General features: G+C 46.2%; 1 protein-coding gene across 2 annotated transcripts; it reads left to right on the forward strand.

Annotated features, from left to right (window-relative positions):
• The first annotated feature begins 3,032 nt into the window (after window positions 1-3,032).
• Window positions 3,033-206,429, forward strand: LOC135050072 (4-hydroxyphenylpyruvate dioxygenase). Of its 2 annotated transcripts, XM_063956196.1 has the most exons (15): window positions 6,978-7,065; window positions 10,366-10,461; window positions 14,533-14,559; window positions 21,569-21,631; window positions 36,046-36,150; window positions 65,382-65,424; window positions 117,257-117,339; window positions 178,532-178,621; window positions 178,937-179,043; window positions 181,237-181,314; window positions 190,633-190,795; window positions 194,569-194,640; window positions 198,099-198,221; window positions 198,318-198,434; window positions 205,815-206,429. In XM_063956196.1, the coding sequence occupies exons 5-15, from the start codon at window positions 36,070-36,072 to the stop codon at window positions 205,926-205,928; spliced, it is 1,071 nt and encodes a 356-aa protein (XP_063812266.1). In that variant the 5' UTR covers window positions 6,978-7,065; window positions 10,366-10,461; window positions 14,533-14,559; window positions 21,569-21,631; window positions 36,046-36,069; the 3' UTR covers window positions 205,929-206,429. The 2 variants fall into 2 exon arrangements, with proteins under 2 accessions (XP_063812265.1, XP_063812266.1); XM_063956195.1 differs by lacking the exons at window positions 6,978-7,065; window positions 10,366-10,461 and adding an exon at window positions 3,033-3,112.
• Window positions 206,430-230,733: the final 24,304 nt, after the last annotated feature.

Genomic DNA, 230,733 nt, shown 5'->3' on the forward strand with positions numbered 1-230,733 from the left:
AACGGCCTTCTACAAGCGGTACATCTTCTTCAAGACCATCCTGTGCAGATCCAGGCAGAAATGTAACAGCAGTCGCATACATAAACAGGCAGGGCGGAACGAAAAGCAGAGCGGCAATGGCAGAGGCGACAAAAATTCTCCGCTGGGCAGAAAAACATCTACAAGCTCTGTCGGCAATATTCATTCCGGGAGTAGACAACTGGGAAGCAGACTTCCTCAGCAGACACTATCTCCATCCAGGAGAGTGGGGCCTCCACCAAGAAGTCTTCGACAGAGGTGACAAGTCTTTGGGGAGTTCCTCAAATAGACATGATGGCATCTCGTCTCAACAAGAAGCTTCAGAGATACTGTTCTAAGTCGAGAGACCCTCAAGCAGTAGCAGTGGATGCACTGGTGACCCAGTGAGTGTTTCCGTCAGTGTATGTGATCCCTCCACTTCCGCTGATCCCAAAAGTACTCAGTATCATAAGAAAGACAAGGGTTCGAGCAATCTTCATTGCCCCAGACTGGCCAAGAAGGGCTTGGTACCCAGATCTTCAGCAGTTACTCATAGGAGATCCTCAGCCTCTTCCTCCTCAGGAGGACCTGCTGCAGCAGGGGACATGTGTGTACCAAGACTTACCGCGGCTACGTTTGACGGCATGGCTGTTGAGTGCCGTATCCTAGCCAGGAAGGGTATTCCTAAGGAGGTCATCCCCACCCTTATTCAGGCCAGAGAGGGAGTAACTTCAATACATTACCACCATATTTGGAGAAAATATGTGTCTTGGTGTGAATCCAAGAAAGCTCCTACGGAAGTTTCACTAAGGACGTTTTCTCCATGTTTTGCAGGATGGTGTGGAGACGGGCCTACGATTGGGTTCAATCAAGGTCCAGATTTCGGCCTTGTCAGTGTTCTTCCAAAAACAATTGGCCTCTCTTCCAGAGGTTCAGACCTTCGTGAAAGGGGTTCTGCACATCCAGCCTCCATTCGTGCCTCCAGTGGCACCATGGGACCTTAATGTGGTATTGCAGTTCCTTCAATCAGATTGGTTTGAGCCTCTACAAAAGATAGAGTTGAAGTTTCTCACTTGGAAAATGGTGATGCTTTTGGCATTGGCATCCGCAAGGCGGGTGTCGGAATTGGGGGCCTTGTCTCACAAGAGCCCTTACCTGATTTTCCATGAAGATAGGGCAGAGTTGCGAACTCGCCAACATTTTCTTCCAAAGATGGTTTCTGCTTTTCACATAAACCAACCTATTGTGGTGCCAGTAGTTACTGATTCAAAGTCTCTAGATGTGGTTAGAGCTTTGAAAATCTATGTTGCTAGAACAGCTCGTATACGGAAAACAGAGGCTGTTTGTCCTGTATGATCACAACAAGATTGGCTGTCCTGCTTCCAAGAAGACTATTGCACTTTGGATTAGAAACACGATTCAGCAAGCTCATACTACGGCTGGATTGCCGTTACCAACGTCGGTAAAGGCCCACTCCACTAGGAAGTGGGCTCATCCTGGGCGGCTGCCCGGGGGGTCTCGGCATTACAACTTTGCCGAGCAGCTACTTGGTCAGGGTCAAACAGATTTGCTGAGTTCTACAAGTTTGACATCTTGGCCGATGAGGACCTTAAGTTTGGTCAATCGGTGCTGCAGGGTCATCCGCACTCTCCCGCCTGTACTGGAGCTTTGGTATAGACCCCATGGTCTTGATGTCGTCCCCAGCATCCTGTAGGACGTATGGGAAAATAGGATTTTGATAACCTACCGGTAAATCCTTTTCTCCTAGTCCGTAGAGGATGCTGGGCGCCCGTCCCAGTGCGTACCTGCAGTTTAGTTATTACAGTTACACAAGTTGTGTTATCTTGGTTTCAGCATGTTGCTGCAATTAGTTCATGCCTGTTGGCATGTGTTATGTTGAATGCCATGTGTGCGGCATGGTTGAGGGTGTGAGTTGATAGATTTCTCACCACTAGTTAAGTAATTCCTTTCTTCGAAATGTCAGTCTCCCTGGGCACAGTTCCTACAACTGAGGTCTGGAGGAGGGGCATAGAGGGAGGAGCCAGTTCACACCCAATGAAAAGTCTTTGGAGTGCCCATGTCTCCTGTGGATCCCGTCTATACCCCATGGTCTTGATGTCATCCCCAGCATCCTCTACGGACTAGGAGAAAGGGATTTACCGGTAGGTTATCAAAATCCTATTTTTTACGTCTATAGGCGGTGGCACATTTTTAATGTCTATGGGGGACAGCCGCATTTTTTGCTGTTCGCACTGGGAGCCAAATTGTCTAGAAACGGTCCTGATAGGACCTGACTTGGTAAAAAAGTTAGCAGGGTGCTAGGGTATTCTGACAGCTGTAGAATACAGAATGCCCACTGCCTGCAGCGTGATTTGCAGAAAATGGTTGTCAGGTGTGAGCCCTGAATCTCAATCCCGATGAGGTCTAGGGAGGAGCATCCATTACCCATTCATGCCTGTCCAAAGCTACAGGATGCTATAAGATGGCATCATAATAAACAATGCAGACAAACAATCTGTACAGCTATAATAAAATACTGAATTAAGTTGAACAACAAATGAAATTGAGAGAAAGTTGGAGTAAAAAAGACCCCACAAACACCTATAAGTTATAAGGTTATGAAGGCACGTAGTGGCAAACAAACGATACTTGTGTGTGAATCGGATCAATTACTATTTACAATTAGCAAAATAAAAATAAAAAAATGCTTCCAATTAACATATTCCTAATTAAACAATATTACGAGCTAATGGTTTACTTTAACAAAAATATTGTTAGCAGTTTAGTGCTTTGCTCCAGGTGTCACTAACCTTGCATTCGCAGGATTACCTGTTATTTTTCCTAAATTGCACCAGTGCAGGCATAGACTACGTATAATATGGTTAATTCCAGTTGCACTATATGTCCTACTAGGGAAAAGGTGAGGGACCTAGGACAGGTTGAAGTAACACACAAAAATGATTAATTTGGGAACATAGGGTGTGTCTGAACTGACCAATCACATTCATTCCCCCATAGTTTATACATAAAGTATCTCCATCAAAGTGTCCTGAGAGTTACATGTAAACTATCAGCCAGAGTAAACTTTGCAGGAGTCTAAACAGTCTACAAAATGGTATGTACGCACTTTTCAAATCCCTATATTTAGTACTCTTGCATTTACAATACATGGTTTTCATTATTAGTTGTGCCAGTATATAAATCTGACCGATTAAATTTACTATAAAAAGGTGGGATGATTAATTTAAAAAAATTATGAAAGTAGGAGAACAAGGGAGTAGTTATTGTAGAAAGGAATCATCTGTTCAAGAAGAGAAACAGTTACGGCAACAGTAAAGAAGGATAGTTAATTAACATATAAATCCCTTAAATTCTAATATGTGTGAAGCTGTGCATCTTGTAATCAGTCTTCACAGAAAACAATGACGTGATGGATATTCATTATATGACGATTAATATAAGTATGGGGCAAGAATATTTGCACAAAACGTGTAGCAATCATTATCAATTAACACACAAAACATCTTGGAAATGTTACGTTCTAGCTGTACACATTCATAACAATGTGACACTATTTTAATAATAAGATAAAATATTCTATTTCGCTAGCAAAATTTCACTTAAATCATGCGTTACTTAAGTATCCCAGCTGTGCAGGACAGGGTTAACGGAAAAGATAATGCAATTATCTACCGGTAATGCCCCACTCCTGCAACATCACACTGTACAGAGGAAGTACAGTATGTTGCTCTCTACATTGCTTAATATTTTCTGCTATTCAGGTAGCAGGGGAAAAACGTAAAGGCTTATATTATATAGCACCACCTGAGAATGGCATTAGATGAGGATGGAAACTGCAGGGACAGATAGATCTCGTCCAATAAGTCCCTGCAGGCAGCTGTAACTCCTCCCACTCTCCTCCCCTCATTCTGTAATTACACCGCCAGTGTTCCTGGCAGAGTAATCACACAGCTTTATAATAAATATATATATATATAAAACCAGAAAAGTACCGGCTCTCCCATCAGCTGTGCATCTGCGCCGGGTGCCCGCAATGTGGAGTTCAATAGATACACGTGGATGTGCGGCACTCCAGACGACTTGAAATAACGAGACTCAGGCAGTAAATGAAAGCAACGTTTCAATGCTTAACACATCGTCGTCTATATATATATATATAGACGACAGATGGGGGTCCGGCACGGCCACTTAAAATCAATGTAAGACTGGGTGCCCTCACAAGGGAATGTATACACAGAGGGTAGGTGCGGCACTCCAATAAACCAGTCGTAAAGCTCCGTAAGTCACAACGTTTCAATGCCGTTTATTAGTTAGGCATTTTATCCTGATGAAAATGCCTAACTAATAAACGGCATTGAAACGTTGTGACTTACGGAGCTTTACGACTGGTTTATTGGAGTGCCGCACCTACCCTCTGTGTATATATATATATATATATATATATATATAGCATATAGTATATATACAGTATTTATATGTAATATATATATATATATATATATATATATATATATATATATATACACAGTGGGGCAAATAAGTATTTGGACAGCCACCGATTGTGCAAGTTGACCCACTTAAAAAGATGAGAGAGTTCTGTAATTTCCATCATAGGTACACTTCAACTGTGAGAGACAGAATCTGAAAAAAAAACCTGGAAATCACATTGTATGATTTTTAAACAATTTACTTGTATATTCTTGTGGAAAATAAATATTTGGACACCTACCAAGCAGCAAGATTTCTGTCTCTCACAGACCTGTTAGCTCTTCTATCCTCCACTCATTACCTGTATTAATGGCACCTGTTTGAACTGGTTATGTTTTAAAGACACTTTTCCACACCCTCAAACAGTCAGGCTGCTACCTCTCCACCATGGCCACGACCAGAGAGCTGTCTAAGGACACCAGGGACAAAATTGTAGAGCTGCACAAGGCTGGGATGAGCTACTCGACAATAGGCAAGCAGTCTCCAGAAAGTCTCCAAAATGCTGACCGTATCTGCATTTAACAAGTTGCTTCCCTGAGTGTCGTCTATTGCTACTTGGATATACTATATATATATATATAGTGGTCAAATGCTTTGAATACATACTGTTCCCTCCCACATGCTCCTCCATGGAAACGCCACCTGGGTGATGGAGTAGCATGTGGGGGAGGTGTCAGTATGATCTCAAGGCTGACAAATGAGCTATATACACTTGCTGTTTTTTCTACATATAAGAGGATACTCTATAGGAAAATTGTCAACTGTGCCTGTATTTTGCCCTCACCAGCCTATGCTTTAACAATCTTTTTGTGTTAATTAAGTCTAAGGTGTAATATTTCCTTTCCTGTGATCCTGAACTTACCAAGGGATCCACTTGTTTGAATGTGTGTTAATTAGACACAAGCCTAAGGTGAAATATCTCCTATCCTGTGACCCTGAATTTCCCAAGGGATCCATTTGTCCAGATTTTGCTGATTCTCATTAATTTTAATATGCTAAATTCCAATAAAACATAATTTCTATATTAAGCAGCCTCCAAAGAATTACCCCTGAAGAAGTCTCTTAGAGACAAAACGCGTAGGGTTAGAATTTAAAGGACTCAGAGAACCTGGGTTAAGCTTTAAAGGACTCATTCAGAGAACCTATGATTGGAGAAAATGCTTCCCTTCGATGTTCATTGAAGTAATGTACTGTTTGACAAATTGCCCAAATGTGTCTATCTGATTCTTTGTAAGTCTTTCATTTTAATAAATTGTGATTGTTTTTTTTTTTAAGTATGTAAGGGTGTCAAACTGTTTTATTTTTAGGTTATATAAAGGTGTTCAACCAACTTTTTATACTATATGGGCATCGTTCATACTAGTGTGATAATAGCTAGAAAGACTGCTTAATAAGGCTAAATCAATTCATTTGAAGCGCCTCCTCTCAGACAACTATAAAGTATACTTTAACTGTAGTCCCACTGACAGAGGAAAGCAGCTTTTATATATATATATATATATATATACATACACATATACAGTATATATATATATACACATATACAGTATATATATATATATATATATATATATATATGTACATAACTGAAAGTGTTATCTGTTAGTGAAACATAAGTGCACAGAAATATGTTATATGACCTTGCTAGAGCTGGAAATAAACATGTTTAAAAGTTGCAAGCACAAGGAATTCCGCAGATTTTCTAAAGGTCAATGCATAATAACTTGTCTGCAGTAAATCTGTAACTGATAACTTTATCTCATTGGTCAATGGGTGCACTAGGTTGTTAAAGCTGTACAGTGCTGAAGAAAGTCATGAATGAATAATTTGGCAGGCTTTTACTGTATATGATAAATTATGTTAAGGTATTTTTTTCCCACAAACTCATACCGCATTGCACTGAGGGGCAGATGTATTAACCTGGAGAAGGCATAAGGAAGTGATAAACCAGTGATATGTGCAAGGTGATAAATGCACCAGCCAATCAGCTCCTAACTGTTACTTTACATATTGGAGCTGATTGGCTGGTTAGTTTATCACCTTTCACATATCACTGGTTTATCACTTCCTTATGCCTTCTCCAGGTTAATACATCTGCCCCTGAGAAACTAAACCCTAACACACATTTATCTTATGTAATAGCAGTGGCGGATCCAGGGGAGGGGCACACAGGCACGTGCCCCCCCTGTCATTTCTAGCACTTTTATATCTCCAAGCGTGAGCAGCAGCAGCACTCCGCTGCTGTCTCCGTCAGGAATATTAGAGCCGGCGGGCACTAGGACCCGCCGCGGCACTACACAGCAGAACGTCAGAGAGCTCTGATTAAGAGCTCTCTGTGCAGTGTAATAATGGAAGGTGACTGAGGGGGAGCTGTTGTGCACATCCTACTGCAGCAGCCAGCTCCTCTCTTGCTACTGTACTGCGGAGCGTCCTGTCTTCTCAGCCCCTACTTCTACCTGTACTGTAGTCTGTATGTACAGTACAGTGGTAGTCTGGAGGAGTCTCTCACTGCCACAGTCGGTGCTATGCCGAGCAGTGAGTCATCAGCTCTAATTGAAGGTCAGTCTAGTGAGAGAGTGAGTGTGAACCCTGTGGTTGTGCAGAAAGTGTGTGTCTGAGTGAATAATGTGACAGTCTGCAGTCATTGTGTGTCTGTGTGGGGGAAGTGACAGTCTGGAGTTATTGTGTGTCTGTGTGGGGGGGAAAGTGACAGTCTGGAGTTATTGTGTGTCTGTGTTATTGTGTGTCTGTGTGGGGGGGAAAGTGACAGTCTGGAGTTATTGTGTGTCTGTGTGGGGGAAGTGACATTCTGGAGTTATTGTGTGTCTGTGTTGGGGAAGTGACAGTCTGGAGTTAGTGTGTGTCTGAGTTGGGGAAGTGACAGTCTGGAGATAGTGTGTGTCTGAGTTATTGTGTGTCTGTGTGGGGGAAGTGACATTCTGGAGGTATTGTGTGTCTGTGTTGGGGAAGTGACAGTCTGGAGTTAGTGTGTGTCTGAGGTGGGGAAGTGACAGTCTGGAGTTAGTGTGTGTCTGAGGTGGGGAAGTGACAGTCTGGAGTTAGTGTGTGTCTGAGTTGGGGAAGTGACAGTCTGGAGTTAGTGTGTGTCTGAGTTGGGGAAGTGACAGTCTGGAGTTAGTGTGTGTCTAAGTGTGTGTGGAGGAAAGGGCAGTCCTACAGAGTGCATGGGAGGGGGTAGTTTGCAGTGTGTGTGTGTGTGTGTGTGTGTGTGTGTGTGTGTGTGTGTGTGTGTGTGTGTGTGTGTGTGTGTGTTTGGGTGTGGGGGGTTGCCATGTTGGGAATACACCTCTACTTATTCAACACATTGTAAAAATGTATACATGTGTAAGATGCATATGGGTGGTCTGCATATATATATCCCCCATCCAGGAATGGCACTTGGAGACAAATACTAGCCAACATGAAGTATATTTGACTAATACTTGTCTCCGAGCGTCGTTCTTGGATATACATGTTATATGTTCGAGCAGGGCCGTAACTACCTGTGTGCCTGTGGTGCATTGCCCACAGCACAACTGCACTGTGAGCGCACCATCTGGCAGCACCACCCGGCACCCGAACGGCCGCTCTCTCTCTAGCCACTCACGATCTGTCCCCGGAGACCGCCACTGCAGCGCTGCCCTGTATGTAGTGTGCGCTAAGCTCCTGCTGATTAGCGCACACACTATACATATACCGCAGCTAGGTCGCCGCTGCCAGCTTTATCTTCTCCCAGTCCCCGGATCAGATGCTCCGCCCCCTATGCAGCGACTCCAGGGACTCGGCCAGCCCCAGCTGACTCGCACAGCCCTCTCTCATGCTGGCAGCGGAGGAGCCTGAAGACGGAGTAGCGGACAGGAGGATTCGGTGGGCGGTGGCCAGGAGCGGGGACAGGTGAGGAGACCAGCGGGGATTGGGAGGACATGAGCGGAGGAGCAAAGACAGGAGCCGGCAAGTGAGGAGCAGGCTGTCTACATATGTGCATGCACGTAAACCCCCACTGCCGCCTGCTGGCACAGATGACAGTTTTTGGGGTTTTTTTTTACACGGAGGGGCTAGGCTGCTCTCCACTGACTGCACTGGGTTAGTGTCCCACATGCGGGGTGGGGGGGTGGGGTTTGCAGATCATGCAGAGTGCATATTTAATAATATGCTGGCAAGGTCACCACTCGCTGTTTTCCCCAGGGCCGTAACTAGGCTGCCTGGGGAAGACAGCGAGTGGTGACCTGGCCAGCATGTTATTAAATATGCACTCTGCATGATCTGCCAAACACCCCCCACCCCGCATGTGGGACACTAACCCAGTGCAGTCAGTGGAGAGCAGCCTAGCCCCTCTGTGTAAAGGACAACTGCAGCTGCTGCATTCCAGTCAGTGGGGTCACTGCATAAAAAAGGGTCTCTGCTGCCTAATGTGTAGAAAGGGGCACTCCTCTGCTGTAATGTGTAAAAAAGGGGGACTCTCCTGCTGTAATGTGTAAAAAAGGGGGACTCTCCTGCTGTAATGTGTAAAAAAGGGGGACTCTCCTACTGTAATGTGCAAAAAAGGGGGACTCTCCTGCTGCAATGTGTAAGAAAGGCGGACTGTGCCTGCCGTTATGTGTAAACAGGGGACTCTGCCTGCCATAATGTATAAAAAACGGGGACTCTCCTGCTGTAATGTGTAAAAAAAGCGGGACTCTCCTGTAATGTGTAAAAAAAGGGGGACTCTCCTGCTGTAATGTGTAAAAAAGGGGGACTTTCCTGCTGTCATGTGTAAAAAATGGGACTTTCCTGCTGTAATGTCTAAAAAAAGGGGGACTCTCCTGCTGTAATGTGTAAAAAGGGGACTGTGCGTGCCATAATGTGTAAAAAATGGGGACTCTCCAGCTGTAATGTGTAAAAAAGCGGGACTCTACTGCTTAATGTGTAAAAAAGGGGACTTGTCTGCTGTAATGTGTAAAAAACGGGGACTCTCCAGCTGTAATGTGTAAAAAAGCAGGACTCTCCTGCTTAATGTGTAAAAAAGGGGACTCTTCTGCTGTAATGTGTAAAAAAGGGGGACATTGCATGCCATAATGTGTGATAGGGACTCTACCTGCTGTACTGTGTAAAAGGGTCTCTACCTGGTGTAATGTGTGTAAGTGGTGCTACTGTGCGGCGTAATTTGAATAATGGAGACTTTTTTACAGCGTAATATGAATTGGTTTTATTTTGTGGCCATGCCCCTTCCCATGAAGTCATGCCCCTATATTTTTGGCGCACTGGCCCTGTTTTATATATGTAAGGGAAGTGGGGGGGGGGGGGGGGTGCCGATGCTGTGTCTTGCGCACAGCGCTAAAATGTCTAGTTATTACGACACTGTGTTCGAGTACCGAAGCAGATTGGATTATTGGAGAGTGCCAGCAGTTTTTGGATTGTTTTATACAGTAGAAATATATACCGTATTTGGAAAAGTCCTTTAATCTGGATAAGAACTATGTTATGAGAGTATGAGAGTCTGGTGAGTGATGTCCTTCCAGGTAATCTTGTTTGGAGTGTGTTCACTCAGGGAAGGCACCGCGGCAAGTATCTAAGTATACAAGTTAATTAAGTGTTGCTGAACCGCTCAAACTGTAATATATATATATAAAAAAAACTTAAAAAACCTGTGTTTGACCTTGGAAGGTGCCGCGGGTTGGGAGAGTGCTGTGCTGTGGAGTGGACACTGAAGGCGCCGTGGTTGGGGGTGTATTGTACTGAAGACATTGAAGGGGCCGTGAGAGTGCTGTGGTGTGGACATTGAAGGGACTGGTGGGGGGAGGGGGTGTTGTGGTTATTGAAGGGGGAGTGCTGTGAGCTGGACATCTCTGTTTTATTTGTACAACTGACTATAATGCACAGGCTGTGGAGAGGAGCCAGGCCGCCATCACTTGGAACAGTCATCCAGAAGGATCGGTCATCAACTAGGAGACAAAAGACCCACAGCATAGCAAACAGGTAAGTGGAATGGCCTTGTCTTTTGTGTGTACCTCCCAGTGTGACTATAATGAAGGGTGTAGTTTATGGGGATGGTATATCTTGTGAGGCCATGCCCCTTGTAGTGATACCACCCCCCTTTTCTGTGAGCATGCGCGCCGAAGGTGCGTGCAAATACAACTGGTACCACAGACATTCTCCCCTTCCCCTATCATGGTGCCCCCCCTGTCATTTTTTTCTGGATCCGCCCCTGTGTAATAGGATCCTGCCTTTTATGGCTAATGATTCCTAAATCTGTATTGCAAACAACTGCTGACTAAATATACATTAATGCTGTCAAAGAAAGCAATTTCTAGTGTTACTGTGCTGTTGGGCAGGTGAATATACATGTGTTGTTTTGCAGGACACTGTGCAAACAGAATGCTAAACCTAAACATAGAAACACAGAATTTGTCGGCAGATAAGAACCACTTGGACCATCTAGTCTGCCCATTTTTTTTATTTTTATTTTTACATATTTTTATCTCAAACCTTATTTGAACCTTATTTCTTTGTAAGGATATCCTTATGTCTATCCCATGCATGTTTAAATTGCTCTACTGTCTTAGCCTCTACCACCTCTGATGGGAGGCTATTCCACTTGTCCACTACCTTTTGTGTGAAGTAATTTTTCCTCAAATTTCGCATAAATCTCCCCCCCTCCAGTCTCAGTGCATGTCCTGGTGTTCTATTGCTTCTCTTAATTTAGAGGGGTATATTCAATTGCTTAAAAAGTCAGTTGGGTGTCTGTTTTTTCCTATCTAATAGACAGGGAAAAACAGACACCCAACTTACTTTTCAAACATTTGAATTCCCCCCAGAGAATGTTTCCCTCCTGGACTTTGTTAAAAACCTTTGATATATTTGAAAGTTTCTTTCATGTCCCCCCTTTCCCTTCTCTGCTCCAAACTATACATATTGAGATTTCTTTAGTCTTTCTGGGTATGTTTTGTGATGTTCATAACACAATTCTATGTCATTGTATGCTATGTTTTATTTAACGTATAAGGTATATAGGATAAGAACTAATACTCAGAATGACATTTCAGCAAGCGAAGGAGTACTCGGTAATTGGTCAATAAAACCAGTAATTTTATTACAGAGAGAAGTTTCTGTGAACAAATATTTGCCAGGAAATCCGGCCAATTGACAAATGTAAATCTCAGTTGATAACTAAATAAACAGAGGCCCTCTTTTGATGGTGACTGCAATAAACTGTATTTATTAACTATAATTTTACTATGAGTGTTGTATTTTGTATGCGTGATTAGGTGCTAGCTGGTCAAGAGGGAGGTAACTCATGAGAGAGTTCTATACATTGCACTTAGGAAGCTCGTGGAAAATAGACACAACCATTGCACCTACTGGTAGAAAGGGGAAGGGAGCTATTCAGCAACATGAATTGGCGTTATCGCATATGAAAAAGGGTTTGTGCGGCTAGTATTCGGGAGGGTGTGTATTGCATAACGTATGCGCAAATTTGGCAGTATGTGAGACAAAACAGCACATCCTCCAATAAATATGGCATTACGTTACCCTGTGGTGGTATATGTTCAGAATGTCAACAATGACAGAATTTTGACATGACATACAGTCAACATTGTGAATGTTGACAATAGAATGTCGAGAGACAATTTTTAAAAAAGATTTTAGGGTTAGGTTCTGGCTAGGGTTAGTGTTTAGTTTAGGATTAGGCTTTGGTTAGAGTTAGGGTTAAGTTCAGGAATAGGCTGTGGTTAGGGTTAAATTTAGGGTTAGGCTCTGTTTAGGCTTACGTTTAGGGTGAGGTTAGGGTTACGTTTAGGATGAGGATAGGGTTACGTTTAGGGTGAGGTTAGGGTTACGTTTAGGATGAGGTTAGGGTTACGTTTAGGGTGAGGTTAGAGTTACGTTTAGGCTGCGGTTCAGCTTTAGTTTAGGTTTAGGCTGCAGTTAGGGTTTCCTTAAGGTATACTTACCCCAGCAATGAAAATTAAGGTATACTTACCTCAGCAATGCCGTCATCGCGCACCGCACAGCACCGCACCGCACCACACAGCGCCGGGGGGGGGGGGCACCACCAGTAGTGGATCTTGCCACGGCGGCGGTACCCTCCGGACGGCAGTGGTGCCTTCCGGAAGGCGGCGCACCAGGCAAAAATCTGGCGTGCCCGTAGCAAGATCAGCTACTGAGTCTGTGTACAGATTAGTATGAAGATATGTGATTAATTAGCCAATTAAACTGGGTAGCTGGTAGAAAGAAATAATCTGTCAGGAAAGCTGTATGATTAACACAGCAAGCACTACTGTGCTATATCTTTACATTAAAATAACCATTAGACTACGGCACTGGTTACTCTCACTGTCTCACCCTTACCTAAAGGAAGAAATGAGAGGTGTTTCAAATTAAGCAGTGAACTGTCTAACAAGCTGTCAATAATGAAACGCTTTCTTCTTTTTTTTTTAAATGAACAAGATGTCAAAGACTGGGAACGCATTTGGCCGATGGCCGAACTATCATCCGGTTGAACGATTGTTAAGGTTTATTCACAAGCAATCTTGTACATACACACTTACCAATTCACCACCCAACATGCCTGGCCACAGGAACTCCTAGTGACGTCATTATCGGTGGTTCCTGTGGTTGGCATATGGGTTGCTCGTACATACAAGCAAATGTACCAATATACAAATATATCTGCAAGATATATTGGCAATGCCGTGCTGCACAACTGATGTTCTATGTTTGTGATTTATGTTTTTCAAAGGTATATCATCTGTAGATACAAGCCGATGGTACAGATGATATATCATTTATCGCCTGTACAAACTATACATCGGCAAGTGTGTACCCAGCGAAAGTTATTTAATGTCAAAAGGAATTATTGGTGACAGTGGCATAGGCATACTCACTGGAGTTAGGGTATAGTAATAGTAATGTACATCAGGTATATGGAATATGAATTCTTAAGTATATTTCTATAGTATATTCAATCTGTCCACTGTAAAACTGAACAATCAAAATACAGATACAATCACTGAAAACATAAAACTCTCTTTATAGTAACAAGCCAGATTCACATACACATACAGTATATATGTCATAAGTGGGGTGGAAGTAGGAATTACCATTTACATCTTGGCCACTGATGAGAGTGATAGTCTTCTAGTACATATCAATTGCTGGAAGAAGGGAATTTTAAAGGACAACAAAACCTAAAGTAAAAGTGTTGCTAGCAACTCCCAGAGATATAACTTTTCACAGATATCTCCCCACTAGATTGTTAGCTCTTCAGAGCAGGGCCCTCTTTCCTCTTGTTATCTAAGCCCTCGTCTCGACACATTTCACTCGCAGCTCTCCCCTACTCAATGACCATCTTTACCCTGCTAGTAAAGGCTCATCTCCATCTATGGCCACCAGCCTCTAGTAGTACGATGATCACTCCATCAATACTTACATCTTAGCTGTATTATGTCTTGAGAATGTGTGGTGCTCTGTTACCTGTACTCTATTTCTGTTATTTATTTACTGTAATGCTATATTTTGTCTCCCTGTACTGTCCTTTGTACGGCGCTGCAAAACACATGTGGCGCCTTATAAATAAAATGTAATAATAATAATAATATCTGAAATATGCGGGGATGTGGGGAAGTGATGTGCTTACTGTATGTGCAGAACGGACTCATGTGGTGTAGAACATGATAGCCTCCTGCGGTGTTTTATAGACAACTGCAAGATTCTAGGGTTTTACAGGAATATACAAAATACCCGTCATGATATGGACATTTTTAGATATTAATGTAGTTTCATATCATTTCTCTCTTTTGCTAAGAAGAACTCATCAGAACTAATTAGCATGTTAGACGTCTCAGAATAGAAATTGCTTTATATAATGTAATGGGATGAAAAATATTTTGTTCCAAATAAATACTATATTATTTCCTCAGTTTTCTTTCCTTTGATGTAAATATTCATATTATTATCCGTCACCTTTTAATTTACTGTCAGTAGTCACATAAATTAATCTTGTACTTTAAAAAAAAATAGTTAAGCCTTAATATGTTTGTTTTCCAGACTTCTTACACGGACAAGGGGGAGAAGGTAATAAAACAAAGCTCATTTTATAATGCAATCCTCTGTACTGTAATCCTTCTCAAATTCAATTTTTTTAGTATACTCTGTATTACTGCAAATGTGGTTCTGGAAAATATAAAAAATGTGTATTGCGCTTGATGTATAAATGTTTGTATTTAAGTTATCAAAAGTATATACATAGGTGTCTGCTTGTACCCAATTCAGCACACATGGAACTTGCTAATATTTTTATATAAAATAAATTTATTAACACATAGACATTAACTGCTAAAACCAATATATAAGCTCAGGCGGTATCCGTTCACATGGTCGACCATGTTATGGTCGACAGTCATTAGGTCGACCACTATTGGTCGACATTGACATGGTCGACATGGACACATGGTCGACACATGAAAATGGTCGACACGTGAAAGGTCGACACATGAAAAGGTCGACATGAGTTTTTTAACTTTTATTTCTTTTGGGGAACTTTTCCATACTTTACGATCCACATGGACTACGATTGGAACGGTAAAGTGTGCCGAGCGAAGCGGTAGCGGAGCGAAGGCACCATGCCCGAAGCATGGCGAGCGAAGCGAGCCATGCGAGGGGACGCGGTGCACTAATTGGGGTTCCCAGTCACTTTACGCAAAAAACGACACCAAAAAAAGTTTAAAAACTCATGTCGACCTTTTCATATGTTGACCTTTCATGTGTCGACCATTTTCATGTGTCGCCCATGTGTCCATGTCGACCATGTCAATGTCGACCAATAATGGTCTACCTAATGACTGTCGACCATAACATGGTCGACCATTCATACCGGAACCAGCTCAGGCACACTGGTAGAATGTTCAAAATTCATTGCAACTTTGTAGTTGAAATAGAGACAATGTAACTTGTGTAATACCACATAGACCGTCTGGTCTATTGAATAAATAAACAGATTGCAACAGTTGCTACAGCCTTTGATGAGAAATTGTTGTAACTCCAGTCCTCTATGCTACTGGCGTCCCAGTGCAGAGGAATGCTGCTGGTTATAATTACCCGACCTGCGGGAGTGTTCAGTCTTGCAGCACAAGAGTCACGGAGGTATCTTCACAGCGTTCGCCGCCGGCACTATCACGGTGCAGATGTCACTGTCCTGGCGGGCGGATACGGACGCTCCGGAGGTTTGCTAACCTGGCGTACCGGTGTAGGAGCTCCACAGGCTGGTCCAAAGTTAACCGCTAAGTGCGGATTCAACAGTCGGCAATCTGTCAGTGTGCAAAACTGAGCGAGGGGATGACGTCATCCCCTCTCTCAATTTTGCACACTGACAGATTGCCGACTGTTGAATCCGCACTTAGCGGTTAACTTTGGACCAGCCTGTGGAGCTCCTACACCGGTACGCCACTTTAGCAAACCTCCGGAGCGTCCGTATCCGCCCACCAGGACAGTGACATCTGCACTGTGATAGTGCCGGCGGCGGACGCTGTGAAGATACCTCCGTGACTCTTGTGCTGCAAGACTGAACACTCCCGCAGGTCGGGTAATTATAACCAGCAGCATTCCTCTGCACTGGGACGCCAGTAGCATAGAGGACTGGAGTTACAACAATTTCTCATCAAAGGCTGTAGCAACTGTTGCAATCTGTTTATTTATTCAATAGACCAGACGGGTCTATGTGGTATTACACAAGTTACATTGTCTCTATTTCAACTACAAAGTTGCAATGAATTTTGAACGTTCTATCAGTGTGCCTGAGCTTATATATTGGTTTTAGCAGTTAATGTCTATGTGTTAATAAATTTATTTTATATAAAAATATTAGCAAGTTCCATGTGTGCTGAATTGGGTACAAGCAGACACCTATGTATATACTTTTGATAACTTAAATACAAACATTTATACATCAAGCGCAATACACATTTTTTATATTTTCTTGTTTCTATTTTTTGGAGGGAATTTGCCATCCCTCAGTGTATGCAGCTGATATATAATTAATTTATTCACAATTATTTGCGCCAGGAGTTGGAGTGGTAAAACACTCTAAAACAAATAAATGTGGTTCTGGGCCTATAAGGCTCATAACCACTAAGGGCCGAATTCAGTTAGCTGCGAAAAATAATTTACCGTAAATCACAAAAAGCACCTATTCAATTGTCTGCGAAAAACAGATTTGCTGTAATTTTACTGCAAATTTAAATTCAGCACCTCCGAGCAGGTAATAAACTTGCGTTAAATTCCTTTTTTAAGTTAAAAATTTTGGAATTTGGCTCAGAAGCCCTGGGACACCCCCCCCCTCCCCACCTGAATGACTAATTAGGCACTTAGAAGTTTTTCATTATTTTTTATTGGCCAATAAGGACATGTCATCGTTGGGGTGAAAAAGTGTAAAATTCTGGAAATTGTGGTATAACGTATGGGACAGGTACAGTATATTGGGGTGCTTTGTGAGTGTGACAAGTGATTTTAGACTTGCAGGTGGGAGTAGTTGGTATGTTGCAACTGTTTTTTTAAATGTCCCTTAAAATGACCCAAATATATGCTTATAACCATTTTTATGTACCATGAATTTCATTTTAGCACTTATTTTGCTGAAAGAAAATAGCTTTCTATAATTTTGGACATTTAAAAAAAAAATGAATTTAACAGTCATTTGACACAATTTAAGTACCAGAAATACTTTTATTATGATTAAGAATAAAGTTTTATACTGTTAGTTTAGCTTTTTTTGGTGTACAGGCATATCTCCATTTTTGCCTACACTTTTCACCTATCACTGCATTCACCGTCTTTTTCAATTTTGCAATTGAATAGGCGAATCGTTGAGCGTGCATACCTGCAAAAATCTAATTTTCATGTCAAAAAAAGCAGTGAAAGCCTTGAAAATGGTAATCAGGATTTTGTCGCTAATTGAGTTGTGCCCTAAACTCTTAACCACTGACATTTATTACATGCTTTACTTATGTTTCTAATTTAGAAAAACACTGGTAAATGTCTTTTTTTTACTAGTTTTCTGTTTGCAAAGCATTTTGTTCTATTTTTTTTTCTCTTTTTGCATTACTACGAATGTTTTTAATCACTAAAAAAAAAAATCAAGCCCTTAATCCAGACCTTACTCTGTCCCATGTTTTTATTCTTCTCCCGCCTTCAATTTAAATGTGACATCTTAGGGCCTAATTCAGCATGGATCGCAAAAGCAAAATCATTCTCTAATGGGCAAAACCATGTTGCACTGCAGGTGGGGCAGATATAACATGTGCAGAGAGAGTTAGATTTGGGTGGGTTATTTTGTTTCTGTGCAGGGTAAATACTGGCTGCTTTATTTTCACACTGCAATTTAGATTTCAGTTTGAATACACCCCACCCGAATCTAACTCTCTCTGCACATGTTATATCTGCCCCCCCCCCTGCAGTGCACATGGTTTTGCCCATTAGAGAAAGATTTTACTGTTGTGAACCATGCTGAATTAGGCCCTTAATCTGCTCACAATGAGGGCTGTGTGGCAAACGTCTATTTGTGTGTTCTATTTTAGTGATTAAATAATAGTGAATATGAATTTATTCTGTTTAATATTGTACTTTGCAATGATACAAATATTTTTATTGATTGTGTAATGGAGGGAGAGGACATTTCACCTGCTGCGTCTGACAGTGACATGTCCCTGTTGCGTATGCTATGACCCAGCAGTTGGATCCTTTCTGCTGTGACTTGGGCCTGTCAGATCAGGAAATGGATAATTATCCAACTGTGTTTACAGAATCCCTGGGCATGCCCAACTGATTTCATCAGGATTAATATTACAGACAGGGTTGAAGTGGCCCACTGGGGCACAGGGCAAATCCCTGGTGGGCCCACCCCCTCATGTTCCAGACTCAAATTTTACATTGTTACTCTATTAGATGGGCGCTGTCGCTAAGGGTTGGGGGTTCTAATTACCTGGGCCCGATGGAGGAGCCCAGGTTCGATGCCGCCCGCCCCTCCAACTGTCAGCAGCAGCGTCAGCCAGCACATGCAGATGTGTGCCGGTTGAGCTGTGGTAGTGCAGGGAGGTTGCTGCCATTTAGCATCAGCAGTCTCTTCTGCCTGCACGAGGAGGAGGGTATGGGGGTTCATGATCACACTGATAGTGCCCCTCGCTGGATTTGCCCTTGGCTGAGGGGCACTTTCAAAATACTTTTTTTTTTTTACATTCTTTTGTATAAGGAATCAACACTTCCCACGATTAGGCCACACCTCCAAAAATGTACAGTACCTGGGCTTGCCACAGCTCTCTACAACTCTGTAGAGCGGCAGTTACCTAGTGAAGCAGGACCAGTGATAAACATGGGTTCTTAGTGGGTGAACACACCCCTAAAGCATGAGCACTTACCATTACCACTGGTGGGCCCTTCATGCCTCAGGCCAACACTGATTACAGATAACTATTACTTGTGGAACACTCCCCCTCTACCAATAGATCCTATGATATCCCATATTTCCTGTTTCTGACCAGAATTAATATACAGTTAACTATACACTCTCTATTTCCTTGTGTTTGTTACATTATACAAGATACAAAATACCCAATAAAGCAGCTCATAAATCATGGCATATACTGGTTTGTCTTATTCTTTGGTTCTACCATATGTTTTAAAAACATATGGTAGAAAACAAGGAAACTATCAAACAGAAATATACTGTAACTTGGCGGTTCTGCTCTACGTAGAGCAAATGTTAGGATGATTCTTCTTGATTCCTCCAGTGGTTGAGAATGCATTGAAAGACATGCAGTATTTGAGATAGCTCTGGACTGGTGTCCAGTGTCTCTTTTCTATATAAAGGGGGGTATTCAACTACCACGATCATTGATCGCGGATAATTGTGTCGCTGGGCAGGCAAAACCAAACCCAGAAAACAACCCTGTTTTCGTCTGAATACGGGACTGTTTCTAGCTAAAACACAAAGAAAATATCAGCGAAATATTGTGAAAAATCGCAAAAAAATTCTCTTTTTTCCTCCTGATGTTTCTTCGCACCTAATTGAATACCCCATAAAGTAGTAATGAGGTTACTGAGGAGATGTTGCTAAACTGTTGCCATCAAAGTTATATAGTAGCATATTCCTTTGTTTAATTTGATGAACACAATCAGATTCAAATTAAAATATAACGTCCTGTTTTAAGGGGAATACACACTAGACAATCTAAGGGGACGATATGCACGATGACAATAAAAATATTATTGTGCATATTGTCAAGTATGTATGCATGATAACGATGACGATGCGCGCTCCCGTGGGTCGCTATAATTTATCTTTATCAGCTGAACATGAAGTACAAGTTAGGCTATTGGGGGTATTCAATGCATGCCGGATCCTCTCCGACAGAGAGGATTCAACAGTGCAGTATTCAATTAAAGGGCAATTTTGACAGGTTTTGCCCGTTTCCGACAATGCTGATCCAAAAATCCACGTGTTTCCCGACAAGTCGGAAAAACGCCAGCTGCATTTAATAGGTGGAATCCTGATGCGACCACAAAAAGTCGCAAACTGCCGTCTTTCCGACTAGACGGCAGTTCCGACTTCAATTGAATAGACCCCTATATCTTTCATGACTGCATGTTCCGGGATAGGAGGGGTAACGTGCAAATGGGTCAGAACTGCGCATGTGCGTGGGCAGCAATGCGCAGGCGCGTCGCTGCCTGGTGACGTCCGTCGCCGGGCAGCGATGAGAATAACGAAGAAAGCGTTGGGAGCGGCGAACACAAGAAGATTGTTAGGAAGAGGGCGGCCGGGGGTGGCAACTGACCATTTTCTGGGAGTGCCGAACAAAATGCAGGCGTGTCCGGCCGAATGCAGGAAGGATCATCGCAGCCGGTGAGTAAGTCTTGAGCTGTGCAGAGACTGCACAAACTTTTTGCTTGTGAAGTCTCTGCACAGCGGATCGCAGCCCTGCACAGCTAATCCCCCCTTCCCTGTAGGCGGCGACTACCTGATCGCAGCAGTGCTAAAAGTAGCCTGCTAGCGATCAGGTCGGAATGACCCCCTTTGTCTTTCATTCTGCTGCTGGTATTTTGCAACAATCACAATTAAAATAACATACAGTATTTCTACATTTGAGTGAAATATGTATGCTCTAATTCTGCAATACAACCTGGAATATATTTGAATAAGTCGGTAACTAGAACACAGAATCAAATAAATTTGGTTAACCAATAGTAAATGGTGGCTAAGAGTGCGTGTGAACAGGAGAACCAATGAGAAGACACAATGGGCGGTATACAATTCTTTTCACCCCCTTCCACACCCATTCTGTTTCTGCTGACGGGTGTGGTATCATCATTTCAGCTCGCTACAGGCACCCTAACCCTTTATGCAGCTAAACCTGATTACTATGGGTGCGATATGTGCGATAATGGGGATCACTTTAAAAAGGAGATTGGGCATGATATATCATTTGAATACCACCCAATATCTTCATTGGAGCTTGTGATTGGTCCTCCCACTGATGCTGCTCCACTAAAAACAGTGGTATGGAGCGTACTTACCAACTTTTTGGCTGCTCTCTCCGGGAGAGAGCACCCAAGTCGGATCAGCAGGGGGCGGGGAAGGGTAGTGACAAGAAGAGGGGGCGGAGCAGAGGCGGAACGGGGCGGGGTGAGGGCATGGCTGATGTATTGCGTAATTTAAGCCACGCCTCCTACTGTATAATGCCGCTATTACCGGCATTATACAGCAGGGGGCGTGGCTATGATGGGCGGCCGGGCAGGGGAGCGCACAGAAATCGTGAGGCTTGCCTGCTTTTCCGGGGGGCTGGGAGGGTCACCCGATTTTCGGGAGCCTCCCGGTCATTCCGGGAGAGTAGGCAAGTATGGTATGGAGTAGCACCATGGAAAGGTAGGGGGGAGGGGTGAACCTTAGTAAACTATTTTTCTAGGTAATAGTGCAGCTTCAAACGAAATTGACTATTTGGTAAATTGAACAATATTTAAACTAAAATAAACAGCCCTATGTGTGCTTGCAAACTACAATATTATAACAAGTGTCTTCTTATATTTTATTTTTAAGCATGAAAGAGGACGCTTTCTAAACTTCCATCATCTCACCTTTTGGGTTGGAAATGCCAAACAGGTATGCTGAATCAAGTTCAAATGCAGCTCAAATAATACAGTTACAGGAAATATGTCATACCATGTGACGATATGTAAAGCTAATGATCAGATTTTTTTTCTGTTGTTTTCATTTCACAATGGAGAATAACTTTAATTTTGTTTATAGCTTGATAAATATACAAATGCAAAATATAATAATAATAATAATAATAGTAATAATAATAATAATAATAATAATAATGCTACAAATGATTCATTCAAATTAAACCCTCTATACTAGCTCCGCAGAGACTTCAAAGGGTCAGTGGTGCCAAAATAAAACAAACTTGAATTCATTAGACACCATAGTGGTTTCATAGCACTCAGTCTAAGGGTGTGTACACAGGGTGAGATCCTTGCTATGCCCGATTTTCACTTGCGATTTCCCTTGAACTCCCCGGAGCCCAGATAGCACAGATTTTGAGTAACTTTTCTTGAGATATGGACTATGGGGGTCATTCCGAGTTGTTCGCTCGGTAAATTTCTTCGCATCGCAGCGATTTTCCGCTTAATGCGCATGCGCAATGTTCGCACTGCGACTGCGCCAAGTAAATTTGCTATGCAGTTAGGAATATTACTCACGGTTTTTTCATCGTTCTGGTGATCGTAATGTGATTGACAGGAAGTGGGTGTTTCTGGGCGGAAACAGGCCGTTTTAGGGGCGTGTGGGAAAAAACGCTACCGTTTCTGGGAAAAACGCAGGAGTGGCTGGAGAAACGGAGGAGTGTCTGGGCGAACGCTGGGTGTGTTTGTGACGTCAAACCAGGAACGACAAGCACTGAACTGATCGCAGATGCCGAGTAAGTCTGGAGCTACTCAGAAACTGCTAAGAGAGGTCTAATCGCAATATTGCGAATACGTCGTTCGCAATTTTAAGATGCTAAGATTCACTCCCAGTAGGCGGCGGCTTAGCGTGTGCAATGCTGCTAAAAGCAGCTTGCGAGCGAACAACTCGGAATGAGGGCCCATGTGTGCTTACGATTTTGGCTTATGTTTGATTTTGGCTTATGTGAGATGTCATTGACATGTGAGATGAACTAGATAGTACACCGATCTAGCAAGGATTGACTTGCCTGCACAGTCTATCTTTTCTTGCGATGCCGACCTGGCGGGACCGCGCATCGGGATTGAATCGGGATCGCAAGGTGACTTTCACCTTCCGATCTGCACTAACTTTTCTTGCGATTTTGACTATATAGTCAAAATTGAAAGAAAATATCTCGCCGTGTGTACACACCCTTACACCCACATTTGCCCTAGGCACAGCTGTAGCTGAATCGCCCTCCAAGTTTGTTGTCTCAGGTCTAAACACCAAGTAAATCGCTTCCGTCACGTCACTAGGACCGTAAACATTGTTACACAAACGTACATGTTGGCACATACTATGCACTCTGGTCAGAGGCGTCACTCACGTAAAGGACACCAGGTGCAGCCACGGCCGCAAAAGGGGCGTGTCTTCATGGGGCAGGGCTTAGCGGGAGGGGAGTGGCTTATCATCTCGACCTCCTTTTCCCTCACTCCGGGTGTCCTGGAGATTCGGGCTTCCCCCGGAGACTTGTGTTCCTGCAGTGCTGGCTTCTATAGGGTGACAGGAGCCAGGTTGCTGCACATAATGTTACATTGCAGCACCCGGCTCCTGTCACTGAGCAGGAGCTGGCACTTTGGTGTCATCCCTCAGCGGATGACACCCGGGTGTGGTCCGCACCCCCCACACACCCCTTGTGAGGCCACTGACTCTGGTGTTAACACTTCACACGCTAGCAGTCAAGATCCTAAAATATTGCACCCTAGTATTCAAAGGGTTAACACAGTCAAGCAACACTCTGCTTCATAAAAGGCTTATGGTTTCATAAGGATAAACTTATTAAATGTTAAATATAATAACAGAAGTTATTTTTATTTTAAATCTAACAGAAATGACATATAGGCCTGGTTCTAAGTCGGATGCTGCAGCATTTGTGTGCGTCTATTGCCGGTATTGCTTCTGTTATTTTATGCAGATACTGGTACAAGTCCTTCCCGAGTGTACGTCATGCATCTGAATGTGCAAAGACTAACACGTCCACTCTGATCGTCTTCAGATGTTCAAGTACCACTTGGTGCATTGGTCGTACCATCGAAACTTGCACCCACTCTATGACAGGTCCGCTTAGCCATCTTAGCCCTATCAGAACACCGGAATGCCCAATACATTTTCAAAACATTTCTGAGACTGCACATCTCATGTGCACCTCAGTCACAACTCCGACTCTGGGGGTAATTCAGACCTGATCGCTAGGGTGCATTTTTTGCATCCCTGCGATCAGGTTTTTGCCGCCTACAGGGGGAGGGTATTAGCTGTGTGCAGGTGTGCGATTTTCTACTCAGCCCAGGACTTACTCACCCGCATAGGTGTGCGCAGGGGGGGTGCCTGGTGCGCACAGGCACCCCCTAATGTTTGGCACCCCGATCTCACATGCCTGATGCAGCGATTGCCGAGCAGGCTGATTACTGTCCCCTCTGCGCTGCACCCTGAAGGACTGCATTACTGACCGGACGCCTGGGTTAATCAAGGGTGCCACTGCCACCGGCTTTCAAATTCCCAGCTCCACCTCTATGTACAAAAACAGCGTGATGTGATGTGATTACGTCATGCTGCTCGCACGCCCATCCGTCACACGCCCACCTCTCTCCTTCTATGCTATGCCAACGCCAGCCACTGATGAGGAGCAGCATGCAGCCAGCGTTCCTCTTAGGAAGACAAATTCAATACTGGCAGACGGCCGGCAGCAGCATTGACACGTCACTCGTTTTTCCAGCAGCAGCAGTAACTAGTCTGTGACTGTCAGTGTCAGTGAGTGACTGACTTGTAAGTAAGCTGCTGCAGCTTGCAGGGGAAAGAGAGGGGGAGCCAGTCCAGGCTGAGGAGGAGCAGTGTAATTACATGAGTGCCATCAGGGGTGCTTGTTTGGTGCACACCACAACATCTGACAAAGTATCTGCTTTATTAGGATTGGTACAATGGTGGATATTTTATATGCGTTGACCATCAATAGATGGTGCTAGACACGCCCAAAAGGCGGTGCTAGACACACCCCTGCCACGGTGCACCCCCTAATAAAATGTGCTGCGCACGCCAGTGCTCACCCGCTGTGATGATCAGGGCCGGAGCTGACAACAGAATCCCTCCCTCCAAATGCCTGGTCTCTCCTGCATTTTCCTGGACACTCCTCTAAAAGGGTCAGTTGCCACCCACAAACCTCCTCTTCCTGTCAGTCACCTTGCGATCACTTTTTTCGCACCATTCCGTCGCTATGCACAGATGCCCGTTGCATTCATCCGACGCGCTGGCGCATTGCAGTGCGTACACATACACAGTACAGACCTGATTGCCCGCTGTGCGAAAACGTACAGCAGCGATCAGGTCTGAATTACCCCCTCTGTGCGTACAGTGTCTTGTAACATGTTCAGTGTGACAGACAAATGTGCAGAAGAAAACTGAACTCCTGAACTCCTTCCCTGCCCACTTCCTGAAGTTTCCCTTCCTAGCTCGGGCACCCGCACCATCACTATTCTCTCATCATCCCTGCCCTCAAAGTTAATCTCACCTCAACACTACAGCAACCCTAATAATCTCATTCACATCTCTCCCACAAACTCATACCCCTATCCTGTGCCCTCTGGAATGCCAGATCTGTTTGTAACAAACTGGTCCCCACTCATGACCTTTTCATCTCCAACTCCCTGCATCTACTAGTCATTACTGAAACCTGGTTTACTCCCTCTGACACTACTTCTCCTGCTGCTCTCTCTGCTGTGGGCCTCACATTCACACCGTCCCTTCCCCTGACCCCGGAGGTCACCATGGTGGTGGTGTTGGGGTCCTTTAACCCTCTAGTTACTCCTACCAACTCATACCCCCAGAACCGTCCATTCAATTCTCTACATTTGAGGTCCATGCTATACCCCTCTTCCAACCTGTCCATCTTAGGGTAGCTGTCATTTACCGGTTCCTGGCATTGCCTCCAAATTACTCAACAACTTTGATTCATGGCTCCCTCACATCCTCTCTTCTGACATTCCCTCCATTATCCTAAGCGATTTCAACATCCCTATCGATATCCCAACAAAATCCCCTGCCTCTAAACTCCTTAACCTCCCATCTTCACTTGGTCTATCCCAGTGGACCTCCTCACCCTCCCATGTGAATGGGAGCTCACTGAATCTGGTCTTCTCTCACTGTTGGAATATTTCTGATTTCTTCAACTCCCCATTTCCCCTCTCCGACCACCACCTGCCCTCCTTTAACTTATCTCTCTCTCACCATCTTTACCTCACTAAGCGTAACATTGAGGCTATTGACACCACATCCCTATCCTCCCTATTTGACTCACTTCTCTCTCCTATTGCCTCTCTCTCATGCCCTGAACAAGCCACTTCCCTACACAAAGCATCCCTTACTTCTGCCCATGACTCTGTTGCTCCACCAACCTCTTTTCACCCTCGCAAATTAACACCTCAACCCTGGCACACCAAATGCAACAGATATCTGCAAAAATGCTCACGAACTGCTGAGCGACACTGGAGGAAATCATCCTCTAAGACAGACTTCCTCCATTTCAAGCTTATGCTCTCATCCTTCAGTGCTGCCCTTTCACTCACTAAACAGTCATACTTTAAGAACCTCATCTCCTTCCAGTCTTCCAACCCCCGTCGCCTCTTTGCCACTCTCAACTCACTCCTCTGCCCACTTCCTCCTCGTCTCCCCTCCTCACTCTCTGCTCTTGACTCTACCACTTACTAAATAATCCAAAATTTAATCCATACGTCAAGACATCACATCAGACCAGACCATCAGCCACTAGACACCTCCTATCCCTTTCCACCCCTGCCCATCCCTCTCGCCAACTTTGACATCTTTCTCCCATGTATCTGGTGAGGAAGTCATGGCCCTCATCTGTCCCCCCCCCTCCACCACCTCCCCACTTGACCCTATCCCTTCCCACCTCCTCCACTACCTCTGTCCTTCTGCCTGTTCCCATCTTGCTCACCTTCTCAATCTGTGCCTCTCATCAGACACTGTCCCCTCTGCCTTCAAGCATGCACTCATCTCCTATTCTTTAAAAAACTACCCTTGATCCAAACACTCTCTCCAACTACCAACCCATCTCTCTCCTACCTTTTGCCTCCAAACTTTATGAGCATATTGTCTACAACTGCCTTACTTCCTTTCTTTCAACACACTCACTGCTTGACCCTTTCCAATCTGGCTTCTGTCCTCTCGACTCCACTGAAACTACCCTCACAAATGTCTGCAATGACCTCCATGCTGCCAAATCTAAGGGCCACTATTCTCTTCTTATTCTTCTTGACCTCTCTGCTGCTTTTGACACTGTGGACCACCCTCTCCTTCTGCAAATCCTTCACTCCATTGGTCTGCGTGATACTGCCCTCTCTTGGCTGTCTTCCTACCTCTCTGACTGTTCCTTCTCTGTCCCCTCCCATGACTCCGCCCCCCCCCATCCCCACACACACACACTCTTCCACTAACTGTAGGTGTCTCCCAAGGTTCTTTTCTTGGTCCTCTCCTTTTCTTCCTCTATACGTCCTCTTTAGGTGAACTCATTAGTTCTTTTGACTTTTAATATCATCTCTATGCTGCTGATACTCAAATCCACCTTTCCTCTCCGGACTTCTCACCCACTCTCCTCACTCGTATCTCCAACTGTCTCTCTGCTATCTCTTCTTGGATGTCCCAGCGCTTTCTTAAACTTAACATGTCTAAGACTGAGCTGATCATATTCGCCTCCTCTAGCACAACCTCACCTCCCACAATTTTATTATCTATTGATGGCACAACTGTCTCCTCTAGCCTCCAAGTGCGCTGTCTTGGAGTAATTCTTGACTCCCCCTCTCCTTCAAACCACACATTCAGCACCTCTCACAAACCTGCCGTTTTCATCTAAAAAATATTTCCAGGATCAGACCCTTTCTGGTCATCTCCAGACTAGACTACTGTAATCTCCTCCTGACTGGCATCTCTGACAAATGCCTCTTTCAACTCCAATCTATCCCAATGTTGCAGTCCAGCTCATCTACCTCACCAAATGCACTACGTCCACCTCCCCTTTTCTATAAGCCCTTCACTGGCTTCACTTCCCTTTTAGAAAACCAATTCAAGCTTCTAACACTCAAAGCTGTCACCCACTCCTCTCCCATATATATCTCTGACCTTATCTCCCTTTACACTCCCACCTGTCCTCTTTGCTCTGCTAATGCACGACGACTCTTCTGCCTACTGATTACTTCCTCCCACTCCTATCTCCAAGATTTCTCACATGCTGCTCCCCTTCTCTGGAATTCTCTATCTCTCCCCCTCACACTCTCCACCTCTCTACAAAACTGCAAACGGGCTCTCAAGACCCACTTCTTCACCAAACCCAGCCAAATTTCATCTTAACCCCTGTTCCACGCTCTCTGTCTACAGAACATAAAACATGAACTGTATAAGCTCTATTCAAAGGGCGTGGATGCAATGGATCATCTCTCAATTAGGCTGAGCTCCAAGAAGACTGACAGTTAAGAATAGTTGAAGTTGGATTTATTCTACCCTGTTTGAGCCCCCTTCTGTAGTATCATTAAGAAGGCTTTGGCTATGTTAACGAGGCTTGCCAAAACAATGCAGCTCAGGATTGCCTTCTTAATTGAAACCTTACTGATTGGCAGTAATCCCACCTCTAGGAATATAGACATTCTCCTGCCCTTATTTTATGGATTTCTAATTAGATGGGTAATTAATTGGTTTATATTAGATTTTAAAAAATCACATATTTGGTCTCTGACATGCATGTAATAAGCTAATTACCTGACAAGTGTGAAATACATAACTTCTCCCTGACATAAATATGATAAGAATGTAAGCTTTCACGAGTAGGGCTCTCTTCCCTCATGTGCTTATCCTTTCTTACTTTAATAATCCTCAACTGCCCAAATCCTACAGTTTTCAGCCACCTGATACTTATTCCAGTGTCATCTGCTGATGTAGCTATGTTTAGTTACCCTGTACTTGTCCTATGTTGTCTTCAACTGTAAGTCGCTGTTTTCCTATTTTGATTATTTGCTTATGTACTCTGTAATTGGGCGCAGCGGAACCCTTGTGGCGCCATATAAATAAAGGATAATAATAAATAATAATAATAATAATAATAATAATAATAAACTGTTTCCATAGACCAATTGTCCCTTTGGAATCTTATTACAAATGATCATGGGAAAACTCATTCATAATCATATCACTATCAAAAAAGGAAAGTAATATATAATAGTCCATATTTATAATTTTGAAATACAGAATAAAGGAGAGATATTTTGCCTGATTCAGAGTCATACGCAGACTCGTCTGTGTCTTATGCTAATGCTACAGCTGATTTTCTTAACCCTGAGATGCCCACTTGCAGCCGTGCATTTCCATCTTGGTGCATCTTTAGACCATCGGGTACGCCTGCGGCAGGTGCAGTGTCTCTGTCTGTGTATGGCTTCCTGTGTGAGCGCTTTTGGATGCAGCCACTTTATAGCAACATGCCTGCAACTTGCCTGTGTTTGCTTAACCGTCCCATTACCTCCCAGCAGGGCCAGAAATCTTGGGGCCCGGTTCAATGATATCTCTGTGGGCCCCCTCAACCCTCCACCCTTATATACAGTATATATATATATATATTTATTAGGAGGTGAGGACAATGTAGGGAGCACACAGCTGACCACCGCACCTCACAGTAACCAACAACTGACACCCCTCCTCACCCACTCAACACACAGGAGCCGAATCCTGGCACCCCCCTTTGCCCAATTAACACACAGCAGCCGGCAACCACCATCCCCCTCCACACATTACAGCCGGCATTCACCATCCCCCTCCACACACAGCAGTCGGCATCCATCATTTCCCTCCACACACAGAAGTCGGCATTCACCATCACCCTCCACACACAGCAGCCGGCATTCACCAATCCTATCCACAAACTGCCGCCAGCATCTACCTTCTCCCTCCACATACTGCAGCAGGGATCCGACACCCCCACTCCACACACACAGCAGTCACCCGTGATCCCCTCTCTACATCCCGCAGACGTATAGCAACGGCCGACAACTCCCCTCCCCTGCAGACATACAGCAGCCATACAGCTGCCCCGGAGCACACACACACACAGAGTAGACTCCGCTCCCCCCGCTCCCTCACCGCAGCACATACGCTGCACACTTCCACGCTACCTTCCAGAGAATACAGCGGCAGCTGTTTCCCCCTCTCATCCCGACAACACAGCAACAGCCATCACAATTAGGTGCTGTGGCCTCACTGAACCATGGGGCCCGGGAGGGGTGTACCCTTTGCACCCCCGCACCCCCCCCCCCCCCCCCCTTTCCCCTGCACCCCTGTCACCGGCCTGCTCGGGAGCACCCACTGAAATCCACAGACCCTGCATCCAGATCTATATTGTGTTTCCATGCGGTAGCAATCAGGATGCATGCACTTGTGCGACTCTGATGCATGCACAGAAGAATACACATTGCACGTTTGTGGGACTATCAGCATGAATTAGGCTCGTTATCTAGAGCTCTGGGCAAGCATAACTACAATTACTGTAGTGGCAAAATTATTTTCTCTGACTCTAACGTCCTAGTGGATGCTGGGGACTCCGTAAGGACCATGGGGAATAGACGGGCTCCGCAGGAGATAGGGCACTTTAAGAAAGCTTTGGATTCTGGGTGTGCACTGGCTCCTCCCTCTATGACCCTCCTCCAGAGCAGGATGGGTGCACTGCAGAGAGCTCTCCAGAGTTCTCTGCCTGAAAGCATTTTTGTTTGGATTTTTTTTTCTACCTTTTACTACTTTTTCACAGGGAGCACTGCTGGCAACAGGCTCCCTGCATCGAGGGACTGAGGAGAGAGGAGCAGACCTTCTTGTCAAAGATAGGCTCTGCTGCTTGGCTACTGGACACCATTAGCTCCAGAGGGGGTGAACGCAGGTTCTTACTGGGCGTCCACCCCCGGAGCCATGCCGCCGTTCTCCTCACAGAGCCAGAAGTACAGAAGTCAGAAGACGTCTCAGGCAGCAGAAGCCTTCAACTTCACTGAGGTAACGCACAGCACTGCAGCTGTGCGTCATTGCTCCCATACACCTCACACACTCCGGTCACTGTAAGGGTGCAGGGCGCAGGGGGGGGCGCCCTGGGCAGCAATATAAGCCTCTGCATGGTAAAAAGACTATATACATGTACAGGTGGGCTCTGTACATGTATATAAAAGAGCCCCCGCCATATTTTCCTAAGTTTGAGCGGGACAGAAGCCCGCCGCCGAGTGGGCGGGGCTTCTCCCTCAGCACTCACCAGCGCCATTTTCTCTCCACAGCACTGCTGAGAGGAAGCTCCCCGGACTCTCCCCTGCTTACACATGGTGAAAGGGTGCTTAAAAGAGAGGGGGGGGGCGCACATAATTGGCGGTTTACATATTACACAACGCTGCTGGGAAAAAACATTTTGTGTTGGTCTCCAGGGTTGATGCGCTGGGGTGTGTGCTAGCATACTCTCTCTCTGTCTCTCCAAAGGGCCTTGACAGGGATACTGTCTTCAGAAAAGGGGTTCCCTGTGTGTGTGAAGTGTGTCGGTACGCGTGTGTCGACATGTTTGACGAGGAAGGCTCGCTTACTGTGGAGGGGGAGTGTTTGAATGTCAGGTCGCCGTTGGCAACGCCGACACCGGAATGGGTGGATATGCTGAATGTCTTGAATGCAAATGTCAATCTATTGCATAAAAGGTTAGACAAGGCTGAAGCTAGGGATCAGTCAGGTAGCCAGTCCATGCCTGTCCCTGTGGCGCCAGGACCGTCGGGGTCTCAGAAGCGCACCATATCCCAGATCGATGACACAGATACCGACACAGATACTGACTCTAGTGTCGACTATGAAGATGCAAAATTACAGCCGAAGGTGGCAAAAGGTATTCGGTACATGATTATGGCCATTAAAGAGGTTTTGCATATTACTGAGGAACCCCCTGTCCCTGACACGAGGGTACACATGTATAAAGAGAAAAAGCCTGAAGTCACTTTTCCATCATCATTTGAGTTAAGTGAATTGTGCGAAAAGGCTTGGGACGCTCCAGATAGGAGACCACAAGTTCCCAAAAGGTTTCTTATGGTTTATCCTTTTCCACAAACTGATAGGATACGCTGGGAATCTTCACCAAAAGTGGACAAGGCGCTGACACGCTTGTCCAAAAAGGTGGCACTGCCTTCTCAGAATACGGCTTCCCTCAAGGAACCGGCCGATCGCAGACAGGAAATTACCTTGAAGCACATTTACACTCACTCCGGTACTATTGCTAGACCGGCTATGGCGTCGGCCTGGGTTTGTAGTGCAGTTGTGGCATGGGCAGATTCCTTATCTACGGAGATTGACACCTTAGATAGGGATGCCATTCAAACGACCATAGAGCATATCAGAGATGCTGCCTTGTATATGAGAGATGCTCAGAGAGACATTTGTTTATTAAGTTCCAGAATAAATGCTATGTCTATTTCTGCTAGGCGACTCCTGTGGACCCGGCAGTGGACGGGGGATGCCGATTCTAAGCGGCACATGGAGTCCTTGCCGTACAAGGGGGAGGAGTTGTTTGGAGACGGCCTCTCGGACCTTGTCTCTACGGCTACGACTGGTAAGTCGAATTTCTTACCTTATGTCCCCCCGCAGCATACTAAGAAGGCACCTCATTATCAAATGCAGTCCTTTCGTTCCAATAAAAACAAGAAGGTGTGGGGATCGTCCTTTGTTACCAGAGGAAAAGGCAGAGAAAAGAAGCTGCACACAGCTAGTTCCCAAGAGCAGAAGTCCTCCCCTGCGTCTGCAAAGTCCACCGCATGATGCTGGGGCTTCCCGGGGGGAGGCAGATCTGGTGGGCGCTCGTCTTCGGTTTTTCAGCCACGTCTGGGTTCAATCGCAGGTGGATCCCTGGGCAATAGAGATTGTTGCTCAGGGATACAGGCTAGAATTCGAAGACTTGCCTCCTCGACGGTTTTTAAAATCGGCTCTGCCGACTTCCCCGTCAGAGAGGGAGTCAGTGTTGACAGCAATCCAAAAATTGTATGTTCAACAGGCGATTGTCACAGTTCCTCATCTCCAGCAGGGAGAGGGATATTATTCAACCCTGTTTGTGGTCCCGAAACTGGACGGTTCGGTCAGGCACATTTTAAACCTGAAATCTCTGAACTTGTACTTGAAAAGGTTCAAGTTCAAAATGGAATCACTCCGGGCGGTCATCGCCAGCCTGGAGGGGGGGGATTGGATGGTGTCCCTGGACATAAAGGATGTATACCTTCATGTTCCAATATTCCCCCCTCATCAGGCATTCCTGAGATTTGCAGTGCAGGACTGTCACTACCAATTTCAGACGTTGCCGTTTGGGCTTTCCACGGCCCCGAGGATTTTCACCAAGGTAATGGCGGAAATGATGGTGCTCCTGTGCAGGCAGGGGGTCACAATTATCCCATACTTGGACGATCTCCTAATAAAGGCGAGATCTCGGGAGAAGTTGCTGGACAGCGTGTCTCTGTCCATGAAGACGTTGCAGCTACACGGCTGGATTCTCAATATACCGAAGTCCCAGCTAGTTCCTACAACACGTCTGACCTTTCTGGGCCTGATCCTAGACACAGACCAGAAAAAGGTTTTTCTTCCAATCGAAAAGGTTCAGGAACTCATGACCATGGTCAGGAACCTATTAAACCAAAGAAGGTTTCAGTGCATCAGTGCACGCGGGTCCTGGGGAAGATGGTGGCTTCATACCAGGCCATCCCTTTCGGCAGATTCCATGCGAGGACTTTTCAATGGGACCTCTTGGACAAGTGGTCCGGGTCCCATTTACAAATGCATCAAAAGATCACCCTGTCTCCCAGGACCAGGGTATCTCTCCTGTGGTGGCTGAACAGTGCTCACCTTCTAGAGGGTCGCAGGTTCGGCAATCAGGACTGGGTCCTGGTAACCACGGACGCAAGCCTCCGAGGCTGGGGAGCAGTGGCACTGGGAAGAAATTTCCAAGGTCTCTGGTCAAGCCTGGAGACTTGTCTCCACATCAACGTCCTGGAGTTGAGGGCCATATACAACGCCCTGCGTCAAGCGGTGGACTTACTTCGGAGAAGACCGGTTCTGATTCAGTCAGACAATGTCACGGCAGTGGCTCATATAAACCGCCAAGGCGGAACAAGGAGCAGAGTGGCCATGGCAGAAGCGACCAGGATTCTATGCTGGGCGGAAGGCCATGTAAGCGCGCTGTCAGCGGTGTTCATCCCGGGGGTCGACAACTGGGAGGCGGACTTCCTCAGCAGGCACGACCTGCATCCGGGGGAGTGGGGACTTCATCAAGAAGTCTTTGCACAGATCGCGGATCGGTGGGGCCTGCCTCAAATAGACATGATGGCTTCCCGTCTCAACAAAAAGCTAAAGCGGTATTGCGCCAGGTCAAGGGACCCTCAGGCGGTAGCGGTAGACGCTCGGGTGACACCTTGGGTGTTCAGATCGGTCTATGTGTTTCCTCCTCTTCCTCTCATACCCAAGGTGTTGAGAATTGTAAGAATAAGCAGGGTCAGAACAATCCTCATTGTTCCAGATTGGCCACAGAGGACTTGGTATCCGGAACTACAAGAGTTGCTCACAGAAGATCCGTGGCCTCTTCCTCTAAGGCAGGACCTGCTGCAGCAGGGGCCCTGTCTGTTCCAAGACTTACCGCGGCTGCGTTTGACGGCATGGCGGTTGAATGCCGGATCCTAGCGGAAAAAGGAATTCCGGAGGAAATAATTCCTACCCTGATCAAGGCTAGGAAAGACGTGACGTTGAAACATTATCACCGTATATGGCGGAAATATGTTTCTTGGTTTGAGGCCAGAGCTGCTCCTACGGAAGAGTTCCATTTGGGCCGTCTACTTCACTTCCTTCAAACAGGAGTGACCTTGGGCCTAAAATTAGGGTCCATAAAGGTCCAGATTTCGGCCTTATCCATTTTCTTTCAAAGAGAATTAGCCTCTCTTCCTGAGGTACAGACTTGTGTGAAGGGGGTGCTGCATATTCAGCCTCCCTTTGTGCCTCCGGTGGCGCCTTGGGATCTTAACGTGGTGTTACGTTTCCTCAAGTCACCTTGGTTTGAACCACTTAAACCGGTGGAGTTGAAATACCTCACGTGGAAAGTGGTCATGTTGTTGGCGTTCGCTTCGGCGAGACGTGTTTCAGAATTGGCGGCTTTATCGCATAAAAGCCCATACTTGGTTTTTCACGTGGATAGGGCAGAGTTGAGGACTCGTCCTCACTTTCTGCCAAAAGTGGTCTCATCTTTTCATGTGAACCAACCAATTGTCGTGCCTGTGGCTACAAGGGACTTGGAGGATTCTGAGTCCCTGGATGTAGTCAGGGCTTTGAAGATTTATGTGACCAGAACGGCTCGGATCAGGAAGACTGAAGCTTTGTTTGTTCTGTATGCAGCCAACAAGGTTGGCGCCGCTGCTTCAAAGCAGACTATTGCTCGCTGGATCTGTAACACGATTCAGCAGGCGCATTCTACGGCAGGATTGCCGTTACCGAAATCGGTTAAGGCCCACTCCACAAGGAAAGTGGGCTCTTCTTGGGCGGCTGCCCGAGGGGTCTCGGCATTACAGTTGTGCCGAGCAGCTACTTGGTCGGGGACAAACACCTTTGCAAAGTTCTATAAGTTTGATACCCTGGCTGAGGAGGACCTCCTGTTTGCTCAATCGGTGCTGCAGAGTCATCCGCACTCTCCCGCCCATTTGGGAGCTTTGTTATAATCCCCATGGTCCTTACGGAGTCCCCAGCATCCACTAGGACGTTAGAGAAAATAAGATTTTACTTACCGGTAAATCTATTTCTCGTAGTCCGTAGTGGATGCTGGGCGCCCGTCCCAAGTGCGGACTTCTTCTGCAATACTTGTATATAGTTATTGCTTACATAAGGGTTATGTTATAGTTTTCGGTGATACCGTGGCTATGTTGTTGTTCATACTGTTAACTGGGTAAGTTTATCACATGTTATACGGTGTGATTGGTGTGGCTGGTATGAATCTCGCCCTTAGATTTACAAAAATCCTTCCTCGTACTGTCCATCTCCTCTGGGCACAGTTTCCCTAACTGAGGTCTGGAGGAGGGTCATAGAGGGAGGAGCCAGTGCACACCCAGAATCCAAAGCTTTCTTAAAGTGCCCTATCTCCTGCGGAGCCCGTCTATTCCCCATGGTCCTTACGGAGTCCCCAGCATCCACTACGGACTACGAGAAATAGATTTACCGGTAAGTAAAATCTTATTATAAGCTATAATAGAAAAATAAATGAAGTTGTGCATATAACAAATGGGATTCCTCTACAGGCTGCGACATTCTACTGTGACAAGATGGGATTTGAACACTTCGCCTACAAAGGCCTTGAGACCGGCAGCCGAGATGTGGTAATGCATGTCATCAAGCAGGACAAGGTAAGCAAGACACAAAATGCACAATATAAATAAGGAATAAAGACAACCAATACAGTATTGTTCTTCATCACTGAAGAAATGCAGTGAAAGGGAAAATAATATAGTAGGATATAATATACAGCATAATATAGTATAATATAATATAGTTATTTTATTTCAAAATACATTCGCCTATTACTACACAAGGTTAAAACCTTTAAAACAGAGCATGTTCTTCTTAATATGTATTCAGGGGGTTATTCCGAGTTGATCGCTCGCTAGCAACTTTTAGCAGCCGTGCAAACGCATAGTCGCCGGCCACGGGGGAGAGTATTTTCGCTTTGCAAGTGTGCGAACGCCTGTGCAGCCGAGCGCAGCAAAAACATTTTGTGCAGTTTCTGAGTAGCCCTGGACTTACTCAGCCCTTGCGATCACCTCAGTCTTTTTGGTGGCAGAATTGATGTCAGACACCCGCCCTGCAAACGCCTGGACACGCCTACGTTTTCCCAAACACTCCCAGAAAACGGTCAGTTGACACCCATAAACACCATCTTCCTGTCAATCACCTTGCGTTCGGCTATGTGAATGGAATCTTCGCTAAATCCATCGCCCAGCACTGATCCTCTTTGTACCTGTACGACGCGCCTGCGCATTGCGGTGCATACGCATGCACAGTTTTTTCGTTTTTTTTACCTGACCGCTACGCTGCGAAAATCGGCAGCGAGCGATCAACTCGGAATGACCCCCTTAATTACTTCAATATAAGACCCACTGACGATCCATTAATCCCCACCTATCTTTCACATGGATTAAATAATTCTTTCCTGTGACAAATAAAACAAGACAAAAGTAATACACCTTACAGTTACTATTTTAAGTTATGAACATGAACCTTACTTAGGGCCTATTTCAAAGGTTGTGTCACACATCGGGGATCGCGACCACCGCGCTTACCCCTGCGTATTCGCTGGCTCTCCTGGTGGCTCCGACCTCCGGTGGGTCCCGGCGTCTGGCTGGCGCTGCTCCCGGCGGTCCTCCGGAGCGTGGGCGCCGCTATTGCGCCTGGCGTCCACATAGGTGTTGTGAGCGGGTGACGTCACTTGCTCCCCTCTCCGCCAATCAGGGTGAAGCGGGAAGTTCAAAAGCGGACGCCCGTCTGTGTCCGGCGCCTGAGTATCGTCTCTCTACAGTAACGAACGCCAGCGCTCCTGGTAACAGCGTGTCTTCCTGTGGCTATACTCCAGCACCTCCTGCATCCAAGGTGTCTGCCTGCAGGCATAGTTCCCAGTGTTCTCAGTAATCAGTGTGTCTTGTGGATTGAACAAACTTTAGTCTTTCAGTTTCAGCATCGCTCACAAGTTCTTCATTTCTTCTGTGTGCTTCAACATCGCTCCCAAATCATCTCACATCGATTTCTTCAGCATCGCTCACAAGTTCTTCATTTCTTCTGTGTGTTTCAACATCGCTCCCAAATCATCTCACATCGATTTCTTCAGCATCGCTCACAAGTTTTTCATTTCTTTTGTGTGCTCCAACATCGCTCCCAAATCATCTCACATCGATTTCTCCAGCATCGCTCACAAGTTCTTAATTTCTTCTGTGTGCTTCAACATCGCTCCCAAATCATCTCACATCGATTTCTTCAGCATCGCTCACAAGTTCTTCATTTCTTCTGTGTGCTTCAACATCGCTCCCAAATCTTCTCACATCGATTTCTTCAGCATCGCTCACAAGTTCTTCATTTCTTCTGTGTGCTTCAGCATCGCTCCCAAACCTTTGTCTCATCAAGTTCTTTAGCGTTATACACAAATTATAATCGCCAAGTAGTTCTGCATGAGGAAGACATATATCCGCCCGTCCCTACTCCGGCCCAGCTGCAGTTCCTCTTCCCGACCATCGGAAGAACCCCCGAGTTCTCAACTACTTCCAACCAGGTCAGTGACAGTATACTCAGGCCCAATGGACCCGGGGGATCGCGACGCAGAGTCAAGCACTTTTCAAAGTTTGGCCTCCCGAGTTCAGAGTCAGGAGGCGGCACAGGGTCAAGTGATGCAGTATCTTCAGGAATTATCTGGTCGTCTGGATCAAATTCAAGCTACTTTGGCTTCTGTAGTTCCGGCTCCTGCTCCGGTATCTGCTCCAGTAGTTGCTTCCAGTAATGTTCAACCCTCAGCTGTAATCAGGCCGCGACTTAAGCTTCCTACTCCATCCCGCTACAATGGGAATCCTAAAAATTGCCGCGGTTTTCTAAATCAGTGTGAGGTGCACTTTGAACTTCTCTCATATAAGTTTCCCACGGATCGGTCTAAGGTGGCCTATATCATTTCCTTGCTCGAAGGTGCAGCATTGGATTGCTTCGAGTTCGACAAGGCTCCCGCTCCGTGGGACAGTACGTTGTTCAATTTCAGACCATTGCCTCGAAATTACGCTGGAACAACGATGCTCTCCGGGCCGCCTTTTGGAACGGGCTCTCTGATCGCCTGAAGGATGAGCTGGTCACTAGGGATTTGCCGGATCCACTGGAAGAATTAATCTCGCTCTGTGTCAAGGTGGACCTTCGCATGCAGGAGCGTGGAGGAGAACGTAGTCGGTCGGATCGGTCAAGGTCTCTGCTTCCTCCTCCTAGGCCAGTGGCATTACCTGCTCCGGATGAACCTATGCAAATTAACCGGTTTCGACTGTCCCCGGAAGAATGACAACGCAGACGTGACAGTAAGCTCTGTCTTTATTGTGGAGCTGCAGATCATTTAATCAAATTGTGTAAATCTCGCCCGGGAAACGGGCAGGCCTAGCTTGTTCCGGAGGAGTCAAGTTGGGAGTCACGTCCAAATCTTCTCCAATTGTGGATTGTCTACTCTCTGTGTCCCTGTTCTCCGAGCTGACTTCCAAACCCTGGTATGCCCTGTTAGACTCTGGGGCTGCAGGAAACTTTATTTCTCGTTCTTGTGCTCTGAGTTTGGGTTTGAAATTGCAGCCTGTCAAACAACCAATTATGTTGACTGCCATCAACGGTACCAAAATATCTGGTGGTCTTATTACGAGTCACACGGAGCCAATCAAGTTGCAAGTCGGGGCCTTGCATCAAGAGTTTTTAGAATTTCTAGTGATTCCGGAGATGCCACATGACCTCGTCCTTGGCTTGCCTTGGCTCAAAACCCATAATCCCCAAATTGATTGGAAGTCGTCTCAAATATTACCTTGGAGTTCCTACTGTTATTCTAATTGTCTCACACCTGTTATTCCACTCCGTGCATCTTCCGGATCTGATGAGGATCTTATTCCAGAGGTCTATCGTGAGTTTACGGATGTATTTTCTGAGCAGGCAGCCGACCGGTTACCTCCTCATAGACCGTGGGATTGTCCCATTGAGCTTGTTCCGGGGAAGATGCCACCCCGAGGACGCACGTATCCCCTATCTTTACCCGAGACCCAGGCAATGTCAGATTATATTAAATCAAATCTTCTAAAAGGGTTCATTCGGCCTTCTATCTCTCTGGCTGGAGCAGGTTTCTTTTTCGTGAAAAAAAAAGATGGGGGTCTAAGACCATGCATAGATTACCGTGGATTGAACGATATCACTATCAAGAATAGATATCCCCTGCCGCTCATCACGGAGTTATTCGATAAAGTACGAGGAGCCCGCATCTTTACAAAGCTTGACTTGAGAGGAGCCTATAACCTTATTCGCATTCGACAGGGGGACGAATGGAAAACCGCCTTTAATACCAGGGACGGGTATTACGAATACCTGGTGATGCCGTTCGGGCTCAGTAATGCTCCTGCTGTGTTCCAAGGATTTGTAAATGAAATCTTTCGTGATCTGTTATACCAAAGTGTAGTAGTGTACCTGGATGACATTCTAATATTTTCCAAGAATCTTGTGGAGCACAGGATACAGGTTAAGGAGGTTCTACGCCGGCTACGTAGGAATCATCTCTATGGCAAGATTTCCAAATGTACCTTTGAGGTTCCTTCAATTCCATTTCTCGGTTACATCATCTTGGGCACAGAGCTCCGTATGGATCTGGAGAAACTCACAGCCATCCGGGACTGGACTCGGCCTCTCTCCTTGAAAGCAGTACAAAGGTTCTTGGGCTTTGCTAACTACTATAGGAAGTTTATTAAGGGATTTTCCACCATTGTTGCTCCCATTACTGCATTGACCAAAAAGGGTTCCAATCCAAGTCTTTGGTCCTCCGAAGCTATGGAAGCGTTTGCCCAGCTGAAATTAGCCTTCATGTCTGCCCCGGTACTACAACAGCCAAATTTCAAGGAACCGTTCTTCCTGGAAGTCGATGCCTCTTCGGTTGGAGTTGGGGCCGTCCTTTCTCAGTATTCTTCTGATGGGAAATTGCATCCATGTGGTTTCCACTGTCGAAAATTTTCTCCTGCGGAACGGAATTACACAATAGGAGATCAAGAGCTTTTGGCAATTAAATCTGCTTTGGAGGAATGGAGATACTTATTGGAAGGTGCTAAACATTTAATTACTATCTACACCGATCACAAGAATTTATTATACATAAAAACCGCCCAATGTCTGAATCCCCGTCAGGCCAGATGGGTGCTCTTCTTCACTCGGTTTTCATTTGTCATGAAGTACCGGGCTGGATCCCTTAATGCTAAAGCTGACGCTCTGTCTCGTTCTTTGTCTGCCTCGGATGAAGAGAATTCTTTAGAGAAAAGTTTAATTCTCAGTCCAGTCTCCATTTCCGCAGCTCCAACGTCCCTAGATCCTCCTTCTGGGAGAATGTCCGTGCCAGCTGAGTTCCGACCAAGATTGCTTCGATGGGCCAATGTTTCTAGTTCTCCGGTCACCCGGGCGCTCAAAAGATGTTTGAATTCCTACGAAGATCTTATTGGTGGGACACTATGAGAAGAGATATACAGGACTATGTTAATTCTTGTCCACAATGTACCCAACATAAAATTCCTTGTTTACCTCCAGTCGGGTTGCTTCGTCCTTTGTCCATTCCTGGTAAACCATGGGCCCATATTTCCATGGACTTCATCACCGACTTTCCCCTTTCCAAGGGTTGTAATACCATTTGGGTAATTGTGGATCGTTTTTCAAAGATGGCACATTTTGTTCCGTTGACAGGTCTTCCAACGGCTCCCAAGTTGGCTTTACTATTCATCCGAGAACACTTTCGTTTACATGGGTTACCACAGGAAATAGTCTCTGACCGGGGAGTACAGTTTACTACAAGATTCTGGAGGGCTCTTTGTTCTGCCTTACAAATAAAACTCAAGTTCTCATCAGCTTACCATCCACAGACCAATGGACAAACCGAACGAGTCAACCAGGATTTAGAGACTTTTCTCTGCATTTATCTTTCTCCCTCACAAGACAACTGGGTGGAACTTTTACCCTGGGCCGAGTTTGCCCATAATCATCTGTATCACTCTTCCTCTGGCGAGTATCCATTTTTCATCAACTATGGATTCCATCCACGAATTCCAGAGTTACCACTCCTTCCTTCAGAGGATGTTCCTGCAGTTGCTTCCACCTTACAACACTTCAGTCAAGTCTGGAGTAAGGTTCATGCTAACCTCAAGAGGATCTCTGCTCGATACAAATTCTTTGCGGATAAAAGACGACGGGCAGCTCCTCAATATAAAGTCGGCGACAGGGTATGGCTTTCCACCCGTAATCTCCATCTCAGGGTACCCACTATGAAATTTGCTCCGAGGTTCATCAGTCCCTATCCAGTCTTGCAAGTCCTAAATCCTGTAGTTTGCAAGTTGGGTTTGCCCTCACACCTTCGGATACCAAATTCCTTCCATGTTTCTCTTCTACGATCTCTCATCCTAAATCGTTTTCACTCAGAGTCCCCTAGTCCAGTCTCGGTAGAGACCGAGGTTGGAACAGAATTTGAGATCAAAACAATTCTTGACTCTCGTTACTATCACAAGAATCTTCAATATTTAGTAGAGTGGAAAGGCTACGGTCCTAAAGAGAGATGTTGGGTAAAAGCTTCTGAAGTCATTGCTCCTCGACTAGTTCGGATCTTCCACTCCAAGCATCCAACAAAGCCAGAAAAGTGTCCGGGGGCCACTCCTGAAGGAGGGGGTACTGTCACACATCGGGGATCGCGGACCTCCGGAGCGTGGGCGCTGCCATTTGCGCCTGGCGTACACATAGGTGTTGTGAGCGGGTGACGTCACTTGCTCCCCTCTCCGCCAATCAGGGTGAAGTGGGAAGTTCAAAAGCGGACGCCCGTCTGTGTCCGGTCCCTGAGTATCGTCTCTCTACAGTAACGAACGCCAGTGCTCCTGGTAACAGCGTGTCTTCCTGTGGCTATACTCCAGCACCTCCTGCATCTAAGGTGTCTGCCTGCAGGCATAGTTCCCAGTGTTCTCAGTAATCAGTGTGTCTTGTGGATTGAACAAACTTTAGTCTTTCAGTTTCAGCATCGCTCACAAGTTCTTAATTTCTTCTGTGTGCTTCAACATCGCTCCCAAATCATCTCACATCGATTTCTTCAGCATCGCTCACAAGTTCTTAATTTCTTCTGTGTGTTTCAACATCACTTCCAAATCATCTCACATCAATTTCTTAAGCATCGCTCACAAGTTCTTCATTTCTTTTGTGTGCTCCAACATCGCTCCCAAATCATCTCACATCGATTTCTCCAGCATCGTTCACAAATTCTTCATTTCTTCTGTGTGCTTCAACATCGCTCCCAAATCTTCTCACATCGATTTCTTCAGCATCGCTCACAAGTTCTTCATTCCTTCTGTGTGTTTCAACATCGCTCACAAGTTCTTCATTTCTTCTGTGTGCTTCAGCATCGCTCCCAAACCTATGTCTCATCAAGTTCTTTAGCGTTATACACAAATTATAATCGCCAAGTAGTTCTGCATGAGGAAGACCTATATCCGCCCGTCCCTACTCCGGCCCAGCTGCAGTTCCTCTTCCCGACCATCGGAAGAACCCCCGAGTTCTCAACTTCTTCCAAACATGTCAGTGACACGTTGATTGCAAAAGAACATTTTCCTCTAATGTGTAAAACCATGTGTACTGCAGGGGGGGGGGGGGGGGGGGGCAGATATAACATGTGCAGAGAGAATTAGATTTGGGTGGGTTATATTGTCTCTGCGCAGGGTAAATACTGGCTGCTTTATTTTTACACTGCAATTTAGATTTCAGTTTGAACACACCCCAGTGCACATGGGCCCTCATTCCGACTTGTTCGCTCGCTAGCCGCTTTTCGCAGCAGTACACACGCTAAGCTGCCGCCCTCTGGGAGTGTATCTTAGCTTAGCAGAATTGCGAACGAAGTATTCGCAATATTGCGAAAAGATTTTTCTGTGCAGTTTCTGAGTAGCTCGAGACTTACTCTTCCAGTGCGATCAGTTCAGTGCTTGTCGTTCCTGGTTTGACGTCACAAACACACCCAGCGTTCGCCCAGACACTCCCCCGTTTCTCCAGCCACTCCCGCGTTTTTCCCAGAAACGGCAGCGTTTTTTCACACACTCCCATAAAACGGCCTGTTTCCGCCCAGAAACACCCACTTCCTGTCAATCACACTCCGAACACCAGAACGAAGAAAAAACCTTGTAATGCCGTGAGTAAAATACCAAACTTCTTAGCAAATTTACTTGGCGCAGTTGCAGTGCGAACATTGCGCATGCGCAATTAGCGGAAAATCGCTGCAATGCGAAAAAAATTACAGAGCGAACAACTCGGAATGAGGGCCATGGTTTTGCCCATTAGAGGAATATGTTCTTTTGCAATCAACCTTGAATTTGGCCCTTAATCTACTAAACAGCGTCATTGTAGAGGATAATTTATAATTAACTGGTTATTATAACATTATTTTATAGAGGTGCATTTAACACAATACTCTTCCCCAACAGTTGATACGAACCTTACAACACATTAATATATTAAATAATATGTGTACATTAATATGATATATTAATATATCAATAGTAGGATTGCATGTAATAATTTTTTATCACTAAATTAGAATTTTGTTAATAGCCCTCTGTGCAGGCCCGGCGCTACTCGCTCAGCGAAGGGATGCAGTGCAGGGAGGCGCCAGGGTTGGAGAGGCGCTGTCCCTGCACTCAGGGCCGGTGCTAAGGTGTTCGGCGCCCTCCTGCAAACTCTAAATTTTGCGCCCTCCTACAAATACAGATGTGGCTCTCTGATTCTAGCCACGCGCAGTGGCATCACGCTTGCGACTAGCTGCGGAAATCTGGATCCGAGACGTGGTTTATCAGGGATTTTGTTTCACCTGCCTCAATCAGGAGAAACGAAATCCCAGGGAACAGTCCTGTAGCAAACACAGCGCATCAGCAAGGTATTATGTTACCCAGGGCAAATAAAAAAAAGCGCCCCTTAAATTGTAATTTCAAATTCTGGCTGAATTTTCATAGTCTATAAGTACTCAAATAAACATACATTGCAATACAGTGCCCTCTCCATGTTATCTCTTCATAGTTCCTCCCTAGTCTGTACTCTTGTCATACTGTAGTTCCCCCCCATAGTTGACCATAAGTCCTGGATATTCCTTCCCTGTGTGACTGCTCCCCAGCCTCGCAGGCTGGCATCCGTGGTTACCAGGACCCAGTCCTGAATGCCGAATCTGCAGCTCCTCAATATAAAGTCGGCGACAGGGTATGGCTTTCCACCCGTAATCTCCATCTCAGGGTACCCACTATGAAATTTGCTCCGAGGTTCATCAGTCCCTATCCAGTCTTGCAAGTCCTAAATCCTGTAGTTTGCAAGTTGGGTTTGCCCTCACACCTTCGGATACCAAATTCCTTCCATGTTTCTCTTCTACGATCTCTCATCCTAAATCGTTTTCACTCAGAGTCCCCTAGTCCAGTCTCGGTAGAGACCGAGGTTGGAATAGAATTTGAGATCAAAACAATTCTTGACTCTCGTTACTATCACAAGAATCTTCAATATTTAGTAGAGTGGAAAGGCTACGGTCCTAAAGAGAGATGTTGGGTAAAAGCTTCTGAAGTCATTGCTCCTCGACTAGTTCGGATCTTCCACTCCAAGCATCCAACAAAGCCAGAAAAGTGTCCGGGGGCCACTCCTGAAGGAGGGGGTACTGTCACACATCGGGGATCGCGGACCTCCGGAGCGTGGGCGCTGCCATTTGCGCCTGGCGTACACATAGGTGTTGTGAGCGGGTGACGTCACTTGCTCCCCTCTCCGCCAATCAGGGTGAAGCGGGAAGTTCAAAAGCGGACGCCCGTCTGTGTCCGGTCCCTGAGTATCGTCTCTCTACAGTAACGAACGCCAGTGCTCCTGGTAACAGCGTGTCTTCCTGTGGCTATACTCCAGCACCTCCTGCATCTAAGGTGTCTGCCTGCAGGCATAGTTCCCAGTGTTCTCAGTAATCAGTGTGTCTTGTGGATTGAACAAACTTTAGTCTTTCAGTTTCAGCATCGCTCACAAGTTCTTAATTTCTTCTGTGTGCTTCAACATCGCTCCCAAATCATCTCACATCGATTTCTTCAGCATCGCTCACAAGTTCTTCATTTCTTCTGTGTGTTTCAACATCACTTCCAAATCATCTCACATCAAACTCAAGGTCCTCCTCAGCCAGGGTATCAAACTTGTAGAACTTAGCAAATGTGTTTGAACCCGACCAAGTAGCAGCTCGGCAAAGCTGTAAAGCCGAGACCCCTCGGGCAGCCGCCCAAGAAGAGCCCACCTTCCTTGTGGAATGGGCTTTTACTGATTTTGGATGCGGCAATCCAGCCGCAGAGTGAGCCAGCTGAATCGTGCTACAGATCCAGCGAGCAATAGTCTGCTTCGAAGCAGGAGCGCCAACCTTGTTGGCTGCATACAGAATAAACAGCGAGTCAGACTTTCTGACTCCCGCCGTTCTGGAAACATAAATTTTCAAAGCACGGACTACGTCCAGCAACTTGGAATCCTCCAAGTCCCTAGTAGCCGCAGGCACTACAATAGGTTGGTTCAAATGAAACGATGATACCACCTTAGGGAGAAATTGGGGACGAGTCCTCAATTGTGCCCTGTCCATATGGAAGATCAGATAGGGGCTTTTACATGACAAAGCCGCCAATTCTGACACACGCCTAGCCGAAGCTAAGGCCAATAGCATGACCACTTTCCACGTGAGATATTTTAGCTCCACGGTCTTAAGTGGCTCAAACCAGTGGGATTTCAGGAAATGCAACACAACGTTAAGATCCCAAGGTGCCACTGGTGGCACAAAAGGAGGCTGAATATGCAGCACTCCCTTTACAAACGTCTGAACCTCAGGCAGTGAAACCAGTTCTTTTTGAAAGAAAATGGATAGGGCCGAGATCTGAACCTTTATGGACCCTAATTTGAGGCCCATAGTCACACCTGACTGTAGGAAATGCAGAAAACGACCCAACTGGAAGTCCTCTGTAGGGGCCTTCCTGGCCTCACACCAAGCAACATATTTCCGCCATATGCGGTGATAATGCTTTGCTGTCGCATCCTTCCTAGCTCTTATCAGCGTAGGAATTACTTCATCCGGTATACCCTTTTCCGCTAGGATCCGGCGTTCAACCGCCATGCCGTCAAACGCAGCTGCAGTAAGTCTTGGAACAGACAGGGCCCCTGCTGCAACAGGTCCTGTCTGAGAGGCAGAGGCCATGGGTCCTCTGTGACCATCTCTTGAAGTTCTGGGTACCAAGTCCTTCTTGGCCAATCCGGAACAATGAGTATTGTTCTCACTCCTCTTTTTCTTACTATTCTCGGTACCTTGGGTATGAGAGGAAGAGGAGGAAACACATATACCGACTGGAACACCCACGGAGTTACCAGTGCGTCCACAGCTATCGCCTGAGGGTCCCTTGACCTGGCGCAATATTTTTTTAGCTTTTTGTTTAGGCGGGACGCCATCATGTCCACCTGTGGCCGTTCCCACCGATTTGCAATCTGCTCGAAGACTTCTTGATGAAGTCCCCACTCTCCCGGGTGGAGGTCGTGCCTGCTGAGGAAGTCTGCTTCCCAGTTGTCCACTCCCGGAATGAATACTGCTGACAGTGCTTGTACGTGATTCTCCGCCCAACGAAGAATCCTTGTGGCTTCCGCCATCGCCACCCTGCTTCTTGTGCCGCCCTGTCGGTTTACATGGGCGACTGCAGTGATGTTGTTTGACTGAATCAGCACTGGTTGGTCTCGAAGCAGGGGCTCCGCTTGACTCAGGGCGTTGTATATGGCCCTTAATTCCAGTATGTTTATGTGCAGACGAGTCTCCTGACTTGACCACAGCCCCTGGAAGTTTCTTCCCTGAGTGACTGCCCCCCATCCGCGGAGGCTTGCATCCGTGGTCACCAGGACCCAGTCCTGTATGCCGAACCTGCGGCCCTCGAGAAGATGAGCACTCTGCAGCCACCACAGAAGAGACACCCTGTCCCTCGGGGACAGGGCGATCAGCCGATGCATCTGAAGATGCGATCCGGACCACTTGTCCAACAGATCCCACTGAAAGATCCTGGCATGGAACCTGCCGAAAGGAATGGCTTCGTATGACGCTACCATCTTTCCCAGGACTCGCGTGCAGTGATGCACCGACACCTGCTTTGGTTTCAGGAGATCCCTGACTATGGTCACTAACTCCTGAGCCTTCTCCTCCGGGAGAAATACCTTCTTCTGTTCTGTGTCCAGAATCATGCCCAGGAAGGGCAGACGCGTCGTAGGAATCAGCTGCGACTTTGGAATATTCAGAATCCAGCCGTGCCGTAGCAACACTTCCTGAGAGTGCGCTACGCTGACCAACAACTGCTCTCTGGACCTCGCCTTTATGAGGAGATCATCCAAGTACGGGATAACTGTAACTCCTTGCTTCCGGAGAAGTACCATCATCTCCGCCATTACCTTGGTAAAGACTCTCGGTGCCGTGGATAGACCAAACGGCAACGCCTGGAATTGGTAATGACAGTCCTGTACCACAAACCTGAGGTACTCCTGGTGAGGCGGATAAATTGGGACATGCAAGTACGCATCCTTGATGTCCAGGGATACCATAAAATCCCCCTCTTCCAGGCTGGCAATGACCGCTCTGAGCGATTCTATTTTGAACCTGAACTTTTTCATGTAAATGTTCAAGGATTTTAAATTTAGAATGGGTCTTACCGATCCGTCCGGTTTCGGTACCGCAAACAGTGTGGAATAGTAACCCCTTCCCTGCTGAAGGGGGGGTACCATTATTATCACTTGCTGGAGGTACAGCTTGTGAATAGCCGTCAGGACTATCTCCCTTCCCGTGGGAGAAGCTGGCAAGGCGGATTTTAGGTAACGGTGAGGGGGCGTCTCTTCGAATTCCAGCTTGTATCCCTGAGATACAATTTGTATAGCCCAAGGATCCACTTGTGAGTGAACCCACTGGTTGCAGAAATTTCGGAGACGCGCCCCCACCGCTCCTGGCTCCGCCTGTGGAGCCCCAGCGTCATGCGGTGGACTTAGTGGAAGCAGGGGAGGACTTTTGTTCCTGAGAACTGGCTGCATGGTGCAGCTTCTTTCCTCTACCCCTGCCTCTGGCAAGAAAGGATGCACCTCTGACTCTCTTGCTTTTTTGAGAACGAAAGGACTGCATTTGGTAATACAGTGCTTTCTTAGGCTGTGAGGAAACCTGTGGCAAGAAAGTCGACTTTCCAGCTGTCGCTGTGGATACGAGGTCCGAGAGACCGTCCCCAAACAGTTCCTCACCCTTATAAGGCAAAACCTCCATGTGTTTTTTAGAGTCGGCATCCCCTGTCCATTGCCGAGTCCATAAGACCCTCCTGGCAGAAATGGACATTGCATTTATTCGAGAGCCCAGCAGGCAAATGTCCCTCTGGGCATCCCGCATATATAAGACGACGTCTTTAATATGGCTAAGTGTTAGCAATACGGTATCCCTGTCCAGGGTATCCAACCCCTCTGACAGAGTATCTGTCCATGCTGCAACAGCACTGCACATCCAAGCTGAAGCAATAGCCGGTCTCAGTAGAGTACCAGAGTGTGTATACACAGACTTCAAGATACCTTCCTGCTTCCTATCCGCAGGTTCCTTTAGGGCGGCCATATCCTGAGACGGCAGGGCCACTCTTTTAGATAAGCGCGTCAGGGCCTTGTCAACCTTAGGGGAGGATTCCCAGCGTAACCTATCCGTTGGCGGGAAAGGGTACGCCATTAGTATTCTCTTGGGAATCACCACTTTCTTATCAGGGGAAGACCACGCTTCTTCACATAACTCATTTAATTCATGTGACGGGGGAAAAGTCACTGGCTGCTTTTTCTCCCCAAACATATTTACCCTCTTGTCAGGGACAGGGTCAGCCTCTGAAATGTGTAATACATTTTTCATTGCAATAATCATGTATCGGATGGCCTTAGTCATTTTGGGCTGTAATAGTGCCTCATCCTCGTCGACGCTGGAGTCGGACTCCGTGTCGACATCTGTGTCAACCAACTGAGATAGTGGGCGTTTTTGAGACGCTGACGGCCTCTGAGGCGCCTGGGCAGGCCCGGGTTGAGAGCCCGGCTGTCCCCCGGCAGCAACATAATCAAATCTCTTATGTAATGAGTTTACATTGTCATTTAAGACCTTCCACATATCCATCCAATCAGGTGTCGGCACCGACGGGGGCGACAGCACATTTTTCTGCACTTGCTCCGCCTCCACGTAACCCTCCTCATCAAACATGTCGACACAGCCGTACCGACACACAGCACACACACAGGGAATGCTCTGACTGAGGACAGGACCCCACAAGGTCTATGGGGAGACAGAGAAAGAGTATGCCAGCACACACCACACCGCTATATACACAGGGATACACACTACCAGAAGTGAATTTTTCCCAATAGCTGCTGTATCAATACACCTTTTGCCTAAATTTATGTGCCCCCCCTCTCTTTTTACCCTCTTAGTGCCAGGAGACTGCAGGGGAGAGCCTGGGGAGCGTCCTTCCAGCGGAGCTGTGCAGAGAAATGGCGCTGGTGTGCTGAGGAAGAAGGCCCCGCCCCCTCAGCGGCAGGCTTCTGTCCCGCTGTTTCTGACTAAAAAATGGCGGGGGTTTTACACATATACAGTCACAGACTGTATTATGTGTCTTTTTTATGCCAAAGGTATTCTTATTGCTGCCCAGGGCGCCCCCCCCAGCGCCCTGCACCCTACAGTGACCGGAGTGTGTGGTGTGCAGTGGGAGCAATGGCGCACAGCTGCGGTGCTGTGCGCTACCTTAATGAAGACAGGAGTCTTCAGCCGCCGATTTCATCACCAACTTCTGATCTTCTGGCTCTGCGAGGGGGACGGCGGCGCAGCTCCGGGAACGGACGACCGAGGACCTTTGCCTGTGTTCGAACCCTCTGGAGCTAATGGTGTCCAGTAGCCTAAGAAGCGCAACCTAGCTGTGAACAGGTAGGTTTGCTTCTCTCCCCTCGGTCCCACGTAGCAGTGAGTCTGTTGCCAGCAGATCTCACTGAAAATAAAAAACCTAACATTACTTTCTTTACTAGCAGGCTCAGGAGAGCCCACTAGGTGCATCCGGCTCTGGCCGGGCACAGATTCTAACTGAGTTCTGGAGGAGGGGCATAGAGGGAGGAGCCAGTGCACACCAGCTAGTACCTAATCTTTCTTTTAGAGTGCCCAGTCTCCTGCGGAGCCCGTCTATTCCCCATGGTCCTTACGGAGTCCCCAGCATCCACTAGGACGTCAGAGAAATATAGGGGCGTGGCTTCATGGGGAAGGGGTGTGGCCACAAAATAATTCCAATTCATATTACAGTGCACAGTAGTCTCCATTATTCAAATTACGCCGCACAGTAGCGCCACTACACCAGGTAGAGCCCCTTTTACACATTACGGCGGATAGATTCCCCTTTTTACACATTACTGCAGACAGTCCCCCTTTTTACACATTACGGCAGCCAGTCCCCCTTTTTACACATTACAGCAGACATAGGCCCTCATTCCGAGTTGTTCGCTCACTAGCTGCTTTTAGCAGCAGTGCACACGCTAGGCCGCCGCCCTCTGGGAGTGTATCGAAAGAGTAGCAGTTCTGCTATTAAATAATTTCCTGCAGTTTCTGAGTAGCTCCAGACCTACTCCTAGATTACGATCATCTCAGTCCGTTTAGTTCCTGGTTTGACGTCACAAACACGCCCTGCGTTCGGCCAGCCACTCCCCCGTTTCTCCAGCCACTCCTACGTTTTAGCCTGACACGCCTGTGTTTTTTAGCACACTCCCGGAAAACGCTCAGTTACCTCCCAGAAACATCCACTTCCTGTCAATCACTCACCGATCAGCAGAGCGACTGAAAAGCGTCGCTCGGACCTGTGTAAAATTGCATAGTTTTGTGTGAAGATACTTAGCGCGTGCGCCCTGCGGCCCATATGCATGCGCAGAATCGCCCATTTTTAGCCTGATCACTATTCTGCTAAAAACGGCAGCGAGCGAACAACTCGGAATGACCACCATAGTTCCCCTTTTTACACATTACAGCAGACAGAGTCCCCTTATTTACACATTACGGCAGACAGAGTCCCCTTATTTTACACATTACGGCAGACAGCGTCCCCATTTTACACATTACGGCAGTGTCCCCCTTTTTACACATTAAGGCAGACAGCGTCCCTTTTTTACACATTACGGCAGTGTCCCCCTTTTTACACATTAAGGCAGACAGCGTCCCCTTTTTACACATTAAGGCAGACAGCGTCCCCATTTTTACACATTACGGCAGACAGCGTCCCTATTTTTACACATTACGGCAGACAGCATCCCCCTTTTTACACATTACGGCAGACAGCGTCCCCTTTTTACACATTACGGCAGACAGCGTCCACTTTTTACACAGTACGGCAGACTGCGTCCCCTTTTTACACAGATCGGCAGACAGAACAGATAGATAGATAGATAGATAGATAGATAGATAGATAGATAGATAGACAGACAGACAGATAGATACTTACCATCTCTCCACTGGCTCAGGCAGTCAGGCTCCTCGGTGTTGGCAGCTCTGGAGGCAGGGGAGAAGGAGGAGGAAGGAGGGGGACACGGGAGCCGCAGCAAGGCAGTGTAATTGCTGCCGGTGCCGCATGCAGCTGTCCCTTTCCTTCCGCATTGGCTGACAACCGCCGCTGTGTATGCTGGGATGAGGAAAGCGCATCCCAGCATTCACAGCAGTGCCGACCAGTCAATGTGAAAGGAGAGGGACAGCTGCAGCGGCGCCGCTACCAATTACATAGCACTGCTGCGGCTCCGGAGTCCCCCTCACTCCTCCTCCTCCTCTGCCCCCGGAGATGTTCCTCTCCTCCTCCGGCGCACACAGCACAGGCGGCTTGTAATGAGTCAATTTGATTCATTACAAGCCGCTGATTTGGAATTCGGGCAGTTGCGCCCTCGGGGGCGACTGCGCTGTGTGCCAGGCACACCTGGCACACGTATTTACGGCTCTGCATTATATACACACTGACACTACACAGGGGTCCATTATATACACACTGACACTACACAGGGGTCCATTATATACACACTGACACCACACAGGGGTCCATTATATAAACACAGACACTTTATAACGTTCATGCACACTCACAAATTGATAGTATATATCCTTTATATGCTATCGCGGGTAGGGGGGAACATCTATTGTTATTAGGACTGGTGGGCTGGAGATAAATACTCTCTTACCGCCGGTCCTTCCGATCCTCTTCCACTCTGCCTCCATTGCTACGATCCCGGGCTGACAGGAATGCCCATTTCCGCCACAGGCACGCTGCTACCCAGATGTGTGTGTGGTTTATGGCTGTCATGGATGCAGGCGGGGGGGAAGGGGGGTGGGGGGGTGGAGAGGTTTGCGCAGTGATTGTGCACCGCACGCTTGTAAAAGTATGCAGGGTTGGGAACTGGGAGTGAGGCAGTGAGTGCTGACAGGGATGGTGTGGAGAAGGCGAGGAGCAGACGCAGACATATGGGGAGGGGATGATGGCTGCAGCCTCAGGGAGACTGGTTTTGAATGCTGGATGACACTCTACATGAGTCTGGTCCTGTGTAGCTCCGCCCCCCGAGGTCCTGTGTAGCTCCGCCCCTGAGGTCCCGTGTAGCTCCGCCCCCTGAAGTCCCGTGTAGCTCCGTCCCCATGAGGTCCCGTGTAGCCTCTAGAGATGAGCGCCTGAAATTTTTCGGGTTTTGTGTTTTGGTTTTGGGTTCGGTTCCGCGGCCGTGTTTTGGGTTCGACCGCGTTTTGGCAAAACCTCACCGAATTTTTTTTGTCGGATTCGGGTGTGTTTTGGATTCGGGTGTTTTTTTCAAAAAACCCTAAAAAACAGCTTAAATCATAGAATTTGGGGGTCATTTTGATCCCATATTATTATTAACCTCAAAAACCATAATTTCCACTCATTTTCAGTCTATTCTGAATACCTCACACCTCACAATATTATTTTTAGTCCTAAAATTTGCACCGAGGTCGCTGGATGACTAAGCTAAGCGACCCTAGTGGCCGACACAAACACCTGGCCCATCTAGGAGTGGCACTGCAGTGTCACGCAGGATGGCCCTTCCAAAAAACACTCCCCAAACAGCACATGACGCAAAGAAAAAAAGAGGTGCAATGAGGTAGCTGTGTGACTAAGCTCAGCGACCCAAGTGCCCGACACAAACACCTGGCCCATCTAGGAGTGGCACTGCAGTGTCACGCAGGATGTCCCTTCCAAAAAACCCTCCCCAAACAGCACATGACGCAAAGAAAAAAAGAGGCGCAATGAGGTAGCTGTGTGAGTAAGATTAGCGACCCTAGTGGCCGACACAAACACCGGGCCCATCTAGGAGTGGCACTGCAGTGTCACGCAGGATGTCCCTTCCAAAAAACCCTCCCCAAACAGCACATGACGCAAAGAAAAAGAAAAGAAAAAAGAGGTGCAAGATGGAATTGTCCTTGGGCCCTCCCACCCACCCTTATGTTGTATAAACAGGACATGCACACTTTAACCAACCCATCATTTCAGTGACAGGGTCTGCCACACGACTGTGACTGATATGACGGGTTGGTTTGGACCCCCACCAAAAAAGAAGCAATTAATCTCTCCTTGCACAAACTGGCTCTACAGAGGCAAGATGTCCACCTCATCATCATCCTCCGATATATCACCGTGTACATCCCCCTCCTCACAGATTATCAATTCGTCCCCACTGGAATCCACCATCTCAGCTCCCTGTGTACTTTGTGGAGGCAATTGCTGCTGGTCAATGTCTCCGCGGAGGAATTGATTATAATTCATTTTAATGAACATCATCTTCTCCACATTTTCTGGATGTAACCTCGTACGCCGATTGCTGACAAGGTGAGCGGCGGCACTAAACACTCTTTCGGAGTACACACTTGTGGGAGGGCAACTTAGGTAGAATAAAGCCAGTTTGTGCAAGGGCCTCCAAATTGCCTCTTTTTCCTGCCAGTATAAGTACGGACTGTCTGACGTGCCTACTTGGATGCGGTCACTCATATAATCCTCCACCATTCTTTCAATGTTGAGAGAATCATATGCAGTGACAGTAGACGACATGTCCGTAATCGTTGTCAGGTCCTTCAGTCCGGACCAGATGTCAGCATCAGCAGTCGCTCCAGACTGCCCTGCATCACCGCCAGCGGGTGGGCTCGGAATTCTGAGCCTTTTCCTCGCACCCCCAGTTGCGGGAGAATGTGAAGGAGGAGATGTTGACAGGTCGCGTTCCGCTTGACTTGACAATTTTGTCACCAGCAGGTCTTTGCACCCCAGCAGACTTGTGTCTGCCGGAAAGAGAGATCCAAGGTAGGTTTTAAATCTAGGATCGAGCACGGTGGCCAAAATGTAGTGCTCTGATTTCAACAGATTGACCACCCGTGAATCCTTGTTAAGCGAATTAAGGGCTGCATCCACAAGTCCCACATGCCTAGCGGAATCGCTCCCTTTTAGCTCCTTCTTCAATGCCTCCAGCTTCTTCTGCAAAAGCCTGATGAGGGGAATGACCTGACTCAGGCTGGCAGTGTCTGAACTGACTTCACGTGTGGCAAGTTCAAAGGGCATCAGAACCTTGCACAACGTTGAAATCATTCTCCACTGCACTTGAGACAGGTGCATTCCACCTCCTATATCGTGCTCAATTGTATAGGCTTGAATGGCCTTTTGCTGCTCCTCCAACCTCTGAAGCATATAGAGGGTTGAATTCCACCTCGTTACCACTTCTTGCTTCAGATGATGGCAGGGCAGGTTCAGTAGTTTTTGGTGGTGCTCCAGTCTTCTGTACGTGGTGCCTGTACGCCGAAAGTGTCCCGCAATTCTTCTGGCCACCGACAGCATCTCTTGCACGCCCCTGTCGTTTTTTAAAAAATTCTGCACCACCAAATTCAAGGTATGTGCAAAACATGGGACGTGCTGGAATTTGCCCATATTTAATGCACACACAATATTGCTGGCGTTGTCCGATGCCACAAATCCACAGGAGAGTCCAATTGGGGTAAGCCATTCTGCGATGATCTTCCTCAGTTGCCGTAAGAGGTTTTTAGCTGTGTGCGTATTCTGGAAAGCGGTGATACAAAGCGTAGCCTGCCTAGGAAAGAGTTGGCGTTTGCGAGATGCTGCTACTGGTGCCGCCGCTGCTGTTCTTGCGGCGGGAGTCCATACATCTACCCAGTGGGCTGTCACAGTCATATAGTCCTGACCCTGCCCTGCTCCACTTGTCCACATGTCCGTGGTTAAGTGGACATTGGGTACAACTGCATTTTTTAGGACACTGCTTAGTCTTTTTCTGACGTCCGTGTACATTCTCGGTATCGCCTGCCTACAGAAGTGGAACCTAGATGGTATTTGGTAACGGGGGCACACTGCCTCAATAAATTGTCTAGTTCCCTGTGAACTAACGGCGGATACCGGACGCACGTCTAACACCAACATAGTTGTCAAGGACTCAGTTATCCGCTTTGCAACAGGATGACTGCTGTGATATTTCATCTTCCTCGCAAAGGACTGTTGGACAGTCAATTGCTTACTGGAAGTAGTACAAGTGGGCTTACGACTTCCCCTCTGGGATGACCATCGACTCCCAGCAGCAACAACAGCAGCGCCAGCAGCAGTAGGCGTTACACGCAAGGATGCATCGGAGGAATCCCAGGCAGGAGAGGACTCGTCAGAATTGCCAGTGACATGGCCTGCAGGACTATTGGCATTCCTGGGGAAGGAGGAAATTGACACTGAGGGAGTTGGTGGGGTGGTTTGCGTGAGCTTGGTTACAAGAGGAAGGGATTTACTGGTCAGTGGACTGCTTCCGCTGTCGGCCCAAGTTTTTGAACTTGTCACTGACTTATTATGAATGCGCTGCAGGTGACGTATAAGGGAGGATGTTCCGAGGTGGTTAACGTCCTTACCCCTACTTATTACAGCTTGACAAAGGGAACACACGGCTTGACACCTGTTGTCCGCATTTCTGGTGAAATACTTCCACACCGAAGAGCTGATTTTTTTTGTATTTTCACCAGGCATGTCAACGGCCCTATTCCTCCCACGGACAACAGGTGTCTCCCCGGGTGCCTGACTTAAACAAACCACCTCACCATCAGAATCCTCCTGGTCAATTTCCTCCCCAGCGCCAGCAACACCCATATCCTCCTCATCCTGGTGTACTTCAACACTGACATCTTCAATCTGACTATCAGGAACTGGACTGCGGGTGCTCCTTCCAGCACTTGCAGGGGGCGTGCAAATGGTGGAAGGCGCATGCTCTTCACGTCCAGTGTTGGGAAGGTCAGGCATCGCAACCGACACAATTGGACTCTCCTTGTGGATTTGGGATTTCGAAGAACGCACAGTTCTTTGCGGTGCTACTGCTTTTGCCAGCTTGAGTCTTTTCATTTTTCTAGCGAGAGGCTGAGTGCCTCCATCCTCATGTGAAGCTGAACCACTAGCCATGAACATAGGGCAGGGCCTCAGCCGTTCCTTGCCACTCCGTGTGGTAAATGGCATATTGGCAAGTTTACGCTTCTCCTCCGACAATTTTATTTTAGGTTTTGGAGTCCTTTTTTTACTGATATTTGGTGTTTTGGATTTGACATGCTCTGTACTATGACATTGGGCATCGGCCTTGGCAGACGACGTTGCTGGCATTTCATCGTCTCGGCCATGACTAGTGGCAGCAGCTTCAGCACGAGGTGGAAGTGGATCTTGATCTTTCCCTAATTTTGGAACCTCAACATTTTTGTTCTCCATATTTTAATAGGCACAACTAAAAGGCACCTCAGGTAAACAATGGAGATGGATGGATACTAGTATACAATTATGGATGGACTGCCGAGTGCCGACACAGAGGTAGCTACAGCCGTGGACTACCGTACTGTACTGTGTCTGCTGCTAATATAGACTGGTTGATAAAGAGATGTAGTAGTATGTATGTATAAAGAAGAAAGAAAAAAAAACCACGGGTAGGTGGTATACAATTATGGACGGACTGCCGAGTGCCGACACAGAGGTAGCTACAGCCGTGGACTACCGTACTGTACTGTGTCTGCTGCTAATATAGACTGGTTGATAAAGAGATGTAGTAGTAGTATGTATGTATAAAGAAGAAAGAAAAAAAAACCACGGGTAGGTGGTATACAATTATGGACGGACTGCCCAGTGCCGACACAGAGGTAGCTACAGCTGTGGACTACCGTACTGTACTGTGTCTGCTGCTAATATAGACTGGTTGATAAAGAGATGTAGTAGTAGTATGTATGTATAAAGAAGAAAGAAAAAAAAACCACGGGTAGGTGGTATACAATTATGGACGGACTGCCGAGTGCCGACACAGAGGTAGCTACAGCCGTGGACTACCGTACTGTACTGTGTCTGCTGCTAATATAGACTGGTTGATAAAGAGATGTAGTAGTAGTATGTATGTATAAAGAAGAAAGAAAAAAAAACCACGGGTAGGTGGTATACAATTATGGACGGACTGCCCAGTGCCGACACAGAGGTAGCTACAGCCGTGGACTACCGTACTGTACTGTGTCTGCTGCTAATATAGACTGGTTGATAAAGAGATGTAGTAGTAGTATGTATGTATAAAGAAGAAAGAAAAAAAAACCACGGGTAGGTGGTATACAATTATGGACGGACTGCCCAGTGCCGACACAGAGGTAGCTACAGCCGTGGACTACCGTACTGTTCTGTGTCTGCTGCTAATATAGACTGGTTGATAAAGAGATGTAGTAGTAGTATGTATGTATAAAGAAGAAAGAAAAAAAACCACGGGTAGGTGGTATACAATTATGGACGGACTGCCCAGTGCCGACACAGAGGTAGCTACAGCCGTGGACTACCGTACTGTACTGTGTCTGCTGCTAATATAGACTGGTTGATAAAGAGATGTAGTAGTAGTATGTATGTATAAAGAAGAAAGAAAAAAAAAACACGGGTAGGTGGTATACAATTATGGACGGACTGCCCAGTGCCGACACAGAGGTAGCTACAGCCGTGGACTACCGTACTGTACTGTGTCTGCTGCTAATATAGACTGGTTGATAAAGAGATGTAGTAGTAGTAGTATGTATGTATAAAGAAGAAAGAAAAAAAAACACGGGTAGGTGGTATACAATTATGAACGGACTGCTCAGTGCCGACACAGAGGTAGCTACAGCCGTGGACTACCGTACTGTACTGTGTCTGCTGCTAATATAGACTGGTTGATAAAGAGATGTAGTAGTAGTATGTATGTATAAAGAAGAAAGAAAAAAAAACCACGGGTAGGTGGTATACAATTATGGACGGACTGCCCAGTGCCGACACAGAGGTAGCTACAGCCGTGGACTACCGTACTGTACTGTGTCTGCTGCTAATATAGACTGGTTGATAAAGAGATGTAGTAGTAGTAGTATGTATGTATAAAGAAGAAAGAAAAAAAAACCACGGGTAGGTGGTATACAATTATGGACGGACTGCCGAGTGCCGACACAGAGGTAGCTACAGCCATGGACTACCGTACTGTACTGTGTCTGCTGCTAATATAGACTGGTTGATAAAGAGATGTAGTAGTAGTATGTATGTATAAAGAAGAAAGAAAAAAAAACCACGGGTAGGTGGTATACAATTATGGACGGACTGCCGAGTGCCGACACAGAGGTAGCTACAGCCGTGAACTACCGTACTGTGTCTGCTGCGACTGGATGATAAATAATGATATAAAAAATATATATATATCACTACTGCAGCCGGACAGGTATATATTATATAATGACGGACCTGCTGGACACTGTCTGTCAGCAGAATGAGTTTTTTATAGAATAAAAAAAAAAACACCACACAAGTGAAGTCACACGACGAATGTTTAACTTTTTCAGGCAATCACAATATAGTATACTATACTACTAACTATACTGGTGGTCAGTGTGGTCAGGTCACTGGTCAGTCACACTGGCAGTGGCACTCCTGCAGCAAAAGTGTGCACTGTTTAATTTTAATAATAATATGTACTCCTGGCTCCTGCTATAACCTATAACTGGCACTGCAGTGCTCCCCAGTCTCCCCCACAATTATAAGATGTGTGAGCTGAGCACAGTCAGATACGAGTGTTTAACTTTTTCAGGCAATCACAATATAGTATACTATACTACTAACTATACTGGTGGTCAGTGTGGTCAGGTCACTGGTCAGTCACACTGGCAGTGGCACTCCTGCAGCAAAAGTGTGCACTGTTTAATTTTAATAATAATATGTACTCCTGGCTCCTGCTATAACCTATAACTGGCACTGCAGTGCTCCCCAGTCTCCCCCACAATTATAAGATGTGTGAGCTGAGCACAGTCAGATATATACATAGATGATGCAGCACACTGGGCTGAGCAGTGCACACAGATATGGTATGTGACTGAGTCACTGTGTATCGTTTTTTTCAGGCAGAGAACGGATATATTAAATAAAACTGCACTGTCTGGTGGTCACTGTGGTCAGTCACTAGTAAACTCTGCACTCTCTACAGTTCTACAGTACTCCTAAGCTCCAGTAAATCAGGTCAATCTCTCTCTCTCTCTCTTCTAATCTAAATGGAGAGGACGCCAGCCACGTCCTCTCCCTATCAATCTCAATGCACGTGTGAAAATGGCGGCGACGCGCGGCTCCTTATATAGAATCCGAGTCTCGCGAGAATCCGACAGCGTCATGATGACGTTCGGGCGCGCTCGGGTTAACCGAGCAAGGCGGGAAGATCCGAGTCGCTCGGACCCGTGAAAAAAAACATGAAGTTCGTGCGGGTTCGGATTCAGAGAAACCGAACCCGCTCATCTCTAGTAGCCTCCTCCCTTTTCGGCTGAACATTGACAGGAGGAGGCTACAACAAGCTGCTGGCGCCGCTGCCTGTCAGTGTGCAGCAGTGCAGCAGGGGAGACAGGCAGCGCAGCAGGGAAGGGATGCAGTGTAGGGCTGTAGGCAGGCCCGGCGCTACTCGCTCAGCGAAGGGATGCAGTGCAGGGAGGCGCCAGGGTTGGAGAGGCGCTGTCCCTGCACTGCATCCCTGCCATGCTGCGCTGCCTGTCTCCCCTGCTGCCGGCTGCTGCACTGCTGCACACTGACAGGCAGCGGCGCCGGCAGCTTGTTGTAGCCTCCTCCTCCCCCTCATCTGTGACAACGGCAGTGTCAATGTTCAGCCGAAAAGGGAAGGGGCTACACGGGACCTCATGGGTGCGGAGCTACATGGACCTCAGGGGGCGGAGCTACACGGGACCTCAGGGGGGCGGAGCTACACAGGACCAGACTCATGTCGAGTGTCATCCAGCATTCAAAACCAGTCTCCCTGAGGCTGCAGCCATCATCCCCTCCCCATATGTCTGCATCTGCTCCTCGCCTTCTCCACACCATCCCTGTCAGCACTCACTGCCTCACTCCCAGTTCCCAACCCTGCGCACTTTTACAAGCGCGCGGTGCACAATCACTGCACAAACCCTCTCCACCCCCCCCTTCCCCCCCGCCTGCATCCATGACAGCCATAAACCACACACACATCTGGGTAGCAGCGTGCCTGTGGCGGAAATGGGCATTCCTGTCAGCCCGGGATCGTAGCAATGGAGGCAGAGTGGAAGAGGATCGGAAGGACCGGCGGTAAGAGAGTATTTATCTCCAGCCCACCAGTCCTAATAACAATAGATGTTCCCCCCTACCCGCGATAGCATATAAAGGATATATACTATCAATTTGTGAGTGTGCATGAACGTTATAAAGTGTCTGTGTTTATATAATGGACCCCTGTGTGGTGTCAGTGTGTATATAATGGACCCCTGTGTAGTGTCAGTGTGTATATAATGGACCCCTGTGTAGTGTCAGTGTGTATATAATGCAGAGCCGTAAATACGTGTGCCAGGTGTGCCTGGCACACAGCGCAGTCGCCCTGAGGGCGCAACTGCCCGAATTCCAAATCAGCGGCTTGTAATGAATCAAATTGACTCATTACAAGCCGCCTGTGCTGTGTGCGCCGGAGGAGGAGAGGAACATCTCCGGGGGCAGAGGAGGAGGAGGAGTGAGGGGGACTCCGGAGCCGCAGCAGTGCTATGTAATTGGTAGCGGCGCCGCAGCAGCTGTCCCTCTCCTTCCACATTGACTGGTCGGCACTGCTGTGAATGCTGGGATGCGCTTTCCTCATCCCAGCATACACAGCGGCGGTTGTCAGCCAATGCGGAAGGAAAGGGACAGCTGCATGCGGCACCGGCAGCAATTACACTGCCTTGCTGCGGCTCCCGAGTCCCCCTCCTTCCTCCTCCTTCTCCCCTGCATCCAGAGCTGCCAACACAGAGGAGCCTGACTGCCTGAGCCAGTGGAGAGATGGTAAGTATCTATCTGTCTGTCTGTCTATCTATCTCTCTATCTATCTATCTATCTATCTATCTATCTATCTATCTATCTGTTCTGTCTGCCGATCTGTGTAAAAAGGGGACGCAGTCTGCCGTACTGTGTAAAAAGTGGACGCTGTCTGCCGTAATGTGTAAAAAGGGGACGCTGTCTGCCGTAATGTGTAAAAAGGGGGATGCTGTCTGCCGTAATGTGTAAAATAGGGACGCTGTCTGCCGTAATGTGTAAAAATAGGGACGCTGTCTGCTGTAATGTGTAAAAATGGGGACGCTGTCTGCCTTAATGTGCAAAAAGGGGACGCTGTCTGCCTTAATGTGTAAAAAGGGGGACACTGCCGTAATGTGTAAAAAAGGGACGCTGTCTGCCTTAATGTGTAAAAAGGGGACGCTGTCTGCCTTAATGTGTAAAAAGGGGATGCTGTCTGCCTTAATGTGTAAAAAGGGGGACACTGCCGTAATGTGTAAAAAGGGGGATGCTGTCTGCCGTAATGTGTAAAAATGGGGACGCTGTCTGCCTTAATGTGTAAAAAGGGGACGCTGTCTGCCTTAATGTGTAAAAAGGGGGACACTGCCGTAATGTGTAAAAAAGGGACGCTGTCTGCCTTAATGTGTAAAAAGGGGACGCTGTCTGCCTTAATGTGTAAAAAGGGGACGCTGTCTGCCTTAATGTGTAAAAAGGGGGACACTGCCGTAATGTGTAAAATGGGGACGCTGTCTGCCGTAATGTGTAAAAAAAGGGGACTCTGTCTGCCGTAATGTGTAAAATAAGGGGACTCTGTCTGCCGTAATCTGTAAATAAGGGTACTCTGTCTGCTGTAATGTGTAAAAAGGGGGACTATGGTGGTCATTCCGAGTTGTTCGCTCGCTGCCGTTTTTAGCAGAATAGTGATCAGGCTAAAAATGGGCGATTCTGCGCATGCATATGGGCCGCAGGGCGCACGCGCTAAGTATTTTCACACAAAACGATGCAATTTTACACAGGTCCGAGCGACGCTTTTCAGTCGCTCTGCTGATCGGTGAGTGATTGACAGGAAGTGGGTGTTTCTGGGAGGTAACTGAGCGTTTTCCGGGAGTGTGCTAAAAACGCAGGCGTGTCAGGCTAAAACGCAGGAGTGGCTGGAGAAACGGGGGAGTGTCTGGCCGAACGCAGGGCGTGTTTGTGACGTCAAACCAGGAACTAAACGGACTGAGATGATCGTAATCTAGGAGTAGGTCTGGAGCTACTCAGAAACTGCAGGAAATTATTTAATAGCAGAACTGCTACTCTTTCGATACACTCCCAGAGGGCGGCGGCCTAGCGTGTGCACTGCTGCTAAAAGCAGCTAGTGAGCGAACAACTCGGAATGAGGGCCTATGTCTGCTGTAATGTGTAAAAAGGGGGACTGGCTGCCGTAATGTGTAAAAAGGGGGACTGTCTGCAGTAATGTGTAAAAAGGGGAATCTATCCGCCGTAATGTGTAAAAGGGGCTCTACCTGGTGTAGTGGCGCTACTGTGCGGCGTAATTTGAATAATGGAGACTACTGTGCACTGTAATATGAATTGGAATTATTTTGTGGCCACACCCCTTCCCCACGCACTGCCCCTATTTTACATAAGGGGGGGCACCAATGCCGTTTCGTGCACACAGCGCTAAAATGTCTATTTACAGCACTGATATAATGGATCCCTGTGTAGTGTCATAATGAACCCCTGTATAGTGAGATGAGTACAGACAAGTGGGGACATTATGAGGAAAGTTCGGACAAGGGGGAACTACAGTATGACAAGAGTACAGACTAGGGAGGAACTATGAAGAGATAACAAGGAGAGGGCACTGTATTGCAATGTATGTTTATTTGAGTACTTATAGACTATGAAAATTCAGCCAGAATTTGAAATTACAATTTAAGGGGCGCTTTTTTTTATTTGCCCTGGGTAACATAATACTCTGCTGCTGTACCTTGCTGATGCGCTGTGTTTGCTACAGGACTGTTCCCTGGGATTTGGTTTCTCCTGACTGAGGCAGGTGAAACAAAATCCCTGATAAACCACGTCTCGGATCCAGATTTCCGCAGCTAGTCGCAAGCGTGATGCCACTGCGTGTGACTAGAATCAGAGAGCCACATCTGTATTTGTAGGAGGGCGCAAAATTTAGAGTTTGCAGGAAGGCGCCGAACACCTTAGCACTGGCCCTGCCTCTGTGTCTTATTCCCAGTAACCATTTCTTGCAATAATAAATTGTGGCAGGGTTTAACAGCAGACAACAGACACTAGCAGTTTTACACCCATATAGGCATAGGTTGGGACAGGCTTTAGGAAAAGGGAGATTTATTAAACGCATGAATTAGGAAAGCTGGATAAAAATTAGATGCAATAAAATGTAAATTAAAGGCAAAGTTAAGAATGGGCACTAGCACCGAGAGTGGGGAGGAGTGGGTACAAATTACCCGGGCTGCTGGAGAGGCCAGGAGGGGGACCGGGTCCTATACCCCCACCAGTATACATGTAGTATTGCCGGCGGCAGCACCATCTTCACAGTGATCTCTTCGGGAAGATGGCGCCACACACAGAAAGCAAAGACTCTGGTACCGTGCCAGAGTCTCTGCTCTCTAGTGATCATCTTCCCATATATTACTGGGAATATGACGCTGGCCGCAGAGGAGGGACCCGCTTCCTGATAATGTAAGGTAGGAAGCGGGTGACCACTTCAGCGCCTCCACCCCCCATGTTAAAATTGCACACACACACACACACACACACACACACACACGCCCCCCTCCCCCCTTGGAGCAAAGCAACCCCGCAATTATATTATGTTAATATTTTAATAGTAAAGGGCGTCATCACGCCCGTTTTTAAGCCCTGAGAATGGATACAAGTTCAGAGCTGTAAGAAAACAAAAAAGTCACTTTTTGGTACATTATCCCAGTCTCAGTTTTTTTATTTGTAAAGGTCAACTGACTATAAATGCACTAATCCAATAGTAAAAGGTTGGATACAGTAATGACAATACAGAATGAAAGTAACCAATAGCATAAATCTATAATTAGACAGCAAGAACACTAAGAGTAGAGACACAGCAAAAATGAGCACAAGAGCGGATATATAGATGGGTAAACATGCAGCTAGCTTAGGTATACACCATATGTAACAACGCACATCCTGTTTATGCAACAACGGGATGCACCAGGATAAACACGCCTGGGACAGTACTGGAGATTCCATGACAGCGAATTGTGTCTCCACAATCTCTCTTCCCTGTTTTTAAATGTTTGTGGTTTTAATTATGGTCTGATTATGCTACCTTAGTCATTAACTTCAACCAGCACTTCATGGTATAGTGACATTATTATTATTATTATTATTATTATTATTATTATTATATTTTTATTTTTATATACATTTTTTTAAGGTAGTTTGATATTTATTGTTTGGTTCGATATTTTATTTTTCAACTGTACTTTCTTTTTTAGATATTTTTTGTTTTTCAATCTCCACTGAATCCGGGAATTCAAGGTAAGCTTTTTAGCTCAGACATAATGATCTAACAACTGCTGGTCTTTTCTTTTAATTAACTATGAGCACATTAAGGATAGGATACATGTATTAAAATACATTTCAGCCCTACAGAACTATATCATTACCCAAAGTTGGTTTCAATTTATACACTAAATCTACTCCTTGACTCCCTGATCCAATTGGATAATTCACTCCATACATAAGCAGGAATCACCCTCTCTGCTTTTACACTGGACACTGAGATAAGACGCGTGAACATATCCTTGGGCCATTCACATTTCAGCTGCTCCAGACTATGCAATTCTCAGGGAAGTTAATCAATTGAATATCAGATTAATACTCTTATCTCGCAACAACAGTCACTTCCTACCTTGGAATCACCAATTTTACGAAACAGGGGTGCTCCCTCTCTCCACACTTTTTTTCTACATTTCTAGGCAAAAAAATACATTTCAATCAAGATACAGTAGGCAGTGTGGATGCTGATTATTTTACAGGACAGAAAGCTATACCTTAGTACACTTTAATTCGAGCCGCTGCGGCCGCTGTATGTAATCCTTACCCTACGTACTTTTCACACAGTTACCGTACAAAGGCCCGTACCCTGTACGCACTTTGCGTACTCACGCCGCGACGGACGTACAAAGTACACGCAGTGCATACACACACACAGAGACACGCTGAGAGCACAATGCAGCTACATGTGTGATAGAAATATACCTTAAACCTTAGCAGGAAATGGGACATGACACCAAATTGTATTTCAAAACCATGTTGGGGTCCAACCCACCAACGGTTATTTTACTAGCAGGGGGTTACAAGAATAATACAATACAATAAGAGAAAAAGGCTACAGTCAATGGTACATACATTTGTTCGCCTGCGCTTCCCGGTCCGGTCCTCAATCATCAAGGTAGATGATCTTCAGAGATTGTGTGTGACCAGGCCTGCAACTGGCTTTTTATACATTTGTCCAAAACCTAACACAATAGAAACTGTAATCTCTTTGTCTATTGGTCACTGGGATGGTCATTTACAGTACAGGAGAGGTCATAGGTCGGTTTGAATAGGTGGGCGATGTCTGGTCCAGATGCACTTGCAGATGTTCTCCACTGGGTTCCCGCCGAATATCAGGAGTACAGTAAATACAGTTGATATTAATATTCTGCTCCTGCGCATAACTATTTGCAGGAGCGTGCGATCTTCTGCAAACTAACACCGGAATATTGCTCTAAAAATACCCTACAGCTGGACACCAAACACCACCTCCTAACCTAATTCTGTCCCCTCCTATCCTGTAAAGGTGAATCCCTTTGTCATCATACCCTTTAAGCAAGTGTAACTCGCTGGTGTGATGCATGTAGACTATGTGTACATTGTGCACTATGTGGATTAAATATGTAATGTGTTTTTATGGCTTTTCCATGCGATCACAAATACTACCGTAATTACTCAAACCATGCGCTAATATGCAGGACCGCGGGAGCGATCATACGCAAATTGCGAATATGTGCACGCACGGCAGAACAAGTATGCGCACGGAGGCCATCTGTGTGTAGTTTGTACGTGATGTGTGTACTGAAATATTTTCGACTTCGACTGCAGCACAGATCATAAAATTGCTCTTGACATGGACAATCTTTTCTCCATATCATTTTTAAGTAACTGAACTATAAATCAATAATCTAATTACAGGACTAAAGGTGCATACACACGATTCTCACTATGCAACAGGGGCTAGGTCGGTATCGCAAGCATATAATGAGTGTGCTTGCGACACTGGCTTTGTCCGATTTTGGCTAAGTGTCACTTGCGATCTGCACTAACTTTCTTTGTGATTTTGACTATATAGTCTAAATCGCAAAGAAATATCTCACCGTGTGTACACACCATAATGAATGGCAATACCAGCACTGCTATGTAGCAACCAGTGGAGTATCTATAGTGGGTGCACATGGGTCCAGGGGGGCCCTCATCAAAGTTCTGCAATACTTACCTCATTAGAGTCCCATGGCAGCGCTACACAAACCATTGGCAAAATGGCGTGGTGTCCATTTTACAGGAGACCTGCGCTTGTTCAATAGACAGGTAGAGCACCAGAGTTTATTCAATTGCAGTGCCAGCTAAAGAGGAGGGGGACCGGACATAGACTGCACGCGGGCCCTCTCCTCTCTTACTACACCCCTGGTAACAACCAGAGGCAGAACTCTGGGAGGCAACAGAGTCATCTGCCGCCGGGCTCCTGCTCTGAAAGGGGGCTCTTCTCCCCCCATTCTGTGACACCATTGAAGTAAGTTGATTGATGGCTGCCGCTATCTTTTCACTATATGAAGTTACTTCTCTGACAATTACACATAACTTCATATAGTTACAATTCTCATGCTTCCTGTACTGGAGCAAATAGCTCAATCAGTAAAGTGTCTGCTGTCAGTGGGTTCTAATCCTGGGTATGACTGCTAAGAAATGTGTGATTTAAAATAAAAGACAGTGAAATGTATATATACAGTGTATAAAAAAAAATTCATAACACTCCACACACACACACACACACACACACACACACACACACACACACACACACACACACACACACACACACACACACACACACACACACACACTATTGATTTATGGAATCATATTTATGAATATTAATATTTAATATATCATATATGGTATTTAATATATGGATATATTTCAATTAATATGCATTATCATATATATCTGCAAATATATTATGTCAGGCTTACAAATTAATTGGCTGATAAATATATGCAGTCCTTATATATACATATGACATGAAATTATGAAGTTAAGATTCCTTAAAGAGAGTTCAAGCTTGAATATTACCGCTCTTTTTATATGATTCTTTATTTACAGGCAGATCAAATCGTACAGAATAAGATATACACAGTAGTGATATATATACTAATTATAATTATATTAAGCTATGCTATGTTTCCTTCGTTACATAACATAAAACAACATGACATAAGTTTCACAAACAGTTTCAATTATTATCATATTTATACTTGCAAGTTAAAGATTGCCATCCCAAGAATCATTCCTTCTGCATGTTCTCCATGACTTCTCCTCCTGACTGACTTCCTTCCTTCTCCTTCTTCTTCTCCCTCTCCCTCTTCCTTCTAACTCCTAACTACAAGTCTGGTCCTTTTATCTCATATTTTACCAATTCAAACTATCATATTCTCATAGTTTCCAATGGAATAGGTAATTATAGGTTTGTCAGATTCCAAGGTGTAATAAAACAAACATTGAACTGGGCTGTCGTGTCCTGTTCACGGAGGCATGGTGTCATAAAAGTGTGGTGTCCACACTGCCTTAAGCAAGTATAGTATTGTAAAATCTGGAATGTCTTTTCATCCAAAGTTCTGTTGTATTGACAAGTTTTCCTGGGGTCGGTTACACAATGTTTTATCAATGGATGTGATCTCTTTTCATAGTAGTTAATTTATACTCCCTAGCTTTTAACCTTCACTGGACAATAGACAAACCAGTAGATTCTGATCTACTGTAAGCACACCTGTGAATTCCAATGACCAACAGAGCTCTGTCACATACCTATTATCATTTATGGCCTAATACCTTTTCTCTACAATGACTCTTGATCTTACTGTAACCTCTCTGGCCTTATTTATGACTAGAGCAGAATAAACCTGTTCCCTACACTATTTTTTACCATCTTGCTGTAAAACACAAATATACAGTATATCTATATAAACACATACACAAACCTAATCTCTTAAATCAGCTAAACATTACCTCATACATTCAAACTTATTTCATATCTATTCCTTACTATATATATCCAGTATACTGTCCACTATGGTAACATCGCCTATTTATAATGAATTATATTTTGATTCAGACAATATCCATTGCCCTAATATTATACTAAGTGCAGACAATTACCTATAAGGCAACAGTCGCCCCCTTGTGGCCATGAGAAATTCTTTTGATTGGCCACACATTAAACTAGCGTAATTGCTTCCAAATACATTTCAAAATATTCCTTCAAACATAACTTTCGTTGTAACCATAATATATACCATAAGTGTAATAATAATAACCATTATGATTTTAAAAATCTCTAAAAATTCTTAGCTTACCTAACCTTATTCTACTTTTTAACTAAAGCAGACAAAACTGAGGTTTTTATTCAGTATTCATGAGGAAAACTAATTTCTACAGACATTTGGAATACCATAGCCCAATTGTAGACCTTTTTTCTGTATCTGGATCAGTACGTTTGGACATTTTTGCTGTTCTTGTATGTAGCAATTTACTGGGATAAGACTGTCATCTGCGTGGTTTGCTTGCAATTGGAGATGCCTTGCGTTTGCATTATGGCCTTGCGTTTGCAACATTTGCACCATTACTAGAAGTAGAATTCTTCGTAGCAGCTGCTCCTTTGCTTGCCATTTCGCTGTTTGAGGCAGAGGGCTGTGTACGTCGAGTGCTGTGTCTTGAACATTCAGTACTTGTGACGACCCTCAGTAATAGTAATAGTCTTTATACAGTCTTTAGCAGTTCTGTTTCCTTTGCGTTTATCCAATGCCGCAGTTGTGACCAGTGTGTCCATATTGCTTTTGCACAAACAGGTTGTGATTTTGAATAGAACAGGCATATATGAAACAGTCTTTTTTTTTTTTTTTTTTTTTCTTTCTTTCTTTCTTTCCTTGCTTGTTAATAGTAGGTCTTAATTGTCTTCGGGCAATAGTACCACAAATGGCTGTGAGTAGTACACCTACTCTGTTCTGTATTTCCTCACTGAATAAATTACCATGCAGTCTTAAATCTCCTTATTCTACCTTGTACCTATTTATACATCTCAATCTTACATAAACTTATACCAGTTTAACCCATATAAAGGCGTTTTCTATCCTACCTATATTTTGACTAATAATTATTTAAAATGCTTTTGATGTGTATATAGTAACATCCTATCAATACAATAAATGAATATAATTTTGCTTCAAACAGATATTAAATATCATTTAGGAATGGCTTTAAATATATCTAATTCCATCCAATATTATTTTATATGCAGCCATGTGCATATACAGTGACCCTGTTATGCTACAAATAATTATCTTAGACTTGTGACAGTCTTTATTAAGAGAATTATTCATCCCACTTAATAATCTCGGCCCAATTTGTTATAACGTGGTATACCATCCTGTATTAGATATTTAATTACTTTTGAAGCTTTTACGAAGGAAGCATAGGTAGTATCTATTGTGTAATATATAAAAAAAACATAAAATATTTACAAGGTATATATGCAATGATATAAAATATATCTCAGACAAATGTTTACATATATGTGATTAAGGTATATGAAGGGATGAGACAGTTCTGTATAATCACAGTGATGAGATGTGCTGTACACTGTTGTGGGAGTGTACATGTAGTTTGAAAGACAAGTAATGATTACTTGTGATGAAAGGGTTAATGAAAACCTTCCCCTTTCTTGTGAAACTGGAAAACTCCTTGAGGATTTGTCCATATATCAGTCTTTAGGGATGCTATGTAGATTTTGCTGGATAGCAGCGATGAAAGGGTTAATGAAGACCTTTTCCCTTGTAAATTGGAGTCTTTTTGGAGTCTTGCACCATTCTGTATACAGGTTGCCAGGATTACTATGAATCAAACAAAAATACATACAATGACTATCACAGATATTTATACAGTGATTTAACATAGCTTGCTATGCATTCTGTCCTATCTGCTGCATGTTATCAGGTACAGAATTTACAAATGTGTCTTTTAACGATTGAATAACAAACAAACAATTGTTTCTGGCCTGTGCCAATCTTTCCTGTCACATTGTGTGTCAATGACAGCACAATTGTCGCTGCAGATATGATGCAGGTTTAATTTGGAAACTGTGGCTGTTTGAACATCAAAGCAAACAATGGCTTCATTGGATCTAACAAGTAAAGGAATGATACTACCGTATTCACTTGTGACCATACTCCCTTGTGATGCAGCCTGGTCCCAGACTGTCTTTAACCATAGCGTTTGCTGCTTGGTGTGGCTCCTTAGTTTGGAAGAATCTTGGAGCTTCTGAAAAAACCTACTTTTGTGGGGAGAGAAACTTGTTAAACTTTGCCAAATATGTATTGCAGGTCCCAGGGCTTTCTGTCTTTCCACACCTGTAATAAAATGGTTATGGCACCAGGGCATAAAAACATTTTCATCCTGGTGATCCTTTTTGTCATTGTTAATTGGTGTGTGGTTTGCAGAATGACACTCTGCATGTGGTCTCTCTGAGAGCATGCAAACATTTGCACCATCACTAGAAGTCTCTGAGTGCTCTGTGGGGGTTACATAAGTTTGGGAACTTTGTTTGTAAACATGCATTCCTGAATTAATTTCATGGATTTTCCCTTTAAACATGTTTCCAGGTGAATACATTTCAAGGTTTGCAACTCTGGTTGCCATGGGAGTTTTCACCATGGGGAACTTCCCCACCCCTGTGTGCACTGTACTGCTGCTATCAGTGTTTAAATCTGCTGACAATTCACCTTTGCCTAAGGGCATAACAAATTCTTCATTTACATTGGGAACTCTGAGAGTGTATTCAGCAGAATACTCATAATCTGAGTTACAATGATCTTCCCCCTTACTAGACACAGTATAGGGGACATCTCCTATTGCTGCTACCTCCTTTACATTAATGTGCTGTCTGATGATAGACACATCCGGCACATTGCTACTTTCTTCCTTTACCACAGAGGCTGTTCTGCTGGTGGTCTGTGTGACCATAGCAGACTCCATGCGCTGCACATTGATGCAGTCCTGCAACATGTAACTTTCCTTAATTTTAGGATCTTGACTGATTAAGTCATTTCTGACTCCTGTAGACTCTGTGTACAGAGTTTCACATACCTCAACACTATTCCTGTTTGGTGTTTCTATCTCAGCTTGCTTGCTGGATGTTATCTCTTCATCAGAGATCTTGACAATTTGATTACAAACTGTCAGGCTTTTCGCTTCTGCCCCAAACTTTTTCTGTTTATTTTTCTGTTTAAGGGACTTAAATAACGAATGCATTTTTGCATTAATGGTCAGGCACGCCTTACGAAGACGTGAACCTGATTCTTCTTTACATTTCTGTTTGGCTTCTAGAGCCGCAGTTCTGCGCATTTTTCTAAATGCTACAGAAAACTTTTGCATTTTTAACATTTCAATGCTAAATTTATATATTCTTTGTTTTTAGTACTGAAGGTATCCTCTCCTTAAGATTGACCGGTGTCTTAAGGTTAAACTCTAATACCTGGTACATTTATACATTTATTTGGAAATACTCTTTTCCACTGTGCACATTTTCTATTCTAGGCCTTTAAATTCTTTATTCTCATTTGTAACCTATTCCACTGTGATCTTGTATTTTGCCAGCAGGCTTATAGCCTTTGGTGCTGCTTCCTAATAGATATTATGTTAGTTAAAATAACGTATATTGCACTAACACATTTATCCTAGGTTATACAGAATACAAAATTGACATTACACAATGGTAATAAATTTTCATAGATACATCCCCACCGTGATTCTGCAGATTTGGTAGCCAGCTTATAGCATTTGCTACTCCTCATAAATATTATAAATCAGATAATCAGATTCAGTAATAACAAGTCCAATTCGTGGTCGCCAATATTGATTTATGGAATCATATTTATGAATATTAATATTTAATATATCATATATGGTATTTAATATATGGATATATTTCAATTAATATGCATTATCATATATATCTGCAAATATATTATGTCAGGCTTACAAATTAATTGGCTGATAAATATATGCAGTCCTTATATATACATATGACATGAAATTATGAAGTTAAGATTCCTTAAAGAGAGTTCAAGCTTGAATATTACCGCTCTTTTTATATGATTCTTTATTTACAGGCAGATCAAATCGTACAGAATAAGATATACACAGTAGTGATATATATACTAATTATAATTATATTAAGCTATGCTATGTTTCCTTCGTTACATAACATAAAACAACATGACATAAGTTTCACAAACAGTTTCAATTATTATCATATTTATACTTGCAAGTTAAAGATTGCCATCCCAAGAATCATTCCTTCTGCATGTTCTCCATGACTTCTCCTCCTGACTGACTTCCTTCCTTCTCCTTCTTCTTCTCCCTCTCCCTCTTCCTTCTAACTCCTAACTACAAGTCTGGTCCTTTTATCTCATATTTTACCAATTCAAACTATCATATTCTCATAGTTTCCAATGGAATAGGTAATTATAGGTTTGTCAGATTCCAAGGTGTAATAAAACAAACATTGAACTGGGCTGTCGTGTCCTGTTCACGGAGGCATGGTGTCATAAAAGTGTGGTGTCCACACTGCCTTAAGCAAGTATAGTATTGTAAAATCTGGAATGTCTTTTCATCCAAAGTTCTGTTGTATTGACAAGTTTTCCTGGGGTCGGTTACACAATGTTTTATCAATGGATGTGATCTCTTTTCATAGTAGTTAATTTATACTCCCTAGCTTTTAACCTTCACTGGACAATAGACAAACCAGTAGATTCTGATCTACTGTAAGCACACCTGTGAATTCCAATGACCAACAGAGCTCTGTCACATACCTATTATCATTTATGGCCTAATACCTTTTCTCTACAATGACTCTTGATCTTACTGTAACCTCTCTGGCCTTATTTATGACTAGAGCAGAATAAACCTGTTCCCTACACTATTTTTTACCATCTTGCTGTAAAACACAAATATACAGTATATCTATATAAACACATACACAAACCTAATCTCTTAAATCAGCTAAACATTACCTCATACATTCAAACTTATTTCATATCTATTCCTTACTATATATATCCAGTATACTGTCCACTATGGTAACATCGCCTATTTATAATGAATTATATTTTGATTCAGACAATATCCATTGCCCTAATATTATACTAAGTGCAGACAATTACCTATAAGGCAACAACACACACACACACACACACACACACACACACACACACACACACACCATACATATATTTATCTAAATATAAGGGGGGGGGGGGGCAACTGGTATGAACTTGCCTCCGGGCAACTGTGACGAACTTACGCCACTGGTACCAACCACAACGTTTTACAGCTGTAACAGGCTTACAGAGGGCCAGGAACGAAGTAGCAGTTGTCCTCCACGCAATGAATAATAAAAATAGAATAGTGGGATAAGATACCCTTTAATAACCTCTGCAGAGCAAAGAAGCGCTGATTGTCATCAGCAGCAACCATTGTGTAAAGTAACTGTACACAATAACTTCTCTTAGAACAAGGAGCCAAGTAACTTGTGTGTGAACAGCTGTTGGGCAGTCAGTGTGGTAATTGGTCATGCACATATCTTACAATATCAACTTGTGTAGATACAAAGATGAAAAAGAGGGAAAACACCTCCTACTTTCTTTTAGGCCAGTGATAAATGGGGAGCTATGTGCGCTAGCACTTTTCTAGCTAGAAGTAGGACAGTTTTCATAGTGCTTAATTGTTCCTGTGCTGACACATTGGAGTGATGGAACACAGAAAACATGACAAGATTTGTGCAATGTTAGTAAAACAAGCTTGTCATATAGTAAGTGTCAGGTTCAAAAATCACCGCCAAGCATGCCAAAAAGAAAAAGTGCCACAACATAGAGGTAGCTGTGAAAAAAAAAATTGTTAAAGGACCCCCCAAGACAAGAGTATCCCCATCCCTTCTATAATAGCCCTGTGCTTTCAGCATTGTGTCCGGTTCTCTAAGGGGGTTGCAGAACATAACCAATCAGGACCTCTGGAGTTTCTGATTGGCTGAGTGTTATCTTGAAGACAAAGGGGTCTGTTTAATAAGCAGTGAAGAGAGATTATGGGGTCTATGGGGGTCATTCAGTCCCGACTGCACGCTGCATTTTTTCGCAGCGTGCAGTGAAAAAAATAGCATGTGTGCGACCAGGTCTGAATTAACCCCTATGTACCAAGCCTTGGAGAGAGATAAAGTGTAGAGGAATAAAGGGTCTATGTACTAAGCTTTGGAGATAGACAAAGTGGACAGAGATAAAGTACCAGCCAATCAGCCCCTAACTGCCATGTTGCAGGCTGGGTTTGAAAGAATGACACTTGGGAGCTGGTTTGTTGGTACTTTATCTCTCTTCACTTTATCAGTCTCCAAGGCTTAGTACATAGACCCGATGGACCCCAAAGTACCAGTCAATCAGCTTATGTCACGTTAAAGGCTGTGTTTGAAAAATGACAGAAGCTGATTGGTTGGTACTTTATCTCTCTCTCCACTTCATCTCTCTCCTAGGTTTAGTAAATAAATCCTATAGTCACTGACTTACTGCTTTGACATACACTAGTCACTAGGCAGTCTGATTTCAACTTATTGTACAGCAGGTGAACTACATATTAATAATTCTATTATAAGGGGTTGGGTACGGGAGACCGACAGGATGCCGGCAGTCAGAATACGGACCCCAGCATCCCGACTGGTCGGCATCCCAACAGGGGCACCACACTAAAGGAACCCTAATCCCGACACTCCACCTAACCAGTGGCGTCACAAGGGGGGTGCGGCCCGCAACCGGGTGTCACCCGCCGAGGGGTGACACCAAAATGCCTGCTCAGTGACAGGAGCAGAGTGCTGCACTGTTACATTATGTGCAGCACTCGGCTCCTGTCACTGAGCAGGAGCCGGCACTGCACATAAATCACTCCACGAGAGGCAGCACGCACCTCCCGAACCCCCCAAGTGACGAAAAACGGGGTCGGGAATTGAAGCCCCGCCCCTCTCGAAGCCCCGCCCCTCTTTGAAGCCCCGCCCCTTTTATGCCGTCGCCGCACCGGGTGTACAAGGTGTTGGTGACGCCTCTGCCCCTAACCTTTAATTCCCACAGTCTAACCCTGACCCTCCCTCCCAGCAGCCTAGCCCTAACCCGACCTCCCCGCAGCCTAACCCTAATCTTGTCGATGTCCCTTCCTGCATCGCCTTGGTAATGAGGCGAAGCAGGAAGAGTTATAGGGGTATATGCAATTGCGGGCGAATCGCGGCAAATTATCGCCGTTTTTTTAATTCGACACAATTCGACAGGTGAATTCCGGCAGGTGGCTGCCGGAATTCACCATATTCAATGAAAAACGGATTCGACATTCCCGCGGGCGAAAAACGGCCGATTTGCCGGATTTTGCCGCAAATAAAAAAAAACGGGAAAAACCCGGAAAAAAATGGCGTGGGGTCCCCCCTCCAAAGCATAACCAGCCTCCGGCTCTTCGAGCTGGTCCTGGTTCTAAAAATGCGGGGAAAAAATTGACAGGGGATCCCCCGTATTTTTAAAACCAGCACCGGGCTCTGCGCCTGGTGCTGGTGCAAAAAATACGGGGGACAAAAAGAGTAGGGGTCCCCTGTATTTTTTACACCAGCATCGGGCTCCACTAGCTGGACAGATAATGCCACAGCCGGGGGTCACTTTTATACAGTGCCCTGCGGCCGTGGCATTAAATATCCAACTAGTCACCCCTGGCCGGGGTACCCTGGGGGAGTGGGGACCCCTTCAATCAAGGGGTCCCCCCCCCAGCCACCCAAGGGCCAGGGGTGAAGCCCGAGGCTGTCCCCCCATCCAAGGGCTGCGGATGGGAGGCTGATAGCCTTGAGAAAAATGTCAGAATATTGTTTTTTAGAGTAATACTACAAGTCCCAGCAAGCCTCCCCCGCAAGCTGGTACTTGGAGAACCACAAGTACCAGCATGCGGGAGAAAAATGGCCCGCTGGTACCTGTAGTACTACTGGGGAAAAAATACCCAAATAAAAACAGGACACACACACCGTGACAAGTACAACTTTATTACATACTGCCGACACACACATACTTACCTATGTTGACACGCCGACTGCCACAGTCTCCGACGATCCGAGGGTACCTGTGAAAAAATTATACTCACCTTCCAGCGTCCAGAGATAAATCCACGTCCAGAGTATAATCCAGGTACTTGGCAAAATAAAAAAACGCAAAAACCCGTGCCAGCGGACTGAAAGGGGTCCCATATTGACACATGAGACCCCTTTTCCCGAATGTGCCGGGACCCCACGTGACTCCTGTCACTGAGGTCCCTTCAGCCAATCAGGAAGCGCTACTACGTGGCGCTCACTTGATTGGCTGTGCGCTGTCTGTGCTGTGACAGCGCATCGCACAGCTCTCTCCATTATATTCAATGGTGGGAACTTTGCCGTCAGCGGGGGGTTACCCGCGGTCAGCCGCTGACCGGCGGGTGACCCCACCACTAACCGCAAAGTTCCCACCATTGAATATAATGGAGAGGCTTTGCGATGCGCTGTCTGAGCTCAGACGCGCAGAGCCAATCAGCAGAGTGCAAGGACGTTGCACTCGCTGATTGGCTGAATAGACCTTTCAGTGACAGCTGTCACGGAGAGGTCTCTGCATTCGGGGAAAGGGGTCTCATGTGTCAATATGGGACCCCTTTCAGTCCGCTGGCACGGGTTTTTGCGTTTTTTTATTTTGCCAAGTACCTGGATTATACTCTGGACGTGGATTTATCTCTGGACGCTGGAAGGTGAGTATAATTTTTTCACAGGTACCCTCGGATCGTCGGAGACTGTGGCAGTCGGCGTGTCAACATGGGTAAGTATGTGTGTGTCGGCAGTATGTAATAAAGTTGTACAAAAACAGTATTGGCACTGCGCTAAAGAAAAAGAATAGGTTAAACTGTATAGTGCTGCTGCAAGGGGTGGAGCTACTACCTAGCTCCACTATGATATAGACCAAAGACACAGGATTTTTCCCCAGCGCACAGTACAGAATATACAATAAATACAATAAAAAAACTAAACTTTTTCAGTTCCTTAAATTTCTTTTTATTTAATAATTCCAGAAAAACGATCAATATTCAATTAAAAAGTATGCATACAGTGAAAAAAGAGGGAAGTGACTGCCTATTACCGGTAAACATACATTTAACAATCACAGACACATAAAAAACAAATAAAGGCAAAAAATTGAAGGGTAAAAAATTCACTATACCCCACAGTATTGTGGTAGTCTCCGATTAAAAAATGACCAGTTCTCATAGATTAAATGCGCTACTATGCGACTTACTCCTTCTATGCTATATATTGATAGCCACAAAAATCCTCTTAGGGCAAACACCTTTTTTAGGGGGGGGGGGGGGGGGGGAGACCAAAAAAAACCTTTAGTTGTATGCAGAGTTTGTAAAAGGGTTGGTCTTTTCCAATTGAATGTATTCACCCCTATCGATGTAGCTGAATAGCAATGGAAGTCTTGTTGTAATGTAGGGTTACCTTCTGAGAAGCACAATAGGGTTCCCTCCAGGAGGAATCTCTCTGACTGGTGGCTCCTTCGGGCTGATGTGCTGGGTCCGGAGTCCGCCGGCGGAAGTCCCGTGCACGCTGTGTGTAGCGCTACTCAGCGTTGCTCGGGATCGATGTTCTCCGTATCGACGCGTTTCGCCTGCAACAGGCTTCGTCAGGAATGCAGAGTAATCGCTCCATCTCCCGTCCTCAGCTATATAGGGCGTCCAGCCTGTAGTTCCTGTTTCCATGTGCGTTCCAAATGCGTTCCAGCCGAGTCTTCCTTTTCTTGTATGCATTCCAAATGCGTTCCACTATATTCCATACTTCCTGGTCCGCTCAGTTGTCTACCTCCCTATATTATATGAATGGTTTTGCAATTCCAGACAGACACCACATATACTAACATAAAACAGTGCCCCTAAAACCTATAATTTTATACATATAAAATTACACCACCAAATGGGTGCAGCAATGAAAATAAGAATAAAAAAAAAAAAATTACAGTATCTAAAGAGAAAATATACCTTATATTATAGGGTTACTAAAATCTTCATTCATGTATTTTTTCTTTTCTTTAAATAATATCTTTTTTTTAAAGAAAAGAATATATTGTCTCTAGAGACCAAGACAATCTAAGAGGGATAAAACGAAGGGCACATAGACACCCTATATGGGCGTACCAATAATTCTACAATAGCTGCTCATAGTGCATAAAAGGATAAATTCCCTACATACAGTCTGTATCGATTTCTTGTTCATAGGAACGGCATTAAATCAAAATCGATATTCAGTCCCCTTGGTGTAAGGGTACCTAATTGATATATCAATTTCGTTTCTTCTTTAATCAAAAATTCCTCCAAACGTCCCCCTCTCCATGGTACAAACACCTTTTTTAGAGCCATAAATTGTAGACCACATGGATTGCCCTGATGCTTTTCTAAAAAATGAGCGGACACGCTATGATCTTTCTTTTTATTCTTTATATTGCATAAGTGCTCCTGTACCCTTATATGCAACTTCCGTTTTGTCTGGCCTACATACTGTAGTCCACAGGGACAAGATAGCAAATAAATCACACCTGAGCTACTACAGTTCAAACGTTCTCTTATCTTAAATTCTACATCATTTGAGGATGATACAACCGTTTCCACAATCTTCACTGAATTCAATCTGGTTTTTTGACAGGCTGTACATACCCCACATCGCGAGAAACCCACTTTCCCCCCGTCCTTTAATCTATTTTTTGGTCTTGAATAACTTCTGACTAGAGTGGATTTGAGAGTAGGTGCTCTCCTATAGACAATATGTGGTTTCTCAGGGAGTAATCCTTTTAAAACCTCATCAGATAGTAAAATGTGCCAGTGTTTACGTACACTCTCTTCTATCTTACAATTTTGCGCTGAAAATGTAGTGATAAACAAAACACCCTCCCCCTGTTTCGAGCTCTTTTTTTGTTTGTATTCAAGGAGTTCCGACCGGTCTATATCCTTTACACGGTTCTTGACCTCTAATAGCTGGCCTTTATCAAAATCTTTTTCCTCAAAATTCTTTACAAGTTCTTCTACCTGTAACTCAAAATCCACGTTTTTAGAACAATTACGTTTTAAACGTTTCATTTGTCCCCCTGGAATATTTTGTATCCACCTTTTGTGGTGATTACTTTTTGCATTCAAATAACTATTAGTATCCGTTGGTTTTATGTATGTCTTAGTTTCTAGCTTATTGTTTTCCACATTGATCGTAAGGTCGAGGAAGTTTATAGCCTCTTCGCTTATCGTACTGGTGAACTCTAGGCTTACTTTATTGTTATTAATCTCTCGTATGAAGTTCTCAAGTTCCTTCCGTTCTCCTCGCCATATAATAATAATGTCATCGATATATCGACCCCAAAGATGAATCTTGTCTTTATATCTCTCGTTCTGCCATATATTAATTGATTCCCACTCCGCTAAAAACAAATTGGCATACGAGGGTGCAAATCTCGTACCCATAGCTGTACCTGTGCGTTGTGCATAAAAAGTATCTTTATAAAAAAAGAAATTATGATCCAGAATAAATTTAATAGAGGCCATAATAAATTCTATTTGTTCTTGCCTGAAGCAGCCCTCTTCCATAATTCTGTTTTTCACAAATTGGCAACCAATTTCATGATGAATACAGGTATAAAGTGCTTTTATATCGCAGGTTGCTAAAAGGAAGTTCTTTTCCCATTGTATTCCTTTCAGCATATTCAAAATCTGAGTGGTATCCTTTATATATCCCTTTTGTTTGATCACTATAGGTTGTAAGAATTTGTCAACATATCCCGATAAATTTGCCGTCAACGATCCTACTCCTGCCACAATCGGGCGGCCCGGGGGATCCTTGTTATCCTTATGGATCTTAGGGAGATGATAAAACACTGGAATATTAGGGTTCTTTATATTCAAGTATTCAAATTCTTGCTTATTAAGAATACCTGTATCTTTTCCCTTTTTCAGTAGAACTTCTAGATCTTCCAAATATTTGGCCGTAGGATCTTTTTTCAAAGGTAGATATGTTGAATCGTCCTTAAGTTGTCTCAGGGCTTCCTGATCATATTTTTCCCGGTCTTGTATGACGATTCCTCCCCCCTTGTCTGCCGGTTTTATTATAATTTCGTCCCTATTTTTTAGTGTTTGTAGGGCTAATCTCTCTTTTTTCGTAAAATTATTTCTCCTTCTTGGGATTTTTTCATCAACCTTTTCAATATCAGCCTCAACCAACTTTTGGAAAGTCTTAATCTGAGCACTTTTACAATATTGAGGGTAAAAAGATGATTTCTGTCGCAATGTTGTATGTACATATGGGTTTACTGGCTGTTCTCCTTTCTGTATCAGACCTTGATCCTTATTACTAAAAAATTTCTTTAGAGTCAATTTGCGTATAAATTTATGCAAATCGATAAAGGTATCAAATCTGTCTAATCTATTTGAGGGTGCGTATTTTAATCCTTTGTTAAGTACCCTTAGCTCTATTTCACTCAGCTTATGGCTACTCAAGTTGAAGATGCCTTTTTGTTCCGGCTTCTTTGTTCTTTTCTCCTTTTGGTTTTGTTGTTGCTGTTGGACCTTACGGCCTCCACGTCTTCCTCGCTTGAATCTGAACTGTGAGTTCCTCTTTTCCGTTTCCCCTTCTCCTTTCTGTTGGTCATCTTTCTTTTGGGGATAGCTCCTAAGTCCAGACCTTGACTTCCATTGTGTGCCAGTTCTAAAAAAGCATCCATATATTTTTCAGCTTCATCGTCCTCAGAATTCTCCAACCCTAATCCATGTGTTACATCATTCCTTTGCACTAATGTTGACAGTTTCTCACTAATCCGATTCAACAGATTCTTTGCGGGGGTGTGTAGTTCCTCCTCACCATCTCTCCTTCCCTTGTTAAAACTCTCCACCAGATCTCTATTCGTGGGAAATCGCGGATTATCTACACGTCTATTGGAGGGTGACCTTTTTCTATGTCGTTCTTCCTCTCTCTCTCTTATCCCATACCGAACTCCATCTCTTTCCTGCATCATCCTAGATCCACCATTCCGGGTATTCCAATCTGATGTTTTTCCCTTCCAATACTGACCAGATTTTTCATCTCCAAAATCATCCCTATGGGTCTCTCTTCTATTACCATAGGATGATATGTCCTTTCTATCCCTATAATTAGTTACTTTAGGATACTGATTTTGCGTATCATATCTTTGGGGATAATAATTATGATTCTGTCTTAATTGGTACCTCTCTTCCCTCTGATAGTTATTTGGTTTAAAAACTCTTTCTTGTTTCCAATTCCTATAGTCCCTTTCGTAATCTTCAGTATCCCTCACAAATTTCCTTTTCTTTTGGTCTATTATGTCCAATTCCATTCTCTTTAATTTGTTTTCCGTAAGGATCTCTAGTTTAGTAAAATCTTCTAAATTCTCCAAGGGTTCTAGTCGTTTCCTTATATTACCAATATCCCTCTCAATTTTCTCTAGGGATATCTTTCTGTCATCTATAATAAGTCTCATCAATTTATATGAACATTCATCCAGGGCCCTATTCCATTTCCCTATAAAGCTGTCGTCCGAAGAATGAAACGTTGGTTTTTTGATTATTCTTAATCCTCTCGGTATCATGTTATGCTCCATATACCTAGTTAGAGTTGTACTCTCCCACCATTGTTTCATTTCATTTATTTCTAGTTTTTCTAATGATAGGTAGAGTTCACAAAAAGTTTCCTCCATAACTGGAGTATCCCTAGGTAGCACCTTCCTCCCTTTTACCGGGAACGCTTTCAAGTATTTCAATCTCTCCTCTCTTCTAGAGGCCATGTTCAAAAATAAATATTAAACCAATTATAAAATATAGAAACTCAAACCTATTCCTTAACTAAAGCTGCTGTGCCGTGGTAGTAAACAAAATGCACAAAAACAGTATTGGCACTGCGCTAAAGAAAAAGAATAGGTTAAACTGTATAGTGCTGCTGCAAGGGGTGGAGCTACTACCTAGCTCCACTATGATATAGACCAAAGACACAGGATTTTTCCCCAGCGCACAGTACAGAATATACAATAAATACAATAAAAAAACTAAACTTTTTCAGTTCCTTAAATTTCTTTTTATTTAATAATTCCCGAAAAACGATCAATATTCAATTAAAAAGTATGCATACAGTGAAAAAAGAGGGAAGTGACTGCCTATTACCGGTAAACATACATTTAACAATCACAGACACATAAAAAACAAATAAAGGCAAAAAATTGAAGGGTAAAAAATTCACTATACCCCACAGTATTGTGGTAGTCTCCGATTAAAAAATGACCAGTTCTCATAGATTAAATGCGCTACTATGCGACTTACTCCTTCTATGCTATATATTGATAGCCACAAAAATCCTCTTAGGGCAAACACCTTTTTTAGGGGGGGGGGGGGGGAGACCAAAAAAAACCTTTAGTTGTATGCAGAGTTTGTAAAAGGGTTGGTCTTTTCCAATTGAATGTATTCACCCCTATCGATGTAGCTGAATAGCAATGGAAGTCTTGTTGTAATGTAGGGTTACCTTCTGAGAAGCACAATAGGGTTCCCTCCAGGAGGAATCTCTCTGACTGGTGGCTCCTTCGGGCTGATGTGCTGGGTCCGGAGTCCGCCGGCGGAAGTCCCGTGCACGCTGTGTGTAGCGCTACTCAGCGTTGCTCGGGATCGATGTTCTCCGTATCGACGCGTTTCGCCTGCAACAGGCTTCGTCAGGAATGCAGAGTAATCGCTCCATCTCCCGTCCTCAGCTATATAGGGCGTCCAGCCTGTAGTTCCTGTTTCCATGTGCGTTCCAAATGCGTTCCAGCCGAGTCTTCCTTTTCTTGTATGCATTCCAAATGCGTTCCACTATATTCCATACTTCCTGGTCCGCTCAGTTGTCTACCTCCCTATATTATATGAATGGTTTTGCAATTCCAGACAGACACCACATATACTAACATAAAACAGTGCCCCTAAAACCTATAATTTTATACATATAAAATTACACCACCAAATGGGTGCAGCAATGAAAATAAGAATAAAAATAAAAAAAATTACAGTATCTAAAGAGAAAATATACCTTATATTATAGGGTTACTAAAATCTTCATTCATGTATTTTTTCTTTTCTTTAAATAATATCTTTTTTTTAAAGAAAAGAATATATTGTCTCTAGAGACCAAGACAATCTAAGAGGGATAAAACGAAGGGCACATAGACACCCTATATGGGCGTACCAATAATTCTACAATAGCTGCTCATAGTGCATAAAAGGATAAATTCCCTACATACAGTCTGTATCGATTTCTTGTTCATAGGAACGGCATTAAATCAAAATCGATATTCAGTCCCCTTGGTGTAAGGGTACCTAATTGATATATCAATTTCGTTTCTTCTTTAATCAAAAATTCCTCCAAACGTCCCCCTCTCCATGGTACAAACACCTTTTTTAGAGCCATAAATTGTAGACCACATGGATTGCCCTGATGCTTTTCTAAAAAATGAGCGGACACGCTATGATCTTTCTTTTTATTCTTTATATTGCATAAGTGCTCCTGTACCCTTATATGCAACTTCCGTTTTGTCTGGCCTACATACTGTAGTCCACAGGGACAAGATAGCAAATAAATCACACCTGAGCTACTACAGTTCAAACGTTCTCTTATCTTAAATTCTACATCATTTGAGGATGATACAACCGTTTCCACAATCTTCACTGAATTCAATCTGGTTTTTTGACAGGCTGTACATACCCCACATCGCGAGAAACCCACTTTCCCCCCGTCCTTTAATCTATTTTTTGGTCTTGAATAACTTCTGACTAGAGTGGATTTGAGAGTAGGTGCTCTCCTATAGACTATATGTGGTTTCTCAGGGAGTAATCCTTTTAAAACCTCATCAGATAGTAAAATGTGCCAGTGTTTACGTACACTCTCTTCTATCTTACAATTTTGCGCTGAAAATGTAGTGATAAACAAAACACCCTCCCCCTGTTTCGAGCTCTTTTTTTGTTTGTATTCAAGGAGTTCCGACCGGTCTATATCCTTTACACGGTTCTTGACCTCTAATAGCTGGCCTTTATCAAAATCTTTTTCCTCAAAATTCTTTACAAGTTCTTCTACCTGTAACTCAAAATCCACGTTTGTACCATGGAGAGGGGGACGTTTGGAGGAATTTTTGATTAAAGAAGAAACGAAATTGATATATCAATTAGGTACCCTTACACCAAGGGGACTGAATATCGATTTTGATTTAATGCCGTTCCTATGAACAAGAAATCGATACAGACTGTATGTAGGGAATTTATCCTTTTATGCACTATGAGCAGCTATTGTAGAATTATTGGTACGCCCATATAGGGTGTCTATGTGCCCTTCGTTTTATCCCTCTTAGATTGTCTTGGTCTCTAGAGACAATATATTCTTTTCTTTAAAAAAAAGATATTATTTAAAGAAAAGAAAAAATACATGAATGAAGATTTTAGTAACCCTATAATATAAGGTATATTTTCTCTTTAGATACTGTAATTTTTTTATTTTTATTCTTATTTTCATTGCTGCACCCATTTGGTGGTGTAATTTTATATGTATAAAATTATAGGTTTTAGGGGCACTGTTTTATGTTAGTATATGTGGTGTCTGTCTGGAATTGCAAAACCATTCATATAAATAAGAATTTACTTACCGATAATTCTATTTCTCGGAGTCCGTAGTGGATGCTGGGGTTCCTGAAAGGACCATGGGGAATAGCGGCTCCGCAGGAGACAGGGCACAAAAAGTAAAGCTTTTCCAGATCAGGTGGTGTGCACTGGCTCCTCCCCCTATGACCCTCCTCCAGACTCCAGTTAGGTACTGTGCCCGGACGAGCGTACACAATAAGGGAGGATTTTGAATCCCGGGTAAGACTCATACCAGCCACACCAATCACACCGTACAACTTGTGATCTAAACCCAGTTAACAGTATGATAACAAAAGGAGCCTCTGAAAGACGGCTTCCTACAACAATAACCCGATTTTTGTAACAATAACTATGTACAAGTATTGCAGAATAATCCGCACTTGGGATGGGCGCCCAGCATCCACTACGGACTCCGAGAAATAGAATTATCGGTAAGTAAATTCTTATTTTCTCTATCGTCCTAGTGGATGCTGGGGTTCCTGAAAGGACCATGGGGATTATACCAAAGCTCCCAAACGGGCGGGAGAGTGCGGATGACTCTGCAGCACCGAATGAGAGAACTCCAGGTCCTCTTTTGCCAGGGTATCAAATTTGTAAAATTTTACAAACGTGTTCTCCCCCGACCACGTAGCTGCTCGGCAGAGTTGTAATGCCGAGACCCCTCGGGCAGCCGCCCAAGATGAGCCCACCTTCCTTGTGGAATGGGCATTTACATATTTTTTGCTGTGGCAAGCCTGCCACAGAATGTGCAAGCTGAATTGTACTACAAATCCAAAGCAATAGTCTGCTTAGAAGCAGGAGCACCCAGCTTGTTGGGTGCATACAGGATAAACAGCAAGTCAGATTTCCTGACTCCAGCCGACCTGGAAACTATATTTTCAGGGCCCTGACAACATCCAGCAACTTGGAGTCCTCCAAGTCCCTAGTAGCCGCAGGCACCACAATAAGCTGGTTCAGGTGAAACGCTGACACCACCTTAGGGAGAAACTGGGGACGAGTCCACAGCTTTGCTCTGTCCGAATGGACAATCAGATATGGCTTTGTGAGATAAAGCCGCCAATTCTGACACTCGCCTGGCCGAGGCCAGGACCAACAGCATGGTCACTTTCCATGTGAGATATATCAAATCCACAGATTTGAGTTGTGTAAAACAATGTGATTTTAGGAATCCCAAACTACGTTGAGATCGCCCAGTGCCACTGGAGACATCAAAAAGGGGTTGTATATGCAGTACTCCCTTAACAACTTCTGGACCTCAGGAACTGAAGCCAATTTCTTTCTGGAAGAAAATCGACCGGTCGAAATTTGAACCTTAATGGACCCCAATTTGAGACCCATATACACTCCTGCTTGCAGGAAATGTAGGAATTAACCTAGTTGAAATTCTTCCGTGGAGCCTTCCTGGCCTCACACCATGGAACATATTTTCACCTAAGCGGTGATAATGTTGTGCGGTCACCTCCTTCCTGGCTCTGACCAGGGTAGGGATGACCTCTTCCGGAATGCCTTTTTCCCTTAGGATCCGGCGTTCACCCGCCCTGGCGTCAACGCAGCTGCGGTAAGTCATGGAACAGACATGATTCTTGCTGAATCAAGATCCTTTCTAGTATCTCTTGAAGTTCCGGGTACCAAGTTCTTCTTGGCCCAAACCGGAACCACGAGTATAGTTCTTACTCCTCTCCTTCCTATCATTCTCCATACACTGGGTATGAAAGGCAGAGGAGGGAACACATACACCGACTGGTACACCCACGGTGTTACCAGAGCGTCCCAGCTATTGCCTGAGGGTCTCTAGACCTGGCGCTTCATGTGGGACGCCATCATAACCACCTTTGGTCTTTCCCAACGGTTTACAAACATGTGGAAACTTCCAGATGAAGTTCCCACTTTTCCGGGTGGAATTCATTTATGCTGAGGAAATCTTCCTAGTTGTCCACTCCCGGAATGAACACTGCTGACAGTGTTATCACATGATCTTTCGCCCAGCGAAGAATCCTTGCTGTCATTGCCCTCCTGCTTCTTGTGCCGCCCCGTCTGTTTACGTGGGCGACTGCCATGATGATGTCCTACTGGATCAGCACCGGTTGACTTTGAAGCAGAGGTCTTCCTAGGCTCAGAGCATCGTAAATTGCTCTTAGCTCCAGTATATTCATGTGGAGAAAAATCTCCAGACTTGACCACACTTCCTTGGAAATTTCTTCCTTGTGTGACTGTTCCCCAGCCTCTCAGGCTGGCATCCGTGGTCACCAGAACACAGTCCTGAATGCTGAATGTGCTGCCCTCTAGAAGATGAGCACTCTGCAGCCCCCACAGAAGAGACACCCTTGTCCTTGGAGACAGGGTTATCCGCTGATGCATCTGAAGATGCGATCCGGACCATTCGTCCAGCAAATCCCCCTGAAAAGTTTTTGCGTGAGATCCGCCGAATGGAATCGCTTCGTAAGAAGCCACCATTTTTCCCAGGACTCCTGTGCATTGATGCACTGATACTTGGCCTGGATTTAGGAGGTTTCTGACTAGGTCGGATAACTCCCTGGCTTTCCCCTCCAGGAGAAATACCTCTTTCTGGACTATGCCCAGAATCATTCCTAGGAACAGCAGACGTATCATCGGAAAACAGCTGCGATTTTTGGAATATTTAGAATCCACTCGTGCTGTCGTAGAACTACTTTAGATAGTTCTTTTCCGACCTCCAACTGTTCTCTGGAAACTTGTCCCTTTCAGGATATCGTCCAAGTAAGGGATAATTTAGATGCCTTTCTTCTTTTAAGAATCATCTTTTCGGCCATTACCTTGGTAAAGGCCCGGGGTGCCGTGGATAATTCAACGGCAGCGTCTGAAACTGATATTGACAGTTCTGTATCACGAACCAGAGGTACCCTTGTTGAGAAGGGCAAATTTGGACATGGAGGTAATCCTTGATGTCCAGGGACACCATATAGTCCCCTTTTTTCCGGTTCTCTATCACTGCTCTGAGTGACTCCATCTTGATTTGAACCTTTTTATGTAAGTGTTCAAAGATTTCAGATTTAGACTATGTCTCACCAAGCCGTCTGGCTTCAGTACCACAATATAGTGTGGAGGACTAATACCCTTTTCCTTGTTGTAGGAGGGGTACTTTGATTATCACCTGCTGGAAATACAGCTTGTGAATTTTTTTCCAATACTGCCTCCTTGTCGGAGGGAGCCGTTGGTAAAGCAGGCGTCAGGAACCTGCGAGGAAAAAATGTCTCGACTCTCCAATCTGTACCCCTGGGATAATACTTGTATGATCTAGGGGTCAACTTGCGAGTGATCCCACTGCGCGCTGAGACTCTTGAGACTACCCCCCCACTGGTGGAGGGCTTCTTTTCCTGGGAAGGGGCTGCCTGCTGCAGTCTACTTCCCTTTCCTCTATGTCTGGGCAGATATGACTGGCCTTTTGCCCGCTTGCCCACATGGGAACGGAAGGATTGAGGCTGAAAAGACAGTGTCTTTTTCTGCTGAGATGTAACTTGGGGTAAAAAGGTTGGATTTCCCAGCTGTGGCCGTGGCCCCCAGGTCCGACGGACCGACCCCAAATAACTCCTTCCCTTTATACGGCAATACTTCCATGTGCCGTAAGGGATCTGTATCACCTGACCACTGTCGTGTCCATGACATCTTCTGGGAGATATGGACAACGCACTTATCTTGATGCCAGAGTGCAAATATCCCTCTGTGCATCTCGCATACATATATATAGAATGCATCCTATTAAATGCTCTATATCAATAAAATATTTTTAGTCAGGGAATTCGACCAAGCCAACCCAGCACTGCATCTCCAGGCTGATGGCGATCGCTGGTCGCAGTATAACCACCGTCTGTGTGTATATACTTTTTAGGATATTTTTCCAGCTGCCTATCAGCTGGCTCCTTGAGGGCGGCCGTATTTGGAGACGGTAACGCCACTTGATAAGCGTGTGAGCGCCTTATCCACCCTAATGGGTGTTTCCCAACGCGCCCTAACTTCTGGCGGGAAAAGGTATAACGCCAATATTTGCTATCGGGGTAAACCCACGCATCATCACACACTTCATTTTATTTTATCTGATTCAGGAAAAACTACAGGTAGTTTTTTCACTTCCACATAATACCCTTTTTTGTGGTACTTGTAGTATCAGAAATATGTAACAGCTCCTTCATTGCCCTTAACGTGTGGCCCTAATGAGGAATACGTTTGTTTATTCACCGTCGACACTGGATTCAGTGTCCGTGTCTGTGTCTGTGTCGACCGACTGAGGTAAATGGGCGTTTTTTTATAAAAAACCCTTGACGGTGTTTCTGAGACGCCTGGACCGTTACTAATTGTTTGTCGGCCGTCTCATGTCGTCAACCGACCTTGCAGCGTGTTGACATTCTCACGTAATTCCCTAAATAAGCCATCCATTCCGGTGTCGACTCCCTAGAGAGTGACATCACCATTACAGGCAATTTCTCCGCCTCCTCCAGCATCGTCCTCATACATGTCGACACACACGTACCGACACACAGCACACACACCTGGAATGCTCTGACAGAGGACAGGACCCCACTAGCCCTTTGGAGAGACAGAGGGAGAGTTTGCCAGCACACACCAAAAAACGCTATAATTACATAGGGACAACCTTATATAAGTGTTTCTCCCTAATAGCATCTTTATATATATATTTATATCGCCAATTTGTGCCCCCCCTCTCTGTTTAAACCCTGTTTCTGTAGTGCAGTGCAGGGGAGAGCCTGGGAGCCTTCTCTCCAGCCTTTCTGTGAGAGAAAAAATGGCGCTGTGTGCTGAGGAGATAGGCCCCGCCCCTTTTACGGCGGGCTCGTCTCCCGCTCTTTAGTGAAGTTTGGCAGGGGTTAAATATCTCCATATAGCCTCTGGGGGCTATATGTGAGGTATTTTTAGCCAGTATATAGGTTTACATTTGCCTCCCAGGGCGCCCCCCCCCAGCGCCCTGCACCCTCAGTGACAGCGTGTGAAGTGTGCTGAGAGGAAAATGGCGCACAGCTGCAGTGCTGTGCGCTACCTTTAGAAGACTGTCAGAGTCTTCAGCCGCCGATTCTGGACCTCTTCTAACTTCAGCATCTGCAAGGGGGCCGGCGGCGCGGCTCCGGTGACCATCCAGGCTGTACCTGTGATCGTCCCTCTGGAGCTAATGTCCAGTAGCCAAGAAGCCAATCCATCCTGCACGCAGGTGAGTTCACTTCTTCTCCCCTCTGTCCCTCGTTGCAGTGATCCTGTTGCCAGCAGGACTCACTGTAAAATAAAAAACCTAAGCTAAACTTTCTCTAAGCAGCTCTTTAGGAGAGCCACCTAGATTGCACCCTTCTCGGCCGGGCACAAAAATCTAACTGGAGTCTGGAGGAGGGTCATAGGGGGAGGAGCCAGTGCACACCACCTGATCTGGAAAAGCTTTACTTTTTGTGCCCTGTCTCCTGCGGAGCCGCTATTCCCCATGGTCCTTTCAGGAACCCCAGCATCCACTAGGACGATAGAGAAATATAGGGAGGTAGACAACTGAGCGGACCAGGAAGTATGGAATATAGTGGAACGCATTTGGAATGCATACAAGAAAAGGAAGACTCGGCTGGAACGCATTTGGAACGCACATGGAAACAGGAACTACAGGCTGGACGCCCTATATAGCTGAGGACGGGAGATGGAGCGATTACTCTGCATTCCTGACGAAGCCTGTTGCAGGCGAAACGCGTCGATACGGAGAACATCGATCCCGAGCAACGCTGAGTAGCGCTACACACAGCGTGCACGGGACTTCCGCCGGCGGACTCCGGACCCAGCACATCAGCCCGAAGGAGCCACCAGTCAGAGAGATTCCTCCTGGAGGGAACCCTATTGTGCTTCTCAGAAGGTAACCCTACATTACAACAAGACTTCCATTGCTATTCAGCTACATCGATAGGGGTGAATACATTCAATTGGAAAAGACCAACCCTTTTACAAACTCTGCATACAACTAAAGGTTTTTTTTGGTCTCCCCCCCCCCCCCCCCCCCTAAAAAAGGTGTTTGCCCTAAGAGGATTTTTGTGGCTATCAATATATAGCATAGAAGGAGTAAGTCGCATAGTAGCGCATTTAATCTATGAGAACTGGTCATTTTTTAATCGGAGACTACCACAATACTGTGGGGTATAGTGAATTTTTTACCCTTCAATTTTTTGCCTTTATTTGTTTTTTATGTGTCTGTGATTGTTAAATGTATGTTTACCGGTAATAGGCAGTCACTTCCCTCTTTTTTCACTGTATGCATACTTTTTAATTGAATATTGATCGTTTTTCTGGAATTATTAAATAAAAAGAAATTTAAGGAACTGAAAAAGTTTAGTTTTTTTATTGTATTTATTGTATATTCTGTACTGTGCGCTGGGGAAAAATCCTGTGTCTTTGTAATAAAGTTGTACTTGTCACGGTGTGTGTGTCCTGTTTTTATTTGGGTATTTTTTTCCCAGTAGTACTACAGGTACCAGCGGGCCCGTTTTTCTCCCGCATGCTGGTACTTGTGGTTCTACAAGTACCAGCTTGCGGGGGAGGCTTGCTGGGACTTGTAGTACTACTGGAAAAAACAATATTCTGACATTTTTCTCAAGGCTATCAGCCTCCCATCCGCAGCCCTTGGATGGGGGGGACAGCCTCAGGCTTCACCCCTGGCCCTTGGGTGGCTGGGGGGGATGACCCCTTGATTGAAGGGGTCCCCACTCCCCCAGGGTACCCCGGCCAGGGGTGACTAGTTGGATATTTAATGCCACGGCCGCAGGGCACTGTATAAAAGTGACCCCCGGCTGTGGCATTATCTGTCCAGCTAGTGGAGCCCGATGCTAGTGTAAAAAATACAGGGGACCCCTACTCTTTTTGTCCCCCATATTTTTTGCACCAGCACCAGGCGCAGAGCCCGGTGCTGGTTTTAAAAATACGGGGGATCCCCTGTCAAATTTTTCCCCGCATTTTTAGAACCAGGACCAGCTCGAAGAGCCCGAGGCTGGTTATGCTTTGGAGGGGGGACCCCACGCCATTTTTTTCCTTGATTTTACCGTTCCAGCTATAAAAAAAAAATATATATATTTTTACAAATATATAAATAATACTTGTGCCTCCAAAAAAGACAAACCAAGTACCTAATCCCTTCTAATATAAATAGATATGCTATTACCAAAAAAAAACACCAAAAAAAACATGTTTTAAATTTTTTTTATTGGTTTCACCCTCCAAAGTGTGGCGGATTGAAAATGATGAATTTACTGTCTAAAAGCACTGTTGTCGAATTTCCAAACTTGAATTGAATACACTTTGGTCGAATTGCAGCACTTGTATCATTGCAGAAAAGTCGAATTTGACAATAGTCGAATTTCAAAAAGTCGAATTTTGAAAGTCCGTTTTTTTGACGGAAAGCACTGAATTGCATTGACGATTTTTTTTTTTTTGGCGAAAAATTCCCGAAATTCGATAATTTCGGGAATTCGACCGCAATTGCATATACCCCATAGTGGCACAAATGTGCCCAAGGGGAATGGTGGTGTTGGCGCTCTCCTGGTGTTGTATGTAACAAGAGAGGGGTAGGTGAGTGTGTATTGTGATGTATGGTTGTGTTAAATGAACACTACGTACAGTGTGATAATTAAATGAAAAGTATTTATTCTAATATATGAGTAGTGGAAGTCACAGTGCTTCCTATGTCTATGAGTGGGCAATGAAGTTCAATAAAATAAAATAAAAATCCAAGAATAAAAAAATAATAAAAAAAAAATATTAGTACTAGTCAAAGTATTGCAAGAAGGAGGTGAAGGCAGTGTCACTCATTACAGGGGCAACAGTCCAGGGGGTGCCAGGGAGTCCTTTAGGGAACCCTTTATTGTGCATGGGCCCCTAATCCCGGAGCCTATGCCCCCTGATGGTGATTGCACTTCACCTGTTTGTAAATGTTGTTGCATGGGGCTGCAGTGCAGTGTTGTGTGGATGTGTGTAGCCGCGTCCCGCTCTAGCACTATCCACTTACCCCTGACTTCTGAATTGCGGAGTCCTGTGTGGGCGAGTCTGTGTGGCGATGGAGCTGTTGTTCTTGCCGCCGCTCTCCGGCTTTGCGTGCTGCTATAATACACTTACCCCCTAATCTCTGCAAGCGACAGAATGAATAATTCGTTAAGGTAAAGGCCAAAGAAATAAAGACACAAGATACAAGTAGAGGTACGTAGTTAGTATATCATAGTATAAACATCAAATGATGAGGCACAAGGAGACCGGGGAATAAAGCAGACAGTGATAAGAGGATCTTGCAGAAACACAAGTTTTGTACTAATGGATAAAGCAAAAACAGCGCCAAATACTCTTAATAGGATCTTCCTATATTACAAAAAACTGGTTAATGCATTGCCCCTTCCAAAGACAAGCCTCCAGCCAGTCTGTTGTCACAAGGAAAAACTATTTACTTTGAAAAACAACTCAAGAGAATGGGTGGGGGGGGGATGGGGGGGGGGGTTAAATCCATACCTGGAGGATGTAGCCAGTTTCCTGCCAGCCCTTAGAGACTCTCATGCCAGACAGGAGCATGCCTAAAACAGGCCACTCAGGAGTTAGGGGGACATAGGTAAGTAACACCACTTTCACATCGCAATAAGTGGGTACTACCCAGGACTGGTACACGGGTCCTTCCCGGGTTCGACGTGCTTGAGACCCCTTTCAGACTGGTGGTACCAACCCGGCATATTGCCGCATTGGTGACATGTGCGGTAACATGTGTGGAGGCGGCACCTGGAGATCAGCTCATCTACAAGCGCCGCCTGTCCCTATAGCACCGGCTCTCCCTATAGAGTGAACAGGTCCCGGGTCACATCGACCCAGCAACCCGTTCACACTGCACTTCAACCCGGGAATAACCATGCTTTATTCCCATGTTGAAATGCCGTGCCAGTTGACCTGGGAAATTCTAGCATACCCCCTTTACACCGCACCTCAACCTGGCAATATACCGGGTTATTTGTGCGATGTGAAAGGATTATAGGCCATCAAAAGCAAACCTCCAAAATCCATGCAGTAAATCGGCCCCGGAGCCACCACATTTGGGACAGTGAGAGTGTGGACTGAGGCCAATAATGAAGCTCCTATGCAGGGCTGGATTAAGGGAGGGGCAAAAGGGGTGGTCATCCCAGGGCCCCCACACACCAGGGGCTCCCACACACTCAGTTGTTCAGTATAATCGGCAGCTGAGGAGCTCCCCCGTGCTTCATGGGATAGTGTGTGTGTGTGTGTGTGTGTGTGTGTAGTGGGGGGCGGCCTTTGCCAGCAATGTTAGTACTGTGGGCCCCATAACCTCCGTTGTCCTGGGCCCCCACCAGCTTTAGTCTGGCTCTGCTCCTATGAGGAGTCAGGTGACCACGGTGGAACATTTAAAAAAAAACATTTCAATATATTTAAGTGGAGTACTTTAACAGAAGTATATAATGTTTGTATTATAATTAACCTAGTACCCACAGCGTAGGAGTACTAGTATAGGCAAATTTAGTTGGGGTTTCCAGTTGCCTGGAAACCCACCTTCCCCACAGCCTGGCCAGCGGCTTCTCCATACAGTATAAAGGGCAGAAAGAAGCTGCTGAACATACCCAGTGGCAGCAGATTTTCCGACCAAGTCTGCTCTGTGCTTGTCTGTGGATCGGAGTGCTCAATCATCACACCAGAGAGAGAATCTGGTAAGTGACTTACCCTGATCATTGGACCTGCATACATCCGAAGTACTGTATTACATAACCTGCACTTTGGGCCTAATTCAGACCTGGTCGCTGCAGCGGCAGCTATCACAGGCTGAAGCCCTATGCCGTGTGCGCATGCGCAGCAGCCGCACTGCACGTGCGCACACAGTGAGATGCAACGGCATCTCACTTGTGTGATCGCCTCTAGGGGCGGTCGGGGTGTGATGCCGGTGTTGGGACGGCATTGCGGAGGCGTTGGGGGGGGGGGGGGGGCTTTCTGGACAACGCAGGCATGTCTGGACCATTTGTGGGGCAGGCCACGGCGGCTGCGTGATGACACACACAGCCACTGTGGTCAGAAACATGGTGGGTAGCCGCCTGCCTTCGCAGCTAGGTTGCATAAGCAGGGAGCTACTCGGTAGGGGCAAAAGCATCGCTGCTATGTAATGCTTTCGCATGTGGGGGGGAAAGGGGGGGTAGGGCCTGGCATGCAGGGCGGACAAGCTCTGTGATGGGCGTCCCCCCGCATGCCTTAAGGGCCCCATACACTAGGACGATATTGCCCGATTTAAACCGATTTTTGGGCATTCTGCCCGATATATCGGATAAAATCGGGCATTTTGGAGGCGTTTCCGATCCGATCCAATGCGCGTTCCAATGAGCATCAGATCGGATCCTCCAGATTGAATGTGCGCACATTCAATCTGGTACGACTCCGCAGGCATAGCTGAGATCGCCCAAGATACATCTCATGCAAAAGGACAGCTTATGATGTATCTTCGGCGATCCTGCCCTACGGGAGGCTGCCGGGGTGATCGCCCGCAACGTGTCAGACGGACATGTCACGGTAGTGTATGGGGCCCTTAAGATTTTGATCTTAGATGTGCATTTTTTCGCACATCTACGACCAGGTCTGAGTTCGGCCCTTTTTTTTGGAACAGACTATGGGGGATATCCAATTAGCCGCGGTAATTTACAGGGGCTAATTGTCCCACCGGGGGCTAGCTAATTAGCCTTGATAAGCCACGGCACGCGCCGGCTTATCAGGGATTTTGTTTCACCCGCCTCCGGCAGGTGAAGCAGAATCCCCGGAAACAGACCGTTTTTCGTCCGAAAACGGGGCTGTTTCACACGAAAACACACAGGTTTCACTGAACCTGTGTGTTTTCGGGAGAACGTTTTTTTTTTTTACAGGCGATCCATCTGGATAGCCTGTAAAAAAATAATAATCGATGAAACATCGGAAAAAAGTCAGAAAAACAGACCAGGGATAATTGGATATCCCCCTATGGCTTGTTACATGCTAATTATCCATCCTTTATGGGCTGATGACAATCACCCTAAATTCAAACATGTGGTAGCCCCCTCCAGAAAATCTGCATTTACCCTTGACTAGGATATACCCAATGCTAGTCAGCATTGGTCTGGTTATTTCTAGGTAGGTGGTCCACATGCCACCCCCCTGCACCCTAGAGCACCGCGCCTGAAGCTGAATAGCACAGGCCTATTACAGATCTGGAAGGAAGGGGGTTAAGTTTCTTCTTTTTATTTTTCTCCCCATGGCGCCGTAGCCCAAACAGCTGTCAACGTGGGGGTTTTATATTCCATGTACTGTACATCGCTGGTAGTTTTCTATCTATATGGAGGGTAAAATTGACATCGATTTGCAGCATTAACAACACTAGCCAGAATAGTCACAGGCTATTACATTTCTGCCAGCCTCTAATTCGGCTTAATCACTCCGATGTGACAGGGGAAGAGCAGTCCTCCTTCCAGTGTGCCAGCACAGGAGTTACTGAGCGCTATGAAAGCAAAAGCAGTAGAGATCAAAGTGCCTGTCAGACACCCGCCTTATTTGTATGCAACTCAGAACAGGAGACACATACACAGAACACTCCACTACTGTGCTGAATTACATCATTGTTCTAGCCATTGTTTGCGGTTTAAACATCAGACGGAATCCCTGGCTTTGATCTCACTGCCTGAATGTTAAATACATGCTTATTTTGTACACAGCCAGTCTATGGCTGTAAGCCCAAATATATTCTAAACTCTGGAAATGCTACTTTTTTTTTAAACCTTTTTCTCATATGGCATTTTTGGAAATAAATAGTAAAGTTTGTTGTTGGATTGCTGTCTGTATAGAGTAATCAGAAATGTTAACGTAGGAACAAAGGAGAAAGTACTTTTAGAATTATAAATGTTTCTGTGGTATACTCCTTTTATCAGCCCACTGAAATGTTGTAACCAAACCAAAGGCTCAAGAAATAGATAAGAAAAATAATGAGATTTCCATATATGAATTTCATTTGTATGTAAGCATATGCATCATTACAAATCATACTTGTCTACCCTCCCGGAATGGCTGGAAGGCTCCCGAAAATCGAGTGGAGCTCCCGACCCCCGGAAAGGTCGGCAAGTGTCCTGCATCCGCCGCCAGCTCCCGCAACCCCCCTTGGCCGCCCACAACGGAGCACCAGTGGGCGGTCCGAGGGGACCCAATGGCGCGATTCGCGTTGAATCGCATCATCGTAGCTCTGCCCCCCGCTCTCCAGCGCTTATTTCCTCTGTAGGGGGCAGAGCACAATGATGTTTCCATGCAGCCACGACCCGGACTTGCCCCTTCACTACTGGACACGCCCCCCTACTCTCCGACCAGGCTGCCCCCTCCTGGAAGAGGGGGCAGCAATATCGGCAAGTATGTTACAAATTGATTTTTAAAATTAAAGGCATTTTTTAAATGGCATGACAATACATATGGATAGGCTTAGGCTTACCATACTATCCCTTCAAACAGGGACACTAATCAATTACCCAGGTTCTGTGGCTCAGGCTGGCTGACTTTAAGCCTACATTTCAGCAAGGCCGTCTTAACAGCAGTGTAGGCCCCTGGGCACAGCAATGCACTGGGCCCCCTACCCATACTCCAGCGGTAGGGGTGGGGGGTGCTATCAGTGGCAGCTTTGATGTCCCGCGGGCGGTAGGGGTGTTCTATCTTCCACTCAGCATGTAGGACCTGGGGGCGGGGAGTTATTCAGAGCTGCTTGCAGCAGCAAATTTGTTAGCAGTTGGGTAAAACCATGTGCACTGCAGGTGGGGCAGATATAACATGTGCAGAGAGAGTTAGATTTGGGTGAGTTATTTTGTTTCTGTGCAGGGTAAATACTGGCTGCTTTATTTTTACACTGCAATTTAGATTTCAGTTTGAACACACCACACCCAAATCTAACTCTCTCTGCACATGTTATATCTGCCCCCCCCCCCCTGCACTGTACATGGTTTTGCCCAACTGCTAACAAATTTGCTGCTGTGATCAACTCTGAATTAGGCCCCCGGAGCAGTAATTTCTGCTAATTATTCCTTTACTGCACAGATGGGGCTAAACTGTAGAAGGGGGCATTGGGCTGAATGATGAAGCCCTGGTACATGACTTCCAGGGTGGTAGGGGGTGTTTAATACGTAGGGAAGGGGTGGATAGTGGAGTGGGCTTAGTGTTTATCATTTTCCGGTGGGAGGGCAGCTTACTTGACTGCAGATATCTCATGTTCCTGAAAATATATTTCTTAGCTTTGAATGGGATAAAAACTAGAGAGTCCCACCTTTCAAAAGGTTCTGGGGACTTGGGGATCAGAGTTCCGGAGCCAGGGCAATTCACCAATGAAAATCTAAAACTGCTTATCAGGCGTGTGGAGCTGGAGCAGGGACTAGCTGCTTGAAGGCTGATTTCTCTGGTTCTGGGCATAGTAGAGACAAGCTGCCAGTGTCCACTAAAAAGGGAGAGTCCCAGCTTTTGGAGTATACCCTCAGAAAAACTCTAAGTCAGACAGAACCCGAGATATGTGGCTGGGAAAAGCAATTAACAGGCTTGGATTGGGACCACTGCTTTCAAGTCGGATATCTCCGGTTCCCCAGGGCCGATTTTCAAAAATCTGGTACCCCTGGAAAGAGGGGACTCTCAGCTATCAGGCTAGGGCCGTTATACTCCTGGGGCCCTTGGGCAAGAGCCCATTGAACCCATACGAAAAGACGGCCCTGCATTTCAGCTGGTGTGGAGAAGTGAGCAAGGGGAGAAGTTGCCCATGGCAACCAATCAGCAGCTACGTATAATTTTATAGAATGCACTTTATAAATGTTACCTCCACACTGATTGACATAGGTAACTTCTCCACAGGCTCACAGGGGTTTATTCATGTAACAGTGAAAACAGTGGAGAAACAGACTAGTGGAGAAGTTGCCCATGGCAACCAATCAGCATCTCCCTTACATTTTATAGAATGTACTTTATAAAGGCTTCCTTCAAAGCTGATTGGTTTCCATGGGCAATTTCTCTACTGGTCCTTTTCTCTACTCTTTTCACTGTTTCATGAATAGACTCTATAGTATGGTAATCCTACATATGGTAAATATACTTACATGTTATTGATGTGCGCAATATGTAGGCAGAAGGAAGCCTCAGTTTAGAACAGTGGTTCCCAAACTTGGGGCCTAACTCAGACCTGATCGCTGTTGTGCGAAACCACACAGCGGACGATTATCAAATGATTGGGCATTCGTATGCACCGCATTGCGCAGGCGCAACGGCAAACAGCGACATTTAGATCCCTAGGCGTATACAGGGTGATTGACAGGTAGCAGACATTTGAGGGTGGTAACTGGCCATTTTCTGGGAGTGTCACGAAAAATGCAGGCGTTCCCAAGCGTTTTCTGGGTGTATGACGTCAGCTCCAGCCCCGAACAGCCTGATTCTATCGCACTGTAGGAGTAAGTCCTGGGCTACACACAGACTGCACAGACTTGAAAAATCATTCGGTGGTGAGAGCGTTGCAAACAGATTTGCAGTTGTCCGCTGTCAGGTGAGGTTTTCGCACGGCGTTCAGATCTGAATTAGGCCCTTGGTCCTAAAGAATACCCAGCAGTTCATGTTTTCCAGGTCTCTACAGAATCGCTAGTGAAATAATTAGCTCCACCTGTTGATCTTTTAAAATGTGTCAGTGAGTAATGACTACACCTGTGCACCTGCTGGGTGACATGGAAAACATAAATTGTTGGTGGTCCTTGAGGACCGAGTCTGGTAACCACTGGTTTAGAAGATCTATATATGAACGTTAATGGGCTGATTTGGGGGGTCATTCCGAGTTGTTCGCTCGCTAGCAGTTTTTAGCAGCTGTGCAAATGCTATGCCGCCTCCCACCAGGAGTGTATTTTAGCTTAGCAGAAGTGCGAATGAAAGGATCGCAGAGCGGCTACAAAATAATTTTGTGCAGTTTCAGAGTAGCTTCAGACCTACTCAGCGCTTGCGATCACTTCAGACTATTCAGTTCCTGTTTTGACGTCATGAACACGCCCTGCCTTCGCGGAGCCACGCCTGCGCCCAGCCACGCCTGCGTTTTTCCTGGCACGCCTGCGTTTTTCCTGGCACTCCCTAAAAAACGGTCAGTTGACACCCAGAAACGCCCTCTTCCTGTCAATCACTCTGCAGCCAGCAGTGCGACTGAAAAGCTTCGCTAGACCTTGTATGAAACTACATCGTTCGTTGTAATAGTACGACGCACGTGCGCATTGTGCCGCATACGTAGAAGTGCCGATTTTTTGCCTGATCGCTGCGCAGCGAACGAAAGCAGCTAGCGATCAACTCGGAATGACCACCTTGGAGTTGGCAGCACAGGGAAAAAAAAGGAGCAGTTCATGGACAAACCATGTTGCAATGTAAGGGGGACAATTGCATCTATGTTTGGCATGTGTGATAAATACTGTCTGCTATAGCAAGTACTGGACAACTTTATTATTTATTAAATCATACCTCCCAACTCTTCGGGCAACAAGGGAGGGACAATAGTGCGCGCCCAAAATTGGTGGTGTGACCTCGCAATAAGGGGACGTGGTCTCACAGCAAGGGGCTTGGCCTTGTGGCAAGGGGCGTGACCTCACGGCAAGCGCCACAATCACAAGTAACGCTCCTGTTTTTGTCACTTTGAGGGTATGGGCAGCGCTCAGTGAGCTGCTGGCCATGCCCCCTGTCTCTCTCTTGTCGGGGAATAGACACTGTGCGCATGCGCACAGCCTCTATTCACCGCAGCTCTGCTCAGAGCAGCGAGTGACAGGGGGGGGTCTCCCAACTGCCTCCCCACCCGAGGGTCACTGCGACCCATGGGTGGGACATCGGGACAGACCGTGAAAAACGGGACTGTCCCACCAAAATCGGGGCAATTGGGAGGTATGTTACATTGTAATTCAGAGCTCAGCCTGCTAGGACATGCTGCCTCCCTATTACTGAACGAGCCCCGCCTGCAGTGCAACATGGTTTTACCAAGGTGCATATTTACTCCTTTTTTTGCTTTGTTCTCAATTTTTTTTTATATTTTCTTCTATTTATAGATACACATGTCAGTGCAGTAGAACAAATTTCAAGTCATAAATGGAGATAACATTACAATCAGGGCCGTCTTAACAGCAGTGTAGGCCCCTGGACAAAGCAATGCACTTGGGCCCCTACCCATTCTCCAGCAGTAGGGATGGGGGGTGCTATCAGCAGCAGCTTTGATGTCCCGCGGGCGGAAGGGGGTGTTCTATGTTCCGCTTAGCATGTAGGACATGGAGCAGTAATTTCTGGTAATTACTTCTTTACTGCAGAGATGATGGAAGATGGGGCAGGAGGCAGAACACTAAACTGAGGGTGGTAGAGGGTATTTAATATGCAGGGGAGGTGTGGATAGTGGAGTGGGCTTAATACTCATCATTTTGCAGTGGGAGGGCAGCTTGCTTGACCTCAGATATCTCCAGTTCCTGGAAATAGACTTCTTAGCTATCAATGGAATAAAAAAAATAGAGAGTCCCACCTTCCAGAGGGTATTGGAGATTTGGGGATCAGAGTACAGGAGCAATCTACCGATGGAAATATAAAACTGCATACCAGGTGTGTGGATATGGAGCAGGAACCAACTGCTGGAAGGCTGATATCTCTGGTTCTGGGCAAAGTAGAGACAAGCTGCAAGTGTCAACTGCAAGGGGAATGTCCCAGCTTTTGGCGTATACCCTCAAACTCTAAGTCAAACAGAACTCAAGACATCTGTATGGGAAGAGCAATTAACAGGCTCGGCTGGAGACCACTGCTTAGAAGTCTGATATCTCTGGTTCCCCAGGGCCAATTTTCAAAAATCTAGTACCCCTGAAAAAAGGGGACCCTCAGCTATCAGCTGTCACCCTTATACCCTTGGGGCCCTTGGGCAATTACCCATTGAACCCTTACGAAAAGACGGCCCTGATTACAATGTGGACAAATGTACCCACAGTTTTCAATGAATGCTCCCAACTTTTATTCAGTCCTTTAAGGAATCTGTGTGACTTAAAGATGAGTCTTGGTGCAAAACTGTACACTGATACTGCTTCTTCCCCCATTTATGACACTGGCAGTGTGTGGCAAGTGAACTTTCAATATTGGCACTGCTGTCTGTAAGATAGCACGCCGATATGCTGGGCAATGTATGAATGGTCCGTTGCACAGACCGTTCCAACACCTGCAGCTATCAATTGCGACAACTGCAGGTATTGTTGCCCATACAAAACAGCAAGGCCAGCTCTGTCCCTGCAGCGGCTACCGGCTCCAGGCTGCACAGGAGATGTTGCAAGAGTAGCGAGATCTCGTGCATGCCCCGTGAGCCGGCCGAGGGGAGAGACGCAGCGCATCAGCACTAGCCTGGTACACTGTGGGTTCAGGCAGGCATTGCTGGAGGGGAGAGTTTTCACTCCCCCTTTCCGGCAGCTGAGATGTTAATACATCTCAGCGCTAGCACTTCCCGCTTCGACTCGGTAAAGAGGCAAAGCAGGAAGAGCCATACCAACACGAGCCATACATCTGCCCCTAAGACTTTATTGCAACTTTGTTATAGTAATCTATGGTACTGTGCAAAACAATCACCATTGTTTGTACAGAAATATTATCACCACAGTTACTAATGCCATTCAGAATGTCTTTTGCAGCCCTGCCTTCTCTAACAGTAATTAATATTCAACATATGTGTCTGTTATCAATAATATATTATGAATGGAAAATTCATTCTGTAAATAGCCATTAGTTTTGTGTGTTAAGGGGAGCAAAAAAGGTCTCCGACATCTTTGACTTTTTTAATGAAAAGAAGTTTTTATATGTTAGCAAGATTACACTCCCACAAATAATGATAAACCTAACCCTAATAGGGAATAACTTGCTTCATCTGCCCTCAATATCCAGTGGGCTGCTATGCTGCTTATATCTTCCAGTGTAGTAGTTTAACACATAGGTAGCCCAATGTATTTGTCTCTGAGGCTTTCTCTTCAGTCAGTCCCTGCAGTGTATCTTTCTCTACAGCCCCTCACTTGACTCTCTTGTTAATGCTCTCCAACAATCAACCACTTCAGGCTTCCTCCCACTTGCAGTAATCTAATGGGTGCTTGCTCTACTCCTGAGACATTTTCTAGGCACCTCCAAGTCTGTACTGGGGTACTGATGTTTGTCACAGATGTGTAGGCACACTTTTTCAATTCTGTGGAGGAGGATCCTGCATTCCCAGATGAGAAAATGTGGTATATTAGTGCCACCTAGCCTGTTATTAGCACACATCTCACCAACTCAAAAACTCTGGGGTGAGGCCATTTCTGCTGAAGTCCCTTTTCCATTTCTTTACCAGGGTACAACATATTAAAGGCTAACCTGGTTCTTCTCTCATTCAGTGGTCTCATCTTCTGCATTAATCTATCTTTCTATGTTTGGACCATGGGAACTTTGCATACCTAGATTATTAGCTGAGTCTAACTGCTGGTACAACTACTACTACTACTACTACTACTACTACTACTACTACTAATACTAATACTACTACTAGAACAACATTCATTTCTGATATCATCACTGTCCTAGTTTCATGAGCTACGTACATATGTCATCCATCTTGTAGAAGAACAGCAGCATCCATTACACACTCCAATATGCCTTTAGAAGCAGCACTCCAGGACATACAACTAGCTATAGGTCACCACTCAATGTCTGTCATAGATTTTAAGTGGCCCTTATTAGCAAACAATTTTTCTTCCCATTGGCTTCTTGTCTATGGACCCATATGCACATAGGGTATCTGAGAAACTAATTTGCACCATGCAGTAAGCTGCTTTTCTAACTTTATAATTGAATTGTGCTAAGATAGGACAGTCTAACACGACAGCTCCTAGTGCTTACTGCCTATGTGCAATAGTATTTCTAGTGCCACTTCCTCTTGTTATACCAATGATGTTGGGAATGCACATATAATGGGGTTTCAACAGAGCACCCACTATTCTCTTTCTGAAGCTAGAAGAGCTGGGGGGGGGGGGGGGTTTCAGTATGTAGAGGATGTGTAACCATCTTTAATTACTGAATGTCCAGTCCTTCGTTGTCCCGAATGTATTTCAGTTTTCGGTCAGGGACTGAATAGCCATAAGGTTCAGATATAGGCACTATGTCATATAAAAGGGACGGTTTCACATCAATCATGAACAGGGACAATTTTACTGCTCTATTTTGTCATTTTATCAGTCTCATCTTGCAACCAAAATCCAACATCAACGACTAGAAGTTAATAGATTAGCAACATCTATTCTCTTTATTGTAGGCACCTTATTTGTCTTCAAACAGCAATTTTGGTATGTCTTTATATATCCTTTTCTCTATGTTCTCACACACAATGTTATACCCACCTTTCTGTATTCCCAGGGGCAAAATTTACTATCGTTCGATTTTGATTTAGAAGGGGTTTCCATTCGATTTCCATTCATTTTGGATTGAACAGATTTACTAAAGACCAAATCGAATGTCAAATTGATTCTAAAGCCAAATTCAACTCACATCCCAATAGAAATATAATTTCTGAGAAACATCAATGTTTTCCCATAGCCCAACATAAAATCACCTTATTTTCTAAAATTCGATTTGCAGATTGGCTTGAATCGAACTCAAAATCGAACCTCAAATCCCTAAAAGTTTAGACTGATGTTAGACATTTGATTTTGGCTTCTAAACACCATTCTAATGGTAGGAAATTGATAGTGATTACTTTTTTAAGTGCACAAAAGCATGTAGGGTAGTGTGGAAGTAGTAATAATGGATATACATAGTTATGGTATGTTGTGCACCTACCTGCACAATGCAAATCACCACCTGACTGAGATAACCCTGGTGGATCAATCAGAGCACCAACAGCAGCTTCATGAGTTGAAGAGTGCACATATTTATAATTAAAAACATCATACTTATTCCATGAATGTGCAATAGATAGCACCAGAGCACAATATTGGGTAATTTGGCTGGATGATATAATGAATTTTTAAATCATGAGTGTTGTAACCGGCTATCTTGGTTTGTCCCATGATGCCTACATTCCCAGCAATTAATCCCTGTATGCAAAAATTCTTATGAGAAAATGCCAGAGGGATGGTTGTTGTGTAAGATACCAGTATGTGTTAATAAAGCAGCTAATAGTAATTGTTACTGTATTGTCATAATTTGTTCCCCTTCCACCAAAAAAAGGTTATTTTGGCTATGGCTGTTGCTCCTGGCTTCTGACTCCATTGTCAAATAAACAAACTCCTGCTGAGCATAAGTATAAAGAGGCACATAGAGCCACCCAATCCATGACAGAATGCATCTTTGGTTTATTTAAAAAAAATATTTGGAAGGCATATTATTATATCATTTGGCAAAAGTGTTCGATATCGTGCTCTGCTGCCGTCTATTGCATAATCGCGCAATAATAAGCCACTCCCCTCAGATTATGCAATACACAATGAGCAGGCAGATGTTTTTATTTAACAGTAACCAGGGGCGGATTGGGAACAAAAAGCGGCCCTGGAAAAATTTGTACTAGTGGCCCAACATGGGCAGCACCAGAGGTGTAAGGTCTAGCCATGGGCCATGGCAGCAGCACCCTCCCCCCAAGACTTTCCAGATAGTGGGCATGTCCAGCATCAAGGGGGAAGTTAAAAAGAAATAAAATTAAATATTATGAGCACATTATATGATACACCTTCAGAATTTAGGAAACTATATAATTCTTTAGAAAAATATATTTTCTTGCTTATTACACCAACCGTATACCAGTCCCTATTCACTCAATCTTATATGTCAGCCAAGCAGGCAGACAGAGCATACACTAGATCATCTGCAATCACAGGCTAAGTGGCAGTAATTTTCATATATGCAAATTATTTTGCATCTTATTCATTATGTGCATAAAAAGGACCACATGTCCTCAAACAAAACAGGCCCCGCGGGTGCGTCGGCCCACCGGGAATCTTCCCTGTAAACCCTATGGCCAATCCGCCTTTGACAGTAACTGACTATGTGAGCACAGAAAGTGGAAGGCAGGCTGGAAGGCAGATTAGGGCTAAACCTATCTCCAAATATTTCAGCTGTAAAAATAAATAATTTTAAAAATAAATCACTTAGGTTTTCATGTATAAAACAATGTAAAGAGAGAGCTCCCCCCCTTTAATTAGTGTGCATATGATACATTTGGACCAATAGAAGCAATGAGGAAGTTCTGTTCGATTTTGCATTCAATTTTGCTGGGGATTTTAATGGGGATTTGAGGTTCGATTTTGGAAGGGATTTCATAAATTCACCTCTAAATCCCTTCCAAACATGAATCCACATCAAATTCGATCGAATGCTAAATCACATTTTTGGAAATGAGGGATTTTTTTAAGGAGTTTAGAAAATCAAAAATGCTTTTCAAAGACCGTAAGTTGTCTGTTGTTCGGGATCCGGTCTTTAGGTCGACTGCACTTAGGGCGACACTCATTATGTCGACCACTATTGGTAGACATGGTCTATAGGTCGACATGGTCTATAGGTCGACATGGGAAAAAGTTGACATGAGTTTTTCACCTATTTTTCTTTTTTTTAAACTTTTTTCATACTTTACGATCCACATGGACTACGACTGGGAATTGTAACCTGTGCCGCAGCGGGGCACCTTCGCTAGCCATGCGAGGGGATACGGTGCACTAACTGGGGTTCCTGGTCACTTTACGAAGAAAATGAAACCAAAAATTTGTAAAAAAAACTCATGTTGACCTTTTTCCGTACCAACCTAATGACCGTGTCGACCTATTTCAGGTGTCGACTTAGTCACTGTCGACCAGTAGTGGTCGACCTAATGACTGTCGACCTAGTTACTGTCGACCCTATGATCCACACACCTGTTGTTCTAACATATAGCAATAGCTGTCTATTTCTCTTGTTGGGTACATGAAAAACCCTGGAGAAGGCATAAAGAAGTGATAAAGCAGTGATAAGTGCAAGGTGATCACGCACCAGCCAATCAGCTCATAACTGTCAATTTACATATTGGAGCTGATTGGCTGGTGCATTATCACCTTGCACTTATCACTGCTTTATCACTTCTTTATGCCTTCTCCAGGCTTAATACATCTACCCCAGGCAATGCACCAGCCAATCAGCTCCAATATGTAAATTGACAGTTATGAGCAGTTTTTTCTATTTTGAGATGGAGACAGCAGTGTCTCAATCTCAGTAAAAGCTGCGATCGTGACCGCGGAGTGCTACTGAGCCACGGCCACTAATCCCCCCGCTGGAGTTTGCAGCTTGAGACCTGACCTCCCGCCTGAGCATGCAGCCGCGGGTACTTAGACCTGACACCACCCAGCCCCACGGATACTAAGAGCCCCCCGCCGGAGCATGCAGCCATGCCCAGCAGGGATCACCCTTCCCTGGATCTTCTTCCATCATTCCCCGGAGCTTACATCCGCAGACAGTGGGAGACAGTGAATGTCAGAGGAGTTGGGGTGAGCGAAAGCATAACCCCCTTTCTCTTTACACCCTCATGTGTGCCTCTCCAGCCACTATCCTCACCGCACAACACTGGTATGTATATATATATATATATATATATTACTCCAAGTGCGATGTCTAGGAGTAATCCTTGACTCCGCCCTCTCCTTCAAACCACACATTCAGTACCTCTCACAAACCTGCCGTTTCCATCTCAAAAACATCTCCAGGATTAGACCCTCTCTCACCCAGGGCGCTACTAAGACCCTCATTCTCTCACTGGTCATCTCCAGATTGGACTACTGCAATCTCCTCCTATCTGGCCTCCCTTAAAAATGTCTCTCTCCACTCCAATCTATCCTCAATGCTGCTGCCCGTCTCAACTTCCTCGCCAAACATACTACATCCACATCCCCTCTTTTGCAGGACCTTCACTGGCTACCCTTCCCATTCAGAATCCAATTCAAGCTTCTCACGCTCACCTACAAAGCCCTCACCCACTCTTCTCCCTCTTACATCTCTGACCTTAGCTTTCTTTACATTCCCACCCCTCCTCTTCGCTCTGCTAATGCACGCCGTCTCTCCTGCCAACTGATTACCTCCTCCCACTCTTACCTACAAGATTTTGTACGTGCTGCTCCCTATCTTTGGAATGCTCTACCTCTCCCCATCAGACTCTTCACCTCTCTACAAAACTTCAAACGGGCTCTCAAGATCCACTCCTTCACCAAACCCAGCCAACTCTCCTCCTAACCCTCTTGTCTATGCTCACTGTCTACCCCTTCTGTGTCAACCTGGTCTGTTAGCCTCTCACCTTTTAGATTGTAAGCTCGCAAGAGCAGGGACTTCTTTCCTCATGTGCCTTTCCTTTTCTTACTTACGCTATCTTATACTCCATACTCCCTTTGATGGCACCTAACCCCGGCTTTTCTATACCTGTCCAGTATTGTCTTTAACTGTAAGTGCTGTTTTCTTGTTTGCTAATTTGATTATGTACTATGTAATGGGCACTGGGGATCCCTTGTGGCACCATATAAAGGATAATAATAACAATAATAATTATATATATATATATTTATATATATATATATATACACACACATACACACACACACATATATTTATTTGTACATACATATATCTATATGTACATATATATATATAATATACATGTACGTACGTACGTACGTACGTACGTGTGTGTGTGTATATATATATATATATACACATACACACACAGCACACATACATAGACATATACATACACACCCACCCACCCACGTAAACCCCCCTCGCTCAATCCTGTGTTTGCCCCTGGTTTCATGCAGCATTTCATGCAGAACCTGGTTCATATACTCAAACTTTTCTTTTGTCATATAGCCCACGCTAGACAGACCCAGCACCACACTTTTGCATTGACAACAAACTTTTTCAGATTTTCTTTTTGAACTTTAAATGTTTCTTTGTCTAGAACATTGTAAAGGATCACACTCTTATCTTAGGATATACTGTAGGTGTTCCTGTTCCATAAATTCTAAAACCCTTAATTTCCAGACTGCAGACAATAATCCTGGTTTTGTATCTTTTGAGACAAATTTGTGCAATCTTTTGTAAATATCCTTTTTTTCTTGCCAAAGTTTTATGTTTTATTCCTCCTGTTATCTTCATACAGATGAAGCACTTTCCATATAGCAAACAGTTTTGCTGACCTTGCATACTTGGGACAAGGGTAATCTGTATATGTCACAATAAACTTCTCAATTTAAAATCTGCACAGGTTCTGCACCACAATTAACTCTTAAGTAGGGAGATCTAGGGGCATATTCATCATTTTAATTATCGGCCCCCGATAATTAACATTCTAACTTGCGGTGAGCGCCAAAGCAATTCATCATTGCTTGGACGTAGAGACAGCTGATACAAAAATCAGCTGTCTCCACAAATTCTTTCGCTGCTACTTTCGTAGCGGTAAAAAAATTAGTCAGGGCTAGCACTTCACAAGCCGGGACTGCTTCCAATAGGTAAGAAGCGGGGGTGAGGGAGCATTCGTCTTCTGTAGATGGCGAATGTTTCCACAGTCAAGCTCCGAAAATATTGTGTTTTTGGAGCTTAATGAATGAGATCCCCACACTAGTGTATGGGAACCTCGGGCCAGATCGAAAGTGAAAGGTAAGCAGGAGATATCAGTGATATCTCCTGTGATACCTTCATGATGAATAGCCCCAAAACATAATCTTTACAAAAGTAGGTGAAAATGTTCCTTTTCGCCTACTTTTGTAGAAATTAAGCGATGATGAATATGCCACCTAAACACTTTTAACTTCAGTAAATAAATATTTGGGTTTCTGTCTTTTAACCCCCTATTTTAAATGTAAGTTCACAAATTAAAACACTGCTGTAGCACACTATAACCACAGACCAAGGGCCTAATTCAGACCTGATTGCAGCAGCAAATTTGTTAGCTAATACCCCTTTTCCACTAGCTCAAAAAACACGGGTAAATGCACGGGGGCGCGCATTTACCCGTGTTTTTTGCAAGTGGAAAAGGGTCCCCCCGCAAAAACCCAGATCAAGTGACCCCTGAATTCTACCCGGGTATCTACCTGGGTAGGACACGGGAATGATCCGGGAATGGTTGTAGTGTAAACGGGAGCCGTGTCGATGCGACACGGCTCCCGTTTACACTGTATGGAAGTGCGACACTGGGAGATCATGCGATCTCCCAGCGCCGCCCCTGCCGCGTCACTAGCAGCGTCACCAACCCGGCAATATGCCGGATTGGTGACTGCTTATTGGAAAGGGGCTGGCTCCCGGCTGCGACCCGTGCTCGTAGGTGGAAAAGGGGTATTATGGGCAAAACCATTTGCACTGCAGTGGGGGCAGATGTAACATGTGCAGAGAGAGGGCCTAATTCAGAGTTGATCGCAGCAGCAAATTTGTTGGCAGTTGGGCAAAACCATGTGCACTGCACGGGGGGCAGATATAACATGTGCAGAGAGAGTTAGATTTGGGTGGGGTGTGTTCAAACTGAAATCTAAATTGCAGTGTAAAAATAAAGCAGCCAGTATTTACCCTGCACAGAAATCTAACTCTCTCTGCACATGTTATATCTGCCTCCCCTGCAGTGCACATGGTTTTGCCCAACTGCTAACAAATTTGCTGCTGCGATCACTCTGAATTACCCCCAGAGTTAGATTTGGGTGGGTTATATTGTTTCTGTGCAGGGTAAATACTGGCAAACAAATTTGCTGCTGCGATCAGGTCTGAACTGAACTAGGCCCCAAGTTCATGAGTTCCTTTTCAGAATTTCACTTTCATCAGTTTTAAGACTTTTGCTTTCTCTGTAAACCACACAGCACAACATTAACTTCAACATACAACATTTATGGATTCTCTTATCTCCAAGGACAAAAACAACCAGTTCACAATGGCAATTTATCAAATTGCTCTTTGGATACATTTTACATCACCTTGTAAATATTCATATATACCAGCTTTTCACTCACAACGGGTATGGGTCGTTGGGTCGACTCAACCTAGGTCGACAGTCATTGGGTCAACCATGGAAGGTCGACATGCATTAGGTCAACAGGGTCAATAGGTCGACATGGTCATTAGGTCGACATGTACTAGGTCGACAGGTCAAAAGGTCAACATGGGTTTTTGGACTTTTTTTGGTGTCATTTTTTACGTAAAGTGACGGGGAACCCCAATTAGTGCACTGTGTCTTCGCTCAGCCATGCTTCGGCCAAGGTGCCTCGCTCCGCTACCGCTGCATTCAGCACAGGTTACCGTTCCCAATTGTAGTCCACGTGGATCATCAAGTATAAAAAAGTCAAAAAAAGAAGAAAAAAAATGTGAAAAACTCATGTCAACCTTTTGACCTGTCGACCTAGTACATGTCAACCTAATGACCATGTTGACCATGTCGACCTAATGCATGTCGACCTTCAGTGGTCGACCTAATGACTGTCGACCTAAGCTGTGTCGACCGAACGACCGTATCCCCTCACAACTTTCCTCAGTTTGTTCAGATAGACCTGTAGATCCAGTGCTGCTATGACAAATTGTCCAATTTTCTTGTCATTTTCAAAAAATACTTGTGCAGACATTTCTCCACCATACTGTAACCATATTGGCAGGGAATTACCTCTGGTAGCAGCCTATTGGTCATGTGTGTTTAGGTGCACACAAGGGTAACCCACCGACAACATGAACTTTTTAAAAGGAAAGAAGCTTTTCTTTGTTAGCAAAATTACTCTAGAAGAAAATAAAAAATAAAGCACCTGTAGGGAGTGCACACTTATTTCTTCAGCCCTCGGTATTCAGTTGGCAGCAAAGCATCTTACCATTTTAGTTGTAGCAGCTTAATGTAAAGATAACAAGTCATTTTCTCTCCGTGGTTCTCTCAGTCAGTTGCTGCAGTTTCACTCTCTCTTTCTCTCTCTGCAGAATATTTTACAGTAAATCACTTGGCAATCTTGGCAATGTATTCCCCAGATGAGACACATCACGCTTCCTGGCACTTGAGTGTCTCTATTACCCCTTTCAGGTCAAAATCCTGGGTCCAACCCGGCATTTTGAACACGGGTCCAACCTGAATGGTACCTGCCTCAGACCCCTTTCACACCGGGAAGCTGACCAAGGTTATTACCAGGTCCAGCCGTTCACACCGGACCCCGGGTCTATCTGGCTTCACAGTGGATGCTTGGAGTTGATGTCATCTCCAAGCACTACTGCATGCAGCCTATCTGGTGGTATGCAGCATGACCCGGGTCATTGTGACCTGGGTCGGAGCGTTCACACTGCACCATGAACCGGGTCAGACCCGTGTCTAACCCTAGTTGCTTCCCTGGGTTGGATTGCTGGGTCACTCGACCCGGGTTATTTTTTCTGACCCCTTTCAGACTGAGCCGTGACCCAGGCATTCTGAAAGGGCTATTACAGTATTGGCTCCTGCTCAGTTCCTGTCCTCAACTAACTAACTTACTAACTAACTAACTAACTAACATAACCTAGGACAAGATATACTAAGCAGTGGGTTTATTGGGGTTTAGAACCTATAGAACCCGTAAACCATCTACACCATTTACTATTTGACTTTCAAAAAAGAACCTGCCATCAATCCCTATCAGTTACTAAACCACTATCTCGCCACAAAGTCACCACAATCCTGCCGCAAATCCCAGTGGTTTATGCTGCATGTAACCCCAGGATCCACAAAGGCTTGACTTTTTATTAAAATATAATAAAAGTTTAAATTATAAAAAAAAGGTTGCTTTGGGTTCCCTCCACACATACTTTTTAACCAGTTTTAGGCGATGAAACCTAAGGGCTGGATTGAAATACACTGGTGGGACAAAGAGCACGATTTCCCAGTAACTAGGCTTGACCAGGCAGGGCTGGTGGAACCATGTAGGGGAGACCTGCAGTGTGAGTTTCTCTCACAAAAGGCATATTTATTATGTGTGCAAGGTGTATACACACCACACAACCTGTACCCATTTGTTCAATACTTACCTCTCTGGAGTCCTACACCAGCAGCGACAGGGCTGCACAAATCACTGGGAAAATGGCACAGTGGCCATGTTCCTGGTGTTTTGCGCATATGCAGTAGGAATACTGGTAGGAAAATGCCCGCTGCTCCATTTTCCCAGAGGCCTGTGCAGAGGCGGATTGGCCACAGGGTTTGCAGGGAAGATTCCCGGTGGGCCGACGCACCCGTGGGGCCTGTTTTGTTTGAGGACATGTGGTCCTTTTTATAGACATAATGAATAAGATGCTAAATAATTTGCATATATGAAAATTACTGCCACTTAGCCTGTGATTGCAGATGATCTAGTGTATGCTCTGTCTGCCTACTTGGCTGGCATATAAGATTGAGTGAATAGTGATTGGGATACGCGGTTGGTGTAATAAGCAAGAAAATATATTTTTCTAAAGAATAATATAGTTTCCTAAATTCTGAAGGTGTATCATATAATGTGCTCATAATATTTAATTTTATTTCCTTTTAACTTCCCCCTTGATGCTGGACATGCCCACTATCTGGAAAGCCTTGGGGGGAGGATGCTGCTGCCATGGCCCATGGCTAGACCTTACACCTCTGGTGCTGCCCATGTTGGGCCACTAGTACAAATTTTTCCAGGGCCGCTTTTTGTTCCCAATCCGCCCCTGGGCCTGTGCATGCAGAGTGGATTCTGCCACAGCTTCAAATGCTACTAGCGCTCCTTGCTCTGCCGGCTTGAGAGGTGGCCTGGGCGGAGATTCATACGGGCCCCCTCCTCTCTTAATATGCCCCTGTTCTCCACCATCATTGCACCAGCACTAGTCCATTTGGCACTAGGGTTGGCTTCCCCGTGGGGGTTTGGATCTGCAAAAAATGTGCAGACTCCTCCCTAAGTGCTTTTATTGCACATACTAAAAGTGTAAGGCCTACCTTTACACATGGAGTTAGCAAGACCTTTTCATGTAAAGATGTAGTGTAAAATACAAGTAAGCTAATTAAGCTTATTCAGAAATCAGTTATTGTAGAAACATTGGGGGTCATTCAGACCCGATCGCACGCTGCCTTTTTTCCCAGCCGTGCGATCAGGTCTGAACAGCACATGCATGCGGTCCGCAATGCGCAGGCGCGACGGTTTCTACGAAGAAAGCAATCACTGGGGCGATCGCAAGAAGATTGACAGGCAGAAGGCGTTCCTGGGCGACAACTCACCGTTTCCTGGGAGTGTCCAGAAAAACGCAGGTGTGTCCACCCATTCTGGAGGAGGATTCCTGACGTCACCAGTGGCCCGGATAGTCGCAGCGGCTGAGTAAGTCCTTTTGTTTGTGCAGCTCTCTGCACAGCCGATCCACAAAGGCTTGACTTTTTATTAAAATATAATAAAAGTTTAAATTATAAAAAAAAGGTTGCTTTGGGTTCCCTCCACACATACTTTTTAACCAGTTTTAGGCGATGAAACCTACGGGCTGGATTGAAATAAACTGGTGGGACAAAGAGCACGATTTCCCAGTAACTAGGCTTGACCAGGCAGGGCTGGTGGAACCATATAGGGGACCTGCAGTGTGAGTTTCTCTCACAAAAGGCATATTTATTATGTGTGCAAGGTGTATACACACCACACAACCTGTACCCATTTGTTCAATACTTACCTCTCTGGAGTCCTACACCAGCAGCGACAGGGCTGCACAAATCACTGGGAAAATGGCACAGTGGCCATGTTCCTGGTGTTTTGCGCATATGCAGTAGGAATACTGGTAGGAAAATGCCCGCTGCTCCATTTTCCCAGAGGCCTGTGCAGAGGCGGATTGGCCATAGGGTTTGCAGGGAAGATCCCCGGTGGGCCGACGCACCCGTGGGGCCTGTTTTGTTTGAGGACATGTGGTCCTTTTTATAGACATAATGAATAAGATGCAAAATAATTTGCATATATGAAAATTACTGCCACTTAGCCTGTGATTGCAGATGATCTAGTGTATGCTCTGTCTGCCTACTTGGCTGGCATATAAGATTGAGTGAATAGTGATTGGGATACGCGGTTGGTGTAATAAGCAAGAAAATATATTTTTCTAAAGAATAATATAGTTTCCTAAATTCTGAAGGTGTATCATATAATGTGCTCATAACATTTAATTTTATTTCCTTTTAACTTCCCCCTTGATGCTGGACATGCCCACTATCTGGAAAGCCTTGGGGGGAGGATGCTGCTGCCATGGCCCATGGCTAGACCTTACACCTCTGGTGCTGCCCATGTTGGGCCACTAGTACAAATTTTTCCAGGGCCGCTTTTTGTTCCCAATCCGCCCCTGGGCCTGTGCATGCAGAGTGGATTCTGCCACAGCTTCAAATGCTACTAGCGCTCCTTGCTCTGCCGGCTTGAGAGGTGGCCTGGGCGGAGATTCATACGGGCCCCCTCCTCTCTTAATATGCCCCTGTTCTCCACCATCATTGCACCAGCACTAGTCCATTTGGCACTAGGGTTGGCTTCCCCGTGGGGGTTTGGATCTGCAAAAAATGTGCAGACTCCTCCCTAAGTGCTTTTATTGCACATACTAAAAGTGTAAGGCCTACCTTTACACATGGAGTTAGCAAGACCTTTTCATGTAAAGATGTAGTGTAAAATACAAGTAAGCTAATTAAGCTTATTCAGAAATCAGTTATTGTAGAAACATTGGGGGTCATTCAGACCCGATCGCACGCTGCCTTTTTTCCCAGCCGTGCGATCAGGTCTGAACAGCACATGCATGCGGTCCGCAATGCGCAGGCGTGACGGTTTCTACGAAGAAAGCAATCACTGGGGCGATCGCAAGAAGATTGACAGGCAGAAGGCGTTCCTGGGCGACAACTCACCGTTTCCTGGGAGTGTCCAGAAAAACGCAGGTGTGTCCACCCATTCCGGAGGAGGATTCCTGACGTCACCAGTGGCCCGGATAGTCGCAGCGGCTGAGTAAGTCCTTTTGTTTGTGCAGCTCTCTGCACAGCCGTTTGCACCCCAGTGATGCGCTAACCTTCTCCCCTGTAGGCGGCGATTACCTGGTTGCAGCAGTGCAAAAAAAACGTCTGGGTGCGACCAAGTCTGAATTAGGCCCATTAACTACTGTATGTGCACAGAATCAACATCAGAAAGAATTGTAGTCTGGTTTGCCGCATTTACTGAATGGTGCATAGGAAAAAGTTGCTTGTGCACAAAAATACTTTTAAATCTGTATGTGTGGCAGATAGCCTTAATGAATTAACAGGATAATATCTAATAATGATTCTATTTTCTAATCTACACAGAGATGGGTCAACATTTAATCAAGCATGGAGATGGTGTAAAGGACGTAGCGTTCCAGGTTGAAAACTGCGAATTTTTATTCCAGGTACTTTCACTTTATGTTATCGCAGATGTTTAAAGAAAGAGAAACAACGCTTATTTTTCAGACACCCTTATATGTCCCAGCACAGGCATCACACTGCATGCAGGGGGTGCGGGCTGCACCCAAGTGTCACTCTTTCCCCTTTCTGACAGTCCACCTCCTTTTTCGGGTGCACGTGACTTTGGTACAAGAGGGGTATTATTGCCCACACTGCATGGCACCTAACACAGAACTGCCATTGTGTCCTAGCCTGTTTGGCTATAACTTGCAAACACTTGCAAGTCACCAACTCTCTGCGAGTCTTAGTGTAAAATGTAAAATGGCAATATTATTAAATTCAGAAGCAGGCATGTTTTGCATTTAATATTATTGATATTTAACATTTTGGGGATAAAAGAATTGGCTGCTTGCAAATGTCAACACTTAGTAGGTCTACCCAATTGTGATAGCATGCACATTGTCAGAGCCGGCCATAGGCAAACTAGGCAATTGCCTAGGGCATTTGATATGCCTAGGGGCATCAGCAATTTCTGCTGATTACAATGATATGCGGCATGCCTATATTCTGTGTGTAGCATTTCATATGCAGGTACAGCCACAGTCTCACACAGTATATAGGCATGCTGCATATCATTTTAATCAGTAGAAGCTGCTTGTGCATCCTAGCCACATAGCAATTCAAATAAGATGCATTTTCATAAAAAAAAAGGTGCCAGATGTTAGCATTGAGGCAATATTTTTGAGGACACATCTGTATCAAGCAGAGGCAGAGGTCACAGTGTTAGTGGCAGTGTGATTGCTGTGTGCATGTGAGTGGGTTGGTTGTGCAGTAGTGTACGTAAAATGTGTAAGGAGCATTATGTGTGTCATGTAAAAATGCATTAATAATGTGCAACATATGTGTAAGGGGCACTATGCGTGCCATTATGTGTATAAGGGCATTAATAATGTGCGGCATATGTGTAAAAGGGTACTACTGTATGTGTGTCATTACGTGTATAGGGGCACTAATAATGTGCAGCAAATGTGTGTCATTATGTGTATAAGGGCATTAATAATGTGCGGCTTATGTGTAAGGGTCATTATGTGTAAAAGGGCATTAATAAAGGTTGTCATAATGTGTAAGGCGCATTATGTTTATAAGGACATTAATAATGTGTCTCATATGTGTAAGGGGCATTACTGTGTGGAATTATGTGTATAAATGCATTACTAATGTGTGGCATTATGTGTATAAGGTGCTCTACTATGTGGCGTTGCGTATAGAAAGGGCACTACTGTGTCGTCTAATGTGAATAAAGAGCAATAGGGTGTGATGTAATGTGAATAAGGGGCTCTACTGTGAGTAGTAACGTTTATAAGGTAAAGTGATGCTACTGTGGGATGTAATATGAATTATGAACACTATCGCATGATCAAATGTGAATGAAGTTGCAGTACTGTGTGGTGTAATTGGAATTGGGGTTACTGTTGTGTGGCCATGCCCCTTGCCAGCAAAAACACACCCCTTTTTAGGCTGCGCCAAATGTGCAAACTGTTCCTATTTAAAATATAGGGGGTACAAACACCAAAATAAGGACTGCTATGGGTGAGGGGTGATGGTGCTGGGAAAGAGGTGCAAGGTCAGAGGCGGAACCAGCGGTGGTGCTAGGGGGCACCAGCCAAAATCTTGCCTAGGGCATCATATTGGTTAGGGCCGGCTCTGCACATTGTTACTTACAGACATACAAAGCTTTAGATATTACTGCCTATTGCCTGACCTGAAATGTAATTGTCATATCATTGCTGTAGACTGGTATTGTTCACTCAATAAACAGTTTAATTTTAAAATGAAAATGACCCATTAAAATTAAACCAAATTCATATATAGATGTAGTAAAAAGGGGTGTGGATCATTACACTAAAAAGTTCTACAGTCAATATGTCGACCACTAACGGTCGGCATGCATTCGTTTGACAGGGCCAAAAGGGGCATGGGTCATAGGGTCGACAGTCATTAGGTCGACCACTAAAGGTCGACAATGACTAGGTCGACACAGTAATTAGGTCGACATAAACAAGGTCGACATGGAAAAAGGTCGAAATGAGTTTTTTTTACCTTTTTTTTGTGTCTTTTTTTATTGTAAAGTGACAGGGAACCCCAGTTAGTGCACCGTGTCCCCACGCATGGCTCGCGAGCTTCGGGCAAGGTGCCTCGCTACGCTACCGCTGCACTCGGCACAGGTTACTATTCCCAATCATAGTCCACGTGGATTGTAATGTATGAAAAAGTAAAGAAAATGTGAAAAATGCATGTCGACCATTTTCCATGTTGACCTAGTACATGTCGACCTAGTGACCATGTCGACCTAATGTATGTCAACCAATAGTGGTCAACCTAATGACTGTCGACCTAAGTGTGGTCGACCTAATGACCGTATCCTGGCCAAAATGTCGACATGGAATAGGTAGACAGTAGAAAAATTTGCCAGGGTCAAAAGGTCGACACGGAAATTGTAATTAAATTTTGACCATATGTGTGTCGACCATTGTCATGTTTACCTTTTAAACCTGTCGATCTTTTGACCATGTCGCCCTACTGTATGTCGACCATTAGTGGTTGACCTATTAACTGTAGACATTTTCGTGTAGACCGCATACCATAAAAAGAGACATAGATAACAAAGGCCTTTAAAACTTATAAATTCTACAACTCTGTACAGTAAACTTAAGGACTAACAACCATATGCACCAAAACAACAGGATTGGAAGATCTGCTCATAGTACCTTAACATACTACAGTGGAACTAATATCTTTTTGATCTAAATATGTGACCTCGGGAATAAGAAAGTAGTTGTAAAGTTAGACACACAAACTGTGGTTAGGTTTTAATGTAAGAACAAACATGACGGCGCTTTGAAAGACTGGCTTGTTTAATAAAAAAAAAAAAAAGTCTGTTTGCGAAAGACTGAACAAAGTGCTGAGCTCAGTGACATCACAGGCCAAATCAAATAAGCTAATGGAATGAGGAGGTGAAGGTGCACTGAGTTGGAGAAAAAAAAGAACACGTTTAAAACTACAAATTAATGCTGTGATTAAAGGAATATTCTAGCAAGGAACACGTCAACAATACATTTGCTAAATGCCCAACATGCATGTGGTTTGGTTTGTGACTGAGTTTCATTACTACTGTCAGGGTAAATTGTTTTCACAGATTATGTGATGTAACAACACAGTAAGGGACCAGATAAATGCAGTTCTGGAACAAGAAGGGTGGCATTTGTGATTGGTTATATTGTCTCAATGGCATAGCTCCCAACATTACTAACCTTTAAAGAGGGACAGCTGCGCGCGCCCGTCCAAAAAAAGGGTGTGGCCTAAGAGAAAGGGGCATGGCTTCACAGGAGAGCTCGCAATTGCGAGCCACGCTCCCGTTTTCATCACTGAAGGGGCATTCCCAGCGCTCTGTGAGCTGCTGGCATGCCCTCTCTCCCTTTGTCTGCACTAAATAGACGCTGTGCGCATGCGCACAGCGTCTATTCTCTGACTACAGGAGCCTCCCAACTGGTATGCATTGGGTCCAACACACAAGTCCTACTTGCACAGGTCTTTTTGCAGCCACTGGGGTTCAAGTGGAATTTGATGCATTTTAAGTAGAAGACGCAAGAACAAGATGCGTCCAAAAAGCAAATCACAATAACATGTGTATGCTGAGTCGAACACTCTCTGCAACAGTAACGAAAATAGGATTTTGGTACTTACCAGGTAAATCCTTTTCTTTGAATCCATAGGGGGCACTGGAGTACTCTTGGGATATGGACGGCTTTAGCAGACCAAAGGCACTGCATATTTAAATTTAGTAACTCTCCTCCCCTCCATATTCCCAGAGTACCTCAGTGTTTTTTACTGAGCCAAACAGGAGCGCTAGAGAGGTTGACACTCGAGAATTACATATAACATAACGGACAACAATAAAGTTGACACATAACGTTACTGACAACTAAACAGTTCACACCATAACCGATAGAACTTGAAAATTTTAACCAGTTGGTGAGAATGTGTTACCATAAGATCCACTGAACTTACCACAAACCAGGTAAAACTGCTCTGGGTGAGCGTCCAGTGCCCCATTATGGATTCAAAGAAAAGGATTTACCTGGTAAGTACCAAAATCCTATTTTCTTTTTCATCCACTAGGGGTCACTGGAGTACTCTTGGGATGTACCAAAGCTTCCCCCGTGGGCGGGAGAGCTGTTTGGCACCTGTAACACTAGGCGGCCAAAGCTAGATGCTGATGCCGCAAACGTATCAAACTTGTAAAAGCGCACAAACGTGTGCACTGGTGACCATGTAGCCGCACGGCAAAGCTGCGTCGTAGATGCCCCACGACCAGCTGCCCATGAAGTTCCCACATAACGTGTGGAATGAGCTGTTACTGATGTAGGAGGCTGTAACCTAGCATGAAGGTAAGCCTGACGTATGGTCAGTTTAATCCATCTGGATAAGGTCTGCTTAGAAGCTGGCCAACCCATCTTGGCAGCATCATAGAGAACAAACAACATATCCGTTTTACGAACTGTAGACGTTCGGGATACATAAACGCATAGTGCGCGTACCACATCCAAAGTTCCAGAATCTTCTGTTAACACAGGAACTACTATTGGTTGATTGATGTGAAAAGATGACACTACCTTTGGCAAGAAAGCGGGATTCGTCTGAAGTTCCGCTTTGTCATCATGAAACACCAAATACGGTGGCTTGCATGACAAGGCACCCAAATCAGAAACACGCCTTGCTGAAGCTAAGGCTAGGAGAAAGTTTTCCAAGTGAGAAACTTAATATCCACTCGTTGTAAGGGTTCAAAATATGAAGACTGTAAAAAATCTAAAACCAGATTCAAGTCCCATGGCGCTGTAGGTGGAATGAATGGAGGCTGTACTCTGAAAGGTGTGCAGAAAGGTGTGTACAGACGGCAATAGAGCCAATCGTCTTTGAAAGTAAATTGACAAAGCAGAGACCTGCACCTTTAGTGTAGATAAACGCAGTCCTCCATCTAACCCCGTCTGTAGAAATAACAAAAGACGGGATAACTTGAAAGATGATGTCGGAAACTTCCGAGCTTCACACCAACCGATATAGGCATGCCAAATTCTGTAATAATGAGCTGCCGTAACTGGCTTCCTAGCACGTAACATGGTTGGTATAACCGATTCTGGTATGCCCTCTCTTCTTAAGAGGGCGGTCTCAACAGCCACTCCGTCAAACGCAGCCACGTTAAATCGGGGGATAAAGGAACGGACCCTGTTGTAACAGGTCTGGACATAGCGGGAGCGGCCAAGGATCCTCTGCGAGTAGTCCGCGGAGATCCGAGAACCAAGCTCTCCGAGGCCAATAAGGCGCCACTAGTATGACTGTGGCGGACTCTCGTTTGATTCGTTTTAGCAAAAGAGGGAGCAGCAGAAATGGTGGAAACAGATAGATACACGAGGCTGTACGGCCACGTGATAGTGAGAGCATCCACCGCCACTGCCTTTGGATCTCGCGTTCTGGACACATACTGGGGCGTTTGGTGATTGTGGCGCGATGCCATCAGATCCACTTGTGGGTAACCCCACCTCTGGACCAACATGTGAAACACTTCTGGATTTAATGCCCATTCTCCTGGATGAAAATCCCAGCGGCTGAGATAATCTGCCTCCCAGTTGTCCACTCCTGGAATGAACACTGCCGACAATATCACTTGGTGATGCTCGGCCCAATTGAGGATTCGAGCTATTTCCCGCATGGCCATGCGGCTTCTCGTTCCTCCTTGTTTGTTGATGTACGCGACTGCCGTCGCGTTGTCTGACTGCACCTGGACAGTCTGAGACCGGAGCATGTGCACTGCTTGTCGTAGCGCATTGTAAATTGCCCGGAGTTCCAGGACATTTATAGACAGCAATCTTTCGTGATCCGCCCAGAGACCCTGGAGCTGACAATTTTGAACTACAGCTCCCCAACTTCTGAGACTCGCGTCCGTCGTTAGAATTATCCAATTCCAGACGCCGAACCGTTTCCCTGCGGTTAGATTGTGTACTTTGAGCCACCAGAGTAGGGATACTCTGGCCCGTGGAGACAACCTCACCCTCTGGTGAATCTGCAGATGCGAGCCCGACCACTGTGCGAGCACATCCAGTTGAAAAGGACGTGAGTGAAATCTTCCAAACTGAAGCGATTCGAAAGCCGCCACCATTGTGTCTAACAGCCGAATGCACAAACATACCGAGACTGTGCGTGGCTTGAGCACTTATTGTACCAGATGACGAATAATCTGTACTTTCTGTTCTGGTAGGTAAATTCTTTGATCTACCGTATCGAGAATCATACCTAGGAATTGAAGTCGTTGAGACGGAATCAGATGTGATTTCTTGAAGTTGACAATCCAACCGTGCTGAACTAGTACATTGTACGTCAGCAACGCATGTTGGAGGAGCATCTGTTGAGACGGAGCTTTGATGAGCAGATCGTCCAAGTACGGAACTATGATCACTCCCAGGGATCTGAGATGAGCTATCATCACAGACATCACTTGGTGAATACCCGAGGCGCTGACGAGAGGCCAAACGGTAGAGCCTGAAACTGGTAATGGTTCTGCCGTATCGCAAAACGCAAGAACCTCTGATGAGGTGGCCAAATCGGAATGTGTAAGTACGCAATCATGAATTCCTGTGGCTCTAAACCTGTGGCGTCTAGAATTAGCGGGTAAGGGGTCAGGCAGGAGAGGGGGTGCAGAGCTGGGACTGGGGGTGCCTATCCCTTCAGGTATGTGACTGCAGGGTGGACGTTGGGCCTGGCATTTTAAGGAACGCTGTGAGGGATTGAAGGGCAGGCTGGGAGCTGTAGTGCCACAGCTTCAAGTAGCGGTGGGGGTTGAGGTTTAGACGGGGACCGTCTTAAAGTAGACCTGTATGTATAGATGGGATGAAGAGGCGCGCCTGGGTCTGGGCGTCTAGAATTAGCGGGTAAGGGGTCAGGCAGGAGAGGGGGTGCAGAACTGGGACTGGGGGTGCCTATCCCTTCAGGTATGTGACTGCAGGGTGGACATTGGGCTAGGCATTTTCAGTAATGCTGTGAGGGATTGAAGGGCAGGCTGGGAGCTGTAGTGCCACGGCTTAAAGTAGCGGCGGGGGTTGAGGTTTGGACGGGGACCAAAGTGTTATTGATGTTCTAAATTTAGATCTTCCTTTTGTCGATTAAAATATTAGTGATCCTCTTGTTGTCGGTTATACTTCTTGTCGATCATAATGAAGTCGATCATCTGTTTTCGATTTTTATTTTGTCGATCATACATTTTGCCGATACAGGTTGAGTATCCCTTATCCAAAATGCTTGGGACCAGGGGTATTTTGGATATCGGATTTTTCCGTATTTTGGAATAATTGCATACCATAATGATATATCATGGCGATGGGACCTAAATCTAAGCACAGAATGCATTTATGGTTCATATACACCTTATACACACAGCCTGAAGATAATTTTAGCCAATATTTTTTATAACTTTGTGCATTAAACAAAGTGTATCTACATTCACACAATTCATTTATGTTTCATATACACCTTGGCCCTCATTCCGAGTTGTTCGCTCGCAAGGCGAATGTAGCAGAGTTACACACGCTAAGCCGCCGCCTACTGGGAGTGAATCTTAGCTTCTTAAAATTGCGACCGACGTACGCGCAATATTGCGATTACAAACGAGTTAGCAGTTTCAGAGTAGCTCCAGACTTACTCTGCCTGTGCGATCATTTCAGTGCTTGTCGTTCCTGGTTGTCGTCACAAACACACCCAGCGTTCGCCCAGGCACTCCCACCGTTTCCCCGGCCACTCCTGCGTTTTTTCCGGAAACGGTAGCGTTTTCAGCCACACGCCCCTGAAACGCCGTGTATCCGCCCAGTAACACCCATTTCCTGTCAATCACATTACGATCGCCGGAGCGAAGAAAAAGCCGTGAGTAAAAATACTTTCTTCATAGTAAAGTTACTTGGCGCAGTCGCAGTGCGAACATTGCGCATGCGTACTAAGCGGATTTTCACTGCGATGCGATGAAAAATACCGAGCGAACAACTCGGAATGAGGGCCCTTATACACACAGCCTGAAGGTCATTTAATACAATATTTTTAATAACTGTGTGTATTAAACAAAGTTTGTGTACACTGAGCCATCAAAAAACAAAAGTTTCACTATCTCATTCTCACTCAAAAAGTCCGTATTTCGGATATTTGGATATGGGATACTCAACCTGTATTATTTTAGGTCGATCTTAAGGTTGTCGATCACATATACTTTCGAAGTTTTATTGTCGATCATGGGCTTTGTCGATCTTATATACTGTCGATCACGTGATAGGTCGATAATATATGGTGTCGATCATGGGGTGGTCGATTCTAAGTAATGTCGATCTAGTGTTTGCCGATCGTCTTTTTGGTCGACCTTATGTCTTTGTCGATGTTGCATTTGTCGATGTTAAGTTATGGTCGATGTATCGTGTGTCTACTAGAGTTGTCCGTCGATGTTCGTGTAGTCGATGTTCGGTTGTCGATTTAGACATTGCCGATGTTAGTGCGTCCGACTTCACGTCCGGATCCCGTAGCTGCGCTGCCTGTGATCTTCCCCCTCCCCCTGTGCCCCGTGTACCGCTGCCTTAGCGGGGAGCAGTTACCGGGGAGCGGGTATCCGGAAGCCGGAGATCGGGTGCAGGGAGCCGGGGAGCGCTGTAGTGGAGAGCGGTGCTCTGTGCGGCCAGCGGGTGCGGGCGGGGGGTCTGAGCGGCGGAGGAGCGGCTCATGGCGGGAGCTTATTGGAAGCGGCTGTGGCGGGCACTGAGCCCCGTACAGCGGCGGACGGAGCGGCTGTGTCGGGCGGCTACAAACAGCGGCGGGTGCAGGCGGCGGTGACAGGAAACACGGACCCCACACAGCGGGGGGCTATGACGGGGCTTCTGTCTGTAAGCTCCGTCCAGCTCTTCCTGCAGGTCAGTGAGTGAGCTGCGTGTGGCTGCGAGGGTGCTCTTTGTTCTGCTAAAGCCGTCCATATCCCAAAAGTACTCCAGTGACCCCTAGTGGATGAAAAAGAAAGTGCGCAGTTGTGATAACAATCCTTGCAGCGAATGCTAAAGTCACCTTACATAATTTGCAAACAACATAATCACGTAATCACGATCATTTATTAATATTATACTTTATATGGTGTCACAAGGGGTCTGCCACACCTTACAAAGTACATAAACAAAAAGAGTACGAACAATGCATACCTCCCAACTGTCCCGATTTTCTTTCCTTCTCTTTGACCATCATCTTCTTTCAATTAACTTAGCCCTCATTCCGTCTCTACCTCTGCCTCCCAAGGCTACCATCACCAAGTGTAAGTGTAAACTTGAGGCGATTGACACTATGGGCCTGATTTTATTTTACCCCTTTCACATCTCCAATGCCAGATCCCACCCGGGAATTGGAAACGGGTCCTTCCCGGTTGGGATACGGCATTAGTGTCTCTGCGCTGGCTTCCTGACCCGGCATATTGCCGGGTCGGTTGCCATAGCGGCGAGGGGCGGAGCCGGCAGCGGGGGTGGGGGTGGAGGCGGTGCTGGGAGATGAGATCATCTCCACGCCGCCTCTCGCTATATAGTAAACGGGTCCCGGGTCGCATCGACCTGGGAACCCGTTTACACTGCCACCGACCCGGTATTCAACCCGGGAATAACCCTTCTTTTCTCTTACATCCTAGAGGATGCTGGGGACTCCGTAAGGACCATGGGGGTATAGACGGGCTCCGCAGGAGACATGGGCACTATAAAGAACTTTAGAATGGGTGTGCACTGGCTCCTCCCTCTATGCCCCTCCTCCAGACCTCAGTTAGATCCTGTGCCCAGAGGAGATTGGGTGCATTACAGGGGAGCTCTCCTGAGTTTCTCTGAAGAAGACTTTTGTTAGGTTTTCTATTTTCAGGGAGCACTGCTGGCAACAGGCTCCCTGCATCGTGGGACTGAGGAGAGAGAAGCAGACCTACTTAAGTGATAGGCTCGGCTTCTTAGGCTACTGGACACCATTAGCTCCAGAGGGAGTCGGAACGCAGGTCTCCCCTCGCCGTTCGTCCCAGAGCCACGCCGCCGTCCTCCTCACAGAGCCGGAAGATAGAAGCCGGGTGAGTATAAGAAGAAAAGAAGACTTGTAAGGCGGCAGAAGACTTCAGATCTTCCCTGAGGTAAGCACGCAGCGGTAATGCTGCACTCCATTGCTCCCACACACGACACACAGTAGCAGGCACGGATGGGTGCAGGGCGCAGGGGGGGGGGGGGGCGCCCTGGGCAGCAATATAAACCTCTAAGTCTGGCATTTATAGGTATATAGGCTATGGAGGCAGTAATTATAAAAATCCCCCGCCAGTTTTATACATTTGAGCGGGACCGAAGTCCGCCGCTGGAGGGGGCGGAGCTTGGTCTCTCAGCACTAACCAGCGCCATTTTCTCCACAGAGCACTGCAGAGAAGCTTGCTCCCCGGATTCTCCCCTGCTGACACAGGGCTGAAAAGAGGGGGGGGGGGGGGGGCACTTGTAAGGCGCAGTGAGTGTATTACACAATTAATTATATATAAAAGCGCTATATTATCTGTGAAATTGTTTGCATTGTCAGTTGGCGCTGGGTGTGTGCTGGCATACTCTCTCTCTGTCTCTCCAAAGGGCCTTATTGGGGAACTGTCTCCTTATAACTATATCCCTGTGTGTGTGGGGGTGTCGGTACAAGTGTGTCGGCATATCTGAAGCGGAAGGCTCATCTAAGGAGGAGGTGGAGCAGATGACTGTGGTGTCTCAGTCGGCAACGTCGACTCATGATTGGTTGGACATGTGGAATGTTTTTAATGCAAATGTGACCTTATTACATAAGAGAATGGACAAAGCAGAGTCCAGGGAAAAAGCAGGGAGTCAATCCATGGCTTTGACTGTGTCACAGGGCCCTTCAGGGTCTCAAAAACGTCCCCTATCCCAAATAGCAGACACTGATACCGACACGGATTCTGACTCCAGTGTCGACTACGATGATGCAAGGTTACACCCAAGGGTGGCCAAAAGTATTCATTATATGATTATTGCAATAAAAGATGTTTTGCATATCACAGATGACCCCTCTGTCCCTGACACAAGGGTGCGCATGTATAAGGAAAAGAAACCTGAGGTAACCTTTCCCCCATCTCATGAGCTGAACGAGTTATTTGGAAAAGCTTGGGAAACTCCAGACAAAAAACTGCAGATTCCCAAGAGGGTTCTTATGGCGTATCCTTTCCCTGCACAGGACAGGGTACGCTGGGAATCCTCACCCAGGGTGGACAAGGCTTTAACGCGCCTGTCCAAGAAAGTGGCGCTACCGTCTCCAGACACGGCAGCCCTCAAGGATCCTGCTGATCGCAGACAGGAAACTACCTTAAAATCTATTTATACGTATACGGGTGCTTTACTCAGACCGGCAATAGCATCGGCATGGGTATGTAGCGCAGTTGCAGCTTGGACAGATACCTTGTCAGCTGACATTGATACCCTAGACAGGGATACCATTTTATTGACCTTAGGTCACATTAAAGACGCAGTCTTATATATGAGAGACGCTCAGAGAGACGTTGGGCTGCTAGGTTCGAGAGCCAACGCCATGGCTATTTCTGCTAGGCGAGCCCTGTGGACCCGCCAATGGACGGGTGATGCCGACTCAAAGAAGCATATGGAGATTTTACCATACAGAGGTGAAGTTTTATTTGGGAAATGTCTCGCGGACCTGGTTGCCACAGCTACCGCGGGTAAATCTACTTTTTTGCCTTTTGTTCCCCCACAGCAAAAGAAAACTCCACAATATCAGATGCAGTCCTTTCGGTCGCATAAGTCCAGAAGAGGTCGGGGCTCATCCATCCTCGTCAGAGGTAAGGGTAGAGGGAAGAGAACACCTGCTTCGGCTAGTTCCCAGGAGCAGAAGTCCTCCCCGGCTTCTACTAAATCCACTGCATGACGCTGGGGCTCCACTGAGGGAGTCCGCACCGGTGGGGGCACGTCTTTGACTCTTCAGCCAGGTGTGGGTTCTGTCAGACGTGGATCCTTGGGTGATGGATATTGTATCCCAAGGCTACAAACTGGAATTTGAAGAGGTGCCCCCTCGCCGATTTTTCAAGTCGGCCCTGCCAGCTTCTCCCCCAGAGAGGGAAGTAGTGTTAGCTGCAATTCAAAAGCTGTGTCAACAGCAAGTGATTGTCAAGGTTCCCCAAGTCCAACAGGGGAAAGGGTACTATTCAACCCTGTTCGTGGTCCCGAAGCCGGATGGTTCGGTCAGACCCATTTTAAATCTAAAATCCCTAAACCTGTACTTGAAAAAGGTCAAATTCAAGATGGAATCGCCCCGGGCTGTGATCTCCAGTCTGGAAGGGTGGGATTTTATGGTGTCACTTGACATAAAGGATGCATACCTTCATGTCCCCATATATCCTCCTCATCAGGCGTACCTGAGATTCGCTGTACAGGACTGTCATTACCAGTTTCAGATGTTGCCGTTTGGGCTTTCCACGGCCCGAGGATTTTCACCAAGGTGATGGCGGAGATGATGGTGCTCCTGCGCAGGCAGGGAGTCACAATTATCCCATACTTGGACGATCTCCTGATAAAAGCAAGATCGAGAGATCAATTGCAGAAGAGCGTGTCGCTCTCCCTGAGAGTGCCACAACAACACGGTTGGATTCTCAATCTGCCAAAGTCACAATTGATTCCAACGACTGGACTATCATTCCTAGGCATGATTCTGGACACGGAGCAGAAGAGGGTTTTTCTCACGATGGAAAAAGCCCAGGACCTCCAGAACATGGTCAGAGACCTGCTAAAACCAAAAAGAGTGTCTGTTCATCAATGCACTCGAGTTCTGGGGAAAATGGTGGCAGCCTACGAGGCCATCCACTTCGGCAGGTTTCATGCAAGGACTTTTCAGTGGGACCTCCTGGACAAGTGGTCCGGGTCCCATTCTTCAAATACATCAGAAGATAAGCCTGTCCCCCAGGGCCAGGGTGTCTCTCCTGTGGTGGCTGCAAAGTGCTCACCTTCTAGAGGGTCGCAGGTTCGGCATTCAAGACTGGGTTCTGGTGACCACGGACGCGAGCCTCCGAGGATGGGGAGCAGTCACACAAGGAAGAAATTTTCAGGGGCTATGGTCAAGCCAGGAGGCTTGTCTACACATCAACGTACTGGAATTGAGGGCCATATACAACGGCCTACGACAAGCGGAGAATCTTCTTCGCGACCTACCGGTTCTGATTCAATCGGACAACTTCACAGCCGTGGCTCATGTAAACCACCAAGGCGGGACAAGGAGCAGAGTGGCAATGGCGGAAGCCACCAGGATTCTTCGCTGGGCGGAAAATCACGTAAGCGATCTGTCAGCGGTCTTCATTCCGGGAGTGGACAACTGGGAAGCAGACTTCCTCAGCAGACACGATCTCCATCCAGGAGAGTGGGGACTTCATCAAGAAGTTTTTACAGAGATAACAAGTCTTTGGGGAATTCCTCACATAGACATGATGGCGTCCCGCCTCAACAAGAAGCTTTGGAGATATTGTGCCAGGTCAAGGGACCCTCAGGCAGTAGCGGTGGATTCCCTGGTGACACCATGGGTGTTTCAGTCGGTCTATGTGTTCCCGCCTCTTCCTCTCATCTCAAAAATATTGAGAATCATAAGACAAAAAAGAGTGAAAACAATGGCCCTCATTCCGAGTTGTTCGCTCGCAAGCTGCTTTTAGCAGCTTTGCACACGCTAAGCCGCCGCCTACTGGGAGTGAATCTTAGCTTATCAAAATTGCGAACGAAAGATTAGCAAAATTGCGAATAGACACTTCTTAGCAGTTTCTGAGTAGCTCCACACTTACTCGGCAACTGCGATCAGTTCAGTCAGTTTCGTTCCTGCTTTGACGTCACAAACACACCCAGCGTTCGGCCAGACACTCCTCCGTTCTCCAGCCACTCCCGCGTTTTTCCCAGAAACGGTAGCGTTTTTTCGCACACACCCATAAAACGGCCAGTTTCTGCCCAGAAACACCCACTTCCTGTCAATCACATTACGATCACCACTACGAAGAAAAAACCTCGTAATTCCGTGAGTAAAATACCTAACTGCATAGCAAATTTACTTGGCGCAGTCGCACTGCGGACATTGCGCATGCGCATTAGCGACTAATTGCTCCGTTGCGACAAAAAAATAACGAGCGAACAACTCGGAATGACCACCAATACTCATTGCTCCAGATTGGCCTCGAAGGGCCTGGTATTCAGATCTTCAGGAGATGCTCACCGAAGATCCGTGGCCTCTTCCTCTCGGGGAGGACCTGTTGCAACAGGGGCCCTGCGTGTTCCAAGACTTACCGCGGTTACGTTTGACAGCATGGCGGTTGAACACCGAATCCTAGCTGGGAAAGGTATTCCGGAGGAAGTCATCCCTACTCTGATAAAGGCTAGGAAGGAGGTGATGGCGAAACATTATCACCGTATCTGGAGGAAGTATGTTTCTTGGTGTGAAGCCAAGAATGCTCCTACGGAAAATTTCCATCTGGACCGTTTTCTCCACTTTCTACAGACAGGAGTGGATATGGGCCTAAAATTAGGCTCCATTAAGGTACAGATTTCGGCCCTGTCTATTTTCTTTCAGAAGGAATTGGCTTCTGTCCCAGAAGTCCAGACTTTTGTAAAGGGAGTGCTGCACATCCAGCCTCCTTTTGTGCCCCCAGTGGCACCATGGGACCTTAACGTGGTGTTACGGTTCCTGAAGTCTCACTGGTTTAAACCTCTTCAAACGGTTGAATTAAAATTTCTCACTTGGAAGGTGGTCATGTTGTTGGCCTTGGCATCTGCAAGGCGGGTGTCCGAATTGGCGGCCTTGTCTCACAAGAGCCCCTATTTGATTTTCCATGTGGATAGAGCAGAGTTGAGGACTCGTCCTCAATTTTTGCCTAAGGTGGTTTCTTCATTTCATATGAACCAACCTATTGTGGTGCCTGTGGCTACGGGTAACTTGGAGGATTCCAAGTCCCTGGATGTAGTCAGGGCCTTAAAAATCTATGTAGCCAGGACGGCTCGGGTTAGGAAAACAGATGCACTGTTTGTCCTGTATGCAACCAACAAAGTTGGCGCTCCTGCTTCGAAGCAGACTATTGCTTTCTGGATCTGTAACACGATTCAGCAGGCTCATTCTACGGCAGGATTGCCGTTACCAAATTCGGTAAAGGCCCATTCCACTAGGAAGGTGGGCTCTCTGCCCGAGGCGTCTCGGCTTTACAGCTTTGCCGAGCAGCTACCTGGTCAGATTCAAACACTTTTGCAAAGTTCTATAAGTTTGATACCCTGGCTGATGAGGACCTTGCGTTTGCTCAGTCGGTGCTGCAGAGTCGTTCGCACTCTCCCGCACGGTCTGGAGCTTTGGTATAAACCCCATGGTCCTTACGGAGTCCCCAGCATCCTCTAGGATGTAAGAGAAAATAAGATTTTAAACCTACCGGTAAATCTTTTTCTCCTAGTCTGTAGAGGATGCTGGGCGCCCGTCCCAGTGCGGACCAAATCTGCAAGGCTTGTATATAGTTGTTGCTTACATAAGGGTATGTTACAGTTGAGATCAGTCTTTAGCTGATACTGTTTTGTTCATACTGTTAACTGGTTGCGTATATTCCAGGTTATACGGTGTGGATGGTGTGAATCTTGCCCTTAGATTAACAAAATCCTTTCCTCGTATTGTCCATCTCCTCTGGGCACAGTTTCTCTAACTGAGGTCTGGAGGAGGGGCATAGAGGGAGGAGCCAGTACACAACCATTCTAAAGTTCTTTGTAGTGCCCATGTCTCCTGCGGAGCCCGTCTATACCCCATGGTCCTTACGGAGTCCCCAGCATCCTCTACGGACTAGGAGAAAAAGATTTACCGGTAGGTTTAAAATCTTATTATTACCCAGTGTGAATTACCGGGTCAGGCGACCCAGAAATTCTCCAAGGCCCCTTTCACATCGCACACGGACCCATGTCGACTCGGCAATATGCCAGGTTGATACCGGGTTATTTTTGCGATGTGAAAGGGGTTTTTGTAAGTAAAGAAAGAAAAAAAAGTAACTTTGTATCTGGAACAAACCATGCTGCAGTGCACGGGGAGCAAATACTGGCTGCTTTTGCATGTAGCCCACAAATGTTAGCCAGCATTATTATTTTACTGCAGTTTGGACACACCCCACCCAAATCTAAATCTCTGTGCACATGTTATATCTGTCCCACCTACAGTGCAACATGGGTCTGCCCAGGTGCACAGTAAATTGCTCCTTTTGCTTTAATCCCAAATCAGAATCAGGCCCTATGTTCCTATCCTCCCCACAGGGCTGTTTCTAGAGCTCCCAGTGTGCCCCCCCCCCCCCCCAATAGACATTCAAAAATGCCCCCCTCCTCCCCCATAGACATAAAAAAAAACTCTCGCTCCCGTGAAGGAGCATGGCCTCGCTAAAATGGGCATGGTCTCGCAGGAAAAGACTACCTTACACCCCAGTTTTTGACCCTGCAGCAACAGACCCGGCCACACAGTAATGCCCCTTGCCCTTATTATGCCCCCTGCACCATATTAGGCCACACAGCGCAATGGGTGTGATACATTATGCCCTACAGTAAAGCTTATGATTACTTTAAAATTACTTGCTCATTGCCAGGGGTTTCATGCACAGGGTGTCACAATCGTTGCCTGCGGTTTTAAGTGTTGGGTGTCACGCTCATTTCCAGGGGTTTCATGCACTGGGTGTCATGCTTGTTGCCGGGAGTTTCATGTGCTGGGTGTCATGCGCGTTGCCAAGGGTTTCATGCGCTGGGTGTCATGCTCATTGCCAGGGGTTTTATGCTCTGGGAACCATGCTCAATGCCAAGGGTAATGCTCATTGTCAAGGGTGTGTAGGTAATGCTCATTACCAAGAGTAATGCTCATTGCCAAGGGTGTATGCTCTGATATTCTGCTACCCCTCCTCCCACCCATAGTACTCCGCACGGGGGGTGTAGTTTCACTAAATTACACAGTTGTGTTGTGATGTCACAAAGCAACCACATCATTCTGAGAAACTCCACCCCCTGAGCAGAGTACTATGGAAGGGGGAGCAGAAGGAGTCACAAAGTGACGCAGCGGGCGCCTGGTGTGATCGCATGGCTCGCCCACCACTAGAAACGGCACTACCTTCACATATGCCCACCAATAGTGCCAGATACACAATGCCCCCAATAGAGCCAGATACACATATGCCCCCAGAGAGTGCCAAATACACATATGCCCCCAGTAGTGCCAATACACCATGCCCCCAGTAGAGCCCAATACACATATGCCCCCCAATAGTGCCAGATACATTTATGCCCCCCAATAGTGCCAAATACACTTATGCCCCAAATAATGCCAGATACACATGCCCCCACAGTGAATAGAGTCTTACAGTTTGCAGTGCCACTGTGCCAGTCCACAGAGCCCAGCAAGGAGTAGAGATGTGGGAAACCGAGGAGGCAAGGATACGGACCATCATTGTCAGTCACGCTGGCTGAGCCTGCTACACAGGGATGGCCATCGACCACGGCCTGCCGCCCGCCCTATGCCGACCAGCCCCCAGCGTCCTCTCCATGCCGCTCCAGCTGCGGGAGCATCAATACGCTCCCGTTCCGTGTCCCCGCTGCTCCCCAAATGGAGATGGTGCCGCCGAGTACGTCATGTTGTTCGGCAGGGGACTTTAACAGTTATATCCGCAAACTCTGGCTATAGTGTGAGCGGGGGTACGGCGTACCGGCAGCCAGATTCTTACCGGTACGCCATACCCGAGCGTACCGCCACACTTACAGAGCTGACAATGCCTAATGTATGTCAGGCAAAGTGGGATATGAACGAAGTACTTAGTCTACCAGGACTACTTTACAAAGTTCGTTATTCAAACCCTCCTAAAACCAAGACAGCTGAAGAAGTGATTTACATTTTCAGTCTTGTCAGAGCACCATCCATCCTCCAGACAGACAAAGGTAGAGAGGTTGCAAATATAATTTACCAATGTCTATAAGTATTTAGGCATCATGCACGGAAATGGTTAACAGTTTCTTTATTTCCCACTTTGCCTAATACTTCTGGCATTGTACACAATGCCTGGATTTCCCACCTTTCCTGTAACATATACATACTGTATATACACATAATAGAATAATGCATCTGATTCAGATATATTACATGGAAGCAGCAGCGGTAGCACTAATAAGGAGATCTATGGTAAGAACTTACCTTTGTTAAATCTCTTTCTGGACGGTACACTGGGTTACACAGGGAATAACATCGGGGTGTAGAGTAGGATCTTGATCCGAGGCACCAACAGGCTAAAAGCTTTGACTGTTCCCAAGATGCTCAGCACCACCTCCTCTATAACCCCGCCTCCGTGCACAGGAGCTCAGTTTTGTTAACCGGTCCAATGCAGTAGCAGGTAAAATAGACGACAACCGTTAGTAGCCACATACACCACATTCTCACGTCAGGAGAAGGTATCAGCGGCTAATGCCATACAAACCAAAGAAGCTAAGTGCGTCAGGGTGGGCGCCCTCTGGAACCCAGTGTACCTCGCAGAAAGAGATTTAACAAAGGTAAGTTCTTACCATAAATCTCCTTTTCTGCGGCGGGGTACACTGGGGTTCCACAGGGAATAACATCGGGGATGTCTTAAAGCAGTTCCTCATGGGAAGGGACGCACTGTAGCGGGCACAAGAACCCGGCGTCCAAAGGAAGCATCCTGGGAGGCAGAAGTATTGAAGGCATAGAACCTTATGAACGTGTTCACTGAGGACCACGTAGCCGCCTTGCACAATTGTTCAAGGGTCGCACCATGGCGGGCTGCCCAAGAAGGTCCAACAGACCGAGTAGAATGGGCTTTGATGGTAGCAGGAGCTGTAAGGCCAGCCTGTACATAAGCATGTGCAATCACCATTCTAATCCATCTGGCCAAGGTCAGCTTGTTAGCAGGCCAGCCACGTTTGTGAAAACCAAACAGTACAATGAGAGAATCAGACTTCCTAACGAAGGCTGTCCTCTTCACATAGATACGGGGAGCCCGTACCACATCCAAAGACCTCTCTTTTTAAGACAATTCAGGAGAGACAAAGGCCGGATCCACAATCTCCTGGTTAAGGTGGAAAGAAGACACCACCTTAGGTAGACAACCAGGACGAGGTCTAAGAACCGCCCAGTCACAGTGAAAAATCAGATAGGGGGACCTACAAGACAAGGCACCCAAATCTGATTCCCATCTAGCAGAGGCAATAGCCAGCACAATACCTTAAGAGAAAGCCACTTAAGGTCCGCAGATTCAAGAGGTTCAAACGGAGACTCTTGCAAAGCCTCTAGAACCACCGACAAATCCCAAGGAGCCACAGGTGGGACATAGGGAGGTTGAATCCGTAAAATACCCTGAGTGAATGTATGAACATCAGACAGAAGGGTTTATTTACTAATATTCGTGTTTTGTCCGTTTTGAAGGGTGTTTGAACTCGAATGGTATCGGGTGCATTTTACTGCAACTTTTTGAATCCTGATACGGTCATTCACTAAGCTGCCGAGTTTTGCACAATCGTTTTTTCCGATGTCAATGTGATTCGTAATATCAGGCAGTGTTTTTCGGGAGTGATGAGTAAAACACTGCCTGAAAAAACACAAGGAAACCCGTCCGGATCTGTGAGATCCGTGCAGGGCTTCATTGTGTACCTTAAAAAGTTCATTAAAGTCTTTAAAATCTTGAAAAAAATTGCGTGGGGTCCCCCCTCCTAATCATAACCAGCCTCGGGCTATCTGAGCCGATCCTGGTTGAAAAAATATGGGGGGAAAAATGACAGGGGTTCCCCCATATTTAAACAACCAGCACCGGGCTCTGCGCCTGGTCCTGGTTCCAAAAATACGGGGGACCAACAGCGTAGGGGTCCCCAGTATTTCTGAAACCAGCACCGGGCTCCACTAGCTGGGGAGATAATGCGACAGCCGGGGGACACTTTGATATCGGTCCCTGCGGCCGTGCCATTAAAACCCCAACTAGTCACCCCTGGCCGGGGTACCCTGGAGGAGTGGGGACCCCTTCAATCAAGGGGTCCCCCCCCTCCAGCCACCCAAGGGCCAGGGGTGAAGCCCGAGGCTGTCCCCCCCATCCAAGGGTGGCGGATGGGGGGCTGATAGCCTTGTTGAAAAAATGTGAATATTGTTTTTAGTAGCAGTACTATAAGTCCCAGCAAGCCTCCCCCGCAAGCTGGTACTTGGAGAACCACAAGTACCAGCATGCGGTGGAAAACCGGGCCTGCTGGCACCTGTAGTACTACTACTAAAAAAATACCCCAATAAAAACAGGAGACATACTTTCAAGGTGTGTAAGTTTATTACATACATCCACACCTCCAAACATACATACTTACCTATGTTCACACGAGGGTCGGTCCTCTTCTCCATGTAGAATCCATGGGGTACCTGTGGAAAAAATTATACTCACATAATCCAGTGTAGATCGGTCCTCTTCTGTTCTCTGTATAATCCACGTACTTGTCAAAAAAATAAAACGCAAACACGACCACGCACTGAAAGGGGTCCCATGTTTACACATGGGACCCCTTTCCCCGACTGCCAGGACCCCCCCTGACTCCTGTCAAAGAGGGTCCCTTCAGCCAATCAGGGAGCGCCACGTCGTGGCACCCTCCTGATTGGCTGTGTGCTCCTGTAGTGTCTGTCGGGCAGCACACGGCAGTGATACAATGTAGCGCCTATGCGCTCCATTGTAACCAATGGTGGAAACTTTGTGGTCAGCGGTGAGGTTACTTTCGGTCAACTGCTGACCACAAAGATCCCACCATTGGTTACAATGGAGCGCATAGGCGCTACATTGTATCACTGCCGTGTGCTGCCTGACAGACACTACAGGAGCACACAGCCAATCAGGAGGGTGCCACGACGTGGCGCTCCCTGATTGGCTGAAGGGACCCTCTTTGACAGGAGTCAGGGGGGGTCCTGGCAGTCGGGGAAAGGGGTCCCATGTGTAAACATGGGACCCCTTTCAGTGCGTGGTCGTGTTTGCGTTTTATTTTTTTGACAAGTACGTGGATCATACAGAGAACAGAAGAGGACCGATCTACACTGGATTATGTGAGTATAATTTTTTCCACAGGTACCCCATGGATTCTACATGGAGAAGAGGACCGACCCTCGTGTGAACATAGGTAAGTATGTATGTTTGGAGGTGTGGATGTATGTAATAAACTTATACTTTCAAGGTGTGTGTCTCCTGTTTTTATTGGGGTATTTTTTTAGTAGTAGTACTACAGGTGCCAGCGGGCCCGGTTTTCCACCGCATGCTGGTACTTGTGGTTCTCCAAGTACCAGCTTGCGGGGGAGGCTTGCTGGGACTTGTAGTACTGCTACTAAAAACAATATTCACATTTTTTCAACAAGGCTATCAGCCCCCCATCCGCCGCCCTTGGATGGGGGGACAGCCTTGGGCTTCACCCCTGGCCCTTAAGTGGCTGGAGGGGGGGACCCCTTGATTGAAGGGGTCCCCACTCCTCCAGGGTACCCCGGCCAGGGGTGACTAGTTGGGGTTTTAATGGCATGGCCGCAGGGACCGATATCAAAGTGTCCCCCGGCTGTGGCATTATCTCCCCAGCTAGTGGAGCCCGGTGCTGGTTTCAGAAATACGGGGGACCCCTACGCTGTTTGTCCCCCGTATTTTTGGAACCTGGACCAGGCGCAGAGCCCGGTGCTGGTTGATTAAATATGGGTGAACCCCTGTCATTTTCCCCCCCATATTTTTTAAACCAGGACCGGCTCAAAGAGCCCGAGGCTGGTTTTGCTTAGGAGGGGGGACCCCACGCAATTTTTTTTACTGATTTTACACTAAACAGGCCCTTTCCCATAGATAACCATGCACAGATCTCACTGATCCGTGCATGGTTATCCAAACTCGACTGGAAAAAGCAGGTCTATTTTTTTGCTGCTTTTTTAAACGATTCGAAAAAAAACAGACCCGCACTTGAGCACTCAGAAACTAACACCCAAATACGAATGAATAGTGAATGGCCGTATTCTATGAAATAACAGCCGCGTTTGACCGATGGTCTATTCATTCGTATTTCGGAAAGGCTGTCATTCAAACCATTACGAATAGACCAGACACTGCCGAGATTGGTGCTTAGTAAATTCCCGGATTGGGACTTAGAAAAAAAACCACAAATTGGCCAAACTCGGATCTTAGTAAATACTGGCCAGAGTCGCAATTTTTCTCTGAAACCATACCAACAAGGCAGAAATATGAACCTTGAGGGAGGCCAGCCGAAGGCCCAAGTCCAGGCCCTGTTGTAGGAAGGCCAAAAATTAAGCCGTACTAAACTTGTAAACAACATGATTGTTAGATGCGCACCAAGCAAAGTAAGAATTCCAGACCCTATGGTAAATCCAAGCAGAAGCCGGATTATGGGCCTTCAACATAGTTTAAATGACCGCCTCAGAAAATCCTTTGGCCATCAGTATGAAAGCTTCAAGAGCCATTTCATCAAAGCCAGCCGGGCCAGATCCTGGTAGACACAAAGGCCCTGAACGAGGAGGTCTGGTCGTTGTGGAAGCAGAAGAGGACGCTCCAGTGGGAGACCCTGTAGGTCTGAGAACCAGTGCCGTCTGGGCCACGCCTGAGCTATCAGAAGTAGGATTCCTCCTTCTTGCTTGAACTTCCTCACTACTCTGGGCAGGAGTGACACCGGAGGGAACACGTACGGCAGCCGAAAGTTCCATGGAATTGCCAGTGCGTCCATGAACTCCGCTTGAGTATCCCTTGTTCTTGCTCCGAAGACCGGAACCTTGTGATTGTGTCGAGACGCCATCAGGTCTACATCTGGTAGAAGCCACTTGTCCACTAGGAGTTGAAATACTTCGGGATGAAGGCTCCACTCTCCGGCGTGTACATCCTGACTACTGAGGAAGTCCGCTTCCCAGTTGAGGACCCCCGGAATGAACACTGCCGAGATGGCTGGCAGATGGCGTTTCGCCCATTGAAGAATCTTTGACACTTCCATCATTGCCATGCAGCTTTCAGTGCCGCCTTGATGATTTATGTACGTTACCATGGTGGCGTTTTCTGACTGTACATGAACAGGCCTGTTCTGTACCAGATGCTGGGCCAGTTTCAGAGCATGAAACACTGCCCGCAATTCTAGAATGTTTATCGGAAGGAGAGACTCCTCCCTGGTCCACAGACCCTGAAGAGAGTGTTGCCCCAACCCCTCAGACTGGCATCCGTCATCTCGGAGAGCCAGAAGGGACGACCCCTGCACAATTGTTGGTCCTGTAGCCACCAGCTCAGTGACAGACGAACCTTCGGACACAAGGAGATCACGTGAGACCTGATCCGGTGAGACAGGCCATTCGCCAGGATCAGCAAGACGTCCAGATATGGTAGGATCCTGATACCCTGACGGCGGAGCAGGGCCATCATCATCGCCATTTCCTTGGTGAAAATTCACGAAGCCGTAGTCAGTCCAAAGGGTAAGGCCCGGAATTGATAATGGAGGTTACCAATAGCAAACCGCAAGTATAGCTAATGCGACACGGCAATAGGTATATGTAGGTAAGCATCCTGTATGTCCAGGGATACCATATAGTCCCCTGGCCCCAAAGCCAGGACATTAGAGCATAGGGTTTCCCTACAAAACTTGGAAACCCTCACAAACTTGTTCAAAGACTTGAGGTTGAGAATGGGCCGAAAGGAACCATTTGGTTTCGGGACTAGGAACAGCGTTGAATAGTACCTCCTGCCTCTCTGAGCCAAAGACACCGGCACTACCACTCCAGTGTCCAGGAGGGACTGAACCACTGAACGAAGAGTTTTTGCCTTTACCTGATCCGAAGGGATGTCTGTCAGGCAAAAGTGATGAGGAAGACGTTTCTTGAAGGATATGGCGTATCCGTGAGTGACGACTTCCTGTACCCAGGCGTCTGAAGTTGTCTTCAACTCTGTTTTGGAAGAAGGCTGACGGGCACCCCAGGCACGTTTAGGTTTGGGCTTAGTGGATTTGGAAGTGCGAGCCTGTATTGGGTACGCCAGACCCTTTGCCTAACCTGGAGGTCGAAAGGAATGAAAGGAAGTACTCTTGGCCTTCGGAGCCGAAGGAGTAGTACTAGGCAGACATGCAGTCTTAGCAGATGCTAAGTCAGCAATGATCTTGTTGAGATCTTCCACAAAAAGTATGTTTCCCTCAAAAGGGTCCACCTCCAAGGCCTTTCTAGAGTCCAGATCTACAGACCAGGACCGCAACCAGAGGATCCGGCGAGCCAGAATAGACGTAGTAGATGCTTTGGCCGCCAGGATACCTGCATCGGATGCCGCCTCCTAAATATAATGGGAGGCCGTAACAATATATGAAAGACACTGCCTAGCATTATCAAGAAAATTAGACGGTAGTTCCGCCTCAACTTCCTGAACCCAGGCCTCTAGCTTTAGCAGCCCAAGAGGCCGCAGTAGTAAGCCTATGCATAGCACAGGCAAGAGTGTAAATAGACTTCGAGCAACCCTCCACACGCTTATCCATCGGTCCCCTCAGAGAGGTGACGGTAGTGACAGGCAGAGCAGATGAGACCACCAGACGCGCAACTTGTGAATCCACCGGCGGCGGTGTTTCCTAATTGTTGCTTTACTCTGCAGCAAGGGGATAACGAGCTAGCATCTTCGTAGACAAGGAAAATTTCTTACCCAGTTTTCCCAGGATTCCTGACTAATATCCACCAACCAACTTAGTAACCTTCTGACGTTTAAACTTATCTGGTTTCGCAGAGGTAGCTGGAAGCCCTTCATCATCACTGATTTGAAGTATCAGCCTGATAGCCTCCAAGCGGTCAGGAACATCCACCTATGTCAGAAATTCCCCATCACAAGCATCTGCATCAGAGTCTGAAGGGTCAGTGAAAGTGCCATCTACATCGGATGAGGTATCCGAAATATGTGTGGATTGTGAGGAAGTAATGGCCCGTTTGGATGACCCTCTGGTCTTAGGCCGACGAGAGTCAGGATTTTGCTTAGCTAGTTACTGGTGTAATTGCTGTAACCGAGAGAACAGAGTGTCTGCCCACGGCGGATTAACTGCAGGGACAATATGTGACTGTAATGGCACAGGAGGTCCCTATGTGACTGTAATGGCACAGGGGGCGCAAGCAGGGCCGGTGCAAGGTTTCCCAGCACCCTAGGCAAATTATCAGCAACCCCCCCCCCCCCCCCCCCAAAATAATAATAATAAAATAAATCAATAAATAAATAAATATATATATGTGTGTAAATGATAAAATTAAAAAATAAATACATGCCACGGGAGTGCCGGGTACCTTTGCTATATATATATATATATATATATATCGGGGTTCCACTATCAGTGGAGGGGCACTCTCAATAGAAACACAAACATCAGTGTCAGAAAAGTCCATAATCTTTAATAGTTGGATCATTTCGTTCACCAACGCGCCTTCAATCGACGTTTCGACCCTACACATGGGTCTTTTTCAAGATAGGCTGGTTTAGTGATAACTTGAAGAATTCACATATACATATAATAGATCATCAATTGAGCTCTGTAAAAGACACAAAACACATCGAGAATACACTTAATGCCTCCCAGGTCCCATCGCTGCATAAAGTCAATTACTAGGCACTCAATATGTGCGGGGGACAGCAACCCTTAACTCATGTGAATATAAACAAACAACTGCCAGTGCTCACCCGTGCCGGGATATCAACACACAACAACAGTGTTTTTGGGTCAACCATCCCCCATCATCAAGGTAAATATATAAAGTAGTTTACATACATACAGACACACATACAGTAGCACATACACAGAGCATACATACACACAGAGTATAGACATACATACACATATTGCAGAGACAAACACACACCTAAATAACAAAAGGCACAGACCACACCGCGCTCACCTCCCCACCCTTACCGTCGGCTGGGAGATAGTCATTGACTCACCGTTACCCCGGCTCCGCTACCCTGCGCTCACCCGGCTCTGACACAAAGCCCCACTGATGATTACTGCTGAGAGGAGCTGCGCGCTTCTGCTGCAGCTCCCCCTATTGCAACTAGCGGCTGCCGCAGCCGCGATTTCCACCATTAAAAAACAAACGGGGGCGGCATCTTCGCCCAGGGACGACAGGAAAGGACTTACTCCACTAACTGCAGATCCGTCCCCCTGTACAGCCCCGACCAGCAGCAGCTCATCAGTCAGCCTGGCTCCTCCTGATCACCGCCGGCTGCCTTCTAAAAATATGTGCTTGGCACTCTGACCCCCTCCTCCTGTCTCGCACCTTCTGCTCTTCCAACTGCCGCCGGTCAGGTCGCGCTGCGAGGGGTGACGGATGTGCCGTTAGGGGAAGAAGTCCTTTCCTCCCTGGGTGAATGTGCCGCCCCCGGACATCGGGGCGGGTATGAGAAGGGAGGGGGAGTGAGCGACGCAGCAGTAAAGGAGCAGGAGGGAAGACACCTGGTGAGCCGGGACGCGGTGGCCTTACATTTTTTTTTTTTTTTTTTTACTCAGCACCGCCCTTAAAGCTGCCTAGTGGTAGCGCCGGCCCTGGGCGCAAGTCTAATTACTAGCGCAGTCAGTAAATTAAAGAAAACAGCCTAAGGTGTGTCTTGATTTGCCCCCTTTGCTGCAGACTAACCATGGGGTATAGAACCCCCAGTACCTGAACCCTCAGCTGCTACGTTTTCCTCCGAGAAATCTGTGGCATCAACACTCCATGGTGCAGGATCAGCCATGGATTTACCACCCTGTGTAGTAGACATGATATGTAAGCGTAACCCCAGGGTGTAAAGGCCCATATAGACGGGAGAGATGTGTGCTGAGCGATCACAAGTATTCACAAGTATCACAAGTATTCACAGCCTTTGCCATGAAGCTCAAAATTGAGCTCAGGTGCATCCTGTTTCCACTGATCATTCTTGAGATGTTCCTACAGCTTAATTGGAGTCCACCTGTGGTAAATTCAGTTGATTGGACATGATTTGGAAAAGGCACACACCTGTCTATTTAAGGTCCCACACTTGACAGTGCGTGTCTGAGCACAAACCAGGCATGAACTCAAAGGAATTGTCTGTAGACCTCCAAGACAGGATTGTTTTGAGGCACAAATCTGGGGAAGGGTACAGAAAAATATTTGCTGCTTTGAAGGTCCCAATGAGCACAGTGGCCACCATCATCCATAAATGGTAGAAGTTCAGAACCACCAGGACTCTTCCTAGAGATGGCCGTCAGTCTAAACTGAGCGATCGGGGGAGAAGGGCCCTAGTCAGGGAGGTGACCAAGAACCCGATGGTCACTCTGACAGATCTACAGCATTCCTCTGTGGAGAGAGGAGAACCTTCCAAAAGGACAACCATCTCTGCAGCAATCCACCAACAGGGCATGTATGGTAGATTGGCCGGACCGAAGTCACTCCTTAGTAAAAAGCACATGGCAGCCCGCCTGGAGTTTGCCAAAAAGCACCTGTAGGACTCTCAGACCATGAGAAACAAAATTCTCTGGTCTGATGAGACAAAGATTGAACTCTTTGGCGTGACTGCCAGGCGTCATGTTTGGATGAAACCAGGCACCGCTCATCACCAGGCCAATACCATCCCTACAGTGGAGCATGGTGGTGGCAGCATCATGTTATGGGGATGATTTTCAGCTGCATGAACTTGGAGACTAGTCAGGATAGAGGGAAAGATGAATGCAGCAATGTACAGAGACATCCTGGATGAAAACCTGCTCCAGAGCGCTCTTAACCTCAGACTGGGGCAACGGTTCATCTTTCAGCAGGCCAACGACCCTAAGCACACAGCCAAGATATGAAAGGAGTGGCTTCAGGACAACTCTGTGAATGTCCTTGAGTGGCCCAGCCAGTGCCCAGACTTGAATCTCTCTGGAGAGATCTGAAAATGGCTGTGCACCAACGCTTTCCATCCAACCTGATGACGTTTGAGAGGTGCTGCAAAGAGGAATGGGCTAAAGTGCCCAAAGATAGGTGTGCCAAGCTTGTGGTATCATATTCAAAAAGACTTGAGGCTGTAATTGCTATTAAAGGTGCATCAAAAAAGTATTGAGCAAAGGCTGTGAATACTTATATACATGTGATTTCTTAGTTTGTTATTTTTAATAAATTTGCAAAAATCTAAAAAAAACTTTTTTTCAAGTTGTCATTATGGGGCATTGGGGGTCATTCCAAGATGACCGTAGCTGTGCTAAAATTGGCACAGCTAAGATCATTCACACTGACATGCGGGGGGGATGCCCAGCACAGGGCTAGTCCGCCCCGCATGTCAGTGCCGGCTCCCCCGCAGAAGTGCAAAGGCATCGCACAGCGGCAGTGCCTTTACACTTCAAGAGTAGTCCCAACCAGCGCAGCTTTAGCGTGCTGGCCGGGAGCTACTCAACGCTCCCCGGCCCGCAGCGGCTGCGTGTGACGTCACACAGCTACTGCGGCCCGCCCTCCGTTCGGTCCGCCCACGCCTGGTTTGGCCGGACCGCGCCCATGAAACGGCGGCCAAACGCCGCCATTCCACCCCCCCGCCCAGCGACCGCCTCTGCCTGTCACGCTGCGGCGCCGGTGCATGCACAGTTCTGATCCAATCGCACCGCTGCGATAAACTACAGTGTGCGATCGGGTCAGAATGACCCCCATTGTGTGTAGAATTTTGAGGGAAAAAATTAATTTATTCTATTTTAAAATAAGGCTGTAACGTAACAAAATGTGTAAAAAGTGAAGCGCTGTGAATACTTTCCAGATGCATTGTATACCACATGACAATGACCAACTCTAAGGGCATAATTAGATATATTGTAGGCCCCAAGGTAAAAAGCTGTAAGGGCTGCCAATGGTGAAAACTGTATATAACACATGTAACTGTGACAGGGAAGGTGGGTCCCTCTCTGCTCTGGGCCCCATAGTAGCCGCACTCACTGCACCTATGATAGCTATGCCCTTGCTCACACTCTTTACCCCTTCACTACAACTTTCTCCCACTCCTACCTCCTACCACTACTGCTTTATCACTGCTTCCCTTTCATAATCCTTCACCCTCACTGCTTTACCAGCACTCATCCCTCTCCCGCTTCATCCCTTCCCCTCTTTATCACTGCATCCCTCATCCACACCATCCCCCTTATCACTGCATCTCTCATCAACTCCATCCTCCTTATCACTGCATCTCTCATCCACTATACCCTCCTTATCACTGCATCCCTCATCCACCCCATCCCCCCATCACTGCATCCCTCAGCTACTCCATCCCCCCCTTATCACTACATCCCTCATCCACACCAACCTCCCTATCACTGAATCCCTCATCTACTCCATCCTTCTTATCACTGCATCCCTCAACTACTCCATCCCCCTTATCACTGCATCCCTCATCCACTCCATCCCCCTTATCCTTGCATCCCTCATTCACACCATCCCCCTTATCACTGCATCCCTCATCCACTATATCCTCCTTATCACTGCATCCCTCATTCACACCATCCCCCTTCTCACTGCATCCCTCATCCACTCCATCCCCCTTATCCTTGCATCCCTCATTCACACCATCCTCCTTATCACTGCATCCCTCATCCACTATAACCTCCTTATCACTGCAATCCTCATCCACACCAACCCCTCTACCACTGCATCCCTCAGCTACTCCATCCCCCTTATCACTAGATCCCTCATCCACACCAACCTCCCTATCACTGCATCGCTCATCCACACCATCCCCCTTATCACTGCATCCCTCATCCACACCATCCCCCTAATCACTGTATCCTTCATCCACTCCATCCCCCTAATCACTGCATCCCTCATCCACACCATACCCTAGTCACTACATCCCTCATCCACACCATCCCCCTTATCACTGCATCCACTCCATCCCCCTTATCCTTGCATCCCTCTCTCACACCATCCCCCTTATCACTGCATCCCTCATCCACTATATCCTACTTATCACTGTATCCCTCATTCACACCATCCCCCTTATCACTGCATCCCTCATCCACTCCATCCCCCTTATCCTTGCATCCCTCATTCACACCATCCCCCTTATCACTGCATCCCTCATCCACTATATCCTCCTTATCACTGTATCCCTCATTCACACCATCCCCCTTATCACTGCATCCTTCATCCACTATATCCTCCTTATCACTGCATCCCTCATTCACACCATCCCCCTTCTCACTGCATCCCTCATCCACTCCATCCCCCTTATCCTTGCATCCCTCATTCACACCATCCTCCTTATCACTGCATCCCTCATCCACTATAACCTCCTTATCACTGCAATCCTCATCCACACCAACCCTCCCTACCACTGCATCCCTCAGGTACTCCATCCCCCTTATCACTAGATCCCTCATCCACACCAACCTCCCTATCACTGCATCGCTCATCCACACCATCCTCCTTATCACTGCATCCCTCATCCACACCATCCCCCTAATCACTGCATCCTTCATCCATTCCATCCCCCTAATCACTGCATCCATCATCCACTCCATCCCCCTAATCACTGCATCACTGCATCCACTCCATCCCCTCATCCACACCATTCCTCTTATCACTGCATTCCTCATCCACACCAACCCCCCTACCACTGCATCCCTCAGCTACTCCATCCCTATTATCACTAGATCCCTCATCCACACCAACCTCCCTTTCACTGCATCGCTCATCCACACTATCCCCCTTATCACAGCATCCCTCATCCACACCATCCCCCTAATCACTGCATCCTTCATCCACTCCATCCCCTAATCACTGCATCCCTCATCCACTCCATCCCCCTAATCACTGCATCCCCCATCCACACCATCCCCCTTATTACTGCATCCCTCATCCACTATATCCTCCTTATCACTGCATCCCTCATTCACACCATCCCCCTTCTCACTGCATCCCTCATCCACTCCATCCCCCTTATCCTTGCATCCCTCATTCACACCATCCTCCTTATCACTGCATCCCTCATCCACTATAACCTCCTTATCACTGCAATCCTCATCCACACCAACCCCTCTACCACTGCATCCCTCAGCTACTCCATCCCCCTTATCATTAGATCCCTCATCCACACCAACCTCCCTATCACTGCATCGCTCATCCACACCATCCCCCTTATCACTGCATCCCTCATCCACACCATCCCCCTAATCACTGTATCCTTCATCCACTCCATCCCCCTAATCACTGCATCCCTCATCCACACCATACCCTAGTCACTACATCCCTCATCCACACCATCCCCCTTATCACTGCATCCACTCCATCCCCCTTATCCTTGCATCCCTCTCTCACACCATCCCCCTTATCACTGCATCCCTCATCCACTATATCCTACTTATCACTGTATCCCTCATTCACACCATCCCCCTTATCACTGCATCCCTCATCCACACCATCCCCCTAATCACTGTATCCTTCATCCACTCCATCCCCCTAATCACTGCATCCCTCATCCACACCATCCCCCTAGTCACTGCATCCCTCATCCACACCATCCCCCTAATCACTGTATCCTTCATCCACTCCATCCCCCTAATCACTGCATCCCTCATCCACACCATCCCCCTAGTCACTGCATCCCTCATCCACACCATCCCCCTAATCACTGTATCCTTCTTCCACTCCATCCCCCTAATCACTGCATCCCTCATCCACACCATCCCCCTAGTCACTGCATCCCTCATCCACACCATCCCCCTTATCACTGCATCCACTCCACCCCCCTTATCCTTGCATCCCTCTCTCACACCATCCCCCTTATCACTGCATCCCTCATCCACTATATCCTACTTATCACTGTATCCCTCATTCACACCATCCCCCTTATCACTGCATCCCTCATTCACTCCATCCCCCTTATCCTTGCATCCCTCATTCACACCATCCCCCTTATCACTGCATCCCTCATCCACTCCATCCCCCTTATCCTTGCATCCCTCATTCACACCATCCCCCTTATCACTGCATCCCTCATCCACTATATCCTCCTTATCACTGTATCCTTCATTCACACCATCCCCCTTATCACTGCATCCTTCATCCACTATATCCTCCTTATCACTGCATCCCTCATTCACACCATCCCCCTTATCACTGCATCCCTCATCCACTATATCCTCCTTATTACTGCATCCCTCATTCACACCATCCCCCTTCTCACTGCATCCCTCATCCACTCCATCCCCCTTATCCTTGCATCCCTCATTCACACCATCCTCCTTATCACTGCATCCCTCATCCAATATAACCTCCTTATCACTGCAATCCTCATCCACACCAACCCCCCCTACCACTGCATCCCTCAGCTACTCCATCCCCCTTATCACTAGATCCCTCATCCACACCAACCTCCCTATCACTGCATCGCTCATCCACACCATCCCCCTTATCACTGCATCCCTCATCCACACCATCCCCCTAATCACTGCATCCTTCATCCATTCCATCCCCCTAATCACTGCATCCCTCATCCACTCCATCCCCCTAATCACTGCATCACTGCATCCACTCCATCCCCTCATCCACACCATTCCTCTTATCACTGCATTCCTCATCCACACCAACCCCCCTACCACTGCATCCCTCAGCTACTCCATCCCCCTTATCACTAGATCCCTCATCCACACCAACCCTCCCTACCACTGCATCCCTCAGCTACTCCATCCCCCTTATCACTAGATCCCTCATCCACACCAACCTCCCTATCACTGCATCGCTCATCCACACCATCCCCCTTATCACTGCATCCCTCATCCACACCATCCCCCTAATCACTGCATCCTTCATCCATTCCATCCCCCTAATCACTGCATCCCTCATCCACTCCATCCCACTAATCACTGCATCACTGCATCCACTCCATCCCCTCATCCACACCATTCCTCTTATCACTGCATCCTCATCCACACCAAACTCCATTTCACTGCATCGCTCATCCACACTATCCCCCTTATCACTGCATCCCTCATCCACACCATCCCCCTAATCACTGCATCCTTCATCCACTCCATCCCCTAATCACTGCATCCCCCATCCACACCATCCCCCTAATCACTGCATCCCTCATCCACACCATCCCCCGTATCACTGCATCCACTCCATCCTCTCATCCACACCATTCCCCTTATCACTAAATTCCTCATCCACAACATCATGGGATATAATTAAGGCTCAGTGAAAGGCTAGTTTACACAGATAAATGCACTGCAATTATGTACCATCTTTTATTAGCCAGTACCCCAAGTCTCAGTATACTGTTGTTTGAGATACTTAAAGAAGATACTGACAGTATAATTGGTTGCATATTTGACAATCAGTGATCCCCCTCAAAATGGGTAGAAGCTTGTGTATTATATTTCCTTTCAATAAAAAATACAGGGAATCACATACATCATATTGCATCAGTTCTTGCAGTCACTTGATTCATCCACCAGATGGCAGAAGAATGTTATGCATCAGTCATCACGTGGCTATTTATGAAGCCACTGCAAGTTAGTTATTGTGGTTACAGAATGCTGCACATACTGTATAGGGCCTAATTCAGATCTGATTGTAGATGGGCCAAATTTAGCACATCTACGATCAGTTTCTCTGACATGCGGGAGGATTGCCCAGCACAGGGCTAGTCTGCCCCGCATGTCAGGCTCTACATCATTAACCCCCCCCCCCGCCCGCACAAGTACAAAAGCATCGCACAGCGGCAATGCTTTTGTAACTGATGAGTAGCTCCCTGCCAACACAGCTCCTGCGCGCTGGCAGGCCGCTACTCGCCGCGTCCTGGGTCACAGTGGCTGCGTGTTACGTCATGCAGCCGCCGCAGTCCGTTCCCCCCCAACCGTCCGGACACGCCTTCATTGTCCGGACTGCGCCCCCCGCCAACAGTGTTCTAACGCCATTGGCACGCCCCCTCCTGCCCCGCGAATGCCTCTGCTTGTCCATCAGGCAGAGGCGATCTCAGCCCTGAGATGCTGATAGGATCTCACTGGGGATCAGTACGTAATCCCGCTGGACGGGATCCCGGCGTTCGAAACACCGACGCCGGAATCCCGACCACACAATCCCGACAGGGGTGGCGAGCGGAACGCAGCCCCTTGCGGGCACGGTGCCTCGCTACGCTCGGCACACTATTATATTCTCCCTCTATGGGTGTCGTGGACACCCACGGAGGGAGAATATGTCGGGATTGTGGCGGTCGGGATTGTGGCGGTCGGGATTCCGGCGTCGGTATTTCGACCGCCGGGATCCCGTCCAGCGGGATGTTGACCGCATCCCTCTCACTGGGCTCCCGGGGTGCGCACGCGTAGTGCGGCTGCTGCGCATGCGCACTCCACAGAGTAATTCAGACTGCGATCGCTGCCGCTGCAGCAATGCAGTCTGAGTTACTCCCTTAGTTGGATAATGGATCAGCTTGCTGTACTATGAGGCACAAGAGCAGCTGTGTTTTACCGCTTTATGCAACATTGTTAGATGAAATGGAAGTAAATATATAACCAGTTTAGCTTTGTATTAATATTGTTTTGCATTCAAATAATTATAGCTTGAAAACGTAATCTCATTTGGTTCTTAATGGTGCCCATACACTTGTGAGATAATCGATGCTAACCTTCGATTTCGACTGCATCTGTGAGAGAAATGGAAGGACTGTATGCACATTTTAGGTACCTTGAGACGCGATGCGCGGACACGCCGGTTGAATCTTGCGTCTCAAGATAGTATATGCTGCACTTAATATTTATCGAATTGCAGTGCGATCTCATGTGTTTTTAAAAACACATGCTATATATCACACTGCGATGTGCAATAGGCGCCCGCCCAGAGCGGACGGAGGCCGCTCCCACTCGGCGGTGATGTCCCTATCACTGCCAAAGTGATTACCATTACACACTTCTATCAACTAAGCAAACAGAGGCCTTTCTTATGTGAGAGGGAAAATGTTTGTTCCATCTCTATAACAATCTATTTAGTTGTATGTTGGGCTGAGCTGGCATTCGAGATACTTAAATGAGCTATAATGAGTACAGATAGATCTCAGTTCCGGCCCGGATAAAGGGCCACATGAGCCTGGGGCTGAAAATGTTTTATGAGTCTATACTGAGAAGGGGAGGAGCTGTGACCAGTGCTGTCTGGGTGTGGTCAGCGTGGTGTGGGTGTGATCAGTGGTGTATTGGTGTGGCCCGTCGCAAGTGGGTGTGTACACCCCACACTATCAGACCCACTGTAGCACAGAATACATATACAGTAAATAGAAAGATTGCAGAAGTTTGTGAGAAATGTAGAAATACAATTTTAATACTTATAATTTGTGGCCGCCCGTTTGGCCATTTAGGCGGCTTGTTATTACCATACTGTTATGATGATGAAGATGGGCCTATTTTTATGTGGAGGCCTGGAACTGTAGCTCCATCCACCCCATTGTTAATCTGGCCCTGTCTGAGTTGAAGAGGTTCTCTCCTTTGCAAGATAGCAAAATACATAATCCAAACACATAACCCAGAGGTTCCCAAAAGCAGTCCTCAAGGCACCCCAATGGTGCAGGTTTTAAGTTTATTCATGCTTGGCCACAGGTGACTTAATTAGTACCTCAGTCAATTTGATTTAACCATCTGTGCTGAGCAGTGGATATGCTTAAAACTTGGACCGTTGGGGTGCCTTGAGGACTGTGTTTTGGAACCTCTGACATAACCAACAAGTATGAGACAAGGGTTAGGAAAAGGAAAAAGAAATGATTATGGGTTGGGAAGGAGATTTCTATATTAAATTAAGATACTGTTTATAGTATCTTAAATTAAACAGGAAATACAATGGCAATATAGTGTACAAGGGGCCTAATTCAGACCTGGATGCTGAAGCAGCACGTTTGCAGGCTGAAGGCCAGTGAAGTGAGCGCACGTGCAGAAGCCGCACTGCATTTGCGCACACAGTGAGATGTGACAGCATCTCACTTGTGCAATCGCCTCTGCCTGATTGACAGGCAGAGGCAGTCGCGGGACGGTCAGGGGCGTGTCGGTGGCGTTGGGGGTGGACGCGGTCCGGACAATGGAGCTATGTCTGGACCATTGCTTGGGCAGGTCATGGTGGCTGCATGACGTCACACGCAGCTGCTGTGACCAAAAACATGACGGCCATCCGTCTGCCTTCGCAGCTGGGCTGCATAAGCAGAGGGTTACTCGAAACATATTAAAGCATCGCCGCCGTGCTATGCTTTTGCATGTCTGCGGGGGAGGCTGGATTCGGCATGCTGGGTGGACTTGCCCTGTGCTGGGTGTCCCCCTGCATGTCAAATATTTTGATCGTAGATGTGCATTTTTTCACACACCTACGATCCAGTTTGAATTCCCCCACCGAGGTTTGTAGAATGAAATAGAGCCTACTTAAGAGTTAGACGTAAGTCAATTTGTGAAGCTCCAAATCATACGCATTTATATACAAAATGCAACTCTAATTAGACTTAAGCGCATATATCGGAGGATGTTGTGATCCGCAATAGAAAGCAACAACATTGTATATTGTGTACCCTCAAATCCCCTTAATGCATCATTTGAAGCATGTGACAATATTAAAATTACATTTAAATTAAAATTTATTTTCTTCATTGTACTCCATAGTTTTTTCTCTAAAACAATAACATCCTTCATTCTCCCTTCTACTCACCCCTCTGTACATACTTCTGCCTCAATTATTCACTCCCCTCTTATTAACACTCATGAGATTTTTACTTATCTCTCTACTTTGACAATAACGTCCTCAACCGGACACCATAAAAAACATTCACAAACCACCAACTTTATTTATCTCTCTCCTGCTGGTTTTAGCTGGTGACATTTCCCCAAATCCAGGATCCAATCACTTGCCCCACTTACACCCTCCTGATTCGCAGTAACATAGAAATCCAGCCACCCTCATAAACATCACATGTCTCCCTGCACCATCCAAATCACTAAAATGTGCCTTATGGTATGCATGCTCCGTTTGTAACAAATTAACATCCATACATGACCTCTTCATATCTAACAACTTCAATCTGCTCGCTATAAAAGAAACATGGCTCACACAATCAGACACGGCCTCCCCTGCAGCACTGTCACATGGTGGTCTCCGCTTCACACACACTTCCAGGCTTGGTAACAGTAAAGGAGGTGGGGTCGGATTATTACTTTCCCAATCCTTCACATACTCAGTTCTACCACAAGTACCATCACTCACATTCAAATTATTTGAAGTACATTCCATCAGGATTTACACTTCTTTCTCTCTGCGTGTTGCAGCTATCTATCGCCCACCTGGGCAACCCAAACAATTTCTGGAAGATTTTTCTTCCTGGCTCCCTCACTTCCTATCCTCTGACATCTCCACCATCATCATGGGTGATTTCAATATTGCTACTGATAGACCGAAATCTGCTGCTCATGCCTCCAAACTACTCTCTCTAACCTCCTCTCTCTGCCTCTCCCAATGGACTGACTCCTCTGCTCATCAGGAGGGCCATTGCCTTGATCTAGTATTGACCAGACTATGCTCAGTTTCTGAATTCACTAACACCCCTTTCCCTCTATCAGATCACAACCTTATCACCTGCATGCTCTCCACAATTACTTCAAACTCAGTCATTGAAGTACTCTAATCCTCCTCAAACCCACAGAAATATTAACACAATTAATTTTCAAGAACTGTCCACCTCTCTGCAACAACTGCACTTACCTATTTCTGAATTTACTTCTTCTGAGACTGCTGTATCACACCTGAACCAGACTCTAGAAATAGCCCTTGAACAAGTGGCTCCAGCTACCCATCACACTCCACGTAGGTCAAGATGTCAGCCGTGGCACTCTAAATTAACAAGACACCTACAAAAACTCTCATGCAAAGCTGAACGTCAGTGGCGTAAATATCGTATGGCTAGTGACTTTCTCACATATAAGACTGACTACCACTCTTATCGTAATGCCCTGGACTCTGCCAAACATATTTCCAAACTCTCATGTCTGCTCAAGCCTCTAACCCCAAACGACTTTTTAATACATTTAAATCACTTCTGAACCCGCCCTCACGCAACCCACCAGCCACTGTCAAGTCACAAGATCTTGCTTCCTACTTCAAGGACAAGATTGATGAGATCCGAGATTAAATGGTATGCTCTTCCTCAGTCTGCTCAATTCTCTACCTGAACCCTCTGGCACTCTCTCCTCATTTGATCCCACAAGTGTAGATGAAGTGTCAACACTCTTCTCAGCCTGCTACTCTACTACCTCTCCTCTTGAGCCTATACCCTCACAAGTAAGTAAATCTCTGTCTCCTGTGCTCATCCCAACCTTAACTAACATCTGTAATCTCTCTATCTCTCTCTCTCTCTCTCTCTCTCTCTACTGGTATCTTTCCTTTACTGTTCAAGCATACACTGATTACTCCCATTCTGAATAAAAAAAATTCTGACCCTAACACTCTCTCAAACTACCGTCCCATCTCTCAGCTGCAATGCCTCTCCAAGCTACTTGAGAGACTTGCCTACACTCGCCTCACACACTTTCTTAAATCACACAATTTATTTGACCCACTTAAGTCAGGCTTTCATTCCCAGCACTCCACAGAGACAGCACTGACTGAAGTAGTGAATGATCTAGTCACTGCAAAGTCCAAAGGCCTTTACTCACTTCTTATTCTTCTAGATCTCTCTGCTGCTTTTGACACTGTTGACCATTTTGTTCTCATACAAACACTACAATCCCTAGGTCTTAAAGACACAGTCCTCTCTTGGTTTATATTATACCTATCTAATCGCTCATTCAGTGTTCGCTTCTCTGAATCCACCTCCTCTTCGCTACCTCTTTTGGATTTCAGTATCATCTGTACGCAGATGATACTCAAATCTATCTATCCTTCCCAGATTTTTCACCATCTGTATTGGTCAGGGTCACTGAAAGCCTTTCTGCTGTTTCATCTTGGATGTCATCTCGACACCTCAAACTTAACATTTCCAAAACAGAGCTACTTATACTTCCACCGGCCAATAGTAGTTACCAACCTGATATCTCTATCACTGTTGGGAACTCAACAATCAGTCCTACCGCATAAGCTCGCTGCCTAGGTGTCATACTTGACTCAGAACTGTCCTTTGCTCCCCACATTCAATCTGTCTCAAAATCATGTTACATGCATCTAAAAAACATATCCAAAATACGACCATACCTTACACAAGACACTGCAAAAACTCTAATCCATGCTCTCATTATCTCCCGCATTGATTATTGCAATAGTCTTCTTACTGGTCTTACCAAAAAGAGACTCTCACCACTACAATCCATTCTGAATGCAGCTGCGAGGCTAATATTCCTTGCTAGACGTTCATCGTCTACAGATCCACTCTGTCAGTCCCTCCATTGGTTACCTGTATTCTACCATATTCAATATAAAATACTTTTACTCACACATAGGACCATTAACCATACTACACCAATGTATAGCTCTTCGCTCATCTCAAAATATCTCCCAACCCGACCTCTCCGCTCTTCACAAGATCTACGTCTCTCATCCACACTCATTACTTGCTCCCATGCACGATTGCAGGACTTTCTTCGGGCTGCACCCACTCTGTGGAATGCCCTACCATGTACAATAAGACTTTCCCCTAGTCTCCAAACCTTCAAACGTTGTCTGAATACTCACCTCTTCAGGCTAGCTTATCACATTCCAGAACCGCTCACTCAACCTTCATAAGCTTTTCCATCCGATTATGGTGGTCATTCCGAGTTGTTCGCTAGCTGTTTTCGGTCGCTGCACAGCGATCAGGCAAAAAAGCGGCACTTCTGCACATGCGTATGTGGTGCAATGCGCACGCGCGATGAACTTTCACAATGGCCGATGCAGTTTCACACAAGATACTAACTGATGAAGCCGCCGATGGTGATGTGAGGCGGAGAAACGCGTTTTAGCAGCATCAGCAGATACACAGAACGGCCATCCTTGTAAACCCTGTGCACCCACGTGGAACTGGATTCGGATCTCCAGATTTGGCTCAAGTAAATGGAATTTAGCTACCAGAGCCGGGAGTCCTGCTGACCAGTGCTAATTCTCCACGGACAACAAGAGGGGTAAAGTTGCTGCTTAATATATACACATGGCCATGTTTTAACACTATATGTGCAACTGACTTTTCTTGTGCTGGGAGACAAATTGAAATACCCTAGCAACGTGCATGTTGTCCCATCGTTAAACTAAAGACTTCAACATACTGCAGTTTATTCTACTGATAAAAATCTGGTGCCAGAACGTCAAATAGGATCCATTCACCACGCAAAGAAAACTTTCACATTGTGGACTTTAGAATATTTCTACAAAAAAGAGTGATATGGTGTTCTAATTAGAACAAATTGGAAACCTTACATGTGTTTCTGTTTCGTAGAAGTAGTTGTATAGCTAGTGGAGATACTGTGTTGCAGGGATTAAGGAGTTTTTCTGTTCCACAGAGACTGAAGAGATACAATTGAGTTTAGAACTAAGTAACAAATAGTTGCTATCAGTCTCTAGGGACCAGAAAAGAGGGTTATATACATGGTTTACTATATGGATAAATTGTGTTTTTAAATGTATTGCTGATTTTATATATTTTTGAATCTTATTTTGTGGAATTAAGAAACTTTGAAGTTATAATAAATAAATATATTTTATATATATACAGTGTCAGCGCTTTAAAATTTTCTTGTGCTCAGTTTCACACAAGGTCTAGCGATGCATTTCAGTCGCACTGGCTGCCGCAGAGTGATTGACATGAAGTGGGCGTTTCTGGGTGTCAACTGACCGTTTTCAGGGCGTGTGCTGAAAAACGCAGGCATATCAGATACAAACGCAGGCGTGTCTGGGAAAACGCAGGCATGGCTGGCCGAACGCAGGGCGTGTTCGTGATGTCAAAACAGGAACTGAATAGTCTGAAGTGATCCGTTGCAAGCGCTGAGTAGGTCTGGAGCTGCTCTGAAACTGCACAATTTTTTTTTGTAGCTGCTCTGCGATCCTTTGGTTCGCACTTCTGCATTTGCACGACTGCTACAAACTGCTAGCGAGTGAACAACTCGGAATGAGGGCCTATATCTCCACTGTACAGACCGCACATATCCTCCACATATTTTCTCTTTCTTCACTTTCCCTTCTTTCTGACCATGGTTCATTATTGCTGTGATGTGATATCATGCAACCCACCTAGAACCTTTGCAATCCGGTGGACAAATATGCAATAGATAGTGCCTTTCCTTGTGTATCAATGCCTATTTCCCTATAGATTGTAAGCTTGCGAGCACGGCCCTCCTACCTCTATGACTGTTTGTTTATTACCCAGTTTTGTTTTATCATTGTGTCCAATTGTAAAGCGCAACGGAATTTGCTGCGCTATATAAGAAACTGTTAATAAATAAATAATATATTGCATTGTGTTACAGTGGATCATGTAGTGTGTACAGCAATGCAATATATCGTTACATGGCATCACCACATCTCACCATTGTTTAGGTGTGTGCCCGGCTTTAGGACTTACACAAACTAAAATGAAAAGGGCAATTATTGTAACGATAAGACACATATTTCCCCAAGTATGCATTTCAGTATTCTAAAAAATGACATACAGTATATACACACAATCAATGAAAATAAGGCAGAAATACATATATCACAGAAAGGGTCAATTCTAATCAAGATACTTATACCCAGAGGCGTCACTAGGGTTGGTGTCACCCGGTGTGGTAACTCATGGTGTCACCCCCCATGGACCTCCTCGTGCGTGCGTGCGTTTGTGTGTGTGCGTATATATATATATATATATATACACACACACACACACACACACATATATACATATACACACACATACGGTGATCGAAGAGGGAATTTTGAAGTGGGGGTATGGAAAATTGAAAGGGGTAGTGTCCACTCGAAGGGGGTACTGTGGCAGACAACGAAAAAGCGGTCTGGCCAATCAGAAGGGGCGTGTCCTTAAGAGGCACTGGGTGAGGGGGAGGACACATGGTGGAGGAAGGGACTGAGGAGGACGGGGGCATTGGGTGAGAGGGGGATGCAGGGTGGGAGAAGGACACAATGGATAGAGGGACAGAGGAAGGGGGAGATGCTGGGTGGGAGAGGATGCAGAGTGGGAAGGGGACATGCTGGGGACTGGGACGCTGGGTGGGAGAGGACGCAGAGTGGAAGGGGGACATGCTGGGGACTAGGACGCTGGGTGGGAGAGGATGCAGAGTGGGAGGGGGACATGCTGGGGACTGGGTCGCTGGGTGGGAGAGGACGCACAGTGGGAGGGGGACATGCTGGGGACTGGGACGCTGGGTGGGAGAGGACGCAGAGTGGTAGAGGGACATGCTGGGGACTGGGTCGCTGGGTGGGAGAGGACGCAGAGTGGGAGGGGGACATGCTGGGGACTGGGACGCTGGGTGGGAGAGGACGCAGAGTGGGAGGGGGACATGCTGGGGACTAGGACGCTGGGTGGGAGTGGACGCAGAGTGGGAGGGGACATGCTGGGGACTGGGTCGCTGGGTGGGAGAGGACGCACAGTGGGAGGGGGACATGCTGGGGACTGGGACGCTGGGTGGGAGAGGACGCAGAGTGGTAGAGGGACATACTAGGGATTGGGACGCTGGGTGGGAGAGGATGCAGAGTGGGAGAGATTGGGACGCTGGGTGGGAGAGGGACAGACTGGGGACACTGGGTTGGAGAGAAACATACTGGACAGACTGTCATTTAATTTTAAAGCCTACCAGCTCCAGCGGCGGCAGGTACAGGAACCAAGCGCCCGGCGGTGCTCCTACAGCGGCAGGGACGAGATCCAGGCGCATCTCCTGTGCGCGCCCGGCGGTGCTCCTTCAGCGGCAGGGACGAGATCCAGGCGCATCTCCTGTGCGCGCCCGGCGGTGCTCCGGCGGTGGCAGTCAGGGATGAGAGCCGGGTACCCGCTAGCTGCAAAGACGGGAGCCGGCCGCACCCCACGTGGGCACCATACACTGGATCCCATTCTCCCTCCCAGAATAATACATCTACGGTCTACCCCCCCCCCCAGATGGCCTGCCCTGCGGTGCCGGCGTGCGTGATGACGTCACGGTGAGTGACGTACTGCACCCGGCATCTATTGATTGCGGCAGTACAGATCCGGCGACGCCGCGGCGGTGAAAGTAGTCAGGCCAGGCGGGTGTACAGCTCTTTTTGGTGTCACCCCATTGAAGGGTGACACCAGGGTGCGGCACGCACCCCCCGCACCCTCCTCATGATGCCACTGCTTTTACCTGTAAGAAGCAGTAGCATAAAGCGTTTATGATAATATTCAAAAGTTTCAAATCTATGGATTAAATCACAGATCTATCTTAAGGTGTGTACACACAGTGAGATTTATCCTTGCAATTTTGACTAAATATTCAAAATCGCAAGGAAAATTAGTGCAAATCGCAAGGTGTTTGGCAGCTTGCGATGCCAATGCGATACCGATGCGCACTCCCGCAGGGTTGGTATCGCAAGGAAAGACAGACTGCAGGCAAGTAAATTTTGACTATATAGTTGCTATCTAGTACAAAGTATAGTCAAAATTGCACATAGGGGGTAATTCTGAGTTGATCGCAGCAGGAAATTTTTTAGCAGTTGGGCAAAACCATGGCCCTCATTCCGAGTTGTTCGCTCGGTAATTTTCTTCGCATCGCAGCGATTTTCCGCTAATTGCGCATGCGCAATGTTCGCACTGCGACAAGTAAATTTGCCTTTGAAGTTTGGTATTTTACTCACGGCATTACGAGATTTTTTCTTCGTTCTGGTGATCGGAGTGTGATTGACAGGAAGTGGGTGTTTCTGGGCGGAAACTGGCCGTTTTATGGGAGTGTGTGAAAAAACGCTGCCGTTTCTTGGAAAAACGTGGGAGTGGCTGAAGAAACGGGGGAGTGTCTGGGCAAACGCTGGGTGTGTATGTGACGTCAAACCAGGAACGTCAAGCACTGAACTGATCGCACTGGAAGAGTAAGTCTCGAGCTACTCAGAAACTGCACAGAAAAATCTTTTCGCAATATTGCGAACACTTCGTTCGCAATTCTGCTAAGCTAAGATACACTCCCAGAGGGCGGCGGCTTAGCGTGTGTACTGCTGCGAAAAGCGGCTAGCGAGCGAACTACTCGGAATGAGGGCCCATGTGCACTGCAGGGGAGGCAGATGTAACATGTGCAGAGAGAGATAGATTTGGGTGTGGTGAGTTAAATCTGCAATCTAAATTGCAGTGTAAAAATAAAGCAGCCAGTATTTACCCTGCACAGAAACAAAAGAACTCACCCAAATCTAACTCTCTCTGCAAATGTTATATCTGCCCCACCTGCAGTGCACATGGGCCCTCATTCCGAGTTGATCGCTCGCAAGGCGAATTTAGCAGAGTTGCTCACGCTAAGCCTACGCCTACTGGGAGTGTATCTTAGCTTCTTAAAATTGCGACCGATGTATTCGCAATATTGCGATTACAAACTACTTAGCAGTTTCAGAGTAGCTTCAGACTTACTCGGCATCTGCGTTCAGTTCAGTGCTTGTCGTTCCTGGTTTGACGTCATAAACACACCCAGCGTTCGCCCAGACACTCCCCCGTTTCTCCGGCCACTCCTGCGTTTTTTCCGGAAACGGTAGCGTTTTTATCCACACGCCCATAAAACGGCCTGTTTCCGCCCAGTAACACCCATTTCCTGTCAATCACACTACGTTCGCCAGAGCGAAGAAAAAGCCGTGAGTAAAAATACTATCTTCATTGTAAAATTACTTGGCGCAGTCGCAGTGCGAATATTGCGCATGCGTACTAAGCGGAATTTCACTGCGATGCGAAGAAAATTACCGAGCGAACGACTCGGAATGAGGGCCATGGTTTTGCCCAACTGCTAAAAAATGTCCTGCTGCGATCAACTTGGAATTACCCCCATAGTCAAAATTTAATGTACAGATAGTCAAAATCGGTGCTTCTGGGCTCTGGGGAGTTCAGGGGAAATCGCATAGTCAAAATCGAAGATAGTCAAAATCTCACCGTGTGTATGCACCTTTAAACTAGTAAACAGACGAGATAAGATTATTTATTTATTTATTTATTTATTTATGTATTAACAGTTTCTTATATAGCGCAGCATATTCCTTTGTGCTTTACAATTGGAAACAACAATGATACAACAAAACTGGGTAATAACAAACAGTCATAGAGGTAGGAAGGCCCTGCTTACAAGCTTACAATCTATAGGGAAATCCGCTCCCACAGCATAACCCTGAGGGCTAAAACACACTACCCGGCATTTGCCGGCCGGGAAAAAGCCGGACGGCTTTTTCCCGTGCCGGCATTGTAGTTAACAGTGTGAGGGCTAGGGTCCCTTCACACTGCACGGCTCCGGCCCGGCTGCCGGGTTGATGCCGGGTCTCACCACCGTCTTTGCAGCCAGTGAACCGTGTGTGTGTGAAGGGGAGCTTTCACACACAACGTTTTTTTCTGAAGCCGTGTCTGATGCTGCGCATGCGCACAGCATCACACACGGCTCAAAGCCGTTCTGTGTGCGAGACTCTGCCGGTTTCTCCCGGATGGCAAAAAGCCGGACAAAGTTTGTCCGGCTTTTTGCCATCCGGGAGAAACCGGCCAGTGTGTTACAGCCCTAACCGTCCCCTCCTGCAGCACAACCCTAACCTCCCTCTATGATGTTAGATCTTAGGCCGACAGCAGACTATCCATTTAAGACCCATAGGCACAAGTGAGAACAACAAGCATCTTTTAAAATAATGAAATACCACATGACATTTCACTCCACATTTAAACTCTGTATCTTCAATCATTTTCTATGCCTGTATAAGAACTTTTCAAAGGGACAATGCGTTCCTAAAATATATTTGCATTGCATGTTTGGAGATTTTTAAGAGGAGACTCCTCTAAAAGTGGTATTCAGTATTCTATTAATGTGTCTATGGTGTGTTGCTTATATCGTTTGAGGTAGATCTATGATTTGATTCACAAGTTTGAGACTTGCATATCATCATTATTAGCACTTTATGCTACTGATGCTTATAGATATAAGTATCCTGATTAGAATCAACCTTTGTACACTATATGTGGTTGTCTGTGTTGTTGTGGAATACATACGGCAGACCGGCAGATGGGATGCCGGCTGCCAGTATACCAACAGTGGCATCCCGTCAGCCGGAATCCCAGCTGCGAGGCATCGGGTCCCATTGCGGGCTCCCTGCGCTCGCCTCACTTCAGACCTAGTGGCGAGAGTGGTGGCGTGGACCCACTTTCTAAGTACAGATGTGTCCACCGTTATCTTGAGTAGTTTTCTGTGCCTAGTAACAACATGATTTATTAGCATAAACCCTTCATCTATTGTTCTCAACTGCAATACAATTCAGATTCCCACCCGAGTGGGAATAGGGGGATGCTGTCAGGATTGCGACTGCTGGCATTTCACTGGCTGTTGGGATTCTGGCGTCGCTATTCTGAACGCCGGGATCCCGACAGCCAGTAAATTAACTGCATCTCGTTGTTGTCATTGATTGAGTGTATATGATTTTATTTTGGATTATTGAAGGGAGAAATATACAGTATGGGCCTGATTCGGAGGGGGGTGCTGTGTATCCGCTCTTCCATCCATCCGCTGAGTCACAAGAGCGATAAAATGCAAATACTAGTTTCAGGCTACCCCTTGTGTACCAGGGTGCCCCTGACTGTGCAAGCCCGGAGACACCTACTTTCTCCATCTCTGATTTATAATATCATGTCTCCCCCTTCCTAGGCGCTAGCCTAGGGAGCACCACCAGACAAATCATTATATCTTCATAGGCAAATGCAGGCGGGGTTTCCGGTTGCCCGGAAACCCCCCTCTCTGGGCAAGTGGCTCAAATTATGGCAATAGCAATGGTATATAAATACGATTACTAGAGTTGCCACCATATCATGCAGTGTAAGGGACAGAGCAGAGCTGCTGCACATGCCCAGTGGAAGCAGCTTCTTCACCAAGATTGCTGTGTGTGTGGATCTGAGTCTTCAAGCAATGCATCGGACTAGAGAGTAGCTGCCAGGAAGAAGAGATAGGAGCCTTACCAAGAGGTGGGAGAATGTGTACAGATGTATCCACATTTATCTTGACGGTTAATAGGATTAACTGTGACTGGCCAGTCAGACTTAATCCCCTGCTGTATTGTTCTCTTCATTGTATTGCAGTTGAGAACAATAGATGAAGGGTTTATGCTAATAAATCATGTTGTTACTAGGCACAGAAAACTACTCAAGATAAAGGTGGACACATCTGTACTTAGAAAGTGCAGTACTGGTTCTTTTATGTTTGTGTATTTATTATTATGGTATGTTTAACCTTTTCCTGACCACTTATTTCTATTATTTAAATGTTTGCTACAGCCTATCACATAGACCATCTATAGTGTTAAATAATACTGTTTTCTATACACTATACCAGAGGTTCTCAAACTCGGTCCTCGGGGGCCCACACAGTGCATGTTTTGCAGGTCTCCTCACAGAATCGCAAGTGAAATAATTAGCTCCACCTGTGGACCTTTTAAAATGTGTCAGTGAGTAATTAATACACTTGTGCACCTGCTGGGTTACCTGCAAAACATGCACTGTGTGGGCTCCCGAGGACCGAGTTTGAGAACCTCTGCACTATACAGTGTATAAAAAGACCAATGTTGTTACTAGGCTCTTCTACCGCTTCCCTAGACTCCCGCACTTGCTCCAATGTTCCGCAGAGTGGGAGATTGTGTAAGGCATTTGGAAAACCCCCTCTAGAAATCCTGCGTTTGCCACTGATCTTCATTCATTGAGGACGCCCTACTGACAGGCAGATATCTTTAACTATCTGGTTAATATATTGTATTGCCTGTGAAGGAACCTAAACAAATCTTTTGTACACTCCCATAACAATCAGCTCCCAGGAACGCCAATCCTTTTTTCCGTTCGGTTTCTGATACCGTCTGACCCGATCGCAATGACAGCTTTGTGCATACACCCTGTGTAACACATGCGCCTTAGGGGTTTTAGGAATTTTCTGCGCAAATAATGGCTCATCTACTTGAACATCGGCATTGCGTGCGATTTGCGTCCGACTCAGAATCATGCCCTGTGTGTCTCATTATTTTAAAAATGGCATTATTATATTTACTTGCATTATCTTATTATAAGTAGCCTTGAGAGAAGTATTTATATGCAATTTACAGTACTTAGCTCTGTGTCCATATTTCTCTGGTTGCTCATTTGTTGTCAGGAGGTAGCGGCTCTCCTGGGGCACTTGCAGCTGCAGTTTGTCTATTCTTTAGCAGCTGTAGTTTAATTAACTGTAACATCAAATTTCCTTGTTATTCATTGCCTGGATTTGTTTTTCCGTTTTCCACCTTAGATTTGCGGCCCCTTGTGCCTGGAGAGGTGGAACGGAAAGGGTGTGTGCCCAAATGTAACACGTCCGCTGCAGTTGTGGCCTAACAAGACTTGGACACATCCCTAGATGCTGCTGCTGTAAAATCTGTAATGACGATGGTGACAGCTGCAGCACTTTATAGGCGCTTCTGTTTGGCTGTTTCCATACTGATTCCTGCAGCTGATAGTGCTCATTGGCGCAATGGCTCTATTACGCTAACTTGTCGCAGTGTAGTATTATGTTAATATGTCGCCGACTATTCACAATTCTTGTCACTTCCATTTCAACAACTGCAGCAAAGAAGTAAAAATGGAAAATAAGAATTTACTTACCGATAATTCTATTTCTCATAGTCCGTAGTGGATGCTGGGGACTCCGTAAGGACCATGGGGAATAGCGGCTCCGCAGGAGACTGGGCACATCTAAAGAAAGCTTTAGGACTAACTGGTGTGCACTGGCTCCTCCCCCTATGACCCTCCTCCAAGCCTCAGTTAGGATACTGTGCCCGGACGAGCGTACACAATAAGGAAGGATTTTGAATCCCGGGTAAGACTCATACCAGCCACACCAATCACACCGTATAACTTGTGATCTGAACCCAGTTAACAGTGAGATAACAGAGGAGCCTCTGAAAAGATGGCTCCCAACAATAATAACCCGATTTTTGTAACAATAACTATGTACAAGTATTGCAGACAATCCGCACTTGGGATGGGCGCCCAGCATCCACTACGGACTATGAGAAATAGAATTATCGGTAAGTAAATTCTTATTTTCTCTAACGTCCTAAGTGGATGCTGGGGACTCCGTAAGGACCATGGGGATTATACCAAAGCTCCCAAACGGGCGGGAGAGTGCGGATGACTCTGCAGCACCGAATGAGAGAACTCCAGGTCCTCCTCAGCCAGGGTATCAAATTTGTAGAATTTAGCAAACGTGTTTGCCCCTGACCAAGTAGCTGCTCGGCAAAGTTGTAAAGCCGAGACCCCTCGGGCAGCCGCCCAAGATGAGCCCACTTTCCTTGTGGAACGGGCTTTTACAGATTTTAGCTGTGGCAGGCCTGCCACAGAATGTGCAAGCTGAATTGTACTACAAATCCAACGAGCAATAGTCTGCTTAGAAGCAGGAGCACCCAGCTTGTTGGGTGCATACAGGATAAACAGCGAGTCAGATTTCCTGACTCCAGCCGTCCTGGAAACATATTTTCAGGGCCCTGACAACATCCAGCAACTTGGATTCCTCCAAGTCCCTAGTAGCCGCAGGCACCACAATAGGTTGGTTCAGGTGAAAACGCTGGAACCACCTTAGGGAGAAACTGAGGACGAGTCCTCAATTCCGCCCTGTCCGAATGGAAAATCAGATAAGGGCTTTTACAGGATAAAGCCGCCAATTCTGACACGCGCCTGGCCCAGGCCAGGGCCAACAGCATGACCACTTTCCATGTGAGATATTTTAACTCCACAGATTTAAGTGGTTCAAACCAATGTGACTTTTGGAACCCAAACTACATTGAGATCCCAAATCGCCACTGGAGGCACAAAAGGAGGCTGTATATGCAGTACCCCTTTTACAAACGTCTAAACTTCAGGGACTGAAGCTAGTTCTTTTTTTGTTGGAAGAAAATTGACAGGGCCGAAATCTGAACCTTAATGGACCCCAATTTCAGGCCCATAGACACTCCTGTTTGCAGGAAATGTAGGAATCGACCCAGTTGAATTTCCTCCGTCGGGCCTTACTGGCCTCGCACTACGCAACATATTTTCGCCAATTGCGGTGATAATGTTTTTGCGGTTACATCCTTCCTGGCTTTAGATCAGGATATGGATGACTTCATCCGGAATGCCTTTTTTCCTTCAGGATCCGGTGTTCAACCGGCATGCCGTCAAACGCAGCCGCGGTAAGTCTTGGAACAGACAGGGTCCTTGCTGGAGCAGGTCCCTTCTTAGAGGTAGAGGCCACGGATCCTCCGTGAGCATCTCTTGAAGTTCCGGTTACCAAGTCCTTCTTGGCCAATCCGGAGCCACGAATATAGTGCTTTCTCCTCTCCATCTTATCAATCTCAGTACCTTGGGTATGAGAGGCAGAGGAGGGAACACATACACTGACTGGTACACCCACGGTGTTACCAGAGCGTCTACAACTATTGCCTGAGGGTCTCTTGACCTGGCGCAATACCTGTCGAGTTTTTTAATCATGTGGACGACTTCTGGGTGAAGTCCCCACTCTCCCGGGTGGAGGTCGTGCTGAGGAAGTCTGCTTCCCAGTTGTCCACTCCCGGAATGAATACTGTTGACAGTGCTATCACATGATTTTCCGCCCAGCGAAGAATCCCTGCAGCTTCTGCCATTGCCCTCCTGCTTCTTGTGCCACCCTGTCTGTTTACGTGGGTGACTGCCATGATGTTGTCCGACTGGATCAACACCGGCTGACCTTGAAGCAGAGGTCTTGCTAAGCTTAGAGCATTGTAAATGGCCCTTAGCTTCAGGATATTTATGTGAAGTGATGTATCCATGCTTGACCCTAAGCCCTGGATATTCCTTCCCTGTGTGACTGCTCCCCAGCCTCGCAGGCTGGCATCCGTGGTCACCAGGACCCAGTCCTGAATGCCGAATCTGCGGCCCTCTAGAAGATGAGCACTCTGCAACCACCACAGGATGGATACCCTTGTCCTTGGTGACAGGGTTATCCGCTGATGCATCTGAAAATGCGACCCGGACCATTTGTCCAGTAGGTTCCACTGGAAAGTTCTTGCGTGGAATCTAACGAATGGAATTGCTTCGTAGGAAGCCACCATTTTTACCCAGAACCCTTGTGCATTGATGCACTGACTTGGTTCGGTTTTAGGAGGTTCCTGACTAGCTCGGATAACTCCCTGGCTTTCTCTTCCGGGAGAAACACCTTTTTTCTGGACTGTGTCCAGGAACAACCCTAGGAAACAGAAGACAAGTCGTCGGAACCAGCTGCGATTTTGGAATATTGAGAATCCAATCGTGCTGCCGCAACACTACCTTGCTACACCGACTTCCAACTGTTCCCTGGATCTTACCCTTATCAGGGAATCGTCCAAGTAAGGGATAACTAAAATTCCCTTCCTTCGAAGGGATATCATTTCGGCCATTACCTTGGTAAAGACCCGGGGTGCCGTGGACCATCCCTACGGCAGCGTCTGAACTGATAGTGACAGTTCTGTACCATAACCTGAGGTACCCTTGGTGAGAAGGGTAAATTTTGACATGAAGGTAAGCATCCTTGATGTCCCGAGACATCATGTAGTCCCCTTCTTCCAGGTTCGCAATCACTGCTCTGAGTGACTCAATCTTGAATTTGAACCTCTGTATGTAAGTGTTCAAAGATTTTAGATTTTAGATTTAGAATCGGTCTCACCGAGCCGTCTGGCTTCGGTACCACAATAGTGTGGAATAATACCCCGTTCCCTGTTGCAGGAGGGGTACCTTGATTATCACCTGCTGGGAATACAGCTTGTGAATGGCTTCCAAAACTGCCTCCCTGTCAGAGGGAGACGTCGGTAAAGCCGACTTTTGGAAACGGCGAGGGGGAGACGTCTCGAATTCCAATATGTACCCTTGAGATATTACCTGAAGGATCCAGGGGTCTACTTGCGAGTGAGCCCACTGCGCACTGAAATTCATTGAGAACGGGCCCCCACCGTGCCTGAGCTTGTAAGGCCCTAGCGTCATACTGAGGGCTTGGCAGAGGCGGGAAAGGGTTTCTGTTCCTGGGAACTGGCTAATCTCTTCAGCCTTTTTCCTCTCCCTCTGTCACGAGCAGAAAAGAGGAACCTTTTGTCCGCTTGCCAACAAAGGACTGCGCCTGATAATACGGCGTCTTATTTTGAGAGGCGACCTGGCGTACAAACGTGGATTTCCCAGTTGTTGCCGTGGCCACCAGGTCTAAAAGACCGACCCCAAATGTCCCCTTTCAAAGGCAATACTTCCAAATGCCGTTTGGAATCCGCATCACCTGACCATTTTACTGGTAGAATTGGACAACGCACTTATACTTGATGCCAGTCGGCAAATATTCCGCTGTGCATCATGCATATATAGAAATGCATCTTTTAAATGCTCTATAGGCAATAATATACTATCCTTATCTAGGATATCAATATTTCCAGTCAGGGAATCCGACCATGCCAACCCAGCACTGCACCTCCAGGCTGAGGCGATTGCTGGTCGCAGTATAACACCAGTATGTGTGTGAATAAATTTTTGGATACCCTCCTGCTTTCTATCAGCAGGATCCTTAAGGGCGGCCATCTCATGAGAGGGTAGAGCCCTTGTTCTTACAAGCGTGTGAGCGCCTTATCCCCCCTAGGGGGTGTTTCCCAACGCACCCTAACCTCTGGCGGGAAAGGGTATACAGCCAATACTTTTTAAGAAATTATCAATTGTTATCGGGGGGAAACCCACGCATCATCACACACCTCATTTTATTTCTCAGATTCAGGAAAACTACAGGTAGTTTTTCCCTCACCGAACATAATACCCCTTTTTGGTGGTACTCGTATTATCAGAAATGTATAAAACATTTTCCATTGTCTCAATCATGTAACGTGTGGCCCTACTGGAAATCACGGTTGTCTCTTCACCGTCGACACAGGAGTCAGTATCCGTGTCGGCGTCTGTATCTGCCATCTGAGGTAACGGGCGCTTTAGAGCCCCTGACGGCCTATGAGACGTCTGGACAGGCACAAGCTGAGTAGCCGGCTGTCTCATGTCAACCACTGTTTTTTTATACAGAGCTGACACTGTCACGTAATTTTCAACAGTACATCCACTCAGGTGTCGACCCCCTGGGTGGTGACATCACTGTTACAGACACTCTGCTCCGTCTCCACATCATTTTTCTCCTCATACATGTCGACACAAACGTACCGACACACAGCACACACACAGGGAATGCTCTGATAGAGGACAGGACCCCACTAGCCCTTTGGGGAGACAGAGGGAGAGTATGCCAGCACACACCAGAGCGCTATATATATATACAGGGATAACCTTATATAAGTGTTTTTCCCCTTATAGCTGCTGTATGTTTTAATACTGCGCCTAATTAGTGCCCCCCTCTCTTTTTTTAACCCTTTCTGTAGTGTAGTGACTGCAGGGAAGAGCCAGGGAGCTTCCCTCCAACTGAGCTGTGAGGGAAAATGGCGCCAGTGTGCTGAGGAGATAGGCTCCGCCCCCTTTTCGGCGGCCTTATCTCCCGTTTTTCTGTATATTCTGGCAGGGGTTAAATGCATCCATATAGCCCAGGAGCTATATGTGATGTATTTTTTGCCATGTAAGGTATTTTTATCATGTTTTATTGCGTCTCAGGGCGCCCCCCCCAGCGCCCTGCACCCTCAGTGACCGGAGTATGAAGTGTGCTGAGAGCAATGGCGCACAGCTGCAGTGCTGTGCGCTACCTTATTGAAGACAGGAACGTCTTCTGACGCCGATTTTTCCGGACCTCTTCGCTCTTCTGGCTCTGTAAGGGGGCCGGCGGCGCGGCTCCGGGACCCATCCAGGCTGGGCCTGTGATCGTCCCTCTGGAGCTAATGTCCAGTAGCCAAGAAGCCCAATCCACTCTGCACGCAGGTGAGTTCGCTTCTTCTCCCCTTAGTCCCTCGATGCAGTGAGCCTGTTGCCAGCAGGTCTCACTGAAAATAACAAACCTAAACTAAAACTTTCACTAAGAAGCTCAGGAGAGCCCCTAGTGTGCACCCTTCTCGTCGGGCACAGAAATCTAACTGAGGCTAGGGGGAGGAGCCAGTGCACACCAGTTAGTCCTAAAGCTTTCTTTAGATGTGCCCAGTCTCCTGCGGAGCCGCTATTCCCCATGGTCCTTACGGAGTCCCCAGCATCCACTTAGGACGTTAGAGAAATACTATTTATACTTTATAAACTTCAAATGTAGGCGTGTATGTAAACAAAAACTTTTGTGCTTGATATTTTGACAATCACCTCTCCATTGGGGATGCCATTACAATCCCGACGGACGCGATTATAGCGCATCAGATACCGGTGCTGGAATCCCGACACACGCCGGAATGTCGTTGCCAGAATCCCAAAAACAGTACAGGACACCGACACCGGAATCCTGACCGTCAGGATTCCAATCATCCAGACATTGGGGTGGTAAGTAATCTGCAGGAGATGGGGATTTTAAGTTTAGAGGACCCCTGGGGGACTTAGGGCTAGGGAGCGGGGGGGGGGGGGGGGGGAGTTAGATTTAGAGTGCGGGGTGGGAGGGTTAGGATCAGGCACCTAGAAAGGAGGTTTAGGGTAGGGTAGGGGGAGGGGGAAGCAAGGAGGAAGGAGAAGAGAGCTGGGGGCAGGGCTACTGCAGAGCCTAGGAAGGAAAGCTGATCTGGTGGGCTGGCCTGAGTGGGGTATCTGTTTGTGAGTTTCCCAGGGCAGGTTCCTTCAGCACTGGCGTGCGCAGCACATTTTATTAGGGGGTGCACCGTGGCAGGGGTGTGTCTAGCACCGCCTTTTGGGCGTGTCTAGCACCATCTATTGATGGTCAACGCATATAAAATATCCACCATTGTACCAATCCTAATAAAGCAGATACATTGTCAGATGTTGTGGTGTGCACCAAACAAGCACCCCTGATGGCACTCATGCAATTACACTGCTCCTCCTCAGCCTGGTCTGGCTCCCCCTCTCTTTCCCCTGCAAGCTGCAGCAGCTTACTTACAAGTCAGTCACTCACTGACACTGACAGTCACAGACTAGTTACTGCTGCTGCTGGAAAAACGAGTGACGTGTCAATGCTGCTGCCGGCCGTCTGCCAGTATTGAATTTGTCTTCCTAAGAGGAACGCTGGCTGCATGCTGCTCCTCATCAGTGGCTGGCGTTGGCATAGCATAGAAGGAGAGAGGTGGGCGTGTGACGGATGGGCGTGCGAGCAGCATGACGTAATCACATCACATCACGCTGTTTTTGTACATAGAGGTGGAGCTGGGAATTTGAAAGCCGGTGGCAGTGGCACCCTTGATTAACCCAGGCGTCCAGTCAGTAATGCAGTCCTGCAGGGTGCAGCGCAGAGGGGACAGTAATCAGCCTGCTCGGCAATCGCTGCATCAGGCATGTGAGATCGGGGTGCCAAACATTAGGGGGTGCCTGTGCGCACCAGGCACCCCCCCTGCGCACACCTATGTCCTTCAGCATAACCTGGCCTTGCTGTAGGCACCAATGATCCCAGCCACTGCTTCACAGAAGCAGTATGTGTTCAGCATCATTGGAGACAACAACCCCGCAAATCTGCCCGGGCCCCATACAGGTGTACCACCTGTACCTACCTGAACAGAGTAGCTGATCACTTCTGCTACTGCATGCTCAGTTTCTCTGTCAGGGTCACAGACAGACGTTGGGTCATGTCCACCACCAGGAACACCAAGTCCAGGACCCCGAGCAGCAGACAATAGAGGAGAAGTGGCCCCATCGGGACTGGTGCCGGAGGTAACTGCCCCCATTGTATCCGGCAGTGCCACTCCTAGTTACGGCCCTGCTTGGGACACCCTCATTTAAAAGGATATCCGGGCTTTAGGTCGACAACACTTAGGTCAAGACTCATTAGGTCGACCACTGTCTGTCGACATGCATGTTATGTCGACATGGTCACTATGTCGACATGGCAAAGGTCAACACATGAAAAGGTCGACATGAGGTTTTTTTTAAATCCCTTTTTTGAACTTTTTCATACTTTACTATCCACGTGGACTACAATTGGGAATAGTAACCTTGCCCAAAGCATGGCGAGCGAAGCAGTGCACTGATTGGGGTTCCCTATCACTTTACGAAGAAAACTACACCATTTTTTTTTTTTTAAAGCTCATGTCGACCTTATCCATGTCGACTTAATTACTGTGTCGACCTAGTCAATGTCGACCAATAGTGGTCAACCTAATGACTGTCGACCTAGTTACTGTCGACCCAACGAACCACACCCATTTTAAAAAGAGGAATCACCTCTCCAACTATTTATCCAGTTAGATGCTACATGATCAACAGAGAATAACACCCTGCCCTGTGTAAAAATAAAGAAGTCCAGAAATATAGGAAGTTCTCCCTCATCTATTCATTAATTCAGGGCAAATGAATGTGAAAGCAGGGAGTCACCACTTCCACATAATAGGGGTAATTTAGACCTGATTGCAGCAGCAAATTTGAAGGCAGTTGGGCAAAACCATGGGGGTTATTCCGAGTTGATCGCTCGCTAGCAGTTTTTAGCAGCCGTGCAAACGCATAGTTGCCGCCCACGGGGGAGTGTATTTTTGCTTTGCAGAAGTGCGATGATTGCTGCGACGAGTGACACGGTAATGATGTCAGATACCCGCCCAGCAAACGCCCGGCCACGCCTGCGTTTTTCCAAACACTCCCAGAAAACGGTCAGTTGACACCCAGAAACGCCCTCTTCCTGTGAAGAGGAACCAGTGCAAAACCACAAAGGACTTCGTACCTGTACGATGCGCGTGCGTAGTGCGTAGTGCGGTGCATACGCATGCGCAGATTAGACGTTTTTTTCACTGATCGCTACGCAGCGAACAACGGCAGCTAGCGATCAACTCGGAATGACCCCCAATGTGCACTGCAGGGGGGGCAGATATAACATGTGCAGAGAGATTTAGACTTGGGTGGTCGACACAGCAAAAGTTCGACATGAGTTTTGTGGATTTTTATTTACACTTTATTTATATTTTACACTTAATGGGGTTCCACATGCTAATAAGAGAACATGGCACCAAAATTAACAAAAAAAAACCATGTCGACCTTTTTCCATGTCAACCTTTTAGGGATGACCTAGACACTGTCAACCTCATAACTGCCGACCTTGCACGGCTGCGATGCTTTTGTACCTGGCGAGTAGCTCCCTGCCTGCGCAGCTCCTGCGCTCTGGCAGGGAGCGGACCGCTGCGTCACGCAGCCGCCGCGGCCCGCCTCCCCCAACGGTCTGGATAAGCCTCAGCTGTCCAGACTGTGCCCTGTCAACGGCGTTCTAACGTTGTTGGCACGCCCCCTCCCACCCCGCAACCGCCTCTGCCTGTCAATCAGGCAGAGGCAATCGCACCAGTGAGATGCTGATAGCATCTCACTGGCTGCACATGCACAGCGCGCCCGCCGCGTGAGCGCACTGCGCATAGTACGACTGCAATCACTGCCGCTGCAGCGATCCAGTCTGACTTACCCCCAATGTATTTTAACTACATAGTTATAATCTGAAAATCTTTAAAGTTGTAGGTGCTTCAGCTGTCTTTACTGATATGCGCGGATAATATTCTTACACTTAACGGCACTGTCAAATGGGTATTTCAGAAGGCATGTCATGCTTTAACAGCTGAACCGGTCTGGTGTGATATGAAGAACAAATGTTTGAAGTTGCACTGTGTGAGCGTTTGATCACTTTAGATTTCTGTTGTGTTCTGGTCAGAAAGCCACAACATTCTAAAAGGCCGGTGTCACATAGCACTTACTCTTATACAGAGCTGCAGTATAGTACAGTAGCTATTCACTGTCGGGCTAAGAAAGCAGAAGATATTGTTTTTTATCCATTACACTCAGCTGTAGAGATGGAATAGTGGGGGTCATTCAGACCCAATCGCACGATAGCTTTTTTAGCAGCGGTGCGATCGGGTCTGAACTGCGCATGCGTATGCACCGGACAGCAACGGATTTTACGAAGAAAGCAATTGCACCGGCGATCACAAGAAGATTGACAGGAAGAGGCCGTTTGTGGGTGTCGACTGACCGTTTCTAGGGAGTGCCTGGAAAAACACAGGCGTGCCCAACCGTTTGGAGGGAGGATTCTTGACGTCAGCATCCTTGCCGGATCATCGCAGCGGCTGAGTAAGTCCTGAGCTGTGCAGAGACTTCTCAAACTTTTGTTTGTGCAGTTCTCTGCACAAGCGTTCGCACCCCTGCACATCAACTACCCCCTCCCCCTGTAGGAGGCAACTACCTGATCGCAGTACTGCAGAAAAACGCCTGCGTGCGATCAGGTCTGAATCACCCCCAGTGTTTGTGTGACTGTCATCAAAAATCCCCCCCCCCCCACCCAAAAAAAAGGAATGGACACAGCTGCACCTTGTAATTTGTGCCCGTGGCCATGTCTCCCCAGATCTGGCCGTGCAGCCTTTGTGTTCGGGCTCATGGTTGTTCCCGGCGGCCAACACTTAAAAATTGGTTTATCCAGAGTGATGAATCTGCTTTCAAAAACAAGAGCATCTGAGAATAGGGCACAAAAACACTAAGATTCAATACTCACGCTATAAAGTTTATTTCTAAAATGTAAAGTTTGTTTATTCTATTAAATCCTAAACATTTTTTAATCTTTTCTTTAAATAAACAAACAACATTGTATAAACAGAACAAAAGCAAAGTAAAAAATAGATCTGTCTAGTGAATAGATTTAAAACAAAAATTTCTAAGAACAGATCCTTTACTAAAATATAGTCGTTTGTAGCCAAAATAAATAAATATACAGAGTATGCAGGCACTATATAAATACATATTATTATTATTATTATTATTATTATTATTATTATTACAATAACATTAACAAATATCCAAAAAGTCCAATTCTGACACCTAAATGAATTCACTGGTGACTAAGTGTCTGATTCACTACCGTTTGCAAATGTGATAGGCCCTACACACATGCCGATTTGTTTGAAAGATATGAACGATCTCGTTCATAAATGAACGAGAACTCGTTCATATCTTTCAGTGTGGAGGCTCCAGCGATGAACGATGCGCGGCCCCGCGCTCGTTCATCGCTGGTCCCCCGTCGGCTGTACATGCAGGCCAATATGGACGATCTCGTCCATATTTGCCTGCACTTCAATGGAGCCGCGTGACGGGGGGAGTGAAGAAACTTCACTCCCCCCGTCACTGCCCCCCCGCCGCCGGGTCGCCCGTCGGCCGTATCGGCCGTCGGGCACCTCGGTGGCGGATCGGCATGTCTGTAGGGCCCATAAGTTTGCACGCACTGAGCGATTATCGGCAGACTGCGCATGTACTGCAAATGCACTGTGTGTGGACGAAGGGTAAAATGCGATTGTACTGTGTATGCAGCCTAATTGTAAAGAGAACGCATTCTGATTGACGGGAAGTGACCATTTGTGGGTGGTAACATGGTGTGTGTGGGGAGTGGTTGGAAAAACGCAGGCGTGTCATGGCCGCTTTTAGGGCGTGTATGTGACGTCATCTGCAAACGCTGCATTCAAAAACATTGATTTGAGTATGCTAGGGTCAGCCGCAAATGTCGATGGTGTCATTTTTTGCATATGATTGCGATTCTGCTAATGCCTACGCAGATTTGTGAATGCAACGGTGAGCGTCCTTTCTGGGCGGCTCTTCAGATGCGATTTTGCTTTTACTTCTTTATGCACAAGACAGACAGAAAGGAGACTGATTTCTTTGTACATAGGACAGTGGTTCTCAAACTTTTTTTAATCACGGCACCCTAGAGTATTCGAATTTTTGTCACGGCACCCCTAGGCCAAACGTTATTGCTAAATTGAAAAACATATTACATTAATTGAATTGTGCTTCTATGTCATCCTTAGGTTCCGTTATGTGGTGAGGAACAGGATTTACTTCTGTTTGTCCACATATTTTATGATTGGCAGCCATCAGCACTGGTTTTGCCTATTACATAGACCATAAATAATTTGAACTTGTCCTGAACCACCAATCCAGGGCATCCCTGCAAGTGTCACGATGCACCCCAGGGTGCCATGACACACAGTTTGAGAACCACTGACATAGGAGAATAAATGTAGGTTGTGGATAAGCTAGGCAATCATTAAAATGTGATCTAAAGATAAGCATGTTTTATAATTCAGTGATAAAATCTTACGCATTTCAAAATGTGTGAAGAAATCATTCGTTGTAAATTTGATTATTTAAAAAAAATCTGATAATTAAAAAAAAAAACTCCACTCATGCATTCTAATTACAAAGTGTAAGGTCTAGTTCCCAGGGGGAAGAGATATATAGGCGTTCACCATATATTCCTATATATTAGAGATATATGGGCGATCACCATATGTTACTAGCCTAAAAGTGCCGTACACTCTGTCATTTGTATGAGCACATATATATTTCTGATCCTCCTAATCTACATCAGATGGGAAGCTACAAGATGAGGAACCATCAGGTGGTAGGGTGTGGTTGGAAATTACTGCATATGACCAGATATGCAACAAATGTGGGTTTCATACATTTGTCCATGCAAGTTCACAGTATGTACATTTTTACCAAAATCTGACCCAGTTAACACAATGGGGTGTATTTACTGAGGGGTGAGTTTTTTTAGAAGTGGAGATGTTGCCCATAGCAACCAATCAGATTCCACTTAACATTTATCTAGCTGCTTCTAGAAGATAATACCTAGAATGTGATTGGTTGATATATGGGCAACATCTCCACTTCTAAAAAACTCACACCTTAGTAAATATACCCCCATGTATGTCAGCTTTAGCATTACCAGTGACAAGCAATGCAGTTTACCAGGACCCATTTATAGCGATCCATAAAAATTAGCCGCTAACTCTGCTGCAATATTTGACTGTCAACTTTCGAGAAAATCTAGAAATTGAATGTATTTTTCTTTTAAATGTTATAATTGGTTCAGTGAAGAAATTCACTCATACATTTTACCATATGGCTAACAATCTATAACTCTGTCTATCTAAAGAAAGCTAAAGAACATGGGGCGGTAGTTATAAGAGAGCCTTGGATCGAGGAAGATAAAGGTGGCAGAGTGAAATACGCCGTTCTACAAACTGTAAGTTGTGACTCTCACTTTAGGGATGATTGAATTATCAGTTTCTTTTCTGACACTAGAGATTATTGAAAGCTGCTATTTGTTTCCCTTATCCCCTCCGGCTCTGTTTTGTCCAGTGATTAAACTCTCTGTCTTTGATCTGTGGCTTCTCTCTGATGAACTAGTTTTCCATTCTGACAGTGACTGGGAGGGGAACTTCATTTCACTTCCTAGGCTATTTGCCTACGGCAAATTCTTTCCAGGAGTAATGATAGAACCACGAGACGTTGTTGAATACATATGCTACTATTTCACGTTTTTTTTCTCTTTTTGCAGTATGGAGATACTACACATACCCTTGTGGAATACCTGGGGCCATATCAAGGTCTCTTCCTCCCAGGTTTCAAAGAACCGCTGTACAGAGATCCGCTGCTGCCTTCATTGTAAGTGAAACTGATGATGATAGGTACAAAAATAATTAAATAAACAGGAATAATCGAGGCAAAATAGTTTAATAAAAAAAAAAATACAGAGTAAGGAGGAATTAAATCCTAAGTGATAAGTATGGAGTGGTTAAGTGAAGACATGTTGCAACCAGTATCTTTTCTCAGTCTTCCTTATATACCATAGTGGTGCACTGGGAAATAAGCAACGGGGCTGATTCAGAAGCGGACATTAATTGTGCTGCCGATGCGTGGCGGGAGCCCGGCCGCCGGCATACCATACTACACCCTGATCAACTGTGTGACCATCGGACATCTGAGTAAAGCTGGGTACACACTGGAATGATGTTGGCCCGATATGTTGTTTCCGGCTGAATCGGAACAACATATCGGGCATTTCGTGCAGTGTGTATGCATAATATGCGGCTACCTACAGTCGCTAGCGACGTTGCCCAGTTGTCCCTGCTGCAACGACCTAGTTCTATGTAAATGATGGATAGAACGCTATATTGCTCCATCCTTCATACATCGTTTTGGTGTGTACCCAAGATCCGATATGTTGGCCCGCCAGGTTGACATATCGGCTGGGTAGACATTGCCTAGTGTGTACCCAGTTTAACCCTCAGGATACTTAGGATGTCCAGTGAAATCATACTGCTGGAGCCAGTGGAGCTGTGTCTGAGGATGCAGCCACTGTGTTCAGCACACCCAGAAAACAGGGCCAACATGCCCTGGTTTTCTGGAACGCTGCCTGTTGCTGCCACAAATACCATCAGCAAAGCAATTATGTTGCAGCATTTGGGGCACTGCGAGCGTCATCGCGGTTTCGGTATGAATGGTCGACCATGTTATGGTCGACAGTCATTAGGTCGACCACTATTGGTCGACATTGACAAATGGCCGACACATGAAACTGGTCGACACATGAAAATGGTCGACACATTAAAAGGTCGACATTAAGTTTTGTTTACTTTTTTTGGTGTCGCTTTCTGCGCAAAGTGACGGGGAACCCCAATTAGTGCACCGCTTCGCTCGCCATGCTTCGGGCAAGGTGCCTCGCTCCGCTCCCGCTACGCTCGGCACAGATTACCGTTCACAATCGCAGTCCACGTGGATCGTAAAGTATGGAAAAGTTCCCCAAAAGGAAAAAAAAATTAAAAACTCATGTTGACCTTTTCATGTGTCGACCATTTTCATGTGTCGACCATGTGTCCATGTCGACCATGTCAATGTCGACCAATAGTGGTCGACCTAATGACTGTCGACCATAACATGATCGACCATCCAAACGGATACTGTCATCGCAACCCCCGATCTGAGCATGCACAGATCTAAAAACATTGGCGATGTATGTTAACATCGGATTTCTGTACAATTCTGAATTTGGCCCTAAGATTGTCACCACATTAAAAAGCAGTGGCCTCTGCCTGGCATGATGTTTAGTGGCACATTACTCAGAATTTAATTCCCCCTTGAGGATTTAAAACAATTTGTGCCTATACGTGTAAATAATATGTAACTATATGTAACATGTAACTATAGATTTATTTATTTTTTATATATATCTTACAACTTTTTGAATTGTGTAATGAAGAAGTGGGTACAGTAGAGTAAGGAAGGAGGGTATACATGCATTATAATTTATTTTACATCTGTAAAGAGCTGTTTATAAGGTATACAGGTATACAATAAAAGAAAATTGCTTTACTAAAGTCTGTATGCAATTCATATAAACTTATAATAAATAATTGTATTAGACAAATGTTCTTATAAATGTATTATTTGCGTAATTTACCTAATTCTGGGTTAAATATTTTAATTATACACACTGAAATACAATATTTTAATTATACACACTGAAATATAAGGTATCTCAAACAAATATGTAAAGTTGTCACGACAGCTAAATGGCCAATGTCGGTACACATTACACGTTATAATGAACGATGAAACGACATCTCGTTCTATCCTTCGTTACACTGCACCAGGTCACACACAATATCAATAGCATGATATCATCTAAGTATGTACCTACCATTAGTCTCCAGCCACTCACACTCAGATCCATTTGTGTTAGAAGCCAAATAACTCCAAAACGATATCCACTGTGAGGTGGCATTGCTAACCACTTTGCCACCATCCGGTATCTTGTTACCTTTATTAATAAAAATATTACTACTTTCCCCACCATAGGCCTTCAGGTTGCCTTAGCTTCATTGATCATATTGTTGGAAACCAACCAGATGATGAGATGGAACCTGTGGTGGATTGGTAAGCGAGTGTTAATTTCGATAACATATCAGTATAAAGCTAATGTGATAGTTTTAAAGCTGAATTGCACTTTTCAGCTATGGATTACCTATATATGTAACCCTATTTGACTTCCCACTGTGATTTCCTATTTGATATAATATATTTGATTTTGAAATTGAATACTGAAATATATGAAGCAGTTTTATTACTGTATAGTAAACACTGATTAGGAAAAATAAAGAAATAAGAATTCCTCTTGTGTTATTATGGTAATCATGATCTAGTTCTTTCTATGACTTTAATTGTAATACATTGTTATATAGTTCTAGAGTAGGTTGGGAACACTATATAGAAAATCAAAGTATATCAATGTAATGAGGGTTAAATGAGTTTGGTTATAACTTCTGATAATTGCACAACATAAAAAATACTGATTCTGAACGTTTATAGTCAATACAAGAAAGTAAATACCTATAGACATAGGAAAGGACTGGTATGTACAGTAGTGAAATGAGTATACTGGAAAAAAAAATAAAGTTTTCTTTTTCTTTTAGAGAATAGTTTAGAAAAGACCCAGTCAACCTGTGGCTCTACAGCTGTTGCAAAACTACAAGTCCCGGCATACCCTGCCACAGTTTTGCTATTAGGGAATGCTAAAACTGTTGCGGGGCATGCTGGGATGTGTAGTTTTATAACAACTGGCGAGCCACAGGTTAGCCAGACCTGGTTTAGGAGATTTATTTATTTATTTATTAACAGTTTCTTATATAGCGCAGCAAATTCCGTTGCGCTTTACAATTTGAAATAACAATTACAAACTGGGTGATAACAGTCATAGAGGTAGGAAGGCCCTGCTCGCAAGCTTACAATCTATAGGCATATGTACATAAGGAAAGGTGCTATCTATTGCATAGAATGAGAAGACATGTGAGGATATGTGTGGACTGTACAGAGTGGATGTAATTTGATAGCAAGGTTTATGAAAGTTATGTGGGCGGTTCAGGAATTTGATACGCTTGCCTAAAGAGGTGAGTTTTGAGGGAACGCTTGAAGGTTTGGAGACTAGAGGAGAGTCTTATTGTGTGTGGTAGGGCATTCCACAGAGTGGGTGCAGCCCGATGAAAGTCCTGCAGTCGTGAGTGGGAGCGAGTAATGAGTGTGGATGAGAGACGCAGGTCTTGTGAAGAGCGCAGAGGTCGGGTTGGGAGATATTTTGTGATAAGCGAAGTGATGTACGTTGGTGTAGTTTGGTTAATGGCCTTGTGTGTGAGTAAAAGTATTTTATATTGAATGCGGTAGAATACAGGTAACCAATGGAGGGACTGACAGAGTGGATCTGCAGACGATGAACGTCTAGCGAGGAAGATAAGCCTCGCCGCTGCATTCAGAATGGATTGTAGTGGTGAGAGTCTCGTTTTGGGAAGACCAGTTAGGAGACTATTGCAATAATCAATGCGGGAGATAATGAGAGCGTGGATTAGAGTTTTAGCAGTGTCTTGTGTAAGGTATGGTCGTATTTTGGATATGTTTTTTAGATGCATGTAACATGATCTTGAGACAGATTGAATGTGGGGAACAAAGGACAGATCAGAGTCAAGGATGACACCTAGGCAGCGAGCTTGTGGGGTAGGGTAGATAGTCGAGTTTTCAACAGTGATAGAGATATCAGGTTGGTACCTACTATTGGCCGGTGGAAATATAATTAACTCTGTCTTTGAAATATTAAGTTTGAGGTGGCGAGATGTCATCCAGGATGAGATAGCAGAAAGGCATTCAGTGACACGGTCCAGTACAGATAGGGACAAGTCAGGGGAGGATAGGTAGATTTGAGTATCATCTGCGTACAGATGATACTGAAAACCAAAAGAGCTGATTAGTTTACCAAGAGATGAGGTATAGATAGAGAAAAGCAGAGGACCCAAGACTGAACCTTGCGGTACTCCAACTGAAAGAGGTAGCGAAGAGGAGGTAGATTCAGAGAAGCGAACACTGAAGGAGCGATTAGATAGGTACGAGAGGAACCAAGAAAGGGCTGTGTCTTTAAGACCTAGGGATTGTAGTGTCTGTATGAGAAGAGAGTGGTCTACAGTGTCAAATGCAGCAGATAGATCTAGAAGAATAAGTAGTGAGTAGTGGCCTTTAGACTTCGTAGTGACCAAATCATTAACCACTTTAGTCAGTGCCGTCTCTGTGGAATGTTGGGAACGGAAGCCTGACTGAAGTGGGTCCAACAGAGTGTATGAGTTAAGAAAGTGTGTGAGTCGAGTGTAGGCAAGTCTCTCAAGTAGCTTAGAGAGACAAGGGAGCTGAGAGATAGGGCGGTAGTTTGAGAGAGCATTAGGGTCAGAATTTTGTTTTTTTTAAATGGGAGTAATAACTGCATGCTTGAAGAGTGAAGGAAAAATACCAGTAGAGAGAGAGAGATTATAGATGTTAGTTAAGGTAGGGATGAGCACCAGAGACAGAGCTTTACTTATTTGTGAGGGTAAAGGATCAAGAGGAGAGGTAGTAGAGAAGCAGGATGAGAAGAGTGATGATACTTCATCTTCATTTGTGGGATCAAATGAAGAAAGAGTGCCAGAGGGTTCAGGTAAAGAACGGAGCAGGTCACTGGCTGCCGAAGAGCATACCATTTCATCTCGGATCTTATCAGTTTAATGGATATTGAGGGTCATTCAGACCCGATCACACGCTGCAGTTTTTTGCAACCGTACGATTGGGTCTGAACAGCGCATGTGTGGGGGCCGCAATGCGCAGGCGCGACGCTGGGCGTCGACGGCTGTCTCCGGGCAGCAACGAAAACAACAAAGAAAGAGTTCACAGCGGCGAACGTAAGAAGATTGACAGGATGAGGCCGTCCGAGGGTGTCAACTCCTCATTTTCTGGGAGTGTTGAGGAAAACGCAGGCGGGAGGGATCCTGACGTCAGCTCCAGCAAGGATCATCCTAGCAGGTGAGTAAGTCCTGAGCTGTGCAGAGACAAGCGTTTGCAGCCCTGCACAGCGAATCCCCCCTCCCCTATAGGCGGCGACTACCTGATCACAGCACTGCTAAAAATAGCCTGTGTGCCAACAGGTCTGAATTAGGCCCCTTGTGGGACATCCGTATGTGCATCTTTTGCCAGTATTGCTTCTGCAACTTTATGCAAGTGTCCCTGGTGTACATCTGTGCGTCTGAGTGTGCAAGGACTGAGATGGCCATTTTGAGCATCTGTAGATGTTCCAATACCACTCGGTGCTTCTTTAAACACAACTGTCAGTTGCATCATCTAAACTTGCACCAACCCCATGCTAAGTGCAGATTGTCCTTCTGAGTAGGTCCTTCAATGTGAGAAATTATGCGTCGGAATTCCAACCACTACAGTGGCACACCCATATTACATAGGCAACCAAAGGGAGTGTGTGTGTGTGTGTGGATGGGGGATGGGGACGGGGACGGGGGGGTTCGCGGGAAGGGGGGGGGCGATGTGAGTGCTCAATTATCACTAGATAATGTCTGACGTCTGGGGTGGATTGGTATGCCGGACCGGATTCCGTTTGGCCAATCTGGCGTCCCCTCATTGGCTGGCCATAACCCACTATGCAGGCCCCGGCCACAAGCTGCGATCACGTTAATTGAAGCTTCTGCGCGTGCGCAGAAGCTCAGTGAAGCATTTAAAAAATGACAGCCGTTGGAGCTGCTGCGCATGCGCTGCAGCCCCTCCTCCCCATAATGCTTTGTAGAGCCGAGCCGTCAGTCACTACTGACAGCTCCGCTTCCCGCCAGCGGCATCCCGTGTTCCGCCTCCTCTTCAGCCCCTTCGTCATACTGCAGTGCACAAAGGAGCGGCTGCTGATAGCAGGCGAACCTGGACGCGGCAACCAGCCAATTCTGACTGCGTCACACACCAGTTGCGTGACAGTCAGTAAGCACTGTCTACTGTACTGTACCACATTTAATAATTATGTAGTGTGCCTGCCTGCTGCATCATATATATTTTATATAGTATATATGTATAATATACATATTTTATATATTATCTATGTATTATTATATATGTGTGTATATATTTATATATATATATATATATATATATATATATACACAGAGGTTAAAGTGAGCCGGAACGGTGCGGAACTGCATTCCATCAGTTCCACTTGGAGCCGGAACGCAGGCTTACCTAACCTAGGGAGAAGTCGGGCGCCCACTGATAATTTTGTTACCAGCGGGCGCCCGGCTTCTTCCTCTCAGTGGCCGCCGGACGCGGGAGCTCACTCCGGCTCAGGCAGTGTGCGTGTCTCTCCCATAGATCCGAAGAGCGGGCGGCCAGGCAGAGGGCAGCAGCGGTCCGGACGCAGAGGCGGGGCTGGTGAGTATAGTGTTGTTTGTTGTTTTGAATATGTGTAATCGGCGCTACTAGGGGGCACATCTACTGGGGGCACAATGGCTGGGAGCACATCTACTGGGGGCACAATGGCTGGGGGCACATCTACTGGGGCGCAATGGCTGGGGGCACAAGTGCTGGGGACAGATCTGCTGGGGTCACATGGTCTACTGGGGGCACAATTGCTGGGGGCACAACTACTGGGGGCACATCTACTGGGGGCATAACTTCTGACTGGGGGGACATGTGCTAAGGGGACAACTGCTGGGGGCATATCTACTGGGGGCATAACTACTAGGTCACGTTTACTGGAGCACAACTACAGGGGGCATAACTACTGGGGGCATAACATCTGACTGGAGGCATATCTACTGGGTACATAACTACTAGGGGCATATCTACTGACTAGGGGCATAACTACTGACTTGGGCATAACTACTGGGGGCATAACTACGGGGGCATTACTACTGGGGGCAACACTACACGGGGCATTACTACTGGGGGCACTACTAATGAGGGCACTGCATAGAGGGCACTTTATAAGGGGCATCACTCCTTCGTACATAAGGGGCACTACTTCTGAGGGCATTTTATAAGGGACACTATTGCTGTGGGCATTATCTGTATTTGGGGTGCTACTACTGTGGGCTTTGTGTATAAGGGGCACTAATGTGTGGTGTAATGTTAATAAGATTGTGCTACCGTGCGGCATAATTTGAATTGGGAATACTAATGGGTGACCATACCCCTTTCTTTTTGAGACCGCGCCCCTGCGCAATCCCCTTATTTCACGGCCACTAGGACCACTTTAAGCACTGCATATATATATATATATGTGTGTGTGTATGTATGTGCATATATATATATATATATATATATATATTATAGAGATGTGCGGCTGCCACTTTTCGTGTTTTGGTTTTGGTTCTAATTCCACTTTCGTGTTTTGGTTTTGGCTTGGTTTTGCCAAAACCACACTTTCGTGTTTTGGTTTTGGTTCTGGATGATTTCTTAAAAAACATAAAAACAGCTAAAATCACAGAATTTGGTGGTAATTTTGCTCCTATGGTATTATTAACCTCAATAACATTCATTTCCACTCATTTCCAGTCTATTCTGAACACCTCACACCTCAAAATATTGTTTTTAGGCCTACAAGTTGCACCAAGGTGGCTGTATGACCAAGCTAAGCGACACAAGTGTGTGGCACAAACACCTGGCCCATTTAGGAGTGGCACTGCAGTGTCAGATAGGATGGCACTTTTCAAAAACTAGGCCCCAAACAGCACTTCATGCAAATATGTAGAAGAGGTGCAATGAGGTAGCTGTATGACTAAGCCAAGCGACACAAACAATTGTCCCATCTAGGAGTGGCACTGCAGTGGCAGACAGGAGGGCAGATATCAAAAAAAGGCCCCAAACAGCACATGATGCAAAGAAGAAAAAAAGGTGCACCGAGGTTGCTGTATGACTAAGCTAAGAGACACAACCACCTGGCCCATCTAGTAGTGTCACACAGTGGCTGAATGTTCAGAGTGGGCCGCAATTGTTCAGTCCACTGACAGCATCTCCAGCACGCCCCTGTAATTTTTTTAAAAATTCTGCAATTGGTGGACTTATACGGCAGTACACCAGGACTAATACAGCAGTACTCCTGGACTCATACGGCAGTGTCAGACAGGATGCCACTTTTCAAAAACTAGGCCCCAAACAGCACCTCATGCAAAGATGTCGAAGAGGTGCAATGAGGTAGCTGTATGACTAAGCCAAGCGACACAAACAATTCCAACTGGAATTATACGTCCAAATCACTGGAATTATACGCCCAAATCACTGGAATTATACGCCCAAATCACTGGAATTAATTGGAAAAATCACTGTAATTAATAATTATACGTCCAAATCACTGGAATTATACTGCAAAATCACTGTAATTATACGTCCAAATCACTGGAATTAATAATTATACGTCTAAATCACTGGAATTAAATGGCAAAATCTCTGTATCGCCTGCCTAGGGAATTATGTTTTATGAGTTATCATTAGAAATGCACAGACTGGACATGAAACTAAACTGACATGAATATATACCAACTGAATGGCGTTATATATGGTGGTAAGAGATAAAAAGGAACAGTAACATATCTAATAAGCTACTCTCTTTATCAGGACTGTTATCTGAGACTTGCTAGAACAATATGAAGAACATGTCAGATCTTGTAACTGACCCCTTCATGTGGGCATAGACCAATAACAAAACATTATTCCTAAACACAAAAGGAAAAAAAACACAAGTTTTCATGTGTTCATTAACTATGTAACATGCCAGCGTAAGAAAGGGTGATCTGTTCCTCCAATCCTGAGGATAGAATAATATGTTTCTGCAATGTAAATCACACAGAATAAGCTTAGTCTGTGGCAGATGGAACCCACACATTTACGAACAAAGGTTTCCAGTCTCAGCAACACAGTGACAGTATCATACTGCGTGCATACACAGTATTTGGATTGATACATGTGATACAGCAAATAGGAAAACACTCTACTTCATGTGTAGCAATCCATCTATATCAATCCATCTCGGGTGTTTATTGATGGATATATGAATTTATCCTTTCTACTCGTTTTAATTGAATAAATGAAAACGTTTCTAATAAAATTGATTACAAAAGAGTAAAAGTGGTGTATTGCATCTCTGATTTAGGCCTATATAATATATAATTTCACTAATAAAGGGACCCAGCATAATCCGGGTCACCGCAGTGTCTGCCGGCTGCTCCGCCCCTTCCTCGCCCTATTCTGCCATGCCCTCCTTTGTGCATTTCCTCAGTCCCCCAGCTCTGTGTCTTACCCCACTCCATTTCACCCCCAATCTGAAGCTGACTAAACACTAGACGATATGTTGCCAGATCCTGTGGAGCAGCAAGTGTGTATGCACTTGTCACATGCTGGGTAGCTGTGGAGCAGCAAGTGTGTATGCACTTGTCACATGCTGGGTAGCTGTGGAGCAGCAAGTGTGTATGCACTTGTCACATGCTGGGTAGCTGTGGAGCAGCAAGTGTGTATGCACTTGTCACATGCTGGGTAGCTGTGGAGCAGCAAGTGTGTATGCACTTGTCACATGCTGGGTAGCTGTGGAGCAGCAAGTGTGTATGCACTTGTCACATGCTGGGTAGCATCGGCTGCAATATCGGGCTGGGCACACATCGCTAAGTGTGTACCCAGCATTACCGTGTTGCCTGCACCCTGGTCCTCATCCCCTCCCTCCTCAACTGCTAGTCAAGGGTCTGTTCAGTCTCCCTAGCAGTGGGAGTCATTGCCCGTGTATGTGGAAGGCAAGGCAGACCTTAGAGGAATAGTATATAGATATGCATTCAATAATATCTCCACACACAACCAATAGCCTAATCCTTCGATTTACAGAAGACCAATACAGTATATTCCACATACTGTATATAGAACCATTTGCACCTGTGAATCATATACTTGGCTAATAAGAACAGACCAGTTTATACTTCTATACCTAGCCCCTATGAACTTATTTACTAAATGCTTGCATCTTGTAGGGTTTATTTTGTAACATTATTGTGGAGAATTTAATTTGCTGCTGTGTGCCCAGTGGCATATTTAGAATGGGTGCAGTTTGTGCGGTGCACACTGACCCCTTGGGGCCAGAGGGGACTGCACCGCACACGCTACACCCATTTCTTTAGTACTCACCTCTCCGGAGTCCAACGTCTGATATGGTAGCCCTGCAATATCAACAGGAAAATGGCGCTGTGGCCATTGTCCCAGAGTTTTGAGCATATGCAGTAGAGAATCACCGGGAAAAAGGCCGCAGCAACATTTACCTGAAGTAGAGCATATTTGCCGTAGACTCTAGCTCTGCTCTAGAGTCTACTAGCTGTGATACTGACTACGCTGCCCGTTGAGCTCACCTGTGCAGGATTGGCGGATAAAAGCCCTTATGGAGACTATCACAAGTATATTTTGACTAATCCAAAACAACATAGTTCAATAGTCTCAAACGGGATGTAGTTATGATCCCGGCAGTCGGGATCCCGGCGGTCAGCATACCGACGCCAGGATCCCGGCTGCCAAAATGCCGGCAGGGGGCCCAGGACTATTCCCACTCGTAGGGTGTCCACGACACCCATAGAGTGGGAATAGAACCAGTGGCGAGCACAGCAAGCGACCGAGCCTGCAGCGAGCCGACAAGGGGCTTGTCCCCCTGCTGACATTCTGGCTCCCGACCGCCGGTCACCCGATCCCATGACCTGATGAATTTTCCTACTGCGCATGTGAGAAACACCAGGAAAATGGCGCCACACCATTTTTCCAGTGATTTCTGGAGCGCTGCTGCATTACCACGGGACGCCAGAGGGTAATTATTGAAAATAATAGGTGAAGGGTGTGCGGTGTGAGCCCCCCCTGCACCCATTATATATACGCCACTGCATACAGTATATCCCTTACACCTTACAATTTTCCTTTTCAATTCAAGTGTTTGCAGTTTCCTGTAAGCGTCTGCTTGCTATGACAATCAACAAGTCGCAGGGACAAACGCACAGGGCTGCAAGCGTAGATATCAGGAGGAGTGGACCTGCTGCCTCTCTCATGGGCAGCTTGCTCACGAGTTTGTAGCCCCAATCATCTTTTTGTGTTGATGGAAAAACTGCAAATATTGTTTACAAAGAAATTTTGTGATCAATGTGTTCAATATAAAATATACATCACAATATTAGATGGCACTACTGTTTTTGTAAAATTAGTGTCGCAATAACAGACATCCACGCAAGCGAAGCTGTGAGGCAAACTCTAGTAATAGAATAAATAATTATCAAGTAAAAACATTATTGTTTTCTACCTCTGTGTGTTAGCTAATGTCAAGATACTGTAATTCATGTTGCTTTGTCACAATAAAACTGCAGGAGAGGAAATAACATATATTCCCTGATTTTTATAATCCTCTAGGTATCAAAAATCCCTGCTCTTCCACAGATTCTGGTCCGTAGATGACAAACAGATGCATACAGAGTATAGTGCTCTGCGCTCAATTGTGGTCACAAATTATGAGGAGACTATAAAAATGCCAATAAATGAACCAGCTCCTGGGAAGAAAAAATCACAGATCCAGGTACAGGATTTGTTAATGTATTATTCTTTTATAAAGATTGCTATGTGAAATAATAGCTGTTTCACCATTCATACTATTTGCTTACCATACTAAGAAATGCAAGGAATGGTGAGTATACAAGGGCTTGGCCATGCAAGCTGGGGCACCACTGTGCTAACAGGCCTCCGTTCAGTTTATCAACAGGAGCCCTTCTCAGGACAGTAAAAGGGCATGCATATCTGATACACTCCAACACAGATCAACACATGGGAAGTGCATCATAAATCCAAGTGTGCTTATGATGTCCTGAGTAGGACAGTTCTTTGATTGCAGGCCTAGTCAGTAAAACAAAGATAGACTTTCACAGTGTTTATTATTCTTCATATAGAGGGGTATTCAATTAGCTCTGACAATTTCTGAGCTATCGAATTCACCCCCCTGCATATTTAATTGCGGCCTGTTTTCGCCTGTTTTTAAGGCATTTTTGTCAATGCATTTTCACTTCTTTTTTTTAGTGAAAAATCATTGGCGAAAAATGCCTCAAAATCCGCGTTTTTCGCCGGCGCAGGTGCGAAAAACGTGGATTCACCTAGGCGAAAAAAACAGCTCTGCTATTGAATAGGGCGAATTCCTATTGGCCCTACAAAATATCGAAAAGTGCAGTTTTTTTTTCGCCTAGGTGAAAAACGGCCTTAATTAAATACCCCCATAGTGTTTATTTTATAGAGTACAAGCAGCTGTGAAGCAAATATACTGTAGCTCCTGTAAATTACCATTTTGTTCTAAAAAACAAAAAAATTTCATTAAATGAAAAATACTAAAAAGGAAAAAAAAAAAGTTCTGGCCCTAAACAATGCAAACCTGTGTTTACTAACCTAAAACAATTCCAAAATGTATTTGACACCCTATAGTAATATTAAGCCAAAAGATAAATAAACATTTACTGTAACTTTAAAAAAGGTTAATCGAACATCAAACAATTTTTTTTTTTATAAAATAATGTAAATATAGAAAATGTATATATCTTAACATGTCTTTGCCTGATTAGAAGCCTACATATTATGTAACGTGCTGGGTCTGCCAGAGGGGTACAGCCACACCCCCAATAATATTATATGGTGTGACCCTACAGCATTTATACTGGGTCCTGACATTTCTCATATCAGCCCTAAAAAATGATATCAAGAAGAAAATCTGACTGCTAAGTACAAGTCAAAGGGTGATTTCCCTTTATTAATTCCTTATGTACAGAGAATGTTTTGGATCCGGACTATGGGTCAACATTCATTAAGTCGACCCCATATGGTCGACAGACAAAAGGTTGACCTTTTGTCTGTCTACCATATGGCATCAACCTAATGGTAATGACTGTAGACCTAATGCATGTAGAACTTGTATACCTCACTGGCATTCACTCCTTGCTCTTGTAGTGGATTTTGCCATCTAGCTGTTGATAGGATGCAGAAAATACAAGCCATAACTCATGCCCAGACATCGCTGTCAGTTTCTGTGCACTCACAGGGTCTGATTCCGAGTCAGCCGTGTCCGTGCCTGGGTCTTTTGCCGCTTTAGCGTCTGTGACTTTATGCTATGGCTGCTATAGCCGTGCATCCGCACTTAGATGCCCATGACACGAGGACATGCACTGAGACTGGAGGGGAGGAGGTTCAAAGGAAATTTGCGGAAAAATTACTTCACAGAAAGGGTAGTGGACAAGTGGAATAGCCTCCCATCAGAGGTGGAAGAGGCTAAGACAGTAGAGCAATTTAAACATGCATGGGATAGACATAAGTATCTCCTTACAAAGAAATAAATATCAAATAAGGTTAGAGATAAAAATAATGTAAAAAAAAAAAAGGGGCAGACTAGATGGGCCAAGTGGTTCTTATCTGCCGACAAATTCTATGTTTCACTTTGTTGCTTGGAGTATTGAAACTTGTACTAGTAATATGCTAGGTCTGAGTATGGCGTATGGCCTCCAGTGTGAGCGATGAAGCGTCTTTGTATTCATTACGCAACAACATTCAGTGACACACCTGTAACTCTCTCATAAGACATAGGGGGGCACAGCAGCGATCGGGTCTGAACTGCGCAATGCCAGACAGCTGACGGCTGTCTTTAGCTAGCGATCGACAGGCAGTCACTGGGTGGGAGGGGCGGGATGGCGGTGTTAAGCGTCCCCCGGCATATCAGTGTGCCTGATCGTAGCTGTACTAAATTTAGCACAGCTACGATCAACTCTGAATAACCCCCCATAGTATCTCTGTGCATTTCCCTGCCACCTCCGAGTTGCCTCTAAGAAACACCCAATACATTTCTAATAGATCTCAGATACCATGGGGTAGATTAACTAAAGCAGAGAATTAGTGTTGTTGCCCATAGCAACCAATGAGATGCTGTCTATCATTTCTAAAAGGCAATAGAGAAATGACAGACAACATCTGATTGGTTGCTAAGGGCAACATCACCAATTCTCTTTTTTAGAAGCTTTAGTAAATTTGCCCCCAGGTGTCTGAATCAGTACTGCGACACTGCACATAAAACACATGCACAGTATACAAACATTGCACCACTGTGTCCAAATTGGCAGTGCACGCGACTCAGAATCAGGCCCATATTGTAATATCAGTTGGGTTTGGCAAGAAAATGACCAGGGTACCCAAAAATAATCCAGAAGAGTACACTTGGCCACACTATCGTCCTATGGGCCTAATTCAGACCTGATCGCTAGCAGGCGACTTTTGCACTGCTGCGATCAGATAGTCGCCACCTACAGGGGAGTGTATTTTAGCTGTGTAAGTGTGAGAACGCATGTGTAGCAGAGCTGTATAACCAGATCTTGTGAAGTCTCTGCGCAGCCCAGGACTTACTCAGCTGCTGCGATCACATCAGCCTGTCTAGTCCCGGAACTGACGTCAGGATCCCTCCCAGCAAACGCTTGTTAACTCCTGCGTTTTTCCAGAAAACGGTCAGTTGCCACCCACAAACGGCCGCTTCCTGTCAATCTCCTTGCAAATGGCCGTGCGAACGGATCCGTCGCACAAACCCATCACTAAGTGGCGATCCGCTTTGTACCCGTGCAACGCGCCTGCGCATTGCGGTGCAGTTTAGACCTGATCGCAGGCTGTATGAAATGGCAGTTAGCGATCAGGTCTGAATTAGGCCCTATGTGTACAATCCTATAACATTGCTAACAGACCCACAACCAATCCAGGAGTGACCTGGCTGCTGCATAGTGGAGCTGGGATCCGGTCTTTAGGTCGACATGAGTTTAAAAAAATAATAATTAAAAAAACAAAACTATTTTATACTCTACGATCCACATGGACTACGTTTGGGAATAGTAACCTATGCCGAGCGCAACGGGAGCAGAGCGAGGCACCTTGCCCGTGCTCTCACCATGTGAGGGGATACGGTGCACTAATTGGGGTTCCCGTTCACTGTACAAAGGAAACGACACCCAAAAAATTTAAAAAACTCATGTTGACCATGTTCATGTCGATCTAATGACCGCGTCGACCTATTTCAGGTGTCGACCTATTCACTGTTGACCAATAGTGGTCGACATAATGACTGTCAACCTAGTTACTGTCGACCCTATGATCCACACCTGTGGAACTGCTCCCAGCCTGACAAGTCTCTCAATTTTATCACACTCTACACTCAAGACTTTTCTTTATTTGACACATGTAGAGGAATACACCTTAGATAAATCTGGAACTGAAAGCGCTGCCTTTGTTGTATACAGTAAGTAACGTGGGATCCTCACTTTCTTCAATTCTTTTAATTTCCAGGAGTTTGTGGACTACTATGGCGGTGCTGGCGTACAGCACATTGCTCTGAACACATCCGACATCATCAAAGCAGTGAGTAATTCAGACAGATAGGTACAAAAGGAAAGGCAGCGGAGGGAGAGACGAGCGCTCCTGTGACTAAGGCTTTGATCTCCTCGCTGTTTGCCTAAGAGGGTGGTGTGTTTATATATTACGAGTCTGTGCATGAATATCTGCTTAGGTTTTGACACATAAATTTGTTATAGATTTTTAAGTCTCCTTTTTGCTATTAGTTATGTAGGAAATAGAGCAAAGGGTTTTGTCTGTACTGACATTTATGTTATTGGCAAAGCAATGAAAATGTACTTAAATAATCCCTCATTTCTATTGGTCCCTATTACGTACATATTGGTAGAAGAATAAAAAAGAACGAGTAGCCGGTTCTGGGAGGAAATCCTGCAATTCCTCAATTAACAAGAGTCAAATGACAATAGTTTGTATAGGTAAATCAAACATTATAGTTGATATATATATATATATATATATATAAAACGTACAGCCCGGCACTCCTTCAACAGTTCATGCGCCCCGGTGCCTTCAGTAAATGATTGGTAGTAGAACAAAAAACGACTGCGGCACTCAGGGTCTTGTGACTAAACGATGTGTATTAAAAAGTCACCCTCTCACATCTTGACAAAGGGGCTAGACACCCCGAAACGTTGATGTTCTATGCTGTGGCTTTTTAATACACATCGTTTAGTCACAAGACCCTGAGTGCCGCAGTCGCTTTTTGTTCTAATATATACAGGGCCGGTGCAAGGTTTCTCGGCACCCTAGGCAAAACTTCTGCCTACTGCCCCTTCCCCCTACCCACCCTTCAGATGAAAGGCATGCTGCTCTCACCCCCTCCCCCCTACTCTGTTAAAAGTTTGCTGTTCTATTCCCCCCCATCTTCTGTGTGCATGGTGCTGCTCATCCCCCCAGACTGTGTGCATGCCTGCTCCTCATCTCCCCCCCTCACCACACCGCTGCTCTCCCCCTCTTTCCTTATCAATGCAGAGAATGCACTGTGCAGCCACCTTACCTGCAGGCTGCAGTGCAGAGTTGGGACAGAGTAGTCTGTGAAAGAGCCTGGAATGAAGAGCAGTGCTGCATGTCACCCCTAGCCAGGACTCCAGGAGCTGTCAAAGTTACTGCCTGTGCCGGATGGAGGTGGAGCTGGAGGCAGCAATACGGGAGCTTAGCAGTTGCGGCTACTGTAATATATGAGTTCTGGGGGATTGCAGCGGCTAGGAGAGGTAGGACCATGCCACCTTTTCAGGCAGCTGTAGCAGGCCACCCCCTCAGGTCCCGACGCCCCTAGGCAGCTGCCTAAAGCTGCCTAGTGGAAGCTCCAGCCCTGCATATATATACATATATATATATATATATATGCGATTCTCTGTGATGCACAGGACAGCTACACAAATTCAAACAACATACTTCTCCAAAATACCAAGATTTTAGTGGGTCTTAAATTATAAATGATACGGTATGGCATTGCTACTAAGCCATTAAGTTTTCATAGAAGAACAATTTCTTAACAGAGCAATTTAAAAAATTAAAAGCGTGTGATGCACAGGACTTTATGTTCACTTTCTGGAGAATCACACATATATAAATTATATATATATAGATATATATATATATACATATATAAATATATAGAGAAATAGAGACCTAGGCGCTACAGTACAAACGTGCGGTAGAAGACGTAAGAAGGAAAACACTCGTTTAACTCTTTTAGGAGTAGCAGCTCGTAATACAAGATTAGTGTATGGTATACACATAGAGTAAAATTGGGTAGTGAAGAGTACAAGCGCTAATGAGTGTAGTGACAATTATACTGGAAATAATCAGGTGGATTAAAAGATTATTAAAATGGCCTTAGGCACTTATCTGATAAAAACAAAACTTCAATCCGGTATTCATCATTTTAGGAATCATGTAAAAGAAGAAACAACAAACATAGTGTGTATCGTTCACAGGTAAAAATAGAGCATTTCGCTATATAAGGTGCAAATTTAGGGAATTTTGGCTATTCCCAAAAAAATTATAATCTGTAGCTTCACAACATAAAATACAGATTTTAATGAACAATACAAAACACGGCTAGACAACACACGTACAAGATTTTAAAATCTTAAAAGCTTATCTGTCCGTTCTAAGCACAAGGGAATCGGTAACCAATTGTTCCAGGGACACAGGATAGCCAAAGTTTATGCGTACAGGATAAAAGTAGTTCAAATGCTTATCTGTCCATCAATAGGAGTTTCAGCAGCAAACGGTCCCAACGCGTTTCGTCCTTCAGAGTGTGGACTTCTTCAAGGGGATCAGATCTGACAAAATCGCCGACAAAATGGCTGCCACGCGTGCGCAGTAGCAAAATTGGTCTCCGGATCATGGCGGGTGCCATGTTTCAGTAGACCTGCGCATGCGCAGTAGACTCCGGCACAATGCTGGAGTCTACAGCGCGGTACAGAGGAGGGAGCCCACTCGGAGGTGCACACGGGCCCCCTCCTCTGTAGAAACGCCCCTGCTTCATTATACTATCTGTCAGCACCAGGAATGCACTGGGGCTAACAATTGGCTTTGGTATTCATTCCATGCATCATGGGTGACAGAAGCATGCCTGTTAATAAGAGAATGCCTGCTGGCCGAGCTGAGCGCTGAGAGATGGAGCTGCTCAGCCAGTCCTCCAGACAGCTGGATCGGTCCACCATGCCATCAGCCCTCCTGGCATTTGCAGAATTGCCAGTCTGGCCTTGGTCAGCACCCAGTATGCTTCACAAAAGTGGCATCTCATTGAGCCCTATTGTGTCCCCCCCCCCAGCTTTCATCATGTTTTTTATTTAAATAATTCCTATTTTCTTCTTACGTACAAACAGGTAAAATAGAATATACACCCAGTAAAATGTTTTGGGTTTTTATTGCCTTAACTAATTTGTGCTTGTCAATACTAGGAGTTTAGAAAAGGCATTTACACTTTGCAAAGGACCAAGGGCCTAATTCAAGGTTGATTGCAAAAGCAAAATCTTCCTCTAATGGGCAAAACCATGTGCACTGCAGGTGGGGCAGATATAACATGTGCAGAGAGAGTTAGATTTGGGTGGGCTATTTTGTTTCTGTGCAGGGTAAATACTGGCTGCTTTATTTTTACACTGCAATTTAGATTTCAGTTTGAACACACCCCACCCAAATCTAACTCTCTCTGCACATGTTATATCTACCCCACCTGCAGTGCACATGGTTTTTCCCATTAGAGGAAGATTTTGCTTTTGCGATCAACCTTGAATTAGGCCCTAAGAGTGGTTAAAATGAAAGTACAACTGTTATTAATGAAATGCATACAGCTATTTAATTGATGCAATTCCTGGAATCTAAGCACACCTTTTTGGCTATGTATCATACAACTTTTCACTTGAATCACTTTGTTGTATATCCTAAAAAAGTTAATTAATTCTTCCTAACAAGAACACTATATCACTGCTGTCAATCAAACATTTCTGCAGGTGAAACATCTGAAATCTCGTGGGTTAGAGTTTCTTTCTGCCCCAGACACCTATTATGATGAACTGAGAAAAAATTTAAAAAGTGCCAAGATCACCGTGAAGGAAGACATTAGTGTGTTACAGGTATATATACATATGTGTCATTTAGAATGATGAATGCTATCATGTAAAAGAATAGTTTGACATATGACTAATACTTCCTTACTGTATTTCTTCCAGGAACTAAAAATCTTGGTTGATTTTGATGATAATGGCTACCTTCTTCAGATCTTCACCAAGCCAGTGCAGGACAGACCAACTCTCTTCCTAGAGGTCATACAAAGATACAACCATCATGTGAGTCATTTTACACAACACAAAATTATATTTAAACATATTCACTGAGGCGTAATTACTAACATTCACATGTACTGTCTAACCTACACTAAGCGGATAAAAGGAGATTTATGGTAGACCTACCAAAGTTAAATTTCTTTCTGCGAGGTACACTGGATTCCACAGGGAATACATCAGGGTGTAGAGTTGGATCTTGATCCGAGGCACCAACAGGCTAAAGCTTTGACTGTTCCCAGGATACACTGCACCGCCTCTTCTATAACCCCGTCTCCAGGCACCGGAGCACAGTTTCGTTAACCAGTCCAATGCAGTAGCAGGTAAAAGAGATGGCAGATGTTAGTCACATAGAACCACATTCTCACGACAGGAGAAGTGACCAGCAGCTAATGCCATACAAACCCAAAGAAGCTAAGTGCATCAGGGTGGGCGCCCTGTGGAATCCAGTGTACCTCACAGAAAGAGATTTAACTATGGTAAGTTCTTACCATAAATCTCCTTTTCTGCAGCGGGGTACACTGGGATTCCACAGGGAATTCATTGGGGATGTCCTAAAGCAGTTCCTCATGGGAGGGGATGCACCGTAGCGGGCACAAGAACCCGGCGTCCAAAGGAAGCATCCTGGGCAAGCGGAAGTATCAAAGGCATAGAACATAATGAACGTGTTCACTGAGGACCACAAAGCCGCCTTGCACAATTGTTCAGCGGATGCACCACGGCGGGCTGCCCAAGAAGGTCCAACAGACCGAGTAGAATGGGCTATGATAGCAGCAGGAGCTGGGAGTCCAGCCTGCGCATAGGCTTGTGCAATCACGATTCTAATCCATGTGGCCAAGGTTTGCTTATTCGCAGGCCAGCCATGTTTGTGAAAACCAAAAAGTACAAACAGGGTACCTGATCTCCTGAGAGAGGCAGTCCTCTCCACGTAGATACCTGATACCTGATCTCCTGAGAGAGGCAGTCCTCTCCTGAGAGAGGCAGTCCTCTCCACGTAGAGAGCCTGTATCACATTCAAAGACCGTTCTTTGGAAGACAAACCAGACAAGATAAAAGCCGGACCCACAATCTCTTGGTTAAGATGGAAAGAAGATACCACTTTAGGTAAATAACCAGGGCGAGTTCGAAGAACTGCCCGGTCACGGTGAAAAATCAAAAAGGGTGGACGACAGGACAAAGCGCCTAAATCCGACACCCTCCTAGCAGAGGCAATAGCCAGCAGGAACACGACCTTAAGTGTAAGACATTTAAGGTCCAGCAGAAACAGGACCTTGGCTGTGAGCCATTTAAGGTTCACTGACTCAAGAGGTTCAAACAGAGACTCTTGCAGGGCATTTAAGACAACAGACAGATCCCATGGAGCCACAGGAGGGACATAGGGAGGCTGAATCCGTAAAACACCCTGAGTGAAAGTATGAACGTCAGGTATAGACAAAAATTTTCTCTGAAACCACACCGACAAGGCGAATATATGAACCTTGAGGGAGGCCAGACGAAGGCCTAAATCTAGGCTTTGTTGCAGAAAAGCCAAAAGCCTGGAAGTTCTGAACGAAGAGGCATCATAATTCTTAGCAGCACACCATGTGAAGTAAGAGTTCCAGACCCTGTACTAAATGCGTGCAGAAGTCGGTTTGCGGGACTTCAACATAGTTTGAATAACCGCCTCAGAGAATCCCTAAGCCCTCAGGAGTGGGCGTCAAATCCAGTCTGGCCAGGTCCGGATAGACACAAGGGCCCTGAACGAGGAGGTCTGGGTGTTGAGGAAGCAGAAGAGGACGCTCTATTGATAGACCCTGCAGGTCTGAGAACCAGTGCCGTCTGGGCCACGCTGGAGCGACTAGACGTAGCATTACTCTTTCTTGCTTGAACTTCCGTAGTACCCTGGGCAGGAGTGACACTGGAGGGAACACGTATGGCAGCCAAAAGTTCCATGGAATTGCCAGTGCGTCCACAAACGCTGCTTGAGGATCCCTTGTCCTTGATCCGAAGACCTGAACCTTGTGATTGTGTCTGGTAGGCCCCACTTGTCCACTAGGAGTTGAAAGACTTCCGGATGAAGACTCCACTCTCCGGCGTGAACGTCCTGACGACTAAGGAAATACGCTTCCCAGTTGAGGACTCCGTGAATGAACACTGCTGATATTGCTGGCAGATGGCGTTCCGCCCAACGGAGAATTTTTGATACTTCCAGCATTGCCATGCGGCTTCGAGTGCCGCCTTGATGATTTATGTACGCCACCGTGGTGGCGTTGTCTGACTGTACTTGAACAGGCCTGTTCTGTACCAGAGGCAAAGCAATCATCAGCGCATTGAACACTGCCCGCAATTCCAGAATGTTTATCGGGAGGAGAGATTCCTCCCTGGTCCTCCGACCCTGGAGAGAGTGTTGTTCCAACACCGTGCCTCAACCTCGCAGACCGGCGTCCGTTGTCAGTAGGACCGAGTTGAAGATCAAGAAGGGACGGCCCCTGCTCAACTGTTCAGTGACAGACGAACCTCCAGAGTCAAATAGATCATTTCAGACCTGATCCGATGAGGCAGGCCATCCCTCTTGGAAAGGATTAACCTCTGCTGAGGGCGGGAATGAAATTGAGCGTACTCCACCATGTCGAAAACTTTTGGGCAAGAGAGGAAATATCTGATCCTGTCCTGAAGTTTCAGGACTTTCTCTGGAGACAGAAACAATCTCTGGTTGTGTGTGTCCAGCAGTGCCCCCAGGTGCACCATGCTCCGAGCAGGGACTAGCGAGGACTTTTTCCAGTTGATAAGCCACCCGTGGGCTTGTAGGATTGGACCGTCAGTTCCAGATGACTATGGAGAACATCTTGGGAGTTCGCCAGGATCAGCAAGTCATTCAGATACGGCAGGATCCTGATTCCCTGACGGCAGAGAAGGGCCGTCATCACAGCCATGACCTTGAGAAAGATCCGAGGGGCCGTGGCCAGTCCAAATGGCAGAGCCTGGAATTGATAATGTAGGTTGCCAATAGCAAACTGCAGATATTGCTGATGTGATAAGGCAATAGGTATATGCAGGTAAGCAACCTGTATTTCCAGGGATACCATATAGTCTTCGGGTTCCATGGCCAGTACAATAGAGCGCAGAGTTTCCATATGGAATTTGGACACTCTCACAAATTTGTTCAATGATTTGAGGTTGAGTATAGGCCGGAAGGACCCATCTGGCTTCGGAACTAGAAATAGGGTGATAGTATCTCCTGCCTCTCTGGAACAGAGGTACCAGCACTACCACTCCTGTGTCCATGAGGGATTGCACAACCAAGTGTATAGATGGCACTTTCAACGGATCCGAAGGGATAATCGTTGAGCAGAACTGGTGAGGGGGACATTTCTTGAAAGAGATTGTGTACCCGTGAGAGACAACTTCCCGCATCCAGGCATCCGAAGTGGTCTTTAACCAGGCCTGGGTGAACTTCAGAAGTCGGCCTCCCACCCTGGGGTCCCCCAGGGGGAGGCCCGCCCCATCATGCAGCAGGCTTGTCTTGTTTGGAAGCAGGCTGACGGGTGGCCCAGGATTGTTTAGGTTTGGGCTTAGTGGTTTTGGAAGCACAAGTCTGTCTCGGGTACACCTGACCTTTTGCTTTCCCTGGCGGTAGAAAGGAACGAAAAGTGGTACTCTTAAGGCCCATACACACTGGGCGAATTTGAGCTGAAAGCAGCTCATTTTGGTGTGTTGAGCTGCTTTCAGCTCAAAGCCGCTCAGTGTGTATGGACAAGCGATGAGCGGTGAGCACTGATGCGCGCTCCTGCTTCATCGCTGGCGGCCGCCGTTCATCTACTGGTATTACCAGTAGATGAATGGCGGGGTGAGCAGCTTTCCATAACGTCCTGCTATGGAAAGCCGCTCACCCACACTGACCTCGCTGGGCAGGGGGGGGAAAGCGCTCAGTGTATGCACTGAGCACTTTTCAGCCGAGCGATGTCAACAATCATCGCTGTGCATACACGCTGGGCAAAAATGCCCAGTGTGTATGCACCTTTAGCCTTCGGAGCAGAAGGATTAGTAGTTGGGAGAAACGCAGTCTTAGCAGTCGCCAAGTCAGATCCTCCCCAAAAAGGATGTCTCCTTTAAAAGAGAGCACCTCCAAGGTCTTTTTGGAGTCCAGGTCCACCTTCCAGGACCTTAACCACAGAATTTGGCAAGCCAGGATAGACGTAGTAGACGCCTTGGCCGCCATAACACCTGCCTCAGAGGCCGCCTCCTTAATATAGTGGGAGGCTGTGGTAATATAAGACAGATATTGTCTGGCAGTGTCTGAAAAATCCTGAGGCAGCTCATTCTCAATTGCCTGAACCCATGCTTCAATTCCTTTTGCAGCCCAGGAGGCTCTCATAGTGGGTCTTTGAACAGCACCTGTAAGGGAGTAAATAGACTTCAGGCAACCCTCCACATGCTTATCCGTCGGTTCCTTCAGTGAGGTGACAGTGGTGACAGGCAGAGTAGATGACACCACAAGACGGGCGACATGAGAGTCCACCGGCGGTGGAGTTTCCCACTTATTACTCAACTCTGCAGGGATAGGATAACGAGCTAGCATCTGACAGGGAAAATTTATTTTCTAGAGACGCCCAGGATTCCTGACGTATGTCAATTAAATAGTCAGAATGTGGTAAGACTACTTTAGTAACCTTCTGACGTTTGAACTTATCAGGTTTCTTAGACGCAGAAGTGGGCATGATGTCATCATCTATTCGGAGAATCAGCTTAATAGCCTCCACTAGGTCAGGAACATCAACCTGGATTGTAGATTCCTCATCAGAAGCGCCTGTATCAGTGTCTGATGGATCAGTATATTCCCCATCCTCTTCAGAAGAATCATCCGAAATCTTAGTGGATTGTGGTGAAGAAATGGCCCACTTAGATGACCCCTTTGGCCCCAGAGGAGCGTGGGATAGACTTTTGTTTAACCAAAGATTGATTTAGTTATTGTAACTGGGTAGACAGAGTGTCCGCCCAGGGCGGGTTAACTACAGGGACAATATGTGGCTGTAATGGCACAGGAGGTCCCACAGGGGGCATAAGACGTGCCACAAGCGTATTCAGCATACTTGAGAACGCTGCCCAAGGTGGGTCCTGATTGGCCACAGGTGCTGCGGGTTGGCTGGGAGGTGTATGCCATCCAGTGCCTGAACCATCAGTTAAAACTTCCCCCTCAGGCAAATCCTTGGTGCCAGCACTGCATGATGCAGAAGCGGCTGCGGATTTCCCGACCTGTGTGGCAGACATTATAGGGAATGTAGCCTTGGAGCGCAACAGTACAATATAGCCAGACAAAAATAATACCTGCAGATAACCCCCTGTGCTATGTGACAGTAAATACAGGGCACAAACAGAGGATTTAAGCGGTATGAGGTGAAATACACAGTAAAAAAATACCAGACAGTATATACTGTGTAGCACTATATATATATATATATATATATATATATACATATATGTATATATATATATATATATATATATATGTAAATATATATATATATATATATATATATATATATGTATGAGACCCTGACGCACCTAGCCTCCCAGGGTACAGAATAGAGTGATAGCAAGTAGTGTTGTGATACACGAGAATGAAATCCACACAGCAGCTACAGGCACACTCAGTCACAGGTACAATGCAGAAGTTATTACAGATAAACAATAAAACTGCACTGGACTAGTAAAACTACATATAGATATGTATGAATATAGATATAACAATGCACAGTAACTACTGGATGTATATAACAGAATACTTGTACTAAATATTCAGATAGCAGTACACTAGTTCTTAACTAACACTGTCTATAATGACATGTAGAACACTTAAGTGTCTGTAAATGCGCAGCGCTGATGAGACAGGCGGCTTTACAGAGGAGACAGAGCCTGCAGTCCGGAAGATGAGCCCAGCTAGCAGTGTAAAGATGGCGCCAAATTCTCTGTCAGGGAGTCAGGGAGAGTTAAATGCAGCTCCAGGGTGGGAACACAAGCAGTAGATGGCGCCCGGAGCCGGGGGAGGAGCTACAGTTTATCGCCTTATCCCTTATGCTGGTCCTCACCACCGGGTACTGTGGAGCCTGTGTAAAACGGATTTTGGTAAATCCGATCTGTGCTCCCTGCCCTGGTGGATATAGTGGGGTCCCTGTGCAGTACAGTGTCCACTCCAGTGGCACGGTCCGTCTCCTGGGACCGCGACCGGACCGCGATTTACCGGTGGGTCCCACCTGGTGTGCAGCCACGCGATCTTGGAGAGCGTCAGCGGTGGTGTGCCTGATGACCAGTGCGCCTCCGGTGCAAGTACCTGGGAACCCGGCTGCGGGAGTATGCAGCGCTGCTGGGGAGGTGATGGAGCCGCAGCACAGTACAGTATGTCAGAATGACATATAAAGCGCTTCGGCCCTTGAAGTCTTCTTAAAAAGCTCCTTTCAGGGCAGCCTAGCGCAGTCCCACCTGTTAGTGACCTGCACTGCAGGCACCAACTTACAAACTGAGCTCCAGTGCCTAGAGGCGGGGTTATAGAGGAGGCGGTGCAGGGTATCCTGGGAACAGTCAAAGCTTTAGCCTGTTGGTGCCTTGGATCAAGATCCAACTCTACACCCCAATGTATTTCCAGGCCGAGGAATCTCCAACCTCTGACGGAGATCCTGGCCTCTTCCCGCCCCCGCAATGCTGGCAACACGCCCCAGCACTGCCCCCGTTCCCAATCACTGACAGTTTTATGCCATCCGCCATCGAAGACCCGTACTAAACATGCGCAGTACAGGTCTGGCGCATGCGCAAAGTAACAAACATCGGTACTTTGCAGCATGTGCCACAGATCCTTCGGGATCTGAATGAGGGTCATAGTTAGAGCCTAGGGGCGGGATGTAATGTCGCACCGAGTTCGTGCGGGATGCTGGCCGAATGCGGATGTTTTTTTTAAAGGGGCAATAACTTACAAGGCAAAACCATGTCTTGTAAGTGCCTCTTTTCAAAAGTCGAGTTCGGCCAGTATCTCGCACGGCCGACGAACTTGGGAGGCATTACATCTGGCCCTAGATATGTATTTCAGTTGTCCCCTGTTTGGAAAAAGGTTGAATACGTGAGATGTTCTCATGCAATAATTGTACATAGTGGAAAATGTGGCTAGAACTAAAATGCCATACAATAGGCAGAAGCAATTGGAATGTTATCTACAGTGATTGTTATGTCAATAAAATTGTTATATAGTAATACTATAATTGTATGACTTATTCCATCATACTTATTTATGACCACAGATAATCAAAGTAAATTTAAAGCTTAACAATGAAGATCCGATCAATTCCAGCCTCTTATTCATATTACGATATTACCCAGAAAACAGTACTCCCAATAATGATTCATTTATTTGTATTACAGGGATTTGGAGCTGGAAATTTCAAGTCTTTGTTTGAAGCTATAGAAAAGGATCAAGATGCCAGGGGTAATCTTACCATCTACACAGACAATGGAGAACAACATGTGTTTTATTGAAGCTCTAACCAAGGACGGATGAGTCGATAAATTCACTGGAAAAATATTATCAAAAGGAAAGAAATAATCAGATGGAACAAAAAAAAAAAAACAATACAGCTCAAATATTTCCACGCAAGATCCTTTGTATTTTGTTGTATACGAGTAATCTTTCTGGTATCTATAAATACTTTCAACTTTTTAGAGATTTAACAGTGCAATATGGATATTGTATTTTCCTTTTCTGTATGACATAATTTCATTATAAAATATAGTAATATAATATATGAGGCCTCCATACAAATATTAGTTTGACAGCACATCTCTAATTCTGAATGAAGCTCAGCTGTAAGGCCAAGGAACCTTTTGCCAGAAAGACAAGAAATGTACAGACGAGAAACAAACCACCTGATAATATTATCTACCTCAAGAAATGAGAAAAGCAACATTGTGCCATTTGATAAAAGATAAAGACACTTTTGCTGCTTTCTGAACATAAATAAAACTATGCATATACCTGTTTGATTGTTTATGACTCAATTTTCAATAATGATAGTATAATTGGAAGTTTATAAAGTGTGAAGTACATAATTAAAAAAACAAATCCTTCTGGTTGCTATTTAATTACCTCAGATGCACAGTGGCCACTTCCAGGGAGGGTCCGGGGGGAACTCTCTACCGGCTAGGAATGTGGTGAGTAGCCCATAGGCTACCATAGCCCATAGGAAGCTGCAAGGGCCAATCTCCAGAATGCATCACATTTCGGAAATTGATAAATCTGGCAGCATCGCTTTCCCCATAGAAACTTATGGAGGGATCGCAGTATGTATTGGAGATATCTGCTGCGGTCCTTCCTACATACATTCCAGAGATAATTGATATTTGCGGGTGTTTTCAGGGATATAGCCGCAAATATTGTTTGATAAATGGGCCCCAATGTGAGACAACAGTCACAATACAATACGTCAAACAACAATGTCCTGTGTAAAGTCTGGCAGCATCCAAGGAATTGTCAAAAGCCAATCCGGTGGTCTGGGATATAAGTGATGCAGAGAGCAGTCAGGGTCCAGAGCAGAGGTCAGGGTAAGCAATAGCGGATCTTGCTACGGGCACACAGGATTTTTGCCCGGGGCGCTGACTTTCGGAGGGCGCCGCCGCCATCCGGAGGGCGCCGCCACCATGGCAAGATCCGCTACTGTTGATCAGTGCCCCCTGGTGCTGTGAAGGAAACTAGACGCTACCCATCTAGTTTCCCTTCGTGGAGAGGACCTTTACTGTGCGGTGCGCAATGACATCATTGCGCACCGCACAGCATTGTGGGACTGGCACATAGATGCTAGGGGTCATAATTGACCTCTAGTGACGTCTCTCCCATAGATCCGAGGAGCGGCGCCGGTGGAGGTCAGCAGCGGTCGGGAATTATTTTGTTTTGTTTTTTTAAGCACCGCTACTCAACTGGGGCACAAACGGGGGCACAACTGTTATGCACACCAGTGCCTGCAGGAATGTACTGGTGTCAGAACTGTTATGCACTCCAGTGCCTGCAGGAATGTACTGGTGTTTGAACTGTTATGCACACCAGTGCCTGCAGGAATGTACTGGTGTCTGAACGGATAGGTATGCAAAGCAAATGAACTCACAGACAGACACAGAAGGTGATAGGGTAACAAAATACACACAAAGTGAACAGAGAAGCCCAGAGGCTAAGGAACTGGGTGTCTCCCTAGTATTAGTAATGCTCAGATGGGAAAAGCAAGATGTTGTGTTTTAATACGTAGAGAACCCGAAATGCTGTTGCTAAGGGCAACAGCAAAACCCTAAAGGGTTACCAACGGGTGTGGCAGTAAACTCCTTGGTCAGAGATGGAATGATAGACACAAGGAGAGTCTCCACAATCCTAATTCTCACTTGCAGTGCACAGGTTCAGCTTACTGCCACTAAACTGACACCTGACACCTTGCACAGTGAGACAGGATTTAGGCAGGCAAGTCTTAGAATACAGCCGCAAACTTGCTAAGTTCACAGAGTAGTAAAAGAACCCCAGCAAGCTAAACGACTGACTCCAGTCTTACTGCTAGGTCTGGATTGGCAGAGTGTAGTACCAAATCCCCAGGCCTATTTGCAGTAAGCAACAACAAATACAAAGCTACACAGTACTGGCTAACTTTCAGGAACTGACTAACCAACAAAGATTCAGCAGCATCTGCTTAACCTGAGAAGAGGCCTTATAAAGCAGGTGCTGTCCACGCCCCACTCAGACCTCACAGACTGTGGGCACAAAAACCAGCACCGGATCCCCTGCCGTGCACAGAGCCTGTAACCACTGCACAGCAAAAGACCCGAACCGGAGTATCAGCTGCGCTCAGGTTACTCCGCTAGCACTTGTCTCCCGGTTGCCATGACGACGTGGCAGCACAGGGCAGGAGACCCTAACAGTACCCCCCCTCTGACAAGGGGTCAAAGAACCCCTACCACCGGGTTTATCGGGGAACTGCGAGAAGAAAGAGCGTATCAGTCTGGGGGCATGAAGATCACAACTGCGCACCCACGACCGCTCCTCCGGGCCATACCCCTTCCAGTGCACCAAAAATGACAGCCGACCCCGAACCATCTTGGAGTCAAGAATCCTTTCAACAACAAACTCCCTCTGGCCACGTATCAGAAGAGGGAAAGGTCTTCCACTGGAAGAAGGATTACTAATCGCCCGTTTTAAAAGGGAACAATGAAATGTTTTATTGATACCCAAAGAACGGGGCAGATCTAACTGAAATGCCACCGGATTGATAACCCTGGTGATCTTATAAGGGCCGATGAACCTGGGGCCTAACTTATGAGATGGCTGTCTCAACTTCAAATTCTTGGTAGACAACCAGACGAAGTCTCCTAATTTGAAGCTGCAGGGTCTTTTCCGCTTATCAAAAACCCTTTTGGTCACTAATGACACAGACACAAGGGCTTTCTTCACTTTCCGCCAAATACCTCTAAGGACCGAAACCACAGAGGAACCACCAGGCGTGGAGTCCAGGGGGTCAAAAGAATTGGCCTTAGGATGATGCCCATACACACAAAGGAAGGGAGAGATCCCTGTAGCAGAGTGAGCCGCGTTGTTATAGGCAAACTCCGCCATGGACAGATGAGCAACCCAGTCAGTCTGACACTTGGAGACATAACATCTGAGGAACTGCTCCAAGGACTGGTTCACCCTTTCAGTCTGCCCATTAGACTGCGGATGGTAGCCTGACGACAAGCTGACAGAAATCTGGAGATCGGAACAAAATGCCCTCCAGAATTTGGCCACAAACTGGGATCCGCGGTCAGAGACCACATCAAGTGGCAACCCGTGGAGACGCACAACATGCAGCATAAATAATTCAGACAGGCGTCTGGCCGATGGCAGCCCAACCAGTGGAACGAAGTGCGCCATCTTCGAAAACCTGTCAACGACAACCCAGATGGCAGTCATCCCCGAGGATTTGGGCAAGTCCACCACAAAATCCATTGAAATGTGGGTCCATGGCTTAGATGGGATAGAGAGTGGATGTAATGGGCCAACAGGAACCCCTCTAGGAGTCTTATTTCGGGCACAGATGTCACATGCCCGAACCCACTGATCCACATCCTTAGCCACCGAGGGCCACCACACTGCCCTAGATAGCAACTCCCGAGTTCTGGCAATACCCGGGTGACCTGCCGACTTCTTGGCATGGAATTCCAGGAACACTCGCTGTCTTAACCTAGGAGGCACAAACAAAAGACCTACTGGAAGGTCTGGAGGAGCCTGCTCCTGTGCTCTAAGGACTAATGATAAGAGGTCCTGGGTAATGCCCACTTTAATACATGATGGGGACACAATGGGCAACGGCTCCTCGGTGGTCTCCTGGATTGGAGCAAAACTCCGCGAGAGCGCATCAGCCTTGATGTTTTTTGACCCAGGGCGATATGTTATCAAAAAATTAAAGCGAGCAAAAAACAAAGCCCATCGTGCCTGCCTGGCATTGAGACGCTTCGCTGACTCTAAATATGCCAGATTCTTATGGTCGGTGAGAATTGAGACCACAAACTTAGCCCCCTCAAGCCAGTGTCTTCACTCCTCGAGTGCATCCTTAATAGCCAACAATTCCCGGTTACCCACGTCATAATTCATCTCGGCAGGCGAAAATTTACGGGAAAAGTAAGCACAGGGATGAAGGCGATTATCAGACACTCCCATCTGAGAAAGCACTGCCCCAATACCCATCTCAGAGGCATCCACGTCCACTACAAAAGGACGCTCTGGATCTGGGTGTCGCAGCACCTTGGCCGATACAAATGCCCTTTTGAGACGGGCAAAAGCCGCTTTAGCCTCACAAGACCAGTGAGCAACATCCGCCCCTTTCTTAGTGAGTGCCACCAAAGGCGCCACTATAGACGAAAATCCAGCGATAAATCGTCTATAAAAATTCGCAAAGCCCAGGAAACGCTGAAGCGCCTTCAAACTAGTGGGCTGCACCCAATCCAGGACTGCCTGTACCTTGGAACCCTCCATTTGGAAACCTTCTGGGGAGATAATATATCCTAGAAATGCGATTTGCTGAACTTCAAATTCGCACTTCTCCAGCTTCGCCCCAAGCCGGTGGTCTCTGAGTTTCTGGAGGACTAAGCGTACATGCTTCCGATGTTCCTCCAGGGAATGGGAGAAGATTAGGATGTCATCTAAGTATACAACTAAGAATCTATCCAAATATTCCCTGAGCACATCATTCATGAAATCCTGGAAGACTGCCGGGGCATTACAGAGCCCAAAAGGCATCACCAAATATTCATAATGCCCTGAGTGGGTATTAAAGGCAGTCTTCCATTCATCCCCCTCTCTTATTCGGATTAGATTGTACGCACCGCGTAGGTCAATCTTAGAAAAAATGGTGGCAGTACGAAGCTGGTCAAACAAGACCGAAATGAGAGGCAGTGGGTATGAGTTTTTAATCGTGATACGGTTCAATTCCCTGAAGTCGATGCAGGGTCGCAACGAACCGTCCTTTTTACCCACGAAGAAGAACCCCGACCCAACTGGAGACTGTGAAGGTCTGATAAATCCCTTAGCCAAGTTCTCCTGAATGTACTCTGCCATAGCCTGAGTCTCAGGACGTGACAGGGAGTACAACCTGCTCTTGGGAAGCTTAGCATTTGGCTACAAATCAATGGCACAGTCATAGGGGCGATGGGGAGGTAGTACCTCTGCAACTTTTTTGGAGAACACGTCCGCAAAATCTGCATAACACCCTGGCAATCCTGGCAAACTTAGCTGCGAGAGCCTGACTGGAAGGCTCAAGCAACTCCTGAAACAATCAGTACCCCAACTAAGAATCTCCCCAGAGACCCAGTCAAATTGAGGATTGTGGGCCCTTAACCAGGGTAACCCCAACACCAATGGGGCAAAAGTACAGACAGTCACATAAAAGGACAATTTTTCAGAGTGTGTGGCTCCAATAAACAAAGAAATCTGGCTAGTGCAAGAGGTAATTTTACCTTGGGATAATGGTTCCCCGTTTAACCCACAAATCTCAATTTCCGATGCCAAGGGTACTAAGGGAACAGAGTGTTTCAGGGCGAATTGGCGGTCCATAAAAACCCCGTCGGCCCCACTGTCCACAAAGGCCTCAGTCTTGACAGTTTGACCGAGGATCTTCAAGGTCACCGGAATGATAAAAGTCTTCTTGGGAAATTCTGACTTCTGGCCTGACAGGATATTTCCCATCACCCTCAGGCCCTGAAGTTTTCCGGCTTTTCTGGGCATGATACTACCACATGACCTTTATTCCCACAGTACAAACACAACCCCTGCTGTCTCCTCCGCGTCTTCTCACGCGAGGAGAGGCGGGTAGCCCCAATCTGCATAGGCTCCTCGGAAAATTCCTCAGAGTCTGAGGTTCCCTTGGGAAAGAAGGAAACCTCAGTCTCCCTTTCAAGCCTACGCTCTCTCAGCCGTCTATCCACCCGGATGGATAACTGCATGAGCTGATCCAAGCTATCAGGCAAGGGATATTGTACCAGTTGGTCCTTTATCTGGTTAGAAAGACCTCTTCGGTACTGGTGTCTCAGGGCTGGGTCATTCCACTGGGTATCATGGGCCAACCTCCGAAACTCCGTACAGTAAACCTCAACTGGCCTTCGCCCTTGCTTAAGGATCGAAATCTGAGCCTCGGCTGAGGCCGTCTTGTCAGGGTCATCATACAACATGCCCAGTGCTGTAAAAAAAGCATCAACACTTTTAAGCGACGGACAGTCAGGCTGCAACCCATATGCCCAGACCTGTGGGTCTCCTTGTAGCAAGGAAATCACTATGCCCACCCGCTGAATCTCCGACCCAGAAGACTGAGGCCTAAGCCGGAAGTATAGCTTGCAGCTCTCCTTGAAACAAAAGAACTGCGAGCGATCTCCAGAAAAACGATCCGGGAGATTTACTTTCGGCTCCTTAACCCCTGAAGGTGCTGCTGCTGCGGGAGCTCCGCCAGCGGCCTGGGAGGTGTGCATTTTAATGGACAAATCATTAAATTGTCGAGTCAGGACCTGCACCTGATCGACCACCTGTTGCAACGTATTTTGAGGGGTATGCTCCATATTCCCACAAAATTTCAACAGGAGTATTAGGCTGCTGAATATGTTATGCACACCAGTGCCTGCAGGAATGTACTGGTGTCAGAACTGTTATGCACTCCAGTGCCTGCAGGAATGTACTGGTGTTTGAACTGTTATGCACACCAGTGCCTGCAGGAATGTACTGGTGTCTGAACGGATAGGTATGCAAAGCAAATGAACTCACAGACAGACACAGAAGGTGATAGGGTAACAAAATACACACAAAGTGAACAGAGAAGCCCAGAGGCTAAGGAACTGGGTGTCTCCCTAGTATTAGTAATGCTCAGATGGGAAAAGCAAGATGTTGTGTTTTAATACGTAGAGAACCCGAAATGCTGTTGCTAAGGGCAACAGCAAAACCCTAAAGGGTTACCAACGGGTGTGGCAGTAAACTCCTTGGTCAGAGATGGAATGATAGACACAAGGAGAGCCTCCACAATCCTAATTCTCACTTGCAGTGCACAGGTTCAGCTTACTGCCACTAAACTGACACCTGACACCTTGCACAGTGAGACAGGATTTAGGCAGGCAAGTCTTAGAATACAGCCGCAAACTTGCTAAGTTCACAGAGTAGTAAAAGAACCCCAGCAAGCTAAACGACTGACTCCAGTCTTACTGCTAGGTCTGGATTGGCAGAGTGTAGTACCAAATCCCCAGGCCTATTTGCAGTAAGCAACAACAAATACAAAGCTACACAGTACTGGCTAACTTTCAGGAACTGACTAACCAACAAAGATTCAGCAGCATCTGCTTAACCTGAGAAGAGGCCTTATAAAGCAGGTGCTGTCCACGCCCCACTCAGACCTCACAGACTGTGGGCACAAAAACCAGCACCGGATCCCCTGCCGTGCACAGAGCCTGTAACCACTGCACAGCAAAAGACCCGAACCGGAGTATCAGCTGCGCTCAGGTTACTCCGCTAGCACTTGTCTCCCGGTTGCCATGACGACGTGGCAGCACAGGGCAGGAGACCCTAACAACAACTCTACTGGGGGCGCAACTCTACAGGGAGCACAACTCTACAGGGGGCATAACTGACCACACCCTGTATGAAGCCACGCCCCTATTTTCGCCCAGGGCGCCACAAGGGCTAGAACCGACCCTGAGGGTAAGCAATATCTAAGTAATTAGGGTCACAACCAGAATTTGTACTATATATACTGACAGGCAGGCGTCTCACAGGAACAGAGGCTGCACCTATAAGTGGCACAGCACTTCTGAGCAACCTGCACAAAATAGAGCAGGGAGCAATCAGGAGGCTTCTTGTGTGCAGGGCTCCCTTGAATGATAATATGCAGTGGTGGAATCCCGTGGCACTGCCGACCGGCTGCTTGGACACATCAACAGAAACAAAGCAGCAAAGTGAAGTGTTATAGGGGTAAATGTAATAGCCTACGACTTTCAGGCATCAATGAGTTCCTCGCGACGCTGTCCAATATTTTAAAGGGGCAATCATTTAAAAGGCAAAAACAATTTGATTTTGCCTTTCAATAATTCCTCCTAAACTTGGGGAAAATCCCGATTTTAAGGTACAAATGTCGGGCTTACATGTTTTTAATTGGCCAATAATGACATGTCATTTTTGGGGCGAATAAGTTCAAATTGATGGAAATTGGGGTACAAGGTATGGGACAGGTATATTGGGGTGCTTTATTAGTGGGACAAGTACTTTTAGACTTGCAGGTGGTAGTAATCTGTCTGTTTCCACTTTTTTTCTAAAGTCCCCTAAAATAACCCAAATATATACTTATATCCATTTTTATGTTCTGCAAATTTAATGTTAGCACTTATTTTGCTGGGGGAAAAAATGCTTTCTAGAATTGTTTTTTTTTTTTTAAATGCATATGACAGCCTTTTGACCCAATTTAAGTACCAGAAATACTTTTATTAAAAACCAATAATAAACTTTTCTACTGTTATCCGATAATAGTTTAGTTTTTTGGGGGTGTACAGGCAGATTTACCCATTTTTCACTTTCCAGATTTGGCAACAATTTTCGCGGTAATCCCGTTTTCATAAATTTGCAAATAAATAGGCGAATCGGGGGAGCATGCATACCCACAAAAAAAAACTGTTTTCACTGCAAAAAAGCAATCGCAGTAAATTACCGCAATTTTGCGGCTAATTGCATTCGTAAGCACTGACGATAACAATGTTCTTTTATTATTTAAATGAAATTGCTTGATTTCTCTAGGAAAAGAAATTCTGGAGGAGTTCATACGTTCATTTGATTACTGGTTATTTAAATCTGCAAAGGGGGCAGCCAAAAATTGTTAACGCAAAATTAGTAAGATTTCAAATTCTATGTACACAAATGCTTGTTTAGGAAATAAGCTCCCTGATCTGATTTTAATCATGTCAACGATTGTTCAGATCTGATAGCTATTATTGAGTCAAGGTACAATGATTCACTGTACCAGCATTGCCCTCACCGTTTAGAAAGTAATCTCTCATGTGCACGGCCCTCTCTACCCTCTCTTATGTCTGCATCTCCTTTGTCAACCTCTAATGTACTTGCTCTGTTTTTATGTATGATTTACTAATGGTTGGCACTGTTGAGTTTAGTGGCGCCACACAAATAAACAATAATGAGCTGAAAGCAACTTTAATAAAGGGCACAGTAGCAGAGGTGTAACATGTGTAACTCTGGGAGGCAACCGAGTCATCTGCTGCCGGGCTCCTGCACTGAAGGGGGGCACCTCTCCTCCCATTCTGTAACACCACTGAATTAAGTTAATTGATAGCTGCCGCTATCTCTTCAGTGGCCGACTTCCTCACTGGTCCCTGCACTTTACAAATCACAACCTTTTTATTATACTGTAGTTACACATTTTACAGGTGTCATACCCAGGATTAGAAACTACAACCTGTTACACTGGAAGCAGACACTTTACTGATTAAGCTATTTGCTCCTGTATAAGAAATATGAGAATTCTAATTATATGAAGTTACTTCTATGACAATTACACGTAACTTCACATAGTTAGAATTCTCATGCTTCCTGTACAGGAGCAAATAGCTCCATCAGTAAAGTGTCTGCTATCAGTGTAGCAGGTCATAGGTTCTAATTTTGGGTATGACTGCTAAGAAATGTGTGATTTAAAATAAAAGACAATTACATGTACATGTATATATATATATATATATATGTATATATATATATATATATACACACTGCTCAAAAAAATAAAGGGAACACTAAAATAACACATCCTAGATCTGAATGATTGAAATATTCTTATTAAATACTTTGTTCTTTACATAGTTAAATGTGCTGACAACAAAATCATACAAAAATTATCAATGGAAAATAAGATTTTACTCACCAGTAAATCTATTTCTCGTAGTCCGTAGTGGATGCTGGGAACTCCGTAAGGACCTTGGGGGGAATAGACGGGCTCCGCAGGAGACTGGGCACTCTAAAAGAAAGATTAGGTACTATCTGGTGTGCACTGGCTCCTCCCTCTATGCCCCTCCTCCAGACCTCAGTTAGGATACTGTGCCCGGAAGAGGTGACACAATAAGGAAGGATTTTGAATCCCGGGTAAGACTCATACCAGCCACACCAATCACACCGTATAACTCGTGATACTATACCCAGTTAACAGTATGAAATATAACTGAGCCTCTCAACAGATGGCTCAACAATAACCCTTTAGTTAGGCAATAACTATATACAAGTATTGCAGACAATCCGCACTTGGGATGGGCGCCCAGCATCCACTACGGACTACGAGAAATAGATTTACCGGTGAGTAAAATCTTATTTTCTCTGACGTCCTAGTGGATGCTGGGAACTCCGTAAGGACCATGGGGATTATACCAAAGCTCCCAAACGGGCGGGAGAGTGCGGATGACTCTGCAGCACCGAATGAGAGAACTCAAGGTCCTCCTCAGCCAGGGTATCAAATTTGTAGAATTTAGCAAACGTGTTTGCCCCTGACCAAGTTGCAGCTCGACAAAGTTGTAAAGCCGAGACCCCTCGGGCAGCCGCCCAAGATGAGCCCACTTTCCTCGTGGAATGGGCTGTTACTGATTTAGGATGCGGCAATCCAGCCGCAGAATGCTCCAGCTGAATTGTGCTACAAATTCAGCGAACAATAGTCTGCTTAGAAGCAGGAGCACCTATTTTGTTGGGTGCCTACAGGATAAAAAACGAGTCAGTTTTCCTGACTCCAGCCGTCCTGGAAATATAAATTTTTAAGGCCCTGACTACGTCCAGTAACTTGGAATCTTCCAAGTCCCTAGTAGCCGCAGGCACTACAATAGGTTGGTTCAAGTGAAAAGCTGATACCACCTTAGGGAGAAACTGGGGACGAGTCCTCAATTCTGCCCTATCCATATGGAAAATCAGATAAGGGCTTTTACATGACAAAGCCGCCAATTCTGACACACGCCTGGCCGAAGCCAAGGCCAATAACATGACCACTTTCCACGTGAGATATTTCAAATCCACAGTTTTAAGTGGCTCAAACCAATGTGATTTTAAGAAACTCAACACCACGTTGAGATCCCAAGGTGCCACAGAAGGCACAAAAAAGGGGCTGAATATGTAGCACTCCCTTTACAAATGTCTGAACTCCAGGCAGTGAAGCCACTTCTTTCTGGAAGAAAATCGACAGAGCCGAAATCTGGACCTTAATGGAACCCAAATTTAGGCCCCTAGTCACTCCTGACTGTAGGAAGTGCAGAAAACGACCCAGCTGAAATTCCTCTGTTGGGGCCTTCCTGGCCTCACACCCCGCAACATATTTTCGCCAAATACGGTGATAATGGTTTGCGGTTACTTCTTTCCTGGCTTTTATCAGCGTAGGAATGACTTCCTCCGGAATGCCCTTTTGCTTTAGGATCCGGAATTCAACCGCCATGCCGTCCAACGCAGCCGCGGTAAGTCTTGGAACAGACAGGGCCATGGGTTCTCTGATTCTTGAAGTTCTGGGTACCAAGCTCTTCTTGGCCCATCCGGAACCACGAATATCGTTCTTACTCCTCGTTTTCTTATTATTCTCAGTACCTTTGGTATGAGAGGCAGAGGAGGGAATACATAAACCGACTGGTACACCCACGGTGTCACTAGAGCGTCCACAGCTATTGTCTGAGGGTCCCTTGACCTGGCGCAATATCTAGTTTTTTGTTTAGGCGGGACGCCATCATGTCCACCTGTGGCCTTTCCCAACGGTTTACCAACAGTTGGAAGACTTCTGGATGAAGTCCCCACTCTCCCGGGTGTCGTTCGTGTCTGCTGAGGAAGTCTGCTTCCCAGTTGTCCACTCCCGGAATGAACACTGCTGACAGTGCTAAGACGTGATTTTCCGCCCATCGGAGAATCCTTGTGGTTTCTGCCATTGCCATCCTGCTTCTTGTGCCGCCCTGTCGGTTTACATGGGCGACTGCCGTGATGTTGTCTGATTGGATCAGTACCGGCTGGTTTTGAAGCAGAGGCCTTGCCAGACTTAGGGCATTGTAAATGGCCCTCAGTTCCAGAATATTTATGTGTAGGGACGACTCCTGACTTGACCAAAGTCCTTGGAAATTTCTTCCCTGTGTGACTGCCCCCCAGCCTCGAAGGCTGGCATCCGTGGTTACCAGGACCCAGTCCTGTATGCCGAATCTGCGGCCCTCTTGAAGATGAGCACTCTGCAGCCACCACAGTAGAGATACCCTGGTCCTTGGAGACAGGGTTATCAGCCGATGCATCTGAAGATGCGATTCCGACCACTTGTCCAAGAGGTCCCACTGAAAGGTTCTTGCATGGAACCTGCCGAATGGAATTTTGCTTCGTAAGAAGCTACCATTTTTCCCAGGACTCGTGTGCAGTGATGCACCGATACCTGTTTTGGTTTCAGGAGGTCTCTGACTAGAGATGACAGCTCCTTGGCTTTCTCCTGCGGGAGAAACACTTTTTTCTGTTCTGTGTCCAGAACCATCCCCAGGAACAGCAGGCGTGTGGTAGGAACCAGCTGTGACTTTGGAATGTATAGAATCCATCCGTGCTTCCTGAGATAGTGCTACTCCGACCAACAACTGCTCCATGGACCTCGCCTTTATAAGGAGATCGTCCAAGTACGGGATAATTAAAAACTCCCTTTTTTCGAAGGAGTATCATCATTTCTGCCATTACCTTGGTAAAGACCCTCGGTGCCGTGGACAGTCCAAACGGCAGTGTTTGGAATTGGTAATGGCAATCCTGTACCACAAATCTGAGGTACTCCTGGTGAGGATGGTAAATGGGGACATGTAGGTAAGCATCCTTGATGTCCAGGGATACCATGTAATCCCCCTCCTCCAGGCTTGCAATAACCGCCCTGAGCGATTCCATCTTGAACTTGAATTTTTTTTATGTATGTGTTCAAGGACTTCAAATTTAAATTGGGTCTCACCGAACCGTCCGGTTTCGGTACCACAAACAGTGTGGAATAGTAACCCCGTAGGGGCACCTTGACTATCACCTGCTGGGAATACAGCTTGTGAATTGCCTCTAGCACAGCCTCCCTGCCAGAGGGAGTTGTCGGCAAGGCAGATTTGAGGAAACGGCGGGGGGGAGACGCCTCGAATTCCAGCCTGTAATCCTGAGATACTACTTGAAGGATCCAGGGATCCACCTGTGAGCGAGCCCACTGATCGCTGAAATTTTTGAGGCGCCCCCCCACCGTACCTGGCTACGCCTGTGGAGCCCCCGCGTCATGCGGTGGACTCAGAGGAAGCGGGGGAAGAATTTTGATTCTGGGAACTGGCTGACTGGTGCAGCTTTTTCCTTCTTCCCTCGTCTCTGTGCAGAAAGGAAGCGCCTTTGACCCGCTTGCTTTTCTGAAGCCGAAAGGACTGTACCTGATAATACAGTGCTTTCTTAGGCTGTGAGGAAACCTGAGGTAAAAAATTTTCTTCCCAGCTGTTGCTGTGGATACGAGGTCCCAGAGACCATCCCCAAACAATTCCTCACCCTTATAAGGCTCTATGTGCCTTTTAAAGTCAGCATCACCTGTCCAGTGTCGGGTCTCTAATACCCTCCTGACAGAATGGACATTGCATTAATTCTGGATGCCAGCCCGCAAAATATCCCTCTGTGCATCCCTCATATATAAGACGACGTCTTATGTTCGCAAAATAGTATCCCTGTTTGACAGGGTTACAGACCACGCTGCAGCAGCACTATCTGCAGGTCTCAGTCTAGTACCTGAGTGTGTAAATACAGACTTCAGGATAGCCTCCTGCTTTTTATCAGCAGGTACCTTCAAAGTGGCCGTATCCTAAGACGGCAGTGCCACCTTTTTTGACAAACGTGTGAGCGCCTTATCCACCCTAGGGGATATCTCCCAGCGTAACTTATCCTCTGGCGGGAAAAGGTACGCCATCAGTAACTTTTTAGAAATTACCAGTTTCTTATCGGGGGAACCCACGCTTTTTCACACTTCATTCACTCATTTGATGGGGGAACAAAACACTGCCTGCTTTTTCTACCCAAACATAAAACCCTTTTTTAGTGGTACTTGGGTTAATGTCAGAAATGTGTAACACATTTTTTATTGCCGGGATCATGTAACGGATGTTCCTAGTGGATTGTGTATATGTCTCAACCTCGTCGACACTGGAGTCAGACTCTGTGTCGACATCTGTGTCTGCCATCTGAGGGAGCGGGCGTTTTTGAGCCCCTAATGGCCTTTGAGACGCCTGAGCAGGCGCGGGCTGAGAAGCCGGCTGTACCATAGCTGTTACGTCATCCAGCCTTTTATGTAAGGAGTTGACACTGTCGGTTAATACCTTCCACCTCTCCATCCACTCTGGTGTCGGCCCACAGGGGGCGACATCCCATTTATCGGCAGCTGCTCCGCCTCCACATAAGCCTCCTCATCAAACATATCGACACAGCCGTACCGACACACCGCACACACACAGGGAATGCTCTGACTGAGGACAGGACCCCACACAGCCCTTTGGGGAGACAGAGAGAGAGTATGCCAGCACACACCAGAGCGCTATATAATGTAGGGATAAACACTATCACTGAGTGAATTTTCCCCAATAGCTGCTTGTATAAACAATATTGCGCCTAAATTTAGTGCCCCCCCCTCTCTTTTTAACCCTTTGAGCCTGAAAACTACAGGGGAGAGCCTGGGGAGCTGTCTTCCAGCTACACTGTGAAGAGAAAATGGCGCCAGTGTGCCGAGGGAGATAGCTCCGCCCCTTTTTCGCGGACTTTTCTCCCGCTTTTTTATGGATTCTGGCAGGGGTAATTATCACATATATAGCCTCTGGGGCTATATATTGTGATTATTTTGCCAGCCAAGGTGTTTTTATTGCTGCTCAGGGCGCCCCCCCCCCCCCAGCGCCCTGCACCCTCAGTGACCGGAGTGTGAAGTGTGTATGAGGACCAATGGCGCACAGCTGCAGTGCTGTGCGCTACCTTGGTGAAGACTGAAGTCTTCTGCCGCCGATTTTCCGGACCATCTTCATGCTTCTGGCTCTGTAAGGGGGACGGCGGCGCGGTTCCGGGAACGAACACCAAGGACGGGTCCTGCGGTCGATCCCTCTGGAGCTAATGGTGTCCAGTAGCCTAAGAAGCCCAAGCTAGCTGCAAGCAGGTAGGTTCGCTTCTTCTCCCCTTAGTCCCTCGTTGCAGTGAGCCTGTTGCCAGCAGGTCTCACTGTAAAATAAAAAACCTAACATATACTTTCTTTCTAGTAGCTCAGGAGAGCCCCTAGTGTGCATCCAGCTCGGCCGGGCACAGAAATCTAACTGAGGTCTGGAGGAGGGGCATAAAGGGAGGAGCCAGTGCACACCAGATAGTACCTAATCTTTCTTTTAGAGTGCCCAGTCTCCTGCGGAGCCCGTCTATTCCCCCCAAGGTCCTTACGGAGTTCCCAACATCCACTAGGACGTCAGAGAAATCAAATTTATTAACCCATGGAGGTCTGGATTTGGAGTCACACTCAAAATTAAAGTGGAAAAACACACTACAGGCTGATCCAACTTTGATGTTATGTCCTTAAAACAAGGCAAAATGAGGCTCAGTAGTGTGTGTGGCCTCCACGTGCCTGTATGACCTCCCTACAACGCCTGGGCATGCTCCTGATGAGGTGGCGGATGGTCTCCTGAGGGATCTCCTCCCAGACCTGGACTAAAGCATCCGCCAACTCCTGGACAGTCTGTGGTGCAACGTGGCATTGGTGGATGGAGCGAGACATGATGTCCCAGATGTGCTCAATTGGATTCAGGTCTGGGGAACGGGCGGGACAGTCCATAGCATCAATGCCTTCATCTTGCAGGAACTGCTGACACACTCCAGCCACATGAGGTCTAGCATTGTCTTGCAATAGGAGGAACCCAGGGCCAACCGCACCAGCACATGGTCTCACAAGGGGTCTGAGGATCTCATCTTGGTACCTAATGGCAGTCAGGCTACCTCTGGCGAGCACATGGAGGGCTGTGCGGCCCCCCAAAGAAATGCCACCCCACACCATTACTGACCCACTGCCAAACCGGTCATGCTGGAGGATGTTGCAGGCAGCAGAACGTTCTCCTTGGCGTCTCCAGACTCTGTCACGTCTGTCACATGTGCTCAGTGAGAACCTGCTTTCATCTGTGAAGAGCACAGGGCGCCAGTGGCGAATTTGCCAATCTTGGTGTTCTCTGGCAAATGCCAAACGTCCTGCACGGTGTTGGGCTGTAAGCACAACCCCCACCTGTGGACGTCGGGCCCTCATACCACCCTCATGGAGTCTGTTTCTGATCGTTTGAGTAGACACATGCACATTTGTGGCTTGCTGGAGGTCATTTTGCAGGGCTCTGGCAGTGCTCCTCCTGTTCCTCCTTGCACAAAGGCGGAGGTAGCGGTCCTGTTGCTGGGTTGTTACCCTCCTACGGCCTCCTCCATGTCTCCTGATGTACTGGCCTGTCTCCTGGTAGCGCCTCCATGCTCTGGATGCTACGCTGACAGACACAGCAAATCTTCTTGCCACAGCTCACATTGATGTGCCATCCTGGATGAGCTGCACTACCTGAGTCACTTGTGTGGGTTGTAGACTCCGTCTCATGCTACCACTAGAGTGAAAGCACCGCCAGCTTTCAAAAGTGACCAAAACATCAGCCAGAAAGCATGGGAGCTGAGAAGGGGTCTGTGGTCACCACCTGCAGAACAACTCCTTTATTGGGGGTGTCTTGCTAATTGCCTATAATTTCCACCAACAGCATGTGAAATTGATTGTCAATCAGTGTTGCCTCCTAAGTGGACAGTTTGATTCCACAGAAGTGTGATTCCATTTGCACAACAGCATGTGAAATTGATTGTCAATCAGTGTTGCTTCCTAAGTGGACAGTTTGATTTCACAGAAATGTGACTGACTTGGAGTTACATTGTGTTGTTTAAGTGTTCCCTTTATTTTTTTGAGCAGTGTATATATATATATACTCCACATACATACACACACACACACACACACACACACACACACACACACACACACACACACACACACATATGCACACATACATACATATATTTATCTGTGCCGGGGCACCAATATTTATCTTGCCTCCGGGCACCTGGGACGAACTTACACCACTGCACTGTAGATAGGGGTTCACTATGGTATGCCGGCAGTCGGGCTCCCGGCGACCAGCATACCGGCGCCGGGAGCCCGACCGCCGGCTTACCAACAGTGTGGCGAGCGCAAATGAGCCCCTTGCGGGCTCGCTGCGCTCGCCACGCTACGGGCACGGTGGCGCGCTATTTTATTCTCCCTCCAGGGGGGTCGTGGACCCCCACGAGGGAGAATAAGTGTCGGTATGCCGGCTGTCGGGATTCCGGCGCCGGTATACTGTGCGTTGGGATCCCGTCAGTCGGCATACTGAAGACCACCCGTAGATAGGATTAACTATTTGGACAACAAGAAACTGGATGGAGAGTAGACTCACCAGATCAAGATGATTAATTCTATAAATTATTAATAGAGGAAATGATTGAGATTATCAGGGATTTCACTATATCTGAAGTGGGCTGGAATATGCCAGTTGCTAAATCCACCAGGATAGGTTGAATGATGCATCTCTAAAGCAATTAGGGCCTAATTCAGACCTGATCGCTGCTGTGCATTTTTGCACAGCAGCCGATCAGGTCTGGAATGCGCATGCGCCGGCGCCCCTTATATTCTTTCTATACCCACACCTAAGAAACATTTTGTTTCTGGTACTTGTGAATACAACAGACAATTAGTGCTCCATCTGTCAATTTCTGAAATTGCAAAATGTAAATACAGTGAGAATAGAATTTTTGTTACAATTTTCTCCCCTTCTAAGCAGAACAGCAATCACTGAATACCCTGCTGAATAAAAAGCCTTATGGGGACACCTCTGTTAAACTTAAGAACAGATGGTGAGTAAGAACCACACAAGGCAACAAAACAATATTTTATTAATTGTAATGAATATAATTAACAGCATAAAGACCACCTTATAGGATACCATATTGGGGGTAGTAAGCCTGTCAAAATTATATGTATAAACTGACAGGCTTTTCCCATCGTACTAAATAAAAAAGAAAAAAAGAGAAAATAAGAATTTACTCACCGGTAATTCTATTTCTCGCAGTCCGTAGTGGATGCTGGGTACTCCGTAAGGACCATGGGGTATAGACGGGCTCCGCAGGAGACTGGGCACTCTTAAAAGAAAGATTAGGTACTATATCTGGTGTGCACTGGCTCCTCCCTCTATGCCCCTCCTCCAGACCTCAGTTAGGGAAACTGTGCCCGGAAGAGCTGACATTACTAGGAAAGGATTTGGAATCCAGGGTAAGACTCATACCAGCCACACCAATCACACCGTACAACTCGTGATAACTATACCCAGTTAACAGTATGAACAATAACTGAGCCTCTCTCAACAGATGGCTCATACAATAACCCTTTAGTTAAGCAATAACTATATACATGTATTGCAGAGTGTCCGCACTTGGGACGGGCTCCCAGCATCCACTACGGACTACGAGAAATAGAATTACCGGTGAGTAAATTCTTATTTTCTCTGACGTCCTAGTGGATGCTGGGACTCCGTCAGGACCATGGGGATTATACCAAAGCTCCCAAACGGGCGGAAGAGTGCGGATGACTCTGCAGCACCGAATGAGCAAACTCAAGGTCCTCCTCAGCCAGGGTATCAAACTTGTAGAATTTTGCAAAAGTGTTTGAACCCAACCAAGTAGCAGCTCGGCAAAGTTGTAAAGCCGAGACCCCTCGGGCAGCCGCCCAAGAAGAGCCCACCTTCCTCGTGGAATGGGCTTTTACTAATTTAGGATGCGGCAGTCCAGCCGCAGAATGTGCAAGCTGAATCGTGCTACAGATCCAGCGAGCAATAGTCTGCTTTGAAGCAGGAGCACCCAGCTTGTTGGGTGCATGCAGGATAAATAGCGAGTCAGTTTTTCTGACTCTAGCCGTCCTGGAAACATAAAGTTTCAGGGCCCGGACTACGTCCAGCAACTTGGAATCCTCCAAGTCCCTAGTAGCCGCAGGCACCACAATAGGTTGGTTCAAATGAAACGATGATACCACCTTAGGGAGAAATTGGGGACGAGTCCTCCATTCTGCCCTTTCCATATGGAAGATCAGATATGGGCTTTTACATGACAAAGCCGCCAATTCTGACACACGCCTAGTCCAAGCTAAGGCCAAAAGCATGACCACTTTCCACGTGAGATATTTTAGCTCCACGGTCTTAAGTGGCTCAAACCAGTGGGATTTTAGGAATCCAACACACGTTAAGATCCCAAGGTGCCACTGGAGGCACAAAAGGGGCTGAATATGCAGCACCCCTGTAACAACGTCCGAACTTCAGGCAGTGAAGCCAGTTCTTTTTGAGAGAAAAAGGGATAGGGACGAAATCTTGGCCTTTATGGATCCTAATTTTAGGCCCATAGTCACTCCTGACTGTAGGAAGTGCAGGAATCGACCCCCATGGAATTCCTCTGTAGGGCCTTCCCGGCCACACACCAAGCAACCTATTTTCGCCATATACAGTGAAAAAGTCTTGCTGTCACGTCTTTCCTAGCCTTTATCAGCGTAGGAATAACTGCATCCGGAATGCCCTTTTCCGCTAGGATCCGGCGTTCAACCGCCATGCCGTCCAACGCAGCCGCGGTAAGTCTTGGATCAGACAGGGTCCCTGTTGCAACATGTCCTAACTGAGAGGCAGAGGCCATGGGTCCTCTGAGAGCATTTCTTGCAGTTCCAGGTACCGAGTCCTTCTTGGCCAATCCGGAGCAAAGAATATTGTTCACACTCCTCCGTTTATTACAATTCTCAGCCCTTGGGTCTGAGAGGAAAAAGGAGGGAATATATAGACCGACTGGAACACCCACGGTGTTACTAGTGCGACCACAGCTATCGCCTGAGAGTCCCTTGACCCAGCGTAAAACCTTTTTTATCTTTTTATTAAGGTGGGACGCCATGTAGTCCACCTGAGGCACTTTCCATCAATTTGCAAAACTGCGTGAAGACTTCCTGATGAAGTCACCACTTTCCCGGGTGGAGGTCGTGTCCACTCCCGGAATGAACACTGCTGACAGTGCGCTTACTTGATTCTCCGCCCAGCGAAGAATTCTGGTGGCTTCTACCCTCGCCACCCTGCTCCTTGTGCCGCCCTGGCGGTTTACATGAGCCCCTGCAGTCTGACTGGATCAGAACCGGTTGGTCGCGAAGCAGGAACTTCGCTTGACTTAGGGCGTTGTATATCGCTCTTAGTTCCAGGATATTGATGTGAAGGCAAGTCTGTTGGCTTGACCACAAACCTTGGAATTTTCTTCCCTGTGTAACTGCCCCCCACCCTCGGAGGCTTGCATCCGTGGTCACCAGGACCCAGTCCTGAATGCCGGATCTGCGGCCCTCGAGAAGGTGAGCACTCCGCAGCCACCACAGGAGAGACACCCTGGCCCTGGGGGATAGGGTGATTAACCGATGCATCTGAAGATGTGATCCGGACCACTTGTCCAGTAAGTTCCATTGTCCTTGCATGGAACCAGCCGAAGGGGATGGCCTCGTATGATGCCATCATCCTTCCCAGGACTCGAGTGCAGTGATGCACTGACACCTGTTTTGGTTTTCAATGGATTCCTGACCAGTGTGATGAGCTCCTGAGCTCTCTCTATCGGGAGATAAACCCTCTTCTGGTCTGTGTCTAGGATCATGCCTAGGCGAGGCAGATGAGCTGTAGGAACCAACTGCGACTTCGGAATATATAGAATCCAGTCGTGTTGCCGTTTCACTTCCAGAGAAGGTGATACGCTGTCCAGCAACTGCTCTCTTGATCTCGCTTTTATGAGGAGATCATCCAAGTATGTGATAATAGTGACACCTTGCTTCTGCAGGAGCACCATCATATCCGCCATTACCTTGGTGAAATTGGTAATGACAATCCCGTACCGCAATTCTGAGGTACTCCTGATGAGGTGGATAAATGGGGACACGAATGTATGCATCCCTTATGTCCCGATTCATTTCAGGCTTACAATGACCGCTCTTAGCGATTCCATCTTGAACCTGAACCTTTTCAGGTATATGTTCAGGGATTTTAATACAATATGGGTCTAACCGAACCGTCTGGTTTCGGGATTATAACATGGTCGAATAATAACACCCTCTTGTTGAAGGAGGCGACCCTTGACCACCACCTAAGATACAATTTACGAATTGCAGTTAACACTGGCTCCCTCTCTTGGGGGGAAGCCCGCCGGGTCCTCGGTGAGGGGGCATCTTCTCAAAGTCCAGCCTGTATCCCTGCGATACAATTTTTATTGCCCAGGGATCTAACAGGGAGTGAACCCACATGTGGCTGAACTTGCGAAGGCGTGTCCCCACCGGGCCTAGCTCCGCCTGTGGAGCCCAGCGACATGCGTTGGATTTTTGTAGAGGCCGGGGAGGACTTCTGTTCCTGGGGACTAGCTGTGTTGTACAGCTTCTTTCCTCTGCCCCCGGCTCTGACAAGAAAGGACGCACCTCAGACTTTCTTGTTTCTTTATTCGAAAAGCTGCATTTAATAATGTTGTGCTTTCCTAGGCTGTGCAGGAATATAAGGCAAAATATCAGAATTATCAGCTATAGCTGTGGAGACCAGGCCCGAGAACCTTTCTCCACACAATCCTCAGCCTTCCATATGCCTCTTAAGTCGGCATCATTTGTCCAATGTATATTCTACAGGACACGTCAAGCAGAAATCGACATAGCTTTTGTCTCTAGGACCCAGTATACTCATGTCCCTTTGGGCATGCTTTATAATTATATATCTATCACTTAAGACAGCATCTTAAAATATTTATATGCATACTAGGGTCTCAATCTCTGCTGATAAGGTACCTGTCCACGCTGCCACAGCGCTATAAACCCATGCCGACACAATCGCCGGTCTGGGTAGTATACTAGAATGTGCACACTATCTGCAGGATCCCTGAGAATAGCTAGTGCAAACAGGACACCCAAGGGGAAGATTCTCAACACATCCTGGCCCTAGTGGGGAAAGGATACAGCCTGAGAATTCTCTTGTGGGAAGCTGCCGTCTCTTGTATGGAGATTCCCGCTCTTTTTCCTCATGAGAGGAGGGAAATTTACCTCAGCATTCTTCCCCTTAACATGTGTACTCTCGTGTCAGGGACAGATGAGTCATCAGTGATATGCAAATCATCTTTTATTCCAATAATCATATATTGAATATCTTTTAGCCCTCTTGGCTGTAACTTTGCATTATCGTAGTCGACACTTTGTTATTTTGGATAGTGAACATAGAGAGACTCTGAAGGACTCTGTGACATAGGGACAGACCAGGGTAGATTTCCTTTCTGTTCCCTAACCTTTTGTGCAATAATTTTACCTCAGCACTTACACATATCCAAACAGGTGTCGGCGTTGTCGACGGAGACACCCTCCCACACACATATCCGCTCTATCACCTCCTTAGAGGAGCCTTTTACCTCAGACATGTCGACACACGCGTACCGACACACCACACACACAGGGGATGTTCTATTTGAAGACAGTTCCCCCACCAGGCCCTAGAGAGAGAGTATGTCAGCACACACCACAGCGCTATATAATACAGGGATGTACACTATACTGAGTGATTTTTCCCCTATAGCAGCTTATATACACAGTTTTGCGCCTAAATTTATGTGCCCCCCCTCTCTTTTTTACCCTTTGTGTACCAGGATACTGCAGGGGAGAGCCTGGGGAGCTTCCTTCCAGCTGAGCTGTGAAGAGAAAATGGTGCCGGTGTGCTGAGGAAGAAGGCCCGGCCCCCTCAGCGGCGGGCTTCTGTCCTTTTCTGTACTTTAATGGCGGGGGTTAATGCACATATACAGTTTATCAGACTGTATTATGTGCTTTTCGCCAAGTAAAGTAATCTAATTGCTGCCCAGGGCGCCCCCCCCCCCCTCCCCCCCAGCGCCCTGCACCCATCAGTGACCGGAGTGTGTGGTGTGCTAAGGGAGCAATGGCGCACAGCTGCAGTGCTGTGCGCTACCTTAATGAAGACCGGAGTCTTCAGCCGCCGATTTTCAACTTCTCTTCGTTCTTCTGGCTCTGCAAGGGGGACGGCGGCGCGGCTCCGGGACCGGACGACCGAGGACTGGGCCTGTGTTCGATCCCTCTGGAGCTAATGGTGTCCAGTAGCCTTAGAAGCCCAAGCTAGCTGCAAGCAGGTAGGTTCGCTTCTCTCCCCTCAGTCCTACGTAGCAGTGAGTCTGTTGCCAGCAGATCTCACTGAAAATAAAAAAACAAACAAATACTTTCTTTTCTAGGAAGCTCAGGAGAGCCCCTAGGGTGCATCCAGCTCTGGCCGGGCACAGATACTAACTGAGGTCTGGAGGAGGGGCATAGAGGGAGGAGCCAGTGCACACCAGATATAGTACCTAATCTTTCTTTTAAGAGTGCCCAGTCTCCTGCGGAGCCCGTCTATACCCCATGGTCCTTACGGAGTACCCAGCATCCACTAGGACGTCAGAGAAATACATTTTCACCAAGGCAAGATATATTGTTTATCATTAATTAGTTGATTGTTTGTCACATTTTATTTTAATAGGAACATAATTAAAAGTTAAATTTTATCATCAAATCATTTTTCAAGACAAGAGTGCCCCAACGCAGAGTCTTTCTTTTTCTTCCAGTTTTTATGTTTTCAGGGAGTGTCTGGAAAAACGCAGGCGTGTCCATGCATTTGCAGGGAGGGTTCCTGACGTCAGTTCCGGTCCTGGACAGGCAGATGTGATCGCAGCGGCTAAGTCTTGGGCTGCGCAGAGATTGCACAAAATATGTTTGTACAGTTCTGCTACACATGCGTTCGCACACTTGCACAGCTAAAATACCCTCCCCCTGTAGGCGGCGACTATCTGATCGCAGCAGTGCAAAAATCGCCTGCTAGCGATCAGGTCTGAATTAGGCCCTGAGTGACTCACTAATGCTGTCCCTTTATCAGATTACTGACTTCAAACAGTTATGCTGGGTACGCGTAGCGATGTGTACAGAGATGTGTGCTGAGCGATTTGTGACCTTCAGGTCACAAATCTAGCACAGAACGCACAACACACATCTCTCTCCCTGTTCAGCACATAGCGCGATGTGTGTTGAGTGAGGGGGGATGGGGAGGACGCCCACTACACCCAGCGGTGAAGTGAGCGATCTAACTAGATTGTGCCTGCATGCAGGACAATTTAGAGTCAGCGATAGCAATGCGCGGGGCCGCACATCACTATCGCTATAGGGGAATGTGTGCGATCCTGTCACCACCTAATTCCTGCCCCTCAACGCCTTTTCATGGAAAGACAGATCTAGCCAAATTCTGTCTGAACATATGGCAAGAAAATGTACATTTGCTTCTGCGCATGCACTGTATACAAAGACTAGCTATCTGTGTCCACGCTACGAGATCTGTTTGACTCAGTATCAGGCCCTATGTGCGCAGTCTATGCCTCCTGGCCTGTTGTGGCGTGGTGTGCTCCTGCTGACTTTGTGGCCCTGCTCTCCCCGGACATAGCTGTCACCACTGTACTATGCATAGCTCTTGGAATACTTAAGAGACTCAACATTCTGCATCCGGAATGGCACCTGTTCTCAGGTAGCGGCGGGCTAATCCAACCCTGTGTGGGGGCCCCAGGGTGCATGACTGCCGCAGTCCCCCCCCCAATAATCCGACTGGGAGCATTGCACTGTACAGTTGTACTGAGTATTACAATAATGAGGGT

This window comes from Pseudophryne corroboree, chromosome 2 (assembly GCF_028390025.1).
Source record: "Pseudophryne corroboree isolate aPseCor3 chromosome 2, aPseCor3.hap2, whole genome shotgun sequence".
In the NCBI taxonomy this organism is placed as follows: Eukaryota; Metazoa; Chordata; class Amphibia; order Anura; family Myobatrachidae; genus Pseudophryne; species Pseudophryne corroboree.

Excerpts from the sequence above, each read along its gene's own strand:
- LOC135050072 (XM_063956195.1), top strand. Across the intron at positions 21,632-36,045 it reads GGGTTGGAAATGCCAAACAG|GCTGCGACATTCTACTGTGA; the intron begins GTATGCTGAATC and ends ATTCCTCTACAG. Across the intron at positions 179,044-181,236 it reads GATCCGCTGCTGCCTTCATT|GCCTTCAGGTTGCCTTAGCT; the intron begins GTAAGTGAAACT and ends TCCCCACCATAG.